General features: G+C 42.3%; 1 protein-coding gene and 1 long non-coding RNA gene across 2 annotated transcripts; one reads left to right on the top strand and one right to left on the bottom strand.

The window, feature by feature from the left end:
- Positions 1-14,919: 14,919 nt before the first annotated feature.
- Positions 14,920-41,873, bottom strand: EEF1E1 (eukaryotic translation elongation factor 1 epsilon 1). The gene is made up of 4 exons (XM_045007991.1): positions 41,594-41,873; positions 36,605-36,805; positions 25,571-25,666; positions 14,920-15,610 (listed from the first exon to the last, which is right to left on the bottom strand). Exons 1-4 carry the CDS (start codon positions 41,693-41,695, stop codon positions 15,470-15,472), a joined length of 540 nt encoding a protein of 179 aa, XP_044863926.1. The 5' UTR covers positions 41,696-41,873; the 3' UTR covers positions 14,920-15,469.
- Positions 41,697-192,802, top strand: LOC123365272. Its single transcript, XR_006577510.1, has 3 exons — positions 41,697-41,828; positions 111,080-111,145; positions 192,731-192,802. It is a non-coding gene; the product is annotated as an uncharacterized LOC123365272 (long non-coding RNA).
- Positions 192,803-243,793: the final 50,991 nt, after the last annotated feature.

The following is a 243,793-nucleotide window of genomic DNA, read 5'->3' as shown; positions in this document are numbered from 1 at the left end:
CAGGTAGCATCTTCACTACAGCTTTTTCGGTAACTTGCTTAAGTGGACTGTGGGATAAACTTCTTTTTAGTTAACCAGAAGAGAAATCTATGCAAACTAGTTTCTGTGCACACAATTGGGACATATGTGGTGGCTGGTGGGACCACGACAGAAAGAAAATGGAGAATGATGAAGAAGGAAGGAAATCATGAAAAGTGAGCATGTTATACTACTAGTGTGACTTAATGTTGAGATTATGTGCCCCTGTAGTTGCTGCCCCAGTGACTATGACAGCTTATTATTTACACACAGCAACTGAGTTCTTCTTAGCTCATGCTTTGGTGCCAAAGGACTCATATTTTGATCCTTGTTGATGACCATTGTGGCTGTGTGGGGGGGTCACAACCATGAATGTGGTCATGATTGTTATATGATGCTGTTTCCTGGAAAAAAAACCCTAGACTGGTTTAATAATTATGTAGGGTCCTCCATCCTCTTACATCTCTCCTTTCCACTCATCTCCTCAAGTCTCTTCTTTCCTTCCCTACATACATTACATAGTCACATATTTAATTTGGTTTGTCCTGTAGTTTGGAATGAAGAAACTCCTCACTCAGAGGTTTTGAGACTCCCAGTTTTGAGACTGGTCTGACTACCCATGCAAAAATTAAATTACATGTAAAGACTAAGCAAGTAAATTGTATATAATTATGTATTTCCAATATACCAATGGCGTATCTGGTCACCAATTTCAACTTTGTCTGAAAGTGGTGATCATCAGCCTGATTTTGGTCCACTGGGAATCAGAAGTACACAGGGCCGCCCACAACATTTTGGCACCTGAAGTGGGGAGCTCAAATGATGCCCCCATACCTCCTCGCTTGGGCCAAAACTTTGAAAGGTCTCAATTCTGCCTTCTTCCTGTTCTACTCCTCTCATGGTACTGCTCTGCTACCTACCCCAATAAAGGAGAACTAACAACTTAAAATGCCTTGTTCAAAAATGTTAAGTAACACTTAACTTTCAAACGCCTGAACAGCAAATGAACTTTTCTTGTCTGCATAGTAAACACTGGCATTTTTATCTGTTTGAATAATCAAAGTGGTGATTTCCGTGCCTTCTTGGTTGCAAAGATTTGAACTGCTTCCTGCTGAAGGTCTACAGTCTGGGCCAGCTCATGCTCTGTTGAGATGGTTGCAAGGCCGACCAGCCTCTCCTGTGTCATTGTGGAGCGTAGATGTGTTTTTATTAACTCCAGCTTGGAGAAGCTGCATTCTTCACTGACAACTGTTACAGGAAGTGGTAGAAGTATGCACAGACCAACAAAAGCATTTGGAAAGAGGGTGGTCATCTTATTTGTGCACATATATTCCAGAAGAGCCTTTGGAGTTGATACCGCTGAAATGTATCTTGAAAGGGCTTTCAGTTCATCACCTAAATCACTCGCATCAATATCGCGCATGTCATCATGTGTCAACACTGTCTCTAGTGCCCTGCATTGCTGGTGTACGTCTTCTTTAGGTATAGTGAGGAGTTTTGGAATATCATACAACATCCCAAATATACTGCTGTTTTCCTTGAGCTGCATGAAACGTTCTTCAACTGACTGTATTGCACAATCTAGCACCTGGTTAAAGAATTCAACTTTGAAGTGTTGCTTGGGGTCTCTTATGGGATTATCCCATGTCTTGTAATTAAAATGTCTTCTTCCTTGGTGACTCTTGTATTCTTGAATAGGTGGGAAAATAGCTTCAGTGTTAAATTCCTCTGCCAACTTCTGTGCACTCTTCAGAATGTTTTGAAATCCCTCATCTGACCGATAAGACTGTAGGTCTGACTTTGCTTTGTCCAGTTGTTCCATTGCTCCAGATATATCAAGGTCAACACCTTGGAGTCTCTTGCTTACAACATTTATTTCAAACAGTATGTCATGCCACAACACTAAGCCACACAGAAATTTGAATTTATGTATGTTTCTGGTGATTACATTTCCCTCTGCCACTGTTCTCCCACAAACAGTTCCTGTCATAGCATTATCCTCCATAATGACAACTATGGCATCATCTATCTTCCCAATTTGGTGTTTGATAGGCTTTATTGCCTCCACTCGACTTTCCCATCGTGTGGCACTCAGTGGTTTCATTGTCAGAAAGGATGTTCCCAGATGTTGCTTCAAAATTTGCCATCGATGAGTTGATGCAGAGAAAAATACATAGATGCTTTGAATTACATTAAAAAATTCAGCAGCCTCACTAGAAGCTGATGCTGCATCACTGACCACCAAGTTCAATGAATGAGAACTGCATGGGACAAAAAAAGCTCAAGGGTTTAACTCTCGGATCCATGTCTGCACTCCTCTGTTCTTTCCTCTCATGTTGGCACCATTATCGTAGCCCTGACCTCTCATGTTAGCTATTGCAATTCCCGTATCTTCCAACTTTTTAAGAAGCACATTTGTTATACTAGCTCCTGTAGTATCATCAATGTCAATAAATTCTAGAAAATGTTCTCTCACAGTCACTATTGTAGGGACATTTTCACTAGGTTCTGTTGTTGTTACAAAACGCACCATTAAAGTCATTTTTTCTGTATAGCTCATGTCAGGTGTGCAGTCCAGAATAACAGAGTAATATCTTGCTGACTTCAGATCTGCCACAATCTTCTGTTTGACTTTTGTTGCCAGTAACTGTATGATCTCATTTTGAATTGTTTTTCCAAGGTGTACATTTCTTGTAGTGGTGACTTTTCTTAGATGCTCCTGGAGTACAGCATCAAACTCAGCCATCAGCTCCACAATTTTAAGGAAGTTTCCATTGTTTGGCACATACAACTGATCTGAAGTGCCATGCAGTGCTAGGTTTTGGGTAGCAAGCATTCTCACAATGGTAATGATCCTTCTCAGAACATTTTGCCAGTAAAGAGACTGATGCAATCTTCTCCTGATGCTGATCATCTATGGTGGTGACAGTGGGGTGGTCACCTGCTCTTGCCTTAAAAGGCTTAAAACAGCCCGGGGAGAGGGCTGTGGCAGGGAAGAAAAAGTGAGGCTGATTGGGGAAAGCAGCCTCAGATGGGGGCCACGCCCCAATCAGGCCAAAGCTGGCTTAATGAGGGCCCAGCTGGCCCTTATAAGAGGGCTGGGGCCAGAAGCCAGAAACAGAGTCTCTATCTAGCGGTAGAGAGGGAAGGGCCTGGCTGCCTGGAAGCTGAGAGGGTACCAAGACTGGAGCAGGAAGGCCAGAGGAGCTGGGGAGCTCCGGCCTAGAAACCCCACCAGGCTGCAGGCCTTGTTAAAGGCCAAAGAAGGTACTGGGGTTGTAGAGCGCAGCCCAGGGCAGGCAGAGACAGCAAGTCCAAAACCCTCCTAGCCAGTGATTAGTGGCAATTATACTGCAGTCCGCCCCAGTGAACGGGGGCTAGATAGTGACTGTCAGTAGCTAAAGACTGAGGTGAGGTGGGGATAGAGGGTGGGGGTTCCCTGGGGAGGGGAGACCCAGATCTGTGGGGGTACTGCCAGGGAGCGGCACCCTGGCCTGAAAGGGGCACCGGGGTCCAGGAGGGACTTGGGCCCAGTGGCAAGCGGGTCACCGGCTTGCAGAGGGTGCTCCTGGGTAGAAGAGCTAATTCCCAGGACGACTGACAGGAGGCGCCGCAGGGGTGAGTCCCGCCATGTTACAGTGGCCTTTAAGCTTAGTCTCTTCTCTAGCTCTTTCCACCTATGGAATGTTCTCTGGTGATTTGCTGCCTTCTCATGGCATGCCAGATTTCTAGCCAGACTTTCCAGTCCTTTGTTCCTGTAGAACCCAATGTGGCTGGAACATTAGACTGGAAGAGTTTGCAACAAAAACAGTATGCAGCATTCTGGGTTTTTGAGTACATAAGCCATGTCCTCTCTACTTTGTCACCATTGGGGATGTCACGCCAGTAATGTGTTGGATGGAAACTTCTATTTTCATTGTCTTTGGGGAACATGAAGTTTTTCACTTGCCATGGCCCATGCAGTACAAGGAAATCCCTCAGGCTACAGCTCAAGTGGGTCCACAGTCCTGGATCATCTAGACTTAAGGAACGAAACTCAGCAGCAGCTGTTTCTTATGCCTCCACCACACTCTTCTCTGGTCTACACTTTTCTTCAGGAGTGTGCATGGTTACATCCATTGAGATGGAGATATGGATGCTGCAGTAGCTGCCAGGTCACCTGCACTCTGACTAACTGGAAGATCAGGCATCTCCTCACCACTCACATCCTCACTGGGACCGGAAGGCTCACTATGAACATTTGTGTCTATGTGTCTCAGGAGAGCTCCTTCCTGCTTAAATAGAAAAGATTCCTTTGCTTTCTTTCTTTTTCTGAATGCTGTCCCAGAGGGGCGTTTTCTTCTTTCACTCATGACTGCTGATCTATGCCAGCTATAGTGGCTCAACACTCAGTTGAAGGGGACAAATAAGCAGGCTGGCAGCAGGGCCGGAGTGAGGGAAGATATCAGCGTCTTAAGGGCCTAACTGGCTCCTACTACTTCAGTTGACTGCCTGTTCTCCTCAAGTGGGTTCAGGGAAGCAGCAGGAAACAGGAAGCTCCCTGAGAAGCTGGTGTTAATCAGTCCAGGCTCCTGGGGGTGCTAGATAGGTACATAAGAGGCTCCTCCTCCTCTCTCCCTGCAGCTCCTGCTGCTTTCTGTTATTCCCTCTCACCTTTTCTCCTGCCTGCCTGTTATGTCTCTTGTGCCCTCCTTCCTCCAGCACAGTGTGACAGATTTTAGTTACCAATCTGCCTGGGCCCATAGTTGATCAGGCTGGGACCACAGGATCTTTTTGTGGAGGAGATGATGAGGCACACCACACATCTGAATTTTAAAGCTTTATTGATAAAATAATAAAACAACAGTGGAGAGTGCTGGAAATGCTTCCACATCACTCAAAGGAAGGAAGAAAGCGTTAATGCCCCAAGCTCTAACCCACTTTCATACTCAGACCATGTACGACCCAGACTGGCCTAGTCCAGGTGTAATGTCAGAAGAAGGGCAGGGAGTGGGGGGACGGTGGACGGGGAGTGCTGTCCTGGGCCCAGGTTGTCCAAGAATCCGCTGTGTTCTCCGAATTGCTCCAGCTCTCGGGACGGTTTTTAAGTCCTGGGTTCCTTTGGGGGTGTTGTCATCCAGGGCCCTCTATGCCTGGTGCTCTTTGTACCAATCCCAATCGGCTTGCTGTGGCCTCCTTGGCTTCCCAAAACACACTGGCTCCAGGGACGCCCGGCTCTGCGCCCCCCTTTTGTCGTCTTGTCTGCGTTTTCACACTTTGCTAGTTACTTTCTTTAGTTGGCCTTGCTGGTTTGCAGGTCTGGGCAGTAGGATTCTTCTTTCTCACAGCTGCTTGGAAAGTGTTCAAGCCCCCGTCTTTCTTGTCTCGCAGCCAAGCCTTGGCTGTGAGCTGTGTCCTTGAGCTGCTGGGGCCAGCTCTTATCTTCGGATTCAGCTAGCTGGAGTGTTGAATTGATTCGTTCTCTGCTCTCTTCTTTCTCCCTCCCCTCTCAGCCTCTCGTATCTGTTGAGAAAACTTCCACTCCGCACTCACACGCCTTTGACCGTCCCCAAAATGCTTTGTGATGCTTGCAACAATGTTAGCCACATACAATGCTGATCTGCCTTCCCTGGGGACTCCCTGAGGGAGGGGGCCATTGGGGTGTGACAACTCCACCATCTCTGTGCATATAGAGCGGAGAGAATACATATGCACCACAGCAGACACAATTTTCTACACACTGGGTCCTAGTGGCGCCCCCGCACAGTCTGGCACCTGAGGTGGCCGCCTCAGTTCGCCTCATGGTAAGGCCACCTCTGGAAGTACAGTAAGTCAAGGCAGCATGATAAATAGAGGTTTAAGTGCACACTAACAATGATCACATTTATTCTTCTACTGAATTCTTCAGTTATTGAAAGGTTTTCATGCAGTGCTATCACACCATATGGCAGCAACCTTAAATCCCAGAGGCACATACTTAAAAGACCATAACATGTCAGGCCCTTGAATAAATTGGATCAAACAATTATGCAACAATAATAATAATAATAATAAGCAATGATGAGATGCATTAAACAAGAGTGTCATTGTTCATGAAATGCTGTGAAAATAAATTCATCACATCATTACGGTCATCATCATAATCATCAGTTTGTGAAGCAACAAAACAAAGTAAAATACCATCACACTATTTATTGCACCCTTAAGCGAACAGAAGTTTAAGAAAGTGAAAGGGGAGGGGAAAAGGAAAAACTACAGCACTTTTATTGAGGTTTAGTGAGTGTATAATGAACTATTACAAAACAGAAGCAGAAGGACAAGGAGTAACTGTCTTTAAAGAGTGGAACATTTATCTATCTGCATTCCATACAGAATTATCAGAATGTCAGTTTCACAAAGATCATCTACATTAATAAATAAGCATCAGCTGTACATCATGTGAAGGTTAATTTTATCTTTAAAAATGCACCCCATACAACCTTAAATAGGCCAAGCTGCACTATTCGTCATGTTTTCTCAACATTCTCTTATAAGCCTAATTGCCTCTAATAATTTAAAATATAAATAAACATAGAAAATAAATCAATATGGTCTAATTCTATCAGCTTTTTCTTAAGGCAAAAGTACTACTAACCCATCCTTTTTCACTCCATTCTGAAAAAAATCCTAAGTGGAGAATAAAAAAAATCAAGTATTTTAACAGTGCTTGTAATGTTGAAGTTAGAATATATGCTACTTGAGCAAATACCTTTCCAGCCATTGGGAATAATGTTCATTTTACTAATTCCCACATTTCTAGGCACATTTTTAAGACAGAGTGACAACAGTATGATACATAATCACCTTTATTTACTGCATTAGTTTTCTGGTAATATTTGTGATATTTTAAATCTTTTATTCAGTATGATGGTTGAACCTCCTCCATTTCTATTAGCTGAGAGGAACTAAAACTGACAACACATGTTGGAAGGTGTAGGATGGTGGGAGAGTGCTGGATCCATGCAATGCAGTCAAGATGTTCAAGATGATGTAGAAACCTCTTCGGGGATCCAGGGAAATTTGAGAATAAGAGTGGATGGAGATGGAGAAGAGCCACAATTCTGTAGCATGTTCTCCTCCAAATATCTGAATGGGCATTAATATTGCTCCAAGCAGCATTAACTCCTCTGGTTTGTTTCTGCAGCTGCTACTAGACAGTCATAGGGCCCTACCAAATTCATAGCCGTGAAAAACGCATTGTGAAATCTGGTCTTTTGTGTACTTTTACCCTATACTATATAGGTTTAATGGGGAAGATCAGCATTTCCTGACCCAAAAGGGAGTTGTGGTGGGGGTCAAAAAGTTATTGTAGGGAATTGCAGTAATGCCATCCTTACTTCTGCACTGCCTTCAAAGTTGGGTGGCCAGAGAGTGGCAGCTACTGGCCAGGCGTTCAGCTCTGAAGGCAGCACCCTGCCAGCCGCAGCACAGAAGTAAGGGTGGAAATACCATAGCATTCCACGTTTACTTCTACGTTGCTGCCTTCTGAGCTGGGTGGCTGGAGAGTGGCAGCTGCTGACTGAGGGCCCAGCTCTGAAGGCAGCAGCTCAGAAGTAAGGGTGGCAATAACGTACCACGCCATCCTTCTGCATTGCTGCTGGTGGCAGCTCTGTCTTCAGAGCTGGGCTCCCAGCCAGCTACCGCCGCTTTTCAGCTGCCTAATTCTGAAGGCAGTGCCGCCGCCAGCAACTGCACAGAAGTAAGGGTGGCAGTACCGCGACCCTCCCCGAACCCTCTTTTGGGTCAGGTCCCTTACAGTAACAACACTGTGAAATTTCAGATTTAAATATCTGAAATCATGAAATTTACGATTTAAAAAATCCTATGACCGTGAAAGTGACCAAAATGGACCGTGAATTTGGTAGGGCTCCAGCACAAAGTGCGGTGTGGTGGAGAGCAGGCTAGAGGTTCTGTAATTTGGAGGGTCAGGTTCTTGTGGAAACCTGGAATCCAGGGGTTAAGGGCTACACCCACATCTCCTTTGCAGTATAAACCCCTCCCACATCTTCTGCCCTGTTTATCCCTATCCCCATCCCAGCTTCTAACCTCATCCCCCGACCTGTTCCTATGTTCTAAGGTTCCTGCCCCTTCCTCTCCAATCCCATCTTGTTCCTATTTCCACCCTCCCACCCTCTAATTTTTTCCACATCACCTCCATATTGGTGCACATAAAATTCATGTGGTGGTGCTGGGGCCGAGGGGTTTGGAGTGTGGGAGAGGGCTCAAGGCAGGGGCAGAGGATTGGGGTGCGCGGGGGTATGTGTGTGAGGGCTCTGGCTGGTGGTGCAGGCTCTGGGGTGGGGCCAGGGATAAGGGGCTCAGGGCTGGGTCAGAGGGTTGGGATGCAGGGGGGTGAGGGCTCTGGCTGGGCATACAGGCTCTGGAGTTGGGCCAGGGATGAGGGGCTCAGGGCTTGGGCAGAGGGTTGGGGTGCGCGGGGGTATATGTATGAGGGCTCCAGCTGGGGGTGTGGGCTCTGGGTTAGGGCTGAGAATGAGGGGTTGGGGTGCAGGCTGCCCCGGGGCTACGGCAGGGAGAGAAGACTCCCCCCAGCTCTCTGCCCCCACAGCAGCACCTGGGCTGGGGGGGAGAGCCGCTTCTTCCCTGGCCGTGGCAGGTCTGGGCCGCCTCTTCCCTGGCTGCGGCAGGTCCAGGGCTGGGGGGGAGAGGCATCTCTCCCCGCTGCAGCCTGAGCGTCATTTAATAGGCTGCTTTGCCACCCTGCCACCTAGAGGGAACTTAGCTCCCATCCCATCTTTTGCCTGTCCCACTTCCCCAGTTCTTTCAGACATAGGAAAAGGCACATCCCTGACAGCAGGAAGAACACTGCCAAATTCCATGTTCCTGATCCAAAGCATGGGGTGCTAAGAGTTTCCCAACGAAACTGTTGGAAGAATTATTTTTTTTAAAAGAGCAAATACAATGTATTTTTCCCTAACTCCATTCTTGGAAATGGGTGAACCATTTTACCTGAAACTTTCCTAAAATTTTTTGCTAGAGGCAGACATCCAAACATGGATAATTTCAGCCCAAACAGTTTGAATTTGGCAAAGCTCTGAGCAATTGAACACAGGGTCCTATACTGGGAAGTGTTGTGTAATCTTTGTTATAGATGTTGCAAACTATGCCATCTATAATAATGAGCTTCGTCATCCTGTTCTGTGATAAAATCAGCAAGAGAAGGAATTTTCCAAATCCCTGTGAGGATCTCTCAGTTCACCCAACATCATTCTGTAGAAGTCCGCTTCCTCCCACTTCGAAAAGGCCACAGTGGCCCACTGCTGATCTCAGGGGATCCACAGGATGCCATTCACCTGAGACACTGTTCCTCAGGCCTCCCCCTCATCCTGCATTCTTGGTAGTTTTGCTCCACTGGGATTGCACCAGGGAGACTCTTGACTAACTGGTCTCAAATTCCTAAGGGAGGTGAGGTTTAGAAGATGTGTAGAAAAGGTAATAGTGTGTGTGATGCTGACAGACCAGGTGCCAGCTCATGTCAAGGCCCCTAGTTCTCAAGTGAACACTGACATACATAGCTGGAACCAGTCTGGCTCACATATGTTAGTATTGTTAAAATAGGTATTACAGTTCTACAAATACATTTAGACTTTATGGAATGTTTGTAAGTTGACACATAGATAAATCTCACTTATAATATTTGTATCCCATGTTACAAGGTAATATGTAAGTGTTTGATCTGTAACTGTAAATCACCAGTCAGGAGAGAAGCATTACCAACTGTGAAATACTAGTTTGCCATAGGCTTTTCTCCCCTGCCAAACAAAAGGCGGCCCATCAACACCAGACAAACCATTGTGGAACAGAGGACAAAAGACTGTTGATTGTCCCCCCCCTCCGCCACTCCCCTCATGAAGAGGAGAGGTGCAACTGAATTCCTCCCAACAGCTGAACTTGCAACTTGAAGCAGAAGGGAGGGAGGAATAAAAGGCCCTAACAAAGATAAACTATCTTTGTGCTGCTTGGACGCTGGGGGGCAAGGATTACTAAGCATAAGCAAGAGATCCCCAGTATTTGGCCTGGGTAAACCCTAAAGGACAATAGTGCTTGCTTATTATAGAAGCTTCTATTACCTTTTGAAACTTAAGACTGGAACTCATTTGTATGTATATATGTTTACCTGCTTTAACCTTGTAAATAATTTAATAAATCTTTAGACAGTTTATTATAGTTGTGAGTTGCATGCTATATGATTTTATGAAAGTATGCCGATGAGTGTGAATATAATGTAACTAAAATATGCTTCATGAAAAAGGTCTCTTGTAAGGTATCATTACAAAGCTTATCTACTGAGTGTGGTCATCCTATTTGTATAAATGTATCATCACTCTTGTATCTGAAACTAGAAATATGAAAAAGCAGCAAAGAATCCTGTGGCACCTTATAGACTAACAGACGTTTTGCAGCATGAGCTTTCGTGGGTGAATATCCACTTCGTCGGATGCAAGTAGTGGAAATTTCCAGGGGCAGGTATATATAAGCAAGCAAGAAGCAAGCTAGAGATAACGAGGTTAGTTCAATCAGGGAGGATGAGGCCCTGTTCTAGCAGCTAAGGTGTGAAAACCAAGGGAGGAGAAACTGGTTCTGTAGTTGGCAAGCCACAGTCTTTGTTTAATCCTGAGCTGATGGTGTCAAATTTGCAGATGAACTGAAGCTCAGCAGTTTCTCTTTGAAGTCTGGTCCTGAAGTTTTTTTGCTGCAGGATGGCCTCCTTAAGATCTGCTATTGTGTGGCCAGGGAGGTTGAAGTGTTTTCCTACAGGTTTTTGTATATTGCCATTCCTAATATCTGATTTGTGTCCATTTATCCTTTTCCTTAGAGACTGTCCAGTTTGGCCAATGTACATAGCAGAGAGGCATTGCTGACATATGATGGCGTATATTACATTGGTGGACGTGCAGGTGAATGAACCGGTGATGGTGTGGCTGATCTGGTTAGGTCCTGTGATGGTGTCGCTGGTGTAGATATGTGGGCAGAGATGGCATCGAGGTTTGTTGCATGGATTGGTTCCTGAGCTAGAGTTACTATGGTGCGGTGTGCAGTTACTGGTGAGAATATGCTTCAGGTTGGCAGGTTGTCTGTGGGCGAGGACTGGCCTGCCACCCAAGAAATATGAAATATAACTCTGAGGGCCTACTGTAGTTATGCAAAGTGTGGGCCATTAATGGTGGTTTGGAATCTTGATGGCTCCCATCAGCCAGGACAATTGACTGTGGATGGCTCTGTTTGCAGGCAGGCCTTCTTGTGAGTCAGGCTGGGAGGAATGAAGGCTTGGGGACTTAGTGACATGTGATCATGTCATCTGAACTGGAATCCATCTTTAACCTGGTGTTTTTCCATTGAGAAGGACGGGTGGGAACCCAAAGGGACAAAGGATTCCCGCCTTATACAAAAGATATATAAGCGGGTGGAACAGAACATGAGAAATCCCCTAGCTCCCACCTGAGCTGGAACAGCAGCTGTACCAGGGGAAAGGATTGTGCCCAGATTAGGAAGGCATCCCGTCTGTGAAAGAAATTTATTGAAACATCTCTGAGGGTGAGATTTTATCTGTATTAATTTTTATTACTGTACTAGGCTTAGATTTGCATGTTTTATTTTGCTTGGTAATTCACTTTGTTCTGTCTGTTACTTGGAAGCACTTAAATCCTACTTTGTGTATTTAATAAAATCACTTTTTACTTATTAACCCAGAGTATGTATTAATATGGGGCGGGGGAGGGCAAACAGCTGTGCCTACCTCTCTATCAGTGTTATAGTGTGAGAACAATTTATGAGCTTACCCTGTATAAGCTTTATCTGAGTGTTAAAGACAGGAACACGTCTGTAAGTTGCTTTCAGTTAAGTCTGCAGCTTTGGGGCACGTGGTTCAGACCCTGGGTCTGGGCTGGAGCAGACTGGCGTGTCTGGCTCAACAAGACAGGGTGCTGGAGCCCCAAGCTACCAGGGAAAGCAGGGGCAGAAGTCTTGGCACATTAGTTGGCAGCCGCAAGAGGTTTTTTGTGATCCAATCTGTCACAGTAGTATTAGCTACAAGCATTATATTTGGTGGGAGATATAAGGTGCAACTGACCTGAGGTACTTTGGGCCTGGGAGTAATCATCAGATGTTCAGCTGCGTGTGCATCCTCTGTGTGCTGTCCCAGCTCTGCGCAGACAGCTGGCAGAGCAGACCTCGAGTGAACCGCCCAATGACCATAAAATCCATTAAGGTGCGAAGGCGCTTGGTCACATTTATTGTCTGCAAAGCATGGTCCTAGCTCCCCAGATCAATGTCTACAATTACACTAGCACATGTATGCCTGTGACAATGGATGCAGTTCAGTCGGTGGTGAGACTTTCCACTGCCCCTTCAGCTGGACAAGGACACTCCCTCTGAGATACATCTTTATACCCCAATACAAACAAGTTATGTATCCTCTTGACGTATCAGGGTATTACCATCTGACATTATTAGAGTGTCACCCACTGCCTTATATCTGTAGGTTCGATCAAAACATCTCTAGCCATCATGCTGTCACCCTGACCTTATCCTTAAGATGGGGCAGCATGTTATTGTTTTCTTTGGGGAATGTGTTTATCAGGGTCCCGTGGCACCTTATAGACTAACAGACGTTTTGGAGCATGAGCTTTCATGGGTGAATATTCACCCACGAAAGCTCATGCTCCAAAACGTTAGTCTATAAGGTGCCACGGGACTCTTTGCTACTTTTACAGATCCAGACTAACACGGCTACCCCTCTGATACTGTTTATCAGGGTGTTCAGGTACCACCCCTCTAGAATGTGCTTGTGTGAGTGTTTTTGCAATATCAATCTTATGCTTGCCAAATTCTGTGAGCAGGGCCTGCCTCTTCCTCACAACTGAACTCTGCTTTATATCAGCAAGGTTTTGACTACTTTAGCCCAGGCCTCAGACCAGACATCATGGGCTTACATTTCAGGCCCTCTTCCTACTACAAGAGTAACCTGAATATTGCTGTCAAGTATCAGAGGGGTAGCCGTGTTAGTCTGGATCTGTAAAAGCAGCAAAGAGTCCTGTGGCACCTTATAGACTAACAGACATATTGGAGCATGAGTTTTCGTATTGGAGCATGCATCCGACAAAGTGGGTATTCACCCACGAAAGCTCACGCTCCAATACGTCTGTTAGTCTATAAGGTGCCACAGGACTCTTTGCTGCTTTTACTGAATATTGCTGTGATCTTCGGTGTAAGAGACCATCTAATACAAAGGCAAATTTAGTTGGGTGGCAAGATGGAAATCTGGTCTTGATTCTGATCTAATTAGGCAAAATAGGCATGTGCCTAGGGATACTGGTGTTCTAGGGGCACCTACAAGTTAAAACTGGGTTAAAAGTATTATTTTTTAATGGAAAAGCACAAAGGTCAGCTATAGGCAGGGGGGACACTGAAGATTCTGTGCCTAGGGATGTGTAAGATGTAAATCCGGCCCTGATCGGACTTACTCCATGTTAAGGCTGTTAATAGTGCTTGAGTTCACACTTGATAACTGGTGAAATCTAAGTATAGAACTCTCAGCCAATTTCAGGTTTGTGCCCTGCTTCTTAACAGTCTGCCCTGAGGTTGGTACTCATGGTCCTGAACCACTATAGGACAACTTGACAGTATGGGACCAGAGTATCCCTCTAGTTCTACCCTGAGCCCAGCACTGCTCCCCTATTACCCAAGAGGCATACTTATTTCAAAACTCAAAACTGCACTCCATGAGGCAGTACCTTGAGGGAGCCCTTTCCTCAGTGTGTGTGGGGGTGGTGGAGGTGGGGTGTTGAAAGTATTTTTCTACTATCGAGCATAATTTTAAGAAATTCCATATAAAAAGCTATATTAAAAATATATGTTACAAAATGAAGGAGCACTGAAGTTAAGAAATGCCAAAATTAAAGTTTCCAAATAATGCAGGATATGCATTCTGGTCCAGATTCAGTCAGAACTGTAGAAACTAAATTATACGAACTGAACAGTTGTTTCAGGAACTATTTATAGAAAAAAAGGACAATTGCCTGAAACTATGCAGAAGTTAGGCAATGTTAGGCAATTAAATTATGCATCTCAGTGCATTAATAGTGCTAAGCATTTCCATTTTAGATCACTAATTTCCAAAGACTTGGAAGAGCCACATATTCACTAACCCACACTATTCAATAGAGGTTCGAATAAAAAAGATTTTAATCCTACTTTAAAAAAAACAAACAAAACACTTTTTCCCTCTCCTTTTTTTACCCACAGAAATTAAATCAATGCGAGTCAAAAAAATGACTTTACTAAGTACCCCATTATTTCCTTAGGGAAGTTGAATGCATTTTTAAAAATCATGTTTTCAGAGTTTTCAAACTTTTATTTCTTTTTGGGTGGAAATGTGTAGACATTCTGAAAAAATGCATAGTGTTGCTTAGGCAGATTTTACACTTCTGTAACTTTTTCAAATTAAAAATTTCAGGATTCATTTTTGGGAAATAATGTCAAACTTAATATGCAAACCAAAAATTAATTATTGCTTCTACCTGGTCAGAGTCTAAATTCCTTTGTAGGCCAACTCATACTAACCAATGCTTAAAAAAGCTTACGGACACCCCCCGATTTATGCAATTGTTACATTCTGGAAAGCCTTGCGTAACTCAAATTTTGTATAAGTAGGAAACATATACCTGTACGTTATGCAAAAATTTCCACAATTTGGAAATCTTATTTCTGGCTTATGGAACTTTTCCCATAAAAGTGTGAATTTGCATAAGTCGGGTCTGGCGTAACCCGGGGAGCGTCTGTATTTGAGTTCAGATATTTTAACTTTTAATTTTATACCAAACAATATTTTAAGAAATAAAAGTATCGCAACCAAATTAAGACTAGACTTTTAAAATACATTTATTAGATCACATAAATATTGTTTGCAACTGATACATTATCTGTTCCCTTTTTCATGTCCTTGGCACACAATATAGCTCTTACCATAATATTTACAAAACTGGTGTAAACATCCATGGAAAATAAAATGAAAATAATGAAGTGCTAAGTATGTAGTAGGTCAATAAATAGCAAAATGGAGTGAATATTGAAGGACAAGTTGTTCATTTGTTTTATATTAAAGATTCAGCTATTACACGGGTAAAAGAATAGTTCACTTAAAAAAATAATTTAAAAAAGATTAAAACTTGATTCTTGATTCCCATTTTTCACTACTGTTGCATTTTAACAAAAACTATACCATTCTTTTATGAAGTTCAAAACTTAAAATGATAGTTATTCAACGCAATTTTATTACTTTAGGCATCAGCTGTTCTGGTTCACATAAGGAAGGTTATACATTTATGCTTACAAGTTAGTGGTTTTGAAATCTAGACAACCGTTCCCATTTTTTCAATTCCCAATCATCCTTCCAATATGGCACAGAAGACCCCTAATGGGGATTAGTATAGAGTCTATTCTTCATGAAGACGATATTAGACAGATGTTGCCTGATACCTGGATAATGTTGAATGTGATTAAACCAGCGAGACACATTAAGGTATTTCTCCTTCTCTTGCACTGTAAGCTCAGCCTAAAGAAGGGAAGAAATACAAGATGTTAAATAATCATATCCTATTAACACAGAAACATGATAAGTTACAGGAATAAAAAGTAGTTTTATAAAGTCAGTTCTTAAATAGGATGAAAAATTATGACAGTCTAGCAATGCAGTACATTGATTTTATATTTTTTGGTTGTGGAGTTTTAAAACCATATGTTAGCTTTATGGAAGTCTGAAGATTTTCAACCATAATTTGCATAATTCAACATAAAACAGAACTGGAGGCTCAATTGTATGGGTTTAAAGCAGAGATTACAAAGCATACAGGCCTGGTTCTTGTTCCAGTACCTCTAGGAAAGTGAAGAAAGGCTGGAATTTCACATGTTTAGCAAGGGATTACTATATAGTATCCTTGCGAAAAGTTCTGAAAGACATACAAGTAATCCTCACTGTTGAGCTCCAGTCTAGGAAGCTGTCTGTTGAACTGCAGCATCTCAGGCCAAATGCCTAGTTTACATTTTTAAAAAGCAGTACTGAACAGACAGATGGACTGTTTCCAAGCATATTCAAGACAGAAATGAATTAAAGGTATGCTTCTAATTTTTTTACCGTTTGATCTAAGAGTGTCAGCAATAGTTGCTGGGTGTGGTTCAACAACTCTAGAAAAGTCCGTAAATGCAACTGTCACATGCAACAGTAACTTATTTTCTTTAGATGTACTCAGATTACTAGTATCTAGGACACAAGTGGCATCATTCAAATCATCACAACCAAAAGCTATAGACTGAGGATCTGTCCACATTAGAAATATAACCATGAATTAGTAGGGTTGTCTGCCATGGTTAGAGGTGTATAAATGTAGTAATCTGCATCCTGGAACTAGCCCCTAGTGCAGTTGTGATGAAGAGAGTTGGCCAGTAAGAGGGGGCTCAGAATCCACGTGACAGAGCCCTGTGCGGATACAAATTTATATCTGTGGATAGAAACTGGTATCCACTGAACTGCAGGGCTTTCTCGGGAACCGCAGTGGTGAAAAGGAGCAGAACATGGGGCTGCCAATCCCAGGAGCCAGTGCCCCATGCTGGCAGCTCCTACTGTGATGCATCTGTACAGACCCCAGACAGGAGACAGTCACGCAGACAGCTGCGTGGAAGGGATGGGGTGGTACAGCCACACGGGAGGAACTGCCAGTGCAGGCTTCTGGGAGTGGCGGCCCCACATTCTTTCCTTTCGCCACTGCGGTTCCCTGGAGAGCCCTTCAGTTCAGTGAATACTGATTTGTATCCGCGGATACAAATCCGCATCCGTGCAGAGCTCTGCTGATAGGGAACTGGGAAAAAGCTATTGGAGAAGGAGAAGAATGGATCTATGAGCTAGCGGATTGACTGAGGTCTGGGTAGGAAGGGAAGTGATAAAAAGAAAGAAGAACAGGAGAATAAAAGTAAGGGATTGGGAAGTGAGAAGGAAAATAGGAAAGTTTTCATGTCAGAACCAAAAGGGGGGGGGGGGGGAGGAGAAAGACCTGGGTATGTGAGCAGGCAGACACTGTTAGAGAGGGGAAGTAGAATGAAACTCTCTCTCTTTGGTACATCTGTAGATTTTATCAAGGGGAAAAAAAAAAACCTGAAAGGAAATATAATTGGTGAAGAGAAGGAAAAAAAAAAAAGATCAAAAAGCTGTATTTGATAAAAACAGATCCTGAAAACTGTAAACAAGAAGCCCACCCGCAAAAGATCTAAAGTGTATGAACAGAGATAATGACTGTTTGAACATCTATTGAAGGAATACAGTTCAAAGGTGCCTAATGGACAAGTGAGGGCCACTAGGGCCTGCTTGTGGATAAACTCAGTGAAAATGCATACAGCCACAGGAACATCAAATCTAAGGAACACTTCAAGTCAAAGAGAAGCAAGGTACAGGACTGCAAGAGTGGAGCTGGACTTACCACCAAGGAAAGGAAAAGTTGATTCTCCTCTGAAGTGACACAGTATATTGTTCTCTCTTGTTCTTGTTAACAACAAAGCATTTGGCACTAACTGCACAGTGTATAGAAGCTCACAAAGGTTAATGAGTTGGTAACCTATAGTTTATTATAAGTAGCAAGTCATTGGTAATGTTCTATATTATTTATGCTCCTGGTATAATTTTTGGGGTTTCCTTATAAAGTTCTAAAGAATTAAAATTATCCCTTTTGTCTTGGTTTGCGCCTCTGCCTCTCCTTTCAATTAGTATAGCCTTACCTAGCCAGGTCACCACAAACATTCAACATTTTTAAAGCATTTTCAAGTAAAGACCTTTGGGTTATTGGAATAATCTAGTTGTGAATGTAAATTATCTGGCCATGGGAAGATGAAACTAGAAGGAGCTTCCAGGGCCATTATGCCTTTACGTCCTCTCTCCTTGGTGCTTGTGTAGTAATTGCGAACAGGATTTATTTGCGACCAGCCCATCAGTAAACATCTTAATTATGAACAGCTTTAAAAGCTGCCTCAATGTATGTCTGAAGACTGGAATAGACACAGCCAATCCAGGATGAGGACTACAGAGGTGAGCTTTACTCCACTTTTGCATTTGTTTACATTGCATAATTCTTGGTTGCAGTCAAGAAATTGGCCCAAGATTCTCAATTAAATCTAATTACCATTAGATTTTCTTTGAAGTCAAAGGTACGGGAGAGGCACTGAAATTCTGACTGTACTGATGGTTCTTCACTGTCTATTTTCCTTTCAGTAGGATTAGGATTTCTCTACAACCGTCCCATTACTATATATATATATATTTTTAATTACCCTTCCTAGAGCCTCCATTGACAGCTTAATTTCCAGCATGCTTTAAAAATGCTCTGTTCCCTCTCCACATCCTCCCATATTAACTGACCTACTAGTGAGGGACTCGAAAATTGATTAAGCCCAGAAAGGTAGACAGCAATCTACTACGAAGGGACCAAAGAAGATCCTTAGTTGAACCTATCATATCAGACTATATATGCACGTACAGACAGAAGCTTGTTTTCTTCTTCCAATCTCTGAATAAAAATTAGGTGTGCAAAAGTGACATCTATTCATTCTAAAAATCTTTAAAAATATAGTGACCAGAACAATCAGTTCAATTCACTAACTACGCATAATGCTTTCTTTGTTTAATGAGTTTTAAATCCACAGCATATTGTGCTAAATTTGCTGGACACAAGGTGAAAAAACTAAGATAGTTTAACACAAAAACCTTTTAATTTTTGTGCACTTTCAATTGCATTTCCATCCAAAAAGAGCTTTACACAAATCAAAGTAACAAATGAGTCATCTAGTAAATAAAGAATGATTCATTCACCATTTTCTAACAGAATAGAAAATTGAATATTAAGTATCTGAATAAATGTAGATTAAGCTATATAACTGCTAACAAATGTTTGTTGAGCTAGTGTATCCTCCTGGTTAGCAAACAAAGAGTCGATTTTAGTATAAAGGCTATACTTTAATTGCAAATCAACATGTTTTAATGGTTACCAACCAATTAAAAAAAATAATCAACCTCTCTGAAGAAGATAACTAAAAAATACAAATGGAAAACATGATTAAAGTTGATGATTTAAATCAATCCATGCTGGCCAGAGCATATGTGAGTACTGTGCTAGAGGAATGTTCCAGCGGGATATTACTGTATCTGAAGATATGCCCTCACAGCATGTGAAGACTGACTGTTCCAAGTTTAGTTTGGAGCTGGAAGCCACATAGAAGATATGTCAACTCCAACTTGCTGGAGAATAGGAGCAAAGAGGGAAAAAGAAGGGATAATTCTGAATAGTTTCAGTAGCTAGAGTCTTCATCTTGTAACAGTCAACTTTTGGGACTGCAAGTGTTGGCTGTAACAGGTACGTTTCCCCCATAGTACTCTATCATAGAGTCGTACCGCACAGACCTGGAGTAAGAGATGCAAAGATAAGAGGGCATGGGGATAGTAAAAATACCAGAGGTTGGATGGGGTGGGATAGGAGTAGGGAAGAAGAGTAGAAAAGAGAACATTTCCTCTTCACAATATTGATTTTCCAGAACTGCCTTTGCTGAATTATTGTAACTCTGAACTAAGCCAAGCACATCTAAGAGCCCAATAGTCCTTTCAGCAGCTTGAAAACAAATAGATTTTGCAGCATCACTTACAGCAGACACCACTCATTTCTAGATAAAGGAACTCACTTGCCAGAAAGCAAACATACTATTGCCACTATATTTCTGCAAAAAATTCAGCAATTCAAACTCTAATCCCCTTTTCTGGTCCATTCCAATTTTGTTGAAACTTAATTAGCAAGCTCGCCTCCTACTGGTGCAGAAAGGTGAAATCAGCTCTGCATACTGCAACTGACATCACTGTTAGAAGTACACAAACACTTACATGAGAACCCATTTTTTCTGCTGCACTAGAAAATTAAATCAGCATTATCCATGTAGAGAAGAACAAAATTGGTAAGAGAAAAAATTCAGCTTTTTAGAGACCTGACAAACCAAAAAGTGAAAGCTATTAAAGGCAGAATAGAATGGTCTTAATTAAAATACCCTGTAAAACTGCCTGAAGTTCCCCATATATTGGGCACTCAATGACATGCATAGAAAAGACGCCACTGATCACATATGATTGTCCTAAATATTCAGTGTAGTTTGACACTGGTACCCAATATAAACAGCAGCACAATTACAAAGCAATGAAGAGTATGGGAAGAGCAATGTGTATACCACCCTGAGGCCTTACAAAATTCAGTATTTAAAATATAAAACGTACTGGAACATTCTGGAGCAAACTATGGTATCTTAGTAGCAGCACTGCAGTTAAAATATGTCCTTTTTTTTTTTTTTAAGTAAAAATCTACTTTTAATGCGGAAGACACTGGGCCCTAAAATATGGAATTACACTGAAATTTAGCAGACAATGGGCCCAAGAGTCTCTCACACCAGTAACTCCCAGACTTGAATAATTATTTTTGATTTACAAAAGTGAAAAAGCAGGAGGATTAGTTCTACTAGGGGCTGTTTAGCAGAGTGAAAAAACAGAGGGCAAAAATATCTATTCTGAAAACAAAACCCCTTTTGTACTCTTGGAAAAAAATGGGCAAGATATTTTACCTTATTTACATAATGTACTCTGCTAGTGCAGTATATTAAAAAAGCACTTTGTGGCATGCTCTAGTTTTTACTCAGATCATAACTCTTATGTTAATTGTTTAGAGATCATCTCCACGGCATTTTTACAACATTTTGTTATAGATGGATATATTCTGTACTTCCTCATTAAATTAGATAATTCCCCCAAGTTAAGAAAAGCTGCTGTTCTGCTATTAAAATAATTATCTGCTATTAAAGCAATTTTAATAGCAAACAAACAGCCACTCAATTTAAGGATTTTTTTAAAGGAGGAAAACCCTTGATATTTCTATGCAGAGCTGATGAAGGCTCACCAAAGTAGTTATTATACAATGAGCCTAGAACTGAGTTTTTAAAAGGACTATAAATTACATTCTTCAAAGGGTATACAACTTCAATGGCACTGTCAGGGGCGGCTCTAGGGATTTTGCTGCTCCAAGCATGGCAGGCAGGCTGCCTCCAGCAGTTTGCCTGCGGAGGGTCCGCTGGTCCCGCGGCTTCGGGAGGTCCTCCGAAGCCGCGGGACCAGCGGACCCTCCGCAGGCAAACCGCCGAGGGCAGCCTGCCTGCTGTCCTCACGGCGCCGACAGAGTGCCCCCCGCGGCTTGCCGCCCCAAGCACGCGCTTGGCGTGCTGGGGCCTGGAGCCGCCCCTGGGCACTGTGGTTACAGACAAATTCTCACCCTCTAAACTCTGTGGGCAAGAGTCTCATCAAGTTGTTTATGTACCAAACCCTTTAGCATAAGGATATCATGAGAGCTCAAACACTTGTATAAATTTAAAAGTGCTTAGAAAAAACAGAGGGAATGGTGGTGGTGGGGGTGGGGGACAACGGTAATAACAACTTGACAGTATCTTACTGGGATGGCTTGATAAGACACCTGACAAATTTAGCAATACTTTGATTAAAAAAAATGCGATATCAACTTCAAGTCAGATCCTGCAGCAAATTCAGCAAGACTATGCTTCATAGAGAGCCACTATATGCAATAGTAAGGATTTATAGGTTCCGGCCCCTAGCTTTAAATAGTATTTGTTATAACAGAATACAGAAGTAAAGGAAAAATGGTAACTATTTGTTATGGCTGTTTTATCTCTCTTTTAATTTTTAATTAAAAGTCACAGAGTCATCATGGGCAAAAGTCATGGTGATCAGTAAAACATCCCAAGAATCATTAACGTAGTTTTGTACCCCCAAATAACATTTATTTCCCTGTTTTGTGTAAACAGATGTTAAAGAGTATTAGCAAATAATTTCAGCTCAGTATTAAGACAAGATGGAAGTTTATTAATGGACATTAACCAAAATATTTACTGGAATATGAACAATAAATGCTGGATAAGTAGTTCAAATATTAATGAACTTGAATTGGGAACTGATTTTTCCTTCTTATACTAAGTTTTTCAGCCAGTCTTAAGTTGGGGACCTGCATGTAAGAAGAAGGCCACCTTCCCAGTTTATTAGATAGAATTCATATTAGAATAATTTATTTGATATGAACCTGATACTCTGATTGAAACTTTTATAGTTTTATTTTTGGTTAGACAGAAAATTCTATGTTAAGTTCAGAGGTAGTTTATTGTGTGATGTATTTTCTTATTTTTATTTTTTCGTTACAGGTGATTAATGCAGTTTATGAACTGGGAGAGTAACCTTAAGTCTATATCTTTATCTCAGGAAACAGTATGATGTTAAATAGAACTAAGCAGATATTTTACTGATTAGTCCCCAAATGTCCTCATAGCATAAGCACCTCAGTTCTAACTTACAGTGTACAGATATAAAGGTTGTTTCCATATCAGAGACAATTTTAGTAAAACTAATAACCTATGGAGGAATTAAAGTTCTTACTGAAAGCTCATTGACTGTCCTTTTTGTACCCTAGCAGTACTGCTAAACTTCTGTTTTCTTTGGAACCCATGATTTAACTTGTCAGCTCTACTCTATTTTTCACCATATTCACCTACCCCCACAAAATGTACTAAAAAAAAGTCTAAAAACATGAACTCATGACTCCCATGTCAAAAACATAGTCGTACATAGGATTGAAAGAGACTTCTTGGCTCACAGAGTGAGGGGATATCAAACTCTTCACATAAATGCACCATGTGGCCGACTTTATAAACTCAGATTCTGCAGAACCCAAGATTTTATTTATGTGTCAGTTTCTAAACTTCCTGGTTGCAAAAATAATTTTTAACATGTTAAATGAACGTAAAAAGATGATGTATAGTTTTCACTGGTTTGCTAACAGCCTGAAAATGGCAGATGCGAACACCACTTTCTTCATTCACCTCATTGTAGTGTTAACTCTACAATAATTTGAACACTAATATTAAACTGTTTAATTACTGACTGTGTTAGCAAATAGGGAGATGGAAGGAATTGGGCAATAACTTCCATGGGGAATTGCAAAGTGAATAAAAAAAGGAAAATGAACAAAGGCACAGGGAAACGGAAGAGGAAGGGAGAATATGAAGCAAAAGCAAAAAGAGTAGAAGTATCAGCAGTGTTAAAAACAAGCATATTTTCCCAATGAATAGAGGCTGAATGCAACAAAGAGTGTTTTTAGTTTTCCTTATTTATTAAAAAGTTTGATTTCTTCACAATAGTCATACTCTGCCCTTAATCTTTGTACTAACCTACCACTGACAGTGGGAGATCAAGTGTTTACTGGTAGTATGTAATCTGAGGCAGTACTGTGTAATCTGATTCTTTTAACAAATTTCTGGGTGGAGGGAGGGAGAAGAAGGGCAACTCCTTTGTCCTCCTCCCATCCTTATTTCTGCAGCCAAGAAAGGAAAGAGCTGGGAACTGTTCTCTCTTTGAGGGGAGAGGAGGAAGGGCAGGCAGATCAGCTCCTTTTCCAACAGGCAGAAGGGGCTGGAAATGGGAAGAAAGAAAATCTTCAAAATTTCTCATAGCCTACTAGCCAATACGGATCCCAAAAGGTGGCCCACAAGATAGGTCCCAGGAGCAGTACTGCATTAAGAAGTGCAGCACCTCCCTCCCTGAAGTTTGCGTAGAGCAATGTCATCTCAGGTACTCCCCCACTTCAAAAAACAAACACCTCCTCCCACATAAAGTTTTCAAGTTATCATCTGTCATTTTAAATTTAAGTACTGATGTCTGGCTATATCCATAAGGCTACAATATTCAAAACAATTTGTTCTTTGTTGCACCTAGATTTCCTCCCTATTTGTATCAGGTCTGGGATAACTACCCCACTATTTGCACTTTCTACTTTTTGAGACAGGAAATATCTTCCAAGAAATTTAAAAACATTTTTAGACATCAATATTATTCTACATACTTTTCCCAACCAATATATGGATGGTTGAAGTCACAGTCCAGGAGAACCAACTCATTTGTTTTTACCACCTGTTCTATTTCCCTAAGCAATAACGGGTATCTTTTCCTCTTGATTAGATGGTCAATTCTGGAGCAAACTCTGAATTTAAACATGCTTGATTTTCTTCATCTAATTTTTAACTGTACTATCTCACTTGTATTCTTACATCCTCTGTTACTAAATCCTTCATATGATACATAAAAGGTAATCAATCTTAATAACATAATCATACAATAGAATACTAATATTCTATAAGATCACCTTTTTTCACACAATTAATTCCAAGTCAACTGATTATCTACTCTAACATTTTAATAAAATCATCCAAGATAGAACCCTTTTCATTTGCTTCCTTAATCCTCTCTCTCATTTTCATTCCTGGACATTTCTACAGATTGCAATTAAATTTACTCTGAATCAGGGACAAGATTTTTCTAAAAGCAGTACATTTTATAGTGGTACTGGCTAATCTATCTTGTTGCACTATCCCTTTTCCTCATAGTGTTTTTTCTGAAAAATAATTATCTGTACTTGCTACTTTAGAACTTTGACTAATCCCATCCAGATTTTTCCCCAGGAAGTTAGAACCCATTTTCTGTAGTAACATTAATTCTTTATAGCATAGGAAGTATCAAAAACCACCACCTCAGACAGTGATTTACCTCCATGATACTACTCCTTCCTTCCTGTCACTACCAGAAGAATCTTGATCTTGCCATATCTTTATGCCTTCTGACTCCGAAGTGAGCTACAACTCTTCCTAACATTGTACTTCTAGCTACATAAAATTATCTAATCTAAAAAAGAATCCAAGGATTTGCCTCCTGCATTTCATGGACTCTGTGTAACAATTCTGGTTCTTGCTTCTTGCAAGCAGCAGTTCTCCATCCTAAATTCACTGTTCTTTTATCATGTATGATCAAGTCTTAACCTCAAATCCTGAAGCCTGAGCACCCTTTTCTTAAAAAAAAAAAAAAAAAAATCTTGTCGCCACGTTTGTACACCTTCTAGCATTTAGCTTATCTTCACCTGCATCTTCTTGGACCAGGTATCATTTCACCAACATTATCAAGATCAAGGTTTTGCCTTAATTTTTTGTCACTAAGTTCTTCCAGTTTTATCCATTTGTTTCCTCCTCCAATTCTGTGAATGGTAATGATACAAACTTTTGCCACCAAGTTAAGATAGTCAGGAAATAAAAGGCACATATAGTGTCCTTATAATGCATTATATAAAGGACAGTTTTAAATCTCTTTATCCAAACACTATAGATATGACATTCCCTATGCCTGTTCCACAGCTAAATACTACTTTAAATAGGGAGCCACATTTTAAGGCAAATTAAATCTCAAACACTTGCACAAAATTCTGCCCTTTTATGAATGTTAATTACAGAATGGAAAAAGTAGTATTTCTACTTAGCTAGCAAACTTCTAAAGCAAGAAATGTTTATTACTCACATGCATTAATGATTATGACTGTTAGAAAAGTAATTAAATATTACTTACTATGATGTGATGTAGCCCATAGTACATTAAAATATCTGCTAAAGTAAAATTGTTTCTGGCAAGGTAGACTTTGTCTTCAAGGTATAAGTTAAGATCCTAAAAAAATAAAAGAATTACAAAGTCAATAAAATAGCAGCTGGACAGAATATTAATGCAACTGATGATATATCCCCCATAGAATTAAAATGCTTGAAAAATTGCCTCTTAGGTCAATTTATATCAGTTAATAAATTGTCAACTAGTCACAATAGCTGAAGCGGTCTTAATTATTCTCAAACAGAAAAGACTTTGTTAGGAAGAGTTGGGGTATGTCTACACTACGAAATTAGGTCGATTTAACAGAAGTCGATTTTTTAGAAATCGATTTGATAGTCGAATGTGTGTGTCCCCACTAAAGCGCATTAAGTCGGCGGTGTGCGTCCACAGTACCAAGGCTAGCGTCGACTTTCAGAGCATTGCACTGTGGTAGTTATCTCACAGTTCCCGCAGTCTCTACCACCCACTGGAATGCTGGGTTGATGGGCAAAAACATTGTCACAGGTGGTTCTGGGTACATGTCGTCAGGCCCCCCTCCCTCCTTCCCTCCATTAAAGAAACAGCAAAAAAATTGCTTATCGCCTTTTTTCCTGGGTTATCCGTCCAGACGACATACCACGGCAAGCATGGAGCCTGCTCAGCTCACTGTCACCGTACGTCTCCTGGGTGCTGCTGGCAGACACAGTACTACACAGCAGCATCCCCTTGCCTTGCCTTGCGGACAGCAGACTGCAATACGACTGCTAACTATCGTCATCGTCCTGTGAGTGCTCCTGGCCGACCTCGGTTAGGTTGGTTGGGGGTGCCTGGGCAGACATAGGTGCTCCTGGCAGGCCTTGGTGAGGTCGGTCGGGGGTGCCTGTACAAAAATGGGAATGACTCCAGGTCATTCTCTTCTTTAAGTTTCATCTAATGGAGATTCAGTCCTGCCTGGAATATCATGCCAGCTAGAGGCTTCTGCCCCAGGCTGCTCTCCCAGTCGGCAGCACTGCGCGGTCGCACTACCCCAGCCTACTCCTTGCTCCCATGGCTAATGAAGCCTGGACAGTAGTAAGGAGCAGTTCAACTATAGATTGAGCAAGTGCATAATGGTGGTAGAATGTGCCTTTGGACATTTAAAAGCTTGTTGGCATGCAGTTTACTGACTTAGTTAGACCTCAGTGAAACCAATATTCCCATCGTTATTACTGCTTGCTGTGTGCGCCACAATATCTGTGAGAGTAAGGGGGAGATGTTTATGGCGGGGTGGGAGATTGAGGCAAATTGCCTGGCAGCTGGTTACGCGCAGCTAGACACCAGGGCGGTTAGAAGAGCACAGTAGGGCGTGCTGTGTATCAGAGAAGCTTTGAAAACCAGTTTAATCATTGGCCAGGCTATGGTGTGAAAAGTTTGGTTTGTTTCTCCTTGATGAAAACCCACCCCTTGGTTCACTCTACTTCCCTGTAAGCCAACCGCCTTCCCCTCCCCCCTGTGATCACTGCTTGCAGAGGCAATAAAGTCATTGTTGTTTCAAATTCATGGATTCTTTATTAATTCGTCACACAAATGGGGGGATAACTGCCAAGGTAGCCCGGAAGGGGTGGCGGAGGAGGGGAGCACAGGGGTGGGGTAGTTATAGGGGCACCCCCTAGAATGGCATGCAATTCATCATAGAAGCAGCATGTCTGGGCTCTGACCCGGAGCGGCTGTTTACCTCCCTGGTTCTTTGGTAAGCTTGCCTGAGCTCCTTAAGATTCACGCGGCACTGCTGTGGGTCCCTGTTATAACCTGTGTCCTTCATGCCCTTGGAGATTTTTTCAAATATTCCGGCATTTCGTCTTTTGGAACAGAGTTCGGATAGCACGGATTCATCTCCTCATACAGCGATCAGATGCAGTACCTCCCATTCAATCCATGCTGGAGCTCATTCCTGTCTACCTGGCCAGTGCATCTGAGTTGAGAGTGCTGTCCAGACCAGTCACAATGGAGCACTCTGGGATAGCTCCTGGAGGCCAATACCGTCGAATTGCATCCACACTACCCCAAATTCAACCCAGCAGGGTCAATTTCTGCGCTAATCTCCTCGTCGAGGAGGAGTACAGAAATAGATTTTAAGAGCCCTTTAAGTCGACAAAAAAAGGCTTTGTCATGTGGACGATGCAGGGTTAAATCGATCTAACGCTGCTAAATTCGACCTAAACTTGTAGCGTAGACCAGGGCTTGAAGTTGAAAAGTGATTCAACTGGGTAAGCCCAGCTAACCCCCAAAATAAATAATAAAACCCTAAAAAACTCCATGACAGTCTGTAAATGTACAATTAAAGGATCCAGCTAGTTCCCCCACAGAATATAATCCTTCTTATCGCTAATCACTCACTCCACTTGCATCATCTATCCAATTTTAACTTTCTTTGTTCTATAATGGAAATATGTCGCTGGTTGTATATTTTATTGATTTTATATCTATTGTTTGTAAGATGCGCAAAGACTGTGAAAGAAATATAACTCCAAAGTACAATCAATCATCTAAGAATTCTGTAAATTCTCAAAGTCACGTATTGGTGGAGTAGAAGAATATTTTTAAGATTATAATTTGGAATTTTTATTTTTAAGGTGCAAAAATTTTGTAAAGACAGCATAGGTTTTTTTGGATGTTAGACAGACTCCATTGAAACATACTTTCAAACTTAACTCAGTTTTTTTTGTTTGGGAATCTCCCAGATTATTAATGATTGTTAACATTTTAAATGGTGTTGATACACAGAAACTATAAAAGGAGAACTCTGCCTCAATATTTTATGAAGCTCACAAAAGTGTTTCCCCTCTCCCACAGATTTTAGCAAGTCCACATGAGGGGTTGTAAGAATGAGTACTGAGTGGGGGAGTTGTACCTGGTTGGGATTTGGGGATAATGAATAGAGGATGGGGAAATTTATTCACAGTGAAAAAGTTCTATATCTAGAGAATTCTAAGTATCCGAAGCTTAATACACATAAACAACCTTCCTTTTCTTTGTCCTTTTCCATATCTCCCAGCCCCCAGCAACTCACCCTTTTCATTCCTCTCTTGTATCCCATCCTGTTCTCTGCATTCTTCCCATATCTCACCAGTCTTCTGCTCCCCTCCTCCCCTCTATCCAATTCCCCACCCCACTAAACAAGACAAGAAAAGCCAAATAGCAAACAAGAGATGGGGCAGGGGTGGAGGAACAAACTGAAAAGTCTTTAAATTAATGTGTCTCTTCTAAACACTATAGTAAAATGCTCAGTTTTGCAGTTCCTCTTGAGTCTGGGAGCTTTCTGACCTTGTTCCTCTGCTAGTCTGAGGAAGGAAGAGAGTGAAGACATGTACACTTCTTCCTCTCCTCCACATATTTCTTCCAGTCTTCCTGTGCCAGCCACCTCCCTCTAGACCTACTGTAAGGAGAAAATTCAGGACCCCATACTCTGATTCTAAGATAGACGGGATGTTCACCCAATCACTTACTTGTTACACATCTTTTCAATACTCCTGGTACCCACCCCACCAAAACCAGGAAAGCTCTTCTCCTTTATAAGGCCAACAAAACAACAACATTTTAAAAAAGTCAAAGACTTTATAAAAAAAAAAAAAAAAAAAGGCAGCTTTACAACATCTTTTCTGATGTTTCCAAGTTTCTCTAAAAAACGTATCCTGGCATGATATGTGGAATATTCCTTATCAGGCAGACTGGCTGCTTTTTGAGGAAATTTGGGGCAAGGGGAATTGGACTGATCATCAGCTTTATAATTAGAAACTAGCTTCAGCATTAACTATAGAGCATCTCCATAATCCATTTTTTTGGGAATACTACAGCACAAAAACTACTAAAATGGTGAGAATTTACAAGCCATTTGATATTACATTTGAAGAATTTGGCAAATTTTGACTTCATTATGCCAATTTACTATTTCTATCAACATCTTCTTGACTGTCTTCTGCACTTTTGCAATTGTTGAATGTTCTCTGTTTTGATTTCTATTTATACAGTAAATCAGGGAAAATGTTAACCCCTACACAGTTAAAACTGTATAAGGTCACTTGCTCCTAGCTATATAGCTTTTTTTTTTATTTAGACTATTTGCTGCCTTGTTCATATTATTTAGCTCTCAAATTACTTTAAATATCAAGAGGGGCAACAACAGTATTATAGAAATTGTTTAGTCACACAAAAATGTGAAGGCTAATGCAGTGTTAAGGGAAAAGGCTTGCAGAGCTAATCTGTATATCAATTTACTAAAGGGCTACATATCACCTTGCATAAAAATATATTAATAATCAGTCTCCAACCAACTTTTTTTGTTGTGTCACTTACTAAATGCAGCTTTATCGTCATAACAAAATAACTGCAAACCTATGTTGAATTCGATCAGAATATCAGACTCAGTCCTAGCTGTCTCCCCCCAATATTTTTCCCACATCCTGCATAAAATTATAAAATCTTCATTGTGCAAATTAAAAGCTAAATATCTAATACCATCCATGATAATATCACACTGTTTTTACTTGTACTTCAGTGAACAAAATTTCATCAGAAAAGTTACTATATACTGATTGCATTGTTTTTGGCATTAGAAATCTTTCTATAAGGCAGACGCCACAAGTTTGTGTAAAAAACAGTTATGCACACACAGTACAGCTTACATGTTAGGAATGGTAAGATAAGATCATAAAAAAAGTTTGCTCCTTAGTTACATTACTGAGTAAGTTTGCTTAATGTTATACATCCAAATATTCATAACATTTCAAAAATACTTCACTTTTATAAAATCTAAAAATTGACACTGAGTTCTACTTTGAAAAATTCTAGAATTTGGGACACCAGATGGAATAAAAATGATGAGTTAATTTAGCAACTGGAATTGGATCAGTGTGCTTTATTCCTAGAGGAATAAGGGTTAAGTTTTTCCCCCTGTGCTTTGGCTATCATGACAGGATTCCTACTTGGTAATATAATATTTAAGATAATATTATGAAGCAGTAGTTTATGCTATTTCTATAATGCTGCAGTATAAGCTGAGATTATTTGTTATTTTCTGAATACTTTGGGAGTGTTTAGTTCATTTCCTGCATCATGGGCTACTAAAAGGATTCCCATGGATGAATTTTATATGGAAAGTATAAAATGTCTGGTATTCTACAGATATGTCTACACTGCAATTAAAAATTCCTCAGGTCCTGGGGATCTTAGTCAAACTAATAACCTATAAAATATGACAGATGAGCTCCCAGAGTGGACTGATTTAAATCAAATGATTTAAAATCAGCAAGCAGAAAAAACAGATTTAAGCCAAGGTTAACTGATTGATTCTCATTGGGTGGTAACCATTAAAACATAGTTTTCCAATTAAAATACAGCCTTTACACTAAATTTGCTGCTTCTTTTTAATAACCAGGGTATACTACATTTATACAAATTTATATATATATATATATATATATATATATATATATATATAGTGTAACTCACATTTACTCAGATTAATTTTCACATTTTTATTGTTAGAAAATGGAGAATGATGCATTTCTTATTTACTAGATCAGGGGTAGGCAAACTTATTGGCCTGAGGGTCGCATCGAGTTTTGTAAATTGTAAGGAGGGCTGGTCAGGGGAGGGAATCGTGGCCCAGCCCCCACCTATCTGCGCCCCCCCCCCCCCAGGACTCCTGCCCCATCCAACCCCCCGTTCCCTGACGGCCCCTCTGGGACCCCTGCCCCATCCACACCCCCCCACTCCCAGTTCTCTAACTGCCCCCAGACCCCCACCATGCCATGCAACCCCTCCTCTCATTCCTGACGGCTCTCCCCTCCCCAGGACTCCTACCCCATCCAACCACCCCTTCTCCTTGTCCCGACTGTCCCTGGAACCCCTGCCCCTGACTGTCCCCTGCCGCCCCATCCAACCTCCCCTCCTTCCTGACTGCCCCCCAGGACCCCTGCCCCCTTCAACCCTCTGTTTCCCTCCCAACCACCACCCCAAACTCCCCTGCCCTCTTTCCATCCCCTCTGCTCCCTGCCCCCTTACTGCGCTGCCTGGAGCACCAGTGGCTGGCGCTGTTACAGCTGCGCTGCCCAGCTCGATCTGGGCCGCGCTGCCGCCACCACCACACAACACAGAGCACCAGGTCAGGCCAGGCTCTGCAGCTGAGCTGCCCCAGGAGCTCAGAGCCCAGCCGCCCTGTGTATTTTTTCTAACCTCTCCATATACACAAGTGCTGTAGTTGCCACAAGGATGTTATTTGCTTGTAAATGGATAGGAAGGTGGTCCATGTTATGAAAAAAAATTTAAAACCCTAGTCAAGGCAATGCAAATAATTAACAAGATTGTTTTGATGCTATGCAGGAGTTCTATTCCAAAAAGGTAGAAAGATCAGTTTGAGTATTCTATACATTTTCTTCTCAACAAGACCTTTGTTTCAGAATCTCTTAACAAGCACTAAACAGTTTTGTTACTGAGGTTTTACAGAATTGTAGCATCTCATTTGAGAGCCAACTAGAGGCAGCCTAGTTTACAGCAGAGGTGACTGAACTGCTTTTGGCACATGAAACACACAACTCATTACAAATTGCGGCTTTAGGCTGCTACTGTCCCAAGACTGCCACTATGCATTCCAGATACATTGTAAAACCACAATCTCAGACTTGCCTGCCTACTTTAGTTTTTATCCCATATTCCCTTTTGGCACAGGATACTTATCTACCTCAGTACTAGGCTGTCTCTTGTTCCAACTATTAACTCACGGTGGCAAGAGGAACAAATAGAAGCAAAGAAATAACTACTGTTCTGTAGGAACATTTCTACAGAGGCAGTATTTCATGCAGTATTGTTTCAGCAAGAACTCTGGCCACCCATCACCTGATATAAATGAGTATCTCCAGGAAAACTGCTATCACTGGTTAAAATTAAGTGCTGAGACTCTTCTTCCTCTCCCAACATCTACTTTATAGTACTAGGAGTGAAGTTTTTATTTTGTTTGGAAACAATTTACATACAATATTGAAATACAAAATGTGTAAGACAATGTCTCTTTCCCACACTACCACTGCTGCTACGGTCAAAACTGCGATGTGAAAGTTTTCAGATAGACCAGAGTTATAAAAAACAGGCCCTAAGACTGCTTTTGTGTCCAGAATTTAGGTCATTTAATACTTAAGTACCTGATTTACAGACATAAAATGGTACTTTGATATCCAATTGTCAAGCAATTATGCCTGCTGCACTGTGGAAACCTGGTTATGGCCAAGTTGAAAAATCTGCCTTTTAATCTGTATTCCAAAAGAGCAAGAAAATTAAAATAAAAAGTACAGATTACCATTCATATTGTCTTAGACTAAATTGAAAAGTTTCCAAGTTTCCAGCGAAGGGAAAGTGTGTATGGTTAGCAGACATAACATAGTATACCAGTTGAAAGGAGTTGTAAAGCCGTGATTCTAGTATTCACAATGTAAATATACAGCAAAACCCAGCAATCAGAATACTTTCTGCAAACCATAACCAAGACTGAATAAATGTAGTAATAGTGACAGAATTTGTAAATATCTACTTCTTATATTTACAGCTAAGAGAAGAGCCTATAACCTGAAATATTAATTTTATATATTTTTAAAAAACAGATTTAAAACAGATTCATTTTCCAAAGCAATGATAATCAAGCATGCCTTATAGTGAAACCATTTTGCTCTCCACAACCGTGGCCATTTTACTGATGTTGTGACGATGTATCCCATAATGCTTTATGGGAATATGACATAACTAGAGTATATTTTATGCTACATGTGCCATGTAACATATCTCTGTAAATGTTATGGTTTACTGAATCTATTCATCCTATTTGTACACATATATCATTTTTGTACTTGAAGTTATGAATACTGGCTGTATACTTGCTTGATTTCTAAGTAAGTTTTGTAAGGCATTTGATCAGCTTCTTTAGAAAGGAATTTACAAAGTTAAGTGCCCAATAAAGAAGCACTTAAGGAACAATGCATCTTGGAATACTCCAATCCACACAGAAGTCTTCCTGGAGACATACAAGATACCATGTGGGCAATGGCTTCTGCCTGTAAAAACTGTGAGTCATGTATGGACACGTGACTTGCCCAGGTGACTCCAGAACTCCATCTTGGAGCTGGACTTTGCATAGGAGAGAAGAGGGGGGTCTCCACCCACAAGAGAAAGTCTATTTAAGCCTGTAGGAGACCCCTCCATTTGGTCTTCAGCTGGCTAAAGAGAGTGCCTCTCCACCCCCAAAGATACCTGAAAGAAACTGGAACAAAAGACAATACCTATAGGGGGTGTGAGTGATCTCTGGACCCAGACTAGTCTGTATAAGGAAGCTTACTGGAATGGTGAGGTGTTATTTGTATTAAGTTTCTTAGACATAGACTTGCGTGTTCTATTTTATTTAACTTGGCAATTCACTTTGTACTGTCTGTTTCTACTTGGAATCACTTAAATCCTACTTTCTATATTTAATAAAATCATTTTTTACTTATTAATTAACCCAGAGTATATATTAATACCAGGAGGCGGCGGCAGGCAAATAGCTGTGCATCTCTATCAGTGTTATAGAGGGCGAACAGATTTATTTGGGTTTAGACCCCACTGGGAGTTGGGCATCTGAGTGTTAAAGATAGGAACACTTCTGTAAGTTGCTTTCAGTCAAGCCTACAGCTGTTAGGGGACGTGGTTCAGAGCTGGGTCTGGGTTTGCAGCAGGCTAGCGAGTCTGGCTCAAACCAGACAGGGCACTGAAGTCCTAAGCTGACAGGGCAGGAAAGCAGGGGCAGAAGTAGTCTTGGCACATTAGGTGGCAGCTCCCAAGAGGGTTTCTGTGATCGAACCCATCACAGATGTTATTAAATATTTATATTTCAGTAAGGCCAAGATGTCCCAGTCATAATCATGGACCCTTCTGTTCTGGGCGCTGAGCAATCACACAAGACAACAAGATCCTCACCCCAACGAGTTTACAATCTAAGGCCTGGTCTACACTGGGGGGGGGGGGGGTGTCGATCTAAGGTACGCAACTTCAGCTACGTGAATAGCGTAGCTGAAGTCGAAGTACCTTAGCTCGAATTACTTACCGTCCTCACGGCGTGGGATCGACGTCCGCGGCTCCCCATGTCGACTCCGTACCGCCATTCGCATTGGTGTAGTTCCGGAGTCGACAGGAGCACGTTCGGGGTTCGATATATCGCGTCTAGATGAGACGCGATATATCGAACTCCTAGAAATCGATTGCTACCCGCCGATCCGGCAGGTAGTGAAGACGTACCCTAAGGCAGGAATCCTACAATCTAAGGCAGGAATCCTTGCTCTGTGCAGATGATCCCATATACAAACACAGACACACATTGAACTCAGCAGGGCTCTGCCCTTATGAAGAAGTCTGCATAATCAGGACTAGAGGTGGTCAAAAAACATTAAGTGTTTTCCATGAAAACTTCTGAACAAAACAAAATTGTAATGTTCAAAAATTTTCATTGGAAATTTTTCCTTCTTTATTTTAAACAAATGAAAAATGTTTCATTTTTTTGTTCCTGACCTAGGAACTAGTCCCTGCTCCAAAGCAGGGATTCAAACCTGGGTCTCCCTGCACATCCCAGGTAGGTGTCCTAACAACTGGGCATGTGTATGTGGAACTACCAACAAACCGTGTGTGTGTGTGGGGGGGAGAACAATGAGAGGAGGGGCGCGGGAGAGAAGAGTTATTCACCCAGTTCTACCCACAAGTTTTTTGATTCACTGAATTAAAGAAACCCCCCCGAATTTCCAAGAAAATACAAATTTTCCATGAAAATGTTTCCTCCAAAAAGTTATTTTTCATTCAGAAAGTTTGATATAAAGTTTTAACCAGATCTCAGAGTCCCTGAGCCCTGGCTCCAGCCTGAGCCCAGAAGTCTACACTGCAGTGAAATAGCTCTGCAATCTGATCCCCACAAGAGTCAGCTGGCATGGGCCAGTCATGAGTTTTTAATTGCAGTGTAGACATATCTGTAGAATACCAGACATTTTGTACTTTCCATATAAAATTATAGAAACATTTTAAAATTTGAAGAAAGAGAACTTCTTTAAAATTATATGGCATTTCAGTGCCATGTTGTACACTTTTAATAGTAAAATTAGGCCTCTTCAACCTCCTACCCTGATATGAGAGTTAAAATTAAACTACTTTTGACATTTTTGATGAAAGGACCCAAGAAGTCTGAAGAAGCAAATGGAAAAGATTTTAGTTTCATTTTAACTGAGTAAAACTTAATGGTACCCTTCCCCCTCCCAATCACAGCTTCTGAAAATAAGGGAGAGCAATTTTTGAAGTCTAAGGCAGTGAGGAACACTCAATAAAAATTCCATACATTAGTAGTTTATAAATATGAAAACATGAGTTTATGGAAATTTCCCTCTATGCTTTCACTCATGCCTTATGATATGTGAGATGGTGATATTAACTCATCTTTGCATCCATCCAGCCATCTATCCAATCACCATAATATCTAGACTTGAAGTAGATCCCACCTTGTTACTGAAGCAAAGAGTCGTTCTCAATAAAAATAAAACAAATGTTATCTTGGATCAGAGTGCAGGCCGATTTATATATATTGGGACTTCAGTAGTAGCTTACAGATGTGAGGAAACTGTAGCCTTTCAGGATTTAGAAGAGACTAAATAGTTAAACACTCTCTGAACTTTATAGGCACAATTACATTCCCTCTCCGTTACATTCTTACATATTAAGTTTTTACAGTAGAGCAGGAGGCTTGCTTTATGTATTCTATAGTTAAAACCATTTCCTTAAGTTTCAGGTTGTTTTTTCAATAAAGTGAAAAGAAAGCAACAAATTTAATGGCAAATGATTTGAGATGGTCAATAGCTACCCATTTCTATTACTAAAGTAAATACATAAATGTACATTAATATACTGTCCCCAACACCACAGATCTAGTGTCCAGTCACTCCAAAATTCAATATTCTGGTGGTAAAGCAATTAAGTTATCCTTACCTTCAGAATTATTCTTATATCTTCTTTATTAGAATGTCCAGCTATTTGAGTTACTCTGTATTCTAACCACTGCTGAACTATTGCTTTCTCTTCTGCAGTACTTCCAAGTAGCTGTTCTTTCTTAGCTTGTTTGACTAGATGGATAGCTATAGTAGTCAATCCTGTTAGACTGGGACCATTGTTTGTTTGAAGAACTGGAATCTAGAAGAAAACAAATACCATGTAAGTTTGTCATGTTCAAAGGTTAGTCTTTGTTAAACAACCTCACTATATGGTATCCCAATATGTTCACTTTTAATTAGGCAATTAAAATATTAATGCTAAGAATAATACCTCACATGGAAAATATTTAAATTATTCTTAATCCTTGGGTTGATTTTTTTTCCAGTTTCCATTGCAGGGGGGGGGGGGGAAGATATACATGCAAGACAGAACATATACATAGGGTATTTCTAGTTCAATATAACCAACCCATGACAAAATCAGTGAGAGCATCAGAATAAGAACTATCGTCTACCAGAAATCTTCATAGGTAGCCTTTGATACACATTTTCAAGTGTAAAAATAAAACTTCAGACTATAGAATCAGCAAACATCCAGCTTTTCTGGACAGCCACAAATAAATCATACCTGTCAGACTTTTTCAATGCTTATTCTAAATAACTGCTTAACGATTGTGAAAGTTGTGACTTTACACACAGTTAGGTGTAGGAACATAACTCAGGAAGACAGATAACTAGAGTTATACAAGTCTAGTGACTGACTAAGTTACTGGGAGGAAGTTGTTTCAGGAGCAACAGCAAATGTGTTGTTTCACCTTAAAAAAAAAAAAAAAAATTCTGCATTGCACTTCTCCATGCTTAGGGTTAAGCTATAGTTTAGTGTTATATTTAAAAAAAATCTTAATTTATAGTAGTGAAATTACTTGGGGTTTTTTTGTGATACCCTTTAAATATAGCACATGTTCTCTGTTCCTGTGAACTCCTATACAAATAATTGTCAAGTTGTTCAACCACCTCCTGAAGAGACTTTGCCAGGTAAGAGGAGAAAAGGAGATACCAATGCTGTATCAATCTTTACCCATGCTAAGGAAGTCTGAGCACAGTTCAACTAGTAACAGTGGAAACTAAGAGACTCACACTTCATGAGCACCCTGTGTTTCCAATAGCGTGCCAGTGAATTAAGCTAATTTGGAATAAGGCACACTTATTCTGGAGTTATAGCATTCACACATGGAGTTAATCAGGAATAGCTAAATCCAAAATAACTCCCAGTGTAGAAAAACCCTTAATTAATCTGCAACCTCCTTTTTGTTTTGTGAAGCTCATTTTGATGTAAAACTGTTCTGTGCCTTCACCTGGACTCTGTAGCCTCCATATTGAACTGAAAAATTCTTGCACCAAGCAGAGGGATAACAATGGAGGTTCGATAAAAGCCGATGACCTCTCATTCAAATAGAATCACCCTAGACCAGTGGTTCCCAAACTTGTTCCGCCGCTTGTGCAGGGAAATGCCCTGGTGGGCCGGGCTGGTTTGTTTACCTGCCGCGTCCACAGGTCCAGGCCAATGGGAGCTGCTGGAAGCGGCGCGGATTGAGGGATGTACTAGCTGCTGCTTCCAGCAGCTCCCATTGGCCTGGAGCAGCGAACCACGGCCACTGGGAGCTGCTATCAGCCGAACCTGCAGACACGGCAGGTAAACAAGCCAGCCTGGCCCGCCAGGGGCTTTCCCTGCACAAGCGGCGGAACAAGTTTGGGAACCACTACCAAAGAGCTGGCTACAGCCCACAGAAAAACAGTTCTCCCAGGTGGGTTGGTAACCAATAAACAAGTCACTTGATGGGGGTTTGAGGCTGACCTGCAAACTATTAAAGGACAAAGTCTGCCCTGTACAACTCTTTCTCAGTTACCAGAGTGAGAAGGCAAGAATGAAGAGAGGAGAAAAGGGGAGCAGCAGAACCATGGACTCTCTATACAGATGCTGATCAAATTACAAAAGTTGAATCCATATTTACCAAATTCAATAAAATATGAGCTATAGAAGTCAAACATACTGTTGTCTAATTCTAAGTACTGTCCTCATCACTGTAATACAACCACCAACTTAATGATGAAAACCATTAAATTGGACAAGAACTGTAACAAATTTCACACCAAAACGATTTCCTGGCTTTGTATTAAACTTTATCATAATCACTGAAAACGTATATAATGAAAAAGTTAGTAGACCTTTATGTATAGTTGTACTTCAAATTGTAAAAAGAAAAATTACCTATTGTACTCATCTGAGCACCCTGAAAGTACAAAATGTAATAGGCATATATTATCTGAAATACATTTAAAACTATTACAGTTAACATTTCTGATCCTAACAATGATTGATATTCCTAGAGAAGTCATCCATGACTATATTCATTTAGTTTAAGATCCCAAACCAAATTTAATCTTGTTACGTGTACAACTTTTAAAATCAAGAAAATTTCTAAACATAAAACATTTTCTTCTAATTATTAAAGCAGCATTATAGAAAATGGAAAACTGGCTTCAGTTCTTAATACCAGTCTTCCATACTGCCAGTGCCACAAACTATATCACTTCAGGCTGTACATGTGGGCAATTCTTTTAAAGGAAATCAGTAATGTACTGTGAATTAACCCTTTGGTTTTATTTGACAAGACAGACAACCATTCTGTCCATGCATGACTTTCAACAGTGGGTAAGTATAGTGTACAATATTCTTTGAAGTCATCCAGTAAGAAACTGATTGGAGTATGATGGCACTACAGAAAGCTTGCAGTGGAGCACCCATTTCTCTTCACAAGACCTTGCCTCTCATTGGGAGCTTGAATTATCATTAAGTATCTTAAACAGAATAAAGGCATTAGACAGCATGTATTCTAATTATTAAACCAGATCATAAACCTAAGAACTATGTTGCTATTTTCATGACAGAGACCCAAACTTTAAAAAGCGTAAGGTCCAATCAAACAAAATCTCAGTGTCCCCTGTAGATATCCCGCTCAGCAGTAACCAGCAGTTAGTTCTTCTCTTGCAAAAAGAAAAAGAAATGTACTACAGCTAAACTTTTGAGACTTTTTAAAAAATCATGTAGAAAATGAACATTGATCTAATTAAACAAGACTTCAGAATATTAACTGAAATATCACAAATGTCCAACTATTCAGAAGCAGAAGAATCAAGTTATATTTCAAAAATGGTTCATAAAGATTGTATGCCAAATATTGTTGGCATTTAAGCATTAAGCATATTTCCAGAGGGTCTAAAGTTCTAAACTAATTCCTGATCTAATTTAAAAAGGGCACAAAACATCTAGTTTTTCCAGTGATAACAGATGCCCTGATGTACTTATTTCCTTCCAATTTTATGAAGTTAATGATCTCATGTTCACTGTCACACAGTCAATATTCAAAGTACAATAGATATTCAATAAGGAATTTTCTGCAGTATGTTACTACTTTTAGCTATTGGATACTATCAGATCTCCAGGATCTGAATAAAGGACAGACTACTTTCCTCATTGTTACACATAATTATGCTTTGGAAGACCATGAGTTTTGTTGATTGCCTCCTAATGCCAAAATAGAATAGATTTCTAATTATAGGAATCAAAATTCAGTGCTGAGTATTACTAATGAACAATTAAAAACCTCTTCAGCAAACAAATGCATGGTACACAAATGTATATTGAGGTCAACACTGAATAGCAAAGGATTACACAAATGTGCATTCAGAGTAACTCAGTGGCAGTACCACTGTACTCATCAACAAGCGTGTGGCAACAACTACTTGCTTTCAGCAGTACTGAGCCAGAAGTCTGCTCTTTTCAGGAAGTAAAAACTGATAAAGGTTGCCATGCAGAGAAGATAGAATGAATCAATTATACCAACCCTAAACACAAAATATTTTGTACTGCATACCTGATAAAATAGTATACCAAAAATTTCAGAGGTAAAACAGAAAAATAGATACACATTAATAAGAAAATATCATAAAGAATACATCTTGTGCATCTGGCTGATCTAGTTTGAACTGAATGATTTCAAAGGTGCCAGAAGCAAACTTGAACATACCATAGTCTTAAAACATAATGCTGAAAAACCAAGCTACCCGTTCCCCATACTGGTATTATAAATAAAATGCTACTTTCTTCATTGATTGATCAACAAATCTAGAGAACATGGTATGTTTGCAAGAAAAGGAAATTAATATCATTTTACAATAACTCAAAGGCCTGAGCATAAAGGGCAGGCAAAGTTGGGAAGAATGAAATTAATATGCAAGTGTTTTGGGACAGATTTCATGTTACTTTGATTTTATATTGGCAAACCCATTTGTTATTGTGAGGGCTCTGTGTCTGTCTCTGAGGTTGCGGAAGTCATGGATTGTGACTTTTCCCAACGTCCGTGACTTCTGCAGCGGCCTCCTCAGGTGGCCCCTGGGACAGCAACACCTGTGGCTGCTGGAGCGGCTCTGCAGGCAGCCACATCGCTGCTGCAGCTGGGGCAGTCCCTGGGCAGCTGGTGGCACTGGCCCCAGGGCGCCCCTCCAACAGCTGTCCTCCAGGGTGTACCCTCCCTAGTGGCTCCTCTCTCGGCTGATTTAGTCAAGGGCATTTATAGTATAAGTCATGGACAGGTCACAGGGCTATGAATTTTTGTTGATTGCCTGTGACCTGTCCATGACTTTTACTAAAAATACCTGTGACGAAATCACAGCCTTCATTTCAGGTGGCCCCGTGCAACGTTCTCCTTGCAAATGTGCTTCCCCCCAGTCATGCACTATTTTTATACTCCAACGTTAAGGGGGAAGCGTCTGTTGCATTTTAGGCCTCGTCTAGGTCTACACAGGTGGCGCTCGCCAGAGGGAGCGGGAGGAGCGCGAGGAGACGGGACGAGCGCGAGGACAGCCCGTTTGCTGCGCGCGCACATGCCCGAGTCGGTCTCCAGTTCCCCCCCCTCGCATCCTTCACCTTCCGCGCCTCCAGGGCACCGTACTTGTTCCCTTTCTTCAGCCCCAGGAGCTTCTCTAACAAAATCAGCTCCTCCGGCCCGGGCCCCGCCGCAGCTGCCATCGTTGGAGACAACCGGCCCGGGAAAGGAAGAGGAAGAAGGACGAGTCTCTCAAAACTAACAAACTCCAGCACGATTGGACAGAGGGGCCCCACCTCCTAAGTAACGTCTCCATCCATTGGAGGAGGAAGGAGGGTAAGGCAGGATTGGCCGCGCACTGGGGCATAATAATCTGCGCCTGCGCCGAGATGACTGTGGCTTAATACTGATATGCGCAGTAGAAAGGGAGGGGTCACGTCTCTGTCTGAAGGGGGCGCGTGAAGCGCATGCGCAAAGGGGAGACAGGAAGAGTACATTCCATGAAGCTTGATTTACGCGTGCGCAAAGTGAAGGGGACGGGGTGGGGAGGAGTCTCGTATGTTAATCAGGTCTGTGATGTAGACAATCGGGGGGGTGGGGCTAATGCTGCTGTCTTCCTTCAGGGGACTGGCGGCGCGGCAGACGCAGACCGCCCCTAGGCTGAGCCGCTCCCTGACCCGTGCCCCTGTCGCAGCCCCGCCGCTCCCAGCGCAGGGGCTGGGGAGGAAGCGCGGTGAGGTGTAGGCGTGCAATCGCCTAGTGCTGCCGGAGTGCAAAGCTCACCTCAGCCGTAGCTAGGGAGCCGTGTCTGCAGCCTCCAGCCTATCTTTATCGCACCAGCTCATACCCAATTAGAGCATTTGTGTAAAAGAGGGGTTCATTGAGGCTGAAATTCCTATTATGGTTTTGCACTTTGTCAGTTTTGCTTAAAGTGTTAGTCTAATTTATTGCCTATTTCATGGGTTTTAAAATTAGGGGTTATACGTAGTTTATAGGCATTTTTAGGGGGACCTCCTATAGTGCTGATGACAGAAGAGGAGTCAGTACAAATGCTAGGCTCTCTGAGGCCATTGACAGATAAATCGTAGAACCAGCCACTCCTTGAATTCCAAAATTTAGACTCAGGGACTACTGAGTTATCATCATGGTATTATTCAGAACAAGATTAGGGGAGTAACAGGTGTTATACATGCCTATGGAATTATAGTACCTATTCATGCCAATGGAGAATCAAGTACACTCCTCTTGATTAGATTATAATTTTACAATCTACCCTGATTAAGTAGATAGCACAGGGGTCGGCAACGTTTCAGAAGTGGTGTGCCAAGTCTTCATTTATTCACTGTAATTTAAGGTTTTGCATGCCAGTAATACATTTTAATGTTTTTAGAAGGTCTCTATGTCATTATTATATAACTAAACTATTGTTGTATGTAAAGTAAATAAGGGTTTTAAAACGTTTAAGAAGCTTCATTTAAAATTAAATTAAAATGCAGATCTTATCAGTTTAATGTGATCCTTGCCCTTGCTTTTCCTTGCTGAGTTTTCTAATGTCTGGCACGTATTTGGATACTTTAAGCTGCATACAGGCAACAGGATCAGTTGTTAACCGGCTCCGAGAGGGACAGAGGACAGATTTCATGTGTGAAAATACCCGTTCACACAGGTATTTGGATCCAAATGCTGAAAACATTGCAAATGCAATTTTCTTCAAACAGTTAAATTTCACTGGCAGGGATGTCCAGCAGGTCAGAATAGAGGCCCCATGATCTCTCTCGGTAGCTTCGCACTCCGCAGATCTCCAAACTTTGATGCCCACAATTCTGAGCTTTTTAACTGAATGAGCTGCATTTTGAAATCTTCAACACCCATCCACTGAAATACAGACAAACCCAAGTCACTTTCATTGAACTTTTCAGGTTTAATTAGAAAAGAAAGCATTGGGGCAAATCGCTGGAAATCTTGAAATCTGTCAGAAAATTCTGGTTCCAATTCTTGCATGTACATTCCAATCTCATCAACACTGACAGTGCAACATGTTGATAGCTCTTTTATGTGGTGGAAATAGCGAAAAGTCGAAGTTTAAATACCCCAAGAAAAAGTTTTACAACAAATACCTTCCAGACTTCATAAAGATCCATAACCATTTGCCCTGCACCCTGGAGACAGAGGTTGAGTTTGTTTAGGTGAGTGGTGATGTCAGTTAGAAACATGAGTTTACACAGCCATTTGTCATCATCCAGTTCAGGGTAGTTTTGTCCTTTTCCGACAAAAAGGCCTTGATTGCATCAAAACAGTTTACAAAGCGCACCAAAACTTTGTCATGACTTAGCCACCGAATGTTGTTGTGAAGTGGAATGTTGTTATAAGCACTGCCCATCTCTTCTATCAGTGCTTGAAACTGTGAGTCAAAGCAGATCGAGCATCAAGGAAATTCACAGTTTGCACCACTGTATTCATCATATTATTAAGCTCTGAATTAGAAATTTTAGCACACAGGTTTTCTTGATGGATGATACAGTGAAATCTGACTGTCGTGTGGCCAACTTGATCTTCAAATAACTTTACAAAGCCCTTCTGTTTTCTGACCATGGCAGGAGCACCATCTGTTGTCACACAAAATATTTTTCTGATGCCAACTCCTCGTTCTTCAAAATGGTTTACAAAACTTTCTGCTATATCTTCCCCCTTTGTTGTGCCATGCAGGGGTTTTAGGCAACAAAGTTCCTCTTGGATTTCATTGGAAGCACAATATCTTGCAACAACTGCCAAATGTGGAACATCGTTTATATCCACACTCTTATCAACTGCAACGCTAAACACTTCTGTGTCTTTTAATGCAGTTGTCTGCTTTTCGTTAATGTTTTCTGCCATTTCGCTTACGTGTCTCTCAACTGTTCTGGCAGAGATATCGTATCTTTATTTGACAAATCATTGAACAAAACCTCCCAACTGCTGAGAAAAACTTTTTATATATTCCCCACCTGTAAACGGCTTTCCGTTTTTTGCAATGCATTGTGCAATCTTGTAACTTCCTTCTGTAGCTTGATTTTTCTTACACTTAAGCATTTAAAAACACTATTTTGCTTCTCATATCCTGCTTCTGCCTTTTTGATCGATTCCGTCTTGTCTGCTTCGTCAAGAAAGGTTTTCTCATGCTTCGTTTGAAAATGTCGTCCAATACTTGATGTGCTACAAACTTTCACAACAACACTTTCACAACAGAAAGCACAAACAGCACAGTCCTTCTTTTGAATAAATCTAAACGTGTCTGCCCAAGAAGGCTGAAATAAACGGATATTTAACTTTGCTTCCTTAGGAGCTGACATTTTGTCAAATGTACCCCTCAACTCACAGTTGAAAAAAAAATGGCGACAGACAGCACGCACAATGTCAAACGCAATGCGCTGTTCCATGTGGCATGATAGTGATATAAGCAGCAAATCAGGACTTAAAAATATCGCAGTGGTGCTGGAACAGTTTTTAAGGTGGGCCACAGATGGAGGCAGCTGCAGAGTGCCAGGCCGAGGCCAGGAGCAGAGCCCCAGGCTGGCGGCCAGGACCCCAGGCTGGCAGCGGAGCCACCTGGACGGGTGGCCGGGACCCGGGCCTGCAGCGGCTGAGTGAGGCCAGCGGACGGAACTCCAGGCCAGCAGCAGGCTGAGCGGGGCTGGTGGTTGGTACCCCAGGCCAGCAGCAGAGCCCCTGGGACTGGCGGATGGGACTCCAGCTTGCAGGGGGCTGGCGAGCAGAACCCCAGGCCGGCAGCAGAGACCTGGGCAGTGTGAGTGCCACTAAAAATCAGCTCACATGCCGCCTTTGGCACGTGTGCCCTAGGTTGCTGACCCCTGAGGTAGCACATAGTTGCACAACCACGGAAATGAACAGTCTTCCCTTGTTCTGCAGGGAGGAGTAAATTGCTTCACCCCTTTTCACAGAGCATCTTACTTTGTCTGTGCACTGGCCAGTTACTGTGCTTGGTGAGTATGGAGGCTAAGGGGCAGAGCTAGGGATTCTCCTACTACCTGCCCAGTCTGTTCATTTGTTCACAAGGAGAATGTTGGACAAGCACGTGTTCCATTTGCTCTTCCATTCTCTGCTTGTGTCATGTTCTAAGTAGGGCTGAGGAGCATAGCCCAGAAAATGCGGTGACAGTTTAACCCTATGTGTGCAAAGCAAGAGATAAGATTTATTAGTTTGAATTATTGATTTGTAATGATTTAGGTAAAAAGGCAAAGAGAAAAAAGTAGATAACTGAACTATACTGTTCTATATAGGGGTCATAGTTCCATAATTTATTTGGGCCAGATTCTGCCTCCTTTCATGGAATAATAACTTACTGTACATGTAGTCTTATTTGGTCTGCTCTCAGAATAAGTTTCAGAGTAGCAGCCATGTTAGTCTGTATCCGCAAAAAGAATAGGAGTATTATCTCAGTGTTATCTTATTCTGAGTATCTTATCTCAGAATAAGATAACACTGTTTGAGTGAACTCCTGGCCCTCCTGAAGTCAATGAAAACACTCCTATTGATTTCAGTATGGCTAAGATCTCATTCAATGTGAGTAAGGATGCAGAATTTGACCTTTTATTTTTAAAGCAGGTGGAATAATATAAAAGGAATGTAGCTGGGATAAGTCCTTATTCTCAGTGTTTGTTCCACTAGACCACATTGCTCTCTAACTGTGTCAATTAAGCATTCATCTTGCTCATAAGAGGTCCATTGGCCTACGTATGCACCATCTTGCTTTCTTGATTGTATTTTTTATCATTGAGAAATACCATAAGTTTTAACTAAAAACATATTACTAAATTCATATATAGTATTTCTCTGCTCTGATACTTTTTTAAAAAATCAGAGGAATCAAAAGGAGAGAAACTTTGTAAATAGTTTAACATGTACAGTTTGTCTTCAATATTATTATGAGCACTAGAAACCTGATAACTTCAAAGTAACTCAGTCCCAGAATGCATACTGTATCATGTATTTTAATTACGTGCTGCCCTACTAAGTTAAAATGCTATAATGCTGTCTTGAATTTCGCATGCATCATAAATATAATTTTTCTCAGTTTTGATGTTACACTTGTAAAGTATAGTCCTCAGGCTACATGAAAAGAATTATCAAACTTTTTCAGTGTCACTGAATTGCTTTTTAAATTTGTTAAAAATAATGTTTTATTTAATTCACTATCAGCTATCTACATTGAAATCTGGATGAGAGCTTGGCATATAAAATCATAAATGTTAGAGATTGGTAATCTAAAGGGTGTTTTCTATCTAGCTACCTGCCAGGCCAGTGTATAGGCCTAAACACAGGATGAATCATGTATCAAGCTGATGCTATATTTTAGTCAAAAAATGTAGCAATCCTATAGGACCCTGTTTATAGGAATTAAGAAATCCTGCCATACTGATATATAACTTCCATTCACTTCTCCTGAGAAAGGTGTGCCTGGCAAGATTTCTTATAGTTCAAAGGCATATTTTGACAAAAGGCAATGTTCAGATTGTTTTTATAAAATTGCAGTTTAGTTTGAAAAATTGTTCTACCTTGGCAGTGTTTTTAACTGTAAACCTTTACAGGAGACTTTACAGATTACTTATATATAAACAATTGTTTACGTTTTTTATAATGATTTTCTCTTGACCGAAAGGCTGCTTGGCAATACTGTATTTGTAATCCTGTCTTTTCTCATGCACAGTTCTGCATCATTCCAGTAGGTGGAGCGTTGTGATTAACTCTGCAAAAGAAACTTGACCCAAAGTAAAATAATTCACCACAGAGTGGGTGGGGGAGGAGGGATAGGATGAAGTGCACTTTGCTTAGAGGTATCAATGTCCTGTATGCGTGCTTGATACACAAAAATCTATATCTAGACTCTCACTCTCAATGAAAATAACTTGAAAAAAATAGAGTCTGTCAAATGGAACACTGCTTTAATCTGCTGTTATCATAGTCAAGTTTTAAATCTAAAATACCTGAGGTTATAAATTAAATGTCAAATATAATTAATTTGGCACTTGAAACACGAAGTGGATGACTGTCCTTTGGAGAAAGCCTGACAGCTTTATGTATGTCACATTGGTATCTGTTAAAATGAGCTTTACATGCCAGAAAATCCTAGTGTGTCATATTGCTGTTAGCTGTACCATAATTTTGTCTATATAACTTTGTCTCAAAATAGTTCTTGCATTAATTGTCTGAGGCTTTTGAAAAATAATATAAATAGGTATTGTGTATCTAATCTATTGATCTATGCTAAATGCTGGTTTTATTATAAATAAAATGTGCAATGTACTACTTATTGTATTACATTTTATCCTGCAAATACCTTCTCTGGTATGTGTCTGTATTTTATATATATATTATACAGATGGGGCAAATCACATGCCCTGTGCTGAACCTGGGCCCAGACCTTTTGTAGTTACGTTGGGATACAATCCTTCTACTATCTTCTGAACTGTGCAGTAACATCCACATCCCCCACACTCTCTCTCTGCAGGGAGGTTTTTATGGTAGATATATGCAATCTAAGGCCTGGTCCACACTAGGACTTTAATTCGAATTTAGCAGCGTTAATTCGAATTAACCGTGCACCCATGCACACCAGGAAGCCATTTAATTCGACCTAGAGGGCTCTTTAGTTCGAATTCGGTACTCCACCCCGACGAGGGGAGTAGCGCTAAATTCGACATGGCTATGTCGAATTAGGCTAGGTGTGGATGCAAATCGAACTTACTAGCTCCGGGAGCTATCCCACACTGCACCACTGTGTTGACGCTCTGGACAGCAGTCCGAGCTCAGATGTTCTGATCAGCCATACAGGCAAAGCCACGGGAAAATTTGAATTCCTTTTCCTGTCTGGCCAGTTTGAATCTCATTTTCTGTGTGGACGTCGTGGCGAGCTCAGCAGCACTGGCAGCGATGCAGAACTCTCCAGCAGAGGAGTCCATGCAATCTCAGAGTAGAAAGAGGGCCCCAGCATGGACTGACCGGGAAGTCTTGGATCTGATCGCTGTGTGGGGCGATGAGTCTGTGCTTTCGGAGCTGCGCTCCAAAAAACGGAATGCAAAGACCTACGAGAAGGTCTCCAAAGCCATGGCACTCAGAGGATACAGCCGGGATGCAACGCAGTGCCGCGTGAAAATCAAGGACCTGAGACAAGGCTACCAAAAAATCAAAGCGGCAAACGGACGCTCCGGAGCCCAGCCCCAGACATGCCGCTTCTACGAGGCACTGCATGCCATTCTCGGTGGGTCTGCCACCACTGCCCCACCAGTGACCGTGGACTCTGAGGATGGGATAGTGTCGAGGGGCAGTTTCTCGGCGATGTTTGCCGATGGGGAAGATGAGGAAGGGTTTGTGGAGGACGAGGCAGGCGACAGCGATTACAATACTGCTTTCCCCGACAGCCAGGATCTCTTAATCACCCTCACAGAGATCCCCTACCAACCCTCCCCGGCCGTTAACCCGGACTCCGAATCAGGGGAAGGATCAGTCGGTAAGTGTTATAAACATGTAAACATTTATTTCTTAACAAAACAGGAATAAAAACTATATAAAAAGAAGGTCAATGCATATAGGTATCGAACAAAAATCCTCTTGGGACAGTTCAACGAAGCTCTCGTAGAGGTACTCGAAAAGCCTCCGCAGGAGGTTCCTGGGGAGAGGTGCCTTGTTGGGTGCTCCGTGGAAGCACACTCTTCCGCGCCAGGCCATCAGGAGGTATAATGGGAGCATCGCCTCGACCAGCATGGCAGCATAGGGCCCTGGTCTGTGCAGGGATTCACGCAGCATTCGCTCTCTGTTTGTCCTGGAGACCCGCTTCAGGGTGATCTCGCTCGGCGACTGCTGCATCTAATTAGGGGAATTACTTTAATGTTACTATTGTGAATGCTTGACTTTTCCTTTGCATAACAATGACCGTCGTTTAACAGCCACGTGTTGTAGGCTGCAGAGGAAAAGCATACAGGGATCTTTCCCGGGGACAGCCGCGAGGGGCTGGAACAGGGTCAGACTTTATGCTTTCCAGATTGCCTGCAGCAGGAGGGCCCTGCTATCCATTAACTGTTAAGCAGCCTAAAGTTTCCGGCTTACCAGGCCTGGCTGCTACAGGGATTCTGCTGTCCTGCCCCACTTGTCCGATCTCCAGTGCAAGACCCCAGGCAATGAAAGCGAATGCCGAAAATTCGAACTTGTCCTGAGAGCACATGAGATTAGGTGCCCTGTATGGTCTTGTTCACAGAAACTGAGTAGACTGTGTTCAGTGTTCGCAAACATGTATCTTTGGAAGGAAATCACTTCCTTTTTCCCATCACACAGCTGCGGCTCTTTCCCGAACTGCCCCGGCATCCCCCTCACAGAGGCTGGCGCAGATTAGGCGGCGAAAGAAAAAGACTCGGGACGAGATGTTCTCTGAACTGATGGCCAGCTCCAGAGCCGAGGCGGCCCAGCAGAGCCAGTGGAGGGAGACCCTCTCTCAGCAGCAGCGCTCACACAGCGAACCGGAGGACAGGTGGCGACAGGAAGACCAGCAGGCGACTCAAACGCTGCTTGGACTAATGAGGGAGCAAACGGACACGCTCCGGCGCCTTGTGGATGTTCTGCAGGACTGCAGGCAGGAGCAGAGAGCCCCCCTGAACTGTATCTGCAACCGCCCTCCCCCGCCACAAAGTCATGTCCCCCACTCACCCAAAATCACAAGAAGGAGGGGCGCTAGGGGCCGTGAAAACTGTCACTCCACCCCAGCAGAGCGCTCATGTACCAAACAGCTCTCATTCCCTAAAGTATGAGAATTGCTTGCCTTCCTGGCTCACCCGATCCCAAATCCCAGTTTCATCCCCCAACTGTGTAGTTGAGTATTAAAAATAGTTTGCTGTTCATTACTGTTTCCGTCATGTTTCTTTGCAGAAGACTTTGTGTGAAGGGTGGGGGAGGGGTTTGTTAATTGCATAGGACAGCCACCATTAACAGGGTACAGACATGGGGGCAGGATCAACAGCAGGTCACACACAGAGTGCAGTCACTAGGCACCCGGGTCACTGTGCGAGGTGTCTGCTGCCCCAGGTCAGTCTGGGAGGTGTATGTTGCCCCAGGGTCCGAGCGCCTGGCATCCACAAATGGCAAGGCAGGGTGCCCTTACCATGCCCTTCCACCCTAGCCATGAACCTCTCCGATGCCCTGAGCCCCAGCCAGAGCCATCATCCACCCACACCTACTCACCCTTCCCACACACCCCTCACCCCTTCCTGCAAACCCACCCCTTCCTGCACACCCTCCGGTAACCGTCCTCCCCCCCGAGACCGCTGTAGGAGCAGGAGCCTGTCAGTCCTCGAGTGTAGAAGCGGTCTGTACATCACTGCACACCGTACCCACCACTGTCTGCGTCCCTGTTGTAACCCTTGAACGAGAATTCGTTAGTAAAGAAAACTTTGTTAATTAAAAATGTTCCAATAACTTTATTTTTAAACGTCTGTTGGAAGGGGGGAAACCTGGTGAACGGGGTATGTAACCGCTGAAAAAAGACAATAGTAACTGAAACAGGGGCAGGTTCAGCTTCTCTGTAAAGAGACTGGACAGTCATAGGTTACCCTGCTCTCTGAGGAACCTAGCTTTCAAAGCCTCCCGGATGCACAGCGCTTCCCGCTGGGCTCTTCTAATCGCACGGGTGTCTGGCTGAGCGTAATCAGCAGCCAGGCGATTTGCCTCAACCTCCCATCCCGCCATAAAGGTCTCCCCCTTGCTCTCACAGAGATTGTGGAGCACACAGCAAGCTGCAATAACAATGGGGATATTGGTTTCGCTGAGATCCGAGCGAGTGAGTAAGCTCCTCCATCTCCCCTTGAGACGTCCGAAAGCACACTCCACCACCATTCTGCACTTGCTCAGCCGGTAGTTGAAGAGCTCCTTGTCACTGTCCAGGGCGCCTGTATAGGGCTTCATGAGCCAGGGCATTAGCGGGTAGGCTGGGTCCCCGAGGATCACTGTAGGCATCTCCACATCCCCAACACTTACTTTGTGTTCTGGGAAGAAACTACCTTCCTGCAGGCATCTAAACAGACCAGAGTTCCTGAACACATGCGCGTCATGAACCTTGCCCGGCCACCCGACGTAGATGTTGGTAAAACGTCCCTTATGGTCCACCAGTGCTTGCAGCACCATTGAAAAGTAGCCCTTTCGGTTAATATACTGGCTGGCCTGGTGGGCCGGTCCCAGGATAGGGATGTGAGTGCCATCTATAGCCCCACCGCAGTTTGGGAATCCCATCGCGGCGAAGCCATCTATGACAACCTGGACGTTTCCCAGGGTCACTACCTTTGACAGCAGTAGGTCAACGATTGCGTGGGCTACTTGCATCACAGCAACCCCCACGGTAGATTTGCCCACGCCAAAGTGGTTCGCTACTGACCGGTAGCTGTCTGGTGTTGCAAGTTTCCAGAGGGCTATGGCCACTCGTTTCTGCACACTCAGGGCTGCTCGCATCTGGGTGTCCTGGCGCTTCAGGGCAGGGGCCAGCAAGTCACACAGTTCAAGGAAAGTGCCCTTACGCATCCTGAAGTTTCGCAGCCACAGTGATTCATCCCAGACCTGCAGCACTATGCGGTCCCACCAGTCCGTGCTTGTTTCCCGGGCCCAGAATCGCCGTCCCATAGCATGAACGTGACCCATTGCCACCATAATCTCCACGGCGCGGCGTACCGTGCTTTGTGAGAGGTCTGTGCCACTCTCACACTTCACGTCCTCACTGCGCTGCCGGAGCCTCCTCGCCCGATTTCTCAGCAGCTGACTGTGGAAGAGGTGTTCGATAAGGTGCGAGGAGTTGACAACGGCCATAAGTGCAGCGATGATCACAGCGGGCTCCATGCTCGCAGTGCTGTGGCGTCCGCGCTGTCACTGACCAGAAAAGTGCGCGAACAGAGTTCCCGCCGGCGCTTTCAAGGAGAGAGGGCGGGAGTGACGGTTGAATGATGACAGTTACCCAAAACCACCCTTGACACATTTTTCCCCCAGAAGGCATTGGGGGCTCTACCCAGCATTCAAATGGGAAGCGGGGACTGCAGGAACTGTGGGATAGCTGCCCAGAATGCACCGCTTCCAATGTCGATGCTTGCCCCGTTAGTGTGGACTCAAAAATTCGAATTAGTGTCCTTAGTGTGGATACACAAATTCGAATTCATCAGGTCGAATCCACAAATTCGACCTAAGTTAAATCGAACTACTCCTGTAGTGTAGACATACCCTAAGATTGATTGACTCTGCTCCTTCTCCAGCCCACCTTGCCTCTGTGTCCCTCATAAACAGAATGGCCACAACAGCCCCTTTGTGCATCCCATGCTTCCACCTTGCACAATGGAATTGCACTGGTTACACTGCTTATTTATTCATATATATCCATAGGGAAATAGAGGGGGTAGGATTTGCCCTGTAGACATTTATGTTATTAGTAATGTATAATTGTTGAAATATGGTTTATTGATGATTTTATTTCCAACTCATGCAATGGAACTTTCCTAATCTATCTTTATAATTAGCATAGAGAATGGCAGTTTCTCTCCACTTCTGAACAAATATTTATCAAGGAATCCTGTGGAAAAAAATGTGATCATGTAATTAAAGAGTATATCACACATTGAAGACTATATCATAAACAAGGAGGCTGAATTAAGGTTGCATGGGGGGCTGAAATAAGGTTGCTTACTTCTGGCATTTCCTACATTTTTTAGTGCTTGACAATGTTCTTTTAACTTTTTTGTGTTTAATACATGCACAATGTGTGTGTGTGTATAGGGTGTATAAAACTGCATACACGCTATAATATAGTTGGTTTCTATTTCTTTTGCTAGCTGCAATAGGTTTTGATTTCTTCTCTTCCATGCAGCAAGTTTTGGATTAGCAATTCCCCACATTTGAAAGGTTTTAGTTGACAGCCAGGAGATAAAAAACTCAAAATGTTCTCTTCAGTGAAAAACTTGTAAGCTAAATAAATGCATTTATGTAGATATTTTATTGGTGCCCATTGCTAAAGTACATAGAAGGTTCCTTTTGTAATTAAAATGAATATTTACACACTATAAACCTTTAAAATTGAAAGAAAAATAAGAGTTTTGCTTACTAACTGCATGGCAACCATTCAGTAGCAACTATGTGACCCATTCTACATGAGCAACCAAAACTTTGATTAAAGTAATTGAGAGTTTTGGGTGCAAAAGAAATGCATGTACACCCCTACCCCGATATAATGCAACCCGATATAACACAAATTTGGATATAACGTGGTAAAGCAGCGCTCTGGGGGGGCGGGGCTGCACACTCCGGCGGATCAAAGCAAGTTCGATATAATGCGGTTTCACCTATAATGCGGTAAGATTTTTTGGCTCCCGAGGACAGCGTTCTATCAGGAGGTGTATTTGCAGGTGATTTCCAGGCCTGTCCCTTTCAACACTGGCAGTACAGTTGGCTCCTTAGCTAGCCAGTAGTCATCCTGCTCTGTTTGTACATCCAGTGGTGAGCTGGAGCCGGTTCCCACCGGTTCACGGGAACCGGTTGTTAAATTTAGAAACCCTTTTAGAACCGGTTGTAAAGGGCTTTTAAATTTAACAAAAGCTCCAGCAGCTCCCTGCCCTGCCCTGCCCTGCCCCCGGCCCCAACTCACCTGGCTCCAGCTCTGCCTCTGCCTCCTCCTCTGAAGGCTCCCCCTCCGGGCTTCCCGCGAATCAGCTGTTAGCGCGGGAAGCCTGGGAGGGCTGAGAAGGAAGCAGCAGCTTCCTGCAGATGAGCTGGGGTGGGGGGGGGCACGAGGAGGGCTCTAGGCGCCGCGAGTCTCCGGCCCCAGCCCCGACTCCAGCCGGCCAGGCGGCGCAGCTCCGGGCAGTGCGGTAAGGGGGGCAGGGAGCAGGGAGGGGGTGTTGGATAGAGGGCGGGGGGTGGATTAGGGTCGGGACTCGGGGTGGTTAGAGGGCAGGGAACAGGGGAATTGAATGGGGGCAAGGGTCCTGGGGGGGGCAGTCAGGAAGGACCAGGGGTTGGATGGGGCGGTGGGAGGTAGTCAGGGGCAGGGGTTCCAGGGGCAGTCAGGACAGGGAGAAGGGGTGGTTGGATGGGGCAGGGGTTTTTTCAGGCTGTTTGAATAGCCAGGAGTTGATTTTAGCCTAAGACCATTTAAAGTGGCAATCCTCCCTCTCTACTGACAACACCCTTACTCCCAAAGTGCAGCCCCAGAAGTAGAACAAGTGAGGTTTGTCACATTCCAGAGGAGGCTGATCTCATGTACACATATAGGCTCCAATTCAGCAAAGCACTTGTGGAGGCCAAGAATTAATTAATAAAGGTTTGAAGGGATCTTAATGTATGTTAGCTAATTAGCAGAGGTTAAGCTGTTACCCTGTATCTGGTGCAGAGTGAATTGTGTGAAAAGTCGTTATGACCTTGTGAATTGCAGTCTTGTTTTCTGTTCTGGTATTGCAGACAAATAAGATAATGAATAGGCTTATGTATAAACAAATGCAAATGTTTACTTTTACTGTCTGCAAGTTTGCTAGCCACTGTCTGTTAAGAAGGTATAAAGATTGTTATGATTGTTTTACTAATTGAGAGAGATCTGTTCAGGACAAGGGGCAACCCAGTTCCTGACACTCTCTCCCTCTTGTGTTCACTAGAGTATTATAATAAAGTATTTGTTTTTGCTGCACCTAAACATAAGCGAGAACTGAGTTTTCTTCGACAATTTGGGGGCTCGTCCGGGATGGCAACGCCCACGGACACACAGACGGCTGCTACGGATCGTTCCCCTTCGAACCCCATGGCGCCACAATAGAGGTAAGAGACCTTTTGAAATCTCTATTGGGGTATCGGAGGAGGACTGTCTGTGGGGGACGTCTGTTTCTGTTGGGCTCACGCCATCTGAACTTTTGACTGTGCAGCAGGATCAAATGCAGAGTGGTATTGGGGAGAGGCCCCAATAAGGTTAGTTTATAGCAGTACTGGGAACTGCTGAGTTGGCCAACAGGTAATGCATAAGGTAATGCATTAGAATGCACCGGTGCTGAGGGGTTTTTACCGCCTCAAGAGGGGTTGTCATACCGCCTCATGGTATTGGTCCGGACCAGGTAATGATGCATCTTGGTTAAAAAAAAAAAAATAAAATAAAATAAAATAAAAAAAGAAAAAAAAAATTTTAAAAAGGTTAAAAAAGGGTTAAATAGAGGAAAAGAGGCCTTGGTGTGTGTGTGTGTGTGTATACCTGTGTGAGTGTTCGTTGCTGGAAGACGCCCAGATTGCCCTGTGAAGCGATTGCTAATGATCAGGAGTAGTCTAACGCAAGCCCAGTAACTAGTGGATCTTTAGGAGATCCGACCCACGGTGGGCTGACTCAGCTTGGCATAGTCCGGCGAGGAAGCTGCCTGGGTCTAGGAGTGTGTGAACCCATCTTCCCTCCTTTCCCTTCTGTGTGGGCTACTGACAATCTGATCGTCTCCCTGGATGCAATTAGAGTATGCGGGTTTATCTCCCGGAAATGGAGTCTTTAGCCGACGCTCTTTGCTGAAAGGAGATGTACGAGGGTCGTAGTCTTTCTTGTGAGTCTCTCCTGTACGTGAGTGCCCTGTAGGGAGGGATTCTTAGATTCTGGTCCGCTAGCGCGGACAGGGACCCCTTCAGTTGGTGTGACTGGAACATGGGGGGGGAACAGTCTAAACTTTCCACTTTACCCCCTAAGGGTACCCCAGCATATTACATGTACGTACATTATGGTCCTAAAACCTGCAGGTATTTAAATGATTGGAATCTGTACACGCGTGAAAATTCATTTAAACAATGCCCATTAGAAGGTACCTTTGAGTTAGATAAACTTACATGCCTCCGTGAAGCCCTTAAATCACACACCTCTGCTGCGCAGTGCGAGCAGTTTCTGTCTTGGTGGGAGGAAGCAACAAAGAGACTCCATGAGTCTCGGGTGCGGAGTCTGAAGGACTCCCAGGAGAAATTAAAAACTGAAGTACAAGATTTAAAACTTAAATGTCAGACATCCAAATGTCTTCCTGCTTCAGTGCAGCCCTCTGCTTCTCTTTATCCTCAATTAGTTAAACCTGAAAGTGAGGAGGAGACTACAGAAGATATAGTGGATTTTTTTAGCAGCATTCCACAGCCGCAGCAGGCTTCCCCCTCGGCCCCCCCTTCTCGGGCTGTGCAGGCAGTAATTGTTTCGTCGCCGCAATTATCAACTGCACAAGTTGTTCATTCTCCTTCTTCGGAAGAATTATCTTCTTCCCTACTGACTGACACCAGTAGTCCGGTTAACCCTGCTTCTGCTGATAACCATGCCGGCTACTTTCTTAGAAGCACGACACAGGCACTCCAGGCTCCTTTAAGGGACTTGCCTGGAGCTGGAGCGATAGGGGGGTTAATTAAGGTACATGCCCCGTGGAGACCTGGAGATCTTAGAAACTTGGTGAAAGAATTTCCTAAAATCAGGGAGGAGCCAGTAAAGTTTAGAGAAGAGCTCCAGACAGTGATTCAGTGCTATAATCCATCTTGGGCAGATGTTAATCAACTTTTACGAGCTGTACTGCCCGCCGAAGTACAGCAACGCCTTAACAGACAGGCGGCTTGGCCTGATGCCGACCCTGGTATTGGGGATGCTTTGACAGAGGCTAGGAATCGTCTCTTGACCTCTATTTCAGAAGTTTGTCCTAAGAAAACAGATTGGACCAAGATTGCAAATTGTAAACAAAATAAGGGAGAATCCCCTGCTGATTATCTTGATAGACTGACTAAGGTCTTTGAACAGCATTCGGGAATTACTGATCCAGCTGATAATGCCAGGGAAGCGGTGGGAGCTGCTTTTGTTCAGGGACTCTTGCCAAAAGTTCAGCAACCATTGAGAACTATTTGTATTGGCTGGCAAACTAAACCCCTTTCAGAATTGGTGACAGTTGCAAATCATTGTACAGCTTGCATAGACCAGAAGAAAGAAACCAGTGAAACAAAACTTATGGCTTTACAGTTACAAACTTATCAGAATAGGGGTCGTGGGGGACTGAGAAGAGGACGGGGACGAGGTCGTGGGAGAGGTATGGGACGAGGTTCCTCATATCCTGCCCAGAATCCTGCCCCGACTGGGAGCACTGCATGCCACTTGTGTGGTCAGGAGGGACACTGGAGAAATGAGTGTCCAAATCGATTTGCTCAAAATCCTACTCAGTTCCCCAATCCTGAAGCGCCTGTTTTCTCCCCACAAGGAACCCCTTACTAGGACAGCCTGAGGGAACGTAACTGCATCATGAATCCTTTAATTTCTATTAATCAAGAAGGCCCGTTTGTTGATTGTAATATTGCTGGTAAATCTGTTACTTGTCTTGTAGACACTGGGGCTAGTAGGTCTGCTCTGAGATCCTCGGAGTTTCCCTCTGTTCCTTTGTCCGCTTTGTCTGTTAATGCTGTGGGCATTTCAAACTGTCCTGTTTCGCATCCTGTCTCAGTACCCCTCGAAATTTGTCTTGGCCCTCTAGAAGATAAACATTCCTTTCTACTCAGTTCTACTTCTCCTGTGAATTTGCTGGGAAGAGATCTGTTGTGTAAATTAGGTTGTACCATCTACTGTACACCAGATGGCGTATTCTTACAGGTTCCTGATGAGAATACTAACCTGGTGTTGGCTACACTCCATATATCCGAGCCCGCTGCGTCGAAGTCTCCACTCGGCCCTGACCTTGTGCATTTGTTGTCACAAGTGCCCCCCCATCTCTGGTCTCGTCATGCAAATGAAGTGGGACAGATTAGAACAGCCGAGCTGGTTAAAATTCTTGTGGACCCTGCTAAGCTTTTGCCAAGGATTCCACAGTACCCACTGCGTCCTGAAGCAGTGGCAGGCATAGCTCCGGTTATAGAATCTTTATTGCAACAGAGTATTATTGTTCCCACTATTAGTTCTTGTAATACTCCTATCTTTCCTGTAAAGAAGCCAGGAAGGAATACCTATCGGTTTGTTCAAGACCTTCGTGCTATTAATGCTGTGGTTTTGCCTTCTTTTCCAGTGGTTCCAAATCCAGCTACTATTCTTTCTTGTATTCCACCGTCAGCCACTTATTTCTCTGTTGTAGATTTATGTTCTGCATTTTTTTCCATTCCAATTCACCCAGATAGTCAGTATTTGTTTGCCTTTACTTATAAAGGATGTCAGTATACCTGGACCAGGTTACCCCAAGGGTATACTGAATCTCCCTCCCTGTTTTCTCAGATCCTGAAGAAGGATCTGGATGATGTGGTTTTCCCTGGAAAATCAGTACTTATACAATATGTGGATGACCTTTTACTGGCGTCTTTCTCTTTTGACTCTTCTAAAACTGATACTCTGACTCTTTTAACTGCTTTAGCTGCCAAAGGTCACAAAGCATCCCGAGAGAAACTCCAACTGTGTCAACCCAAGGTTCATTATCTTGGTCATGATATTTCTCATGGCAAGCGTCATTTATCAGACTCTCGTATTTCAGCTATTTTAAATATGCCTAGGCCTAGTACTGTTTCTCAAATGCGTACTTTTCTGGGCATGACTGGATATTGCAGGCAGTGGATTTTAGGTTATGCAACAGTGATTAAACCCTTACAGGATCTGACTAAGTCTGGTACCCCTGAACCTCTTCCTTGGCCCCCAGAGGCTGAGAGTGCTTTTGTTGCTATTAAACAGAGACTATCTACTGCTCCGGCCCTGGGACTTCCTGATTATACTAAACCATTTACTCTTTTCTGTCATGAGCGTAATGGGTTTGCTTTGGCTGTACTAACGCAAAAGCACGGGGACAAACACCGTCCAATTGCCTACTACAGTACTGCCTTAGACGCTGTGGCGGTAGGATTTTCCCCTTGTTTACGGGCTGTAGCGGCAACGGCCCTTTCTGTTCAGTTATCTGAATCTATTGTATTGGGTTCTCCTTTGAGTGTGTGTGTTCCGCATGCTGTGGCTGCACTCTTGTTGAAATCTAGGACGCAGCATTTATCCGCTTCTCGTCTTATCAAATATGAACTGGTTTTGCTTTCTTCCTCTCATATTACTTTGGCTCGTTGCCCTGTTCTTAATCCAGCCTCTTTGTTGCCTGGGCCTGAAGATGGAACCCCACATGATTGTGTGTTTGTAACGTCTGTTCTTACTCGTCCTAGAGATGATTTACTGGATGTGCCTTTGCAGAATCCTGATCTCCTTTATTTTGTGGATGGCTCGTGCTTGCGAGATTCTAAGGGTACATTAGTTGCTGGTTATGCTGTCTGCACTACCTGTGCTGTTGTTGAAAGTGCTTTCCTTTCTTCAGTGTTTTCCTCTCAAGTAGCTGAACTGGTGGCTTTGACTCGAGCTTGTGTTCTGGCTAGAGATCAAACGGTCACTATCTATACAGATTCTCGTTATGCTTTTGGAGTGGTTCATGATTTTGGATTGCTTTGGAAATATAGAGGCTTCCTTACATCCACTGGTTCTCCTATTAAGAATGGTTTTTATGTTTCTGCTCTTTTGGATGCTCTTTTGTTGCCTAAAGCTATAGCTGTTGTTAAATGTACTGCTCACAAGACCCCTCATGATGAAGTTACCCGTGGGAATGCTCTAGCTGACTCTGCAGCTAGGACAGCGGCTCTTTCTGCACCTCAGGCTGTACATTCCTGTGTACTGATAGAGCAGCCTTCACTGGCCTCCCTTGACGATCTGGCTAAGATCCAGGAGGCAACATCAAGAACTGAGAAGCACTCTTGGAGTGCTGCTGGCTGCATTTTACATTCTGATAATCTTTGGCGTGCCCCGGATGGTCGCCTGGTGGCACCAAAGATGTTATTGCCCTATCTTGCTCGCATATACCATGGGATGGCACACGTGAGCAAAGGGGGGATGGTTGCTGCAGTTGCCCGAGATTGGTTTGCACCCATTTTCCCTTCTGTTGCCCATTCCTACTGTCAACACTGTGTGATTTGTCAACAACACAACATTGGTAAAGCTGTTAAAGCTATGCGAGCAGCCCACCCTCCTCCTTGGGGACCTTTTGTAAATATTCAGATTGATTTTATTCAAATGTCTAAATGTTGTGGTTATGAATATGTATTGGTTTTAGTTGATGTATTTACCAATTGGGTTGAAGCTTTTCCCTGCAGGAAGGCAGATGCCAGGACTGTTGTGAAACTTCTGCTTAAGGATTTTGTCCCTCGTTTTGGCATTCCTGTGAGTATCAACAGTGATCGTGGAACTCACTTTACTGGACAGATTGTAAAGGAGTTATGTACAACTTTGCAGATCCAACACAACCTTCACTGCCCTCATCACCCACAATCTGCTGGGACAGTGGAACGCCAGAACGGGATTTTAAAAAATAAACTGGCCAAGATTTGTGCTGAAACGAACTTAAAGTGGCCAGATGCCCTTCCATTGGCACTGATGAGTATGAGAGCCATTCCCAATCGAAAGACTGGACTCAGCCCTCATGAGATTTTGACGGGGCGCCCAATGCGACTACCAACTGCACCCCCACTGACCTTAGCTCAGATGGACATTCATTTGATGGATGATATAATGCTTAAGTATTGTCAGGCACTAATGAAATGTGTTAAGTCTTTTTATACACAGGTGAAGGAAGCCTTACCGAAGGATCCTGTGCAACCTTGCCACTCATTGGAACCGGGAGACTGGGTCTACATAAAGGTCCATCAACGAAAGACTGCCCTGGCTCCACGCTGGAAAGGCCCTTTCCAAGTCCTGTTGACTACCAACACTGCTGTGAAGTGTCAAGGACTACCTGCCTGGACCCATGCATCGCACTGCAAAAAGACCCCTCCACCTCGGGAGGCCACACCTACTGATGATCAACGTGCTCCTTCTTCTAGCCCTGCTGCACCTGCTGGACAGCGGAAGAAGAGGACAAGGTGACGTGCTAGAAACCTCTCCCTTGTCCTCTGACGGACCTACTGTGCCTTTGGATTTTTCTAAAGGTATTCCCACATTACAACCCTCTTCCCTTTATCATGCTAGAGCACGATTGTTTTTGGGGAAGAGGAGAAGATGCATTCGTTCTGCAAACTCCTCCAGAGTCCAGGGATTCCTGACTAAAAGAGACATTATGAACTGGCCCTGGTGGAAGAAACGAAGCATCGTTTATTGGCAAGGAGGGAACTGTGGGGAGCGTGCTTGGGCGTGTGGGGTTCAATGGTGGCTTGGATTTCTTCCAGGGGCAGGGCTCTGTGCTTATGGACAAGTACCCTGGGGATGTACTGCCCTCCCTAATTGGCTTTCAGATAATGACTACCAAAAGCACCTTGCTACCACAAAGGTTACCCCCACTAGCCCCTCAACCCTGGCCGTCACTTCTGTAATTTATCCAGATGTAAACGAAATTGTATATTCTAATGAGATTCGTTGGCCCAGACCTTCCCATCTTAGTGATTTATTGGGATATTGCTCAGAAAGCCTATTTTTTAAAGTTCAACAGACTTCATATGAGAGAACCATTGAGTGGAAAACAAATGGCTCAGTGGCAATAGAGATCCATAATATTACTGCAGATCAGCCCCTAGACTTTAGATATGAAATTGATGGATTCCATAGTGAAGTAGATATGATGGTTATTCCTGGACTTTGTGCTATGTTACCTGAAAGAGGCCCTTATTGTTATTTGGTTACCCAATTAGTGAATAATCAAACGACTACCCAAAGAGTTTGTTCTACTACTGGAAATTTTACCTGTCTTGAGACCATTCCAGTGACTGATAATGTGACTTGTACTTTATTGCAATACACTCCCTCTTATGCTATTGATATTAATGCCTCTCAGAAATATATGCAGGTCTACAACCAACAGATGTGGTATAGACCTACGCTGAGGGGAAATGTGCCAGAATATCGGTGGACTGTACTAAACACTACACTAGGGACGGTGAAGTTTACATTGCCTTTATCTAGTTTTCAGATCACCTCTACATATCCAAATTGTTCCCAAGGGGCTGCCATTAGATTAGCACAACTGAGGGCCTGGGTTATTTCCTCTAGAAAGAAGAGGGATCTAGCCGGATCCTTGTGGGATGGGGCCAATTCTGCAGCTGCTGTTTGGAATATTTTTAAGACCCAGGAGCATGATGAGAAATTGGGCCAATTAGAGAAGGCCACTGGCCTGATTTCTGGGGCACAGCTGACACAAGTGCGAACCGGAGTGGGTGAGTTACATGTCATTTCCGCCCTTAGTTCTCTGACCCAGAATTTATTGAGAGAGATGGTACTGAATATAACTGAAGCTGGGAAGGCATTGCAGTGGGATCTAGCATGTTCGGAAATTCAGGATTTCCTGAATGACCAGCTGATGGCCATTCGGAATGATCTAGTGCACCAAGCTTGGCCCACTGCCCTTACAGACACGTCAGGAGTACCATCTGATCTGTGGCCATGGAGACATACTTGGAGACTTTCTGGATGGAAATGTGGACGTTCACAGTGCTCCTTCCAAGCATATGGACCGGTTAAGGGGGTGTGGGCTCCCACATACCGAATCCTGCCGGGTCCATGGGGAGGATGCATGTGGGATTGGGTGATTCACCGAGATATCTGGGAAGTCAGGCCACCTGATTCTCCTAATCGATTTTTAGTTAGTGCTCCTGGGATTACAGCTGATATTTGGATGGGGTTAGGGAATTTATGGACATTTTGGCCGTTAGAACCACCACAGCTTCAGTGTATACGGAAACTGAAGCCAGGGGAAGTTGTCACTGTTTGTGACAATATTTGCTGGGAGGGTAAAGGTCGAGGGACTACCCTTACAGGACACCCACTTTTTCAGGCTAATGATAGCTGTGTGTACGTTAATGCCACCACGTTACAAGATATACATATTAATCTTACCACTGCTGCAGGCAATCATATTATTTACTGGCCTGCAGATAGAATGTTACATGTAGCTCTTAGATTTCAGGTATATTTTAATTGGACTAGGATAGTACCTGATCGGTTTCAGAATTTGCTTTCATTGTTGCCAGAGGTTCGCAGAATCTCTGAGTTGCAAGGGCAGATTCACATGCTTCAGAATATATATCATGCTGAGCAGAATGCCTTTCATACAGCTTATAGAGTTTCTACTTTATGTACTAAGTTTGATGTGTTGTGCTTTGTTACCAAAACTGTACGACAACCCCATTATTTTATTCCTATGGGGATGTTATTGTTTGTAGTGTTGTTAGTTGGTGTGGGATTATGTTATTGTTGTTGTTGTTGTAAAGGGCGTAATGATAGTAATACTACTTTTCATGTTCATGCTAATCATGCATTGTCCTTACATCCCATGAAAACCCCTAAGGTTGAGATGTCTCCTGTGGACTCTGAAATCCATGGTTTGATGCAAATTGAGATTTGAGGTATTTGTTGTACTAGAAGTACAAAAGGGGGGAATGTGGAGGCCAAGAATTAATTAATAAAGGTTTGAAGGGATCTTAATGTATGTTAGCTAATTAGCAGAGGTTAAGCTGTTACCCTGTATCTGGTGCAGAGTGAATTGTGTGAAAAGTCGTTATGACCTTGTGAATTGCAGTCTTGTTTTCTGTTCTGGTATTGCAGACAAATAAGATAATGAATAGGCTTATGTATAAACAAATGCAAATGTTTACTTTTACTGTCTGCAAGTTTGCTAGCCACTGTCTGTTAAGAAGGTATAAAGATTGTTATGATTGTTTTACTAATTGAGAGAGATCTGTTCAGGACAAGGGGCAACCCAGTTCCTGACACTCTCTCCCTCTTGTGTTCACTAGAGTATTATAATAAAGTATTTGTTTTTGCTGCACCTAAACATAAGCGAGAACTGAGTTTTCTTCGACACACTGAAGCATGTGCTTAATTCTATTGGTGCTAGGGTGGCAGTAGGATGCTTTTGTCCCATCACCAAATCCACTAACAAAACCTCATTTCTTATTTTCTCTCTCCCTTCTTCTGTTACTGTCTCCATTGGAATGCATGGTGTTACATTTGGGCCCTCAGTTAGGTTGTGGCTCTGGTTTGAAGTTCAGCTGCAGAGCCAAACCTAGAAAAGGGTTTGATAACTCCAAAAACTTGTCAGCTATTTTCAGGAGATTTAGGGCCAAAGCAGAGTTGGTTTTGGATGGGAGGGTCTGATTTTTGGATCATGGCCAGTTTACAACTTAAAAATATTTTTGTTTGTTTTATATTAAAAAAAATCTGAGGTCCTAACAAAGATAGTCTGGTTGTTACAGAAAGGAAAATTTTAAGTGTCAGGCAATGACTGCCTCCCTCACGAGAGAAAGATGGACTTGTGTTTAATGGACATTATCTGGATTTAGAAGAGCTGTATTCTATCATCTTTTCAGCCCACATCCCCTAGATCAAAATCACCATCACTTACCACCTTTTTGTCTTCTAGAATCAAAGATTTCATTAAAGGGAAAAAAAACCTAAAGTTGATATGTTCCATGCAGTAAGGAAATGAGAAGAAGAGCTTAATGTTAGCCACAGAATGGACCAAATCATAGCTAGTGTAACTCCAGTGCTGATTGACTCAACAAGCTCTTTGAGGCAAGAACAGTCTTTTTGTTCTGGCTGAACAGTGCCTAGCACAATGCGGGATTCTGGTCCAGATTTGGGGTTCCTAAGCACTGCCATAATAGAAACAATTGCTAATTTCCTAGAGTAATTCCACTAATTTTAGTGGAAGTACACCAAGACTGAATATGGTCTTGGCATAGTTTATTGGTGATATACTTAATTATAGAAAATATAAGTTGTTTGTCCCTTTAGTTAGAGGGAAATAAGTGCTAGGTTTTTCCATCTAAGTTTTTGAAAATAAACACAATTATAACTGAATCACTGCCTGCAGGCTGTTCTTTGGGGTATGCAGTATTTGCATAATACAGACTCCTGTGATGAAAACATGGTTATTTTCAGCATACATGCTCAGTAATGCGCCATATTACCTGGGATTAATGCTATTCTTTATTCTATGACTGTATAGCCCATGTTGTGTTGGAGATGCATTCTGAATATACACTAGATGGCAGGAAGCTCAGATGTATGAAACAAACCTGGCTGGATCATACTACAGCTTTCTCTTTTGATTCTAGAAAAGATCAACTGGTCTTCCTCAAGATTTACACAGAAGCACTCTTCGATCACTATTAGATGTGTTTGTAGTCACCAGATAAGCAAATAATCTAGCCCTCTCTCCAGAGGACACCAGGCCATGTTTTCAACAGGATTGCTTTTGCCTTGTAGCCAACAAAGAGAAGATGCCTGCTCAGTAGCATCTCGATCAGTGGCAGCTGTTGTTGGGAATGAGGCTTGTGTTAGAGAAGCGAATGTGTTAAAGAAGTGCTGTCAGCACCTAAGGCAAACTCTGATGGCTCATCTTCAACACTAGACTCCTGTATTTGCCCTGCAGGAGATGGCAGCTTGTCGCAAAATTTTTGTAATATTACATCTTTTCAATGCTCTGTGTTTGCCCCAGGATGAAAGATGCCCTCAATGTTCCCCTTAAAGTGAGGATCTGGTTATGTTGCCAGCAGGGGCGGCTCTACAAATTTGGCCGCCCCAAGCAGTCATGCCCGGGAGGCGCCCCCGAGCCGCGGGAGCAGCGGACCTCCCGCGGGCATGACTGCGGAGGGTCCGCTGGTCGCGCGGCTCAGCTGGACCTCCCGCAGCTGCGGGCGGTTCGCTGGTCCGGCGGCTCCGGTTGAGCTGCCGCAGTCATGCCTGCGGGAGGTCCAGCCGAGCCGCGGGACCAGCGAACCGTCCGCAGTCATGCCGGCGGGAGGTCCCCGGGGGCCGCCGGCCGAGCGTCCCCTCCGCAGTCATGCCTGCGGCAGGTCCGCTGCTCCCGGGGCTCCGGTGGATCTCCCGCAGGCATGACTGCGGCAGGTCCGCCGGCCCAGCCTGCCGCCCCCCCGGGAAAGGGCCGCCCCAGGCGGGTGCTTGCCCCGCTGGGCTCTGGAGCCGGCCCTGGTTGCCAGCACACACAGTGGTACTCATTCTGAAACATAGATGTTTATCCTTGGATCACTTGGGAACTATAGCGACAAAGCCAAATTCGGTGCTTGTAGAAGATGGTGCAATTCCCATTTGGCCCCGAACACTGTCAGTATAACAGAAGAGGTTTCAGGGTTTGCATCAAATTATTTTTTGGTGTCCTCAAGGAAAACATGTATTTGAGGTAAGATTTGACATCAGTCGTATTCTACACGTAAGACACAGTTGAGTCTCAGGGAGCTCTAACACATGATCAATTAAAAAAATAAAAAACTAGTTTCCTTCCATTATTTGTCCTATTTGACATTGTTTGAAGTATCCATGTATTGCTTTTATCTACTCAAGAAGCCTACTCAGTGTAAAGTTTTAACCTGCTACATTTGGGTTTCCTGCCAGAGCATATGTAGTGAATTGTTACATCTGTTCCAGCTTTTGTTTATAACTGTTGTAGCCTTTTAGTCTATTTCTACACTACAGTAAGAACCACATCTTAGTATGGTTCCTGGTTAGGAAGCGTCTATCCTAAGGATTTTAGGGAATCTCCCAGAGTTACAGTTTGTTTTTTTAACCACTGGGTCATCTAACTCTGCACAGAACAGATCTATGCAACATGGTGATGAGATTACCTAAGAACTACCTGCTACCAGCTGTGGAGCTGCACCAGTGGAGAATTATATCTGTATTTCAACTTTGACTGTCTTATTCATCTGATGTGATGTTTGGGACTTCTGAGAGTTACCGTGGGAAAAATCCCAGTTTGAATGAAAGGACTAGAAATTAGAGAGATTAATCTCGATGTACAAATCATAGGTACCTCTGAATACAGCAGCTGTGAGTACCTTACTGACTTACATTGACACTGCTGAGCACCATGTCTCTGTGCTGTACCACTATGATGCTGCACACCTTTGTGCACAACTAATTGCCAGCCCTGATACACAAAGGTAGTACTTCTGGTGATAACCTGGAGAGAACCTTACAATGTCAGCCTGTGCTAGTTGGCCAATTACGTGAAGTTGCTCTCAGGAGTTCCTCAGTTCAGAGGCCCATTTCATAAAATGGCATTAGTTGAAATTCATCAAGGCAGGCATTGCTTATACCACTTTGGATGAGATTCTGTATCATCACTACCTGTTGCTGTAAATTGGCTCTGCAGCTCTCTTTACAGTCTCTTGGCTACTTACTTTCTGATGTCAAAGGCCTCATGACATAGCACTATTGCAGCTGCCTAGCTTTTGGAGAACCCGGTGACTAAACCAGTAGGAAAGGAAAGATAGCATCCATCAATCTTTATGAGAAATCTTTTTCTCCTGACATCACTGACAGAATCCCAGTTTACTAGGTCAAGCCTGTCACAGGCTGCTCTCTACTCACCCGCTTTGGGCAAATCTGGAGATTAGTTCTGCCCAGTTTAGCATCCTCTTTCTTCTCTTTCACCAGTGCAGCTCTCCTCCAGCTCATGGAGTTGCAGTACTGCTGCTCCATGACTCAGCCTTCCAGCCAGGTCACATTGATTTCCCCTTTTGGGCGAGTCTTCTAAAGTCCCTCTGTACAAGCAGCATCAGACAGTCCTCATATCCATTACCCTGACTATGTCACTTCTGCAGTGACTCCACCAACTCCCCAGTCACTGCTCCAAGCAACACCACACTGCAGTGGATGGTAGGAGAATCCAGGCCCACACTCTGGGTTCCAGTCAACAGCCCTATAGCAAGCAGTTAAGGTCTGGGACTTCATTTGCCTTACTGCTCTCTTCCCTAGACTATTTCCTACAGTGCTTCTTTAAGCTTTTCCTTTATCAGCCTTCCTAGTCAGACCTGTCTCTTAGGCCTCCTAGGTAAACCCTTTCTCATGAGTTCCTATCTAACTTTACCTCAGGGAGAAAGAATCACATACTGTTGCCGGTCCCCCAGCTTTATAGAAGCCACTACCTATTCCCTCACAGGTGAGCTTCCTTCTAACTAGTGACCTCCACTCAGCCTTACATCTCCCCTGTTTGCAGCTTAATTGAAGCTGATTGGGCCCACCTGGCCTAATTCAACATCTTTCAGCCATCACACAGCCATTTTTAAAGTTTATATAAATACTTTCTGATATGACAGAAAGTGGCCACAAGACAACACTGGAACAAATTTAGTTATTTCATCTAGACATTAATAAAACTAGAAGACATCCTTCACCCTACCCCCTAAAAATGGGAAAGTGAAGAAAAAAATAATCAATAAAGCTATGGCACTATAACTAAATGTGTGTATGTGTGTGTGGGTGTGTGTATAAATATATATATATAAAGTTGAAACCTCAGACGTGAAGAAAGAGAAATTCAGGATGCCTCCTCTCTATCGAGATACCATACTTATATGATAGATTTCAAAACTTCTGCTGTTTTGAGATGTTTCATGTGTTGCATAAGGACAATTACAGCGGATAGCAGGAGACAAAACAAGGCTGAATGAAACATGGAGCATCTGACTAAAGGAAAAAAGATACAATCTGCATTTATGTATATGGTAATTTTACAGGGTTAATCCATAGTGAAGCTCCTTGAAACAAATGCTTATAGGAAAAATAAAAGTGTCATGTCTCTGTATTTTGCTGTTTATATTTTAATTTAGTCACTAGAGCAGTAGCATTCAACCTTTAAAAAGCACTCGAGCAAAAGAAGCACTCGATCATTAAGTCACAAAGTAATCAGACATATTTAGAATAAAAAACTATCAATAAAGATTTTGATGATGTGGTAATTATTACATATTTTCCCATTAGAGCAACTTCTTAAAGCTAAAATATGATCACAATGGGCATCATCATGTACTTTAGTTAGCTTCCTATGTAAATACACATTCACTCATCCGCTTATGTGTCTGTCTTTGTGAGAATATGTATATGTGAGTACAAGTCTGTGTGTTTGAAATTGCCAGTCCCTCCACAGAAGAAAATGGCTGTACTGACATCAGCATATCACATGATGCATGTTACAGGACATCACATGAAAAATTACTCAGAACTGAAAGAGAACCACTTGGAAATCTAAGAGGAGCTACAAAGTTGAGAACCTCGGGTTGAGCAACATTGCACAAAAGCTTCACACTTCTGGGCACTGGTTTAGTAGTGTCAAAACAGAGCCACAAACAGGAAATTATCCTCTCCTGCAGTTCATCTTCCAAAACATGCAGCTTCTCTGGGTTTTTTGTTTTGTTTTGTTTTTGATCACTAATTCTTTTGAATAATTTCCCTGTCTCCAAATAGTCCATGATGCTATCATTACCAGCTCTCTATTTTCTGTGCATGGATGGGGTAAGATGATGGAGGGTGTTGGTGTTGAGTAAAGGAAGAAAGTATTATGCATAAGAAGGAGGTTATAGTTATAGGGAACAGTGTGTTGTTCAACATATCACTGACATTTTGAAAAATTTGCTTTTAAAATTACCTGAGCACACAATCTGAGGCACTGTAATTGGTTTTTACTCCACAGGGGCTCACAGGGGACCAGGTAATAGTTTGTAAAATATACACAGAGATCAAAGTGGTTTGAAATTCAGACTGATTTTCTATCTTTTTTTAGGGTGGGGGAGAAATGAACAGACCTTCAAAACACTTTCATTTAAGGCCAGTTCCTGCCAGCAAGGGAAATTTAATCCACTCAAACCACCAAGTACATTTATTCATTAAAGTAATCAATCAGTAGAAATAGGTTTTTCTTTTTATACATTAAATGGCAAAACTGATGAGTTCATAAAAATGTCAAGAAATTTTCATCCCAGCTATCTCTTTTATTTGGTCAGCAGTCTTCAAATGTATTATCCCATTTGTGGGAGTCCTACTTATTCTGTCTCTCTCATAGAAAGCAAGTATTGAGTACTATACAGAGATTAACATTAAGTAGAAAATATAGAGAATGTCAAACATAGCAGAAATCATGATACCTGCTCTTTTGACTGGACACAAAAGCATCAACAGTTGTAAATTTCTGAATATAGTACAGTGGCAGCATTACATTAATACATCAGTCACTGCAACTTTTTGTTAACGTTTGCTAGTGCCTACAGATTTGTCAGGATCTATGTCCCTTTCCCTTATGAGTTGGCTTCCTTCATTTTAAAAAATGAATGCTTCAGAAGAAGTTATGCATGTCCCTTGCTTATCATCATTTGATAATCATAGACAATGTTGCAATCATCATATTACTATACTATTTATAATGCAAGTTTTTTCTTGGACATCTTTTTATATAGAATAGTGAGTAAAAATGTCAACTGTACATTTACAGGATGAAATCAAATAACATGTATTTTCTGGATATATCATAAAGGCAACTTATCCTCATTTCAGTTTGGGGAAAGTGGAATAAATTTCAGATTCTTCTTCAAGTGCTTGTTCATAGATATATTCCACTCTATGAGCGAATGCACTCAAGACAGGATTCTTTTTGCTAGTAGTGTCCATTGGGGCTATGCCTATACTATGAGTGCCCTCAGGTGCACCCACCCTTCGAGGGCACAAAGTGGGGCCAACTGACTCTTACCACCTGTGGTGGCAAGACAGAACTGAGGAAACAGTGTCCCTGATTTTTGCACACTTATTATTACAACTGGAATTTTTGAAGATTAGTAGTTATCTGGTTAGCTTAGGATAGTTTTTTATTAGGTTTCCATTCCAGGTGGTTTTTTCACTCTCTTTTAGTTACCAGGTACTGGGTTTCAGCACTAATGGCTGAACAAAATTCACCTGATTTCAAATACTGATTCTCTAGCAAGGCAGCTAGTTTTCTGGTCATGTGAGTGCTATAACTGCCTCTGGAGCCCCAGCACCTCAGAAATTCTCCTCTGCTACTTCCATTTCTAAAGCCTCTTCATCAGCAAAATAGGGTAGAACACAACACAGCTCTTCTAAAAAACAGAAGGACAGGTCTCCATCTAAGAAACCTGTTAAAAAAAAGAGACATAGATTGCCATATCTCTTCTCACTAGGGTAGCACAAGGCCTGACCTAGGTCCCTGTGGCATGTGAAAATATCTATAGAATCACAGAAATGTGGGGCTAGAAGAGACCTTGAGAAGTCATCAAGATCAGCCCCCTGTGGTAAGGCAGAACCAAGTAAACCCAGATCATTCCTGACAGGTGTTTGTCCAACCTTTTTCTTAAAAATCTCCAATGATGGGAACCTCCCATGGAAGCCTACTCCAGAGCTTAAATACTCTTCTAGTTAGAAGGTTTTTTCCTAATATCTAACCTAAATCTCCCTTGTTGCAGATTAAGCCCAATACTTCTTGTCCTACCATCAGTACGCATGGAAAACAATTGATCACCATCCTTAACATACCTGAAAACCATTTTCAGGTCCCTCCTCAGTCGTCTTTTCTCAAGATGACCCATGCCCATTTTTTTAACCTTTATCATACATCAGGTTTTCTAAACCTTTTATCATGTTTGTTGGTCTCTTCTGAATTCTCTTCAATTTGTCCACATCTTTCCTAAAATGTGGCACCTGGAATTGGACACAGTACTCGAGTTGAGGCCTTAGCAGAGCCAAGTAGAGTGGGACAGTTACCTTCTGTGTCTTACATACAATACTCCTGTTAATACACCCCAGAATGATATTAGCCTCTTTTGCAACTGTATCACATTGTTGACTCATATTCAAATTGTGATCCACTATAACTTACAGATCTTTTATAACTTTTCAGCAGTACTATTGCCTAGCCAGTTATTCTCCATTTGGTAGTTGTACATCTGATTGTTCCTTCTATGTGACATACTTTGCACTTATCTTTATTGAATTTCATCTTGTTGAATTCATAGCAGTTCTCTAATTTGTCAAGGTTGTTTTGAATTTAATCCTGTCCTCCAAAGTGCTTGCAACCCCTCCTTCCTTGGTGTCATCTGCAATTTTTAGAAGCATACTTGGCCTCTTAATATTCATCACAAGTTTTCTTCACATCAGGATAGTTTGAAGTAGTGCCTTTACTATTGTCTCCTTGAGAAATTGCCAAGTTCCGTGAACTACTTTTTCCCTTAGATTTTCTTCCCATAGGACCTTACCTATCAGTTCCCTGAGTTTGTTTAAAATTTGCTTTTTTTAAAATCCATTGTCCTTATTCTGCTGCTCCTACTCCTTCCTTGCCTTAGAATAATAAAATCAATCATTTCATGATCACTTTTACCCAAAATGCATTCCTTCTTCCGATTCACCTCCAATTTCTCTCAGTTGGTCAGACTCAAGTATAAAATGGCAGTCCCCCGGTTACTTTCTCCATTTTCTGAAACAAAAAGCTGTCTCTGATACATTACAAGAACCTAATGGAAGTTTTGTATTTTGTCTTATTACTTTTCCAACAGATGTCTGGATAGTTAAAATCCCTCATTACTACCAGGTCGTATATTTTGGATACTTTTGATATTTGTTCTGCAAATGACTTTTGCACCTCCTCTTCCTGATTTGGTGGCCTATAGTAGACTGCTACCACAGCGTCACTCCTATTTTTACCCCTTTTATCTTTACTCAGAGATTTTCAACTGGTCTGCCTCTCACCTCCTTCTGGACCTCAGAACAAGTGAATTCTTGATGTATAATGCAGTACCTCCTCCCTCTATCCTGCCTGTCCTTCCTGAACAAGTTATACACCTCTTTACCAAGAATCCAGTCAAGAGATTTTTCCCACTAAGCTTCTTTGATACCAATTAAGTAATAATGTATCTTATGGACTAATACTTCCAGTTCTCCCTGTTTATTCCCCATACTCCTTGCATTTGTGTACAGACATCTAAGATGTTGAGCAGATTCCCCCATTTATTTCTCGACACCATCTACACTGGCATGCATTCAACTCCAGGATGCACATATCTCTGCCTGGGCCCTTACCCTCAATTCTGGTCTCAGTGCACCGATACTGGCGAAGGAGCACCCTCAGGTGGTCTCTACTACTGTGGCACTGCCTGTGGGCACTTGGTACCAGTGTTGACAGCTCTTGCTCTGGTACTGACAACCTTGGTACCAACATTGTCGGCACAGTCTATTCCACTACTGAAAGCCTCAAAATTGCTGCATACAGTACTGGCTTGAATTAGCATGTGGCTCCAACAGCCCATGTGAATGCCATCACTGCTGGGATTTAGAGTCACTCTCTGGCCCAATAAATATTTAATTTTGTATACTAGATGGAACAGCTTCAACAAGAAAGAGTGACAGAGACTAACCCAAGAATAACCAGGGAACTCACCTCTCATGGAAGAGCTAGGTTCAATTCTCCGTTTGAATCCGAGAGAGTAGAGACTTGAACCTGGCTGTCCCACAATTCAGGGCTGAATGCCCTAACCACTAGGCAATTGGCTAGTTTGGGAGTGGTCTCTCTGACTAGAAATTCCATCCTGGACTTGAAAAACCTCCCTGACAAAGTTTTATTCAAAATGGATACATTTCCACAAAAAGTTTAAGGTTTTCCAGTGAAAAATCATTTAATCAAAAAATTCCCAACTGGTGCTACCTCCAGCATATGAGAGCATAAGAACAACCATACTGTGTCAAACCAGTGGTCCATCTAGCCCAGTATTCTGTCTTCTGACAGTGGCCATTACCAGATGCTTCAAAGGAAATGAACAGAACAGGGCAATCATCAAGTGATCTATCATCCAGTCCCAGCATCTGGCAGTCAGAGGCTTAGGGACACGCAGAGCAGGGGTTGCATCCTTGCCCATCTTGGACCTAATGTCCATGAACTTATGTAGCTCTTTTTTGAACCCTGTTCTAATTTTGGCCTTCACAATATTCCCTGTCCATGAGTTCCACAGGTTTACTGTGCATTGGGTGAAAAAGTACTTCCTTTTGTTTGTTTTAAACCTGCTGCCTATTAATTTCATTGGGTGACCGCTGGTTCTTGTTTTATGTGAAGGGGTAAATAACATTTCCTTATTCACTTTTTCCACACCATTCATATCCCACTTTAGTTGTCTCTTTTCCAAGTCTTTTAAATCTCTAATAGTCCCAGTCTTTTAAATCTCTCTTCATATGGAAGCTATTCCATCCACTTAATTTCTGTTGCCCTTCTCTATACCTTTTCCATGTCTAATATATCTTTTTTGAGATGGAGCGACCAGACTGCATACAGTGTTCAAGGTGTGGGCATATCATTTATATAGTGGCATTATGATATTTATTGTCTTATCTATCCCTTTCCTAATGGGTCCTAATTTTCTGTTAGCTTTTTTGACTGCCACTGCACACTGAGTGGATGTTTTCAGAGGACTATCTACATTGACTCCAAAATCTCTTTCTTGAGTGGTAACAGCTAATTTAGACCCCATCATTTTGTATGTATAGTTGGGATTATGTTTTCCAATTACTTTGCATTTATCAGCACTGAATTTCATTAGCCATTTGGTCCCTGCTTGAATGTCACCAAGAGTGGAATTTGTATGGAGAAGCATTAGAAGAAGGAATGGTGAAAGATGTTTGGTCCACATATATTTTATAACCCACATTCCATGCTGCTATGGAGTCTTTTAACTCCTGGATTCTGTACTGGCAAAGGAACTGAAGGTTGGTTGGCCACACTCTGCTCTTTATGCCCTCAGCTGGTTGTGGAGTGAAGACATTCAGGGCACAGGTCTGGCCCTAACAAACACTGTTGACCAAAAGATTCTGATCTCTAGATCATGGGGTCCACCTAGAATGGCATATACATGGAAAATACATCTCAAAGAACCACAATTACTATAAGGTAAGTATTTGTTCTTTTCCTATTTTAATATGTGGGTTAGGAATTTTCCTATCAAAGTTACTGTAGTAACTGAGATATTAAATGAATCTGCAAAATCACTGAGAACAAGATAGCTTAAGAAAATGAATCATTAAGGGACCAATTCTGCTTCCATTCTAGTCAATGGAAGGAGGAAAACCTATTGGAATTGATGTTTTTTTCTACTTAAAATAATTATACAATACTAAAACAGAATAGTGTGAGAACTTCTAAGCTGTTTGATGAAACACAGGTCAGATTCTCAGCAGATGACTATAATGCACTTGTGCCAATTTACATCAGATGATTGGTTGTCAGTGTCTTATCTCAAACCCTATGTCTGTGTTGGTTGACATATGAATTATGGGGCAAATGCATCCCTGCAGTAAATTCATTCATTTCAGAAGTGTTAGGGAAGAATTTGTCTCATTTTACTTTTAAAAATACAAATAAACTTTCAGAGTGAATTTAATTCATTTCCATCAGTTATTTTTGCAAGGATATGTAAGGAGAAAGGGAAGATATCAGTGAACTCTAGCCAATGAAATCAGTGGAGATCATTATTATTTGTATTACCAGAGCACCTACAGTCCAAGACTGGGGCCCCGTTGTGCTAGACGTGATCCAAACATGGCTTGTCTACATGGTGTGGCAGTGTACACCAAAGGTGGGTAAATTGTAGAGTACTTTAAAATGCTGCTCTCTAACTGCCCTATATAGACCTGCTGATGCATTCAAAAAGGTTCCTATTATATGTTTACATAGTACTGTAGTACTGTTTCAAATGGGGCTACATCAGTATGCACTAGGTACCTTTTAGAGCACATCAGCAGGGTCTACATGGGGCAGCAGAGTTCATTTTAGAGCGCTCTGCAAATTACAACCCTCTGGTGCTCATTGCTGCACCATGTAGACAAGCCTATAGTGAGACACAGTGCCTGCCCCAAAGAGATTACAAAATAAACAGATGAAAGAGACAGGGAGTATTAGCATTCCCATTTTACAGATAGGAACTGAATCACGGAGAGACTGGGACAGGTTTTTAAAGATATAGGCACTTAACAAGGCAGACAAGCATCTAGTGGGATTTTGAAAAGTGCTTAGGTACCTAACTACCTTTGAAATTAATGGGAGTTAGGTGCTTTTGAAAATCCCATTAGGTATCTATCTGCATCTTCCAGTGTCTAAATATCTTTAAAAATCTGGTCCTAAATGCTTTGCCCAAAGTCACACAGGAAACATATAGCAGAAGCTGGAACTGAACCTGTTTCCTGAATTCCAGCTCCAACACCATCATTGTCCCTCTCACCTATGACACTAGGTGTCATGATGCAGTTGTGTAATATGTAGTGGGAAAAGGGAAAGGACCTGCTGGAGAAACAGAGGCCCAGAATGCTGACTGAGACCAGAAATAATCCTTAAGTGCTACTATTATAGAAGGAAGTAACATCCCACTTGATTAGGGTTTAGGATATGGCAAATGATATAGCCTCCAATGTCAGAATCAGAAAAAATAATATTACATATTTGTTACTCTATGAAAAATTTGCCATAGGTTTCTGTTTTTCACTTTTATTTTGCAATATATCCCCTCTTCTTATATCCATTTTGGTACAGACTTCTCACATAGCATGATCTTCTTGTGTGAGCTCACTGAAGAGAATGGAATGTAGGATCTATTTTTCCTGGATAGACAGACAGCCTGAACACATCTATGAAAGAATAGAACTCAGATGCTGGACCTGAGGCAGACTGGCAGTTGCGCCTTCATCTTCATCATAAACCTCACTGATTCTGCAAAAGCTTTAATTTTTAGCTATATATATTACATATATACCATATATGGATTCAGAATAATTACATATTTAAAAAAAATTCAAAAGAAATGCAAAAGTGAAATAGGGATATAGGTAAAATTCATTATCCAAAGCATAATGACAATTGTCTGACGCCTCAGAGAGAAGTGAAACAATCCATAATGCATCAAGCCAAATATACCACTGCTTTGATGTGGGGCGAGATGGTGGTGGCGGCGGTGGGAAATCTTACTGCTAACTCTTACTTTCAACCAATTTACACCCTGAAGCTTGAGGTCTGATTATCCCTATAACTGTTTTAGCTTGAATAGCTGTGAAATAATAAATAGCAATAATAATAATAATAATGATAATTTATCAGTATAGTACTGGATACAATTCTTCTTAGGCAAGTCTGACATCAACTTAAACTCTGATCCATATCTCCTGATGATGCAGAACTGCAAGCTGACAAGTTCAGTTAGTAGAAACTTGAAAGGCAAATGCTGAATCATTAATGCCTCCAGGGAATAAAGGGATAGGATATTATAGGGTATCTACATTTTCATTAAAAACATTACTATCAAGTGATATAAAAAGCAGTAAATAATATTAAGCAATCAATAAGAAGTGGTGTTTACATAATGCCTTTCACTCATCACCCGTGTGAAGTAAGGAGATAGTCTCAGATTTTACTCTGAATTTTCTGGATTTGTAAGCTTAAATTTACTATTGTTTTAATGCCTTCTGTAGTTCCTCAGTAGAGGGTGCTCAGCACCTTGCAGGACTAGGCCCAAAGGATGGAAGCAGTCTAATGTGACCACTCTAGAAACATGCTGCAATAATATCAGGGAAGGATCAGGAAGACAATCCTTAGCCCTGAGCACTATATACAAATGAAATAGGGGTTATTGGGGGGCAGCATAATTCATTAAATGTTCCTTCTAAATGTAAAACACCAAATTCCCTTGACACAGTCAGCTTTTGGATCTGCAGTCAGGTTGTGACATAAAAATGATATTAAAATAAGTGTAAACTTAAATTCATAAAAGCTAGGAAGTTCAGTGTTAAAGCTCTGATATGCTGAGGCAGAGTATTGTAATTGATATGGCCCTTTAAATGGCCTCTAAGAACAGTGGCTGATCTTACAATAATGGACTAGAGTCTCAGCTGGTGTAAATCAGTGCAGCACTACTTACTGCAGTATAGCTACACCGATTTATGCCAGCTGAGAATCTGGTCCATGAACTGCAATAATTAGTTTAAAATATTTGCATGAGAATGTATGTATGGTTCTTTCTTTTTTTCTTTCCTTTGAGTATCTTTTTCTTCTACTGTTTTTCTATTTCTGAACAATCAAATAGTGTGGCTTGTTAATTGAATAATAACTTATTTTAAGGAAGTGTGTGAAGAGGTCAGAGCATGAGTCTGGGAATTAGGACTCTTGTTCTATGTAGAGATAAGGCACTTATGTGGCTCCTGTTATTGTAGTATCTGAGCACCTCACAATCTTTAATGTATTTATCCTCACAACACTGCTGTGAGGTAGGGAAATGCTGTTATCCACATTTTTAACAGATGGAGAATGTAGGCATAGAAAGCCTAAGTGACTTACTCAAGGTCACATAGGAAGTCTGTGGCAGAACAAGGAACTGAACCCAGTTATTTATCCCCCAGTTTACCCAATATAAAATAATCCATGTCTGCCTCATGGGTTGTTGAATGAAACGCTCTATACACGTGCAAAGGTTATAGATTTTTTTAATATTAATTGTTGCTTTTGTAACTTTTTCTCAGTTGTCATGATTTGAATGAAAGTTATTGTTCCTGATAACCTCAAGGTGGGGGACGATTACAAAACAAGTTCATTCTGAAGTCTAGCATAAAACACTATGAGCTGAGAATACAGAAATTCCCCACAGGAGACTGTAAAAAAAATACTTGAATTATATATGCATCTGAATAGAAGGAAATAATCCGTTCCACAAGAATTGCATGCAAGTTTGCTTTTACTTATTATTTCAATTTTTTTTCTCATGAAGGGGTATCAGAATTCACATACCTTAAAAATGCATCACATTGATCAATTTCTCTTGGACAAGATCAGTGGAGCTGAATCAGAGCTGAAGTAAACAGTTGTACATGGATGCACCAGGGTTGAGTGTGGCCTGGAGATTTTAAAATGCTGATTATCATATAAATATACACTTAGACTCTTTGAAAAATTCTGATTACATTTTGAATTACAAACAATACTTAGCTATATTTAAAAATGATTAATATACCAACAATGCAATAATCCTGGCAAGATCTAGCTAGGTCCCAGTCCCTTTGTGCCACCATAGCATTGCAAAGAGGCTAGAGAGGATCAGAGAATCTGACCCTTATTGTTTATTCTTTCATTTAATTTAGTGGAATAAAAATGTAAGCATTCGCCCTTCTTCTAAAAAATTTTTTCTTACAGAATTCATGCTGTAAGAAAAGCATGGGGTTAGCTAGGTGACTATATAGACATCCAGAGTCAGTTGTATACAATGCTATCCTATTTCATAAACTGTTTATTTGGTTAACCCAGGGTCACTGTTTCTTGCTTGCCAGACAATTTGGTATGACAAAGTTTTTGGGGCTTAGAGTCTTTGATTGGAAGAGGCTCACATACGTCCTTAATGGATCTCACTGTACAAAGCTGAAAAATCACTTCTTTCAGGTAGTCAGTTTAATAAACTTTCTGGGCCAGATCCTCGGCTGCTATAAATCAGTATAGCTTGGAGCTAAGGATTGGCCTATTGGTGGTGACCTTGGCACCTGACCCCTTGCGGCTGTGCTGTGCTCTGGCACTGTGTAGTGATGCTTAGAAATTTCCCATGAAAATGAAACATTATATACCACTTAGTGTCAGGTACTCTGTATTTCAAATTGGTGGAACAAAGCATGTTATTTCTACTTAGTGGGAAGAAACCAACATTATTATTTCTACTGCTCTAATGTCAGGACTTTTTATTTCTGGTAGGATGACCACACAGGCTTCCATAACCAATAAGCCAACATCCACCCCCATGAAAAAACTTGGCCAGTCTGAAACACATTAGAACACACACAACAAAACTGACTCCAGGCTGCAGTTAGAATAAAAATGTCTATTCTGCTGATAGCAGTGGGTGGAATTTGCCTAAAAACAACATTTTCTGACACATGAACAACCTCTGGATTTTCTCCATTTCACCAGATGATGTGAGCAGAAAAGCAGTCTGTAAACTAAATTTTAAGAAAACCAATGCACGCACACGACTTGTTTGTAGTACTGTAAAATAAAATACAGCTGACAATCGATGTATAGATACATATGGCCAGCCTGGTCTCCTCAATCCCAAAGGGGAAATCCCCTGAAAGAGAATAGATAATATGTCCATGGCTCATGCTCAGGATTGTGAGGAGCAGCTTTAGGTGAAGCTAGGACTCCTTTGAAATCTCACTGAGAAAGGAGCTGAGGTGATGCACTGAATGAACACTATCGCTCTGCCTCATTCCTGGCCAATACTGCCCACTGTTTTGGCCTGCCCTGCTGTCTAACCCCTGCTCTGCTCCCCAACACTGCAACAGCTTCCTCCCGCCAACAGATTTTCTCTTTCATTGTCTCTGGACCAATGGCTATCCTAGCAGAAAGTGGCACAGAACCAGGGGGGCACTGTGGACCATTGAATTTATTCACAGTGAATAGATAAATAAGAGGCCATATTCTCAGTTAGTGTAAATCAATATAACTTCACTGACTTCATTGACATGGATTTCCACTAGCTAAGGACCTGGCCCATAGATTTTTTTGACATATATAGAATTTATTCACCTTGATGGGGAGAAAATATCTTAAATATTTACTCTTGTCTTCATTCACTCATGAGCTGAACTACTGCCAAAAATAAATAAATAAAAGTCCCTACCAGTTGTGAAAATGACAATAAATAAATAAATAAATAGATAAATTAGGTTTTCATGGATACACTAACAGCTAAAGTCATTTTTTTAACCTCTAACTTTTTTGTGAGAAAATAAAATGCATGGGAGGAAAACTGTAATTTCACTATGGAATGTTGTTTTTTTGTTTGTGGAAAGGACATTTGTCTGTTACTATGGTCATAGGTGCTGGAACTAGGGGTACTGGGGGCACTGTTGCACCCCCCTAGCGTGAAGTGGTTTCCATCATATACATGGTTTACAGTTTGGTTCATTAGCTCTCAGTACCCCCACTATACAAATTGTTCCAGCACCCCTGACTAGAGTGATCTTCTGTCCCAGCTGACAATCTGGTTTAAAGGGTAGAAGACAAAAGGCAGGTGGAATTTCATTTATATTTTGCCACCTATACAAAGCTGGGCTAATTGGAAGAAATGGTAAAATTTCACATTGGATCAAATGTTCAAATGCTCATAAAAATATTGATCTGTCATGAGATTATATTTAATGCCTCACTTTAACCCGTGAATCCACACTTTAATCTTTTGAACAACATGCTATTGATAAGTAGATTGCAATCCATTCCAATAAATTCCATGAAAACCATTTAAGCTTTGTTTTTGTACATGCCTGTGTAAGGTTTACATTGCTTATAGGTACTGGGGGGCACATTTTGAAAGGGCCTCTGATGTGTGCACATGTGCTTGTTTGTGTATGTAAAATCAATATCTAATGAATGCCAATCCAGAATAAGACCTCAGCTGTATCATCTGGTACCCATCTGATTAATGTAATGGATCTGAGTCTGTTGCACACCCAGTCTGAATGTGATATTGGGGTTGAAGCAGCTCAAATTCCATTATGGGTTAAAGTATTCACTTCTGAATCTGAGATGAATAGTGACAGCAGACTAAGATCCAGTGCAGTGGCTCATCATTGAGGGTCATAGGACTGAAAAGCACTGACTGCCTTCAAGCTAAGAGTTGAGAATGCTCAGTATTTGTTAGGAAGTGTTCAGTTTGTCACAGCATCAAGCCCTTAAATAGGGAAAGCAAGCCTAAAATACTATCACAATAGTCTAATTTACCAGTAGTGGCAAACCACTGGATACTGGTGTATTAAAATAAGAACAAGTACTCTTACCATCTGCACATATCTAAAATTCAGAGCAATGCAAACTTTGATTTAGAACTTGTTCTCAACACTCTGTGAAGGTTGTGTTCCTTTTCCCTTCTTTGTTGTGATCTCTCAAGTGGCCAGCTGAGGTCACTGTGGTACTATGTCCCAGACTGCTCTTTTGGTTGTTTTAGAAAAGCTGCACGTTGCTGCTGGAAGAACAGGCATGACAACATATTTTTTCCCACACATAGTTTATAAAAATGGGGACTAATTGATAGCTGTAATTTTGATGGAGTTTTACCTGTAGGCAAGTTGGCAATCAAACCCATACTATTAACAGAAAGCTGATTGAATTAATGAATATAATTGTTCAAATCTACAAACTGATTCAGTCTGACTCGTAATCCATCAGTTTGTATTTCGTCTTGCAATTTTTCCCCATTTATATTTTGCTGTGTATGTACTGTAGGTGAACAGATAAAAATCTCTATAAATATAGAAGTTGTAGAAGAAGGCAGAGATGGATGACTGGGAAAGAAGGATACATCTGCTATCCAGTGGAATGAAATTCATCACTGTTCAAGAATAAATGGTGAAAATGGGCTATAAAGGTATACTGATGATTTAGTGGGTGACACTACACTCTAACCCATGGTGTACAAGTGTTCTGGAGCAACCTTGGATCTCTTACTCCTTGGACTGCCTTGCTGTGGAAGCATGCAGTGTTTTTTAACTGTGTCAGTCCCAGAATATTAGAGAGACAAGGTGGGTGAGGTAATATCTTTTATTGGACCAACTTCTGTTGGGGGAGACAAACTTTTGAGGTTTCATAGAGCTCTTCAGGTCTTGGAAACAACTAGAAGTATCAGACCAGTGACTTCATAGGCTTTCAGTTTGGTGGGTGAGATGGGCTGTGGGTGCAGCTAACTTCACATGTGGCTAATCTGGGGTTGCTGCAGTAAAATAACAATCACTCCTGTGGATGGTGGGGGTTGAGGGTGGGGTATAAGACTGTGAAAAAGCTGTCTGAAATGAAGAGATGGGTGAAAGCTTTGGGATGCCCACTTGATGACTACACTAGTACTGGACAGCTCCAGTCTGTTTTTCAGTAGATTTCCTGCCTTGCAATGTGAATTCCACTGAATAGCATTGAGCTCCTGTACAACAGACACCATTATCCGTCTTATCACCCGAAAGAGTAGGCTCAAAGGGCCCATGGAGGTATAAGGAGATGACTGGGCCATTCTACATTATTGGGGGACTTTCCCCCTATATTGGATAAAATTTGATGTAAACTAGGTTAGGGATTGCACTGCATGGAGATCGGTTCTTATGTTTCTGTTCAAACACAGATTTCCAAATGCATATTTCAAGGGAAAGGTCAAATAGAATCACGTAGTCAAAGCAAGTCCTGATGGGAATGGATTCACCTTCACTATATTTTGACCATCAGTTAGTGAGGATCCCAGGGCATTAATACTGAGTTCCAAAAGTTAAGAGGAAGAGAAAATGTTCCAGGACAATGGCAAGTGTTGTAGAGGGTATGTAGCAGAATTTTAGTAGAAGATACTGGGCTGAGGTGTAATCTCACTGGGATTAGCATTGTGTAGAAAGAAGCATTTATATAATTTCAGTGGTTTTACACTAGGGATCTGTTTTACCTAATGTTTTGATCTAGTGGCAGTGTGACTATAGATATGTTTACAGAAAAAACATAAACCTCTTCTCTTACAAAATCTCCCAGTTGTTGAAGTCCTTAAATCTGCTGATATCCAGTTGTCTACATGCTGTACTCTGCTTGCGGCTATATTTTCCCTCCTGCTGTCCTACGCACTCCCCTTTTTAACATGCACATGATGATAAGCTGATATCTGTGTGAGTTAGGACATGAAGTTGCATTTTTAAAGCTTAGGCACATTAGATGTGAGGACAGATTTATATCCCATTTTCTCATATTTCAGCTCTGCCTTACCTTGCTCTTACTAACATATAATTCCTTTTATTTATTAGGAGAGCATTGTGGTTGCAATGCAACATTACAAGCATGTTTCTAATATCAAGGCTTTCCTTCCCTCTCTCAAATTTTTTTATATCCTATGTCACAGCAAAGAACTGACTAATACATACTGTCTGCACAACTGTGTGTTTATCATCAGATTAGTTGGATTGGACATGTGATTTTGGAGAATATATTGCCATTGGATACACTTACTTCAGATGTAACCTGAAGTTTAATCAATAAAAATATCAGCAATAAATTTGTCTTGTTTTCCTTTTTTATACTGCAGAAACCCCTCAGTAGCAACGACTTTCAGCTGCTCCAGCAGAGATGCCTCTGTCACTTATTGAGTTCTCTGTCGCTTCGTAGCAACTCCCATTTTGTGTTGTCCCATCTGAAATCTGTCATGCTCAAATGACCTTGAAATCTCCAGTGATTTGATTGCAAAGGAGATATCATCTGGGCTATTATGTAGATATTATTTGAATCTCCTTCAGCTTCTGCAATGTATTTACACATGAAGAGTATTTTAAAAATGTGAAAATAAAAATACAAAAGTTTTAAAAATTGTAAATATCACTTTATTCCAAACAGTGACAATGGAAGGGCTTGTCTGTTAGAAAGTCCACTATGTGTCAATGTCTGTAGCTCTAAAATGAAGTGTTAGAATAAACGTTCAGTGAACTGGACTATCCAACTAACTTAAAAGTCTTAAATGTGACCTGTAAAGAAAAAACAATTAGGATTGTGTGCTTTTTGGTTGTATTGCTTCTTTATGGTATATAATGGCTGAGAGATAAGAGGAGGGGAAGGAGGCATTGTGTTTAACTTATAAATTCAGGTCCTGTGTAGCCTAGAAGAATCTGTGAAGAGGAATCTATGATAACTAATGAAATAGTACAGGAGTAACTTCAAAAAAGTAAAGAGCATGAATGCCATGCTATTTGGGAGGGAAAGGAATTTTAGTCTGATTTTTAAAACTCTATTAAATAATGCTTATTTAACTTCAATAAGTAAAGAACATTTGGGTCAAAATTTCCACATCTACCATTATACTATTCCTGATAGGTGAAATCTTGGCAAAACTCCCAATGACTTCAATGGGGCAGGATTTTACCCATTGTTTCTAAGAGAAAAAACCCCACCCATCAAGAATGGAAAACTAAACTAAAATAAAAACAAAATTAAAGCAATGAATCATAATAAAGAAATAAAAAAGAACACTGTGCTTATTTTTATTTGCAGGTCACCTTTAAGTATTTTTCTCAAAAGAAGCGTTGGCATATCATTGGGTCAGGATTTATTGTCTGGAAACCATTTACTCTAAATATAATACATAAATAGGGAATGGGGTGTTTTGCTAGCATAATTGATAATCAGTTTGGCCTTCCACTTTATTGTTTTCACTGAAATTTACAACTTGAAGTGGTAACTCAAATCTAGAGAAATGTATATATTGTTTCCTAGACTCTGATCAGACATGGTGAAAGTCCTTATCTTTCTTTCCTTAATTATTTTAGGATTTTATATAGTACCAATCACTAGAGTTTCTAGGCACCAAGAGACAGATTTTTAAAGGTATTTAGATGCCTAAAGGTGCAGATAAGACCTTGTGGAATTTACAGAAGAAAAATCAATGGGAGTTAGGTTCCCACTCACTTTTTAAAATCTCACTAGATGGCCATTGACATCATTAGGCACCTAAATACCTTTAAAGATTTGGCCCTGAGAGAACAATAATCAGTGTAGTACCAAGAGTCTATCCTTGGAGATATTTAAACCTAGAATGAACAAAGCACTAGAAAATATAATGTAAAGAGAGGAATAATCATAGGATATTAGACTAGATCGGGGTCGGCAACCTTTCAGAAGTGGTGTGCCGAGTCTTCATTTATTCACTCTAATTTAAGGTTTCGCATGCCAATAATACATGTTAACGTTTTTAGAAGGTCTCTTTCTCTAAGTCTATAATATATAACTAAACTATTGTTGTAAGTAAAGTAAATAAGGCTTTTAAAATGTTTAAGAAGCTTCATTTAAAATTAAATTAAAATGCAGAGCCCCCCAGACTGGTGGCCAGGACCCGGGCAGTGTGAGTGCCACTGAAAATCAGCTCGCGTGCTGCCTTCAGCACCCGTGCCATAGGTTGCCTACCCCTGGACTAGATGACTAAATGGAACTTTTTTGTCTTTAATTTCTTTCATTCTTTGGTAGTCAAAGGGTAACATTAGTTGTCTTCATTTTGTCATTTTTTTGGTAGAAGACTCCAAATGCATTATAAATTAACTCTGATTTGCATGACAGTTTTCTTGCATGTAATTCTAAGTATGAACTAGAAAAAACATTTTGTTTGTGATTTATAGCTTTTATATTCAATTTTATTTATATTAAATTTCCTTAATTCTCAATAAGTTTCTGTTCCATTCATAAAACAATATAGACTTCCACCAGTGACCAAAACATACATGTGAATTCCCAGGGGTGTTAATACAAATTTTAATACAGTGGATAAAGTAGCTGGCTTTATTTTCCAAAGGTACTGAGATATCACAATGATGGTCAAAGCATATGATCCAAAATAGATTAGTCAGAAAAATATTGAATTCAGAGCCTGGTGCTTTAATTTAATGCAGGGGAACTAGCCCTACACATTGTGGCTGTGGGATCGGATGAATGCAAAAGTGAGTGCAGGAGAGTTCACCCTCCTAAACTGTGCTAAAGCCCTGATTCAGCAAGGTACTTCAGCACGTTTGACTTCAGGCATGTTAGCAGTCCCATGAAGTCAATGGTACTATATGTGTGCTTTAAGTATAAGCTTAAGTGCTTTGTTGAGCTGGGGCCTAAATTCAGTTTGGATAGACCCCAGGCTTTGGCATTTCACATTAGTATTTGGTGTGATTGAGAATTGGGTCTGCTTTTCTTCTAGAAATGTACAAAAAGATTAACCACTCTTATGTGGTAGGCTCTTTATTAAAGAGTTATAGTTAGAAAAATGGCTATGTAAACATAGTATCTTCTTAGTCAACATTAAACATTTCATTAGCACAAAATGTATTACATTCAGACATTATTTTGGAGTGGCAAGTCATATTCTGAGGGCGGCTAATAAGTAGCGTTTGGAATTATTTTTGTTATATGCCTACCACTCAGGGATTTTTTTCCAACAAATTTATCAGGACAGACTGAAGTTTCCTGATACTCTTCCTGCATCTCTGTTCTGAGTGTAGTGAGTTTTAAGGGCTTACCTTTGATGACAAGTGAAAGGGCAACTGGGTTGCCTATAATATATAAATATTTAAATGCAGTAATAAAGGCACAGAAAATATCTATAAAAGAAATAGGAAATGATATTGGATAAACCAAATCTAAACCAAACCTAATGTTAGTTAATTAATTACCAAGAACTCTCTGCAATATTGCAATATTTACTAAACAACAGTACTTTTGCCTGGGTGTCCCAACAGATACTCAATCCACAGACCTTTTCTAAGATGCTTTCAGTTCCCTGGGGCTCTACAGTAAACCCCTATAGGAGACTCAGATCAACAATTCCTTTCTTTAGACAAGTTCCCCATTCTAGACCTTTTCCACTCAAACGTAATAATAATTCTTCACATTTATACAGCTGCTTTCATTTGAGCATCTTACAATGTTTTTACAAACATTAAGGACTCAATTCTCCCTTAGTAGGAGTTACTCATATCCTCCAGTAGGAGAATAGGGAACTAATTGATTAGGGTTTACAAGAACCTTGAAAGGTCCCATTTTATAAGTGGGGAGAACTGAAACTTGGGGAAGGGAAATGATTTGTCTAAGGTCACACAGAGAGGTTAATGACAGAGCCAAGAATGGAGCCCAGAGTGCCTGACTTCCCGACCCAGGCTGTACACATCAGCCCGCACACACTCTTCTGAACTCAGCAAGGCATCCTGAGATCGTTGCTGACATATGGGAGGAATGTACAAAACAGCTTCATTAGCTGCCTTACAATGTGCGGGAGTTGGCAGCCTTGTGAAGCCTGTCTCACTCATTCTTTCTTTTGGGCAATGAGGGCCAGGTCATTTTTTTGGGTACCTTGGATTAGCAATTTATCTCCAGTTCATTCCTAGGATGCTATTAGTTGTGGCTGACACATAGAAAGAGTTGCTACCAGTGTTGTAGGGTTACATTCTCTCTATGTGGAAGTCAGCTCATGGTAAGTAAAGCTCTTCATAAAACTAGGCATTAGAACGATTCTTGGCTCTGCTACTGATTGCACAATTTGTCCCAAAGGTCACACAGCAAATTTCTCTGTGCCTCAGTTTCCCATTTGTAAAATGAGAATAACGATACTCACTCATCTTTGTGAGTGTCTTTGAGATCTATAAGAGAGAAGATCTATGTAAATGTTAAGTATTGTGAGTCAACATTAAATAGAAGTTTCTCACATGCATCCAGAGGGGAATAGACTTTTACTGAAACATAATCTAAGCAGTAATAGAAGTCACTGCAATTGCATCAATGACCTGGCAACAGTTACATTTCATATCGTTCTCACTTTCTTTTTCATATACAGGCATGAGAAAATGCTTCCCCCATTAAGATCACATAGCAGGGCTTTTCTTTGTTCAAAATGCCTGCTAAAACATTTTGGTTTATGTAGAGGCACAAAGTAGTATTACCTGTGGGGCTTCAGGCTGAGGGGGCCTCCGGGCAAAATACTCTACATGCTGAAGAGAAAATGCAGTTACTGAAGTCAAGTTTATGTTTTTTAACCTATTTTTCTTGAGATAACTTTGTCAGATTGTCAAACAAACTCTCCAATGGGATTTGAGTCACAGCCACATTAAACTGGAATCCAATCTTGTTATGCTGGCCTCAGCTAGTGGATATTCCCTCTGAGCAAGCCTGCACTGTATTAAGCTGCCTTCTGTTTCTTCAGCCTAAACTGTGAATGTATAATCATATTTCCTTTTGAAAATGACTTGTTTTTCTTCATTACAGAAGCAGGATTGATTTTCCTACAGAGTGTTACACTTGTAGAAATAGCGATAATCAAATTTCAGTATAATGTCCCTACACAAGTAATTCTTCCAATTAAAATTGTATCCATTTTGCAGACCAATTGGGCTGAATTCTAATTTCAGTCACCCTAGTATGAATCCAGAATAGCTCCATTGAAATCATAGGACCAACCTTCAACTCCTATAATCAAAGTGAATGGAGCCACACCAGTTTACATCAGCTGAGGATCTGCCTTCATATTTTCTATGCAATGTGGAGTTACACTTCACATTGGCGTAACTGAAATAAAAATTTGATCCAACTGACTAAAATAAAATCCCTGCATCACCAGTGAATTGAAAACACTGTACTTTTTACAGTGTCCCAAACATTCTCTTATCTAACCCTCCATAAATATGAGCAAGGCTGGTCATAAGTATAGTAGTATCACAGATAAAGTATTTTTTTGGCTTCCAGAGTTAGTTTTAAAGAGTCCTCTCTGATTCGAGCATAATTCCCTACAGCATAGAAAAGAGAGAGGGATGTCCCACCAAGAAAAGCTTATGTTCTGGATGAACAGCCCTGAAGTAAGAAAAGTGAGAAATTCTGGCTAGCCACGAAGAAAGCATGCTTCATCACTGTGCCTTCTGAAATGTGCCTCCTTAAAAAGCTTCCTGTGCTGCCCCTGTATAGTTCCTGTGCCTGTTTCTGAGTTTGTATGGCTATACAGCCATGCCTACTTAAATGGGATGTGGATTGTTCAATTAACTGGACAACCCAGCCAAAATCCGCTTGTCAAGCAACTTTCCAAATGGCTTGGTTTTTCTCCAGACACTTCCCATTCTTATGGAACTTTCTTCCCTCCATCAGTGTCCTTTCCACTCTTTGGGTGGTGCCTTCTATGGCTTCTATTTTTCCTTCATTAGGAAAACTCATTATGGATCTTAAATGGAAATCCATGTAGCTCAAAAGCTTGTCTCTTTCAGCAACAGAAGTTGGTCCAATAAATGTTATTACCTCTCCCACCTTGTCTCTGTCAGGTAGAAGAGACACATTAGGCATTGCCTAATAAGTCCACCTTAGCTGACCTGCACTTCATAATACCTGTCAAAGAGAAATTCAGAACAAGCCCAGCTAAGACAAGGAGACAAGTCTTGTGATCAGATATCATAACAATGATTCCACAATTCTTCCAAGTAGCCTAATAGCTCCAGTAAGTGCCTGTCACTTCCTTCAAATGTAACTTGCTCATGCAACACTTCTGATAGAAGGCAACTGTAACTAGTCACCCACTATACAAAACCTCATTTTCACAGGTAATGCTTATATACAGTAGAATCTCAGAGTTACAATCACCAGAGTTACAAACTGACCAGTCAACCACACACCTCATTTGGTACCAGAAGTACACAACCAGGCAGCAGCAGAGATCTCCCCCCCTAAAAAAAGCAAGTACAGATCTCTGTTAAATGTAAACTACTAAAAATAAAAGGAAAGCAGCATTTTTCTTCTGCATAGTAAAGTTTCAAAGCTGGTTTAAGTCAATGTTCAGTTGTAAACTTTTGAAAGAACAATCATAACGTTTTGTTCAGTTATGAACATTTCAGAGTTGTGAATAACCTCCATTCCCAAGGTGTTCTTAACTCTGAGGTTCAACTGTACTTGGCTGCCATGGAGACACACCGTCTCTCTCTCATACACTCACACCACACACACACATTCCTAAGATCCTGGTTTAAGATGATAATTCAGACTGAAGAAAATCTATGTATTTAGATATAGGGTTCTATCTTGGGCCCCAGCTCTAGTTGTTTTGTGGCACTAAGGCAGTACAAAGCAGCCAGAATGCTGTTGTAAAAGAGAAGCTGAGTATCCCCCTCTATTATAGGGAAATTTATAGGTTGGGCAAAACTGGTGTAACTGGATCTAGGCCCCCTCCCCCTTCTTGATGTTGGGGTCATGTCAGAGACATATGAGAGGTGGAAAGTGGCTGGACAGATAATTGGTTACAGGTGGCTTAATGTCAAGCAGTTGCATGAAGAGTTATTTCATCATCAAGTCAATAGAAAGGTGGCTTAGAGCTACTTTTTTCCTCCCCACCCTCTTTCTTCAGCTATACAGAGTATAAATTCAGTACACCTAAGGATTGAGCCCACAGGGCCTAATTCTCCACCGGAATATACAATGAGCCTGATATTTCACCATCTTGCACCTTAAGTAGCAATTTACATCTGTGCAAAGTGGGTGTAAAATGCTACAGGTGGATTAGTTTGACCTCAAACATATGCAAGGTCTTGGAACAAATTTTGAAAGATATAACATAGTTTTACAAAAGGTAGATCGTGCCAGACCAACCCGATCTTTGTATCCATTTTGCTCTGAGAAGATAACTGATTTTTTAGGCAAAGGAAATGCAGTACATCTAATCTACCTAGATTTCAGTAAAGCATTCGATATAGTTCCACATGGGAAATTGTTAGTTAAATTGGAGAAAATGGGGATTAATATGAGATTTGAAATGTGGATAAGGAACTGGCTAAAGGGGATACTACAACTGGTCTGTAGTGGGGTGGTCACCGGCTCCAGCCCTGAAAGGGCTTAAAGCAGCCCAGAGAAAAAGGCTGCCCCAGGAAGCCAATTCCTAGGGTGATTGGGGAAGGCAGTAACAGCTGGAGCCATGCCCCAAGCAGGCCCAGATGGCCCCTATAAGAGGCTGTGAGCCAGGAGCTCAGGCACTTTCTCTCTAGCTGTGGAGGGAGACAGGCCTGGCTGCTGGGGAGCTTAGAATAGGGTACCTAGAGTGGAGAAGGGCTGGGGGAAGGCCAATAGGTACTGGGGTTGCAGGGGTGCAGCCTGGGGTAGGCAAAGGCAGCAGGTCCAAACCCTCCTTGCCGATGATGAGTGGCAATTATACTGCAGTCCACCCCAGTGAGCGGGGGCTAGATGGTGACTGGCAGTAGCCAAAGACTGAGGCAAGGTGGGGATAGGGGGTTGGGGGTTCCCCGGGGAGGGGAGACCCAGGGAGACTGCGGGGTACTGCAGGGGCAGAACCCTGAGAGAAGGGGCACTGGGGTCCAGGAGAGACACGGGGTCCAGCAACAAGTGGGACATCAGCCTGCAGAGGGCGCTCCAAAGGCTGGACAAGCTAATTCCCTGGATGACCAGCAGGAGGTGCCACAGCTGTGAGTTGTCGCCCATTACAGGGTCATACTGAAAGGTGAATTGTCAGGCTGGAGGGAGGTTACTAGTGGAGTTCCTCAGGGATCAGTCTTGGGACCAATCTTATTTAAAGTTTTCATTAATGACACAAAAAGTGGGAGTATTCTAATAAAATTTGTGGATAATATGGCATTGCCAATATGGAGAAGGACTGGAATTTTGGGTTGTATAAGTAGGGGCATTTCCAGCAGATCGAGGGATGTGATCATTTCCCTCTACTCAGCACTGGTGAGGCCTCATTTGGAGTACTGTGTCCAGTTTTGGGCCCCACACTACAAGAAGGATGTGGATAAATTGGAGAGAGTCCAGCGGAGGGCAACAAAAATGATTAGGGGGCTGGAGCACATGATTTATGAGGAGAGGCTGAGGGAACTGGGATTGTTTAGTCTGCAGAAGAGAAGAATAAGGGGGGATTTGATAGCTGCTTTCAACTACCTGAAAGGGGGTTCCAAAGAGGATGGATCTAGACTGTTCTCAGTGGTAGAAGATGACAGAACAAGGAGTAATGGTCTCAAGTTGCAGAGGGGGAGGTTTAGGTTGGACATTAGGAAAAACTTTTTCACTAGTAGGGTGGTGAAGAACTGGAATGGGTTACCTAGGGAGGTAGTGGAATCTCCTTCCTTAGAGGTTTTGACAAAGCCCTGGCTGGGATGATTTAGTTGGGTTTGGTCCTGCTTTGAGCAGGGGGTTGGACTAGATGACCTCCTGAGGTCCCTTCCAACCCTGAGATTCTATGATTCTATGAATGTCATACAAGATATCCGGATGACCTTGAAAACTGGAGTAGTAGAAATGGAATGAAATTTCATAGTGCAAAGTGCAAGATCATGCACTTAGGGACTAATAACAAGAATTTTTGCTATAAACTGGGGACATATCAGTTGGAAGTGACAGAGGAGAAGAAAGACCTGGAGGTACTAGTTGATCACAGAATGACTATGAGCTGCCAGTGTGATGTGGCTTTGAAAAAGGCTAATGCCATCCTAGGATGCATCGGCAAGGCATTTCCAGTTGAGATAGGCAAGTGTTATTACTGTTTGTAGTGAGGTAAAGTGGCCACCTCCAAGACAGGGTGGGAGGGACCACTCTCCACTGTTGGGGTGCAGAGCCAGGCCAGGCCAGGCCCGCCCCTTGTGCCAGAAGCTGAGACACAGGACAGGAACTTTAAGAGGTGAGGCCTCTAGCTCAGTTGAGGCAGGGCCAGGGAAGGAGTCAGACACCTCTCCCTTGCTGCTGGCCCCAGGACCAGAGACTGAGCAGCGCCAACCTCTGCCCCCATGAGGAGCTGCCGGGACTGCTGTCGGATGTGTATCCCGAGGAGCTGCTAGGACTGCCAGCTGCTGAATGTCTCAGTGAGATGGAGGACCCTTTGCCCATGGAGCCTATTCCCTGACTGTGGTAGGAAGTAGCCTAGGGAAATCAGACTTTAGTCTGGTTTTGCTGTCAGAGCGTGAGTCAGTGTGTTTCGGTGGGATCCCTGCTAACCCAGTGGCAGAGCCTTCTGCAACTTTCACTGCCCTGGGCTGGGACCCAGTGAAGCAGGGTGAGTGTGGGCCATCCTGCCCCTGGCTGCCAGCCTCACCCCTGGGGGTGGCAGTCTCCCTACCTTATTCTGGATAGCCTGTGTTTGCTTATTGCTCTGTCCTGCCTGAGGGCCAGAGCCCCCTATATTGCTTATTGCTCTGCCCTGCCCAAAGGGCCAGGGCTATAGACTGTTGATTTGCTAATTCCTCTGCTACTTAACTTTGACCGCTGTGACGTAGTGAAGCGGAGTGACCTCCCTCCAAGACAGAGGGAGAGGGACAACCACCAAACCACTACACCGTTATACAAGGCAGTTGTGAGACCTAATCTGGAATACTGGGTGCAATTCTGGTCTCCCATGTTTAAGAAAGATTAATTCAAACTGGAACAGGTGCAGAGAAGGGCTACAAGGATGATCGGAGGAATGGAAAATGTACCTTATGGGAAGAGACTCAAGGAACTTGGCTTGTTTAGCCTAACCAAACAAAGGCTGAGGGGAGATATGATTGCTCTCTATAAATACATCAGAGAAATAAATACCAGGGAGGGAGAGGCGTTATTTAACTTAACATCAATGTTGACACAAGAACAAATGGATATAAACTGGCCATGAACAGGTTCAAGGCTTGAAATTAGATGAAGGTTTCTAACCATCAGAGGAGTCAATTCTGGAACAGCCTTTGAAGAGGAGCAGCAGGGGCAAAACACCTAACCTGTTTCAAGGCTGAACTTAATACATGTATGGAAGGTATGATGAGATTGCCTACAATGGCATGTGGCCCATCTGCCACTGTTAGTAGCAAATATACCCAGAGATGAGACACTAGATGGGAAGGGCTCTGAGTTACCAGAGAATTCTTTCCCAGGTGTCTGGCTGGTAGGTCTTATTGACATACTCAGGGTCCAACTCATTGCCATATTTGGGGTTGGGAAGAAATTTCCCCCCAGGTCTGATTGGCAGGGGGACTGGGGTTTTTTCCACATTCCGTTGCAACACAGGGCATTTGCTGGGTTGTTCTAGAGTAAATGGTGAATTCTCTGTAACTTGAAGTTTTTAAATCATGATTTGAGATTTTCAGTAACTCAGTCAGAGGTTATTACAGGAGTGGGTGGGTGAGGTTCTGTGGCCTGCAATGCAGGCAGTCAGACTAGATGATCACAATGGTCCTTTCTGTTCTTAAAGTCTATGAATCTATAAGACAGTCTCATAAGCAAACTAGGGAAATGTGGTCTGGATGAAATCACTATAAGTTGGGTGCAAAACTGATTGAAAGATCATATCAAAAGTAGTTATCCATGGTTTTCTGTCAAACTGGGAGGACGTACCTAGTGAGGTCCTACAGGAATCAGTCCTGGATCCGGCACTACTCAATATTTTCATTAATGACTTGTCATAGATAATAGAGTGGAGTGTATGCTTCTAAAATCTGTGGATGACACCAAGGTAGGAGGGGTTGCAAGCACGTTGGAGGACAGGATTAGAATTCAAAACAACCTGGAAAAATTGGGGAATTGGTCTGAAATCAACAAGATGAAATTCAATAAAGATAAATGCAAAGTACTTAACTTAGGAAGGAAAAAATCAAATGCACAACTACCAAATGGAGAGTAAGTGGCTAGGAGGTAGTATTGATGAAAGGATTTGAGTGTTATAGTGGATCATAAATAGAATATGAATCAACAATGTGATGTAATTGCAAAAAATAATATCAATCTGGGACATATTATGAGGAGTGTCATATGTAAGACATGGGAGGTAATTGTCTGACTTTACTCAGCATTGATGAGGCCACAGCTGGAGTACTGTGTCCAGTTTTGGGCACCACATTTTAAGAAAGATGTTGACAAACTGGAAAGAGTCCAGAGAAGGCCAACAAAGATGATAATAGGTTTAGAAAACCTGATCTATGGGGAAAGGTTGAAAGAACAGGGCATGTTTACTCTTGAGAAAAGATGAGGAGGGACATGATAACAGTCTTCATACAAGTTAAAGGCTATAAAGGGGGACAGTGATCAATTGTTCTTCGGGTCCACAACAAGAAGTAATGGACTTAATCTGCAGAAAGGGATTTAGGTTAGCTATTAGGAAAAAACATTTCAGCAATAAAGGTAGTTAAGCACTGGAATAGACTTCCAAGAGAGGTTCTGGAATCCCCATCACTAAAGATTTTTGAGAACAGGTTAGACAAACGCCTGTCAGGTCGAGGTATATTTGGTTCTGCCTCAGCACAGGGGGCTGGACTAGATGACCTCAAATGGTACCTTACAGCTCTACATTTCTAAGATTCTACATTGCATTTTAGCACAAGAAGTGAAGAACACAGCATATAACTGAAATTATAGGAGTTACTGGATTTGTGATTCATCCAAACCCAAGAAGTACTGAGGTCTCTTAGGAAAGCCTGTTCTCATGAGATTCCCAAGGCAAAGATGTCAAGGTAGTTGAGATAAACATCCAAACATTTAAAAAGTGCAGGGGCTTTGATTGTTGTCAGCTCCTGTACTGAAGACACAAGCAGGGATATTGATGTGCTGCTTCCTCCCTGTTTGCAACCACTCCAAAACTAGTCACACTTTGGCCCTTATATTAATTAAAAACATGAAAATTAGAAGAGTAACACACTTCTCTTTGGTGTCCTACACAAAGTAAGTGTGGTGGCTTCAGTCCAGTACCCAGTGAAGATGTGTCTACATTGCAAAACTGCCACCATAATTGGCAGTAATTGACACTCTTGTTGGCAATCTCATTAGAGAGTCCAAGGCCTGAGTGAGCATGGAGATTGAGTAACCACCTTGCCCTTACTAGCAGGGCTGCCCAGAGGATTGAGGGGGGCTGGGGCAAAGCAATTTCAGGGGCCCCTTCCATAAAAAAGTTGCAATACTATAGAATACTATATTCTTGTGGGGGCCCCTGTAGGGCCCGGGACTTGGGGCAAATTGCCCCACTTGCCCCCCTCTTTGGGCGGCCCCGCTTACTAGAGGTCCCCTCAGATTTGGGTTGATGTACATTGGCAGGATGATGTGTGGAACTTAAATTACCTGACATCCATGATGAACCTGTTCTGTGGCTAAATAGAGGACTTCAGTCTCCAGAACTATCAAGTCCTATCCCTGCTCCTTTTTTATTTGTCCCGAAAAATTAAGTTGACCCTTTTGTCTTTGTAGCCCTTCCCTTCTCTTTAGAGCCTTAAGAAAATCCACCCACTCTGTGGAGGTCAAATAGACCTTTCCAGAGCAGGAAAATCACATATAAAAATAGAAATAAATAGAGACAAACAAACAAAATGATCCCTTTTACTTACATCCACTTAGTATTATCTATTGGTCTTGTTCCATTGGAGAACACCATGTTATTAAGGGAGTCCAGTCCTGCCATGTGTTAGTGCCCCAGAGGCGATTCACCCATGTGTTAAACATTTTAACTCCCACAATAGAAGCATACGTTATATATTTCAATGACAATTCACTTAGTGTTTACATATGAAACACTGGGGAGCGTATCCCAGCAAGTACAGAGTTTGCTTTTGATACCAAGAGAGCAGGCAGTAAAATCATGTACTGTATGATGTTTGCTAGACAGATGTGTCTTGTGGCAGTCAGCAAACCAGATGCCCAAGTTCATGTCAATGAGTTAGTGTGTACATCAGCCTCTGCAAGGTACAGAGAGTCCTGAGCATGTTTTGCTTCCGCAGGCACCATATAGCTGGGAGCATGGGGTTAGTGTACTTTGAGTTACTCAAAAATATAACAGGTCCTTTAGGCTTCAGCAAAGGAATTGCCCTTTCTCAAGTGGTCATTCTGAAAGCATACTGCAATAGGAAAGATGGAAACATTACAGGATACTTGCTCAAATTTCTTGTGCTTTCTAGGGGAAAATAGGTTTCCCATAAAGTTGTTTGTACGTGAGAGCAGTACGCACACATGCAGGAAGAAATAGGCAAGAAGGAGTGGAGGGAGTTAGGCCAAAATGGAATGTTTCATTGCACATCCCTCTAAAACAATCTGGCATCCTGAACGTGGCATGTAGTTTGGAAGAATGTTCCTGTTTCAATTTCCTTTAAGTAGATTTGACTTTGTCTCATTTAAAGCGAATGTGTTGCTTTGTTGACATGAAAGTTTTGATGACACACCATCCTAATTGTTCGCTATTCTATAGAAGCACAAACCTGCAGCGGATTCTCTATGACATGTTTTTGCGCTTCTCATTGTTATAGTTTTCCACCAACTGATCATCACAGCAAGTCAACCTGCAAATAAGCACTCCTGAGCACTTTAATGAGGCCCTTATCCACAGCCAACTTAGGAATACTCATTGGGCTCCTTCTCGTCTCGCCCCTGTTGAACGACAGCAACTCCAAATAACCCTCCTATTAAAATGAAAGCACTGCTGTCAAAGATGTCAAGTTGAAGGGGCGGCAAGCCTCTGAAGCCAGTTATTGCATCATTCGTTTGCTGGGCCAAGGTACAGTGCCTACCGGAGTGATTAGAGCAATTACTCAGCACTGTCTGTCACAGTCAATCAGATTTGTCCAGGCTGAATGTAGAAATGACCTAGACCTGCCTTTCTAGCAAAACATTATTATTGGATGTCATCTCAGCCTTCAGTGGCTTCTCCGTAAATGCCCAAGTTGGAACATTACTGAGAGAACTTACTTCCTAGCAATTATTTTTCTTTCATTTCTCAATTTGATAGGTCCCTCCAATCATTTGAAACATGCTTTATTTTTCTTGTGTCTTTTCTCTTTTGTTCCTCCCGAAATGTATTGTGACTTTGTGCCACTGAACCAGCAAAAGCACTCCAAGACACCAAAATCCCTCCTTTCCCTTTTATTAATTTAGCACAAGCTAAAGGAGGCCATTCATTGGGAGCCATGTGTGTTGAAGGTATGAGAGAAACTCCAAGTGAAAAAAAATGTAATCCTAATGAATCCAAATCTCTGTATATCTGTATATTAGGGCTTGATTATAGTATGGAAAAGATTAGCATTTTCTTTAACCTAGAATCATCATCCCATTCTGTATATGATTTAGGTTTTAGAGTGGTAGTCATGTTAGTCTGTATCAGCAAAAACAACGAGGAGTCCTTGTGGCACCTTAGAGACTAACAAATGTATTTGGGCATAAGCTTTCGTGGGCTAGAACCCACTTCATCAGATGCATGGAGTGGAATATACAGTAGCAGATATAAATACACAGCACATGAAAAGATGGGAGTTGCCTTACCAAGTGGGAGGTCAGTCTAACGAGACAATTCAATTAACAGTAGGATACCAAGGGAGAGAAAATCACTTTTGTAGTGGTAATGAGAGTGGCCCATTTCAAACAGTTGACAAGAAGGTGTGAGTAACAGTAGGGGGAAATTAGTATGGGGGAAATTAGGTTTTGTAATGACGCAACCACTCCCAGTCTTTATTCAGGCCTAATTTGATGGTGTCCAGTTTGCAAATTAATTCCAGTTCTACAGTTTCACATTGGAGTCTGTTTTTGAAGATTTTTTTTGTTGAAGAATTGCCACTTTTGGGTCTGTTATTATATATACTATAGTAAATGGCTTATTGGGTTAAAAATACCCAGAAAAATTATGTATTTAGTGTTATTTAAAGAATAAACTAAATCAGTGGTTTCCAACCTTTTTGCATTTGCGGACCCCTAAAACATTTCAAATGGAGGTATAGACCCCTTTGGAAATCTTAGACACAGTCTGCAGACCACAGGGGATCTTCAAACCACCCTTGAAAACCACTGTTCTATGGTAACAACAATCTTTCGTGGACCCCTTAGACATAGTCGATGGACCCCCCAGGGGTCCATGGACCATAGGTTGAAAACCACTGAACTAAAGTCACCCTGTGATAACCCTCCATCTTCTTGCTGTCTGGTGGGGGCTGGAGTCCTTACCTTGACTTTCCACCTACAAGACTGTATAACAGAATCACACTTCAGTCGTCTGATTCAGCCTGAGCTATTCGCCCCCCATATCTGGCTACTCGTTCTCACTCTTATTCTTTGTTTCAGATTCAGTTTTGCTAAGGATCTTTGTGATCAACAGAAAAAACAAATCAACCACACCTTTCCCCATCCCGTTTTTCCTATAATTCTAGGAAACTTTGACAGAAAAAATATTTTCATCAGCCACAAAATTGTTGGAAGTGCTTGTGTAATCCTCCTGCCACGTGTTACTACTAGTAGTAGGGACCAGATTCAGTGCTGTCTAGGGGGCCCTTTTAAATAAATAAATAAAGTGATTGGCTTAAAGCCCCCACCTAAAATGTTATCCATTCCCAGGATTAAGAAATGAAAATTTTAACACAAATCTAAATGTTAACAAGTGTTTCTTCCTTACTTGCAAGCAAATGTTTCTGGGAACATGAAACCACAAAGTCCATTTAACTGGGAAAAATCCATAACCACATATTGACAAAAATGATCAGAGCCTAAATAGTGTGCAAAAGGCATGGCCAACACCATAGTCCCAGTCAAGGGTGCAGGAACAATTTTTAATAGTGCAGGTGTGTAGCGGGGTGGTCACCCTGCTCCTGCCCTGAAGGGCTTAAAACAGCCCTGGAGAAGGCTGTGGCGGGGAACCAATAAGCCTGGGCTGATTGGAGAAGCAGCTGCAGCTGGGCCACGCCCCAACCAGGCCACAGCTGGCCCTATAAAGGGGCTGCTAGGCTGGAGCTCACAGAGTCTCTCTCCAGATGTTGAGAGGGATGGGCCTGGCTGCTAGGAGCTGAGCAGGGTACCTAGACTGGAGCCAGGCTGGGGAAAGGCCAGAGGGGCTGGGGAGCTCCGGCCTGGAAAACACCTAGGCTGCAGGCCTTGTTAAAGGCCACGAAGGTACTGGGGTTGCAGAGGGGCAGTCCAATGGTAGGCAAAGGCGTCAGGTCCAAACACTCCTCGCCGATGATGAGTGGCAATTACACTGAAGTCTGCCCCAGTGAGCGGGGGCTAGATGGTGACTGGCAGTAGCCAAAGACTGAGGTGAGCTGGGGACAGGGGGTTGGGGGTTCCCTGGGGAGGGGAGACCCTGAGAGACTGCAGGGGCAGAACCCTGGCAGAAGGGGCACTGGGGTCTGGGAGGGACATGGGGGGGCAGTGGAAAGGCGAGACACCGGCCTGCAGAGGGCGCTCCAAAGGCTGGACAAGGTAATTCCCTGGATGACCAACAGGAGGCGCCGCACCAGTGAGTCCTCACCTCGCTACAAGGTGCTAATGATGGAAACTATGGAAACCATGTATTTGGTGTTTGTTATTACTACTTCAAGCCAGGGGGTGTGGCAGCACCCCCTGCAAATCTATATCCAGCACCACTGGCCCCAGTTTTGTTTGGGTCCACAACTCTTATTTTTGAAACACCCACCCACATAAACCTAAATCTCACTCTCAAAACATAATGAGATTCAGTGATGGTCAAGTGGGCACCAGCAGATGGCTAACCTAAGTCTGTCCTCAGCAGTCCACTGAAGTTTACACCACTAGCTCTGACTTTGATCTGTAGATGCTAGGCTAGATTCTGTAAAGCAAGGTTAGCCATGTATGCTACTGCCAGGATGGGTTCTGTAAAACTGATTCCTTAAAGCCTGTTATTATCAGGTCCTGGCTCTGGCAGTTTAGCTACAGATGATTCTGGTTCTACAAAGTCAGCTCTATGAGCTCTGTTGCTATTAGGTCTGGCCCCACACTAGGTTCAGAAAGTCTGGGTAGAAAACCCAAAGCAAGGCCCTGGGATAGTATGCCTATCCTTTTCTACACAGTCTCTAATCTCACTAATAAACTCTTTCACCTTCTTGTTGAATATGGGGTTCCTACTCAATCAGAGGCCACTTCCTGTCAGCTCAGGGTGACCCACTTTCCACAGGCTATACTTTTCACAGGTGTGCCTCCTTGGACAAATACATTCACATATAATTTCCAGAACAAACAAATGCCAAACAATATAACATAAAACACTGGACAGAACTGAACTGGGGTGAAATTATAATATTTAAATTAAGATAACCAGAACTAGCATTTCCCCTTTCTCCTATACAGGGAGCAGAGAAGTTCTTTTCTCTTTAAGTCTTATGGCTCTGGAGCTTACACTTCTTTTTAGCAAGCAAAGATTTACTAAGGTCAGTAAAAGTAGCAGTATCAAGTTATGATGATAAAGCTATTACAGGCTATCTTTGAGGAAAGTAAATATCACTTCCTTTCCCCATTTTCACAGATGGGGAAACTGAGGCAAAGAGGGGCTTATGTCAGTTGCCCAAGGTCACACAGGACATCTGAGTCTTATGCTTGTGTTTTAGCTACATAGCTATCCTTTTCATCGCCTTGATGTTCTCTAATTCAAAGGCAGCCTGTTGTTTCTGCAGAGCATCACCACTAATTAGTCACATTATGGAGTTCTAGCTTCCACTTTAATAAGACTTCCACTAGAAGCATGCAGGCTGCTGTGCACACTAAAGCTACATGCAGCAGAGGGTGACTCTGGATAATTATTTTAAAATAATTTATATTGTTTTTTTCATTTAACAGAAGCATATAAGAAAATCTTCACAGGTCCTGTGCAAGAGCAGAATATTTACAGACTGTATAGGCATATTTCTCGTAAACAAATAACCAAAGAAAACTAATGATGACTAGGCTTTTCAGAAAGATGACAAGGGGAGAAGTCTGCCAAAGTAAATACACCAAAAAGTGCCCCTTAAAAATGACTCTGTCATTTCAGTTTACCTGTTCACTTGATGTGCGGGACCTGAAGGGCACTTGCTACGGGAAGTTAAATAGCTTTTAAAGTAGCTTGTTGTCTTACCAGAGTCTGTTAGCAAGACAAAGGTGTTTTTCCCAGTTATTTCCCCTCAGCACCATGTAAAACAAAGGAGTGGAATGTGGGACTGTTTAATGCATTGATTTAAAACTTTCACTTCTCTGATTGGTGATTATTTATATTTTAGCAAGTCTTGGTTCCCTAGTCAACTGTAATTGCCATTTTGCAAAACAGAACATGCTCCTTTTAAACTTTGCAAATATGAAGGGGCAGAATTGGAAGCTCTGGATTTGCAAAACCTTTTTTAATCTGAGATGCAAAACGAGCTCAATCTAGTCCTAAGTGTTTAGTAATAAGTAATCTTTTTTATTAATTTCTTCACAAAAGGGGCAATATGGTCTCAGTTTGAAATCTAACTTGGCTCTTTCTTTGGACGCATACACACTTTTGGTTTTAACTGTATGAAATATTTATGAAAAATGATTTCCCCAATAGTATTCATGGCATCGTTAATCAAATGCTAGGTAATTTTTTGGCTTATGATGTCAACCATGTCCTGCCCAGGGATTTCTGCCTGGCAAAAAATCTTGTAGTTGTGTTTTATTTTTTCCGTCCTCATTTCCAGGATTCACTTTTTGAAATGATACCACAGGAACAAACTGATCAATCTGTACCAAGCCATATAACTAAGCCCTTTCTAGACAAGAGCACATTCAGCAACAGGTGCAGCTTTATTAATGTTGACCAGGGTTTAAGTGTCAGTGTAGAGACACCATGGGACATTTTGGGTACATCTATATTGCACACACTTTTTTGGTGGTGTGTAAAATACCTTACATTACATGCCTCCCTAGCATAAGTATAAATAGCAGTGTAGACACAGAGACACAATTTAGGCCAGCAGAGTAAAGATATGCCTGAACTCTGTGGGTTTGTACTCTATAGTGCTCTCTATGGGTATGTCTACACCAGGGGTCGGCAACCGGTGGCTCGCGGCTCGCCAGGGTAAGCACCCTGGCGGGCCGACCTGGTTTGTTTATCTGCCGCGTCGGCAAGTTCGGCCGGTCGCGGCTCCCACTGGCCGTGGTTTGCGGTCCCAGGCCAATGCGGGAGGCAGGAAGCCGCGGCCAGAACATCCCTTGGCTCGCGCCGCTTCCTGCCTCCCGCATTGGCCTGGGACCGCGAACCACGGCCAGTGGGAGCCGCGATTGGCCGAACTTGCCGACACGGCAGATAAACAAACCGGGCCGGCCCGCCAGGGTGCTTACCCTGGCGAGCCGCGAGCCACCGGTTGCTGACCCCTGGTCTACACTATGAAATTGGGTCGATTTAATAGAAGTCAATTTTTTAGAAATTGGTTTGATACAGTCGATTGTGTGTGTCCCCACTAAGCTCATTAAGTCGGCGGTGTGCGTCCACAGTACCGAGGCTAGCATTGACTTTCGGAGCATTGCACTGTGGTAGCTATCCCACAGTTCCTGCAGTCTCTGCCACCCATTGGAATTCTGAATTGAGCTCCCAATGCCTGATGGGGCAAAAACATTGTTGCGGGTGGTTCTGGGTACATGTCATCAGGCCCCCCTCCCTCCATGAAAGCAACAGCAAAAAAAAAATTTCTTGACTTTTTTCCTGGGTTATCCATGCAGACAACATACCATGGCAAGCATGGAGTCTGCTCAGCTCACTGTCACCGTATGTCTCCTGGGTGCTGCTGGCAGATGTGGTCCTGCCGTGCTACACAGCAGCATCCCCTTGCCTTGCCTTGCCGATGGCAGACGGTGCAATACGACTGCTAGCCGTTGTCGTCGTCCCATGGGTGGTCCTGCCTGACCTCAGTTAGATTGGTCTGGGGCACCTGGGCAGACATGGGTGCTCCTGGCCAGTCTTGGTGAGGTCGGTTGGGGGTGCCTGGACAAAAATGGGAATGACTCCAGGTCATTCTCTTCTTTAAGTTTCATCTAATGGAGATTCAGTCCTGCCTGGAATATCATGCCAGCTGGAGGCTTCTGCCTCAGGCTGCTCTCCCAGTTGGCAGCACCGTGCAGTCACACCTACCCCAGCCTACCCCTTGCACCCATGGCTTATGAAGCCTGGACAGTGGTAAGGAGCAGTTCAACTATAGGCTGAGCAAGTGCATAATGGTGGTAGAATGTGCCTTTGGATATGCCAGAGAGCTTTTAAACAGTTTACTGACTTAGTTAGATCTCAGCGAAACCAATATTCCCATCGTTATTACTGCTTGCTGTGTGCTCCACAATATCTGTGAGAGTAAAGGGGAGACATTTATGGTGGGGTGGGACGTTGAGGCAAATCGCCTGGCTACTGATTACACACAGCCAGACACCAGGGGGGTTAGAAGAGCACAGCAGGGTGCGCTGTGCATCAGAGAAGTTTTGAAAACCAGTTTCATCACTGGCCAGGCTACGGTGTGAAAGTTCAGCTTGTTTCTCCTTGATGAAAACCCACCCCCTTGGTTCACTCTACTTCCGCGTAAGCCAACCACCCTCCCCTCCCCACTTTGATCTTCGCTTGCAGAGGCAATAAAGTCATTGTTGTTTCAAATTCATGCATTCCTTATTAATTCGTCACACAAATGGGGGGATAACTGCCAAGGTAGCCCGGGAGGGGTGGGGGAAGAGGGAAGCACAGGGGTGGGGTAGTCGTAGGGCACCCCCTAGAATGGCATGCAGCTCATCATAGAAGCGGCATGTCTGGGGCTCTGACCCGGGGTGGCTGTTTGCCTCTCTGGTTCTTTGGTAGGCTTCATGCAGCACTGCTGTGGGTCCCTGTTATAACCTTTGTCCTTCATGCCCTTGGAGGTTTTTTCAAATACTCTGGCATTTCGTCTTTTGGAACGGAGTTCGGATAGCACAGATTCGTCTCCCCATACAGCGCTCAGATGCAGTACCTCCCATTTGGTCCATGCTGGAGTTCTTTTGCGATTCTGGGACTCCATGGTCACCTGTGCTGATCAGCTCGCCATGCTGGCCAAACAGGAAATGAAATTCAAAAGTTCGCAGGGCTTTTCCTGTCTACCTGGCCCGTGCATTGGAGTTGAGAGTGCTGTCCAGAGCGGTCACAATCGAGCACTCTGGAATAGCTCCTGGAGGCCAATACCGTCGAATTGCATCCACACTACCTCAAAGTCGACCCAGCAGGGTTGATTTCAGCACTAATCCCCTCATTGGGGCGGAGTACAGAAATCGATTTTAAGAGCCCTTTAAGTCGACAAAAATGGCTTTGTCGTGTGGACGGGTGCAGGGTTAAATTTATCTAACGCTGCTAAATTCGACCTAAACTCATAGTGTAGACCAGGGCTATGTGCCTAAGCACTGTTTTCCCCGTCCACACTGCTCTATTTAACAGTGTAGTGTCCTGCTACATGCCTGAGCCATTCCCCACTGCCTCCTGTTTGGCAGAGTCAGTCACTGACATATGTAGCTACACACTTCAGTGTGGATGCACTGCTTTTCACTGTGGGGCATGTAGCTACACATGCCAGGCACCAATGTTGTGCAGTGTAGACATAGCTTTTGTCATCAATAGTGCAACTGCACTCATTACTGATAAAGCTACAGAATGAGCTGCTGTAGCCAGGACTTCAGAGCCTGAATTTGCATTTCACCAATTTTATTGGCTTTAGAAAAGACTGTGGCTCAAGTTAAGTTTAAATTCACAAACAAAAAGCTTTGTTTAATGTTAGTTAAGTTTGCTCTCATCAACAACCTAAACCATAAAAAAATAAGAAATACCATATCAAGGATTAAAAAGGTATTAAAGGATTGCAAAGTCAAGCAACCTCAAGTCAGGAAATGCTAGAGTGAATGTTAGCCATGCACTCTTAATTTGGCCCCTTTGTGTGTATGCATTATGATCACCATGATCGATTGGTCCATTCAGCCCTCACAGAGAGAGTGCCAATCACAACATGTCATTTGTGTTGCTCTAACCAGTCCTTCAGCCACCCGCTGGCCAGGTGGTCAGTGGAACTGGACATCTGATCAGCATAGCACACCACACCACAGAACCCCTGGGCGATCTGTCAGTCCTAGCCTCCCAAGTAGCTGGAATTACAGGTGCATGCCACTGCGCCTGACATGCATTATGATACAGCCTTTAATGACATGATTTTTTTTTCAGAGGACCCTTGCCTCATTCAGTGCACAACCTGGATCTGTTCTGGGGATGAACCAGGGTTTGGTAGTGAAGGAGGTTGTTGTCTGTAGGACCCCTGCCTCATTTGTTGCAGAAGTTGGAAGGTTTGTAGTGAATGCAGGAGGGGACTGCAGGAAGAGAAAGAATGGTCTCATGGTTAAGGCTTTTGAATGCCACGCTGGAGACTTGAATTCTAGCTCTGCCACTGAGTTCCTGTGTGATGCTGGGAAAGTCACTTACAACTGTCTTTTCAGCAGTAGTCACTTCTGCCTGTCATTAAAGGCTGTATCTTAATGCATATGCACAAGGGGAGGAGAGCTGAATTAATGTTGCATGGGCAACTTTCATTCTGGCATTTCCTAAATTTGTGAGTGCTTGACTTTTCAATTTTTTAATCCTTAACTTTGCATTTCCTATTTTTATGGCTTAGTTTATTGATAAGAACAGCCTTAGCTAACATTAAACAAAATATTTGTCTGGGGTTTTCCTTAGTTTTTGAATAGGAAAAAAAGTATTTTATATGTGTACTACTAAAATAATAAAACCATTATACATTTGTTGTCTTCATTGTATACTTTATTGCCATTACTATCTTTGTGAAGCTCCATATTTCACTACTCAGTATCATGTTGACCAATATATTGAAAGTAAGCAAATTAAACTATTCCAACAAAACATCTTATTTTTAATGCAACCTCAGTTTCCAAATTACATTTTTCAAATTACCAAATTACAATTTTTTAAAATTGTGCAATTAAGAACTCAATATATATCTTTCCTAATTTGTTTAGAAGGTAAATATTCGGAAAGCTGTAGCCTCTGATTTGTACATGAAAAGGAGCTGGAATTTTGTATCTTATTTTCATGTAACCCTTTCTGAAGAAAGTAACAATTATCCTTCAAAAAGAAACAATGTAACTTACTCTGGTACAAACCCAAAGGAGCACAGCAGGAAAGTTTAAAAACCTTGGACGTTTTCATTACAGGTCTACCTGTGACTCTTCTCTGTTAATAATGTTCTGGTCCTCTGAGGCAAATCAGTTATCAAAGCCAGCCATTGCCATGACACCCAGGGCAAGAGTGACTCTCCCCAAGTATGTAAATGAACTGAATGGAGTGAGTGATGAGTGGCTGATTGTCTCTGATGTCACAATGTTACTGCCCAGGCTGCAACAGGGGGCAGCAAATGTGCAGTGTGTGTGTGTGTGTGTGTGTGTGGTGGTGGGGAAACAGGCTTTTCTGGTGTTCTTGTTTTCCCAACTTTCATTATAAACCTCATACAAACACAAAATACACATTGGACATCCTCTCCCACCCCACATTAATTACCGGTAGTGGGTGAAATTTTGTTCACATTCCCCTTGGCACATTTACAAAAAAAGGTTCAGAAAAGAGGTCAGACACTGAAGTACAGACCCTGTAAAACAGAAAATTCTCACACCCTTAACTATTGTCTCACTACTGTGAGACTAGAATCAGCTTCCTGGAGTAGTCTGATCCTCACCTGGCCATCTGAGGATGTCAATGTCCTTACAAATCTTAATGAATATAGCTTCACAGTTTTCTTGTGAGGTAGCCACTCAGTGATGGGAGGGACACGTAAATACCTAGAGAGGCAAGTAGTAGTATTTTTACAGATGAAATATCTGTGGTACCAAAAGATTAATCAGTTGCCAATGTTTCCACAGGAAGCCTGTAGCAGAGTTGGTAATAGAACACAGGTATCCTGATTCTTAATCCTGTACCTTACCAACAACATTCATCGACTTCCTTATAGTGGGCATATCCCAGTGGACAATACTTTAAAAATGCAGCTTCCTGTGACTGTTATTGACCATTACTGTTCTATTCTGAGCTCATAAAATACTGTGACACTTGCTGTGAACCACACCACAATAATTGCACATTCTCATAGCATTTTCTGGCAAGTAGGAGAGGTCAGACAGACATTCTAGAAAAGACTGCAAAATGAATCCTGCTTTTACTGTGGGGGAATATAAGCCTCAAATCCATCAACATACTTCCATAGACTGGATTAGACATCCAGAAACAGCATGGTTTCTACTGGTCACTCCATTTCCAACCATCTTTCTGAGGGAGTCCTGTGTGCAGAAACTGTAAAGCTCTAGTCATACAATCAGTTCAAATATAGTTCTGGGACAGGACATTAGGTGTGGATGGAATACTCTGCCAATGCCATCAAGTTAAGGAGTACACAGTGACTGCATTTAACATACAGGGTGCCTGAACTTTTCGAAATAACTTGTAATTTTGCTGCAGTTTGTAGTCAAAACATGTATGACATGCTCTGCTGAGTTATGTAATTTGGTGACCTTTACCTCATTAATATCTGCCTGCATGCTGTACCTTCCAAAGACCAATCTCTGTATTTCAAAAGTTCATCCTGATGAACAAAGCTGTAGATACGTATTTATTTTAAAACAAACAAACAATCAGTCCTGGATGTTACAGCAGCTCATTTAGTTCTGCTTTCCAACTGGTTGTGTGCTGTGTCACACTGATCTAGGTTTGTCCTCTTATCAATTTTAAAGTTTTTGACATACTGCATTCAAGTTCACTCTGGATTAGCAGGAATTACAAACCCTAAACTTTTGATTATTAATGACACCTTTGTTCATTTGGTCCACAAACATGTACAAATGCACCATCTTGTTTAATAAAAGTCTCACTCCCATTGTATCACCTTCAGATTTATCCTTCCTCCCATCTAAAAATATACACACACACACACACACAGAGTCAGTAACGCTCATACACACACATCCATGCTAACATGACTCAATATCACTAACAATAACAGGAGCAGAACAATAACACTTGGGTCTCTAAGTGGATGTGGCATTGTTTAAGCCTGGGGCATACAAATTAATGCACCTACTAGCTGGTATAATTTGCCTGGTCAAATATCAAGACAATTCTTCCACCAGCTCCATCCTATGAAGGAAAAGAACTTTTGAAAACAGCCACTACTTTATTTTATTCACTGTGTCTGGAAGCACATCTCACACAGCTCTGCAGAGTGGAAAATATTTGTGTGTCAGTGGAGAGTACACAAAATAAAACACAAAACAAGGCATAGAAGCAATGACAGTAACTGTCAAGCATCAAGATTTCTCCTTCACTGTTTCCAAACATCCCGGTGAAAAAAGAAAAAAAGCACGCTGAGTAAACCTCAGCTGCTTGATGTAATAATTTGCTGCAGGCCCACAGAACAGCAGCTTTTTTATTGCAAAACTATTAGACAATTAGTACCACAACTGAAGTCAATGGGTTTTGGGCACCTAACGCCCTTAGGATCCTTTAAAAATCCCAACATGTGATCATGACTGATAGTCTACACATTTTCCCTGACCCAGTGAAAGGCATGAGGACACTGTAGCTGGCTAACCCTAAGCCTGCTCTCAGCTATAGTCATGTTGAGTCTTTTGCCCCTGGGTTCCCTTCAGGAGCCCCACTCCTGGGCCTACAGTTCACTTGAGGTGCTCCCAGGTGCTCCCAGGTCCTGCCACAGATTGCTGGTGAGAATCAGCCCTCCAGAGCCCCTTGCCCATAGTGTCAGGCTGCCCCAACCAAAGGGTGGGTGAAAGGTTGGCTGGATCCCTTTGCTACTGGAGCTCACTAGCTGTTCCTAGCAGCCTTCTCCTGGGCAAACTTCTCCCATTCTTCTTCTTGTATTTTATGGTGTAGCAGGTTCACATTCTGAGTCTGTAACCTCCAGGTGCTGGATTTCATGATGCATGGCTACAATCTCTCTTTTCCTAGTATTTTTTTTAATTGTAATATTGTTTCTTAATGGTGCCCCATTTTCCTGATGCTCTTAACAGATATTTTAGGGTAAACGTTGTCATTTTTAGATGCCTGAGTTTGTCATACAGAATCCCCTTCTCAATATTACTATTTACTCTCCTAGAGGATGTGATCAACCATTTCTTTGATGTTGCATGTTTCACATAGCCAATTGTTGCATTTATTAATTAAGGCCAAGCATTCCTATTTAAGGCACAGTGCCTGGCAAGTGTTTGGAACAGAGCTACCTCATTCTTTCTCTCAGGTTCTTGCAGTATGTCAGCATTTTTAATTCTAGGGCGTGCTTCCTGAAATCTTACCCCCTTTTTTCTTTTGGTCATACTTCCTGCTACTCCTCTCTTAGTTAATTTTTAATTAGGTTTTTAAGCTCCTGTTTATTTAGAGGGATCTGTATGACAAGTTCTTCCTTCTCTACAGCATTTTTTGCTATTTTGTCTTCCACCTCATTTCCTGCTATCCCTACATGCACTGGGATCCATGCTATTTCAGTGTTTACTCCCATCTGTACCAATTCTGTTAGTAACAATATTTCATTAATTATATAATTTCAGGTATCTGAATTCTCATTTTTGATTGCCAGCAGTCCTGATAGTGAATCTGACAAGATCACAGTGAAGGTAGGTCACACATCCAGTATCAAATATAATGCCAACATTATCCCTGCTAGTTTGGCCATCATAACAGCTACAAAATTTGATAGATTAATGGATTTCCTTACTCTAAGTATTGGGAAACAGAATGTTGTCCCTACTCCCAGTTTTCTCATCTTTACATCCATCTGTAAATATATGGCAATGTTTTCTCCATTTATCACATATATAGCGATTTGCAATATTCGATACATCTAGCTCTCCTTCCCCTGCCTTTTAATTTCATTATATAGTTCCACATATATATTGGGCTGGGTTGTGTGTGTGATTTTCCGTCTATAATGCATTTTTCCATGGCTATGTATATTAATTTCTTATCAATCTTATTAACATGAGACATTTTTTGTCCCCTCTCCCCCCTGCATGTTGTTCACTGAATTCTCTGCATTCTTCATATATTTGTTTAGTGTTGCCATCTTCCCTATTTTCTATTACTTTTGCCCAAGAGGTTAAATGCAATAATTTCATTCTTAATGTTACAGGCATTTCACCAGCAGCTATCTGCATTTCACACACAAATCATGATGAGGGCACCATATGCAATTGACAATGCCTGGGCTTGGATGGAGTTGAGCTTCCTTAGGTTAGTTTTTGATGTGGAACTAAAAACCTGGCATCCTTACTCAAATGATTGGTCTGATTAATCTCTATAAAGCATTACCATTGATTTCTTATCCACACCCCAAGTGGTTAGACAAATACTTGTAAGTAGATTGGTTTTACCTTTACATTATCTACAATATTTTCAGTGTGATCCTTCCATGTTAGCTTGTGATTAAATGTCACACCCAGGAATTTGTACTTTTAACTATACTATTTTGCTGTCCATATAGAGACTGTTCACAATCTTTTTTTTTAAGTTTTCCTTTTAGTGAATATCATTCCTCAGTTTTGAGAATTGAAAATTCAAAGCCCCACATATTTCCTCATTCCACACTTTCCCTAAGTGTTTCATTAATTCACTTTTCAGCCTTGTTCAGCCAGCCAGTTCTCCTTATTGTAGCTTTCTACCCTTTTGTGTCTCCAGCACTTGTTTAAATCCACTCTGCCATTTTCAGAGGGTTTATATCCTCTATTTGCACATCCTCGACTAGTGTTTTCATTATTATAACAGTTACATTTTTCTCTTTACACTTTTCTGTCTTTCTGCCTACTGTTTCTTCTTGTAGCTCTGGCATGTCCCCTCTTTTCTTTTTCCTAACCTGCACTCTGTCTTCCCCTCTGCCAGCTCCTTCATCATTTTCTAGACTGGTTTCCAATATTCTCCATTAGATCCTTCATCTCTCCCAAACATATAGCGCAGCTGCCTCCAGCCTGAGCAACTCCCCCAACGTACTGCCCTTCTCTGTTCTGTGATCAGTTTCACCTTTTTGTGCTCTGCATGTTCTGCAGGCATGCCTAACTGTTGCTGCTTGGGTGCAGGAATGCTTGTTAGCCTTTTTATCTGTGAGATGGGGGAAGGGACAAAACCCTAATTTTACACTTGTTTCTCAGAAAGGGGAAATATATTTTAATGACATTGGGCCAGATCCTGATGTCTTTAGTCCGTTTCTACTTTGACCTTATTCAGTTAATATCTGACAGAAGTCAATGAGAGTTTGCCTGAGTAAACACTGAGGGTGTGATTTTTCAGATATGTCAAGCCCCTACAACTCCAGCAGAAATCAGTGGATGATGCAAGTTCTCATTACGTTGGAAAATCAGGCACTGAGGAAAAACTGAGTAGGATCCGTTATTATCAGTATCATATCTTTCTTTTTTCATTGCTTACCCCTAAACAAATTTCTTCCCTTCTTTGTTCAAACAGAGATCTTCCAGGAACCTCCCCTGTTCCTAAATACGTTCCCTTCACTAAGAGAGCAGGAGAGCAATTTATTTCATGAAGACACTTTAAATTTGGCCAAGACATATTTTTGTAGCTTTAATACTCTTTCCTTTGTGGAAAATCCCTCTTTTCCAGGATGCTGTTTTACCACAAATATCTAAAATAGAGGTTTTAAAATTATAGTAGTAGTGTGTGCTAAAAAGAGCACGGAACTTTCTGGAAAATACCTGATATGTGGGGATGGCTGGTGTTATATATCCTGTTTGATTTTCAGATTCAGCTGGATCATAGAACATCAGGGTTGGAAGGAGATTATCTAGTCCAACCCCCTGCTCAAAGCAGGACCAATCCCCCGACAGATTTTTGCCCCAGATCCCTATATGGCCCCTTCAAGGATTGAACTCATAATCCCAAGTTTAGCAGGCCAATGCTCAAACCACTGAGGTAACCCTCTCTCCGTCACTGCTTGCTATCAACAAACTACCTCACAGCCAGCTCAGCACTCCATTGTTTTGGCTTTATCTATAACCCAGGTGGAACTAGCTCTCTTTAAAATTTTGTTTTTCAAATATCTCTATAAATAAATATCATTCCTGACCAATAATCATTATTTGTATTATAGTACTGCCTCAGGGCCCCAGCTAAGATCAGGGCTCCATTGTGCTATGGCAGACACACAGTCCTTGCCTAGAAGAGCTTACAATCTAAGTGGACAAGACAGACAAGGGGTGGGAGGGTAAACAGGCACAAAGAGGTGACGTGATTTGCCCAAGGTCACACAGCAGGTCAGAGGAAGACAAGAATAGAACTGATCTTTTGATCACAGCCATGCCTTCCAGACTAGCATGTTTGTGGATGGTGAGTATAACTGGAAAGAGGGGTCCAGGTTTCAGGAAGCACCTCATTGGTGTGGCACCAGAGGGCTCAGAACGCAAGCTGAGTCCAGATTGAGACCTGTCAAACTCTGGAGCTACAGTGAGTAGTACTAGCCACTCAGCATACTTAATCTGTTTCATTCGTGTTTGCCTGCCTACTGCAGTAAAGCAACACTTCTGCCTCTCTGCTATTCTAGTCTTTGGCCTTTCTCAGATAGATATTAACAATGAACAATCTGTGGGAGATCGTGTGACATTCCTTAATGTTCACTGGGGAACTCAAAAGAATTGGTTGACCCCATTTCAAATTCGTTAAACTTGACTGACTTGAACTAAGATCAGCTTTCATCTTCTGCCCCTTATAGATTATAATATCTATTGAATAAAATAGATGAATGTGGATAGATGCCACACGTGCTATTATGAAACTTCTACACAGGATAATTAATTACAAAAAAGGCATGTTACATTAAGCCTATATGAAATAAGAACTTGAAACTGTGATCTGAAAACATCTTCTCTCCTTTGCCTGTATCTCTTAATTTCTCTTTTCCCTATTTTTTTTAACTCTGTAGAGCATTTCAGTATACAGTTCATATAAAAGATGTTATGTAAAGGAAAATTGTGTTCTCTTTTTACAGTAATTCTAGTTTGAGTACATATTGCGAGTGAGTGCTCAGCACTTTTGAAAATCAGGCCACTTATTTAGATACCTAAATATGGATTATCAGAGGAGCCTGTGTTTAGGTGTCTATTCTTGAAAATCTTGGCCTAGATTTTCACGAGGAAATTCAGAGACACCTGTCACACAGAGGCACAGACCAGCAGGGGTGGGTTTTAGTGGCATTTAAGGCAAGTGCATGTGACATTGTGTTCAAAGCCAAATTGATGGGGGAAGAGGGCCTACCTCTTCTTTCTTCCCATCCTCACACTTCTCTTTCATTCCCTACCAGTCTCCTTCTGTGGAAATCACGGTACATTGTAGTCAAAGCTGGGATGGGAGTTAACAGTACTCTTTCTCACACACCCTCCTTCGTTCTCTCCCCTTGTTCATTCATTTTCTGTCGCATGAGTCATGAATGAATGACTCATCACTCAACACACCTTGGCCTTGGCATGGAAAGCTTGTGCTGTGTACATGGTTCCTTAGGGACTATTAATAGGAGGCAGCAGAGCAGAGCACCCAGACTGCTCTAACCTACACAGGGCTGTGGGCATCACAGATCTGCCCTGAGAACAAGTGAGTCATAATTTGCTCCCTTGTCACCTACTTTCCTGTTGCCAACCCCACTTCTGCTGTAGCAAGTTGAAAGTTGGCAAAGCATATGTAGGCCCACATTTTTTAAATTTCTTTGACTATTAATAATTGTAACACACTCCTGTTATTTGCTAGTATGGTAAAAACATAATTGTCTTTTCGTTTTTTTTAAGAGCGTTATCTAGAAGCATTGAGTTGCATAGGGAGTAACATCCAGTAACTTGACGTTACATTGTAAATTAGAAAAACAGATGTATTGCTCCACACTGTTTCTCTAGATGAAGGAGGGAAATTTTATGTTCAAAATTTTTCTTGGTACATTTCTGACATATCTATGGCCAAAAAAAAAAAGGCAGATTTAAGAAAAATTAAATTTCATGAACATACAAAAATGTTACCATGGCTTGTTTTTATATTGTTGAAATGATAAAAAGAAAAACATTCTTACATGTTACCAGTGTCGGACTTATCTTACTGGTAAATAAAAAAAAAAGATAATTATTATTGTGATAATGTCTATGAGCTCCAGTCATGGACAAGAACCTCATTGTGCTAGGCCCTGAACAAGCAGAACACAAAGATGGTTCCTTCCCTCTAGAGCTTGCAATCTAAGTAAGTGAAATATGTGTTTATTTGTTTGGGCCATGTAGAATTTAAAATATCCTCAACTCTTCATTTCCTTATTTAATCAGTAAGTATGTTTAGCAGCCTTACCTGATTTCATCCTTCCAGCCCAAGCCCTTTGTATGTTTCATTCACCTGTTGCATCCTGGCTGACATGTATATTGTGAGCAATACGGGCAGGGGCTATTCTTCATTGTTTCTTGTCAATACTGGGGTTAGCACAGTGGAGCCCTGATCCTTGACTTGGGTTCTTAGGTGCTATCCTAATAGAATAATGCAATAAATAACAATAACCATACATTAAGTTGGGGTGCGGAAGGCTGGAACAGAAATAGCCCTGAGACACAGAATTCAGAACTGGAAACTGGAAAAAACACAAAAAACAAAACCTTCCACAAAATGCAAGAGAGTTTGGATGCAATATTGGGCCCATATCTGTTTATAACCAATCAGATTATTTTAATGATTTTTAGTGTTAACTAGTGATCTATTAGTAAACAAAAAACTTAGTGGACCTATGCAGATATGCAGGATAAATGAATCATTATCTCATCTCTCACTATTCTATTAGGCTCATCAGCATAAAAGTGATATCTGTTTTTAAGTGTTGCCAAGGAAGGTCCTAGGGTGAAAGAGCTCTTTGATCATTTGAAACTTCCCCCTCAAAACCTAGTCCAATTCACCTTGCTTTCTGAAGCCACAAATTACTCTATGGCATGAAATTTAAGGCTGGAGCTTGAAATGTTGATAAAGATCTCCCAGTGAAATCACCCAAACATTGTTCATAACATCATGTATGATATAGTGACATGCACTATGTTTCACTGGCACTGAGATTGAAAATGGAAATGTTAAGTATAAATCTTTATGGAAGTTTCAGTAATTTTTAATAATTTGTTCTTTTGTGGCATGCATATGTGAATGATATATTTGTCCTAGAGCAATACGAATTCATTTCCCCACGTCTATAATATCTGCAGTAAGCTAAATTAAAAATACATTTGTACTTGTACAGTTAAATGATCATATTTAATGAAATGTTGGAGATGAATCTTAGCAAATAGTCAGGAAATTATTTCAGAAACAGCAGCATTTCATTACTGGCAGTCAGGGAAAATCAAAGAGATTAAACAAATGGTTTAGAACTTCAACATATTGTGGGGTAAAATTCTCTGGAAGGAGGGTCAGATGACTGTCAGATCTCTGCTGTTATTCATCTGAGAACTGGGAAGCTGTTTTAGAATGTGAGGTTAGCATGATTAATTCCCGTTCACAAAAGCAAGGAAACCCTGTTGATACCCAGTAATGGTTGGGAGTGTTATACATAGAGCTGGGAGAAATTTTTGATTGAAACTTTTTTTTCAATGAAAAATGCAGATTTGGTGACACCAAAACATTTAGTTTCAGTCAGAAAAAATGCTAAAAAATTTCTGACAAATCAAAACATTTGATTTGGACATTTTTTAAACAAAATTCTAATTTTTTTTGTTTAAAACAACTTTTCGTTTAAAAACTTCCTTTAATTTTATTTAAAAAAAATATAAAACATTTTAAATGTGGTTGAAATCAAAACTAAATGTTTCTGTTTTGTTGCAACAAAATGTTCTGTTCAACTTCTCTAATGGAGTCACATCTCCTCCAGACTACAGCACGACAAATGCTTCTGCCTCAGTTTCTTCTTGCTCAGGCTGTAATCAAGAGCACAGTGTCTCTGAATGTTCAATTCAAAGGCCTGCCTCTGGGCAGAATTTATTTCTGTACACAGAGAGTAGCCTGCAAGAACTTCATGATAAAGCCATTCTCCCAAATCCTGAAGTAATACAAGTACAGTCTCAACAGTTTTTCATGGTGCTTCCAGGGACATCATTTCCAGGTCACCCACCCAAGAGTCGCTGTTCACAGTTCCTTTGTTCCTATGCCAGGGCCCTGCTCTCCAGGCCATCCATTGCATTACCAGAGTAGCTTCACTCCCATGACTCTGCCACCACAGCCCCCAAGGCAGGTCTCCTATCAGAGAGCTCCTTGCAGAGTTTCATTCTCCAGGCGTCTTTGCCTCCAAGTTCCACCAAAGCTCAGGATATGTTTCTGCTGAGTCCACCCTCTTGTTTCTGGGCATGGCTCCCCCTGAGCAAGTGGTTCTTCCCCTTTGTCCAGCAGTCTCTGCACAAGCCTTCTTCAGCTGATGTTCTGGTCTCATTACTTATAGCTCTTTCCCTTCAGGCAGTTCATCCTCCCTTCCATACTCTCTCCCTAGGCTTAGATGGCTCTCAGACCCAAATGGGAAGCAGCTGACTAACCACAGGAACACTCACCTCTTTCCTCATTAGAGGGGCCAGTCACCCTGTGACAGACCCAAAACAACTCCCTCTGCACCCACTCCCAATTGCCAGTGAACTGAAACATCCGTTATTCACCCAGCTCAGCAACTGGGAGAAGAAAGCATGCTTTTTGATAGATAACCCTCCAGCTGCTTAAGCAGCTGTGAAGATAGGCCTCAAAAGGAGTCCTTGTCCAGTAGGAATGGAAGCTATAGTGGGGACTGAGTGTAGATCAGTGTAAACATAAGAAAAATGGTCAGAGAAAGCGGGGCCTGAGAAAATGAACAAGAAGGGAGACATGGAGGACTCCTTACAGGCAAAAAAATGAAGAGCAGATTGTTTCTGCCATGAAATTTCTGTAAAGAAGGAAATGAAAGGTGAAGCTTGGTCTTTGGCCATATTTTTATAGGTATTATGTATTTGATTTTAATGCCAGTTAGGCAACTAGATGCTTCTGAAAAGCCCAGTTGGCAACTCTTTATATTTTCAGGCACCTAAATACCTTAAAAAAAATCTAGCTCTATTCTGAACTGTAAAATGGGGATATGAATGTTCCCTTTCTTCCACACTTTCTCTCTTTTGACTCTTTAAATTGTAAGCTCTTTGGGACAGGGATTGTTCTTACAATTCATGTATACCATGCCTAAACAATAAAGCCCCTGATAGGCCCTAAGTGCTACTGTAATACAAATAATGATAAGTGAATAAAAGATTTTGACCAACTTTTCTTTAGTTCTTTCACTGATCCTCAGGGAATCATGAATCCCTCAGAATTTTACAATTTGATTTTAAAGCAAAGAAACAGACTTGATGAAAGCTATAGAAATTACACAGAAGATGCTGATTTTGTGGATTCTGGAGATATAAAAATGAAACAAGATGTAGTGATGAAGCATCTTTCTGGACATGCATACCTTATCACAAGAAAAACAGCCTGAATATTCTCAAAGGTTGAGTGCTGATCTTCTTGGGATATCAAGAAGTGCCTTTATTTTCTTTTAAAGATCAGCCTTTGTTAATCTTTTAGCAATACGAAAGCAGCTAGAAATAATGATATTACCCAAAAGATAAAAAAAAATTACTACAAACAGAAAGCGTTAATATACATAAATAATAGCACACAGATAACAGGGAACTATAAAGACATGCGAAGTCCCCTCTGCCCAAGCATGCATGCACATGAAAAGATTTTTTTTTCTTCGTTAGCTGAATCCTTCTATCTTCTTCACCCCAACTCAGACAAAATCACGATAAAAGAGATGGGCTTCTTGTGCCTCGTTTTTGCTTACACCTCTGAGTTTTTAAAATTAGGTGTATTTTAAAAATTAAGAAAGGAAATCATATAAATAGAATGTCATATTTGTATACATATGCACTCATATTATACGTAACTCTGCTTTTGAATGCACGCATATGCGCGTGTACACACACACAGGAATTTGCACGAGAATCTGATTCACAGGAAAAAAACTTACTGGATTAGTTTACTAATTAATCAAGTGCACTAAAGCAACTGAATTATCTGAACAACACTCCATAGAGCAACTCAGATCATGCATAGCAAATTGAATCAAGGAAAAGCAGCTGAGGTGCATTAGCTTTGAATTTGGCCAATGTCAATCATATTTGTTTAAGAAGGTCCTTTTCAACTTTAATCATAAATGTTAAAAACAGACATGGAATCTGTGTAAATATGCACCTATTTTTGATGGCCAGCGTACTTGCCTGCTGAATTAACCTTCAAGGAACTGAAAATGTACTCGACACAGATTTCTAAATAGATGCTTCTTTGGGTAGACATCCCTCTTTTCTGATTTTAAATGCAAAATTTGATTTATTTTCTTTATTTTTGCTTGTTGGACGAAGTTTTATATAGTCAGACCCAGAGCTGTCCTTAGTGGCACATCTTGAGATATGCTCTCTATATCTTTGGGAATTAGGTATTGGGAGGGTAAGCAGAGGGGGGTACCAGAAATGGTTTAGGCTACAGCTGCAAAATTCAGTATACCCTGATCCTGTCTCATGTTACCACATTATGATACAGAGCCTGCACACTAGGAGTTTTTGTGGCAGGTGACAAGAGAGGACTGGCTATACAGCGTAGTTTTCTCCTGCTCCTGAGGAAATGCTACTAGATAAAAATAAGTTCAAATTGGAAGGTAGCAGCAGCAGCCTAAGTTGTGTTCTCTAGGACAAAAAGGAGGTTGTGCATTGGAGAAACCATTTTATAGCAGCATCACAAGGTTTCATCCCAATCTCACCAGACTGGAGGGAATCAAGACACTTGTTAATGTTTTGAAGTTTGCTTTAAATCACACAACAGAAGAATTCATTCAGTTAGTTTAGGATTTCGCCCTCATGAACTTCAGCCCCACAATAGCGTTGAAAAACAGCTGAGCAATCCTAGAGTGGGTTTTACATCCTTGGTAGGCTGCATCTGTGTGTCTACATACCGGGCTTGCATTTTATAGAGACTGTAATGAATGATTCTTTCTCAAATTTGATTCTGTAAAAAGCTACTTGGATGCTCCAAGTAATCTTTTTTATTCTTCATCTTAGTTTACTCTTAAGGGTTTTTTGTTCCATCTTTTACGGCTGTCCTAATGTACACAAATCACTTTTAGAGATAGTGTCATGTGTATGAAGGGAGCAATTTATCAATACGGATGCCTCTTTGATGAAGGATGGTTTGTCTTTACAAGGCTGGACAGCCCCAACTGAATTTCAATTTGCTATGGCATGCAAGGGATTTAGGGGATTATGGCTGGAGAGAGGTTTTAAGAATCAACCAGCTTATTATTGCAGAAGGAATATACAATTTTAAAACCTTGCTTGTCTTGACTTTTTTTTTAAACTGTAAGGAGAGAAGGGTGTATCAGTGAGAAAAGCAAGAAGCCACTTGATGAATTTCCAGCGATTAGTTTTTTATGCTTTCCAATCACATGCTGCCTAGTTTTGAATGTGACAAATATAAATTGTAGTGCCAGATCTGATTTACACCAGCTGAGGATCTGGCCTCTAGTGTTTTACTATTAGATACCAAAAAAAAAAAAAGCTGTAGAGGAAGGGGAGGAATCAAAAAATACAGTCCTGAACATTTATGCAAATGAAAAGGTGGCAGATTGCTACAAATAAATATAGTTTTGAACTTGGCATATAATTGGATGGTTAATGTAAGCAAATAACTAAAGAATAAAATTTCCTAAGGAAGGAAGATAAAATATGTATTAAATATCTCATTCACTTCTTCCTTGTTGAAATAAAAGAGCTGGAGGAGGCTCAAGAAATCTAGTGGCTCAAAGCTACGTTAGGTACCTTGTATGCCATAACATTCATTACTGATAATAACAAAATACTGCAAATCAATCACCATGAAGTCTAATATTAGAGTAGACAGCTGTATTCTTTCCTTCTGATCCCTATAAAGAGTTAAAATACTATGAGATTGATTTACTTCTCATGGACTCATAGACTTTAAGGTCAGAAGAGACCAGCATGATCTAGTCTGACCTCCTGCATATTGCAGACCACAGAACCTCACCCACCCACTCCTGTAATAGATGCCTGACATCCAGCTGAGTTCCTGAAGTGCTCAAATCATGGTTTAAAGACTTCTGCTTTACTCCAGTTTTACCCCAGCATCACTCCATTGCAATCAGTGACATCACACTTATGTGAAACTGGAATGATACAATGGTGAGTAAGGCTTATGAGTCCCCCCCCACAAGTCAGAACAGTGAAGACTTGGCATAACTTGAACTTCTTAGGGCCTGACCCAACTCCTGCTGAAGTCAATGGGATGCTTTCCATTTTCTTCAATAGGAATTGGGATAGGTCTATATAGAGGTGAGGGATAAGAGCGGCTCCTGGAAGTATCTTCAATGAGTAGTAGCTTCATTCTTTTTAAGTGAGTTTGGTTATAGTTTCTGACAATTGTGTAAACTGAAATCCTTCCTTAGTCCACAGAATAGGAACAGCACTGCAGGCTTCCTAATACTGCCCTGACATTGTGCTTCTACCCTAGACTGGAGCAACCACCTCAAGGCATGGGATAATAGTTAAAACTTCATAGCCATTCAGCCCTGGCCTCTCTGCTTAGAGTGTTAAAAAAGGTGTGTCATTAGTTTCACTTGTGATGGTAGTTTTTATGATTAGTACACCTGTTCACTAGGAACTGGATTGAGGCCTCTTGCTGGTTTGACTAAGGCAAATAAACAAGCATCAGATGGTAATCAAGTTTGGTCACAACCATCAAAACCAGTGACCCAGAGAAGAAACTGGTGACTTACATGATTCACACTAGTGATCTAGAAATGAAAGGCTCAGTTTCTCATTATCAATCTCCTGAGCCTGTCATTAGCTTCATTCTTATTAATTATAATCTTACAATTCAAATATATATTTTGGCCTCCAGTATTCATAAATGCTCCACACTTTTGCCACATCTAAATTTACAAAATATTCTGCTTCCTCCACACACCTGGAATCTCACATTTGCACACCTCTGTATTTTTAGGATGACAAACAAAGAATTAAATGCATGATGCATTTTCAAACAGATGCTAATTGGTAAGCTATGCCTGCAGTATCACTTGGCTAGTTCAACACCTTTGGGGAAACATGGGTAGAACTACATATCTAGTAGCACAAATGAAAATTCTAAATTCTATTTCTAGCTGGGCAACATGAGACAAATGGAAAAATGACTAAGAAAAATCTTATTTTCTATAATTATATAAAATTACAGCAGGAATGACAGTAATCTCCTAAAAACCTCTAGGGAGTTGGATTAGCAGAAGACATTTCTTAGATGAGGGTTGAAACTTCAGGGTTGAGATTCAGAATTAGACTAGTGGGCTAAAATAATTAACCCTTGGGAAGTCAGACTATGTAACGCAAAGGATATGTACCATTTATACATAAAATATGTTTATACTTTCTGGGCACAAGGTATGATTGACTTATTTGGTCAAGTTTTTGTTAGCTGGAGTTATGATGTTCCATTTAAGACTGTGTGGGTCACATGGCTTGTGAATTCCTGGAGGATCCTAAAACTCTGACCTGGCTAGCCAGCTCCTATAGCTCATGCCAAAAGTTATTAATATTGTTTTTAAAGGGAAAAAAATCCAGGAATTTAAATTTAATATCAGCTATGGCAAATATCCTGACTCACTTATAACTCCATCAAAGAAGTAAAGGTGGGTTATGAGAAACTATTGAAGTACCAGTATGTAAAATGACAACAAAGGGAATTCAGAAAATGAATGGATGAGGAAGTAGAGAGGGGGAAGGACGCAGAAAGAGAGTTTTCTCCCTCCTCTTTAGGCAGCAGGCCATAAGATCCCCTGATCTGGCTGGGAGAGAATTTCCCCAGTGCAGAAATTGACCAAGACTGCCTAGAAGGCCCACACCACAAGCGGATGTGACAGGGATAGTGTTGGGGGCTGGAGTGGACAGGGTAGGGGTGCAAGGGGATGGGCCCAGTGTGTAAGCTGCTATAGTGCTTCTGGGCAGTGCTGCTGCCCATAGGCTACTCAGCTTTGCGGAGCCATTTTGACCTTTGCAGCAGCCCAGCATTGTGAGGGCACAATGTTGGCTTAAAGCCCTCCTAGTCCCACATCCCTCTGGGCTGCAACTTTTGTGCCATGCCTCTCAGGCATATCACCAAATCTCACCCAGAGAGTTGATGCTGCTGGGATTCTGTGATTTGAATCAGTAGTGCTAGGAAGTCTAATTATTTACTTGTTGGGAAAGCTAGACAAGATGCTATGGCCCAAAGATAAAAATATTATCTGCTATTTCCTTAATCACAGCAATAGAATTTTTTTATTATATAAATATTTCCTTGAAAATAAAAATCTGCATGAATTATACCAGTCGGGGATTTCACACAAATGAATAACTCCAGTCCTAGTGGTAGCGTGTCTGGCTCTTGCTACATTGAAGATGAATATTGATAGGACTACATTCAATATAAGGAGGGATTTCTGAAAATAATTTTATTGCAGCAATATGCATTTTGTAAAGTCAGCTGCTGATTACTGACTCAGCTGATTCCACTGTTCATTCATCACATATGCACACATAAAGGTTGAACTGTTCTGTTTCAGGACTTCATCTAATATATGGCATAATTGGTCATGAACTAGTATTATTGTAGATAAAGGAAATTACATTTGATGGCTATGCACTGAAGTGGCTCCCTTTATGTAATACAAAGGCAGTGGAGATACAGATACATTTGGAGAAGTTAAGTCTCATGAATCAAGGAGACACAGCTGTGCCTTAAACTGTACCGTACTCTTTGTCCTGTAAATCAAGAATGACTTACTTGTTTGAAAATGCAGATCTTTATTTATTACTTGATTTCTTATTTGCCATGCATCAACAATATGCTTATTTGTTTGTAGAGCACTAAGGAAAAGGCCGTCTCCAAAATGCTTATTATCTAGCTCAGTCTATTTCCAGTCTTGCGTACTACTACATATAACACAATGATTCAGTGGAGCTGGTAGGGGAAGATATAAACTTACAACGCATAATACAATGGGGGGAAGGCAAGGTAAAGAGTGAAAATGTTCTGATTAATTTTAATTAGAAAGGTCAGGAGTCTCAGGACAACAGCTGCCTAACTATTATTAAATCTTCTCCTCTTTATCGTCATAGAGAGGACCTTCCTATTCATTGTACTCTTAGGTGGAGATTCTGCAAGGTCCTTAAGCAAATGGCTCTCTTTAAATAAATAAGGATTGTTATTAACTTCAGTTAGACTGTTTGCATACTTAACTCTAGGCACATAATTAACGGCCTTGCTGAACCAGGGCCTCAATCCTGATACACAATAACAAGATCAAGAGGTCCAGGTTCATAACTTGGTATCCCTTTGACATTAGTAGCATTATTTCTTCAAGGCTTAATCCTGTGCCCACTGCAGACAATGGCAAAGCTCCCATCCTTGAATGGTAGGATTAGGCCATCAGTCAGTAATGGACTCCTTTAATGTTTATCAACGGTATAATTTAGTGCAAAACAGTGCATTGCTTTATTCTTAAGGGTAAATGTTTGTGTGATCAGCACCTATTTATTTATGCTTCAGTAGCAGGGCCGGCTCCAGACCCCAGCGCGCCAAGCGCGCGCTTGGGGCAGCATTTTGCCGGGAGGGCGGCAGGCGGCTCCGGCGGACCTTCCGCAGTCATGCCTGTGGGAGGTCCACTGGAGCCGCGGGACCAGCGGACCTCCTGCAGGCACGTCTGCAAGAGGTCCCCCGGAGCCGCGGGACCGGCGACCGGCAGCGCGCCCCCTGCGGCATGCCGCCGTGCTTGGGGCGGCCAAATTCCTAGAGCCGCCCCTGTTCAGTAGCATGTTGATTGGTTATGTCATGGTTTTGTGATATACTTGGTGTGTCCATGTTATAGGAGGGAAAAATCCTGTTTGCTGAAGAAGGCATGTTCTCAGGGCTGGAGGCTGTGCACCCAGGGGCGGCTCTAGGCACCAGCAAAACAAGCTGCTGCCTAGGGCGGCAAAATATAGGGGGCGGCAAAAGGCTGCAGCCGGGCAGGGCCGCGCTACCGGCTCCGCTTGGGGGAGAGGGGAGGCCCCTTACCGGTAGCGCGGCCCCGCCTGGCTGCAGAAGACGGGCCGCTCCTCCTCCGCTCCTTCCCCGGGTCCTAAACAGCCCGGCAGCAGCTTGGCTGGGGGGGGCGGCGCTGAGCTCCGCCCCGCTCAGAGCTGCGTGGTCAGGGGGCGGGGCTACAAGCTCCGGGCCGAGCAGAGGCAGCTGAGCTGAGCCTGGAGCTTGCGGCCCCGCCCCCTCCCCACGCAGCTCTGAGCGGGGAAGAGCTCAGCCCCGTCCGGAGCCATGCGGCTGCCGCGCGGTGAGCCGGGGATAAGGGGGCAGGGCGGGGGTGGCTAAAGGGCAGGGAGTCCCGGGGGCAGGGAGGGGGCACAGGTTCTGTGGGGGGGGGGGGCGGTCAGGGGCCAGGGAAGGGGGGTTGGATTGGGGGGGTCTCAGGGAGGTGTTTGTCAGGCACCCCTTGACCCCATTACCCCCCAGGCCCAGCCTTGACCCCCAGCTCCAAGCCCAGCCCCTCTGAGGTGGGCACCCCCCCAAACCCATCCTCCCCACCCAGCCCTGACCCCCAGCTCCAAGCCCAGCCCCTAGGACCTGGGCATCCCCCGGCCCCATCCCCCTCACAGCCCTGACCCCCAGCTCTGAGCCCAGCCCCTCTGATCCAGACACCCCCCTCACCCCATTCCCCCCACAGCCCTGACCCCCAGCTCCAAGCCCAGCCCCTAGGACCTGGGCACTCCACCGGCCCCATCCCCCTCACAGCCCTGACCCCCAGCTCCGAGCCCAGCCCCTCTGATCCAGACACCCCCCTCACCCCATTTCCCCCACAACCCTGACCCCCAGCTCCGAGCCCAGCCCCTCTGATCCGGACACCCCCCTGACCCCATTCCCCCCACAGCCCTGACCCCCAGCTCCGAGCCCAGCCCTTCTGATCCGGACTCCTCCCTGACCCCATTCCCCCCACAGCCCTGACCCCCAGCTCTGAGCCCAGCCCTTCTGATCCGGACTCCTCCCTGACCCCATTCCCCCCACAGCCCTGACCCCCAGCTCTGAGCCCAGCCCCACTGAGCTGGGCACCACAGACCCCATCCCCCACTGCCCTGACCCCCAGCTCTGAGCCCAGTCCCTCTGAGCTGGGCACCCCCCTGACCCCATTCCCCCCACAGCCCTGACCCCCAGCTCTGAGCCCAGCCCCTCTGATCCAGACACCCCCCTCACCCCATTCCCCCCACAGCCCTGACCCCCAGCTCCGAGCCCAGCCCCTCTGATCTGGACACCCCCGACACCATCCCCCACTGCCCTGACCCCCAGCTCTGAGCCCAGCTGCTCTGAGGTGGGCACCCCCTGACACTATCTCCCTCACCCCAGACCCCCAGCTCCGAGCTCAGCCCCGTTGAGCCGGGCACCCCCCGGTCCCATCCCCCACAGCCCTGACCCTCATCTCCAAGCCCAGCCCCTTTGAGCTGGGCACCCTCTGACCCCATCCCCCCACCCCAGACCCCCAGCTCTGAGGCGAGCCCCTCTGAGCCAGACAACCTCCGACCCCATCTCCTCACAGTCCTGAGCCCAGCCCCTGTGAGCCGGGCACCCCCCAGAGCCCAGCTCCCCACCCAGCCCTGGGCAACAGCAGCACCACCTCCAGACAGTGACAGCCCATTGGCACCAACCATCACCATCACCCAGCAACAGCCCATTTTGTAATTGCAAATGTATACAGACCAGTAAAGCATTTAATGTTTTTAAATAATGTATTTGGTGTATTTTCAAATTATTACAAATTAATTTTCACTAGTTATTTTTTACATTTCCAAATACACGTTACTATAGTATTGCAAGTTTTTTTATGGAAGGGGCCCCCAAAATTGCTTTGCCCTGAATCCTCTGGGCGGCCCTACCCAGTGTGTGTGAGGAGCCGGGGAGGGAGGGAAACAGGGTCCCCTGGAGCCGAGCCCGGGCTGCGATGGCGGTGAGGGGCTCCTGGAGTGTGTGAGGAGGTGAGCGGCCAGCTGGGCTCATCGGTGCTGAGCAGGTAGCCCCGCAGCCGGAGATCCTCGCCTTCCCTCCTGCCAGGGCTGGGCCAGGGCACCGTGAGGCTGAAGAGCAGCAGGTCCAGGGGGCTCTCCAGGTCTTTGGCCGCCAGCATGTCGAGGGTGAGGGCGGTGAGCACGAACTGATCCACCTTGGCCACCAGCAGTGCTGCGAAGCCCAGGGAGGGGGCCGTGTTCTTTGTGCCACCCCGTAGCTGTGCCGCCACCTGGAAGTACTCCCGCTCCGTGCTGCCCAGCAGCTCCACCCGCATGGGGACAGAGTCGCAGCTGGGCCAGGGCTCGGCTGCAGTGTGCTGGTAGCGGATCCCACTTTTGGGGGGGAGCCCAATGCTGGGGCAGCAGGGGGTGTGAGTGGGGGGCACTGGTGGGCGGGGGGGGCTCATGTCTGGGGGCAGGGGGGGGCAGCCAAAAATTTTTTTGCTTGGGGCGGCAAAAAACCTAGAGCCGGCCCTGTGTGCACCCTCAGGAATTGACAAGCTTGAGAAGGAAAGTGGGTACAAAAAAAGGAACATCTTAAGCAGCTGTAGTTTTCCAGGGCCAGTAATGACAAAAGAGCTTCTTCCCTCCTCACTTCTTTGCCTTATTTGTCTTCCCTCAGAAAGAGATTATCTTTATAAACAAAATATTCAGCAGTACTTACATGCCATTGAAAAATAGGCGTATTGGCTTGATGAGCATCAGTTGGAGGCTCTTCAGCAGATCTGCCTATCCTGCAGTGAGCCAGATACACTATGATCTCTACCTGCTGTTGTAAAGCCTCTCATTATCAGTTTTGCCTACCCATTTTCAGATGTCACCAAGCTTTGCTGATGACTATGCATAGTTTGCAAGATTGTGCTGTGAAGGATCCTTTCTTCAGCTGACCTCTTCCCTATTTCTTGAAGTTAGATATATCCAAGAAAATCCACTTATGTAGCAAAAGCTTCTGCTCTTTAGGGAGAGAAGTGTATTATGCAATGCAAATTCAATAAATGTATTGTTATTCATACATAGTATTATTTAGCAGGCCTTTGCTAAAAACTCAGCATGATAAGTCTAGGCTCTGCTGAGCACTCCAAACTCACACTGATGCTGCATTTAGAATGATAGAACTGGACTAAACAGGAGCTTTCAATTCTAGTTTTGAACTAATTAAACATAATGGCCTTTGTAACACCTAAAGAGAGAATTCCATAAGTGCAGTGCAAAGAAAGCCAAAGCCCTGGTACCCAAAGATTTTTGTTTAAACAGGGGACTGATTAACAGCCTTTGCTCATCAGGTTTGAACGCTCATGAAAGGGGATGTGAAATAAGTAGATTGAAGATAGGCTCATGAATGACTTTGAGTTATATGAATAACTTTAAAAGGTATAACTAAAATTTATAATCAATGTCAAAAATGACTGCCAACCAGTGTTAAGTCAGCAGTATAGGAGAAACACATTGCTCAGCAAGGCTCATAAAACAAGCTTTAGGAATAAACTGCAGCCTGGGAATGGAGGTCCAAATACCTGCTGTTCTTGAAAGTTAATTGCAACACTCCTCTGTATTTCAGTGGGAGCAGGATCAGGCACAAATTAAGCAAAAGATAGTAGTTAAAGAGGCACTCTGAAAATAAGTCACACATTAAAAATATATTTTTATTGTACGTGTGTTACACAGCACTATCACTCAAGAATCCAAAAAAGAAACAAGTGTATAGCATCTGGACTGTAATGCAGTATTCTGAAACCACTTAACAGCTTGTGTCTTCCATGGTGATTTGTTGAGTGATCTGGTGCTGGGTTTGCTGACAGTCTATTTTTATATAGTGTTGAGTGTGAAACCCCAACCAGTGGTGTTACATACTCAGTATTTGTAATTGCCCTCTTGATTAGACTGGGTGGCTTCAGTAGTAGAAATTCCATTTGAAAATTTTCAGCTGATTCCTGCTGGTTCCAGCTTGGAACTTACAATAGGGTTATTGATCTACTGCTTCCTTGGGCTGTTGGTTCCTACCTGCCAGTAATTCTCTATTATGAAGTGAAAGAGTCTAGTGGTAAGCAAGTAAGAGCAGTAAAATCATTTTAATGGCATCTGCTAGGATTTCCACTAGGGTCTTTAGAATCCTTGTCAGCCTGGTGAGCTTTGACTCCATTTGCTGTGTTTGAGTATTAAGGAAATTAGCTACTTATTAACTCTCACTTACCTGGCATGATGTCTGCATAGAGCTAACTAAATATGTCCTAAATGTCCTGTTCCAGCTTATCTCTTGTCTTTTTATAAAAACTGGGGTGAGCGCTTCAGGGGCCTTCTCTAATTTAGTTGTCTTTCATCCTTAACAAGGATGTGATCTTTCCAGGAAATTACATTTAGCGGGAACAAAATTGGAAAACTGTTGAAAACTGCAGGCTGAAAGTGGAAAGCCCATTACAATAGGAAGACTTGCTACTATTTCACTCTCTCCAGGATGATCAATGATACCTTAGTGGATTCTGCGATACTATTAACATGTCCCAGGTGGAGACACAGTCCTGGTGATGCAATACAGTCATTAGGGACTCTGAGTCCAATTAACCATTGCCATGCACCTTATGCCACCATTCGTTCCAGTGTAAAGTTAATTCCAAATGGGTGCAACATATTACAAAATCAGTATGGTGGCATGTTACACCCAATTTACAATGGCTTAAATGTCTACACAAGTGCAGCAGAAAGATAAATTGGGCTTTAGGGGCTAAATTCTCAGTTGGTGTAAATTGGTACATTGACTTTAATGGAGTTGCATCCATTTACATTAAGCAGAGAATCTGGTCCTTGATCATTTGAATACAGGAGTAAACAGGGACTTTTAAAGGTATAAAGTATGTTCTCTCTCTCTCTATCTCTCTCTTTAATGTATTTTGGTTAATTTTTCAAGTATAGATATTACCTTATAACCACGTTGAAAGTCTCTACTTTCACATATATTCTACTGGGGACTTGGAGTTCTATCTGCTTCATACAGACTAACATGGCTGCTACTCTGAAACCTGTCATGACAATGTTATTGATGATGAACATTTTAAATATATATTTAAGATTCTTACTCCACTATGGAATTTATGGGCTTTTTTCCCCTTCCAATGAAGCCAATAACAAAACTCAAATGGCCTTCAAAGACAGCTGAATCAATCCCCAACTGTTGTAACTATAACATTTTAAAATTAGATTGAAGTTTTCCTTTCAAAAATGCTTTTTGTACTGAAAGCATCTCCTCTCTGTATTGCGCTGCTTGCATGTTTATGACAAATCTGGCTATAATTGCAGCTGAGGAATAATTTAGGTTTAAAAGCTATTAGTCCCAGATGTACAACTGAATTCTAGTCTTCATTACTGAAAACACAGCAGACTGAAGACAACCAGACAAGGTCTTCAGGAGCGGTGAAAGGAAAAGGTGATTATTTCGGCAAAAGCCCACAGGTGTATTACCTTGCTTAGCCCTCTTTGACTGCGGGTAGGCTGCATTTTTAAGGAACACTGCTGTCGTTTTAGAGGCATTGTGTGGCTATGAATGCCAGAGAGATTTATGTGGTTCATTCTCTGACCTGTGATAATGCATCATTAGAGCCCTCCATCTTTTCCACCTTTGTGAACAAAGACTCATAACAGGGACAATTATGAAAAAATAAAATAGAAGCAGCAGCAGCAGCAGTACAAGGAGACTTGGCTTATCCTCTCTGAACCTCGGCCATAAGTTGAACTGGGACATCTTTATTGCTCTATACATTTACTTTATTTTATTTTATTTCATTTTATTTTGAAGGTTCTACCCCTCCCTACTTATAGCCCCCATTCAGACTCACTTACAGAATTTAAAAAAATACCCCAGCCTCCTTACTGTTTAACTCTTCACTGTATTAGTGAACATTCTAAATCAATTCAGAGATGCACCAGACATCTAAGGGGAGAGCTGAGGTCACCGATGATCCCCTGTGAGAGCTCTGTTGGGTTCTCTGAAGTAAAATGATAGTAGCACAATCTATTTCAGGCCCTTACGTACCTTTGCTTTTATCCTGACCCCAGGCAATCTTTTTATTTGGCTCACTGAAATGTAGGGCCGCTGCTGTGGCTGACTGACTGGGGAATAAGTTTATATCTATTTAACCAAACCATACGAGGATCCCCTCTTCTATGACCATGGATTCAAACAGTTGTAATGCATTTTTGAGAACATTACAGAGCCTTTTTAATCACGGCTTACTGCACTGGTAGATTAGTACCCAAATGCAGTGACCTTCTTTCTGCAGTGGACTTGAATACACCAGAAAAACAAACCTATGATCCTTTGTCTTGATCCAATAAATAAGGATAAAAATCCCAAGAGAGACAAGTGTGGCATACTTTGCAATTCTGATTGCACCTGTTTTGTAGTGGAAAAATTGATATTTTTAATGAAAACTCTCTTGCCCTTGTCCCTCTGTTTGGGGAGTGGGAGAGAGAGGAGAGGGCACAACAACCAGAGTTTACGCATGGCTTCCTACCAATTATGCACTTGACTATTTTTTTAAAACCTACAAAATCTATGTGTGTTAGAAGGTATTATAATGCATTAGTATGACTGTCCATCTTCTGCACTGCATTGGGTTTGGGCACTACATATAAGCACAGGGAGGTGGAGGTTGATGTCTGACTGGGTTGTGGCGAGATGTGACAGAGTAAAGAGATGTTTAAAGCTTTACAACTGACTCTCAGACTAACCATAAGCATGAGGTTCCCAGGTCTGATTCTCCATTGCCTTTCCACCTTTTGCCTCCATTGCCTCCACAGTATAGGCATTTCTGTCAGTGAAAAGTGACTGTGAAACACTTTGAGACCATGGGCGCCAACTTATATGGGCTCGTGGAGCTAAAGCCCCAGGAATATTCAAAATCAGGGGCTCTGCTCCACCAATATTTGGAGCTAGGTTTCGCCCCTTTAAATCCCAGCCGCAGCCGGGAATCAGAGGGCTCTGGGCTGCCTGCAACCGCGGGGAACCCAGAGCCTTTTAAATCCCAGCTGCGGCAGGGAATCAGAGGGCTCTGGGCTGCCTGCAACCGCGGGGAGCCCAGAGCCCTTTAAATCTCAGCCGCAGCTGGGAATCAGAGGGCTCTGGGCTGCCTGCAACCGCGGGGAGCCCAGAGCCCTTTAAATCCCAGCCGCGGCCGGGAATCAGAGGGCTCTGGGCTGCCCGCTGCGGCAGGGAGCCCAGAGCCCTTTAAATCTCAGCTGTGGCTGGGAATCAGAGGGCTCTGGGCTGCCCGCTGCTGCGGGGAGCCCAGAGCCTTTTAAATCCCAGCCGCGGCCGGGAATCAGAGGGCTCTGGGCTGCCCGCTGCGGCGGGGAGCCCAGAGCCCTTTAAATCTCAGCCTCGGCTGGGAATCAGAGGGCTCTGGGCTGCCTGCAACCGCGGGGAGCCCAGAGCTCTTTAAATCTCAGCCGCGGCTGGGAATCGGAGGGCTCTGGGCTGCCCGCAGGGGCAGAGAGCCCAGAGCCCTTTGAATCCCAGCCGCGGCGGCTGGGATTTAAAGGGCTCAGGGCTCCCCGCGGCTGCCAGCAGCTCAGAGCCCTTTGAATCCCAGCCCCTGGCTGCTGATTGCCCCCTCCCCAGACCCCTGCCCCTACTGCCCCCCAGGACCCGCACCCCCTATCTAAGCACCACTGGTCCTTGTCCCCCGTTACCCACTCCCGAGACAACTGCCCCTTGGGACCCCAGCCCCTATCTAAGCCTCCCTTCTCCTTGTCCCCAACTGCCCCCTCCTGAGACCCCACCCAACTTCCCCCCAGGACCCCACCCCCTACCTGTCCCCTGATAAACCCCCTGGACTCCCAGGCCTATCCAATTGCTGCCTGTCCCCTGACTGCCCCTCCGAACCTCTGCCCCATCCAACCCCCCCTGCTCCTTGTCCCTTGACTGGCCCCTGGAACCCCCTACCCCTTCTCCAACCTTGTAATCTTGTGGCACTGACGCGTTGTAGCTTCATTTTATATCGGCTTACAGGGCGGGAGTGGGGGGGGCACCACCATTTTGGGCCCCACCAAAAATTATACAAACCTGCCGCCTATGTTTGAGACCAGGATGGTAGAGTTTTACACCCACTTTGCACTGGTTTAAAGGAATCCACCCAGAGAAAGCCAGTGGCGCATCAAGCCCCCTGATTCAGAATTTGGCAAGAATGCCCTATACCATCCAAATCAGAGCTCACACACTACGCCTTGCATAAGCATAGCAAGGCAAAGACTGTTTCTGTTGGAGATTCCTGTTGTGCAGGGGCGGCTCTAGGCATTTTGCCGCCCCAAGCACGGCAGGCAGGCTGCCTTCGGTGGCTTGCCTGCGGGAGGTCCCCGGTCCCGCGAATTCGGCGGCAGCCTGCGGGAGGTCTGCCGAAGCCGCGGGACCAACGGACCCTCCGCAGGCATGCCGCGAAAGGCAGCCTGCCTACCGCCCTCGCGGCGACCGGCAGAGCGCCCCCCGCGGCTTGCCGCCCCAAGCACGTGCTTGGTGTTCTGGTGCCTGGAGCCGCCCCTGCTGTTGTGTGTGCCAAATGGCACCCAGACAATCACAATCTTCTTGGCAGCTGGAACTTGAAGTGTGTTTTGCACATTAGGACAACCAGTCCTCAAACAGGGACCATCATGGTCCAACTGGAAATAGCTTTACCAGGTGAGCAGCATGTCTGTCCTTCGGAGCTGGTAGAATCTGTGCTAGGCTGGTCTCAGCTGGAAGTCACTCTTTGCTTGCTCCCGGTGGTACGGAAAATAAATCATTTAAAACCAAGCAAGCAAACAAACAGCACTTCCCTACCCCCAACAACAACAAAGAAATGGTTCTTTGATTTTGGTGAGCCATTAACAGATGTTTTGCTTATGCACAACTGTATAATATTTTAATAAAAAAGGAAGTGCCCTCATTTTTCTTCTCTCCTGAAATGCTAGTAGTAAAAATAATTTTACTGCTACCAGGTGTCTTCCTAAGGGAGTCAGATAAAATAGTGAAAATATTATTAGAGAGCTTATAAACAATTTTACAATATACTAATAATTCGTGGTTGAGACTGAGATAGTAGAGGAGTTTTTTTGATGCACAAGACCAATGTAAGGCAAAACAGATTGCATTTTACATAGAATTTTGTTATATGTATTAAGTTTCATGAAGGCAGTTCTGCAGATATAAAGCTTTAGTTGCATCTGAAATTATCATTTTTATATGGCTTCTTTATGAAATCCACTGGAAATTGAAACTATAGTTCAACACATGAACTCTTTACTTATTATAGCTCTGGTTCAGCAAGATACTTAAGCACTTGCATAACTTTAAGCCCCATTTGGGACTACTCATGTTCTTAAAGTTAGACAGGTGCTTAAGTACATGGCTGAATCAGGGCCTGTAGAATAGTTCCTGCCCCCTGTGAAGTCAATGATACTTTTGCTATTGCCTTGAATGTTCTTGTCAACACTAGATAATTTTTCCTTACATTTTCCACTGTCACTACCGAACGTTTTGCTCTAACAGCAGTCAGAGTTCTTCTACAGAGAAGGTGCCCATGGAGATTAGTATTTTAAGCACCATGTCACATACACCTGCTTAGAGTAGGGCTAGATGACATACTGCTTAATATGCTGGTGGCTCGCACTGTTGCTAACAATGGTGGAGCTGAAATGGTGGGCAATTTTAGAAAAAATACCCAAGGCATCTGTTCCAAAAGGAACAGAGCCCAAAACAAACTGCTTCCAATAGGCTCAAGGATGGCTTGCACTGAGACATAATGCTCAGCTCTCTGGCGTGTGAGCCCAAGTCATAGGTGCTGGAATTAGGGTTGTTGGGAGTGTGGCAACAGTCCCTGGCTTGAAATGATTTCCATCATCTACAGGGTTTACAGTGTGGTACAGTGACTTTCAGCACCCCCACTATACAAATTGTTTCAGCACCCCTGGCCCAAGTTGACCTTCCCCAAACCCCTAGGTGGGTTAGATCCAATGTTTTGGTTCATCATACCCATCTCTAGTTATAGGGGACTCTACCTGTGAAGAGCTACCTTGGTAAATTGTCATATGTCTTTAGATTCTACCATAATTTCCATCGTGAATAATTTCAGGAGTGTCTCAGTAATACTAAATGAATAATAAATATTGAATTTCAATAGGGATTGGGTGCTTACCACTCACAGGCCCCTTTGAAAATCCCAGTCACCAATAAGAATGAATATCTGGCTGCCATATAGCTGTTTTCATTTGTAGACCTAAAATATCTTTGCCACTGGAGTATCATTATTCCCCTCGTATAGGTGTGGAAACTGAAGTACGGAGAGGTCAAGTAACTTGCCAGAAAGGTCCAGCAGGGAAATCTTGAGGTGACTAAGACATCAATTGAAATGTGTGTAAATGGCAGTGTATTGCACCAGTGGGGACTGGACAAATTCCCCGGGGCCCCAGTTTTCCTACTGCAGGGTTCTCAAGAGAAAAATTAGAGTTGCTCATAAGCAATGTCAGAAGAACTGAGCTCTCTGAGTTTTGCAGTCAGAGAGCAGTGAGAGGGGACATACTTTTGTAGCATCCTCTCCATTCTTGATAAGCATTGCTGTGGTGCAAACAGCCCTGGAATGCCGCTTGGATCACCTGCTTTTGTCTCCAACAAACCATTTTGATGACAGGTGCTTTTGTGATTGCCCTGTTCCCAGAGCAGCAGGCGCCTGGGGTTTTTCTGTAACCTGACCCATCCAGAATGCAGATGACTCCCTGGATAATAGCTGCAGAGTGATCATATGGAAAATTCCACAGTTGGCATTTTCTTTTTACTTTTAGTTGGTTTATCAAGCGAAAAATTAAAACATTAAAAATCTAATGTACCCTTCAGAAAATCTATTTTAATAACACCGCATGTAAAAATGCTTACATTTATCTTTAGAATATTTTCATTCCATTCCCACTTATTTTTATTGTTATTTTAACAATTAAGGACCTTCCCCTCCAATAACCCCTTTCTTTGCCTCCTACATGGGCTCCTTAGTCTAGCCTTACTATCTGCAGTCTGGCAATGGGATGTCAGGAAAAAAATAGCAAGGGGAAAGATGCAAGAGGTATGATGTGCTACTAATCCAAGCAATGCTTGCAAAGAATAGTAAAGCCGTCCATTTTATAGTATTAATAGCATGCAAATGTTTCAGGAAGAGAACAGAAAATTGCAAAACACGTGAAAAAACAAACAAACGGAGAAGGTGAACATTATTCCATGTAAACTTCATGGCCACAAAGTCAAAGGGAGTGAATATGTACTAAAGTGGAGAGACAGGGAGTAGATGGAGGGAAGGAACAGCTGACAGTGAAGTTGAGAATGGTGTGTGGGGAAGAGGGATGAAACAGGGATACTTGGGGTTTCAAATCATGCTCTGGAATGTCATTTGGTATGCAGTATGCCTGCTGTTCCCCACATACAAAAAACGTTGTTAACTTAGAGATACAGCTGCTCAGGTGCTTCCCCCATCAGTTCAATTACTAAAAATCAAGGGAACCACCCGCTAAGCTTACATTAACAACAACACTAATCTCAATCACGTCTCACCACCCAAACATCATAATACCCAAGCACACTCAGAAATACTGAACACATACAACTTCCTCTCATTTCCAACATCCACAATGCAAACACCTTCTTCCTTAAAAACAACTCCCATGCAAAAAATTAGCTGTGATCTCAGGATTTATTAAGTGGAAATGACAGAGTGGACAATTTAACAATAAAAATAAGTTAAATCAGTACAATAGCGGCTCCGCCTTGGTGACCCTTAGAAAGCCCATCAGATGGTGAAACTGCGTATTGAGCAGAGATAGACTGTCTGCTTCTCAGGTGGCTTAGTCTGCCTGTCTTTCACTCTTCTTGCCCCCGCCCCTCTGTATGTCCCTGTAAGTGAGTGGGGCGTTACTTCCCAAGGTATCTCAAGTTGGGCACCTACCAACTGGGGTATCCAAAATCAGCGGCTACTTTGGAAAAAATTGGCTGAAGGCCCAGAGCCTCAAAGGTATTTTGGTGCCTGACTCCCAGTAAAGGCAATGAGAGTTCGGCATCTACATACCTTTAAGGATCTGGGCCTAAATGACTTGAGCAAAGTTGAGTCAGTGGCAGACTCAGAGGTAGAATTCAGCTGTCCTTCATCCTGGTTCCCTGCTCTCACCACCAGACAGCTCTTCATGCTCTACCAAGTCATATATTAGAGCTACTGTTCTGATTTTACATTGTTGACCATCAGTCCCAAAACATCTCATACCCAATAGACCGGCATTTCCTGTGTACCTTACTGGCCCTTTTAGCAACAATGTTATTTTCCTGGTTGTGAAAAGTCATGATGAAATCATCATGCTCACCACACAGAACTTCAGTGAAAGTGCCAGGCAACGCCTCTTCCTAAAGTAAAAATGCTATGCTTGAATCAGCCCATCTTTCCCTCCTGAAACCAGGTGCACCTCTCTCTGCACTTTGGAGATTCTCAGTTATCCAGTCTCAGTTATCAGAGGAGGAGTAGTAGAAGGATGAATAGTAGGAAGGAGGGGGTCTTACCAAAATAAATAATACTTTATTTTTACTGTCATCTTTGAGATCCTTTGATAAATAATCAGTAATTAGATCTTAAAACACGCATAGTTATTATTGAATCTCTTTCACAGATGGGTAGGCTGAGGAACAGAGAGATCAGCTGACTCACCAAAGGTCACACAATGAGGTAGAAATAGAATCAGCAGCTGTGACTCTTTGCTCCAACCACTAGATCATATTTCCTCCCTTTGGGATGCTGGAGAGGAATATATACTTAAACTTTTACCGGTGGTGTAAAATCCATCCCATTGCTCACACATTCCAGCATAAAATGAAATATATATATATATATAGGCACACGCATATATACATATGTTATAGTTTTGAAAATAATGTTCTAAGAAAGCCTCGTGTAAATCTTGACATTAAACCGATCTTTCCCTTATCTTGCCACTTGAATCATTTATTTAAGCAGTGATAATAAAAGGTGTCAGTAATTCAGTTGTAAGCTCTTGAAGATTTCTGTGCGCATTGACCTTTAAGTGTTTGCATCTTGACAGGTGAGCCATTCTTAACGTCTCCTGTGAGATATGGTGGGGGCAAGCGGTCAGGCACGCTAATGATAAAATTACCATTTACCTTTTACCTCACCAGTCTCAGTGCCTGACATTATAAATGTAGGTAACCTTTCACCTGAAGGCTCTCTTTCTTCTGCATTGCTAAAGATTATGGCAAAATGAACATGCTTGCAGCTGCAGAAGAAGTCTCAGTTAAAAAAAACTGCTTTCAGGGCTCCTGTTCCCTTTAATTTTCATTGTTATTATTTTAATCCAAAATCGATAAATACATATTTTCAGAAAAACAAAAGGCTAGAGAGGTCCATTCGATTTTATTTTACAAAGAGAAGATTATTTCTTTTGTTTTTATCTTAATATGTTTTGAAGTGAGGATGCTTATTGAAGCGTGTTCCTTCATTCCTTTATTAACATGATGGTACTATGACTAACTGATTAATTACATTTTATTGTAGCAGAGGGCTCATTCAAGGATCAGGGCCACACTGTGCAAGTCGTAGTAATGAGTTTGCATTGATCTTCATTCTCTGTCATAGCCACAAGATCCAACTTATTCACCTCTGGATCGTGATCCAAACTTTCCTAAACTTCAGGGTTATCCAGATTCAGGTGTTTGGATGGGATTTACCTATTTTATCTAAACAAGTTATATGAGGAAATAAACAGATGTGGGAAGTTTTCTCTAAGTAATAGTCACTATTTTAAAAGGCTGTCTATTCTTCCCGGGACCATGTTGAGGCATGCTGGCAAAGCAGTACTGTGGGATGCTTACACCATCTCTGCCCATGTTATACATTGTTTTGAGAATAAACATAGACACTGAGGCATATTCTTTCTTGTGATCTGGCCTCTTTATATGACTCTGATAGTGGAAAGGGGCCAGAAAGTGGCCAGATCTTCTCACCCGAGAATTGTACTGGAGTTGGAGGTAACCTCAACTTGTATAAAGCTGGCTTCTGTTTTGCCTTCTAAGAGAAACCATGGCCAAGGAAGATGTAAAGCTTTTTCTTTCTGTGTTATTAATTACATTATAATACCACCTACAGGTCCCAGACCAAGACTGGGGTATCAGTGTGCTAGGTACTGTACAAATGTACAGGTAGAGAGGTTCCACATTGCAAAAGCAATACAGTCACATGGTAATGTAACTACAATATGATGTATATTCTATGCAGCCCAGAAGGTTATATAAGGCTGCTTGTCTGCGCATTTGCTTAATTGCTCAGGAGGTTCAAAACCAACACCTAGAAATTTTAGGCTGGGATTTTAAAAACCACCTAAGTGATTTAGGAGCACAAGTATTGTTGCCTTTCAATGGGACTTGTTCTCCTAAGTCAATTAGACTCCTTTGAAACCTCCACCCATAATCTTTTAAATATTTGCCTCTTCCTTTCCCACAGCTTTTCCCAAAAGTATAAACAAATAAATAATAAATTGATTTAACAGTGTATTTGTGATGGGGCATCTATCCCACACTGCCATGCAAGGGGTTAATAAGGTTCTAGGGAGGCTGCGTGGGAAGCAGCCAATAGGAGAGGGGCTGTGAGGAACAGCCACTCAGGGTTCAGCAGGCCCATATCAGAAGAGTCACAGGATAGAGCAGGGTCAGCTGCAGCTCAGGTAAGAAGGACTGGGCACCTGGCAGGCAGAAGGAAGCTAGCTAGCACCCGTCACAGACGAGTGCTGCTAGCAGGGACCAAGGGAGCTAGAGAAGAACTCCTGGCTGGCTGTGGGATTTGCAGGCTGAGGCTCCAAGGCAAGGGTGAATTGGGTGCTGGGGCCATGGGGAAGTGGCCAGACAATTGGCTGCAGTCGCCACTGGGGAAGTGGTGGGACAGCTGGGCTGCAACACTCTCCCTGGCAGGGGGAGCACAGATCTTGACACGGCCGGAAGGCTGTGCCATGAAGAGTGTGATGGGTTGGTCCCCCATTCTGGGGTGCCACTGAGCCCACCTGTCCTACCAGCCTGGGTTGCCCTTACTCTGTGATGCTGTGACAGGCTTTTAAGCCCCCTTTCTGCACACACACAGGTAGGGACTCACCCAGCTGTAGAATCATAGTCAGCAATCAGCTCTGCGTGGGATGACTCAGCTTGGGGAATTGCCCAGCACTCTGGTGCACACACCCTCTGGAGTGTAAACACAAAATTATATTGTCTTGCATTGTATAGAGATCTATATAGCATAAGCTCATGAAATTCGCCCCTTCCCTCAATGTGGAGGAAGATATGCACAGCTGTTCCCCCCCCCCCCCCCAGTCATGAATTGCACAAACTGGGTTTTGGAATAGACAAAAAAACCCAAACAAACCCAAGTTCATTAACTACGAAAGGTAATTTTAAGTAATTATAAGGGATAACAAACAGAACAAAGCAAATTACTGAGCAAACAAAACAAGCAAACTAAGCTTAATACACTAAGGAATACTGGCTACAAATAATAATTTCTCACCCTAAATGTTGTTTCAAGCAGGTTGCAGAGTTTCTTGAAGGTAACCTGGACCTCCTGCAGCTTAAATCTCCAAGGATTCTGCAACAAAAAAACTTCAAAAACAGACTCCAAAGAGAAACTGCTGAACTTGAATTAATATGCAAACTAGATTCTATTTACTGTGGCCTAAACAAAGACTGGGAATGGTTGGGTCATTACACCAATTGAATCTATTTCCCTATGTTAAGTTCTCCTCACACCTTCTATGGGCCATCTTAATTATCACTTCAATAGTTTTTTTTCCTCCTGCTGACGATAGCTCATCTCAATTGATTAGACTCTGCCTGTTGGTATGCATACTTCCACCTTTTCATGTTCTCTGTATGTATAAATATCCCCTGTCTGTGTGTTCCATTCTATGCATCCGAAGAAGTGAGCTGCAGCTCACGAAAGCTCATGCTAAAATAAATTTGTTAGTCTTTAAGGTGCCACAAGTACTCCTGTTCTTTTTGCGGATACAGACTAACACGGCTGCTACTCTGAAACCTTTTACAGCCTGACCTTTCTCACTCGGGCTCAGCCCCTGCTTCCCCCAGCTTAGTTCCTTTGTTTCTTCAGGTGTTTTCAGCAGTCTTCCTTCTTGGTGGGGAGGCAGTGGAGAAGAGCCTAGATTAACTCACTCTCCAGCCTTAAATAGGATTTGCATATGGTGGGAATTCTGTGTTTCCCATCCCGTGGAAAAATACCAGCATTTTAAGATGGTATCCTGTGCCAGGTGACATGATCCTGCAGTGTCAGAGCAGCATCCCAGGAAATTTCTCAGGAAGGAGGGAGATAAGAATCTTCAAAGTTCTATTGTCCTTCCTAATGGTCCATCCAGGCTGTTTGCATACTGTCTGGTGGGTGTTCCCTAGGTGAAAACACAGTTGTAATTATTACATAGTCAATATTTCTAACTCAAATACACAAATGATACCAGCATACAAATTGGATAATCATATTCAGTAAATCATAACCTGTACAATGATACCTCACATGACCCATCTTGCATAAAACATATTGTAGTTATGTCATATTCATATAATAATATTTCTATGACAAATCTGGGGCATAATGGCACAAAGAGAATGTTGCGGTCCCTGGAGTGATGTGGGTCTGGGAGCAGAAGTGATGGCAGGCAAGGCACCATGAGGAGTGGGTGTACCGACCGGCATAGCTAATCCACAAGATGACCAGAAGGAGGTGCCTGCATGGTGAGTGGAGCCCCATCACAGTATTCCATCCAAAAACCATCAAGTACTTTACAAATATACTTCTGAGAGACCAGTAAGAAAGTATTATTAGCTCCACTTTACAGATGGGGAAACTGAGTCTGGCATTGGAGCACTGCATGCTGCAGGAGATGGTGTGGATGCAGTAACATATTTTGGCAGGCTCCTCTGCTTTTTAAAGAGGGTGCAGTGTGCATTCAGGCCTGCCATTGTACCAGGCCCTTTCACAGCTTCTTATACCCTTTCTCTTCTTTTCGCATTAGGGGAGGTATCTATTACAAACCAGCGCTACATGTTTGCCTAAGGTAAAAAAACACATCAGTGGCACAGGCAGCAGTTGCAACCCAGCTACCCAGCATGCCAATTCTGTGCTTTAACCACAAGACGATGCTCCCTCTCATGTGGGACAGTTGTTATAAAACCCTCCGTTTCTGCTGCATTATAAAGCTAGGAGGAGGGGGAGCAGGGAGGGAGTCATCAGCTTTTAATTTCCAGAAAAGAGAATTTAGGCTTTCTAGAACCCAGGCATGTTGTAGATGGGGCAACCTTAGGCTATGGCTACGCTGCCCCACAGTTCAGACTAGAGGGGTGTGAATAGCAGTGGGGACTAAAGTACTATGTATGGATGCTGCAGGTGGGAACTAAAAGGTTCCTGATTTCCACGGATGTAGTCTTGTTTGAAGAGGACTAACTTAATGTGAATTAAGGACCTGTGACATCCACACAGGGGAGTTGCAGCGCAGCATTTTGGTGCTCACTGCTATTCAAACGCTGAACTATTGGGCAGTGTAGACAAGCCTTTAGTTTCTAGGTGGAACATTAGTCATGGACCCAGATTTTTAAAGGTATTTAGGTGTTGCCGTGCTCAGCATTAAGACACCTAACTGATTTAGGAGCCTAAGCCTCATTTTCAAAAGTGATTTAAGCACATAGCAGCCTAAATCCTGTCAATGGGATTTTGTGTCCTAAATGTCTAAATCCCTTTTAAAAATGAGGTTTAGGCAGTTATGCATTTCAATGCTGAGCACAGCAACACCTAAATACCCTTAAAAATCTGGGCCATAGCACTTGGGCAGCATCCATGTTTGGCTGATTAGTGTGGCAACAGCAGATTCTTTGCAGGGTGGAAATGTGCATCCGTCCAGCGAGAGTTAGAGTGATGAGGATGGAAATATGATGCAGACAAAGATAGAGATTTAGTGCATTTCAGTGATCGGGATTCAAATGATCATTGGCTTCAGTTACCTCCCATGAAGAACAGCACACTTAAGATGAACACATAATTTTAATGATAGTCCCATAACTGTTAGGGTTGCTTCATAAATCATGTTAATTTAAGACTTAAAATGCATAGCTTGATCATAAATCTTTATATTCGACATAGTGAAATTTGTCACAACATAAATGTTGTTCATGTGTGCGTGTGGAGTGAATCTTCAGCCACAAATCTTGCTGCACTTTCTTTCATGTAGTAAGGATGGATATATATATATTAGGGCTGTCAAGGTATTAAAAAATTAATTATGTGATTAATCACACTCTTAAACAATAATAAAATACCATTTATTTAAATATTTTGGGATGTTTTCTACATTTTCAAATATATCGATTTCATTACAACACAGAATACAAAGTATACAGTGCTCACTTTATATTATTATTTTTATTTCAAATATTTGCACTGTAAAAAACAAAAGAAATAATATTTTTCAGTTCACCTAATACAAGTACTGTAGTGCAATCTCCTCATTGTGAAAGTTGAACTTACAAATGTAGAATTATGTACAAAAAATAACTGCATTCAAAAATAAAACAATATAAAACAGAGTCTACAAGTCCACTCTGTCCTACTTCAGCCAGTTGCTCAGACAAAACAAGTTTGTTTACATCTGCAGAAGATAATGCTGCCTGCTTCTTGTTTACAATGTCACCTGAAAGTGAGAACAGGCGTTCACGTGGCACTGTTGTAGCCAGCATCTCAGGACATTTATGTGCCAGATTCACTAAAGATTCATATGTCCCTTCATGCTTCAATCACCATTCCAGAAGACGTGCGTCTATGCTGATGATGGGTTCTGCTCGATAATGATCCAAAGCAGTGCGGATCAACGCATGTTCATTTTCACCATCTGAGTGAGATGCCACCAGCAGAAGGTTGATTTTCTGTTTGGTGGTTCAGGTTCTGTAGTTTCTGCATTGGAGTGTTGCTCTTTTAAGACCTCTGAAAGCATGCTCCACACCTTGCCCTTCTCAGATTTTGGATGGCACTTCAGATTCTTAAACCTTGGGTCGAGTGCTGTAGCTATCTTTAGAAATCTCACATTGGTACCTTCTTTGGGTTTTGTCAAATCTGCAGTGGAAGTGTTCTTAAAACGAACATGTGCTGGGTCATCATCCGAGCCCGCTATAACATGAAATATATGGCAGAATGTGGATAAAACAGAGCAGGAGACATACAATTCTCCCTCAAGGAGTTCAGTCACAAATTTAATTAATTCATTATTTTTTTAATGAGCATCAGCTGCATGGAAGCATGTGCTCTGGAATAGTGGCCGAAGCATGAAAGGGCATATGAATGTTTAGCATAGCTGGCATGTAAATACTTTGCAACGCCGGCTACAAAAGTGTGATGCGAACGCCTGTTCTCACTTTCTGGTGACATTGTAAATAAGAAGAGGGCAGCATTATCTCCTGTTAATGTAAACAAACTTGTTTGCCTTAGTGATTGGCTAAACAAGAAGTAGGACCGAGTGGATTTGTAGTCGCTAAAGTTTTAGATTGTTTTGTTTTTGAGTGCAGTTATGTAACAAAAAAAATGTATATTTGCAAGTTACACTTTCACGATAAAGAGATGGTACTACAGTACTTGTATGAGGTGAATTGAAAAATACTACTTCTTTCGTTTATCGTTTTTTACAATGCAAATATTTGTAATAAAAATAATAATATAAAGTGAGCACTGTACACTTTGTATTCTGTGTTGTGATAGAAATCAATGTATTTGAAATTGTAGAAAAATATCCAAAAATATTTAATAAATTTCAATTAGTATTCCATTGTTTAACAGTGCGATTAATCAAGATAATTTTTTTTAATCACGATTAATTTTTCTGAGTTAATCACATGAGTTAACAGTGATTAATCGACAGCCCTAATATATGTGTGTGTGTGTGTGTGTATATGTGTGTGTGTGTATATATATCTATATACTGGTTTTCTAAAATATATTTTTAGAAAACCAGTAGTCAAATTGATGTCTACTGTACTGACTTTATTTCCTTGTAATTAGACTTCTACAAGAAATTGTCCCATCTTGGTTTAATCAGAAGATCCGAGTAGGCTCTGCTTCTAAATTAATCAATTCATAGATAGACACAGAAATCACACACAAGTTCAGTACACCTCAAGCTGTTAATACATAAAAGGCACTATGATGTATTGATTTTACTTTCTCTTGATTGTGTCAGTAAGAAGGTTCTTGAAAGGGTCTGTTCCTACCAAGAAAAGAAAAAAAACGAAGTATATAGCTAAAAGAACAAAATGAAAGTTGCTATGTTAAGAAAAGCCAATACTTCTCCCCTTGCCTGAACCTGCACCATTTCCTCCATCAGTGAGTTTTGTGAGGTAGTGAAGCAGGACAGAGTGCACAGGAAAAGCCTTCCTCTGGGAAGCTTGTGCTCAAATCAAATGTGTTGAAAGGGCACTGGCAGGGATGTCATTCAGCCTGGATGAATTGGCGAAGTCATTTCCAGGCTTATCAGATCATGTTCCACTTGTCTGAATACTCTTGTTTTACTTCTGTGCATCGACACACACTCAGCTGCCAGAACCCAAAATAAAACTCTTCTTTCCACTGCACAAAGGGCTTCGCTGTGCATTTAATAAGACATTCCTCCTACCCCTGTTGCTATCGTTTTCCTGGAACGGAATGCTGGTTCTGAATTCAAATGTATACGTGCCATCCTACTTAAAATTAGATTTTAGGGTGCGGTGCGCTGCTGACCTGCTGTATACACACATCTGTGATCTCCTATGGAGACCTATACTTCTCCTTGTTTCCTCTAGGGCATTCATAGGTGAGGCACGCTAAGGTCTGAGTCTCCCGATTGCTGAACACTTCTTGCATGATGGTGTTTTGCATCTTCAACTCCCACAGCACCTCACAGAACTGGCCTCCAGAGTAAATACAGCCATATTCTCTATCATTCAGACTACTGGCAAGATTTTCCTGCAAAGCAACAGTGTTACCAGGGATCATAGGGGTTTGGCTCTCTATATTAGTGAAATAGGCTGCTTCTAGTATAAACTATCCAGATAATAAAACAATAAGCACCATGAAAAAGCCTGTGTGAGGGTATGTATATGAAAATAAAAATAGACTCATGTAATAAATCAGTCGTTATAAATGGGGCTAACTGCATATAAAGCATAGATATGTAGGTTATATAAATCGAAGACAACAATTATATCATGACTCTGCAAGCTATTACATAATTCTGCAATTTATCCTGCACCTTTGACCATCTCACCCATCCTCTGTCCATTAATCCATTTCCTTGGTATTTATTTTAATATTCCAAATCTCTGGGAATCTTCAACCAACCAACTAATGCCCAGCAAACCAAAACAACGACAAAAAATCCCAAGCCCCTCCACAAAACAAAAAAAACCTTCCAGAGAAATCTTTCTTGCTTTCCCCTGAATGTAGCATTAATCCCTTGCCATCTCTGTCCCCTGAAAGTGCACTAGCCTGCGCTTTGGGAAGGGAAAGATTCAGTCTTGGGGCTAGTGAGATGTTTCAGTTTCCACCAGAGCTAGAAAATGGGCCTTCTTTACTATTGGAAAAGGCAGATCCCCAGCTTTAAAATGGGCCATATAGCACTTTGTGTCTAGTCTCAGCAAACCCTGAGATATTTTTCAGCAATTGTGAATAATGTGATTGTCCAAAACTTATGCCAATAAATCTTTTGTACAGTATTTCTATCTATCTATCTATCTATCTATCATTTTTCCTTGAGCATATGACCCTCACCAGTATGAAAAGAGCCTTCCTCAAGTCCAATTTGATCTTCACTAAGGGCTTGATCCTGCAAGTTCTTGCTAAGCAATGAAGCATCCTCAACTCTCACTGAAGCCCATCAAAGTTGATGGTATTCAGCAACTTGCTGGATTAAGCCCTAACAAGGAGACCAGTTACATTGCCCTGGCCTTTTAAATTCATAATTGTCACAATTTAAGGCAACTGCACCTGTATTCCCTCTGTGTGGTCCACCAAAGGCATCCATTCTAGGCTCCCTTCTTGGGCAGAGACATGCATCTTTCTCTCTCCTGACTGGGATTTTTTCCCCAGGCTGCACAGTTCCCTGACTACCCTGTTGTTGAGTCTGAACTTTTTATGAGTTTAAACTTAACCCAGACTTGATGTCTCTATCTGAAACTTTTAATCAAAGCTCTGACCTGCGAACTACTCATGACACCCCCCTCCCCTTAAGTAGCCATCTCCCCCTTTGTCTTTTCTAATTTACATTTTAACCTGTTTTATCCTGTAGAATCTTGATTGATTATGCATGACCATTATGATCTGTTAATCACTTTGTTTACTTCTGTGTATAAATATTGATGCTCAACCCTAATAAACTTGCCACACTTACTCCGAAGGCTTTTAAGCTAAGGATAGTGTGAGCCCGTTGATCAACGAAGTGTTGTCTGGTCTCTGACAGATTTGTGAGCCCCATACCAACTCCGCACGAACTCGGGTGCTGGAGAGGTGAGTAAGGACTTGCTTTTTTTACCTAACACTGTGATATCTCCAGCAAACCAGTTTGTTTAAATAGGCCAGCTGCACTTTGCTTCCCTATGAATGATGCAATTCCCAGCAGTTCTAAATTAACATACCATTCTTTACAAGTAAGCACTTTTATTAAGGTGAAAGTGTTACAGAGAAAACATATTTAAAACAATGAAAGAACCCACACACATGCTAATAGGTTTACCAGAGGTCACTCCTGCTCCACAAGGGCTCTGGTAGGAGTCAGTCCTTCAAACCCCACCAAGGGGCTTGTCTGTGGTTGCAAGTTCATAGGCTTTAGCTCAGAACTAGCACCTCCCATGAGTAGGTTAGGGCTTGTCTACACTGGCACTTTACAGCGCTGCAACTTTCTTGCTCAGGGATGTGAAAAAACATCCCCCTGAGTGCTGCAAGTTTCCGCGCTGTGACGTGCCAGGATAGGCAATGCACCAGTGCCCCTCATGGAGGTGGTTTTTTTAGAGCCGCGGCAATGCTTAACATTGCCAGTGAAGACGTGCCCTTAGTCTTTCCTTCACACAGGTTGGGCCTTTGATCTTGAAACTCCGGGAACAGGTAATCAGCAGATAATGGCCCTTTCCTCGAGGCGTGGTTTCAAAAGGCTGGATTTTTGCATAACTGGTGGTGGGGAATTTGCATTCACCTCCCTCAGGCAAACCAATTGACACTGTCCCAAAAGACCATACTTGTCTGGCACGTTGTTCAGTTGAGTCCTTTGAAGTTCATCATGCTTCCCAGGGTTCACATTGCTTTTCTTCCTGAGAGGGATGATGGCTGACTGTGAGTCTAGAGTGGGTGCCTCCAAAGGACCACAGAAGGGAATACAGGGGCAGTCGCTCAGAACTGTGGCTTGGCTACACTCGAAACTCCAAAGCGCTCCCGCGGGAGCGCTTTGAAGTGCAAGTGTGGTCACGGCGCCAGCACTGGGAGAGAGCTTTCTCAGCGCTACAGGTACTCCACCTCCCCATGGGGATTAGCTTACAGTGCTGGAAGCGCGGCTCCCAGCGCTGGGGCACTGTTTACACTGGCGCTTTGCAGCGCTGTAACTTGCTGCGCTCAGAGGGGTGTTTTTTCACACCCCTGAGCGAGAAAGTTGCAGCGCTGTAAAGTGCCAGTGTAGCCAAGGCCCCTGGGACAATAATGCAGTGAGAAATATCATAGGAATGGCTAGACAAAACAATAGTCCTCTTTAAAAAAGCACTAGTAAGAACTACACTTCCTGAATGGAATTCTTACAGGATACATTGCATTCCTGAATCTGCAAAGAGATGTGGTTTCAAGGTAAGGATAGAGCAAAGCCAGAGGACTTTTCCATGGTATCACTAGCCTTCCAGCTCAGACCCATTAAGTCCAACTGGAAAAACATTTTGTAGATTGACTAGGAAACTAAGATGATGGCTCACATTTCAGGATACAGATTTCTCTACTTCAGAGCATGTTTATTGATTCTTTAAGCTTTCAAAGCAATATTAATCATGCAAAAAGGCAAAGATGTGACACACAAGCTCAGCAATAAAAGAAAAGGGAGCTGACTTTTTAACAGCAAGGTTTGTTAACACATTTCTGAAAATTAATCAATAGTCAAATAAGTCTAGTGACAGACTGAGCATTCCAGGAGAGACTAGAGGATATAATGTACTCAGTTTAGTATTTACAATGTACAAGAGAATTTAATTTGCAAATATAAAAAGCAAATGGACTAGTCTTTTTACATTTCATAGGAATAATCTGTTCTCCAGTAAAAACATGTAGCAGGTTGTGGTGGAGGAAAATTCATTTCTATTTCTGTAGCATTTTTAAACTGCTCAGGTTTGAAAAACATTTATTTTGAAATATGTTTTTTCAATAGCGTATCGCAGTATTTAGGTCCTGATTCCACGTTCACTGAAGTCAGGGAAAAGGAAAGGCTCTGATGGGCTTTGGCCCAGGACTTTAACAAGCTTTGGATCTGGCTTTTATATTGTAAGCTGCTCAGGACAGGAATCAGTGTCTTTTGTTGTGCCTTGTACAATGCCAAGCACACTGACACTGATTAAAAAATAACAAATAAATCAATAATAGTATCTGCACTATTCCACATGGCATTGTGTAAATGAAAAGTGCATCCTGTGCTTTCCATGCATTCTCTTACAAACTATCTCGTGTTCTAGGAGTTTTAAGCTATGGGTTAAATTTTCAGCTCTTTGCTTGATATAGAGTATGACTAAAAATGGGAAATCCTGGAATCTATACAGAAATGGAGCAATCATGAATAATAAAGGGCACTGATTTTATACAAATTATGCTAGACAAATGGTACGCCCCCCCCCCCCCCGTTTTCAAATAATCCAGGTACAAAGAGAGTACAATGAATGTAATATATCTGGTATAGTAAAGCATGTCATAAAAGTTGAAAATGGAGGCTTTACTATACTTTACCAGATATATTACAGTACACTCACTTACTTTTTGTACCCCGAGTACTTAAAAAAGGAGGGTATAGTTTGTGTAGCATAATTTGTTCTGCATAAAACCAATGCTCTTTTTATTACTCATGATTGTTCCCTTTCATATAGACATTGGACCTGATCCTCAGTTTGTGTCAATTGGCTTCAATGGAGCTTTGCTGATTGACACCAGCTAAGGATCTGGCTCATTTTCTTTTCATGTTCGTTCCATTATTTTATTATGGATTAGAGCACTCTCTCTCTCTCTCTCTCTCAAGGATAAGTTTTACAACCTGAGTCAAATTCTCTTCCCAGTTATACCAAAACAAATCTGGAGCCTCTGCATTTAAATCATAAAGTTATCCCAAATTTCCTCTGGTGTTGGTAGGAACAGAATTTGTTCCTAAGCATTTATGTTTTTCAAAGTTCTCAGGCAAACAGAAAATACTTTTCTAGTCAGTCTTTGAAGCACTAATGAAACCCAGAGTAACCAACTGATATGCAAAGTACCTCCTTTAATGACAATATATATAGTACAACTGGAAAAAGTCTAAGAGAGAAGAAAAATCCTCAGGACTAGACACAGTACCCTTTAAGTACAGAGCTGTTTAAAATATCAATCTCCTTATTGTAATTTGATGTGTGAAATTCAGGCATGCATTTACAATTCAGATCCCATTCCTTAGGGATTCCCATTTAGGGCCTGTTCATATGATTTATTTAGTGCCTTTCTTCACTTACTTACGCTTGAGATCGTTAGGTATAATGCACATATATGCACAGAGATAAAATGTTTATCATCATTACTTCAATGAAGTCATTTGCCATCCTTGACACCCTCTAATGTCCCAAGTGCTTCAACCCACTGGCTCATTTGCCTGGCCTTGCTCTCTCTTCCCTCTTTCATCTCAAATTCTCAACATGGTCCTTTCATCAGTCACAGAGGTTTAGCTGGTAGCAGGGGGGAAGTCAGCATAATAATTATTCAAATATAACAAAAGAAGGGCCCGTTTGTGTTGGGGGGAACATATGTGTGTATTTCATGCTCCTTTGAAAACATTAATGATGTCTAGTGCAATGAGGAAGTGCCCACTGAAAGACAGAACAGTGACAAAGCTATATCTTGTGCTCACTAGTGTGAGGAGGAAGACCCCTTTTCCTTCATCCCTCTCCCCACACTGCCTCCCATCGCCCCAAGTAGCCACCGTTTCAACATAGCTGATATTAACATTCAGGAACCATTTCTAATGTAATCACTTGGCTCTGTTTTTCAAAACGGGACCCAAATCACTTTATGCTGACTGCATTCAGATAATTGGTCCTTGTCTTCAGTGACAACCATGGACAGTGGGGAACAAATTGAAGTGGAAAGGGTCATTCGGGTTGGGGGTGGAGTGAATTTAGCTTGGCACAGGGCACAAGTTGGGAGATTCATCTGTGTCTGCACTATGCGGGGTGGACAATAAACTGGTGGTTTTGTTAGTCTGTTTCAGTTTGGTAGTTAGAGGAGCAGCATTTGATATCTATCAATTTTTCAGTGTTTCAAATATTGAAACAATGCTCTTCCTTACTGATTGTAAGTAGGTATTTTTTGCACAATTTGAAAGCAAGAATATGCAGAAAGTCTAGCACAGTCACAGTGTATAATACTAGGGGACAGTAACTTTGAAAATGTCGACACTCAGCAAAATGGGACTATGTGGGCTTCTTTGTTCAATTACATGAATTGTAGCAGAATGGGTACAATATGTTGTACTGGTAGCAGTATAGAATAGGTTATATATGTTCACTTGGATGGGATACAGTACTGTGGCCTGCAGTATGCATGATCCCAGGAAGTGGCAAGGTAAAATGACAGACCAGAGATAGTGCAGATAAAAATGGAAATATTCACGTGCCAAACCACAAAAACAACACATGGTGAAACATAACCCTTTGAAATATGGTGAAACAAAACATATGAAAATGAACTATCTATCTATCTATCAATCTAATCTAATCTTCTCTAAGGGTATATCTACACTGAACTAAAGGTATGATTCCAAGCTCAAGTAGATATACTTGTGCTTGCTCTCATTGAGCTACCATGCTAAAAGTAGTAGTGTTGGCATGGTAGGGGCAGCAGCAAGCAGTGGCATGGGCTAGCCATGTGAGTATATACTGTGACAGGGTCAGGCCAGATGGCTACAGGAGAGTGATAGAAGGCAGATATATTAGCCCCAGGTTAAGTAGGTCCCCTTTCCCTAGGTAAGGTAACAGGGAAGGTTCCAGAACAATCAGGAGCTTTCTGGAAACAATTAAGGCAGACAGGCTGATTAGAACACCTGCAGCCAATCATGAGGTGCATGCTATGAGTCTGAGGTGCATGTTTTACCTTTCTGTAGATTTTTCGATGAGAAGATAGCATGTGGTTCAGGGCTCTGGAAATGTCTGAGACATTCACTTTTAGTCAAATGTACTTTATGCCTCCTCAAGTTCTTCCAGATGAAACGTGCCATATGAATAAATGGTACAGTATCCATAATTATTTATACGTGCTAATCAATTACAAAGCAGAGGCTCTGTCTGTGTACCCTGTCTAGTTGGCTTCATTCTGTTAAACTGGTGTAAATGTAATGTAAACTCACTGAAGTCAATGGAGTTGCTTTGGATTTTCGCTGGTGTTTGTATTATTATTGATTATTGTCTGTATCGCAGTTATGCCTACAGTCATATTGGGCCCCATTGTGGTAGGTGCTCTATATACGCTTTTACGGTAGTAGGAGACAGTCCCAGCCCCGAAGAGCTTACAAAGGGTGGGAAAAACAAAGTTCTAATAAGACCAGGATGTGCTCAGTATTTCTCTCCATCTGAGATGTTTCTGTACCACCACCATGGTATCTAAGGACTGACAACATGACATGTAGCAAGTTCAAGAGATTTTCTTTTCAAAACATTCCCTCCTCAACATGCACCAAAATCCCTCCACTGAGGAATGGATTTTCCCTTCTTAGGACCCAGTGACTGTGACATTAAAGCCACTCTTTACTGACCAGGGCCTGTAGAATCTGCGTATACTTGCAGGCCTCCTGGCTGAATCAGGATATTAATGAGCGAGGAAACAGTAGAGAAAGTGATTACTAACCAATCAATAATGACTGAATTACAGTTTAAAAATTGGATGTGTTAGATAGTTATTAACAATGTAATTATTCATAAATGTGCCTAATTATTCATAATTATTCAGAAAACTTATTACTTTCCTGATTGTCATAAGTGATCTCTGAGGCCAATTATTATTTGATTATGGCCAAAGGATTATATGTTAATATTACCCCTTTTGTCCTAGAAAAGCACAGAGAAAGCTAGTGCAGTGAAATTCCTGAAGAATTCTCAGTGTTGACAGGCCCTTAAAACACAACAAACCTTTGGTTTGACAGCCTTTGTTGTCTGTCCCCCTTGCTCTTTCTTCGCCTTTCTTTGGTTCCTTTATTACAGAACCTGCTGCTGTTTAATTAGGGTTTTCTCCTTGTAATTGCTGCATTTGAGATCTTTATAGCATTACAGAGAGTGTGAAGAAGCAAGGGGGAAGAAGGCAGATTGGGACTATGAACTCCCCCGGCTGTGTGACTGCACTGGAGAGGCCCATGAATCAAATCCCCACTGTTTCATCTATCCCGTAACTCTATGGGAACTCCATCAGATCAGGAACAGTTGTTCCTGCCTCTCTTATTAAGAACAATGGAAGTGTCTTCCCCTTTAGCCAATGCTACATCTAAATGGGGTCATTTACATACAAGTGAGGCTGGAAAAAATATTTTCAGTTTTGCATGTAATACTTTCCCTCCTGTAAATGTTAACCCAGCTGTATTCTTATGGCAACTCTTCAATCTGTAACCGGGGTACTGATGGTAGCAGAGTTCATCATTTGAAAACTTGCTTCTCTTAAGATGTTGCTCTATGCAAAGAGGCTTGGGAGAGGGAGCACCATTTTCTTTCCACTTCTCTCTTTCCCCGGAAACATTAGAGCCATTGTATTGTGGGGCGGCATTAATCGCTTGAAATTAGCATATAGATGAGTTCTGGGGGCTGAGGGGAGGGAGAGATGGGTTATTGAAACCTAATGCTGAAATGCAGAAATCTTTTGGCTTTTATATACCGAGCCCCGAGTTTATCAAATGGGGGAAGATTGCAGTTTCTGGGCATGTACTACCAGCTTTTACAAAGTGATTTTAGTGAGAGACCTTAGTGAAGTATTGCCAACCCCAAGCTTCAGAAAAACATGAATCTGAGTCCCCCAAAATCATGAGATGATAATGAAATAAAAAACACATCTGTGGTTCTTTTCCTTTGCCTTCCATTTCTTGAACCATTAGGATGCATTCTGGTCATGTTTTCAGGCTTTTCTATCAGCCATGAGGGCTAGAAACTTTTTCTTTTAAAAGAAAGTTGAGATTGTTACATAATCACAGAATGCCAGAAACTGGGGGCTTGAGAACAACATCACATATCATAAGAGTTGTGATAAAATCACAAGTGTTACCAACACTCTTAGAGCCTCACAATCACTACCAATAGCTCATGTGTGCGTGCACGCACACTCACCCACCCACCCCTTTGAATGTTGTCCCTCTCTTCTACACATAAGGACACTAGAGCAGATTCTGATCTCAGTTACACCAGTGTGAAACCATTGTAATCCCATTGACAGCAATTGAGTTATCCTGCATATGCATTATGCAAACGATACTAGACTTCCCCATCCCCATTCCCTTGGATGAAAATGTGGATGGAAACATCTCCTTGCCTGGGAGTGGGTTACCATATATGGGAACTTTAGATAATGGATCATGAATATTAATAGATCATTTAAAAAAATCCATTGTATGCTTGGAATGGTTAAAAGAGGAGGTTTTTTTGAACCATTTAACTACTACATGCCTGTGATATAATCCATCACATACTGGGAGTTTTCTGAGCTGCAATATTCCCCAGAATTCCTGTGACCAGATTAAAGGCACACATCAGAAACACACCTCCAGGATGTATTCAGTGGCTACATGACTTCTCCTCATTTTTTCCCCAATTAAGAATGCTCAGTCTTTCTTTGGAGGTTCCCCAAGTGCTTTGTAATGAGCCTCAAAGTAAAATTAAAGGAAAGTGATTCACTTTGCAAGGGTGTGGTAATCAAATCTTGGCAATACCTATGTCTGAGAGAATAGAGTCTGTGCAAAGAGTGGGGGTGGGGGAATAGGATCTTTAAATTCACTTTGAATTTACTTGAGGATATATAACCAAAATGAGAGAACTAGATTATATCCATGTAAACCTAGGCAACTGCTGCAAAATATTTCCTTAAGCGTACTCATTTAAATGTAACAATTAACTCATTTTGGCCATGCTTGGACCCTTTTGGTCTTTTCCCATCATGAACAACCCAGCAATGCAGTTTCACTTGTGGAGACCTTACAAGGGATGGGACATAACTTGACAGTGTTTCCAAAACCTCTCACCAGAAGTGGCAATCAAGGCTCTGCTTCTACAACACTTAGGGCTTGGCTACACTTACAAGTTGCAGCACTGGTGGAGGCTTTCCAGCGCTGCAATTATTCTCCGTCCACACTTGCAAGGCACATCCAGCGCTGCAACTCCCTGGCTGCAGCGCTGGCTGTGCACCCGTTCGGGTTGGGGTATAAGGAATGCAGCGCTGGTGATCCAGCGCTGCTCATCAGGTGTGGACACTCACCAGCGCTTTAATTGGCCTCCAGGGAATAAGGAGATATCCCAGAATTCCTGTTCAGCCACTCTGCTCATCAGTATGCACTCTACTGCTGTGGCCTCAGGTGACCCGCCCTTTAAGTGCCCTGGGAATTTTAAAAATCCCCTTCCTGTTTGCTGCAGCCAGGTGTGGAGTGCAATCAGGTAATCTTTCCAGGTGACCATGCCGCCACGCGGCAAACGAGCCCCAGCATGGAGCAATGGCGAGTTGCTGGACCTCATTAGTGTTTGGGGGGAGGAAGCTGTGCAGTCCCAGCTGCGCTCCAGCCGTAGGAATTATGATATCTTTGAGCAGGTATCAAGGTCCATGCTGGATAGGGGCCATGATCGGGACGCGCTGCAATGCAGGGTGAAAGTAAAGGAGCTGTGGAGTGCCTATTACAAAGCCCGCGAGGGGAATCGCCGATCCGGTGCTGCCCCCACGACCTGCCGTTTTTACAGGGAGATGGACGCGATACTTGGGGGTGACCCCACTGCCAATCCGAGGACCACGATGGACACTTCTGAGCAGGGTGGGGGACAGGAGCAGCAGGAGGAGGAGGAGGAGGCGGCGGCGGGGGGTGGTGGAAACCGCGAGTGAAGCTACTGGGATGGGGGAAGACACCCCAGAGTCCCTGGAGGCATGCAGCCAGGAGCTCTTCTCAAGCCAGGAGGAAGGAAGCCAATCGCAGCAGCCAGCAGTTGCTGAAGGACAAACAGAGGAGCGAGTTACCGGTAAGCGTCTTTTATTTTCAGGGTGGAAATGTTTCGGGAGAGGAGGGGGGGTTAGGGCTGCATTCATGCCTGCCTAGATGTGGAATAGTGCATTGATGTGGTCTATCACGTCGCGGTAATCGGCTGCAGTAATCTCCTCAAAAGTTTCAGCCAGAGCGTGGGCAATGTGCCTGCGCAGGTTTATAGGGAGAGCCACTGTGGTCCTTGTCCCAGTCAGGCTAACGCGTCCGCGCCACTGTGCCGCGAGGGGTGGGGGGACCATTGCTGAACACAGGCAAGCTGCATAGGGGCCAGGGCGGAATCCGCATTGTTGTAGAAGACCTTCCCGCTCTTCCCTAGTGACCCGCAGCAGGGAGATATCTTCCAGGAGTAACTCCTGTGGAAAATGTTGGGAGACTGTTTAGTGCAGATCCCCCATGCAGCTGTTTGCTGTCCCCAACGCACAGAAACCCCTGCACAGCCCTGAAGCAATCTCAGTACCCCTTACTCACCATTTCCTGTCTCCTGTTGTGTTATGTGTGGTCTTATTTGGTATGGGAAAAGAATGCTAAAGTGAACACTGAAAACTCCTTCAGTGTGTGGGAATTACTGTTTGGATGAGATAATTAACAATGCTACCCTGTTAAATGTTGCCATTTTTGCCTTCAAGAAGTGACCTTGACTGCTGGACTGCCCAGATCTACCACAGCACAGAGACTACAGAATCTGAGGAAAAAGCCTAGAAAAACCAGGGAGGACATGCTGAAAACAGTTATTGCTCACTCTGCTCGAGAGAGTAAACAGCTGCAGGAGTGGAGAGAAAGGGAAAGCAGGATCCGCCGGAGAAACGCTGTGGCAAAGAGGAAAAGCACAGACCAGCTGCTAGGCATCCTGGCGCGCCAAGCGGACTCTCTCCAGGCACTCGTAGCTATGCAGGCAGAGCAGTCCCATGCTGCCCCACAGCCCCCCCTGTCCCAAATTTTATTCTCTTCTGCCCCAATGTTAGCTCCAAACCCCTTCCCCAGCATCCAGGTTCTTACCACCACCAGCTGCCTCCAACACCTGTACGTTCACCAACCAGCCCTGAGAACTACGACCCTTACCCTCTGCACTCAACCCCCATCACCATGCAGTATATGCACCCTGAAGTGCAGCAGCCATTGCACAGCACTGCAGACAGGACATATGCAAACTTGTGACTGTACAGTTCACCCACCCACCCCCCTGCCCTAATTTCCTGAAATGTTGTGTGTCTGTCAATGAAGTATTTTTCTATTCAATAAAATAAATCTTGGCTTTGAAAACAGTCTTTATTATTGCAGATAGTGAAAGATACCTTATCCCAGTAAAGAAACAGTCACTGGAAATCATGTTAGGGATAATAGAATCCTAACAGTGTAACCACTGCACTTCACTCCCATGCAAGGCAGCAAACATTACTGTTGGCTTTCAGCCTCAAATTCTTCCCTCAAGGCATCCCTAATCCTTGTAGCCCTGTGCTGGGCTTCTCTAATAGCCCTGCTCTCTGGCTGTGCAAATTCAGCCTTCAGGACTTGAACCTCAGTGGTCCATGCCTGACTGAATGTTTCACCCTTCCCTTCACAAATATTATGGAGGGTACAGCATGCGGATATAACCGCGGGGATGCTGCTTTCCCCCAAGTCTAGCTTCCCATACAAGGACCGCCAGCGGGCTTTTAAACGCCCAAAAGCACACTCCACAGTCATTCGGCACCGGCTCAGCCTGTAGTTGAACCGGTCCTTGCTCCTGTCAAGCTTCCCTGTATAGGGTTTCATGAGCCAAGGCAGTAACGGGTAAGCGGGGTCTCCAAGGATCACAATGGGCATTTCGACATCCCCTACTGTGATCTTCCTGTCTGGGAAATAAGTCCCTGCCTGCATCTTCCTGAACAGGCCACTGTTCCGAAAGATGCGTGCATCATGCACCTTTCCAGGCCAGTCTGTGTAAATGTCAATGAAACGCCCACGGTGATCCACAAGCGCCTGGAGAACCATAGAGAAATACCCCTTCCGATTAACGTACTCTGATGCTAGGTGGGGGGGGTGCCAGAATAGGAATATGCGTCCCATCTATCGCCCCTTCACAGTTAGGGAAACCCATTTGTGCAAAGCCATCCACAATGTCCTGCACGTTCCCCAGAGTCACGGTCCTTCTTAGCAGGATGCGATTAATGGCCCTGCAAACTTGCATCAACACGATTCCAACGGTCGACTTTCCCACTCCAAACTGGTTCCCGACCGACCGGTAGCTGTCTGGAGTTGCCAGCTTCCAGATTGCAATAGCCACCCGCTTTTCCACCGTCAGGGCAGCTCTCAATCTTGTGTCCTTGCGCCGCAGGGTGGGGGCGAGCTCAGCACACAGTCCCATGAAAGTGGCTTTTCTCATACGAAAGTTCTGCAGCCACTGCTCGTCATCCCAGACTTCCATGACAATGTGATCCCACCACTCAGTGCTTGTTTTCCGAGCCCAAAAGCGGCGTTCAATGGTGCTGAGCATTTCCGTGAATGCCACAAGCATTGTAGTGTCACACGCGGCAGGCGACTCGATATCATCGATATCATCGTCGGACTCCTCACTGTCACTTTGGAGCTGAAGGAATAGCTCAACTGCCAAACGTGTTGTGCTGACGACACTCATCATCACAGTCCTCAGCAGCTCGGGCTCCATTTCCAACAGAAATCGCGATTCACAGACAGAGAGTAAAACAGAAAGAGACTCACAATGGCGCCAAACGTGGCCGGAAAGACTGTGAATGCTGGGATGTGAAGCGATGCACCACGGGGCGTTGGCACAGGAAGCGGAATGAGCCACACACTTCCTTCCCCTTCCCACAATACTCAGCGCCAAAATGGGACGAGGTGCTCTGTGGGATAGCTGCCCACAATGCACCTCTCAATACAGCGCTGGAAATGCTGCAAGTGTGGCCACACTGCAGCGCTGGTAGCTGTCAGTGTGGCCACACTCCAGCGCTGGCCCTACACAGCTGCATGACCAGCGCTGTAACTCCCAGCGCTGCAACTTGTAAGTGTAGCCAAGCCCTTAGATCCTGAATCAGCTGGCGACTTAAATACATGGCTAACTTTAAGCACACATTGTGGCCTTAGGCAAATGTGTAACTTTATTCACATGCTGATGGATCTACTTATGTAAGTAAAGTTCCAATCCAAAGAGTGAGACTTACAAAGTGACTCCAGATGGGGCTTAATGAGCCTTGTAAGCCTCTGGATCGGGACCTAAATGAACCAGATAAGGGTCTGATCCTGCCTTTTTGGAGGAAGGACCATGAATGTACACATACTATTACTCTGTGTGACTGCACTGAGACAAATTAAATTTAAACTCTCTGCATCCAGCCAATACTTATCACAGCCTAATGTCTTCTAGAATGACCCCTCAGGCAAGGTATGTGTGGCCCAGAGATTCAAAGTCCTTGTGGTTTCTGCCACCATCTTCTTGCATTAGAGTCACACAGTCAGGAATCAGAAACAGTGCCATATGATTCATGTGACCAATCCCAACTAAGTAGCTTTAATATGGAATAACGAGTATCTGATACTTGTAGCAAACTGTTCATGATTAGTCCGGAGAAGAAAAAAAATATAAAAATTCTTTCAATTTCAATAATATGAGGTCAGTTAGTAACAAAGATAAGAACATCTTTTTAAAATATGTTTTTAATTGGACAGTGGCCTTTTAACTCATAACATGTCACTGGGTATCACACAAACCTGTGCCTCCTTTACTATGTCTGTAAAGTATCTTTCCTCCATGCTTAGGGTTAAGGCTCAGAAAGCTCTTGACACGCACAAGGTGCAATGACTCAATTATTGCTTAATTCCACTGCATGGCGAAGAAGAAACAGACTACCCGCTCAAGAAATACAACAAACAATCAACACACAGCCCAGCTATAATCCCCACCTCACTTTTCAGTAAAATTAAACCAGGCCCTGAGCAGACTGTCATGTGCTGTATACAATAAAGTCCCACTGTAAAAAGCAAGAAAAGAAAAGAAAAAAAGATTGTAATTGTGTGTGTTATTTCCCCCCCGCACCCCTATGGCTTGAAAAGGTAAAAACAGAAAAAAAGTGACTGCAGAGCATAATGGGTCAACACGGCAGCTCTGATCGCTGGAGCATATACTCTAAATTTCACGCTACATTAGGTAGATTTTAAAACCTAATCTGCTCCTATGAATGTTTTATTGGTAATTTCATGAAGGTACAGATTGCTTGACAACATGAGAGAGGTACCTGGAAATCAGCAACTTTGTGACATCCCACCTGTGCCTCTAGTGTCTCCCAGTGCACGTGGATTCTAGGCAGCACCATAATGAGCCACCTTTCATCTCTTATTCCTCTGTGCTGCGACAGTGAAGGTTATTCATTTAACCAATTATATTTTTTCTTCTTTCATGACTCTGCTGTATTGATCTTGTATGAAGGAATCCTGTTTGTGAAGGTTAATAGACTGGCAGGAATGGACAACAAAGTCCTGTGTTCAACCAGATGCCTTGTGAGGTTCAAGGAAGCTTAGCACAAGCTTCTCACACTGCTCTTCCAACTTTTATATCTCAGATGAATTGACACTCCCTGCATAGCCCCTCTGCACACTGGGCTGGAGAGAGCGTGAGAGAAAGAGAGTGGAAATGACTCGGTAGTTCAGTGATTCAGGTAGCCAGTTGGGAGACCCAGGGTCCAGTCCCCCTGCGCCAATCACTCTTTCATTATTTATCCACAGTGGAAGAGCTTCAACAGGAAAGACTGAAGGAGTCTCACATCAGAATAGCCCATAGGTCAGTGGTTAGAGCCCTCTCCTGAGAGGTGGGAACCCCCTGTTCAAATCTTTTCTTCCCCTCTGGCAGAGAGCGAGAAATTGAACTAGGGTCTCTTGCATGCCAGGTGATTGCTCTAACCACTGGGTTGAAAGTTATCAGGTGGGCACCAACACCACTTCCTCCTCCAACTGGATTATGAATGGGACCCTATCCGGTAGGTAGCTTCTGAGCGCGCCTACCAGATCGTTCCCCACATGTAAGTTAGGCAGCCACATGCCTGTCTCTCCCTGGTTTGTGAATTGGTTTGGGGCTTAGGCAGGAGACCTGGATGCCTAGAGTGAGGCAGCAGTGCACGTGCTCAAAGGCAGTAACATAGGCGCTGAGGGAAGTTTTACTGCAAAAATGTAGATGTGAGTGAGTTTAGGTGCTTGAGTTTTGTGGATCGCAGTGGAACCTAAACTGGGATTTAGGCACTTAAGTCTGGAGTTTTGGGCCTAAGCACCTTTGTGGATCTGGGCCATAGCTGCTAATGTTTGGATGTGAACAAACTAGTTGAGTTTTCACAAACTTGTCAGTCAATGCCTGATCGTGCAACCTGTACTACTGCCAGGATAGCAGGACCAGCCCCTTATTCTGTAGTCTTCATCAGAGCATCTGTGGCATACTTTGCAATCCTTTTCCTCCTGCAGCAGGCCCACTGCAATCCCAATTCTCCTGTAATCATATAATTCCTCTAGAGAAACTTAAATGTATAGCTCTTCTACTTTCTCCTTTTTTATTGTAATAATTGTTTTACAGATACATTACAAACAACCGTACAGAGTCCCGAACATTACAAACAACTGTACAGAGCCCAAGATTGAATAGTCAGGCTGTAATTCAGTCTCAAGGCTGAGAGGTTTGCTACCATACCCAAACCCTTAAGCTATGTTCTTACATTGTGGGACATTACCAGGATCCCTCAATTGAATTACAGTATTGGATTCCATCTGGGACTTAGCATTGTAGTGTACTTAACATTGTACTACATAGAGAGGCTTGGGAGTAATGGATTTTTACAGCAATACATTTTTTTTTGTTAAATCAAAAGCAAGAGTATAAGGTACCCAGTTATGTGGCATAAATGTAGTTAAAATATACAGCTCTGAAAAAAACATCACATGCCTGAGAATTAAGCCTTTGTTTTATGTTTTAAATATTACATTGTGCCTAAACACTTAAGTAATATAAAATACCAGATCTTTTTTCATAATTTAAAACATTTCCCATGACATTTCAAATGGATTTTGATTGAGAGCATTGATTACAACAATGTTCATATCTAGTTTTTGAGACAGAGGCCTCAATTCAGGAAAACACTTAAGCATGTGCTTGTCTCATCATTAAGCATGTACTTAGGAGCTGTCCTAAGCAGGGATGCTTTCCTGACTCTGGGCTACAATGAGTTAATGTAGAGAAGGTAGCAAAACAGCACAGACAAAAATGTAAAAATGCCAATTTTGGTGCAAAATGTTTTTTTCTCTGCACTGGTGTGATGGTGCCACATGGTTTGGTTCATGAGAAACAAAATGTAAAAGTTCGTATCTTTATATGAAGAAAAAAAAGATGTGTGAAAACACAGCCAGACACAACAGAAATAACTCCCTATCATGTATTTTTCTTTTTAATTAATATTTCATGATCAGTTAACCAGCAGTCTGTTATCCTCCTAATAAAGCAAAGGTATTACAACCAATAAAAAATATTTATTGCCACATTTTTATGTTTTAATCAAGGGCATATTCTTTTTTAGCTGCTTGACATTGTGAATGATTAAGTAAAAAAATAGCTTTTTATGCTAAAAAGGAAATGCTCTGTCTAGCTTAGTTAATTAACATAGCGTCCTTTGGAAATGCAATAAATCCTGGATATGGAGAAGAAAAAGAGATAATAATCTGAAATATACCATTTACAATCTACACCCAAGACAATGCTGACTGTACTAGGGTGAAATCCTGGCTTCACTGACGTTAATTGGAGTTTTGCCATTGGCTTTGGAACAGGGTTTTTCACCTTTATTGCATGTCAGGAGAATGGATAGTAAGTTTAGGGATCTCAGGAGTCATTGAGGGAACATTGGCCTTGAGGTTTCCAGCCATACAAGCTGGAGAAACTGCGGTAAGTAACAGCAACATGGGCTTTACAGTCAAAAGAAAATCCTAGGAAGGCATTGTGTATAGTGGACCAAATTCTATTCTATCAACAGTGTAACCCCATTGGGCAAATTCAAACGTGATGTAAGTGGACACAACTCTAGTGAAGTCAGTTGAATTCAGATCTGAATTTGGCCCATGGATTGGTTATATAAGCATAACTGAGAGAAGCCTTTGGCTCATTGCATATATGTCTATCTAGGGCTGTGTGTGTATGTGCACATAGGAGAAAATCCTGCCTCACCTCTGTGGTTGCAGGGGTTCTCATAGCAGCAAAACAGGTGCAATTTCTCAATTTAAGGAGAGAGGATAGGGACCAGCACAGGGGGCTCTTTTCTTAGCAGTGTGCAAGGAACAAGATGTAGCCAGACTGAAATAGCAGTGATTTACGCTTGGTGTAAGAGGCATCTTATGTCACAAGATGCTCTAGAGGGTTGCTAGAGAGGGTCAGTCTATGCTGAGCTCTGACAAGAAACATACGGCTCAGTTTATTTTAATAACAAAATCTCAGAACTCCAGATTGATAATTATAATTAAATAAAAAAAATTGACCATTTAAAAATCTTTCAAAAAGCATACCCTACACAAAAATGTACTGCTCCTTTTCTTTCAAGCAATGGTTTTCCCAGGGCTCTGGAATGGTAAAGTGATTTTAGATGCACGTTCTTCCCTGTCTATTTACTGTATCCACCTGTTGTCTCTAATCATATACACTTAGACTGTAAACTCTTTGAGGCGGGGACTTGTTTTTGGTAAATGTGTTTATAGTGTTTAATGCAAGAGGACTTGAACACTGATTGAGGTCTCTAGGCTATCACAATTCTAAAATGTACTACTACTAAGACTGATACTTCTTTTTGTAAAGCACTTTGACAGCTATGGCTAAAAAGCACTACGTAAGAGCTGGGTGTTGTTGGTCTTGTCCCTTGTTCGCTGGTGAGAAGCTCTGAAACATAATCCTTACTGTCTTATTTATGCACAAAAATAACAGCTCTGCTAGTGGTTCCACCATAAAGAATGGTTAGTGTTAAACTTTAGCTCTATTGCTCTTGCCACTTCTCATTCCCCTGGGCTGTGTCTGCACTGAGCCTTTTCTTAAAATTTCCCAACGTTGCATTACTACCCATGCAGCCCCACTGGTGATGGCAAAAGGATAGAAAGATGCAGGCATTTTACCACTGTTATCTACACCTGTTCAGAGCATGTCTAGGAAGCAGGGTGATAAAAAACTTGAAAACAGAGAGGTTCCTTGTCTACACTGATGCTCCCATACTTACTGACAATGGACTGGTGAGAGTGCAAAACTGAGAAATTGCCCAGATTGGATCAGAAGGAAGAAAGTTAAAAAAAAATCAAATCATAGTTCCCCAACTTAACATAGTTGATTTGTTCCTTTAATTCATTTTCCCCTAGATTATTTCCACCTTTCTAGTTATTATTCAATTAACGGTTGCTATCAGTTTCTCAAAGGCTACACTGTATCCCCTAGGCACAGCTGTTTCTTCTTGGGGAAGGAGCAGAAAGGAACACTGATATATTACATTTATAAATGGAAGCAACATATCCTTTCATGGTGCTGTACGGAGAGTTTTTAAAAGGACATGATCCTTGCTCCAAAGAACATCTAATTTAAATGGGGAAAACAGAGTCCTAATCATGCAGTGCAAAGTTCATTTGGGCTCTGGCTGGAGATGGGCCTCCCACAGGATGCTTTTTGCAGATCTGGAGACACAGAATATGATGATGGGCTATGGACGAGGGTAAGGACAGGAGGGATGAAGGTTCAAAAAACCTCATCATGTGACTTACATTATGTAGCAAAAGTTCTGATGTTTGTAAGTAGCAGAATTCAGGCAAATGGGGATGGATAGATAGCTCAGGAGGACAGCAAAGTGAGAGAAGTGGATTTGGAGGCAGTGAGTGAGGAGACACAGGAGGAGGGCTGGCATTCCAGGTACTGCTGAGAGCATTCCAGCTGTTGTTCCAAGTGCCGTTTGTGGGAAAAGACACAAAGGGGAAAATTAAAAGAGATACAAAGGGAGCAACAACATAAGACCATTTCAAAACGTATTTTACAAACCATGCTCTGACTTAGTGTGATGTGCTACCCACCCTACACAGGTGGTGAAAGCATTAATGTGGGCCTAAGAGGACTGGTGAGCCAGGCCTTGTTAATGATGAAACCAAGCTGGGGAGGGGCTGCTGGATGGTGCTATAAACAGAGGAAGTTTGGAGGAAAAGGGGGTGGATGAGGCTGCTGTGACTTAAAATGACAGGAAAAGGAAGAAAGGAGGTGCAACTTTATAGAAACTCTATAGTCACTTTCCTGATAAGAGAACAGGAAGAGAACAGTGGGAGCAGGGAGCTTGTGCAGGATGAGGAGAAAGGGTTGCTAGGAAGAAGTTCAGGGAGGTGGTAGCAAGGAATCTGGTGAAGTGAATCTTGACTGACTGTTCTAGGGTCCCTGGACTGGAACCGAGTGTAGAAGATAGGTCTGGGTTTCCCTAATAGCCACCGATAAGGTGGTATGAAGTCCCCGAGAAGGGGATATGGATTACTGGAAGTCCTGAGCAAGGGCTGTCCAGAACCCTGGACCCAGAATTGAGGGCAGCAGTGGAGGAATTGCACACTTGTTTGTGTTGGACATTCTGTTACCCAGAAAGGAGTGGAACTAAATGTGACATGACTGGATGTCTGAGCCATGAGATGAGGCAGACCCCTGTAGGGCTGTCAGCAGGTGATGCTAGAGCAGTGCATACCAGGCAGTAGGTCCCGTGCCACCAGGGGGCTGCAGGCACGTTCTAGATGAGTTGCTATGTCCAGAGCTGGATTAACCAAACGCTGGACCCTGGTGGGATTAAATACAGAAAACCAGCACCCCCTCCCAAGCCAAGCCCACCGCAACTGCAAACCCCAACCACAAAGTAGCCCCGCAAATCGCACCACAACCCCCTTAACAGCCACTTCTAGTATCTAGAATGATAACACATAACATCATTTTCCTACCTTAGTCAAGCTGCTTTGTTTGTGTCTGTCTTCACTAAGATTATTGTTTCCCAACTGCATTGAGTCTATATTTTAACTATATACTTGACTGTGAACATTTTGGAACTTTATACATAAAGAAAATCCATTGAGTCTATTTCTTGAATTTGCATTTGCCATTTGATTTTGCCGTTTCCATCAATTTATTATGTTTAACGGCAACACTGTAGACAGGAATAGCTGAGTTGCAAAGCTCACCTTTGACCACTTCAATACCTAGGCGATTTCTCTCATCAGTCCAAAGCTTTGGTGGTGGACAGGCAGCTGCTGTATTTTCAACAGTTTTCGTCTGTTGTCGCTTAAATTGCGGAAGCGGGAACACTGCATCATCTTTAGCTACACACAGACACTTTTAACATTAGCTATCCCAGTGTGCTGTGATAATAATGCAAATCATTAGACCCATGTAAAACAAACAAACAAACAAACAAAAAACCTGGCAAATTAAATTATTTTTCTGGCAATTGGCAAATCCATACAAAAACAGGCCAGGCTGGCCAAATACCAGCCAGGTGGTAACTCTAGGCCCTCGTGTAGGCAAACATGCACTTCTCCTTGTGACCCCCAGGGTAGGGAGCCAGGCCCAGACCTGCAGGACAGGAGTTGCTGCTGCAGGCGTGAGTGTGTGTATGGATTCAGCAGTGATGGCAACTGGAACATCAGTAGTTCTGAGAGTAGTGACCCTGACCCCACGCTGAGTTGCAGGATCAGGCCCTGTGTTTGCTAGTTTACCAGCAGTTCAGCCTCAGCCAGGGCAGCTCCTCAATTTTTTTTAAGTGTGTCACACCCAAAACGTTTAAAAATACAAGTCTGCTACTGGGCAGTGAATTAAAAAATAAAAGTTAATTCAGGGTCAAATTCACTGGTGTAGAGCGACCAGCAGCATGACTTAAATCCCGCTCATGCCTTGTGCTAGATCTCTTCACAGGGGTGAATTTCACCCTTAGTATCCATAGGGCATTCTCCACAAGTTAATCAAAAGCCTAGGTATAAACAGGTTAACATAATGTCCATTTAAGGCTTTTATTTAGGCTGATTTCAATTTGTGAATTGACTCTCCTTGACCAGAATGAATAAGTGAGTATTAGTGCAGTTCATGGCATCACTCACACTGTTGGCAGCCCAGCAGCAGATTGTACACTGTTCTGTATGTTCAGAGGGCCAAATAAATTCCCCTTCACCGGATGCTCTCTGCATGTCTGATGGGACTGAAGGAATTAATAATTTGGTTGGTATTTTTATTAATGATGGTGATAGTGAAATGCTTCTGAGAAGCCCAGGTAAACATGAAAACAGAAATGATTCAGATTATAAACACTCATTGGTACAACTTTTTCCTATATGTTTCTTTTCCTCCTCCTTTCTTTTGATATGTGACATTTTCATCTCTCATTTTAACAATCCTTAGTCCATCAAGTATGTCAAATGCCCTGCAAATGAGTGCTGCTTATATGCTATAATGGCCAATATTCAGCATAGACACCTCTTCACTTGTATTCAATTAATCTTTTACAATTCATTGAACTCCTATTTCCGTATATTTAATATATAAATATATAAGAAACATAATGGCAGAAAGCTTTTACTTTTGCTTTTGTTCTTGTTCTGCAGCATTAGTCTTCCCTCCCTGAAGTTTAGCGCTTTGGGTATTTCTTTACAAAAGAAAACAAAACTTCTTTGCTAGTAATAATACACCCCTCACGCCCCCAAACCTCCTATAATTAAATAATCACTATGTTCTATTCTTCTGGTTTGAAGAGATCCGTCCATATAGGTAGTGGTGAGTTTCTTCTGCTGCTAACTGTTAAAGAGCCAACCTGACATTATCAGTGGAATTTTCTACTAGTGAGAACAGATCTGCTGAAATTAGGGCAACGTTTGTGCCACCTAGTGGCTCCTCCTTAATATATCTTTGGAATTCTCTTATGGAAGAAAAACTGTTCTATAACTGTACAGGGAAACTCACAAACTATTAGGGAAGACACACACTGCAGATTAATATTTCCCTTTACTTAACATGATAGTGATGCCATTCCTCTTTCTGTACTCTTCAAACGTGTAAATTGTAAACTAAAAATATAGAAAATTCCATTTTGCGTTCAGTAAATAATGTTCCTCACATTATCTAGAATTTCCTGCTTAGTTACATTTTGCACTGTTTTTTATATGGCCACTGATTCTTTATTCCCCTAGGCATTGTCACGTTGTTGGCTTTTTCTAGGTTGAGAAGAATGTCATTAGTAGTAACAGGTCTGTAATTACAGTTGGGCTTTGCCATGAGATCTCTTCATTTTTGGTCATTTGTTTTACTGAGATTTTAATACTTTGAAAAACTGACTGTTATGTTAACTCAGTTTCCTGTAGAAAGTGGGCCAAATTCTCTGTTGCTGTAAACTGGTCCAACTCTTATGTCAATGGATCTAAGCCAATTTACATTAATTGTAAATGAATGTAAGGCTTTGGTCAACCTTTTTGAACAGTTACATTGCTAACCATATTGACCAAAAATGTTCAAACCTAAGTCTCTAAAACCAGGCACTTAAATTTATATTTAGGCACCCAAATAAGATTAACTAATTTCCAGAGATCATGAAAATCTGCAGACACCATTGACTTCAGTGGGAGATGCAGATGCTTGGCATTCAGGATCAGCCAACAGGGAAAATTTCTGCTGATTTCTGGATACTGCTGTAAGGACCCCATACGGGTGTGTGTGATACAAAAGTGTGTCAGTGGCGTGGGCCCATGTTCTAACTGAGACCCACCTCAGACACAGGTCCCCCATCCCCTGGTCTAGCCTTACTAGCCCCAATTTAACAAAGCACTTAAGCACCTGCTTAAATCCAATCCCATTGAAGACAGTGGAACTTAAGCACATGCCTAAATTTAAGTACATGTTTAAGTGCTTATGCTCAGGTGGGATAGGTGCTGAATTGGGGCTGCTAAGAATAGGGAGAATCTATGCAGCGCTATGTATGAAGAAGCCACTATGAATGATAGAAAATATGTGCATAAATATATGAGTGTCATCTCACGTCTCTCTTGGCCTGCTGAGTGGCTTCACCAGAAGGGACCAGCATAGGGGTGGCCAGTGCCTGCCACTCTGCTGCTGCTGTGGGTGCTCTGGCATGCACCTATATGCGGCCCTAGCCAGATTCTGTTCCTCATTCTATATTGTCAAGAGTAAGTTATAGACTCAACTTAAAAACAACAACATACAAATACTGCCCAGTTTTATTCAGGTAAGAACCACATATTTTTTGCAGCTGTATCCCACCTGGTACTCAGCTACATGGCTGGTTTAGTCTTTATTATTGACTACCGTGCATTCTTTTTGAGGTGGGGTGGTACTGCTTCCCTGGTAATAATCGTTGTCCCTGATTCTGCACCATTAAAGTAAATGGAAGCTTTTCCATTCACTGCAGTGGCTGAAGAATCAAGCCCTTAGTCACTAGAATCTCCATGGTACCTCTAAGATACCCTAGTTTAGGAGGGAGTTGTGATGATGATCACTTACAAAGACAGCTGATTTGAGAAATGGTCCAAATAATAAGTGCTGACTGAATAATTGCAGCACTCCAAGGCTAGTGGTGTCAATATTTGCTCTGCTAATTGTACTTAATTTACTGTGAAGTTTTTTTCCAGAGGTTCCTGTTGCTTTGAGTGTATTAAGATACTGTGCTGCAGTATTCCAGTGGGAAAATGTATCAATTAGATAACCCATGAGCATCATTACTGAAGATATCTTACACAGAGGGCTCTGTCATGCCTTTAAGGCACAGCAGACACTGGGGGGAGGGGGGGGTGCGCTGGTGTGCAGGGGCAGTGCCCCAAGCAGACACTCCAGTAGGCTCTTGGGATCACAGCTGCTGTTCACCCTCTTACAAGGTGCAGTGTATGTTCCCCACAGTCCGCCCAACTGTCCTTCCCTATTGCCACTGTGGGTGCCAGCCTCATGGAGTAACTGTGCTTCCTGAGCATGTGGATTGCGTCTAGGCCCAGCCACAGGGTGAAGGTACAAGTGTTGGGGGGAAACCTCCTTGCTCCCCTCTCCTCTCTTGCACATGCTCACAATCTGTCTTTTACAATCCAGATGATTTAAAGGAGTATATTGTGCCAGAACTGAGGCTTGATTTCCTTTCTTCCTTTGCACTAGAGGCAGGTTATGGCAATACTAACCACACATCTCCCAGTAGATCACAACTCCACAGGCCTTTCTGGGGTCAGGTGAAAGTGGAGGCAATGTCATCGAAGTTGGAGTGGCCATACCCACTTATATCCGTTTGAAATCTGGCCCTCTTGCCTTCTCATTACTCTGAAGAGTCTCATTTTTGTCAAATGATTCTGAAATCTATCTTCAAGAGGGAAAAGCTCAAAGTGAGGGAAGGGAACAGTAGTGGTTAAAAAGGAAGGGAAAGGGGAAGCCCACAAAGAAAAGGCTAATGTCAAAACCATCCCTCCTGCTGGATTGCCCCAGCTGAAGGTGTGTTTTTTAAATTGAAATAGCTAGGATGGAAGACAACCCTTCCTCAAGTGCCTAGCAGCATCCTTTAAAAACAGGATTAGATTCTTTAATAGATTAATTTAATTATCTGGGATCATGTATATACCCAATTAAGGAGGCTGTTCCAAAGAATTCAGAAGAAAACTAGGGATAGTTTGCACAGCTATGGCCTCCCTTAAGAAGGTCTGGATAAACTGTGACATCTCAAAATCTACAAAGGTGTGACTGGTGGAAAGCCTAACTTTTTCCATAGCAATGTAGGGATATGAATTGTGGGAGGTTAATGCTGTTGACAAGAAGAAAATGTGGTGCTGGTGAAGACTCTTGCTTATCCCCTGGATGGAAAAAAAAGATGAATGCCTATGTTAGAAACATTATTGGAGAGAAGCAGCTCCTCATGTCAGAAATCAATAGATCTAAACATATGTTCTTCAGTCACAGTAGGCGTAAAGAGGAAAATAACGTTGAGAAAGTTATTATGGAAGGAATGGTGGAGGGTCATCAGAATAGGGGACAACCAGCAAGGAGAAAGATGGATAGTGTGCAGCAGATCACTGGAAAGTCAGCTGTTCAGTGCTCAAAGTTAGCGCTGGATCTTGAAGGCTTTAGGAAATTCTGCTATGATGTCACCAGCGTTCAGACATGAGTAAATGAATTTAGGTAAATTCTCAGCTAGGGTAAATGAACATAGGTCCATAAAAGCCAATAGAGTTATGCTGATTTATACCAGCTGAAGATCCAGGTCACACAGTGGACATTACCCTCCTCTCCTCCAAAAAATTATAGACCAATGATATCGGGAAGGGTAGTGGTGTTGAACAGCTTTTAATGGATGGACTTTAGACCATCAAATTCAAGTTGCATCTGAATAAGAGTTGGACAAAATCTAACTTTGTAATGTTGGCCAATTTGAAGGTAATTTTTAAAGAAGCTTTTTAGACTGCAAGGCAGACAACAGGAATTGTTCCACTGGTTAAGTCCCTTCTGTCTCCTTTTCCCCCCCTCTCTTCCCCTGTTATGTGTTTTGTATTAGTGCAGGCTGACAAGACCTATAATAAGATTACCTACTTATTTTTCTTTCTCCACCCAGACAGAGATCAGTGCAAGGATTGATTTAGAAAGACCTGTGAAAGACATTCTGATCTGAAACCAGGTGTCTCTAATGCCTGCCATAAGATTTATTACAGTCTGCATCAGACAACTCATGGTGAGCATTCCTGAGTAATTAGGATTCAATATATCAGCTGATGGGCACTGACCTCTCCTTGACGAGCTCTCTAAAGTGTCTGAGCTTTTTTATTTCACCCCCGTCCCCCTACCTCTTCTGTCATATCCCAGCAGATACTTTATGACATGCTGCCATGTATGCCATGAAGCCTGCATGAACTTTATTACACAGCACCCAAGGGGCTACTGTAAGAAATGGTAATTATTTGAAGTTTAAGCTATATAATATCCTCTTAATGAGATAGTATGTGCTACAGATCAAAAGCATAACCAAAACATAAAAAATCCACTAAGCTACTTATGTGCATGATAAAGGTGACCAAAGCAACTTTTCACTTAGTCTTTTTACTAGGTCACTGAAGGAAAATAGGTGGCTTAAAGATTCTCTGCATACTAATGTGTTGCTGTTCAGCAGTTTCCACCTTAAATCCATCACTTTATTTGAATACTTCGAGTCAATGCAGAGAAAATGTTACCTAGTGCTGTGTGAAACAGGCCTGAACAAGACTGCCACTGAAATGGCTGATGTCTGATAGTTGCAACTTGGGATGGCATGGAAAAGCAACGCACAGCTTTGTTCTGTAGGAAACTGTTTTTCATTAACCAGTTTAAGGACATCTGAAAATCCTGTTCAGAGCTTGTACAGTAGAGTTTATTGCTGGCCTTGTTAATTGCAGGAGAAAGAATATGCTATTTCTACTTGCCTCAGTAGTTAAGTGTCTATTTAACTCCTCAGTTCACCGTATACGTTCTTAACTGGCCAAGGCACATTTTTCAAGTTGTGCAGCTGGATTCTAGTGGCTTCAGTTGAGGATGGCAAAATTTTGTGTTGTGCCTAGCCAGACTTAAGAACTCATATGTTTTACTTACAATTGTATGGAAAGCAGAGGAACTCCAAAACTCAAGGCTGACCCTCCTGACCAAATGATATTATCTCAGTCCATTAGGGACAGAGAAGAAATACCATGGAATATATCCCATGCAACCTGTTCCAACAAACCAGGTTTGAGCTTGAAATACATGGCAAATGGCAGCCTACTAAAGTCTGCAGATTTTCAGAGAGAGCAAAACAATTGGCAACAAGTTTTCATGGGCTGATCTTTGACAAGCACAAAATTCAAGGAAATCACTGCTAATTTTGGAAGCTGTTGGAAGTCAAACCAGGGCTAACTGCAAATACTTTTGGAGTCTGAGTGAACAATTCATGCAGTTAAAGGACATTTTAGCCAGTATAACTGCATCTACACTAGGGCTTTTGCCAAAAGAGCTATGTTGGTTAGGGGTGTGATTCCCCCCCCACCCAATTCCTCAATAGCACACTATGCTGGCAAACTTTTAAGAGTAGATCAGGCCCAAGTTCACTAATACTGGTCTTGCTGTCTTCTGTATGAATACATGTCAAAGGCAGTTAACTGTGAAGGCTAAGTAGGTATTTAACATCTTAGCAGCACTGGGATTCCATATAGACAGAATCTGATGTGCTAATTTACCTGCTACAACTGATTAACATTATGTCAGATGGCTAAACTCAAGTAGCCAAAAGGAATTCTGCTGATGCAGATCTTTTGTTCATGGTAATAAGACCTGTCGGACTGATCTTGCTTATTTAAAAGCAATAACACAAGTCTGAAATAATTGTCCAAATCCCCATGCACTCTGCATACTATTTTTAAATTTAAAACCTATCTGTCTTTGGTCTTGTCTAGATGCAGTTTTTGCACTGATTTAACTAAGTGGGTTTCCAATTTAGTTGAATCAGTGCAAAGCTATGTGCATGCAGACCAGCCCTTAGTAATGTTTGTGGCATCCATCACAACAGTATGAAAACAGATGATCTTGAGTAAGAATATTAGGCAACCAACACAACCTTTCAGCATATCAAAGATCTAGAGGAATATATAGTTAAGCCATGGGCATCCCCATATGACTCAATAATTCTACTAGAAAGAGAGGACCCTGCACATGGGAACCTAATTTGCAAATGTGATCACCTAAATAGGACTTCCATAGCCCACATTCGATTGACAAATAAGCATACAAATGCTCACATTGCCTGTTGTGTGCTCATCTGAACAACCATATAGTTTGGATACCCTATTTATGTGTCCACATTTGACAATTAGAACGAAAGGGAAACAGAGGCCAGGGGATACATGTTAGGATGCTCAGGGCTGCATCTGGTGCCTGAACTGAACTGTGGGGTCCAGATTCTGGAGGCCATTCTAACAGTCCCTAGTATTCCAGAGGGTTTGCAGACATCACCACACTTCTGCTTTTTTAGCCTTCACCTGAATCAGCCTACTATCCTTTCACATTTATGCTTTGCACCCCAGCCTCCAAAAAAATGTTCTATCATGAGAAAAACTAAAACTAAATGAAAATATTTCAATTGCCAGGACTTTGCCAGAGGGTATAGTGGTATATTATAGTGGTATAGAGGGTATATTATAGTGGTATAATATTAAATACCATAAGTAATTTCTAGAGAATAATTTTAAATAAAACTAATCGTGAACCCTCTAAAATTCTCCCTCCTAATCCCAGTGTTTTCGTTAAACGTAATTGATTTTTTGTTAGAACACAATTCTCAACTGAAATTTAGTTTACGATAACAATTGCTTGCCAAGGCTCTCACAGTGCCTTATAAACACTAATGAAATAAGGTTCCCAACTTGCCTGCGAGGTAAGGAAATATGGTTATCTCCATTTTAGAGATGGGGAACTGAGACACAATGGCTCAGGGTATGTCTACACTACAGCAGTTACAGCAGCACAGCTACTGCAGTGCAGCTCTGCCACTATAGCACTATACTGTTGGCGTTTCCTACATCAATGGAAGGTGTTTTTCCATCAGTGTATGTAATCCACCTCTCCAAGAGGCAATAGCTAGGTCGACGGAAGAATTATTCCATTGACCTAACTGCATGTACACTGAGGTTGATCTAACTATGTTGCACAGGGTATGAAATTTTTCACAGCCCTGAGCAATGTAGCTAGGTTGACCTACATTTTAGGTATAGACCAGGCCTCAGTAATATGCCCAAGGTCAAGGTCCTAGCACATGTCTGCTGAAAAACTGGGACTAGAATGTAGATATCCTGAGTCCCAGTCCTATGATTCAACCATATGACTAACTGAAATGAATATATGGACTGTACGAAAGCTATTGCATAGGGATGTTAACTGATTTCCAGCAGAGACATACACTCTTGTTCTATGGCCTTTATTAAAGTTTAAAAGAAGTGTTGGCTTTTTCTGTACTTTACACTGAGGAGAGAAGGAACAAACTTCTATCTGAGCTGACCTTTAGGAGCTGTTGTATTGCCTCAAGCCCTGTCATTAAACATAGCACCGAGCAGTAATGTTTATGATAGAATGTAAAAAACCTTGTGTACAAAACCAGCACCATTTGCATCCCTGCCGCACCCCCCACCCTAACAGGATCCGCCAGTCAGGATCAATCAATATTGTTTGTGTGTGTTTTGTATACATTTTTCATGCCACCTCCATTGATGACTTAGAAAGCAAAAGCATCTTGTCAGGGTTCTCATCAAGCAAGGGGCTGCTTCTGTGGAGTCATTACGGTTTTACTGATCTATCTACATCAGTAAAACTTCATATCCTGGCTTCCCCAATCTCCTTCTTCCAGAGATACTATATTTCCATTGCCTGCATAAGGGGAATAAATAAATAACTAAATAAAAGAAAGAAAGAAATACTTTCTTCTGCCAAACATCTGCTTTCTTTCATAAGATCACATTTTTGGAGGGTGGTGTGCATCTAAGGCCCGAAAGCAGTGACCTGGTTGCTTAGCAACTAGGATGCTTAGGCCTCAGCCCTGGTGGTTGAGATGAAAAAGGTCAATTAATGTGGCAGGCCTGTCCTTATCAATATGCTACTGTGGCACCAACTTTTATTTCTTTACAGTAATATATCATAATAAGTTTTGTAGGTCTTTATACTGTGGTGCTCCTTTTTGAATAAAAGCATAACTAAGACTTGAGGGGATGTCTGATACAACAGAAAATGTAACCATAAAAAAAAAACAGAATAGAAATCATCTGACTGCGGACTATCCTGCTGAGCTGCCTGAGGCAGTTACACATTTCCATTGAGTTATTTTATGATCAGGCCAGTATGTTATTGAAATATTATCTCTTTAGCCTTTCTCATTCTGATAAGAAATGACAGGCTCTCAGAACAGTAATACTCATGGAGAACAAAATATGGAGCTGTGGAGAAAATTCAGTTGGGGCAAAGAACAGTAGCTTGAGAATTTTCCCATTAAAACTCACCAAACCTTCTTGTGTTATATTTTAAATAACTGTCTTTTTTATTCACAGTGAAACATCAGGAGGAACCTGTTTTTTTAAATATTTTGTTCCAAAATTTTGTCAAATAATTTAACATTATGTGCTGTCTGCCACTGTAGAAGTCTTCCTCATTTGGAAATATTATTGCTTTGATGTATGGGAAATTTTGAAAGACACATCTGACAATTAGACACCTAACTCCCATTGAAAGTCAATGGGAGTTAGGCACTGAGAGCCTGATTGATTGAAAGCCTGTTGAAATCAGTGGGAGTCTTACTATTGACTTCAATGTGCTTTGGATCAAGCCCTTAATGGCCATTTGTGCCTGTGAAAATCACCCATTGAGGAAATTGTCAAATGATTTTATGTTTAAGATTGACTGGCAGTGTGCTATCCTCAAACTCCTTAAAAACGATGGGTGGATAGGCAGTCAAGTTCTGCAGTCTTATTCATGCAAATCATCTCTTGACTTCAACAGGACAGTTTGCATGAGTGAGGAATAGTCACTTGAGTAAGATTTGCAGGATCGTGTCACTATTAATGTCCTGATGGTTGGGAATGATTGGGACTTAGATTTGCTGCCCATGGGGCAAAACTGACTTTCACATAGTTATTCTGAAAGTTAGAGTGATTTGTCTTTGTTTATGTACCATCCCCTCCCCATAGTGTGATATTGGGTCCATAGGACAGCCTGCACTCCTAAAGATTTCAGTGCTGTGTAATGTGGTATGGGACATAATGCCTGGGGGCGCTTTGGTAGGTTTAATGTGCCATTAATTGATTACTCATACACACTGTGCCCACAGTTTTCAAACTTTTTAAGCTAAGCCTCCCCTTTGAGTTATAATTTTTGGTTGTACCCCTCCACCTTTGACAAAAGTAGGCACAATACCTGCCCCTTCCCCGTCATGTTTTCAGGGTGGGGGAAGGCACATGTTATGGTCTCTGGGGATGGAGCCAGTGCTCAGCACAGAGGCTGCCAGGAGCAGAAATTGGAATGGCAGCAGCAGATGTTGACACTGACTCACAGGCTGGGTAGCCTGATGAGGTGAGTCAGGGTGCGGATGTGGCGCTCCCTCCCCAAGTCCCACCTCACGGAGCTGTTCGCCTCCCGAATGCACCCCATCGTTTGAAAACCTCTGCACTACGCTAAATTCTGGCTTGTCCTGCATGCGTGTGGTAGGGACAAGGAGTCTATGCAAGGATCTGTTATATAAGGTTTAATGCAAGGTATAATAATAATAATATGTTTTAGTATTTATTTGTATTACTGTAATGCTTAGGAGCCCCCATAATGGACCAGAACTCCATTGTGCTGGATGTTGTACAGGCATAGAATAAAAAGACTGTCCCATGCAAGGATCATGCCTGGTTAAAGACATCCTTGCATATTCTATATGTGATCTTCATGCTTAAGCCAATATAGGTAAGATGCCTGGTAGTAGGCACTGGAGGTAACTCACCCAGATCCCATCTGCAGAGGCAGTATTAAGTGCACCGTAAGACACTATAGGTATGTCTACACTGCAATAAAAGACCTGTGGCATGGCCGCAGCTGGCCCAGGTCAGCCGACTCAGGTTTGTAGGCGTTGGGCTGCAGGGCTAAAAATGGCAGTGTAGATGTTTAGGCTCTGAAACCTGTCAAAGTGGGTGGGTCTCAGAGCTTGGGCTCCCATGCCGGGCCTGAAAGTCTACACAGCAATTTTTAGCCCCACAGCCCGAGCCATGAAAGGTTTTTTATTGCAGTGTAGATGTACCCTATAAGACACTCTGTTCCCAGTCACCATGAACCACTCTGAGAAGGCAACCTCCATTTGGTCACTATAGTCCTGGCTCCAGCAAACGAGACAGATGCAAAGACAGAATTTAGCCCACTATGTTTTGTTTATAAGAATATGATTTCACATACACAAATTATAAATGTAAATTGTTGCTTATAAATATTAATGAATCTGAAGGTGTCTCCATTTTGAAGGCATGATTCTTCTCTGTTTTAGACACCAATATAAAATCATTTGATTCAGAGGAGTAACTCCTGACTTTACACTAGTATAAGCGAGAGGGGAAATAAGTCCTGAATTTGTAATCTGCATTTCAGGGAATAAGATTTCATATTGACATCATTATTATCCCCAATGTACAAAATGGTGTAAACTGACCTTCAACTAATTTGGAGCTAGCACTCTCATCTGTTCAGCCCAGTTCCCCTAAAGTTATGATACTTATGTGTGTTTTGCTTCTTCTTTTTATTGCATTAATGGAGAAGCAGATGTTGCCTTCCTCCCTGCAAATGCTATACAGTGAATCATCTTAGCCTCTCTGTAAAATTTTAACTTAATGGAGTCCTGGCATTTGTGATGAGCCGAGGAACTTAATTTTATAGAACAACCTATTGAACAAGCTGTTCTTGGACATTCCCATCTCAACTAAATGTTAAAAGTATTAAAATTCACATTAGCACAAGAGGAAATTTTGCATGGGTAATCCTTTAATACAGTGTTTTATGGCTCTATTAGCTGCACAGCAGCTGGTGACATGATGAATTTAATCCATTAAAAAATTCAGTAAGAGGTTTAAAAGTCAGCTTTTTAAAACATAATCTTGCTGCAAGGAAAGAGAACTTCTCCTCAGGGCCAGAGACCTGGTGGGTTCACAGTGTGGCAGGTATAGGAAATACACCTGCATGACAAGCATTCATATGCTTATGGCTTCACACCTAGCAGAGGTCTTGCAGTGATGAGAAAGAACTCAGAAGCACAAAGAAATTCTTAAAGGGCATGTTTAGGTAATACATCTCTCTCGTTTTCTCTTTTTCTTGAGGAAGGTGTAAAACTGTAAAGTTTAAAGATTGTCTCTCTGTTTTATATATGTATTCCTCACAAAGTCCATACTTCATAAACTATTTATTTCCCTCTTGGAGATTTTCTGCTCGGTAGAACTGTATGAAAAAATTTACATGCTGATTATACTAGGAAAAATTGCATATTTTTGCCAAATATTTTTTGTCTTTCCTTCAGTACCAAGGTTAGTGTGTGTGTGAGTGTGTGCAGTATCTCATGATTTTTATCACAATATTTCATGCTTTACTTCAAGCTTCAGCTCCTGGAGTCAAATGATTTTGTGAGACTCTCAGCTTTCTTTCTTTTTTTAAAAAAGAAGACATTTCTAGACCTCATAGTCACAGATACAAGCCTGAAAATGTGACTTTAGTGTGACCTAAAGGCTTGAAACACACAAAACAAATAAAAAACTGCCAATGGATTATTATTATTTTTTTTTAAATCTCATAACTTTAAGGCAATATCATGATTTTTCAGCCCTTGGGGTTGACAATACTGTATTACAATCAGACATCCATACTCCCTGCTAATTCCTCAAAATCATCCTGCCCTTATGAAATAATGATGTTTAAAAATAACTTGCTATGCATGTGCAGTCATTTCAGTTATGATTTAAACAAATATGTAAACTCTCTATCAGAAATTCCTTCCAGATCCTCAGTTGCTATAAATTTGCACCAGCTGAGGATCTGTCTGCCTGTGCTGTGCTTGAATTACAGTAATTGTAACTCACATCTAGATTCATCCTGATAATATCTAATATTTCACTTTAATTGTGATTGATTAATTGCAAAGCTGGATTTGTTTGCTTGGGTTTTGTTTTTTCGGTTATTTCCCTTCTCCCCAATGTTTAAAAGGAAATATGTTCACTGAGGTATTGTGCATTGCCGCCTTAATTAGTGGTTGGTGAGCTAGGGACACATTTTCAAAGGTATTTAGGCACCTAAAGATGCTGATAGGTTCCTAATGGGATTTTCAAAAGCCCCTACGTACTTAACCCTTGTTGATTTATCAGTTTAATCAATGGGAGTAAGGAGCTTTTGAAAATCTCACTGGGCACCTCTTTCATCTTCAGGTGCCTAAATTCCTTTAAGAATCTGGCTGTTATACCCTGATCCTGCAATAAATGTCTTGTGAGAGACTCAGGTGCCATTTGAAGGATTTAGCCTAATAACACCGTTTATTATTAATATTTCCTAGTGGTTTAAATGACTGTCTGGAATGAGTTAGGGTTGTTAATTCTAAGGGCATACCCTGCATATTGATGCAGCAAGGACCTGAGCCTAATCCTGATTCAATAGAATATCTTCAATGGGCTTTCGATCAGGCCCAAAAGATGTTACTTAAAAATCCCTGTTGGTGAGTTTTATTTGTTTTATTTTATTGTGATTCATGACACATACCAAACATTTTTAGCAAAATATTCACCCACTATGTTAGTCAATCAGATTGCTCCAACCATACACAGGATTCCAGTCAACCTGTAATAATATAGCATTGTAATTTTTTAACATATTTAAGATAAAAAGTTCAGGAGTAAGGATTTTTTTTCTCCTGCACCTAAGCATTAGAAAATGATTAATAAAAGTGACAAAGAACAAATTATTTTATCATAGAATATCAGGGTTGGAAGGGACCTCAGAAAGTCATCTAGTTCAAACCCCTGCTCAAAGCAGGACCAATTCCCAGACAGATTTTTGCCCCAGATCCCTAAATGGCCCCCTCAAGGATTGAACTCACAACCCTGGGTTTAGCAGGTCAATGCTTAAGGGGGAGGGATAGCTCAGTGGTTTGAGCACTGACCTGCTAAAGAACAAATGGTTACAATACAAAACAAAATCATAAAACGTGAACTTGAGTTTACTTATTAATGGTTACCTTTCCTAGCTAATGAAGTTTCCCCCCAAACTTCAACCTGTTGCAGAGCTGGCTTCACAGGAAACAGGATCCAATTTTTCATGAGAACATCTCCAAGATGTCTCCTCAGCGAAACGATACAGAGTGACTTTGCTCATCCTGTGTTATACTGAAACAATCTTGTCAGTTCTGAGATGAGAGTTGTTTGCAAAGAACAGGGGACTGTTTGCCAAGCAGTCTCGGTGTCACAGGTGGCACACAGCTGCTAGTCTATTGAATCTGGTTCACCACTTAAAATAGGTTGTGAATCACTGATCTAGGTCTCTGCATTCTCATTATTTGTCTGTTCAGAAATTCCTAAGGTACAGAAAAAAGGACATCACATACAATTGCTTTGCTGGTTGAATCTACTCCAGCCCTATATGCACACCCAATATTCTATCCCTGCTGTGTCCTGACTGAAGAGCTTTTATAATCTTGGGGAAAGGGCAAAACATGCTGTAGAAACCCTGCCCTCCCTTTCTATGCTCCTTGCCCTTTTCCCTGTTCTAGCTCCCCTCCATCAGTACAAGTGAAGATCCTATATTTTTACCAGTAGAATACAGTGGCCAGTATATTTTCAAGTCAAATTATCCCTGTTAAATAATAATAATAATGATGATTGATTGATTATTTATTGCGGTATCCACAATGTGCTAGAAGCTTTGAAACTTAGAAGAAGGCACAGTCCCTGACTAGAAGAGTTCATATTTTAGGGCCTGATTCAAAGCCCACTGAAGACAATGGAGCCTTATCTTCACTAGGGAAAAAACCCGCTGTGTTCTTAACTGTAGTTAGCTAAAGTGAGGTAAAATCCTAGAGAAGAGAAAGCAGTTTGTAGTTGTCACACAGGTTAACATGTTGAGTTAAAGGCTATGCAGGATCCTAAGAAAGAATCCTGTGGCACCTTATAGACTAACAGACGTTTTGCAGCATGAGCTTTCGTGGGTGAATACCCACTTCTTCGGATCCGAAGAAGTGGGTATTCACCCACGAAAGCTCATGCTGCAAAACGTCTGTTAGTCTATAAGGTGCCACAGGATTCTTTGCTGCTTTTACAGAACCAGACTAACACGGCTACCCCTCTGATACAGGATCCTAAGGTTTACCTCAACATGTTAACTCAAGCATTTTACCTCTAGGACCTGCTAAGATTTTACCTTTAGTTAAGAACTCAGCTCTTTTCTTAGCAAAGACACAGATTAAGAGTCTTTCCACTGACTTCAGTGGGCTGTGCATCAAGCCCTAAAATAAGAGATTGCTTTTATGTTGACCCAGCTGAAACCCAAAGCGAAACTAAAGACATGCAAACTCAAACAGAGGGAAATCAAAGAACATGGTCCTAGAAACCCTGTGAACTGAATTTGTGGTGTTTCCCACAGCTTGCCATTAACTTGGGTACAGTGCCGTTTGGTAAAGTTAGTTTCCACCACCCTGTCTCTTTTCCTAGTTAACTCTCCATTGTTTCTTTAATAAACCTACTTTTGTTTTATTATATGTGCTCACAAATGCGGTGTGGTTTTATAGGAGTGGTGATTAAAGGTAAAACTAGTAGGGCACATTGCACCTTTGGGGGCAGAGGATCTGGGATTTGTGTGAGTAGCCAGTGTCAGAGTCTGGATATCACAGGGAAATAATTCAGCGGGCCTGAGGAACTGGGGTGCACCTACTGTTAATCTGCAAGGTGAAGACAGAGCTGGCCTAGTCCAGAGGAGAATGCTTGAGTGGCTGAAAGGCTGATGGTTTTAGGGAGCAGAGGGCAATAGGGTGACTCTCGGTATCTGGGTACCCTGAAAGTCATTGCACTGCCCCATCTTGTACAATATTTTGGTACATTTGTCAATCTCTCTCCTTTTTATCAGTTTCTCTGTCTCTCCTGTGCATTCTTATTTTGAGATGGGGGGTGTCACTTACCCCCTCCCCGCACTGTTCTTTTTTCCTATCTCCTCTTTTTCATGCTCTTTTCCCGCCCCATCTTTCCTGCTGTTCCCCTCTCTCTTTGCTCTTTCTCCATTCCCCCACTTACCAGAGGGCTGTGTGTTGCTCTTGCTGCTCTGAGCAACGTACTATGGGAGCAGAGAAGAGAGGCCCAGGCAAGCTTACTGCTACTCTATCCTGTAACCTTGTATATCTGAGTAGACACGGAATGTAGAGGCAGCTTTCAAATAACTACCCCTCTTTATCTGAAGCTGTGGGAGCATGTTTACAGTGGGGGAGTGCGACAGTTCCAAGGCCATGATTTGGCTGTTTGGAAAACATCAGATTGCGTGGAGCTTTAAGTGTGTGAATTACAATATTGTGCAAAGTAGTCAACATTTGCCTCAATGAGGCCCTGATCCAGGGAAGGACGTAATCACATATTTAAGTGCTTTCCTGGATCAGGGTGTGAATGAGGATGAACTAAATTATTTCAGAAGAACATATCTTGATAATCTATTAAAGATAATATACCATGCCACTAATAAAGAGATAGAAATGAATTATTTTTTGCATGTGATTCTTTTTAAATAGGAAGACATTGTTATTGCTACACTGCTTTAGCAATACATTATATTTTAAAACTTGATTTGAAAGTCAAGTACAAATATTATTAGACAGTATGCCTGTTATGGGTAATCCTGATTCATTTTTCATTGTTACAGTGTATGTCACAGATGACCGATTTATATGTATTCAAAAAATTGATTGTACTTCACAATTTCAATAACAATGATTTTTCAAATAGGATTTTGTTGCAGGGGAGCAAGAGGCGAAGAAAGATTTAGAATGGACAGAATGATGATTTCACATACTTTGCATGTATACAGTATCTTTTATTTAAGGATCTCAAAAACACTTTATAAATACCAATTAATTAAGCTCCACAATACCTCTGAGATAGGCATTGTTATTATTACGCTCAGCATGCATAAAATAACAGGGAGAACGTACCAAATATAAATGGGAGGTTCTTCCTGCTTTTAATTATTGATACACATGGTTTTAAATGTTTACTATATAGTATAAAATATATGCCTATAGGCACTTTCTGAAAGCCTGTGTTGTATTTATTATTAGTATAATCAAATATTACAACCTTTATTTTATGATTGGAAACAGCTTCATAAGGAGACAACACTTTTTAAAGGCTTTTATTGTACTTCTCTCTCACTAATGTGGTTGTTTAATTAACTTTTTTGGAAGTATGGGTTTTTAATTCCTTCACATTTTAAATTTCAGCCATGTCCTTACGGGGTAATGGGAGTTTTGTCTGAGTAAGGATTACAGGTTCAGGCACTATGATTCTGCCAATTTTGTTTGCTTTGTAAAAGGATGATACTATTGATGACGATTATAATAGGAATATTGTAGCAGTGTCAATGTGAAGGCTTTGGAAGACTTCCAGGCCTCAGTTGAACAAGTTACTTAAGCACATACCTAACAATAGGCATGTGAGCTGTCCCATTGAAGTCACAGGTCAAGCCAAAATACTTAAGTCAGTTGAAGTCAATGGGACTACCTATGTGTTCAAAGTTAGACATGTGCTTAATAATGTTGCTGAATTGACTCTTTAAGATACAATGCGCAATATTGTTAGGTTGTACTGTAGAGCAATTTAGCTTTAGTTTAGTTAAAATATAGCATTTGGTAACAGTTTAAATTGATTGGGTAAAAATTCAAAATTGCCTAAGTGACTTAGGGTATGTCTACACTGCAGGGTCCCAGAGCTCAGGCTGCAGCCTGAGCATGAATGTCTATTGTAAATAATTATGTTGCTGGTATCAGATGCATCTCCATTGGGAGGGCCTTTCTAGTGAAGACAAGGCCTTTATTCCATTTTAAAAAGTGCCTAAGCCATTTGGGAGAGAAATGTATTTAGGCTCCTAAGAGTGGAAGCAGGGAGAATAACTCAATGGGCTGTCCTTGGTGTGAGGACCTGGGGGTGAAGATAGAAAGATGGGGGAGACCATATGTGATTTTTGCAGATGGAGAATTGATGGATGCTATAGGAGTGTAACGAGGTGGTCTGGCTCCCTGCCGCCCCAAAGGGGGATGAGCCTCTCTGTACACCAAAGTGGGCAGAGCCAGCAAATCCTGCACCTGCCTCTCAGCAGTCAGGACGCAGGACAGGAAGTATAAAAGCCCACCCCCAGAGCTCACTTGGCTTTCAGCCACTGGAGTGACCAGACACTTGCGGCGATTGGCGGCCGACCTGAGGACTGGCCAGACCAGATGCCACCTGAAGCTAGTCCAAACCCAGAAGAGCTGCCAAGCCTACCGCTCGCCAGCTATCCTGAGGAGCCCATGGTACTAGACCCCCCCGGAGGACACCACTGTGACTCAGATACCTCTAGAGGGGGAGGAAGGAAGTAGCCCGGGGGCAGCCGACTCTAGTCTGGCTGCAGCACTGCCAGAGCCCATGTCAGTGTGTTGCGGCCAGGATCCCCACTGACACAGCAGCAAGTCTTCTGCTGCTGCTAAGGCCCCGGGCTGGGACGCAGTGGAGTGGGTGGGCCTGCATCCCCCCTGCCACCCAACTCGTGGGTGGAGTCTCCCCCTCTCCCAGGCCTTTGGAGGCTTGGGCCTACTAGTGACTGTTTGCTGCCCGCCCTGACCCAGGGCCTGGGCCTGCTAATACTGACTGTTTGCTCAGTCCCAACCTGAGGGCCTGAACTAGTGACTATTTGTTGCCCCACCCTGACCCAGGGCCTGGGCCTGCTAATACTGACTGTTTCCTGCAGGACCACGCTAATTCCCCAGCACACCTGATCAAAGCAGCAAGGTCTGGCTCCCCGCCGCCCCAGAGGGGGACGAGTCCCAGCCAACCAGACTACAAGGAGGATACAAGATGACTGCTCTGAGAGTGAGGAGAGTCATTGCCCTAAAACCTCCCATAACAGAGAGAGTGATGGGGAAGTAACTCCCTTCCATTAGAAAGCAGGGGACGTATGTGACAAGGTCCTAATTTAGTAGCAGATTAACTACAGTAGCTAGGAGGGATACCTCTGTCACAAAGAGGGCATGAAACCTACTATGGCCAGTTGATGAAGCATCCAAAAAGTTGCTGCTGTTTGCAGTGTAGAATGCCAAACCAGAAGTGGCAAAAAGGGCTTTTTGGCTATGCTCTTTCCAGTCATCAAGAAAGGGTGCAACTGCAACACCAGAAAAAACGGCTAAAATGGGGCTGTAGAATCTCCCACCTGTGAATGGGCAAACACAGGGAACTTTGAAAAGAATGCAATCTGACAAGTGTGTCATATGTCAAGAAGATAAAGTGGATAACAAGAACTGACGTGTAGGAAGGAGCCTTTGTCAGATTGCCAAAAGTTCCAGAGCAGGGGACACCTTGCTGAAGGCTGCTGAGGGTAGAAAAAATGAATGTTTCATCTTAGCTTTGAAAGGTTAAGACTATGTAACAATGGAAGTGAAATACCTTCACAGCTACTATGCAGAGTAAGAAAACTACTATTTCTTTCCGCAGCAAAGAAACACTAGGAAAACACATGATTTAGTCCATTATAGGGTATTCAATCATCTAAGGAAATTCAGGGAAGACTTATTGGGCCATATTCTTCTCTCACTCCACTTCTGTAATCCCATTGCTGTATCTGGAAGAACTTGGACCATTGATTAAAATAGAATTCGCTCATCATTCTGTCTTCAAGAGCTGGTTGTACTTTTGGGGTCTGATTCATTGTGAAGTCCATGGGACACTTTCCATTGACTTCAGCAGGATTTGGATCAGGCCCTTACTGAGCACTTTCAGGACCTGTGTGTTGATTGTCGCTGGATGTACCTCAAACACTTCAGAGGCACAGTTCTGTGGTATTGAGAACTGTTAAAATTGTAAGCTATCACTTTAAATTTTCTGGGGTTTCCTACTCCTTCCTGCAAGCTAGGGAACTCTGTCTAGAAGCATGTGATCTGGGTCTTCAGCAGTCGGGCTGCAAAAGAGCCAGTCTGGAGAAAGGTGAGTGGAATTGTTGTCTTGCTGTTCTAGGTAGCAGCCTGCTATATCTTTTTTCGTATTTGGTTGTTATTTGATAGATGTGTGGTTTCTAAACAATATAGTAGTATTGTGCTGCACCCTTTCGGAAAGTGCATTTGTTTCATTTGTAACTCTGTGTGTGCTGGGAACATAATAGGTTCATCTAATCCAAAATGATCTGAATATCTTTGGTGTAGTAAGCTGATGAAAACAACCTGTTGATAGTTTGGCCCATGATGCCACAAAAATAGCCCTTCTCATGGTATTTCAGTACTCCCGCTTCCAGTCCTATCTGGAACCAGGAAGTATAGATCCAAGAGAACCTGGATGAAAGAAATTAACCATTTCCCCCCCATAACCTTTAAAAGAGATGGGTTCAGAATTTAGGCAAGGTTTTAGGTTAGTTCTTATTTCATTCAAACCAGTGTTGATCTGAAGAGCCAAAGCAATTCCCTCATGGGAATTTTCCTGCCTCTCCCTTCTATGCCAGCCCACTGGTCATTTCTTTCCACCCCTGATACCTCCCTCTCACTCCCATCTCTCCTGTGAAATCTCCCATGCCTTCCAATCACTGATGCCTGCCTTCCGCTTTCCATCCAGGAATATCACCCTCCCTGCTTCATCCTCCCACCTCTCATGTCTTCCTATCCCTTGATGCTTCAAATCTGAATGTTAGCTTATTGCACTAGGGTGAAAACTTTGTTTTTGCTATATCAGTGCTGCTCTTGTGTGGGCTCTTAGCTATTTTTATAACAACATTGCTGGCTATTCCTTTGTGTGGTAGTCATATGGAATGCGGTGGTGGTTGTGGTGTTTTATATTAGCATAGTGTTTTACAATCTATTGTTGTTTTAGGCCCTGATCCTGCAACGAGATGAAGACAGATGGACTTCTGTGATCACATAAAACTCCACTGACTTAAGTGGATCTCTGTCTGGGTGCAAGGATCTGCTAGCATGCATCATCTGGCAGGCTAAGGGCCTTAGTGTGTGTAAATGTGTTTAGCTTTACAGATGTCTAAATATATTTGAGACGGTCCCTCTCTTTTGACTGGCTAATGGTCAAAGTGGCTTTTGCTTGTAATATAGGGTTTCCCAACACGGCAGCATTTTGGCCTGTTTTCCAGCCAATCCCTTGTTCTATATAGCTTATTGTATTTGGTTGTTTAATGTATCCATATGGCGTTCAGTAAAGGTCTCGCAGTAAAAGCAATAATCCTCTCTTTGCCAATGGAATTTGAATATGGAAAATTCCACCCGCTTTATATTTTCAGAGCCTCAGTGATTAGATTATATTGAGTATGTGAAACTGGGGCGGGGGAAAAAGGTTAGTTGAAATTGGCTTATAAGTAGTCACACTGTTTGTAGGAATTCAGGCAGGCTTCATGGCTTTGTCATGCTGTCTCTGATTGTGTCCATCTGCAAGCACCAGCCAGCTCCTTTTCTTGAGGAGCACAAAAAAATAAGGTACTGCGCACATATAACACGCTTGTCAAATCTGGCAAAGCTGATTGGAAAGCGGAGTGGGGGGAGGGAAGGTTGTAAAAGCAGCTCAGCTCATTCTATAGCACGGGCCTCCTTCAGCACCAAGTGACTGTTAATCCTTCACATTTCAATGCACCCAATGGCGATGAAAGATGGAGCAGCTAAGCTGGTAGCAATTACAATGCGTAACCTCACTGGGGTCATGTCTTCGGCTTGAATAATTGTCAATGTGTTAATGCGGCCCCCATATCCAAAGTAAAGGAGAGGAAGAAGGATAAGTGCAGTGCAGTGTTTCATTTGCTTACTATGCGATCTTATCAGGAACGGTCTATAACAAACATCCCGAACTCCGTCAAGGGCATTTCTACGTCTAATGAGCATAGGAAGGGGAGACATTGTTCAAGTGCAAGGGTTCAGTGTGCAGCAAGCCACAAATCACATTTCATTTATCAGGCCTACAGATGACAGGATATCATCTAATCCCCGGAGAGCCATATTCATTAAAAAGAAATCTTAAGTAATTACAACAATTAATTGACTTGAAACAGTTTCGGGTGGAGAAGGTTTACATAATTCATTTGCCAGACAAAACAAGCCTGATGAAGTCAAGGTAACATATTATTTAGAAGCATCCTCCTCCTCCTCCTGCTGTCATCTTGGTGATGCTCAGTGCATTCCGAACACTTGAAGTCACTGTGAGAGGGGGTGAAATTTTATTGCTGTATAAAGAGATAATGGTGCACAATCCCACATTATCATTATTAAAACTGATAATAGGAAATGGTAATGTGCTACCATTTTCCCCTTGTGTTTGTTTCAAATAGGCAGAAGATTGGTGGTGATTAAGGGTGACTGAACCGGTTTGGGAAAAAACAAAGACATCCTCCACTTCAAATGTCCCCATTTATAGTTTCAAACTCAGTCTGAAGCTTTCATGAGGTTCTGAAATGTTTGGATATATTTTGCTTTTACTTCCATTTTTTGTTGTTGGCCGGGGCTGAAATTACAGGTACCGGAATGCCAAAAGAAAGACCATTCTCACAGTATTTCTGGTAGTGAGCACATTTTAAAATATTCCTCAGACCACTATCGTGCTGACTGATATGGTATCCTTGCCAGCTTGTGCTCCCCTGTCTGTATCCTGTCGTCTCTTGTCTTATATTTAGATTGTGGCAGGGACCAACAGTCTTTTTGTTCTATGTTTGTACAGCACCTAGCACAATAGTGTCTTGGTCCGTGACTGGGGCTCCTCGGTGATACAAATAAATAATTATTATTACTACTAATAATAATAACTGTTGTGAGATTTCTTCCCTAGTCCTGCAGATTTAAGAGGTCTGAATAGTTTGAATGTGTTGGAACTATTTACTATTAGGAATTTATTTGTATTGTGGTTGTACCTAGTGGTCCCAATCAAAGACTAGGACCTCATCGTGTTGGACGCTTATTTAAATAGAATCCCAACTCTGACGTTTTTCAGATTCATCTGTCTTCCCGGGTAATGATGAATCTGAGAATCAACACATGACCTAACCTTCTTAGTGACGGCATGCACTTGTAGTAGTATGGGCCACTAAAAAATAAATGTTAGATGTAAAGTCTGAAATGCCTTGAAAAGCCAACTAAAAAACCCCTCCATGCTCCACTTTGTGTCAAAGCACTATAATATTTCATCCATGGTGTATTTTCATTGGAAAGATAAGGCGAGTAATTTATCAGAAGAATTATGTGATTGGCTTCCTTCATGATTGAGGGGAAAAACAGAAAACAAAGAACAAACAAAATAACCCTGAGACACTGGATTTAAATATTTAATAAGCCAAAGTGTCAGCATGTACAGTTATTGTAGTTAGTGAACATTTTTGACCGTGAGCAACAGCTTGTCGCTGCACTGCACCAGACCATCTCAATCTCTTTACAGCCCCCTTCTGTCTGCCTGGTACACAATAAAGTCTCACAACATTAACAAGGATCCCTGTCTTGGGTCAAAGCCGAGCATGTAGGTCCTGTAAAAGAGACAAGTAACTTGGCAAAGCCAAACTGTAAGAGGATAAACCATGAATGCCCACATTTTCATTGGTTCTGGATGCCTCCATTGATAGGGCCCAATTTGAGATACTTAAAGTTTTTGGCCTAATTGTCCAGATGTTCTGAGCATTCACTGTCCCTGTTGACCTCCCCTGAGGGTGTCAGGAACCACTGATGATGAGATCCAAAGTTTCTCAGTTTGGACACCTGAAAAGCAAAGCTCCAAAATTAGAGGTTGCTTTTTAAAAATTAGGCTTTAACCCTCAAGGCTAAGAAACTTGAAGGGTCAAGTACCTCGGTTTCATCTGTGTAATAATATGATTTATATTATCACAGCTTCTCTCCAGACATCATGGCAGACTTGTTGTTCAGTATTAGTAGAGTATCAGGGTATGATTCATTAGCCTTTTGTCAATGATATTGGGCTTGATTCTCTTCTTACAACAAATTTGCAATGGTGTAGCTCCATTGACATAACCTGAGTTACTCCTGACTTATACCTGTTTACGTGAGAGAAGAATTAGGCCTTATACTGAGAGGGTATGTCTACACTTGGAGCTGGGGGTGTGACCTCCAGCTCAAGGAGACATACTCATGCTAGCTGTCATTGAGCTAGCACTCTGAAAATACATGGCAGCATGGGCTGCAGGACAGGGCATACCCATCTGAGACCATAGACATGTACACAGGGTGGCTAGCTTGCCCAGTCCGTTACTTACGCCATCATGGCTACATTGTATTTTTAGCATGCTAGCTTTTATGAGAACTAGCACGAGTATGTCTCCACAAGCTCCACCCGGCTCCAAGTGTAGACACACCCAATCACACCCCCAGCTCCTAGTGTAGACATACCCAAACGCTGAATTTTGTCTAGTCCTGTGTGCAAGAGCAGCCATCTACTAAACTATGCTTGAATGAACTGCAGGACACATGTAAGCAGAACTACAGGCACTTGGTCTAGGAGGCTTCTGAAAATGAGCTGACAAAGAGAAACAAAGACATTCAGCTGGCATTACGCAATTAGTGAAAGGGAATGAAATAATCATAGATCGTATCATTAAAATGGGTCAGCCTTAAATATTGTATACTGGCTATATACAAATACCTGGTGCTATATTGTCTGTCTGAAAGTTTTTTTTCTTAGACTGACAACTTAAAATAAAATCAGTGCAAGTGGTTTTGTTTTCCTTATTCACTCATAAGCCAGTAAGGCTCTATCCATCAAAACAGGGTCACACAGATGAGTCACATTTCCCCATCATTTTTATATGCTTGGCAGAGTCTATGCATGATTCATGAGGAGAGAGTCTGACTTCGCTGGTGTGTATTGGCAGTACAGGAGGAGTTGAGGCAAGTGCTCTTTATGTGTTCATTTCAAATAGGAGCTGTGGGTTTCTCTCTTTGTGGCGGATCATACTGGGTATTGTAAACAAAGGACAGAACATACATTACAGTATGAAACGCCTTGTTCTTGAGTGTTTCGGTTTAGAATGTGGGCATCAGAGCTATCATTTGCATGAGTCATTAGGATTACAGTGACAATTAATGAGACGCTAACTATACAAGAAGAAATGCTGGGGTTTTTTTTATGTGGCATATAGACAATCACAGTCATACTCACTGTTCATGCATGCTGGAGTCTACTGTAGAGAATGGAGGCAGCTGGGCAGAATGGATGGTGTGCTGGCCAAATTACAGCCTAATACACTGTAGACTTCTGAGCATAAACCCTAATGCAGTTTCCAACTACTTATACCGATAAGGTGAAATCCTGACAACCACTGAAGTCAATTAGAGCTTGACCATTGACTTCAAGGGGACTGAGGTTTAACCTAGAGTCTTTTTTCACACAGGAGAACATTAAATAGTCGCAAAAATCAATGCAAGCCTATCTATCCCAAAGTCCATTGAAATCAATGACCCCATGTGCATAAAAGGTGTTGGTGAGTTCTTGAAACCACATAATCTATGTTAAAAATCTGGAACACATGGGGCTGCACTCAGAGCTATCTTCTAAATGCTGAATGGATGATAATTTTCAAAGGATTGAGTGGTTTGGGGGGCACAAGGGAAACAGCCTAGTAGGAAAAGTTGTTGCATTTCAAAAGCTTTCATGCAAAGACTCCTCATGCAACATGAAAGGTGTTTGGGGTGGAGGAGGTAAAAGGAAGAGCTACTTGCAGGAATTTTGCTTTTCACCTGCATTCTTATGCTGATATACTTAGCAACATGTTGAATAAATTTTAACAAAATATTGAAATAGATCTTACTTGGAAAAACAAAAGCAGAAAAAGATCCAGGCCTTCTCACTATCTCTGATTATGAAATAAGACCTTACGTGATATTTGCAATTGAGTCCACTTGCAATTGAGTCATCATTACTGCCTGGGGTAAAGCGCTATGTCACTAATCACATGGGGGAGGGATAGCTCAGTGGTTTGAGCATTGGCCTGCTAAATCCAGGGTTATGAGCTCAATTCTCAAGGGGGCCATTTAGGGATCTGGGGCAAAAATCTGTCTAGGGATTTGTCCAGTTCTGAGCAGGGGATTGGACTAGATGACTTCCTGAGGTCCCTTCCATCCCTGATATTCTGTGAAACTGGGGTTTGTTCAATGATTCAAATGGTTGCCTTCTATGGTAGTGGGGAGAAAGATACCCACAGTACATTTATTTGTTCCTTGTTATAAAAGACATTGGGAAATACCAAGAAAAATGTTTTATGCTTGTCTGAGCTGTTACTGTGTACAGTAACGCTGTGAAATTTGGAAATAGTGCTATAAAAATACTTTCATTATGGGTCTCATGCTGCAACTATTACAAAAAATGACTAGTGCTATTGTGTACTAATGTAATACCATTGACTTCAATGGGACCGCTCATGTGAATAAGAACTATCCATTCAGAGTAAGGATTATAGAACTGGGCCCTAAATTTGAATGTTGCACAAACAGTACAGATTGTGTCTTTCTAAAATCTAACTGAAGTGTTCTGTCATGGAGTGTGATGGGGTCACAATAGGGTCAGTGCAAGGAATGGCATTTTGATAGGAAATAACTAATTCTTTGCACTTCTGCCCACCCCACCCCCAGTTATACAGTGAAATTTACCATGTTCTGAAATCATTTTCAATGCCTGATCTCCATAGTGGCTCTCACCAGCTTGGCTGGAGCAGCAGATGGATGGGATGTAGCTCCACTCAAAAGGGTCCTGAAAAGTCTGTTTGCCAAAACCTATTTCAAATAAGCTGCACCCCCTCCCTAGCAGCCGGCACAGCTGAGCAATCATCCCAAGGACCAGGAAAATGGGTGCAAAGTCTGTTGAGTTTCTCAGTGTATCTGGGCCCTGAACTCTCCCTGACTCAACAATTTCAAAACCCCCACCCCTCAAGATGATTCATTAAATAACCCTCACACTTCCATGTGAGATGAGTTTGAGCTATAAAGAGATCCCTTCACCCACCACTGACCTGGGCCACAGTAGTCATCCTCATTCCTTGCCTTAACTGAGAATGCAGAGGGTGTGGAATGGAATCTCAGAGCTGGGGCTTAGCTAGGACACCAGGGTGAGCCCCTAAATCCTGCAAACAGGGTGACTGGAGCTATATCAATTGTACGTGTCTGTGAGTTTCCATCCAAAGGGTCTTTTCTGTTCCCAGACATGTACATATATGTGAACATCGAGGTTCAGGATGGGGGTGATGCTCCCAGGAGGCTCTAATGTCCCACATGGGGTCTGGGGAGATGCTTCCCCCCTCACACACCTGTGGGGCGCAGCAAGGAGCGGGGACATCAGCACATGGAGCCAAGAGAGCAAATTGAGCCTCTGAAAACTGGTGCAAAATATCTTTAAACACAGATTGGCATCTGCATGGAGAGGGGTGGAGGGAAAGCAGTGACTGAGTTAACACAGAGAAGTGACAAGGGGCAAGAATTGAGGTAAGCGCTATGAAAGAGACCACAGAGGAGGAACAGTGAGGGATGACACAGAACCAGTGGATGAAAAGGGCTGAGAAGTACCACAGGGGACAGTGCTGAGGAGGAGGCGCATGAATGAGGGATCCCACCAAGGAGGAGGAGGAGGAGAGGGAGGAAGGACCATGAGGGATTGTGCTGAGAAGGAGGAAGGACTATGAGGAATTGGAGGAGGAGGAACCATACAGAAAAAGAAGAATGAGGATGACGGGAGGTGCCCCTTGGCCTGAACAAGGAGGCCACAGGAATGAAGGAGGAGCGAAAAGCGAGATAAATGGTAGATGGTCTGAGGAATGAGTGATGAGGGAGAAATGATGAGCCTGAGGAGAGAGAAGGCTGCACAGGTGAGAAGACATGTTGAGGGAGAGGGAAGGGATGTGTGAATCTCCATCCATGTATGTCTAAAACACCATGAGTTCTCAGGTGCTGGGGCAGGATGAAACTTTGTGATTATTCCCTGTTATGGGTCAAACCAGGTAGAGGGGCTAATAAATACCCTTGTGTGTGTTTGAGGGCTGTCTCTTGTGGGGTCTTCCACTCACTGAAATTCTGGAAAAATGCACAGGGAGCTTTGGGCTGCCATCTACAAATTGAGTAAATTAAGTTGTCATGGGATAAGAGGTAAGATCCTTTCATGGACTGAGAACTGGTTAAAAGACAGGGAACAAAGGGTAGGAATAAATGGTAAATTTTCAGAATGGAGAGGGGTAACTAGTGGTGTTCCCCAAGGGTTAGTCCTAGGACCAATCCTATTCAACTTGTTCATAAATGATCTGGAGAAACGGGTAAACAGTGTGGTGGCAAAGTTTGCAGATAATACTAAACTGCTCAAGATAGTTAAGACCAAAGCAGACTGTGAAGAACTTCAAAAAGATCTCATAAAACTAAGTGATTGAGCAATAAAATGGCAAATGAAATTTAATGTGGGTAAATGTAAAGTAATGCACCTTGGAAAAAATAACCCCAACTATACATACAATATAATGGGGGCTAATTTAGCTACAACTAATTAGGAAAGAGATACTGGAGTCATTGTGGATAGTTCTCTGAAGACGTCCACTCAGTGTGCAGGGCAGTCAAGAAAGCAAGCAGGACATTAGGAATCATTAAAAAAGGGATAGAGAATCAGATGGAGAATATCGTATTGCCCTTAGATAAATCCGTGGTACGCCCACATGTTGAATACTGAGTACAGATGTGGTCTCCTCATCTCAAAAAAGATATACTGGTGTTAGAAAAGGTTCAGAGAAGGGCAGCTAAAATGGTTAGGGGTTTGGAATGGGTCCCATATGAGGAGAGATTAAAGAGGCTAGGACTTTTCAGCTTGGAAAAGAGGAGACTAAGGGGGGATATGATAGAGGTATATAAAATCATGAGTGGTGTGGAGAAAATGAATAAGGAAAAGTTATTTACTTGTTCCCATAATATAAGAACTAGGTGCCACCAAATGAAATTAATGAGCAGCAGGTTTAAAACAAATAAAAGGAAGTTCTTCACGCAGCGCACAGTCAACCTGTGGAACAACTTGCCTGAGCAGGTTATGAAGCCTAGGACTATAACAGGGTTTAAAAGAGAACTAGATAAATTCATGGAGGTTAAGTCCATTAATGGCTATTAGCCAGGATGGGTACAGAATGGTGTCCCTAGCCTCTGTTTGTCAGAGGGTGGAGATGGATGGCAGGAGAGAGATCACTTGATCATTACCTGTTAGGTTCACTCCCTCTGGGCACCTGGCATTGGCCACTGTCAGTAGACAGGATACTGGGCTGGATGGACCTTTGGTCTGACCCAGTATGGCCGTTCTTATGTTCTTATGTACAATTTGGCTCCATGTCCCTCATTGCTGGTTAAGAGGGATTTTCAAAAGCACCCAGCTGAGCTAGAAGAATATGTCCCACTGAAAGTTAGTGGGACTTTAAAAAAAAATCTACCCTAAATCCAGTGGGAAGACACTGGGTCCATAAATGATGGAGATGGCTGATGCCTCCCTGGTGAGGAGTGAATACCAGCATCACTCAAACTAGTAGGTGTTAGGTCCTTGCTGGGGAAGCACCCTTGGCACTTGGAGTCTTCAGACTCCCTGGCAATCTGCTTTTAGCCCTCTTTATGGGACAGGGACAACTCTGGTCTCATTGATCTCTTCATGGTGATAGACAAGAATCATAGAATCATAGAATCTCAGGGTTGGAAGGGACCTCAGGAGGTCATCTAGTCCAACCCTCTGCTCAAAGCAGGACCAAACCCAACTAAATCATCCCAGCCAGGGCTTTGTCAAGCCTGACCTTAAAAACCTCTAAGGAAGGAGATTCCACTACCTCCCTAGGTAACCCATTCCAGTTCTTCACCACCCTACTAGTGAAAAAGTTTTTCCTAATATCCAACCTAAACCTCCCCCTCTGCAACTTGAGACCATTACTCCTTGTTCTGTCATCTTCTACCACTGAGAACAGTCTAGATCCATCCTCTTTGGAACCCCCTTTCAGGTAGTAGAAAGCAGCTATCAAATCCCCCCTCATTCTTCTCTTCTGCAGACTAAACAATCCCAGTTCCCTCAGCCTCTCCTCATAAGTCATGTGCTCCAGCCCCCTAATCATTTTTGTTGCCCTCCGCTGGACTCTCTCCAATTTATCCACATCCTTCTTGTAGTGTGGGGCCCAAAACTGGACACAGTACTCCAAATGAGGCCTCACCAGTGCTGAGTAGAGGGGAATGATCACATCCCTTGATCTGCTGGAAATGCCCCTACTTATACAACCCAAAATGCCATTAGCCTTCTTGGCAACAAGGGCACACTGTTGACTCATATTCAGCTTTTCGTCCACCGTAACCCCTAGGTCCTTTTCTGCAGAACTGCTGCCCAGCCATTCGGTCCCTAGTCTGTAGCAGTGCATGGGATTCTTCCGTCCTAAGTGCAGGACTCTGCACTTGTCCTTGCTGAACTTCATCATATTTCTTTTGGCCCAATCCTCTAATTTGTCTAGGTCCCTCTGTATCCTATCCCTACCCTCCAGCGTATCAACCACTCCTCCCAGTTTAGTGTCATCTGCAAACTTGCTAAGGGTACGTCTACACTACAAGACTATTTCGATTCATCTTAATTCGAATTTCTGGAATCGACCTAATGAAGTCGAAGTTGTGTATCCACAATAAATACACTAATTCGACTGTGTGAGTCCACAGTAACGGGCGAAGCATCGACTTTGGAAGCGGTGCACTGTGGGAAGCTATCCCACAGTTCCCGCACTCCCCGCCACCCATTGGAATGCTGGGATTTCCCACCAATGCATGCTGGGGGGGGGGGGAAATTGTGTGGAGGGTGGTTTTGGGTAACTGTCATAATTGAACCGTCAATCATGCCCAGCATCCCTCCCTGAAAGCGCCAGCTGGCAATCTGTTCGTGCACTTTTCTTCTCAGTGACAGCGCGGGCGCCACAGCACTGAGAGCACGGATCCCGCTGCAGTTGTGGCCGCTGTCAGCTCCTCGCAACTTATCGTCCACCTCTTCCGCAGTCAGCTGCTGAGAAATTTGGCTAATTTTCAATGGTGCTGCGAGCAGTGGTGGACCATGGGGGACGTTTTACCAACATCAACGTCGGGTGGCCAGGCAAAGTTCATGACGCGCGTGTTTTCAGGAACTCTGGTCTACTTAGACGCCTGCAGGAAGGTAGTTTCTTCCCGGACCACAAAATAACGCTTGGGATGTGCAGATGCCCATACTGATCTTAGGGGACCCAGCATACCCGCTAATGCCCTGGCTCGTCACGCCCTATGCAAGCACCTTGCACAGCGACAAGGAACTCTTCAAGTACCAGCGAGCAGCGAGCAGCGTGAACTGTGACTGTTCAGTTTCTTCACAGAGAAGCTGAACCTGCCCCTGTTTCTTTACCAAGTTACTTTTGACTAGCCTCTGCAGTTACATACCCCGTCCACCCCGCTTCCCCAACTTCTAACACACATTTAAAAATTAAAGTACGTGCTCCACTGTAGCTTTACAACGGTGTCTTTATTGATGACTTTGCGTTAAAGGGTTGAAACTGGGACGCACACTGTGCTGGGTAGGGTGTGTGGTCATGTAAAGACCACCTCTAAAGTCGAGGTTTGACATGCTCCCGCTCCCAGACCGGTCAGCAGTGCCGGACTGGTTGTTTCAACGGATCCTGCCATCCCTCCTTTTTTGGACTTTGTGTGTGGGGGCTATGTGGCCTTGTTGCGGGGGAGGACAGATACAGATTCCTCTGCTGCATGGCTCTGCGGTCCATTACAGGGACCGTTGCATGACATCTGTAACCCCCCTCCCCCGCCTCAAATGCACGTACCACCCCCAACGACAGAAAACCTGCAAACCACCTCCCATACCAGCTAACCGCCTACTGACTGCACTGTGTGTGTGACATGCTGCTGATCCAGCCCCCGTCTCTGTACCCTGCTAAAGGTGACTGTACTATGCATTACACTACCCCCTCAACCACCCAACGACCCACCCAAGACATCTAACACAGCGTTGTGTAAAAAAGCATGACGGAAAAAGTAAGTAATAGAAAACTACTTTTAATAATCAACAACACAGTAAGGGAAGGACTTTTCAAAATGTAGTGACTGATAGCTTTTGGGTAATTTAACACTGTCCTGTGGTGCAGTGACAGTTTTCACGGCCCCTGGTGACCCTCCTTCTTGTTATTTTTGATGAGGGGGGGATTGGATTTTGAGGCGGGGGTGGGCGGTTGCAGATACAGTGCAGGGGGGCTCTGTCTTCCTGCCTGTGGTCCTGCAGAACATCGACAAGGCGCCTGAGCGTGTCCGTTTGCTCCCTCATTAGTCCAAGCAGCGTTTGAGTCGCCTGCTGGTCTTCCTGACGCCACCTGTCCTCCCGTTCGCAGAGTGAGCGGTGCTGCTGACTGAGGTTCTCCCTCCACTGGCTCTGCTGGTCCGCCTCGGCTCTGGAGCATCCCATAAGTTCAGCAAACATCTCGTCCCTTGTCTTTTTCTTACGCCTTCTAGTTTGCGCCATCATCTGTGAGGGGCATGGTGCATCAGGTCGTGATACAGTTGCACCTTTGTGATGTTAAAAAGGTAGTGAATTTCTTACAATGATACATTTTTTAAACAGAGAAACAGTCTACTCGGTGTCTGTGAACAAGAGTATGCACAGCACCTGTCTCATGCGCACTCACTAATGGAAAGTTCGATTTCTCTGAATGCGCTTTCATTGCCTGGGGTATTGGGCTGCAGATCAGAGAACCTTTGCAGGAAAGAAGAATTCGTGTAGCAGCAAGGCATGGTAAGCCAAACACTTTTGGATTCATAGAAGTGAATGTACAGCTCTGTCCTCTTGATGCAGGCAATCCTGAAAGCATAAACTCGGCCCCTGTTGCACCCTCTCGCGGCTGTTCACTGGGAAAGATCCCTGTATGCTGCCACTCTGTAGACTGCAGCACGTGGCTGTTAAGTGAGGCTTCTTGTTATGCAAAGGAACAGTTAAGCGCTCCCATTACTAATAGTACCCCAATTACTCTAATTTCATGCAGGAGTGTGCGAGAGAGATCACCCTGAGGAGCGTCTCACGGGCAGAGAGAGCGCGCATGCTGGAAGAAAGCCACCACCACCCAGGGGCCTACTCTGCCATGCTCGTGAGGGCAGTGGTCCCGGAGTTCCAGCTTGTAGCATGGAAAGGCAAAGTGTGCTACCTCGGGGCACACGATAAGCTAGCTCTGCCAAGGAACCTCCTGCATAGACTTTCAGATTACCTCCAGGAGAGTTTCCTGGAGATATCTTATGAAGATAAAAGTTCCATCCCCCTGTATGTAGACCTTCTGTTCTCCTAATGTCTCTCCCTGTTTAGTTACAAAAAAAATGTTAACTTGTTGTTCTTAGCTGCTTTTAATAAATAAATGTTAACTTGTTTAAAGCACTTATGGACTGATCCTTCTCCCGATTCAGGGTCCGCGGTAACGGCTGGGGAGGGTTGGTAGGGGATCTCAGAGAGGGTGAGGAAGAGATCCTGGCTGTCGGGGAAAGCGCCGTCGACTGCCTCGTCCTCCTCATCTTCCCCGTCCGCGAACATCTCCGAGGAACAGTCCGTCGACACTATCCCATCCTCAGAGTCCACGCACACTGGTGGGGCAGTGGTGGCAGACCCACCGAGAATGGCATGCAGTGCCTCGTAGAAGCGGCATGTCTGGGGCTGGGCTCCGGAGCGTCCGTTTGCCGCTCTGAGTTTCTGGTAGCCTTGTCTCAGCTCCTTGACTTTCACGCGGCACTGCATTGCATCCCGGCTGTATCCTCTGTCTCTCATGGCTTTGGAGACCTTCTCGAAGGTCTTTGCATTCCGTTTGCTGGAGCGCAGCTCCGAAAGCACAGACACATCGCCCCACACAGCAATCAGATCTGAGACTTCCCGGTCAGTCCATGCTGGGGCCCTCTTTCTACTCTGAGATTGCCTGGACTCCTCTGCTGGAGAGCTCTGCATCGTTGCCGGTGCTGCTGAGCTCGCCCCGATGAGCAACCAGGAAATGGGATTCAAACTGTCCAGACAGGAAAAGGAATTCAAATTTTCCCGGGGCATTTCCTGTGTGGCTGGTCAGAGCATCCAAGCTCCGACTGGCATCCAGAGCGTCAACAGAGTGTTGCACTGTGGGATAGCTCCCGGAGCTACTAAGATCGATTAGCATCCACACCAAGCCTAATTCGACATAGCCATGTCGAATTTAGCGCTACTTCCCTTGTCGAGGTGGAGTACCGAAGTCGAACTAAGGAGCCCTCTATGTCGAATTAAATGGCTTCCTGGTGTGGACGGGTGCACGCTTAATTCGATTTAACGCTGCTAAATTCGATTTAAAGAGCTAGTGTGGACCAGCCCTAAGGGTGCAGTCCACACCATCCTCCAGATCGTTAATGAAGATATTGAACAAAACCGGCCCCAGCACCGACCCTTGGGGCACTCCACTTGATACCGGCTGCCAACTAGACATGGAACCATTGATCACTACCCGTTGAGCCCGACCATCTAGCCAGTTTTCTATCCACCTTACCGTCCATTCATCCAGCCCAGACTTCTTTAACTTGCTGGCAAGAATACTGTGGGAGACTGTATCAAAAGCTTTGCTAAAGTCCAGAAATAGTACATCCACTGCTTTCCCCTCATCCACAGAGCCGGTTATCTCGTCATAGAAGGCAATTAGGTTAGTCAGGCATGACTTGCCCTTGGTGAATCCATGCTGACTGTTCCTGATCACTTTCCCCTCCTTTAAGTGGTTCAGGATTGATTCCTTGAGGACCTGTTCCATGATTTTTCCAGGGACTGAGGTGAGACTGACTGGCCTGTAGTTCCCTGGATCTTCCTTCTTCCCTTTTTTAAAGATGGGCACTACATTGGCTTTTTTCCAGTCATCCGGGACCTCCCCCGATCACCATGATTTTTCAAAGATAATGGCCAATGGCTCTGCAATCTCATCGGCCAACTCCTTTAGCAAATCACATCCATGCTGATTTGGGGCCTGGCATAAATTCAACAGGAATCTTTCCATTGACCTCTATGGGCTTTAGATTGGCAGACAGTGCCATCAGCTTCCTTACATCCCAGTGACCATGAGGTGATGACACTTCTGCAGGCCCTGGCAGGGATAGATGGAGTCACCGTTGAGTGTCTCTGCTCATTCCCCTCCTAGAAGACCGGATTGCAGTCATGAACCCCTGAGGGCTCTCATGTGAGAGGTCCTACAAAGCTTGGGTCAGCCACCTCTCCTGTTCACTGTCTTTCTGAGGGATCAAAGGCAGACAGTGAGCTCTGTAGTGAGGTCACTGCATGCCTGGTGCTTAAAACATCAGAATAGGTTGTGCGTTAAAAACAAGTTTGTTAGATGAAAAGCCTAAACTGTGTTTCCTAGAAGTCTACAGTAACAGGTGGCTACAGTACAAATGAGCGTGATAATGTCAAATTCCAAATCCTGATTGTCTGATTCCAATGGGAATCTCATTTGAATAAGGATTACAGGATTTGGCCTATTGAACAATCCATGTACACTATAATAGGGCACTTAAATGTTAATGAAAATATTCAGCTTAATAAAGGAAAAAATAAAGTAATGTTTTAGGAACAGAGACAATACTACAGTGCGATGTAGGCCCTGATCCTGCATTGACAGTGGACAGGGGGATGGCTGTGTCTGTGTGGAGACCCCGCACTGGAGAGGAAGGGGTTAATAGAGGCCTCATGGGCCTGCAACACCCGTCCCAGAAAGGAGCACTGGAGGTGAGTCCTTTGAGCAGCCTAGGGAGGCTGTGCAGGAAGCAGCCAAATGGGGACAGGCTGCACGGAGCAGCCAGTTCTGGGCCTATCGGGGCTAGTATAAAAGGAGCTGCAGGGCCCAAAACAGTTGGTTGCCATGGGGAGCCCAAGGAGGGAGGACTGTGCTCCTGGCAAGCTGCACCAAGGCGAGCACCTTGGACAGAGCAGTTGCTGGCAGGGACCTGGGGGAGCACGAGGGAGCCCCTGGCTGGCTGCTGGGAATTTCTGGCTGAATACTCTCAGAAGAGGTCAAAGAAGGTGCTGGGGCCATGGGGAAGCAGTGCAGGGAATTGAAGCAGCACTGGGGGAGAAGTTAAAGAGTTGCAGCAAGAGCCTGCTATCTATAGCATCCCTGGGTCGGGATCCAGAGTACTGGGTGCGTCTAGGTCCCCCTATTTGCCATTGGGGAAATGGCTTGACTGGTGGACAGTGATACCTAACCCCTGGAAGGGGGAAATACAGATGGTGTCATGGCCAGAGGCCTGAGTCATGAACAGGACCCTGCAGTATTTGGACTGAGGTGGGTTTGCAGGCAGAGAAGATGAGGGGAGAGGCACCACCTGGAGAGGGCACACCGGCTGGCAGAGCTAATCCCCATGATGGCCAGCAGGTGGTGCTGCTGTGGCGAGTGGACCCCATGACAAGGCCACTCTGGTTGCTGGGGCTCTTGTGGGTGCAGCAGTGTGCCCATGTGCTATTAATGCAGAAGAGATGCCTTAGACACATCAGGCTGGGAATCTCGTCAAGTGCTGGGGAAATCTTTACAAAGTCCCTTATTAACAGAAATGAAATGAATGAAAAACACCCCCAAATAAGCAGGCTGGGAATTGGCGGCATCTCTGAAGGTGTTGTCATCTCATCCCACTGATCTTCCACACAGATACCACATGGGGGACACTGGGCCGCAGCCAGCTCATAGTTACATTCATTCCCATCAGCAATGGAATGTGCAAGTCCCTGTAACTGTGGTGCTGTTATAATAAAAATCACATTATTAAATTCCTCATCACTATTTCTGCCCACATCGTCACCTTTTTCCTTGGGTTTCCTTCACAGTATCTATAATGAAATCAAAACAATTTAGTTCTCATAATGACTATAATTATTTTATAGCATAATTATGATTCATGCCACATTAGTGCCCCCAAATAAAAGAATACATGCTTATTTTTAACAACTATGGACCAATCTCTTCTTTCACTTACACTGATGCAAATCTAGAGTAATCTCGGGGATGTCTACACTGCATGCTAAACTTTGGTTCTGACTCAGGTTTGAGCCCAAGCCCCCCTTCCATCCACACAGCTATCAGTCTGATTCAGGTCAAGAAACCCTCAGGACCTGTGTCCAAGGACCCTGCTAGGAGTCTTGTCAAAGCCCGAGTGCTGCTGTGACTCAGGTCCAAGCCTTGTCATTTTGCAGTGTGGAAACAGCTCAAGCCATGGACCTGAGTCAGAAGGGCTGCGTAGTGCAGTATGGATAGCTGTGAGACCCCCGATTAGCATCGTAAGCCCAGGTTTACGATGCAGTGTGGATGTTCAAAGTGCAGGCTTTGAAACACTAAGGCCATAAGTTCAGTTCTCACAGAACCAAGTTTACAGTGGAGACATGAGCCTGTGGCATGGGCCTTTGCTTACATACATGGATGTATCTGTCTGGGTGTAAATGGCCTAGATGGATGGCAAATACAGTACTTATCAAATGTCTAATTAAAAGATTAAAGAACCATTCTATCCTTGTGAAAATTGCCTACCCCTTTCAAATCTATCAGCCTTACTATTAGGCAAGTTATTATTGTTTATCATCTAACTAGATTTTTTTTTCTGCTTGGTCACTATGTAAAACTTTTCCATTTTCTGAAGAAATAGGAAAATTGGAGGAGTGCAATGGGAGTGTAACACGAGGAAGGATACGTGGAAGGTAAAACGTGTATTGTACATGAAACTTCCTTCATCACTAATGGTGATTCCTTACAAGGGTGTTTTGGTTACTGTAATAAGTACACCTCTACCCCGATATAATGCTGTCCTCGGGACCAAAAAATCTTACCGCGTTATAGGTGCAATCGAGTTATATTGGACTTGCTTTGATCCACCGGAGCGTGCAGCCCCTCCCCCCCCCCGAGCGCTGCTTTACTGCGTTATATCCAAATTCGTGTTATATCGGGTCACGTTATATCGGGGTAGTGGTGTATGTTAAATATCAAGATTGTGATTAAAAGTGCTATTCAGACCATCAAGGGTCAGATACTCAGAGATATGGAATTGTGTGTACACATTTGCATGGCCTATGTATGTGTGTAGATTCCCAATGTGTGTGTGCTACTCAGGTACACATGACTAGCTATCAGTGGACAAATATGAGATTTGGATTCTCAACTAGTGTAAGTCAGAGTAGCTCCATTGTCTTCTGTGGAGCTACACTGATTTATACCAGCTGAGGATTTAGACCTGTGTAATGGTTTGTACACCTGTGTACAAATGCAACTTGCTATAAATAAAGACCTTGCTTCACAGGAAGACTAGGAAGACAAATTTTGTCTCCTTCACTTGAAAATGAGGTTCTTTCAGGTCAGACTTTGACAGATTAACATGAAGGAAATTTGGACTGAACCTTTATTTGCAAAGCTTATGTGGTATAAATAAAACAATCCTGAGCTGCAAATGAAAAGTCTCTCTCATTCAATTTGGAGACGAAATTCCTCCTCAAGAAGAGTTGTAGAAGATTTATTGGGAAAACATTGGGATATGAACTATAAGGTCAAATATTTTTAGTGACTTAGGCACAGAAATCCCATTGAAAAGTCATTGAAGTGCTTTTGAAAATGTCCTTAGCCTTGTTAGTGAACCAAAAAAAAACAACCAAAAAACCCTTTTAGGAATAGACATTAGCCATACAACACAGCAAATCAAAATATTGAATGGAAAGGAGCAAAATAAAATAAAAATAAGTCAATTTGAACAGGTATAATGGGTCAAATCTTCAGCTGCTATAAATCAGCTATGGCGCTACACTGCTTCACATGAACTGAGAATCTGGTCCTGTTTGTATTTCTTCCCTGTGCACAGCAATAATGACTGAATAATGTAATGAATGAATGGATAAATAAATACATATATGGATCTTTCCAAATTTTGTTTTGGGTCTGATCCAAAGTCCATTGAATTCAATAGGAGTCTTTCCATCGATTCAATGGGATTTGGATTGCCAGTTTCCAGCCAAGAGTGAATCTGTGGTCATGTTATAAACTCCTAAAAATAGGGTGTGTAATGGAAATGCTGACAGACCCTTAACCATCGTGGTGCTAACGGGCACCACTATAATATTGTAAATAAGGTGAATAGGCTCTTCTTATCTCATTTCACAGCTGAGCAGTGTATTGCCAGATAAATCAAATCAGAACGAACGACTTCATCTAATAAACTGGGTCAACATATAATGTATTTGTTCAGGTTTGCACTTTCATTGATTCTTATTTGATTTAAGAAAAGATATTTCAGCTCATGTTTGCAGCGTTTTAAAATATCTCCTCCCCCACCTTCTCTTAAAAAAAAAAAGGCGAGAGCTGGTACGTTAACAAAAATGTTGTTTTTTGATCCTTGTAAATTCTTCTGCTTTTCATTTTTATGCATCAAAGAGGAGGGGGGGAATCAGGGAGTTACTATCTCTTCAGCTGCATTTTCTCAATAATGTTTTAGTGATGTTTGCTAATGTATCATTCATTAACCATCAGCCACTATAAAAAACATAATCTATCTCACAAAGTGGACATTATTATCGCATTAAATCATTTCACAATATACCTGAACGGTTCCACATGAGGGGCCTGGCCTGACTGAGCTCAAATGCCTCAGGGGCAAACTCTTCAGCAGTAATGAGATATGAGGTCTGTCTGTGATGAATATGATATTACTCGTGTCAGTGGCTGTGGACTGCACCCAGAATATTTCTTCCTACAGGTTCCCCCCTCCCCATCGCAAAGGAACTCAGGCAAAGCACTATTAACCCAGTAAATGAAGCTCTAAAGATCACAGAGTGTGTCCATTAGTAGACAAGATTGTGACTAATCCAATTTTTCTTGCAGGGAGCAATCCTGATGCTTCTGCAACATCTGGGGATGGCAGGGCTGCATTACAAATGAACCTGTGTATTTCCCTCCTCCCACTTCCTCCTTCTTCATGTAAGAACAATTATTACCACATTTATTTACCTCCTCCTTCTCCCACAATAACCTCTTTGAAGGTGATTAAAATAATATCCCTGGCTGACAGAAGAAATGGAAAGGGTAAAGGCTGGGGAAGGAAGGAGGGAGCTAAGAAACAAGACTTAACTTCACACATTTGCAAGAATACTTATGGAAGATGTGCAGTTCTCTGCAGGGAAAGGGCTGAAGTCAACAAAAATGTGTGGAAATGGGTCTAGCTCCATTTGTTTACAAACACAGTTAAAGCCATGCTGTCTAAACTATATTGCAGGTTAGGTAATAATAATAATAAATTAATAATACATCCTCTTTCTGTTATCTCTCTGTTATTTATTTTAGGGGTTATGGTTTGCGTGACAGAATGACCCACCAGGAATTTATAGAACTTGCTTTTCTGATCTATCTATACTCAACTACAGATTTTCAGCCACTTAGGGTGGGACATGAGCAACACCACTAAAACAACACATCTAAAAGCTTTTTGCAAAAGCAAGCTGACCTGTGAAACTCTGATGGCTAGAACACATGGAACACATGATTATTTTTAGGCTGACTTCTTACACTTCAGACCAAATTTTATTTCTCCCTTTTTGTGGGTGTAGAAGAGGCTAAACACTGGGGACCCTAAACACTGCCCTTCCTGCTGCACTGGGATCAGGAGGGGCAGAGCAGGAGAGGTCACACACTTGGGACTCTGCACCTCCTTTGCACCAAGGAGCTATGGTCTAGTACAGCTCTGTCTGCCATGTTGCATAGTGGGAGGGTGTGGCCCATCAGAGTCAGTGAATTTTTGTCTCCGGTTGCTTATACCCCGGCTTGAAGGTGTTGCAGCAACTAGGTGTAAATGCTACTACAGCCCATGAACTATAGTAGTGGCTAGGTTAGTGCTTTATGCTCAAATCTCTCTGGAGATACCCCATGAAAGGTCTACTTAATCAGGCTTTGCAGGGGCGGCAGGTTTGTATAATTTTTGGTGGTGCTCAGAATGGGTCCAAGTCCCCTCTCCCCCCCCGCACACACCTGCCTTGTTAGCCGATATATATTTTTTAAAATAATGTAAAAATGGACTGGAAACAGTAAGCGTTTTTAACAGTTTCCCTATATTGCACAATATCACTATCGTAAGAAAAAAATATTTAACTAAGTATATCAACTTTATTAATACTCTTGAATATGGAAACAACCAAGCACTCTTGGATCAATAACCCTCAGAAGCAAATACTTTCTAAAATTAAAACAAAATATAGTCCCTTCTTTGCAATGTTCTTCAACCAACTATATACTTTTAAGAGTATAAAATAATCAAGTATTGTGCTAAACACGATCATATCCCAAACTACCTGCCAAATTTAAGTTGTATGTTTTTCCCTCAGGCACTCATACAGTATACAGCAGTGTTCCCTCTAATTTTTCCCACTCATGTGCAGAATTAATCTTGTTATGTGCACCAATATGGAGGTGATGTGTGACAAATCACCTCCATATTGGTGCACATAACAAAATTAATGGGATGGGGCCAAGGAGTTTGGAGTGTGGGAGGGGGCTCGGGGCTGGGGCAGAGGGTAAGGGGGCTGGGTGGGGCTGGGGTCAGAGAGGAGGACTCCAAAGTCCTCCCAGCCCTCTCCTCAGCAGCACACTCACCTGGCACCGTCACTGCACATGATCCTAGGGGCTGGGCCCCTCTCAGGTCCAGGAAGCCCCCTCGCCTCCCTTGTGGTGAGTGCTGGAGGTTGGGGAGGCCGCCAGCACGTGTGCACCTCCTCCCTCCACAGGCGGTGGCATTGCTGCCACCTCAGCCTGCCACCGGCACTGCTTCCTTTTGTAGCTGGCAGCAGCTGGCAAGGGAGCGCAGCGCGGAGCGGCAGGATAGCCACCTGGGGGCAAGCAAGGATGCTCCAGGGGTGGCGCACAGGGGCAGCAGGAGGGGCTGTGGGAGAGACCCCGAACATTGATGGAGCTGGGCCCCCAGGCCCTGCATTTCCTGGAGCACGGGCACCACAGGCCCATATAATTTGCCACCGCTGAGGCTTTGTACAAAATATTAAAGTTTGGCCTATATTTAGAACCTCTGCTGAGCTCGGATGCTCTGCCTGTCACAACCTACGATACCATATGTTATTATTACTAAGGGTACGTCTTCACTACCCACCGGATCGGCGGGTAGCAATCGATTTCTTGGAGTTCGATATATCGCGTCTCATCTAGACGCGATATATCAAACCCCGAACGTGCTCCTGTCGACTCCGGAATTCCACCAACGCGAATGGCGGTACGGAGTCGACATGGGGAGCTGCAGACGTCGATCCCACGCCGTGAGGACAGTAAGTAATTCGAGCTAAGGTACTTCGACTTCAGCTATTCACGTAGCTGAAGTTGCGTACCTTAGATCGACCCCCCCCAGTGTAGACCAGACCTAAAATTATAATGCTCCCAACACCACAGTCTCTAGGTGCTTGCCGGCTGTGAGTGGACATTAAACAAACAAACAAATGTTAATCTAACTTTTCTAAATTTCAAAAAAAGTTTGGTTTTGATTTAAGTTTGAAGTAAATATGGGGGTTGGCTCTTTCCTAATTCCTGAGGTCCAGATCCTTAAAGGTATTTAGGCACCTAACTTCACTTGGGAGATAGATGCCTAAAATACCTTTGAGGATCTGAGCCTGAATGAAGATAATATGGATTTAAAGAAAGATGACTGGACTACTACATCTCTAGTGAACCTTTAGGCACACGTTGCTAAAGGCCCATGGTATAACATGTTCAAGCAGAGGCAGGATGTCCTGGAAATATCAAGAGAAAGCCTTGCCTTGGTCTGTAGATCAAAAAGATTCAAATAAGTCTGCATAAGTTTCTGGTAACCATTCAAATCTTCAGATGCATATCAGGGATTAGGCTTTGTTCCTACAGTATTGATTTCACTGGAGCCAAAGGCTGAGTAAGGACTGCAAGATCTGGCCCTATGTTTACAATTCTGGTACTGTCAGAAAATTGATCTTTTATTGTTATTATTTATTTGTATTACTGTAGTGCTTAGGAGCCCCAGTCATGGAACAGGACCCTATTGTGCTTGGCACTGTACAGACACAGAACAGAAAGACCATCTGTGTGCCAAAGAGTTTGCAATCTAAGTTTAAAACAAGATATAATAGATGGAGCAAGACATACAGAAAGGGGAGTGCAAGTAAACAAGGAGAAAATATTGGTCAGTATTACATGCACTGGTTTCAGCATATCAATAGCCTAACCGTTGTCAAGATTTTTGTGTAGGCATCACAGCAAAGGACATTTTAAAGAGAAATTTGAAGGAGAATAACGAGATAGCTTTGCAGATGTTTACAGGGAGTATATAAAGTAAATATTGGAGGAATAAATAAATGGAAGAATAGCCCAATAGTAATATTTCCCAGTTAGAAGGTTTAACATAGACTGAAATTCTATGAATGTTGCCCTAATGCCATTTTCAGGGGGGAAAAAGTGGCATTTGAACTGAAATATTTATCTACAGAATTTAGAGCTTGATTTGTTTTTGGAAAAGATCCCCAAGGTCTCTTTAGAAAACATGAATGCGTTATTGAATGTCTGCATTAGCACACATTTACTGCAGTTACAGACTCAGGGCCAGATTCAGTGGCCCTAACTCAGGATGAGTATCGGTATACTGGCCCTCAGTGATTGCACATAATAACTCAGACTCTCAGATTTTAAGGCCAGAAGAGACCAGCATGATCATCTAGTCAGACCTACTGCCAGGGCCGCCCAGAGGATTCAGGGGGCCTGGCGCAGGGCCGGATCTTTAGCGGCAATTCAGCGGCGGTCCCTCTTGGAGGGAAGGACCCGTCGCCGAATTGCCGCCAAAGAATGAAGCAGCGGCGGTAGAGCAGCCTAAGTGCTGCCGATCGCGGCTTCCCCCCCCGCCCCCGCCGCTTGCGGCGCTTGTACTCACCGGGCGGCGCTCCGAGGCTTTGGCAGCACTTCAGCAGCGGGTCCTTCACTCACTCCGAGTCTTCCGCTGCACTGAAGGACCTGCCGCTGAAGACCCGGAGCAAGTGAAGGGTCTGCTGCCAAAGTGCCGCCAAAAACCCGGTGCAGCTCGTGGGGCCCCTGTGGGGCTCAGGGCCGGGGCCAAATTGCCCCATTTGCCCCCCACTCTAGGCAGCCCTGCCTACTGCACCATTGCAGGCCACAGAACCTCACCCACCCACTCCTGTAATAGACCCATCACCTCTGGCTGAGTTACTGAAGTCCTCAAACCTTGATGTAAAGACTTTAAGTTACAGAGAAGCCACCATTTACTCTAGTTCAAAGCAGCAGGTGACCCATGCCCCACACTGCAGAGGAAGGCAAAAAAACCCAGGGTCTCTGCCAATCTGACCTGGAGAAAAATTCCTTCCCTACCCCAGTTTCCTATCTTGCACTCCCAACAACAAAAAGCACAAAATATTAGTCTCCATGAGTACTCATCTAATTTAAGTCTACGGGGCTGAAATAAATGGAAGATCAGAAACCACTGCTAAGCTTAAGGCTCCATATTACTGCAACAGGTATTATTAAAGAAACAAAAGTAGTTTAATTAGTCTAATTTCTCCTAACTATATTCACATAATACATAACTCTGCATACCCTTTTGTACATACAAATGCCTAAATTGTGACTGTGGTAATCATCCATACAAAGGTAACTCAATTGTACAAGCATTTTTTATGCGGGCATCTTGGGCATTTTTATTTCTTTATTTATTTTTTAATCTTGCAAAATCTTTCTGCTCCAATTCAGGTGGTCCTCGGGGAGGCATCTGGCTGATGTACAGAGAATGTCATACATTTTATTCTTTTATTCAGGCTGGAAAAAATTGCTAGTGGGGCCATTCTCTGGTAGATATGGAAGATGATTGCTGGTATTTACCATACATATTTAAATAATGCTAAGTTCTGATTCTGCTACCCTTACTTATGTTGAGTAGTACATTACTCTCTGTGAATAGTCCCACTGAAATCCATTAGACTCTATTTGCAGGATAAAGTGCTAAGTCTCAACATGAGGTTGAGGCATAAGGTTCTTACTCAACATGAGTAGGAATGTTTGACACACACTAATAATAAATATAAGAGCTCAACATTTGCTAATGCTACTAAAAGTGTAAATATAGCAAGTAAAAAAACCCAATATAAACAGATTTAGAAGGATTTTAATCGCTTAGGTGCCTGGGCCATTAAACAGAAGATGTAGGTTAATGTAGAGAAATGGGAAAAAAAAGAAAGTCAGGGAAGCAATGAACCAAGTTGAAGAATGTATATTAAATGGAACAGTCATGCAGGATAGTGACAAAGAAAAGGATTTAGGGCACCTTGTAGAAAAATCCTTGAAGTCATCAGTCCAGTGGCTATACTAAAGCTTGGCAAACATGATGGTGTCTTTTATCAACAAGGGTCAGGAAGAACACCAAACCAAATAAAAGATGCTGCTACTGTCTGTAAAAAAAAGCAATGTTCCAGCCTTATGTACAATACTCAAGTTTAGTTTTTATCTCTATTTAACAAGAAAGCTACAACATATTAGACGTTAGTGTGTAAGGCAGATCAGCTATGTGGGATGGCCCTCTACACATGTAGGCCCAAATCCTCCTGTCAGTACTCAGCCCAAGTGAATGTTGTGCATCTCTAGCAATAGAGAATCATGCGAAAAAAAATCTTTGTAAGGAGGAATCTGCCTCTTGTTTAAATACCATATAGGTTGGATACTTTTCTCATGTTAGAAGTTTTGCATAAACTATTTTAGGCTTGCCATGTAACAGATATGTTACAAGTTGAATAATGGTGAAGAACAATATTTATCTGTGACAAATAGCTAGAGCTGGAGTTATTAAGTGAAATCCTGGCCCCATTAAAGTCAAAAGGCACAACTCCTATTGAGTTTGCATGGGATTTCATCCAGTGAGTTAAATTCTGCGCTTAATTACACTGGCATAAAACCACTGATCTTAAAGGAATTACTCTGGATTTACACCAGAGTAACTGAAAATGAATTTAGACTATAATGTTAGGAGATGATATGAACTTGAAAGTATGTGCATACCTCTTATCTGAATAAATCTTGTTATTGCTATGCAATCTTCCAGTGCTGACCATACTGTAGCACGGTCAAACTTGCCTTAGATATTCTCACTGTATACATGCAATATTAGGAGTGAGTCCTTAAGGTTCAAGCTTGCAACAGACTTGCACGCATGCGGAAAGTTATTCAAGTGTACAAGTGTTTGCAGGATTGGACCTTTATAGAGAATCTTGTCTAGTGTCCATAGTTTCTGTGGTTTTAAATCATGAATCAAATTAAACTGATTGATATATGATACATGAGATAAGATTCAGTGTGAGGTGGTGAAAAGAAAAGTAGTTAATTTTGCCCTGCTGGAGGTAACAGTTCAATACTTTTTAATGAAAACTTTGTCTGCCTAGAGATGCTGTTTATTCCACTTCTTATTTAGTTTTCTTTTTACTTCTGTAAATTGCAATAAATAAATAAAAATCTGCTTTATTTCTGAGAACCTGATTTAGGTCTAGGATACTGTTAGCTAATGATAGTCTCCACAACAGAATTTCTGACCTCAGGGAAGGCAAAATCAGAATTGGTAACAGTCAGAGGGTAAGGGATGAAATCCTGGCTCCACTGAAATCAAAGACAAAACTCCCATTGACTTGAGTGGGGCCTGGATTTCACGCAAGGTCTTTGCATTATTGAAACTGTGATATACAAATCCAAATAATGCTGCAAGAAGATAGTGAAAGGCTTCTTTTGGGCATTTGGGTTACACGACCACCTGAATGGTATTGTCACAACATGCATATGGAAGAAATTGAGAACCACCGAGTTACAGTACCATTGTTATTTCATCTAGGATGCAGTTATAGAATGATTCTTGTATAAACTCTTTAGTACTATGTATATATATCAGCATATGCCCCTTAATGGCATTTTAGTAGTGGATCATCAACGATTGCTCATATGACTGTTTAGCTATATTACTGTGAAAGGAAGCTATTTTCCTTTAGTGTTATTGCTTGTTACTCACAATTAATCATGGTTAGCATATCATGGAACACTTTGGATATATCCAAAACAATTAAAATGTGCCATTTGTTACATTCTAGGAAAGCTATTGCCGCTTGGTTGAATGTTGATTCTGAAGCCTAATGATTGCACTTCATTTTAAAATTATTTCCTCGGTGATCAATTTAGCAGAAAAATCCAGCTATCCTGGGATTGTGACTGGAACATGAAGAGTGAATTCACTTTTTATCCCCCAACTGATTCCTGTTTGTAGCTAACTTACAAGCTAATTTAGCTAGAGTTAGAAAAATAGTGCTTTACTATTTTAAAAAATTCTTTCCATTCTTTGTAATTTAATTGACTTAGAAGTGCTGTTTTCACAGTTAGACTGGGCTGAGCTACAGAGAGATTAATTAAACTATATTACAAGCTGAGGTGAGCTTTCTTTAAAATTGTCCTCATGCATCAAGATATACTGATGACACATCAGCCAATGGAATACAAGACAGAAGCATTATATACATAGAATAGCTCCCATTAGCTGCTGTGTCCTCAGCTCCTTTGAAAACTGGGTAATTTACTTGGTGCCTAAGCATGGACTAAGGTGCCTAATTTTTGGCACCCACACTGAAATTGTGCATATAACCCTTTTGTGGGTGTCATGTCTGACATGAAAGAAAGAACAGACTGCATGTGACAAATGTTAGTCATAGTGCTTAATGCACTACTGGAAGGCACTCAGATACTATGGTGATGAGCATAGTATAACAACCTGTCCTGAACAGATAGAACAGAAGGGATGACAGAGGTGTAGGTGGGAATGGTATGCAGGGAAGGGTCAAAATGGGCATGTGAGATGGTGTTAAAGGATAAGGCTCTCTTTTCAAAGTGATTTGCCCAAGAACAAGTAAAATCTCCCACTCATGGTCCCGTAAGAAGACTGAATGAAGTCTGTGCCTCATTCTGATACATGGATGAGGGAGTTGAGGAACATACATTTTAATCATAATGAGGTTAAAAGGGTAGTGAGACAAGTAGGCCTGAGCCATATGTACTGCTCTGTAAATTAAGCTCATCAGGCTGCACTAGGAAAGAGAAATGGAAGGGCAGGAAATGTTTAAAAAAAAAAAGATTGTACAAGATACAATGTATGAGCTATATTTCTGGGTCTGCTGTTAGTCAGGTGCTTTGCTCAAAAATATAAATGATAGGTGCTGATGTTGCATAATGGGACAATTTACAAATAGAAATGAAATAAATGTTTATAATTCTAACCTTAGTGACTCCAGTAAGATCAGGCCTTTACTGTTTTAATATTGTTTCATAGTTTGTGCTGTTAAATCAAAAGGTTATCTATAATACATCTGGTGCTATTAATGCAAAGGATCTGGGGTATTCAACAGACATTTATTCATTATTAATATAGATAATAAAGGATCATTTATGAGGCTACAGATGAGATTTTTATCATCAAAAAGCTTAAAAAGGGAAATTTATTTTTGCTTCAGGACAGAGATGAAAAGAGTCAGTAATGGGAAATGTAAGAGTCAACACAAACTGTCAGACTCATTCTTTTCCTGAAGACAACTAGCACGTTATAGCAACAGATTAAAACCAAAATAAAATGTTTTTGCTGTAAACCCTTTTTTTATTGATAGAGAGTTTTTTGGTTTGTTCTGTGTTTGTCCTTTAGGGAGACAGTCATCAGTGTTTCTCCCTTATACAATTGTGATCTTGGATGCCTCACGAAAAGACCTACAGAGCAGAGAATGTATCACTGTCTGAAGACACATCTGAAAGAGAATTTGAGAGGCATCAAAGTCAGCTGTAAGGACTCTGTGTTGTGAGATGCAACCAGAAAGCCAGTATTTTAATAATATCAGTGTGTGTTATATAGTAGTGTGGTAGAGGGCAGGCAAGAGTTAGGCACTACATCATAGTAATGATCCTTATCTTTGTATCTATATCTATATATACACACACGAAAAGGGAACATCAGGAAATGGGAAGATTGAATGTTTGGGCTTGCATGTGTGTCTGATAATATTATTTTTAGAGATCGAGAGATCCCCTCCAATAGTGCTGAGTATGTTTTCAAAAAAGATATAGTGCCTGATCTTGCTCCAATTGAAGTCTATGGGAAGTTTCCGGCATGTGCAGGAGTAGATCTATAGGCTTTATTGAGCCCTACTGCCAAAGCCACAGCCACTCAGTCAAGATGAAATATCTCCCTTATAATCATTAAACCCAGGAAATTCAGAGTTAAGGCTAAAACTTTCCCTTTGGTTCACCCATTGTGTCTATCTACTGCAGTTAGTTGAATCAGCTTCAAGGAGTTATCATAACGCTATTATTTTGTTTCCCAAATAATCTGAAACAGCCAAGAATTCATTCTGAGTTTGATGGGGTCACTTCAGATCTTGAGGTACAGACTGGCTGGTATGTTTGAGTCTGCCCTAAATCTTCATGGAGAATAACTGTACAGATATACCAGGAGTCTTCAAACATCGTTGCACCGTGACCCCCTTCTAACAACAAAAATTACTACACGACCCTGGGAGGGGGGAATAAAGCCTGAGCCTCTCTGAGCTCTGCCACCCGAGGTGGTGGGGCCAAAGCCTGAGACCCCGGCCCCAGGTGTGGGGGGGGAGCCCAAGCCCCAGGGCTTCAGCCCAGGCAGCGGGCCTGTAACCCTGAGCTCCACCAATAAGGGCTGAAACCCTCGGGCTTCAGCTTCGACATCAGGCAGTAGGGCTCGGGCTTTGGCCCCAGGCAACGAGGTTCAGGCTTTGGGTTTGGCCCTGGGTCCCAGCAAGTCTAACACCAGCCCTGGCGACCCCATTAAAATGGGGTTGTGATCCACTTTGGGGTCCTGACCCACAGTTTGAGAACTGTTGAGATAAAGTAATTGTTATGTATATATTGAATTCATGTGTATACATTGTTTGTTACCACAAAGATCTTCTTAGGGTATGGGCACAAGTCTGCAAATTTTGCAGAATCTGCCTCCCTAATGTCAATGGCACTTCATGCAGGATGAGGGGTCTTCACATGTGGCTATAGTTGGAAGACTTTTCCCTGTATATCTACAGAAATTATGTCGCCACCTCTGGGTTGAGAGGGTAACAGCTAAGAGGCAATACAGAAATGAGCAGGGAGGGAATTTGATCCCAAGATCAACGGTTCTTAGGAGCTTTCAGCCTTTTTCTGCTGCAATCTCATTGAGAATGACTATTATGATACAAATGGTACACCTGAGTCAGAGCTGGACAAGAAGGAACCACAGCGACCTGAACTGTTCAGATGTGGAGATCCGAATCTCCCCTTCCCCCACCCCAGAACTGAAGGAGCTCAGACTAAAGATTGTGATTTTAACTCATCTCTAGCAACGAGACTTCTAATTTTAAATACAAATAAAAATATTCCACAACACAGCTAGATGGCAGAGTGTGTGTGTGTGTGTGAGAGAGAGAGAGAGAGGTGGGAGGGAGAGAACTACAGGAATTTCTGTCAAACTTTTCTGTTTGCTTTTAGTTGCCATTCTAACCATTAACCTACGCCCCAGTCATGCAGGTGGGCCCTTATATCTTCATGGGCTCCTATTGAAGCCAATGGGATTCTGAATGGACACAAAGACCTGTCTGGACCACCTTGCAGGAATAGGACCCCAGAGCAGTGGTTCCCAAACTTGTTCCGCTACTTGTGCAGGGAAAGCCCCCGGTGGGCCAGGCTGGTTTGTTTACCTGCCGTGTCCACAGGTTCGGCCAATCGTGGCTCCCAGAGGCTGCGGTTCGCTGCACCAGGACAATGGGAGCTGCTGGAAGTGGCGGCCAGTACGTCCCTCGGCCCGCGCCTTTCCCTGCACAAGCGGCGGAACAAGTTTGGGAACCACTGCCCTAGAGTGTTGGCCATGTTTAAAAGACAAACAAAAGTGCAGGCAAGTTAAAAGAAGCCACTTAATTTTGTTTATCACAGGATTTTTTTTCACTACTATCAAAACTTCCCTGTAAAACATGATTGTTTTACACTTCCTTGAACATTTGATAGAAAAAGGCTTGTGTAGACACTTCAGGCTCTAATTCAGCCTTGTATATTCCAATTCCTTGTATATTCAGAAGGTGAATTTAACATTTGATGATCTAGAACAGTTTATAATAAAAGGAGAGGATTTTTAAATCAGAAGTTAATTTAGATAATTTGTCATCTTCTACCAGTGTCCTCCCCATCCTCTGCGTTTTCCTTTTGTTCCTACCAGCAATATGCTAATATATCACAAAAGTAATTGTTAGTTCCAGTTGCAGATTATTCTTCCATTTTGAACAGACAAAGATCTAATTAAAGTGATTACCTCAGCAACATCTGCAGTCACTTCTGGATGCTGATTAGGACACCTATGAACAGGCAGCGACAACCTTCCAGCTGCAGGGAGCTCTGGGAGGGCATCAGAAAGACAAAAAGCAGCTGGAAAGATTAAAAACAACACAAGTGGTTGCTGATTTGGACCATGCTTCAGTTGGAGCTGGGATCACACAAGATCAAACGCAATGACATGTGTAACGCAGATGCCAAGGTCTGTCCTGTCAAAGAGCTTCTTAATAATTCATGAGAAGCAATCAGAAAGGTCTAGACTGATAGAAAAGGAGGAGAGAGAGATTGATACACTAGACAAATACATACCTGCCCAAGTCATTAACACAAAGGAGGTGGGAAGGATACCTTGGTTAATGCACAGGGAGAATGCACTACTTAGATTCCCTGAAAGCATTCAGCTAATTAAGGGCCTGATTCATCAAAGCAGTACTCATGTGAATAATCTTGTTGGTAATCAAACTGCTGATGTAAGGACTGATCTCATATGAGTAAGGGCTTGTGAAGTCTGCACCCATGGTAAATCCAACCCTTGTTAAAATGTAATAATTCCAGTGACAGGGGAAAGATTTGATTAGTGTTTTTAGACAGAGATTATGATGGAGAACTCCATTATCATGGAGAACTAATTTATGGTATTTTACCTGGTCCTAAACAGAGCAGTGCAAAACTGACTGATTATTGTTTTTGTTTTTCTTAACATTAGAACAAGGTTGTAACTGTAAGATATTTTTTCACTGATTTATGGCCCCGATGAAAATGAGCGTGTGCATCAACTGGACTGAAATGAATGGTGTTTTAGTTGTTGTTGTTCTGTGCCCACAATTATTATTATTTGTATTACCATGGTTCCTAGGAGCTGGATGGATCAGGACCCCGTTGTGCACAAAATCAGCTTTTCAGATGTGAACATTGTTTCTGGGATTGTGATAAAAGGGGGGTGGGGGCGGTAAAGTGGAACCACAATGCTTGGCTATTTTACTATGTTTCATAAGAAGTGTGATTTTTGGTGTAAAGCTTTGCTCCTGAATATTAGGAAACTAACAGCTATACAAGAGACACCAGCCCCGCATTTTGGAGTACTGCCTCGTGCTGTGCATTATGCCCTCAAACTGCTAAGCCGGGTAGAAGTCTCCTATCAGCCCACATCCAAAGCCCACTGATGTCAATGAGAGTCTTTCCATTGACATTAGTGGGATTTGGATCAAGCCCATGGTAAAATTGGTTTTTCATAGAACAACTTTCATATGGATACATGTTAAAGTCAAATTAATCTGGCTTTGCAGCTGTGTGATGACTGGGGCTTTGCCTCAAAACTACTGCACAGCCTCTCTATAGCTGGTGCTCTTCCATGCTGGGCTCCAGTGCATTGGGGAACGGCTCCCACACAGTGGGCCAGATTCTCAGCTGGCGTAAATCAGAATAGCTCCACTGTCTTTGACAGAGCCATGCTGAGTTATACCAGCTGAGAATCTGGCCCATTGTCTCCATTTAAATGTGAGTCCAGTGTTCCTTCTTCTGCCTGGCCATTAGCTCTCTCCCAGTGTTCCATTCCATGCCGGTGTACTGAGAGCAACCCTGGAGCCCTCCACCCTAAGGTGCCAGAGGTCCTGGGATACTTATTAAAAAATTTAAATCAGGAGGAAGGGTCCCTGGAATGGGCCCTCCATCATCCCCAGATGAATTTCATCCCACAAGCCAAGGTTCGCTATCACTGAAACCGCTATAGCATTTGTACATTGCACTGTAATGAAACAACTGTGGACTTTCATTTCTACTTCACTATAAATGGAGTTTCACTATATCCAAGTGTGCTATAAATGGGTTTCACTGTATGTTATTCCTATCAGTAGCTAGGGTTTGGGGGTTTTTTGCTGTTCATTTTGCATAATACCATAAGCAGTGTAATTTTCAAAGAAAATAATTTACTCCAGATAGCAAATATGACAAAAAGTGATACATTCTTAACTGTTGTGTATTTTGCTCTTACACCACCAACCTAATAGGAAGGAACCACACAGGCACAATGGGGTCCAAAATAACTGAGTGTACTAACAACATATTACACACACTAACATCAACTAAAAGAACATTAAGATAGCAAAATCAAGTATTTAAAAGTTAGGAAACTCCAGGGTAAAGTTTGCTGTCCTTACTCAGATATCTGCCATTGAAGTCACAGTTATTCAGACTAAGAGCCTGCTCCATGTGAAATGCCATGGAAATTAATGCTGCTGGACACAAGTCCACTTGTGTGGAACAGCTTGCAGGATCAGGACCTATTGCTGTATATAACTGAGCGTAAAGTCAGTTTGGGCGGGAAATGGATCTCTATTTTCCTTACTTATACTTTGGTATTTTCTGCTGAGAACAGATAATGAGAATTGCTTTTGTAAAATATAGCGGTGCCACTCACGCCACATTAGACTTAAAAATAATGAGAAAAACAGTCATTCATTGAATTCAATTCTCTCTTTACCCTTTGGACCCCATATTACATTTTTAAAGAATCTCCTTCAAAAAAAAAAAATTCAGATACATTGCTCCATACTAGTACAACTCCCAAGCACAAAAGGGTGCCAATCAAAACACGATGAAGGGAGAAATTAGTATGTCCAAAGGTCGATGTGCATTCTCAATGCAGTTTTTTATTCATAATAATAAAGGCTGGGCAATGGTGCAGCAGGCCTTAGTTTCTGTCCATGGGGACCTTCATCTTTAATATAATCTCTTAAAAATACATGCATTGCTACATTTTTCATTACCCTTAATTTTTTCATCAATCATGTTAATTTATACAGAAGGGCACTTAATAATAGCTAATTAACACTTATGACTTTTGAAATTAAAAGACCTTTGGAGAGATTACTACTGATTGAGAAAAGGTTTTTGTTCCTCCCATTAAAAACAGAGCGAGCGAGTGAGATTGAGATTGAAGATGTGGCCCAGGCATTTGAGGGGAACTTTTCCTCTCTTGCTTCACTGATCACACATCAAATGAAAACGGCAAAAGCCCACACAGAGGCAATGATGCTATTAGCCACCACTCCTGAAAGATGCCATTATTTTAACTGATTATTAAGCAGCATATATATTATTCAGAGTGACCTTTAAATAGGTGGAAATTAAATTATAATTTACTGGGGAGATATCTGAAACCGTGTAGTTATTACAAAAAAGACCAAGTGCTGGTACATTGTTGTGAAAATATGTTTTATTACTACAAAATGCAATGAAGAGAAAAAGCATTGGATTCTGACAGCCAATAAAAGGGCTTGCATATGTATAAACAATATTTCTAAATGAAAATTAAACTCTTACAAATGGAAGGTTGCTCATGTTAATTCTTACTTACGGTATCAGATGGGTACCTCTTTCCCTTTATCTTCCTTAAAAAATGCTGTTCCCTCCCCTCCACCTCCGAGTCTCTGTGTTAAGGGGTTCTAATGTACTCTAAACCCACATGATCTGGCCAGCAGGTTTTCTATTCATGCTGTCCTTTTAAAATCATTATTATTTTGTCCCACCAGTAGATGTCTCCCTTTCCTGTCAGAACCTACAGAGTCACTCAGCTTCCCAGTGTGTATAACATCTCCCAGCAATCTGGTAGTGATGATGGGGTCTCCAATTTAGGATGAAAGTATTCCACACCCAAAGTAGCATTTAATTACCTCCTTTTGATTCTGCCTCATCCTAATTGTCAAAGATCATCTGGGTATCCTATTTAATACATTGCAGGGTTCCTCCTACATGCACATGACCATGATTTCTTCACCATGAGGGTAGGTGGCAACCTGTAGCAAATGGTGATTTTTGGTGTATTTTCTGCCTCGTATAATTCAGGCCAATGCAATGTGAATGGCATGGTATTATTCATATTTAACAGACATTTTTGGATTTTTTTTTTAAACAAGGTGCTAACTCTGCAGCAGCTGTTAGAAATCCACATTTCCCAGTAAATCTTCTATTTCTATTTTTGCCTATTACTAATTTAAATCATGCTGGATGCTTTTCAGCTACAAATCAGACTCAATAAAAATCTAATCCACAAATGCAATAATAGGAAGGATTAAAAAAAACCTAGATGGATGTATTTATGAAGTTGATTGAGCATGACAATCTCTGTTTAATAATCTTATGAATTGTTTTTCAGCTTTAGGGTATCATTTCAGCAGTTAAACACAACTGTATAAGGCTATATCATAGTCAGGGAGATCAAAGTCCACATTTACAGTCAGCCCATGGCACTGATTACCAGAAGCCAGTGGGAGCAATTAAAAAGAAAATGCATATACATCATAGAGATACACAGGTGGCTTCAAGTCTCTCTCTTTATGGAATTTGATGAAAGAACAATCAAATTTTGAATTGTAAAACCTCCTTTCACTCAGAATGGGGCTCAATTTTATTCTGAAATTAGCTCATTGTTCCTGAAAAAGAAATCTGCCTGGCGAAGGAGTGCCACAGACATGATCACCTCCTGACCCAAGGCATGGTGGTAGAGGTTTCAAAAATATCTCCACACTAGTGGAGATCCGTTCCAAAAGAGAACCAGAAACCAATTAACTAAGCAAATAATGGAATTTTGGTTCGGAGAAAAGAAAAAATCCGATTTGATTAGAACTGGAAACCCGAATTTTTAGCTGAATTGAAAACTCAAAATAATTTTGTTCTGGATTGATGAAAACATTTCCGGTTGACAAGAAACAATTTTTCAGTGTATTTCAAGTTGACTAAAATGTTTCAGCCAACTCAAAATGATTTTTTTTTAACTTAGCCACTTTTTTTAACTTTGGCCACTTTCAGGTTTTTTTCCCACCCTTTTTAATGTTTTTTTTGTTTAAGATTGAACTAATTTGAAAATTAAATACCATTTCAAAATGGAAAGATGAAATGAAACATTTTGATGTTTTGGATTTTTCCCAGGTCTTTTCAGCTAAAACTAATTGTTGAATTTGACTTGAATTTGTGAATAGTTTTGTAGGTTCCTCCACCCTCCTAAAAATGTATTCAGTGAAAAAACTATTGACTTGAAATATTTCACCCAGGATGTCAATGGTGTGCAAGAGTGATTGGAAAGCTTCCCTGAAAGAAGGAGGACTGAGATTGGGTGGTAACTGGGGTATATACGTAAAGCATATGTATGTATATTCTGAGAGAATCCACAGGTATAATTGGTTGTGAATGACATTAGGATTCAGTCAAATTATTCACTTTATTTACAGCAGAAAGGGGTTGTTCTGACTGAATCTAAAACCACAATGTTTAGGCTTCAGCTCAAAAGATTGATCTAAGCAATATTTATTTTTTTTAAAAGTCTTTACTAAATGTTAAAATAACCAATATGATTACATATCGTCTTGTTAGTATCATGCTTTCTTGCTTCTCCCCAGCACACAGCTGCTGGAAAATAAATCATACTGCCACCTCCCTGACTGAGAAATTGAGGACACCTGATAGTCAGTGGCAAGAAGCCTGACAAAGAATCTGAGTGATGTCATCTGGGACAATAGTTGCATCATTGTGGTAATGTAAGCAAAAGTGGCAGATATGGCATGCAGCACCACAATCAAAGCACACTGGGTAACCAAGGTGCCTTTCTGACCAAACCCTTCAATATGGTGGAATGGAGGGATGCCCAAGAGGCTTTTGTCTACCTCAATATGGGCCTGATCCAAAACCGACTAAAGTCTCTGGGAGTTTTTCCATTCACCTCAAGGAGCTTTGAATCAGGCCCTATGTGCTGAATGTTGGGCAACTAGTCAGGCTAGGTGTGATATTCAGCACATTAACCAGGCACAATTAAGCTTACAAATGATAATTCATGGGTTCTGTGTATTTACAGCTGTGGACTCAGCTCTGGTCTGACACTCGCTGCATAAACCATATGACATCACAACTATCTGTAAACTCCATTGGAGAATGGAGTTAGCCTGTAGCGGTCCCATTTCATCCATATTGTATGGGTTTTTTTTTCCAATTTTAAAAAAATCAGTATTTTATATAATAAAGATGTTTTGAATGCTGAGCCACAAATGAATAAATGGATCTAATTTGTCCTGACAGATCTTCTAAACTATGCTAGAAGCAGCATTGTCATCAGTGATGTTTGATAGCTGTATGGTAGGACCTGAAAGATGGCAGGGGCAGCTATTGATCTTACATTAATGGGAGCGGCCAGCTGATATTTAGAGTCACAGAAGTAACAATACAGGAACCCTCTGCAGAGCACCGCAAGGCACTGCAATCTAACTTTGAAATGTCTAAACATCCTAATGAACTAAAACAGCATTTACACTTTAACAGTGTCACACGTGTGTGCCTCATGACACTTTGCCAATAACCACTTCAGCAGTACTCATTTTGACATTGTGTGTTGTGACAAAGGGAATGAACCAAGCACGTTTTACTGTATTCTATTAGATTGGAGGGGGGAGGGGAATCAAAACACCCATCATTATATTTTGGCCATTTATTTGAAAATGGCTACAGTAGTTACAATCAAAGTCCCTCAAATTGGAATTTCTTGCTACAAATAGTTGCATTGTTTAAAATAAAACCAATATGCTATATTGTGTTGAATGGCAAATTGCCTGAATAATAATAAAAAGAACACAGAAGAAGCTAAAGATCGACAGTATAATAATTTTCAATAAAATGAAGAAATTTTTCTAAATCATCTCTTCCTTTGTGAAGCCCATAATTCCAGATGACAGATTGCCCACGCCCCCAGTCCTCCCCGCACCCAGCATCGCTGTATGGAAGAGCATACTTGGCCATATTGGGTCAGCTCAATGGTCCATCTAGCCCAGTATCTTGTCTTCTGGCAGGGGCTAGTGCCAGCTGTTCCAGAGGGAATGAACAGAACAGGGAAATTATTGAGTGATCCATCCACTGCCGTCCAGTCCCAGCTTCTGTCAGCCACAGGTGTAGGGAGCATGGGGTTGCACCCATGACCATCGTGGCTAATAGCCATTGATGGACCTATCCTCCATGAACTTATCTGATTTTTTAAAAAACTCGGTTATACTTCTGGTCTTCATAACATCTTCTGGGATCAAGTTCCACTGGTAGACTGTGTGTTCTGTGAAGTAGTATTTCCTTATATTTGTTTTAAACCTGCTGCCTATTAATTTCATTGGGTGACCCCTGGTTCTTGTGTTACGTGAGAGGGTAAATAATGCTTCCTATTCACTTTCTCCACACCATTCATGATTTTATAGACCTCTATCATAGGCCTCTTTAGTTGTCTTTTCTGAGGTGACCAGTGCCAGTCTTTTTAATCTTTCCTCATATGGAAGGTGTCCTGTATCCCTAATCATTTCTATTGCCCTTTTCGGTATCTTTTCCAATTCTAATATAGCTTTTTTGAGAGGGAGTGACCCGAACTGCATGCAGTATTCAATGTGTGGGAGTGCAATGGAGTTATAAAGTGGCATTATGATATTTTCTCTTAGAAGAGCTCAAAGCACTTTGCAGACACTAATGAATTAGGCCCCTGATCCTGCAAATTACAATGGACAAATGGAACTTTGTGTCTACATGGAGCCCCATAGATTTCAGTGGTGGAAAAAGGAAAAAAAAGGCTTATGAGATGGAAAAACTTAAACCTCATTCCCTTGCTTTACATTACATCGGGGTTAAGGTTACTACGTTACATAAAATGGTATTGCAAAAAGTGATGTCTCAAAATGTACCTACCTTCATGTACTATTTTCTCTAATTTCTAAATAATGTACGTTTATGAATAGCTTTGGGGTGCTCTTTTCTTTCTGGGAAAAACCTGGTATAAACGTTTCTTAGAAAGTCAGAGAAAGAAATAATTTCTTTGTGTGGAGGGGAATAAAATCCAAGAGTCCATATTCACTCAACTCCAGATATTTTACTATGCTATAAATCCTCACATACACCCTGAGAGGAGACAGCATGTACTGTTGTATACCAGACTATTCACTTCACTGGTGACAGACTCAGGTTTTAGGTGTCAGAGAAATTACTTCAGTACTTGAGTCTAAACAACTTAGGTGAAATCCTAGCTGCAATTAAATCAATGGCAAAACTCTCATTGATGTCAATGAAGCCAGTATTTCACCTGTGGTGTTTGCTTTTTGAGTAAAAAAATCAGAACTAAATTTTGTGTTAGGGTTTTATACTTACACCCATCACCATAATATCTGAGCATCTGCCACATAAAATCCGTAAGCAGTAGTAAATTCCCTAGTGGAATTCATGGAATCGCTGAAACAACTTCCTTTTTGGAGTAAAATTGCTTGGAGTAGGTTGCTTTGCTTTTTTCTGTGGTGGGAGGAGGATTTGTGGTGGGGGCGTTGGTAGGGGTTTGGGAATAAAAGGAATGTTCAAATTGTGAGCATCACTTGTGGTGAACAGGGTTTCTTAAAGGGAGAAAGATAACCACCCAGGCAGTCATGAAAGTGGTATTGTGAGGCTAATGACCTAGGTTTACCTCTTGGCAGCAAGCTAAGGAATGTAGAAGTAAGGGTGTCCAAACACCAGGCTAATTGTTGGTTCAATGCTGGGTGGGTAAGCCAGAGCAGTTGTAGTGTGACCCTGTAAAAAAGCAGAGGTAGAGAAACAGTCCTTTCTTGAACATGGGTTTGGCGTGCTGGCTTGGGATTTGAGTTTTTACTGTTCACAGAAGCAGGACTTTGTGTACATTTCTGCATTTAAATAGATTACCCTGATTCCATGTCACTGATTTCTCCTCCCACAATGCTAGAATTTTGACTTTCCGCTCGGCCAAAGTGGCAACATTTATACTGTGCTTTTAAACGTCCATTTTGTGTGCACCTTTGCAGATCTGTTTTCCACATTAAAAACAGAACTCTCATCCCTAAAGAGGCATTACGGCTCCTTTGGAGGCCTGGATGAGTGCACAAGCATTTCCAGCATGTGCATATTTAAAATTTTGGTTTCTGTAAATATACCAGCAAATTTGAAATGCATTTTCAGCAAACATTTATGCCAGTAAAACTTAAATCCTCAAGTATTTTTGGAAAGAAGAAACAAAATGACACTCAGATACTATAGTGGGCACATATCGGGGCGATTTTCTAAAGGCACAGTTATCACTCCATACCTAGAGACAGTAAGAACAACCACAGCTTCACATTCACTGACCTGTGAGAGCCCTGGTTGCTGTATGTGTAGCCAAAATGGACTGACATGGTTATGAATGTTCTTTTCCCTTGTTTAGTTCTGTTCCATTAATTTATTTCAGAAGTTTTTATAGCATTTGTTTTTAATTGCACATAGTTTCTATGCACTGGTTCTGGTACGTAATGCAATCTATTTTCGGAGCATAATGTATCTTTATTATTTCACAACATATGATACAGAATGCCTAGCACTTCTGAAAACACTCCTTGTTATTGTACAGGGCAACAGCTCTCATGGGATCAGTGACAAACACACGGTAATAATTATAAAGGTATCTCAAGCACCACAAACCTAATAGGTGTGTTAACAGACAGTGTTATATTTATAGATGTACACCAAGCACCACATCATTCCTAAAAGTTCCCAAAACTTCAGGGCCAGGTGGAGCACAACCCCCTACACCACATTTCTGTGGCTGACTGTTGAAATGCCCTTTCAAGGCCTCCCTCAGCCACATAACTCTGTGTTGTGCTCTTCTAATAACCCTTGTGTGTGGCTGTTCAAACCCCTCAGACAGATGCTCCACTTTTGCCCTGGCAGCAACTTTCCCTGGCTTGGCTCACAGATATTATTTAGGGCATAATAGGCAGCTATAACCATTGGGATATTTTTCTCAATGAGATCCAATCTTGTGAGTAAACAACACGAGTATCCCTTCAAACTACCAAAAGTGCATTCAACTGTCACTCTGCACCTGCTGAGCCAATAATTGAACCTGTACTTGGTGCTGTTGAGGTGGCTGGGTGTACGGTTTCATGAGCTGGGGTTAGCTGGGTCTCCTGGGACGACTACTGGCATTTCAACAGCACCAGTGGTAAGCTGTGGTCAAGCAAGACTGTCTCTGTTTGTAGCTTTTTGAACAGTGCTATGTTCTTAAAGATACGTGCATCATGCACCTTTTCTGACCAGCCAACATTGACCAAAGTTTGAAATGTAGAAATAGCCTGAGTGCAGTGTGAGTGTTACCTGGCTCCAGGACAGTACTGGTTTAAATTCACACCTTTAGGTTACACCAGTGTAACTTTTCTTTGTAGCCAGGGCCTTAGCTGAGAGATCCAAGTAAAACAGCAGCATTGTGGATGAACAGTCTGTGGATTATTTTTGTTTGGCTTGGTCAACATTTAAAATTTTTTACCCGTAGAACTAATTTGGTTAGTGGTGTAATACTGGTTAAAGCCATAGTGTGGATGTTGCTATACCAGTATAAAGGAGACGTAGGCTTGACCTACACTTAACTTATATCAGCATAGCTCCATTGGTTAGGGGTGTGGGAAAAAACCCAGACCCCTGACCAAGATAGCTATGCCAGAAAAACCTGCAGTGTAGCTGCACCTATGTTGACTGAAGCTATGCCAATTGAAGCTTCTAAAGTCATTCAGGAGGGCACTGGTCCTGCACCTGCAGGAAAACTTTCTCCTCTGGGGATTATGCTGCCATATCTATGCAGACACAGCTAAGCCGACAATGGCTCTGTACTGTAGCGATACTTATACTACTGTAGCTTGTTCCCCTTTCTATATAGGAATAAGTGATATCAGTGTAAGAACTTCCGTACTGTTATAATTGTATCCACACTAGGGATATTGTACCACTTTAACCATCCTGGTATAATTAAAGAAGTACAACTTTATAGTGTTGACAAGTCCTGTCTCTTTGTGACAGAAATGTACCCAAAGACCATAATAAAAAAGAAAGGAAAGGAGAAGGGGGCTTGTATTTTTACTTAAGAAAGGCATATATTTATTTTATTCATCTTCAGCTGCTACCTCCAAAAGTCACCCTTTAAAATGACATCCCATTTTATTTCAGGGAGCAGGGGACGATGATCTTCTAGCTTCTTCTTTCCTACAGATCCCCTACATATAAATATTACTTTGGCACAAGGAAAGCTTGTGTTCTTATCCTTGCATAGTCATTTGCCATAGGTATGTTGTAACCTCCCCCCACCGCCATCCTTCTTTCCCTGATCTTGAGAATTAAAAAAATAACTCCAACCAACCAAATAAACAACCTAGGAGGAAAATTTTCAAAAGCGCTTTGGTGACTTCATAGCCCATGTCTCATTTTCAAAAGTGGCTCTGGCACTTAGGAGCCTAAGTTCCTTTGAAGTCTTTACAGATTTTTCAAAATTTTACCCTAGATCTCTAGATAAGAAAGAATCTACTACTGTTCTAGGGTGGAGTTCATCCGTCCTAGTCTCTACATCAGTGGTCTTCAACCTTTTTTTCATTTGTGGACCCCTAAAAAATTCAAATGGAGGTGCAGACTCCTTTGGAAATCTTAGACATAGTCTGCTGATCCCCAGTGGTCCATGGACCACAGGTTGAAAACCACTGTTCTGTGGTAACGATAACCTTTGAGGACCCCTTAGATGTAGTCTGCGGACCACTAGGAGTCTACAGACCACAGGTTGGAAACCACTGTTCTACATGCCCTCGCTGCACATAAGGAACAACACACAGATTCACCACTGTGCTTGCCACAGAAACAGCATTTAAAACACACCTAAAAATAAAACAGGCAACATATTAGTAGCAATAAAACAAATAAAAATAATCATTAATAATAAACTCCAGACCAGGCAGGAAAGGGGTTAAGCAATTTGTACCAATTATTGACTACAAGATCTGCAAATGATTGCATAAAATTTCCAAAATATGCCTGCAAGCTTCTATTATTGATGTTATGCTCCGGGAACTGCACATATGGGTTTAATTGTCTAAACTGTTTTATTAATTAAATTGCTGTGATTTACCTTTCCCATGTTAGCATTTACAGTTTATGAAACAGCTCGTAATTAGAAAATGACTATACTGATGTTGCTTGTTTACTTTGCAAGCAATACATAATAGTGCCACATTCCTCCTTTAAACCCACCCTCCCAGGCTACCTTTTTTCTAGTCCGATTAATAGGCAACTGCTGCTGGAGCGTTAAATTGCTTTTTGGGTGTGTGTGGGAGGAAGATAACTGGTAGGGTTACTGTTTCCGCTGAAATGTAAAACAGCATCCATTTTTCCAGACAAAATGCTTGATCCAAAGCCCACTGAAGTTAATGGAAGTCTTTCTATTGCCTTAAATGGGTTTTGGATCTGGCCCATAAAGTGAAAATCAGGAAATTTCTCTCCATGGAATCTGACTACTGGCTAGTCTAATGCTGAGCTATCTAACCACTTAAAACTCTGGTCAGGCAAATACTATTTGATTTTTGTAGCCAAAGGTATTTTGATTTTTCTTTAATGACTCATTTAATCATTTTCTAAAAAATTTGCAGCTAGATGCCTTGTAGTTGTAAACATCTGGATGTATTTGTATTAGAGAAAGTGGACAGGGTTTTGTGTATAATAATATGAAGAGTCATTGGATGGCTTATTTAGGAGTAGATGGATATTATTGAAATAGTTACTTACCTGGCTTAAATGATAATTTATCTCTTTTGGAAAATAAAGATTATTCAAACTATAATTAATCTCTATTTAGAGCAGAAGTTTTCTGGTTTTTGTTTCCCTTATAAGGGAAATGCAGAAGCACTATATTTTGAGAACTATAGTATAGTTATTTTTAAGGACAGAAGGGACCTAATCAGACCTGCATAACATATGCCATAAAATTTCACCCACTAATTCCTATAAATACTCTTAGTTACTTTGATTATGCGGCTTTTTACACAGTGATATGATCTTACATTGTATGGCAGCTTTCATCCAGATGAACTCCAAAGTGCTTTACTAATGGACTGTATAAACTCTGAACCCAATCCTGCTTTGATCAAAGTCAATGGTAAAACTCCCATCGACTTCAAAGGGTGGAGAACTGGGCACCAAGCAGTTACTTTAAAAACATGACCTGGCCATCATAAGCACAACTGTGCACAAGTGATGACAGAGGCAGTGCTCTGTGTATTGCTTTGTTTATCCTAAGAAGTAAATCAATTCATACATTGGGAAGAAATGTATCTTTCAATGAAAGTTGGCTTTAAAAAGCAGCCTGATAGAAATTCCTAGCATAAATAAGAAAAAACAAAACAAGAAACCACATTTAAGATAATAATGTGGACACAGAAACCTTGACAGCATTACATGAATGTTCCTCACTGCAGATAAGCAAGTCCACTCTTTTCTACAGACAAAACACATGGCCAGTTTCTTGCCTATGTAAAGGGCTATTTGTGCTTGTGAGACAGCACAAAAGGGCATTAAGACTGCCCTAAATGTCCTCCCCCACTACCCCAGAGCATAGAGACATGACTGGGGAGTGCTGTACTCTGGCTTTCCTTGCAGGTGTTAATTGGGAAGAGGGGGCTGTCCCAAACCAGGGCACTTACAGAGCCTCAGGGCAGGCTGCTTTAATTGGCAACAGGGGCTGAAGCAGCCCTGGCTGCTTTGCTTGCTTGGTTGAGCACAAAGCTGGCTTAAAAGTGACTTTTTCTTCTCTCACCCCATGTGCCCAGTGGAAGCTCTGGCACAATTGAGGATCAGGGCTATCATGTGTGTGCAATAACTGTCATTAAGGAGAGGGAAAGTAAAGGAATTACATGTGAAAATATTGGCTGGAAGTTCTTAGGGGCAGAAATTTGTCAGTGGGTGTAAATTGTCATCGCTTCAGTCACTGGAGCTCGGATAATTTACACCAGCTGAGGATCAGTCCCTTTGGCTTAAAAACAACCTTTTATGGAGCGTGTGGCGGGGTGTAAACTCCACACAAGTGAACAAAGGGTTAACAGGAGTCTGAGTGCTCAGTTAGCCCAATGGGCTACACTGGGAGAGTGACTCAGGCTTGATTTGTTATCACGCCCAGCTGGGGAGAAACTGGGTGTTCTTCAGAAATGAAGGAATTAAAAGCTATAAGAGAGAGTGAGAGACACTAACACCCCCAGCAAGCTGTCGGAGAGGGGCTATGAGTCCTTGTAGTAGGCCCTGAAAAAGGGGCTAGGCGCTAGAGAAGTAGCTTTGTGGCTTGGTGTTCTGTAGCAGGGAGCCAAGGAGAACCCAGTGGGACTGAAAGGTAAAGCCTGGATGGGTGGAGGTTGTTTTGGTTGGATTTTGTGGCGAAGCCTGGGAATCTGCTACTCTGAGAGAGGAATGGGGATGCAGAGGAGCTCTGGCTGAGCAGAAGGTGCTGTGTTGATAACTAGTTGTATTGGACACTGGTCACCCAGAAGGGATGAGACTTCAAAGTGACCTGGCTGGAGAGCTAAGTTATGAGATGCAGACCACCAGAGTGCTGGAGTGCCTGTTAGTGAGGGACGTCAGATGAGGAGAGCCTGCTATGTCATATGCAGCTGTGAGAGAGTGCGTCACTGGTAAGTCTATTCTTCTATAGATAGCACTTGATTTTGTTCAGTTTCAAGCTAAAACAATGGGTAAGGGGAGACAGGGTAGCTGCCTGCATGTATATGAAGGTTGTGGTTGTCCTTCTTCCCTCTTTTTCTAATAAGAAATAGAAATGAAAGTGACAAAGCAGTGCAATACAGCATAGCCAAGATCTAGTAAAACAGGTGCCTCAATGGAGGCTTTTAAAGCTGAATTTAGGCTCCTGAATAGTGACTTGTCTTTCAAAAGTGCTGAGAAAAGTAGTTTCTATTCAGTTTTGTGGGAGCTGTTGTGTGGACAGCACTCTTGAAAACCAGATCACTTGTGTAGGTGCATAAATATGGTAGTCTGTGGAATGTAAGGTTGGGCCTCAAAATAACTGGAAACAATATGAAAATTGGTTTAGGGTGACCAGACAGCAAGTGTGAAAAATTGGGATGGGGTGAGGGGAAAAGTAGCCTATATAAGAAAAAGACCCCAAAATCGGGACTGTCCCTATAAAATTGGGACATCTGGTCACCCTAAATTGGTTTGATAAATAAAAACTACTCCAATGCAGGCCTCTGCAAGTATAAGAAACTATATTTCCCTTTCAAAGCAAAAATAGTATCAAACAGTAGAAATGTTCACAGTTCTAGTCCAAGCTTCTCAAATGTTTAAACTTCTCCTTTGCTGTCTTGGGCATTTAGTTGGGGAGAAATCCAACTATAGATAACAAGCAGGAAATGTATTGATCTGGATGCGCTCAAGAGCTGAGGGCTGATTATTTTCTTACACTAGTATAAAGCAAGATTAACTCCATTTAAATCAATGGAACTATGCCAGTATAAATTGGAAGAAGTGACAAGAAATTAGGCTGTCTTTTGCAGTGATAGAAGATGCAGGTGACTAAGGCCCAATCCACTCTTTGGCTTTGTCTAGTCTAGGGAAATATTGGTGCGCTGTTTGCCTCACCCCTCCCTCTACACTTGTAATACCCAATGTGTCCTAATACAAAATTGCTCCCACTAGTGCGCACCAGTGATCACATTAACATTTGGGTTAGACTTGCCTTTAAGCAACAGTAACTACTATGTGATTCTCCACCACCTACTGGTGCACAGTCCACATGGACAAATCACTTGTATAGTGGTCCTAACTGAGCAAACAGTCATCTCACAATGCACCAATCACTACTTACGTGGTCTTTCTGGTTTATTTTCCAAACTCTAGTGCTCAAGGCTGGACATCATTTACATTCTTCAGGTGTTTCAGTCTTTTGCAAGAGGAAATCAGAATCCCAAGGAGATACACTTTCTGGACATGTGAAGCAATGGTTCTGTTGGTTTGCAACTGCAGAAGGTCTGCACGTTTATGTATAGTAAAGCTGAATCTTGAAAAATACATCTGTGTAACTAGCACATCAGTTACACGGTTCTTTAATACACCTCTACCCCAATATAATGCTGTCCTCGGGAACCAAAAAACCTTACCGCGTTATAGGTGAAACCGCGTTATCTTGAACTTGCTTTGATCCGCCAGAGCGTGCAGCGCCCCCCCCCCCCCCGAGCACTGCTTTACCACATTATATCCAAATTCATGTTCTATCGGGTCGCGTTATATCGGGGTAAAGGTGTATGATTAAAACAACAATTCATGCTGTAAACTACTTCACTATGACAAATCCAAATCAGTAATTAACTGGGAGAAGAAGAGATGCATAAGATAATCAAATGTATAATCTCCACATTAAAAAACACATAAAGGAGCATTTTAGCAGTTGATGCTATAATAATTCTAGCCCCATCAAAACAAGATACTCCACCCTAATAAAGATCTTATTTAAAACCCCAGAGCACCAAATGACTCCCCGTGATGGGTTGGATCACAAAACCTCTTGGGAACTGCCAACTGATGTGCTGTGACTACCTCTGAGCCCATTTTCCCTGGCAGCTTGGGACTTCAGTGCCCTGCCTGGTTTAAGCCAGACATGCTAGCCTGCTGCAAAAACAGACCCAGGTCTGACCCATGCTCCCAAAAGCTGCAGGCTTAACTGAAAACAGCTTAAGAAGTGTTCCTGTCTCCAACACTCAGATGCCCAGCTCCCAGTGGGGTTCAAAGCCCAAATAAATCCGTTTTACTCTGTATAAAGCTTATACAGGATAAACTCATAAATTGTTCACTCTCTATAACACTGACCGAGAGAGATGCACAGTTAAAGAATGGCAACACTTAGTTCACAGCTCCATCTCCAATTCCCTTCATCATTTTGAATGTATGCACATAGAAAATTTCTAATTTGGGTGGTAGGTTGACAGCCCCTCATAATAGCAGCATCAGGTATAAAGCCTAGCACCATGTGTAACCCACTGTACCTACGTTGCTGTAAATCCCACTGTGCTCTCAAGTCATGTTCACCTTAGTGCTTTTATACTAAAAATGCAACATGTAGTCCCTACTGAACTCTGCTACTGCCACAACACATGCCACTACCTGGCTGCAGCTGCCTCAAAAACCTTGCTACTACTTTTCAAAAGCTCCAGCAGAGAGCTTTCCTGCCAAGCAAGGAATGAGAGCTGAGCATTCCTCCCAGCTTCCGTTTTCAGCAATGGCCTAGGAAATTGCACTGGTACCTGGGCAATCTGGGGAATTTCTAAAGGAGTTTGACCTCCTTTTCTTACACTTACCCTGGGCTCCTAGAAGGCCTTTCAGAATCTTCTAGAAACCATTCCTTCGGAGAGCTGTTGGGAGCACTGCTCCCAATCAGAGGGAGTGCAATGGTAATGGTGCTGCACAGCACAACTGTTTAATGTGGGGCTAAACTGCAACCCAAGCGGTGCTTGTTGGTGCGGGAACGCTGCCCCACTGGTGCTTACACAGGTGCTGTCCCACCCATTCGCTTACTAACACTTCAGTTCTCTAATATAGACCCAGCCTGAAGCTGAAGCGGAAAGAAATGATAAAAAAGCATCAGCATAGTACTGAACTCATTTGCATCTGTCTCTGCCTGTGTTTTGGGGCACGGAAGAAGTGACTCACTGTATATGTAATAAAAAAGCAGAGAGCTGAGTGCCTCATAGGAGGTACTCATCAGTTCAGAGCACCAGAACCAACCTATTGATACCAACTGATGCCTAGCAAGAGTCTCTCCCCAATAATCTGACTTCCCTGCATGCCTTTATTTAATAACTAATATAGTTTTAAATGCTTTGGCAAACTGTTCTCTTAATAGGGTTCTCTGACAGACCTATTAAATACATGTCCTACAGTGTGGTGTGGTTACACAGTTTGGATATTCTGTTATAATGTGTATTAGCTACACAATGTTCTCTTGTAGGGAAATAAAGGTTTGTAAGAGTAAAGTAAGTAAGACTGGAGGCTTAAATACTTATATCTTGATGCTAAAGTAGTATGCTAAAATGTGATACTTTCATTCCATCTCTTGCTTCTATGGTAGGCTGAGCTCTGAGCTGTTTTCATCTAAGTGGTGTGAACTTCTGAAAGAGTTGCTTCATAATATACATATTTTAAATTAAGAGTGAATAAATTAAATTGAAGGAGACACTTCCCTAAGGTCCCCCTTTAATATCGGGTAATCTGCACATCCATAGCCTTTTTGATCAAGGTGACTGTAAGAAAGCATGGATAGCAGAGCAAATCACTGGGAGTGTTTTGAAGAGTAAGTTCTAAAACTGACAGGAAAATAAAGGAAGTATTTTTTAAAGGAGAGGGACTACTTCATAGGAATATAAACATTCTGCACTCAAACGACCTTCATTCATAGTGAATATTATTAATGTAACTTAGGGTCTGATCCAAAGCCCATTGAAGTTAAGGAGAGGTTTCCCACTGACTTCACTGGGATCAGTAAGCACAACTTTCCTCTAATTGTGCTATTTTGGAGTAGAGTCAGGAATGTAATTTTTCTCTTCTCCTGTATACAACACAGACTCCTGGCTTTGATATGATGTCTGTCCCTGTGGCCAGAATTTTCAGCAGGGATCAGCCCCCACTGTCATGGCCAGATTTTCAAAACTGCTCAGCTACTTTTTAGGGACTAAAATAAGCAGCCTGAGGGCAGATCCTCAGTGGGTGTACATTGTCATAATTCTACTGCAATACTACGTCAACCTACACCAGATGAGGATCTGCCTCTACATTTTTAGATGTGATCAGCACGTGGAGTGTTGAGCTCTTTTGAAAATCTGCTCATTAGTACTATAAAGGGGGCTGCTGGGTGTTGGGAACTTTTGAAAGCCTGGCTTTATTTTGGTGCCTAAATGGGCACTGAGCACTAGGACATTTGGTCCTGAACTTTTTTGTGAAATGTGTCCCATACAAATACTATTATAACATTCCCTCCTGTCTGGACGGACAGTACAGCCTAATATCAGAGTATCCATAATTCCTTAAATGGTGGTAATACATATATTTCACTATGATTATAATTCCATAATATAGTCATAACTCTTAATACCCCTTGTGTACATATATCACACAAGAATATTAATGATCAGTGAGTTATTTGTTTTCAAATGAAACATCACAAGGCATATTTATTGTAATAATCTTTGTATAAAGTGTGCAGGGTGTGAATACAGGGGTGCTTAGTGTCGCAACTATACTAATGGCCAGATAATAGTGTATTCATATTTAGTATCTGGAAGGGTGAATTTGTGTAAGCAGACTCTTTGATCTTATCTCTTGTGACAATCTACCTGAGTGATACATTTTATTATTGCATTTTTTAAGTGCTGACCAAAACCTGTATTTCTCTAGAGTACGTAGAGACCAGTACAGTGTATTTGTCATTAACATGCTAAAGAGTTGAGCTCCAAGAATAGTGTGACCTATTCATCTGCATTTTACTAGAACTCTCATCTAGAAAGATTTGAAAGTGGTCTGTGCCAGACACAGGCTGTGTTCATTAGAACAATGTAAGGGGTTCATTTGAAATAATAACAACATGTATGTCTACAGTGCATTCCATTCAAGCAAGTCAAAGCACTCTGCAAATTAATCGCACCTCACTGCACTCCTGTGAAGTCAGTATTAGCCCCTATTGGTCTAAGGTCTTGTAGGACGTAGTGTCTAGATAGGGTGACCAGATATCCTGATTTTATAGGGACAGTCCTCATATTTGGGGCTTTTTCTGATATAGGTACCTATTACCCCCCATCCCCTGTCCCAGTGTTTCACACTTGCTATCTGGTCACCCTATGTCTAGATCATGGGTTCTCAAACTGGTGGTCGGGACCCCTCAGGGGGTCACGGGGTTGTTACATGGGGGGTTGCAAGCTGTCAGCCTGCACCCCAAACCCTGCTTTGCCTCCAGCATTTATAATGGTGTTAAATATATTAAAGAGTTTGTTTTTAATTTATAAGGAGGGGGGTCGCACTCAGAGACTTGCTATGTGAAAGGGGTCACCAGTACAAAAGTTTGAGAACCACTGGTCTAGATACTAGATGAGGGAAACTATGGAAGAGTGATTTGCCCTAAACCTCACTTTGAATCTGTGAGTGAGCTGGGAATGGAACCCAGGAGTCCCGACTCTCCCATCTTACTGAACTACTACTAGAAAACATAGCTACACATGCAACACAAATATACATAGACAGCACTGACTGGGAAAGAAATTGATTGATTACATGTTCATATAAGGCACAATTTTAAAAATCGGACTTATATTTATGTGCCTATGTATCAATTTAAGTGGCCTTATTTTCAAAGATACTAAGCACCTGCAGCTAGAAATCAGGCCACTTATATTTATGCGCCTAAATATGGATTGAGGGCCCGACTCTACACATCCACTTTAAAAATGTTGATATTTTGTCAGAGCAAAAGAAAGAAGTTGGATTGTTAGGTGTTACAGGCATTTTGTCACTTATCAGTTTGAGACATCTTCACACCCAGGCTATGGTGCAATAGAAATAGGTCAGGAGTTTTCACAGGAGCACATTCAAGGATGTACTTCTGAAAAGAAAAGGCCCCGCACCTACAGAAGGGAGCTTATGCTAATAACTGTGGACCATAGCTGGCTGGCAACATATTTATTGGTGACATTTTCTACCCTTTCCATAGCAGGCCATAACTTCTGCTGATGTAAATCGATGTGGCTCCATTGAAGTCAAGGAAGAATTGCATAGTTACAATGAAGAGAACTTCCCCCTAAAATCCACACTGTAGTAGGCAACCATCTGTCTAACTTGTCTGGATGTTGAAGAGGTGTCTTAGTAGGAGGGTGGCAGAAAACTTTGGGACTGCTGCCTAGAATGAGTGCCAGCATCCCTCTGATGATCCCTGGCATGTATTTCCCATGTTCCCTAATGCCCTGCTACTTGGTTCCTGTGCCAGCTGACTCCTCCTAAGGGTTTAGTGCATGGTAGGAAGAACAAACATTCTTACCGTACCCATTGCAGAATTTAAATTTATAAAACTTCAATTATGCACTCTTATCAGTTCTATTAAAGAAACCGTGCACTTGAGGGAAATAAATCCAAAAAGTCTCTGCTGGAAAAAATGGAAAAAGGTTTTTCTCCCTTTCTATTTGTAGTTCATCTAGGCAGGGTTATGAAAAAGCAATTGCCTTTCATCCTTGGGACCACAGTTAAAATACACATCCAAAGAAAAACTGTGAGCTGCGCCCTCCCAGCTCACTCCATATTCTTGACAGCTTTTCATATCACATTAACAGTATAAATGGGCTCAATTAAATTTATTAGGTCAGGACAGCATAGGGAAGTTCATCCAGCAGCTTTTTTTACGGTCTGGTTAAGTAGTCATAGGTAACTTTAAACCCCTTTTTCAGTCATCTATGTGAGTGATACTGTGAATTATCTATACATGTGCTGCAGAAACAATTATATCTTGAGATGGGGAGACCCTGTGGTCCATCTATGGACATCTGCATATTTGTGTATATGTTGCACATTACTGAAGTACTTAGAGCTACACGGAACATGGAGTAAGCAAGATACCTGCCTTGAGGAGGCTATAATCTGAGACATGAAAAACAACAAATCAGATGCATAGTTATCTTTCTATATGAATATTCGTACCGCTCAAGGTGGTGGATTAAGACTGACTAGCTTCAGGACAGTGTGTTTTGAGGAGGAATTTGTGGGAAGGTGGGTGGGAGCTTATCTTCCCAGAATATGGTAGGTGATAGCCATAGCACTGAGGAAGGGGCAGAGATTGGAATCACAAAAGGAGCGATTTAAGTTGTAGTCAAATCATTCTATGCTAATGTTGTCACATTAGGGTCTATTAGAGGTCAAATAGAAGAGCTATCACCTTCTAGAGTACATAATGAAAATTTTCTCACTGACAGGCCTCTCAGGAAGGTGCTGGTGCCCTCTCAGGGTTTCAAGATTTGTTCAAATTCACTGTGTTCTTTTGATCACTGACTTTATCTGGACTGTATTTTCTTAGGGCTTGTTTCCACTTGCCGTCAATGGATGCTGCGGCAATAGATCCTCCAGGGGTCAATTTAGTGGGTCTAGTGAAGACCCACTAAATTGACTGCTGATCGCTTTCCTGTCAACTCCGGTACTCCACCGGAACGAGAAGCATAAGGTAAGTAGATAGGAGAGTTTCTCCCATTGACCCAGTACGGTGCAGACACCGTAATAAGTTGACCTAAGGTATGTTGACTCCAGCTATGTTGTTCTTGTAGCTGGAGTTGCGTAACTTAGGTCAGTTTAACCCCATAGTGTAGACCTGCCCTTAGTGTGAGTGCTAGTAGCGGGCAGTGTATGATCAACAGATGAGCATGTTTGATTGAAACTGAAAGAGTATAAACCAGCATATACAACTGCTACATATGCTATACTTGTTAGTGTAGTCCATTTAGGGCCCTTCTCTAAATAAATAATGTTTCCTGTTTGCAACTTTGCCTTGAAAATTTTCCAGTTTCCTTCCTGAGGTTAACTTGACTTTTCAGCTGAATCACTTCATAGTTTTTTTTTCTGCCTTTTTTGTTCAACATAGAAAGTCTATCATAGAAATGATTCCATACAGTATGGTCAAAGAAAGGTGGGTGGTATTTTTCTGAAACTTCTCCTGATTGAGCCTTATGTATTGCTTCTACATCAGCTGTCATCATACTATACTGAGATGTAACATTTTAAATAAAAATCCAATATTTCTCAGTTGTAGCCTTTGATACCCTTTGAATTTGGGGTTGTCTGGCAACTAACAAGTAGGGTAGATATTCTTATAGGCACTCTTATTTAACCATGAGGATACTGCCACTTTTTTACAATGGAGTGCCCAGAAATATCACCTGTTGAAATATCCAATGAGGTGTAAAAGCAGTAGATGTTATATTAAAGTGTCTTTTAAAAAAACCCAAACAAATATTGGCTTATTTTCCTCTGCTTTTATGGTTGAGTCAACACGTTAGATCCCATTTGCATCTTTAAAAGTAAAATATAACACAGTTCTCCAGGCTATAGGGTTTGGAACACAACATGTCTGGCAGGAGAATTAATGCAGATCTGTACAGCAGTGGGAAAAGAAATAAGTTTAGTACAGCCAGGAGGTATGATGGAGAAAGGAAGTGTGAAAAAAGAAGCAGAAGGAAAGAGGACAATGCGTATTATAAAATGGATTTTAAGTCAACATCTCTGTTTTTTCAGTTGTTCATGTTGTCTCAGTCATGTCAGTGTTCAGGGGGTGGGGTGGTGCAATCTAGACCCAGTGAGCAGTTGTGTCACCATCTGCCCTGTAACCTTGTATCTCACAATGCTTTGCGATTGTAACTCCCAACTTGGGCCACTCACAACCAGCCCAGCAGCACGCAGGTGACACCTGGAGTGTCTGTGTGCTAGACAGCCCTGGTTCAGCAGCTCTGACATGCTAGCAGCCTGTCTGTGCTCTCACTCTGGCTTCCACCAGCCTGGGTTACAGTCAGCAAGGTGACCCGAACACACCCCCAGTCCCAAATTCCCCCAAAATTGTGTTCTCTGCAATGTCCACTTCTCTCCTGCACAGCTCAGAGAAATGCCATTGGTTTGTTCCTATAAAGACACAAAAACACATCACATCTTATTACTGGAGATAAAGACACCTTTCCCTTTAAGCACAGCACTGAATTCATTTATGAATTCGTTACAAAATATACATAGGATTAAGAGTTCAAATATAAGGAATGAAAATAGAGTTACAAATAAAAGAAACCAAAATACGCGCCTAAAAGTCTAAAGCTTAATCTAGTAAAATCCAGGTTTTGTTCAAGATGGCTTCTTTCACCAATCGTCATTCTTCCCAGCTGTGGCTAGCTTCCCCTCAGTCAGGATCTTCCACAAAGTACAAGATGCTGGCTTCCCTGGTCATCATAGGTGAAATATCTTTACCTCAGCAGGTTTCTTACCTATATTCAATTCCAGAGACTTCAAGCACCTCTTGATTGAAGGACCAATCTTTCTCAGCTTGCAAGAGCTTTGGCCTCTTGTGTGTGTCTAGTGATGGATGCCCAAAATGGCTTTCTGTTCTTGCTTCTGAATCCCAAAGTTCAATGACCTCGTTTCAAGAGGTAGGACTGACGTACTGCTATTCTTCCTTCCTGTGGGCTTCCCATCCCCCTATATGGTTTCTGTGTGTATATAGGGCTTCCATTGTTTCTGATTCCATCATGCTTAATTTACATAGGAGACAGGTAGATGGCTGTGAGCAGACTGTACAACTTAATATCAATGAGTATCCATAATGCCTTACATAATAACACTTCACAATGAACTTAATCACCAGCATGTCATTAGCTTTCAGAAAAGACCTCACTCAAAACACTCTTATAATACAATCATATTGTATACAATCAGTCGATTCAGTTGCTTGTCACTTGAGGTTCACGCCTGTCCCCCCTCCCCTCATCTTTATAGACCAGTAAACCTTTGAAATAGATTCTTCTGAAAAGGAAAAACCCAGACCAGGCTTCTCTTTCCTGCTGGGTGTAGATGCCAGACTATCTTCTTCCCAACTTCTTAGTGTGAGGTTTGCC

Source organism: Mauremys mutica, chromosome 2 (genome assembly GCF_020497125.1).
Source record: "Mauremys mutica isolate MM-2020 ecotype Southern chromosome 2, ASM2049712v1, whole genome shotgun sequence".
Classification (NCBI taxonomy): Eukaryota; Metazoa; Chordata; order Testudines; family Geoemydidae; genus Mauremys; species Mauremys mutica.
The sequence above is the reverse complement of the archived record's forward strand: the minus strand, read 5'-3'. Positions and strand labels throughout refer to the sequence as shown.

Excerpts from the sequence above, each read along its gene's own strand:
- EEF1E1 (XM_045007991.1), bottom strand. The coding sequence starts at position 41,695 with ATGGCAGCTGCGGCGGGGCCCGGGCCGGAGGAGCTGATTTTGTTAGAG. Across the intron at positions 36,806-41,593 it reads GTGCCCTGGAGGCGCGGAAG|ATTCCAGTTCTTCAAACAAA; the intron begins GTGAAGGATGCG and ends GTTTTCTTCTAG. Across the intron at positions 15,611-25,570 it reads ATGGGCTACATCACATCATA|GCTGAGCTTACAGTGCAAGA; the intron begins GTAAGTAATATT and ends TCCCTTCTTTAG.